The 288,358-nt window shown below is 38.4% G+C and overlaps 3 long non-coding RNA genes across 3 annotated transcripts, besides 3 other annotated features; 1 reads left to right on the plus strand and 2 right to left on the minus strand.

Moving 5' to 3' along the window:
- Nucleotides 48,135-48,635: an enhancer, noted in NCBI's record as "OCT4-NANOG-H3K27ac hESC enhancer chr1:221466077-221466577 (GRCh37/hg19 assembly coordinates)". NCBI's record gives its function as "activates a minimal SCP1, AML or CMV promoter by ChIP-STARR-seq in primed H9 embryonic stem cells {active_cell/tissue: H9 hESC(primed)}" and the evidence as "EXISTENCE:reporter gene assay evidence [ECO:0000049][PMID:30033119]".
- On the plus strand, nt 59,404-225,617 carry LOC105372932 (uncharacterized). The gene is made up of 4 exons (XR_922621.2): nt 59,404-59,743; nt 62,263-62,376; nt 135,162-135,329; nt 225,542-225,617. It is a non-coding gene; the product is annotated as an uncharacterized LOC105372932 (long non-coding RNA).
- LINC02817 (long intergenic non-protein coding RNA 2817) lies at nt 85,328-91,696 on the minus strand. The gene is made up of 2 exons (NR_024236.1): nt 91,263-91,696; nt 85,328-89,385 (listed from the first exon to the last, which is right to left on the minus strand). It is a non-coding gene; the product is annotated as a long intergenic non-protein coding RNA 2817 (long non-coding RNA).
- Nucleotides 90,826-92,025: an enhancer, noted in NCBI's record as "MED14-independent group 3 enhancer chr1:221508768-221509967 (GRCh37/hg19 assembly coordinates)". NCBI's record gives its function as "activates an origin of replication core promoter dependent on BRD2, BRD4, P300/CBP and CDK7 cofactors, and independent of MED14, by STARR-seq in HCT116 cells {active_cell/tissue: HCT116}" and the evidence as "EXISTENCE:reporter gene assay evidence [ECO:0000049][PMID:35650434]".
- Nucleotides 195,104-196,303: an enhancer, noted in NCBI's record as "P300/CBP strongly-dependent group 1 enhancer chr1:221613046-221614245 (GRCh37/hg19 assembly coordinates)". NCBI's record gives its function as "activates an origin of replication core promoter dependent on BRD2, BRD4, P300/CBP, MED14 and CDK7 cofactors, with strong dependence on P300/CBP, by STARR-seq in HCT116 cells {active_cell/tissue: HCT116}" and the evidence as "EXISTENCE:reporter gene assay evidence [ECO:0000049][PMID:35650434]".
- Nucleotides 225,618-247,687: 22,070 nt separating the features above from the next.
- Nucleotides 247,688-259,660, minus strand: LOC105372934 (uncharacterized). Its single transcript, XR_922622.2, has 3 exons — nt 259,421-259,660; nt 252,483-252,696; nt 247,688-247,726 (listed from the first exon to the last, which is right to left on the minus strand). It is a non-coding gene; the product is annotated as an uncharacterized LOC105372934 (long non-coding RNA).
- Nucleotides 259,661-288,358: the final 28,698 nt, after the last annotated feature.

The raw sequence follows: 288,358 nt of genomic DNA on the forward strand, positions 1-288,358 counted from the left end.
AGAATCAATTGGCAAAGTCAGTCCTCATTATCAGATGCAGTCTCCAAATCAGATTTACTTTCTGTAAGAAAGCCAAACTTCATATTTCAATTCAAATAAACTTGTTAGTTCACTTCCCTTTGAAAATTTCACTTCCAAATTCCAATAGTAAGGTAAATAGATAAGGGAATGAAACCTTCCATGGGTTTGCACCTGGATATGTATATACAAAAGTGCAGATGCTATATATGTAGTGTGTGTGTATTCTTATCAGCATTCTCTTTGCTTTGCCATCACAGGATTTTGCCTCAACAGTTGTACATTTAACATAGACTTATAGTACCTTGTTTCTAGTGCCACACTTTGCTTTTACAAATCTATGCATAATATAAAGAAACACAAAAAGCCCTCTCACTGGTGTGTGGTATCCATCATGAGCATAGAAGCTTTCATCAACACCAATATTTCAAATGGTCTCTTTGCCAGCCATGGGGTGGGGCTGGGGTTACACCTCAGGAAAATGCACCAGCATCAGGTTCAGGATGTCTGTCTTTTGTAAATTGGAAGAAGGGAGAATCAACAGAAAATCTGAAGCCCAGGCATTTCCCAAGCAAATAAAGGTCAAGTATGGAAGTTGAAGATCAGAAAATGTATTCTCTAAAAACTACCCGTGCCATGTGTTCCTTGGAAAGTGTGTATTTCCAGGGGTACACACATTCCAGTTTAAAGACCCTTGTCTTATACATCTCTATGCCCTTACCATTTAGCTTAATACCTACTAATATTTATCATGATGTCACAGTTGTAAATTCTCTACTTTCATGATGTAATTTCTCTTATTTTTTTTTTTACTTTTAAGTTCAAGGGTACATGTGCAGGTTTGTTATATGGGTAAACTTGTGTCATGGGGGTTTGTTGTACACATTAGGGCATCACCTAGGTATTAAGCCCAGTGCCCATTAGTTATTTTTCCCGATCGTCTCCCTCCTCCTATCCTCCATCCTCTGATAGGCCCCAGTGTGTGGTGTTCCCCTCTGTGTCCATGCGTTCTCATCATTTAGCCCTCACTTATGAATGAGAACATGTGGTATTTGGTTTTCTGTCCTTGCATTAGTTTGCTTAGGATAATGGTCTCCAGCTCCATCCATGTTCTTGCAAAGGTCATGATCTTGTTCTTTTTTATGTCTGTATAGTATTCCATGGTGTATATGTACTACATTTTCTTTATCCAGTCTACCATTGATGGGCATTTAGGTTGATTCCATGTCTTTGCTATTGTGAATAGTGCTGCAGTGAACATTTGCATGCATGTGTCTTTATGATAGAACAATTCATATTCCTTGGGGTAAATACCCAGTAATGGGATTGCTGAATCAGATAGTATTTCTGTTTTTAGGTCTTTGAGGAATCATCACACTGTCTTCCACAATGGTTGAGAACTAATTTAGACTCCCACCAACAGTATATAAATGTTATTTTTCTCTGCATCCTCATCAGCAACTGTTATTTTTTGACTTTTTAGTAATAGCCATTCTGACTGGTGTGAGATAGTACCTCATTGTGGCGTTGATTTCCTTTCTCTAGTGACATGATACGATTTTTTAATAAACTAGTTAGTTCCACAGGTTATAGGTTACATATCTCTGTGTGACAGACACCTTGTTCATTCATCTTTTTTTATTTGCCAATTCAGCAAATACATGATAAACAGCTAATGTTTGCAAGGCAATATGGGCTTAGATAAAGATAAAGGCCACAAAAAATAAGCTTTTTTGTAGGAATGAGAAGATGTGCACAAATAACTATGGCACAAATCAGGAAGTGATGCTATATATGTGGGGAGTTTGAACAACTAGTTGTGGCCTGAAGAATCAGGTCCCAGTGATGACTGTGTGTGAATATGGGTAGAGGCAAACCCATCACTACTTCTAGAAATACAACTCAAAGGATATGTTGGGCAATATTCCTCTTTGAAAGGTAGTCCAAAATTCATATGATCATACTTACATTTATGAGTTTGTGTACATAAAACTTTTAAAATGAATTCACCTATTTCTTACCTATGGAGTAGATTGAATCATGCTTTATTTTTTTTTTCTGTCGAGAATGTGCGTATCGCATCACAGTCTGTCAGTTTCGTATTTATTGGGGGAATGTTTTCAGATAAATCTTTCCTCACTGACTTGAGAACAAATTTACTTTTTATTTCTTGAACTCCACTTCAACCAAAAAAGTCTCTCATGCTGACTCAGCATACAAAGCTACATTTTATACCTGTCAGGCCACATATAGATTTTTATAAGGTGAACAATGGTTGTATTTAAGTACTGATGTAGTAATCTTGAAATCTTCTGGCAGTATCCTTTGGAAACTGAATCCATAACTTTTATTCATATTAAATGTTTCTAATGGGAGTTGACAAATAGTTGAATGGGATAGCTTTTTCTCTGCACTTGGCAAAGAGAGAGGGAAGAAAAAGTCCCCATTACACAATGAGAAATGCATTAATGCTCAAGCCCATTCATTCATCTCAATTTTGCACAAAAATAATTTAAAGCCTTTAACAACTGTTGGTGAAATTACAGTGTGCTGCAGGGAAGTTGCAAAATTTTTATGGACCTAATAAAATTGTCATTGTAATACCATTATAGGGTGCTGGGACAATATAGATATTTGTAATACTTGTACTCCCATGCCAGACTGAGAAGGGAGGTAGTAAGTTTGATTGGAGACAAATGCTGAACAGGGCTAAAACCCAAGTCTGTTTGATAATGAAAAGCTCCCTATCATGTTTGATATCAAATGAAATTGGATGGGCAATCAGGCATTTTAACTGGTTGGATTTATAATGGAGCAGATAAACATTATCAAGCACAGCCTATAAAATAAGGTATTGTTAAAATGATTATGCATTATCTTTAGATAAATTTCAAAGCAATTTCCAGTTGAGTATTTTCTGCTTTTTCACCCAATTTTGGCTTCAGAAATATGCCCACTGGCTTTTCTATGCTCTTACTTTTAGCATATAGCCAACAATCTCTTGATGGTCTTTAGTGAGACTAAAAGCTTTTGAAAAAAATCTCGTAAGAGATTCAGTCACTTTGAAGTACAAGGTCAAAACAAATGAACAGCCTTCCTTTCAGTCAATATCCCTGGTGATGTAGGGAAAAAGCATATACTCTAAAATGGCTCAACACTGAAATCTTGAGGATGAAAAACAGAATTTGCAGGGTGTGTCCCAAAGGGGAGCTGTGGTCTTTTCTATGTGACCATATCTTCTGCCTACCCTTGGATTCATGTCGAGATCTGCTAACAGGATCAAGTGAATGAAATATTTAGATTCTCCTAGGACAGTTACATACAGCCATGCACTCCAGCTATGAAAGGTTTGGTGCCTACTCTCCTCTCTTACTGGGCCTGGCTGATGAGAACATCATAAACACACCCTTATTACAACACTGGAGTAGTCTTTGTGTTTGAATCCCCAACATCCCATCCTCTCCTCCAAGGAATTACTTTGACCCGAACCTGTTAATTTCATTCCTCTTTGTAGTGGTTGGTTTAGGGATGGGCTTGTGACCCACTGCTAGCCTTTGCTCTGTGGAGGGGAGTATGCTGGTGTCTCCTGGGAACACTACCTTCTTCTCAGGAAGAGAAGAAAGATCTCCTTTTTTGTATCTAGGTGTGGCCCATGGAAATACTGTAGACACCTCACTACATCTAAAGATGAAAGCAATACCAGGTAGGAGAGATACTGAAGACATTAGACAGAGCCTTGATCCTTTGTACCTGGAACTCGTCTTCCTCCTGATGAGTGAGAATCTGAGCTGAGGACAAGCTTGCAGAGCTATGCCATATATCGATTCCATAACTTTTGGAAAATTCTTAATTTCTCTGAATCTTGGTCACCCCGTTAGTGAATAGACCTAGCTTAGCTGGCTGTTGTGAATTAATATATGCAAAGTGCTTAGAAGAGTGGTTGGCATATAGTAGACACTCAATAAATGTTAGCTATTCTTATTATTCCTATTTTTTTTTGAGAGAGTCTCATTCTGTCACCCAGGCTGGAGTGCAGTGGCGTGATCTTGGCTCACTGCAATCTCCGCCTCCCAGGTTCAAGTGATTCTCCTGCCTCAGCCTCCCGAGTAGCTGGGACTACAAGCGCGTGCCACCACATCCAGCTAATTTTTTGTACTTTTAGTAAAGATGGGGTTTAACCATGTTAGCCAGGATGGTCTTGATCTCCTGATCTCGTGATCTGCCCGCCTTGGCCTCCCACAGTGCTGGGATTACAGGCATGAGCCACCGCACCTGGCCATTATTACTATTATGTGAAAACATAGCTTTCTTATTGCTCAAGCCATTTTGAATCCGGTTCTTCTGTTATTTTAAAATATAAATATTTACCAATATTAAATAGCATAATTGACACCTTGGCTTTGCTCAAAGGTCATATTTTTAGGAATGCCTTCACTGACCAACCTATTTAAAATTATACCCTTCCTCTAGCATTACCTATCTTTTCTCCTAATTTGTTTCTCACCAAAGGACTTACCATCATTTTATATATATTTTATTTAGTTATTTGTTGACTCATTGTCCCACCTCCTCCTTGCCTTCCCCCACCATAACCCACAGTGTATAGATGAGTACATGGTACAGAGTAGACCTTCAATAAACGTTCATTGGTTGAATAAGTGATGTATCATGCTCTACCTGGTAACACTGTGCAACAAGTAAGGTAGGCAAACCTGTACACCCTTAAGTCACAAGGGTGATAGGCAGGCAGCAAAGACAATGCTACTTCCTCCAGAGGGCAAGTGAAACAATTTAGGTTACTACAGAAATTACTAGACAAAACAGCTTATTACTTTCCAGATCGTGCCTTTACTCTGATTTTTAAAAATGTTAGCATTTTAAAAGATCAATAGATATTGTATCAGATTGTGGGAGCTGGCACGTCTGAGGGCTGGACACAGGGACAGGAATTGTTGGAGTCTTGAGGCAGAATATATTTTTCTCTAAGAAACCTCAGTAATTGTTCTTAAGACTCTAAACTGATTGGATGAGGTCCACTCACATTATTGAAGGTAGTCTTCACTTAAAGTTAACTATTATTAGGTTATCTGCCATGACTTTCAATGGCAAAAACCGCAATTACTTTCGCACCAACCTATAATTGTAGCTGTTCTATCTACAAAATACTTTCATGGCAGCACCTACATTAGCATTTGATTAGGTAACTCTAAGCTATTCTCTAGCCAAATTGATACATAAAACTAACCATCACAAATATAATAAGAGTAAAATACATTAAAGTTCTGTAGCTGATTTAACAAAGGGCTCTTCAAATACTCTTCATTGGTATTAAAGATTAAACGACACAAAACAAATTCACAAAATCTTTTGATATATAGTACACATTAAATCAGCTGATTCATGAGCCAGACTCATTCGGATTCTTATAATGCAATAATGGCTTTTCTCATGGTAGTATTCTAGCTAGGCTTTCAATCATGACATGAAATTCAGTACAAAAATACTTTTTGAACTAGGAGTCATTCATTCTCACAAGGGTTTTTGGAGCTGGCGAATGAGTAAATGCATGAGTGAGCATTCTTGTCGAGTGGTCTTATTTAAGTGTATTGTCTAGAGGTGCCTGGTTTAGAGTCTGATTGTCAATACAAACACTTGTAAAGATAAATTATTATTGGAGTTAAAATATATTGAGGTCTTACTATGTTCTTGGAAATGCTAAACACCTTATACGATAATCTCATTTAATCTCTACTGCAATCCTATGAGGTAGGAGCAATGTTTGCCTTCATTTTATTGTTTAGTCCCTTGGACTATAAAGTCCTTAACATCATGAATCATCTCTGCTACTTCCATTGTCTCACTTCTCACACTCTGGTTCAGAGCTTCATTCCAGTTGGGTCTAAAGCAGAGCTGATTATTAGACAGGCCAAGTTCATTAAAAGTCTTGCTTTTAAAAGAGGCCTGAGAGGGCTCACTTTAGCTATCCAAGGAGTAATAAACCTGTGTCTTTTCAACTGAACCTTTAATTGTGATGCTGCCAAAACCAAAGTACCTTGGGTTGGAAATCTGAATGGTGACACACTTTGATCAAAAGTGGATCTATTATTTGTGCCACACAAGTTTTGAGTTTAGGGTTCATTTCAATGTTCCCTTCAATTCAGAAAAGCATAATTTCATTTTAAGGGAAAAGAAAACAATTGCTTTAATAAAAATCTTTATGAACAAGGTTCAGAGCGTTTCTTGGACAACAAATGACTGTTACAGAGCAACATTGTGGTGAGTTAAGTGTAAATGGTTCAGAAACATGCAGATTAAATTTCCCTGAAAACACTCAAGGGCTTCCAAAATTAATGGAGGGAAAATACTTGGACAACATATATTTCAGACTTTATAGTTTTTTTTTTCTTTTTCACTCTGTTGATTTTATTTTCCCCTACAACACTTCCTAGGGTGACTTCATCTCTTGTGGTAAGGATGCTGTCAGACCAAGTTATCATTAATTCTGATGCATTCTAGGTGGCCCAAACTGGGTATCAGCTGTATTCCCTCCCTTACAGAGTTAGCTTTTTCTTTCTATTATTTGTTTTTCAATATAGGAAAGGTATAAAAATAAAAGCACAATTCAAAGTCTGTGGAAAGCTTTTAGGCCTTGTGAAAGTCCACCATCATGACACTTGAGAGATAAATGTGTGAGGTTCTTGTATGTTGAAGACTGATAAATCTTCTGTGCTTTAACTTAGAAAATATCTCAATGGATATAGATGTGGTAGGGGGATTCATAAATCAAGATTTGAAGATTCTTAGAAGGGACTTTTGAAAGGCCCTCTAGCCCATTCCCAAGCCTCAGAAATGTCTCAATAGAAAGCATGACAGAAAAATAATTATAGTCCTATTTCTTAAATGTTGCCTTAGATAAATTTTCTTCAACAGGCGTTAGAAAAATATTCCTATGTTCTCTGCCTTGTGGAGGTTCTCATAAAACTAACCAAATTCCATTTTGTAGGGATTTAAGCTTATTTTCCTTCTTTCTGTGTTTGGAGGAGGCAAATTCTGGGACACTAGTAACCGTGCCTTTTCTTATTTGGACCTTGCACTACCTTGGTCAGTGAAGTATGTCAGACATTTCTTTCTTTTCAAATATGGAAATGCTGACAATGCTCATTTTGGGATTCCGCTATGTCTCCAAGCAATATGGTCTCCAATGTTACTGAAGTACTGTAATAAATCCTTTCAATTTCAGGACATTATGTGATAGGGAAAGCAATTCACCTCATTGAATGAGTGCAAAAGCAGTAGAAAATATGGTAGCTGTCTCCTAGAACTTAAAGCTTACTTGGGGTTAAAATTTACATACATGGCTGAGTGAGGAGGTCAGCAAACTCTCTTCCCAAATTAACTACACACCTAGATAAAATGGATTAAAAATCTGTTTCTAGGACTCAAACAAAAGCATAAAAGAATCAGAGAATCCTTCATGCTTAAAAACCTTCAAATAAGAAGTTTAAGTAAGAACAATGGGAGCCAGTGATGTTCTTGCGTGGACCTGCTCCATTCCACCCCACCCACCCTCCAGCTCAGTCTGCAAGGAGGGTCTGGAAGGGCCAGGTGGGCCAGGAAAATGTGCAGCTTCACTGCCACAGCTGAAGGGGTATCACTTGATGTGGAATGGTGAGCAATGCCTACACCAAGCATGGCAAAAGTGACAATATAGGCAGTGGGAGGGCCTACATCTCTACTAGCCTAAAGGAACTATCATGGTGATAGAAGGCAATAAGTATAGCACTGCAGGGTTAGGTTTAGAACATATTCAGATGTAATATATATGGCAATTAAAGTACAAAGAGAGAAGGAGAGAAGCTTTATTAAATTTTCTATATTTTACCAGAATTAAGTTAGTATTAATTTATGAAGTTTGTGTTATAAATTATTATGTATATGTTAATCCTCAGATCAGATCGGCCACTAATACAATTATAACAAAAAAAAATCAAAAGAGGAATTAAAATGGTACATTTTTTAACACCAAAGTAATTAAAAGCAACAGAGGGCTAAAAATATAGGAGACATATAGAAAACAAAAAGCAGAGTGGCAAATATAAATCCAACTATATCAATAATTTTATTAATGTGAAAAGCCTAAACACCTTGATCAAAAGGCAATGACTGTCAGAATGGATCGAAAAGCAACATCCAACTGTATTTTAACTATAAGGAATACACTTTAGATTCAAAGACAAAAATAGGTTAGAAGCAAAGGATGGAAAACGATATACCAGGCATAAAAAAGAGCTGCAGTGGTCATACTAACATCAGACAAAATTGAATTTAACATAAGATATATCACTGGAGACACAGAAGGTCATTTTATAATGCTAGAAGTGTCAATACATCAGGAAAATATAACAATTATAAATATATACACCTAACAACAGAATTTCAAAATAAAGAAAGCAAAACCAGCCAGAATTGAAAGGGAAAATGATAATTTTACAATAACAATTGAAGATTTCAATACTATGCTTTTAAAAATCAATAGAACAACCAGACAAAAGTTTATCAAACATATAGGAGACTTGTCCTACACTTTTAGCCAACCCAACCTCTGTTTTAAAAGAACAGTCTACCCACTGATAGCAGAATATACATCTTTTCAAGCAGATGACATATACTGAATGTGGACATTCCCATGAAATTCACAGAAAATACTAGAATTAATATAGGAGTTATCAGTATACAAAATTAATTGTATTTCTATACGGTAGCAATAAATTATATGAAATAAGATCAATAAAATATTTGATTTCTAATAGTATCAAAAATTTAATATGAGTAAGATGGTGCCTTAGTCCTTTAGTGTTTCTATGAAGGAATACCTGAGGCTGGATAATTTCTAAAGAAAAGAGGTTTATTTGTCTCATTATTCTGCTGGCTGGAAGATTAGGCAGCTGATAAAATCTTTAAGCTGCTTCCACTCATGGCAGAAGGGAAAAGGGAGCCAGTGTGTGCAGAGATCACATGTCAAGAGAGGAAGCAATAGAGAATGTGGGGAGGTGCCAGGCTCTTTTTAACAGCCAGTTAGCTCTTGTGGGAACTAATAAAGTGAGAACTTCCTCATAACTGCAAGGACAGCACCAAGCCATTCATGAAGAATCTGCCTCCATGACACAAACACCTCCTATTAGGCCCCATCACCAACATTAAGTATCACATTTCAGCATGAGGTTTGGCGGGGGGGACAAATATTCAACTACAGCAGATGATAGTTCACCCCCAATTAGTACAATAAAATCAATGCAATCCCTATCAAAATATCAGCAGGCATTTTTGTACAAATTGATAACATTTTTCTAAAATTTACATAAAAATGCAAAGGATATGGAGAGCCAAAAGAACTTTTGAAAAAGAACAAAGTTGGAGGATTACTTTACCTGATTTCAAAATTTACTATAACATAAAAGTAGAAAACACAATGTGGTGAAATATAAAACTATTGTAAAAGAATATACACTTCAATAGATAAATGGCACAGAATCGAGAGTTTAGAAACCAAACATTTCGTTAAAGGATGAGTGATTTTCAACAAATATGGCAAGACAATCAATGGGGATAGAATAGTGTCTTCAACAATGGTGCTGGAACAATTGTATGCTCATGTGAAAAAAAAACTGAACTTAGAGCTATACCTCACACCATACATAACAGTTGAATCAAAATGCAATCAAAATACTGTATTTGCATTTTATTGACCAAACTGCAAAAGTTTGGTCAATAAAATAAAACTATACAAATTCTTGAAGAAAATAAATGCAAAAAATAAAACTATACAAATTCTTGAAGAAAATGATTGAAAAAAGTCTTTGTGATCTTGAGTAGATGAAAAGTTCCTAATGAATGACCCCAAAAACATGGTGCATAAAAAAACAGACAAATTGAACCTTATCAAAATGTAAAATGTTTGTGTTACAAAAAATATCACTAAGCCAATGGAAAAACAAGTTCTTCATAGGGAGAAAACATTTGCCAGTCATATTTTTGATAAAGAACTTGTATCTAGACTATATAAAGAGTTTTATACTCAAAAATAAAATTTAAATGAGCAAAAGATTTGAGTAGACACTTTACTAAAGAGAATATTCAAATTGCCAATCATGGTGCATAAAATAGATTTAACTATGTGAGTTGTAAGGGAAATGCAAATTAAAATCATAATGATATACCTCTATACACTCATTAAAGTGGCTATAAACACAAAGACAATTCCAAGTGTTGATAATCAAGTGGAGAACCTGGAATCATCATGCAAATTTGTTGGAAATATCAAGTGGTACAGACACTTTGGAAAACAGTGTGGCAGTTTCTTAAAAAGTTAGTAACAAATATATATGACTCAGCAATTTTACTGCTAGGAATCTCTTTTAGAAAATAAAAACACATGTCCACACAAAGTTATGTACATGAATGTTCACAGCCAAAAAATGGAAACAATCCAAATGTCTATCAAGCAGTAAATAGATTTTTTAAAAATGGTATATCCATGTAATGGAGTACTACTCTGCAATAAAAAGGAAAAAACCCTACTGATTTATGCTACAACATGGATGAACCTCACAAATATTATGCTGACTGAAAGAAGCCATATGTAAATAACTACATATTGTATGCTTCCATATATATGAAATCTTCAGAAAAGGTAAATTTATAGAGACAGGAAGCAGACCAGTAACTGCTTGGGCCCTGAGGATGGTGGTGGGAATGAACTGAGAATGAGCATGAGTGTACTTTTTGGAGGTTGGGAGATGTTATAAAACTAGATTGTGGTGCTTATTGCACACCTCTATAAATCCGATTTAAAAATCATTGAATATTACACTTACATGAATTAGGTACTTAAATCTAACAAAGATGTTAAAGAAAAAGGCTTATTGCTTATTGTATATATGCCATTTAGCAGGCACTGCACTAGGCAGTGGTGACAGAGGGAGATAAAGTCAGACAAAGAAGACCTGCCATCCTGGAGCTTACAATTTGCAATAATCAATATAGGATTTTGAGCAGGCTGACACTATCTGCTTGTGAAGTTTTAGAAACAAACAAACCATGTTAAAAATACTATATTGCTCCCCCTCAAAGTTCTGCTTTCACGTAATTTACATTTATTGTAGGGGATTTGGAGGAGATGAAAAATGAGAATATAAAAACATGAATAAATACATTTTAGGATGTGATAAGTACCGTTAATAAAAATAAATCTGAGATATAAAGAACTCCTAAAACTCAGCAACCAAAAAACCAACTCGAAAATGGGCCAAGAAGTTGAATAGATATTTCTCCAAATAACATATACAAATGGCAAAAATTGTATTAAAAGATGCTCAGTATCACTAATCTTTAGGGAACTGCAAATAAAAACTACAATGAGATACATTTTACACCCATTAGAATGGTTACCATCACACACACACACAAACAGAGAACAAGTGTTTGTGAAGATATGGATTAACTGGAAACTTTTGTGCACTGTTGGTAGGAGTGTAAAATGGTACAGCCATTGGGGAAATAGTATGATGGTTTCTCAAAATATTAAATAGAGAATACCCCTGTGATCCAGAAATTCTATTTCTGGATGCTTAAAAGAATTGAAACCAGGATCTTGAAGCAATACTTGTAAACTCATGTTCATGACAGCATCATTCATTATAGCTAAAACATGGAAGTAACCAAGTGTCCATCAATGGATAAATGCATTAAGCAAAATGTGGTATATATATATACAATGGGTTTTTAGTATTATAAAGGAAAAAATTCTGACATATTCTTTAAAATTTCTGACACATTCGGGATGAACTTTGCAGATATGCTAAGTGAAAAAACGCTAGTCACAAGTGGACAAATATTGTATTATTCCACTTAGGTACTTAGAGTAGTCAAAATCATAGGGACAAAAAATCGAATGGTAGTTGCCAGGGGCTGGGGGAAAGGGGTAATGGAAACTTATTGTATAATAGACATTGAATTTCTGTTTTACAAGATGAAAAGAGATCAATGGTGGTGATGCTTATACAGCATTATGAATGTACTTAATTATGAATATATTTAATACATATAATTAATATAGTTAAAATGGTTAAGATGGTACATTTTATATTATGCTTATTTTATCACAGTAAAAACATTGAAAAAAATTAGAGAAAATAAAGAGTTGTGGAGCCAGAGGGAAGAGGGTGTGGTGTTTAAATATGATGGTAATGGAAGACCTCCTTGATAAGGTTCCTGGAGGAACGAATAGAAAGCCATGCAGATGTCTGACTAAAGAACATTCCAGGCAGAGGAAACTGAGTTAGGGCATGCATGACCTCTCTGAGGACTGGCAAGGCGGCCAACGTAGTTGGAACAGAGTAGCTGAGCAGAAAGTGGAGATGAAGTCAGAGAGGGAACTGGGGCCAGATCATTTAGAGCCTTGAAACATTTTGTATGACTTTAGATTTTATTATGAGTGAGCTTAGGGGCAATGGGAAGGTTTTGAACAGAAAAAGGAAATAATCTAACATGTTCTAATAGTTCATTCTGGCAACTGGTAGAGAACAAACTAGACTGCGAGGTTGGAAGTAGGGAGAATAGTTCAGAAGCTATTGCAATCATCCAGGAGAGAGATGCTGGTAGCTCACATCAGGGTAGCAGCAGCCTACATGACAAGAAGTAGCCCAGGAGATATTACCACTATAGAACCAACAGGATTTGCTGATGTGTTGGATGGCAGGTGGGAGAAAGAAGTGAATCAAGGATGACCCCAAGGTTTCTGATTGGAGCAACTGGACTAGATTATGAAGCAAATGTCTTTTTTTTATTATTATACTTTAAGTTCTAGGGTACATGTGCACAACGTGCAGGTTTGTTACATATATATACATGTGCCATATTGGTGTGCTGCACCCATTAACTCATCATTTACAATAGGTATTTCTCCTAATGCTATCCCTCCCCCCTGACCCCTCACCCCATGACAGGCCCCAGTGTGTGATGTTCCCCACCCTGTGTCCAAGTGTTCTCATTGTTCAGTTCCCACCTATGAGTGAGAAAATGCAGTGTTTGGTTTTCTGTTCCTATGTTAGTTTGCTGAGAATGATGGTTTCCAGCTTCATCCATGTCCCTACAAAGGACATGAACTCATCCTTTTTTATGGCTGCGTAGTATTCCATGGTGTATATGTGCCACATTTTCTTAATCCAGTCTATCATTGATGGACATTTGGGTTGGTTCCAAGTCTTTGCTATTGTGAATAGTGCTGCAGTAAACATATGTGTGCATGTGTCTTTATAGCAGCATGATTTATAATCCTTTGGGTATATACCCAGTAATGGAATGGCTGGGTCAAATGGTATTTCTAGTTCTAGATCCTGGAGGAATTGCCACACTGTCTTCCACAATGGTTGAACTAGTTTACAGTCCCACCAACAGTGTAAAAGTATTCCTATTTCTCCACATCCTCTCTGGGACCTGTTGTTTCGTGACTTTTTAATGATCACCATTCTAACTGGTATGGGATGGTATCTCATTGTGATTTTGATTTGCATTTCATTGATGGGCAGTGATGATGAGCATTTTTTCATGTGTCTTTTGGCTGCATAAATATCTTCTTTTGAGAAGTGTCTGTTCATATCCTTCACCCACTTTTTGATGGGGTTGTTTGATTTTTTCTTGTAAATTTGTTTAAGTTCTTTGTAGATTCTGGATATTAGCCCTTTGTCAGATGGGTAGATTGCAAAAATTTTCTCCCATTCTGTAGGTTGCCTGTTCAATCTGATGGTAGTTTCTTTTGTTGTTTAGAAGCTCTTTAGTTTAATTAGATCCCATTTGTCAATTTTGGCTTTTGTTGCCATTCCTTTTGGTGTTTTAGTCATAAAGTCCCTGCCCATGCCTATGTTCTGAATGGTATTGCCTAGGTTTTCCTCTAGGGTTTTTACAGTTTTAGGTCTAACATGTAAGTCTTTAATCCATCTTGAATTAATTTTTGTATAAGGTGTAAGGAAAGGATCCAGTTTCAGCTTTCTACATATGGCTAGCCAGTTTTCCCTGCACCATTTATTAAATAGGAAATCCTTTCCCCATTGCTTGTTTTTGTCAGGTTTGTCGAAGATCAGATGGTTGTAGATGTGTGGTAGTATTTCTGAGGGCTCTGTTCTGTTCCATTGGTCTATATATCTGTTTTGGTAGCAGTACCATGCTGTTTTGATTACTGTAGCCTTATAGTATAGTCAGGTAGTGTGATGCCTCCAGCTTTGCTCTTTTTGCTTAGGATTGTCTTGGCAATGCGGGCTCTTTTTTGGTTCCATATGAACTTTAAAGTAGTTTTTTCCAGTTCTGTGAAGAAAGTCATTGATAGCTTCATGGGGATGGCACTGAATCTATATAAATTACCTTGGGTAGTATGGCCATTTTCATGATATTGATTCTTCCTATCGATGAGCATGGAATGTTCTTCCATTTGTTTGGGTCCTCTTTTATTTTGTTGAGCAGTGGTTTGTAGCTCTCCTTGAAGACTTCCTTCACATCCCTTGTAAGTTGGATTCCTAGGTATTTTATTCTCTTTGAAGCAATTGTGAATGGGAGTTCACTCATAGTTTCGCTCTCTGTTTGTCTATTATTGGTGTATAGGAATGCTTGTTATTTTTGCACATTGATTTTTTATCCTGAGACTTTGCTGAAGTTGCTTATCAGCTTAGGGAGATTTTGGGCTGAGACAATGGGGTTTTCTAACTATACAATCATGTAATCTGCAAACAGGGACAATTTGACTTCCTCTTTTCCTAATTGAATACCCTTTATTTCTTTCTCCTTCCTGATTGCCCTGGCCAGAACTTCCAACACTATGTTGAATAGGAGTGGTGAGAGAGGGCATCCCTGTTTTGTGCCAGTTTTCGAAGGGTATGTTTCCAGTTTTTGCCCATTCAGTATGATATTGGCTGTGGGTTTGTCATAAATAGCTCTTACTATTTTGAGATACATCCCATCAGTACCTAGTTTATTGAGAGTTTTTAGCATGAAGGGCTGTTGAATTTTGTCAAAGGCCTTTTCTGCGTCTATTGAGATAATCAAGTGGTTTTTAACTTTGATTCTGTTTATATGATGGATTACATTTATTGATTTATGTAGGTTGAACCAAACTTGCATCCCAGGGATGAAGCCAACTTGATTGTGCTAGATAAGCTTTTCGATGTGCTGCTGGATTCGGTTTGCCAGTATTTTATTGAGGATTCTTGCATTGATGTTCATCAGGGATATTGGTCTAAAATTCTCTTTTTTTGTTGTGTCTCTACCAGGCTTTGGTATCAGGATGATGTTGGCCTCATAAAATAGTTAGGGAGGATTCCCTCTTTTTCTTTTGATTGGAATAGTTTCAGAAGGAATGGTACCAGATCCTCTTTGTACCTCTGGTAGAATTCGGCTGTGAATCTGTCTGGTCCTGGACTTTTTTTGGTTGGTAGGCTATCAATTATTGCCTCAATTTCAGAGCCTGTTATTGGTCTATTCAGGGATTCAACTTCTTCCTGGTTTAGTCTTGGGAGGGTGTATGTGTCGAGGAATTTATCCATTTCTTCCAGATTTTCCAGTTTATTTGCTTAGAGGTTTTTATAGTATTCTCTGATGGTAGTTTGTATTTCTGTGGAATTGGTGGTGATATCCCCTTTATTATTTTTTATTGCATCTATTTGATTCTTCTCTCTTTTCTTCTTTATTAGTCTTGCTAGCGGTCTATCAATTTTGTTGATCTTTTCAAAAAACCAGCTCCTGGATTCATTGATTTTTTGAAGGGTTTTTTGTGTCTCTATCTCCTTCAGTTCTGCTCTGATCTTAGTTATTTCTTGCCTTCTGCTAGCTTTTGAATGTGTTTTCTCTTGCTTCTCTAGTTCTTCTAATTGTGATGTTAGGGTGTCGATTTTAGATCTTTCCTGCTTTCTCTTGTGGCATATTTAGTGCTATAAATTTCCCTCTACACATTGCTTTAAATGTGTCCCAGAGATTCTGGTATGTTGTGTCTTTGCTCTTGTTGGTTTCAAAGAACATCTTTATTTCTTCCTTCATTTCATTATGTACCCATTAGTCATTCAGGAGCAGGTTGTTCAGTTTCCATGTAATTGTGCAGTTTTGAGTGAGTTTCTTAATCCTGAATTCTGCAGTTTGAGTGAGTTTCTTAATCCTGAGTTCTAATTTGATTGCACTGTGGTCTGAGAGACAGTTTGTTATAGTTTCTGTTATTTTACATTTGCTGAGGAGTGCTTTACTTCCAACCATGTGGTCAATTTCGGAATAAGTGCGATGTGGTGCTGAGAACAATGTATATTCTGTTGATTTGGGGTGGAGAGTTTGTAGAAGTGTATTAGGTCCACTTGGTGCAGAGCTGAGTTTAAGTCCTGGATATCCCTGTTAACTTTCTATCTTGTTGGACTGTCTAATGTGGACAGTGGGGTGTTAAAGTCTCCCATTATTATTGTGTGGGAGTCTAAGCATCTTTGTAGGTCTCTAAGGACTTGCTTTATTAATCTAGGTGCTCCTGTATTGGATGCATGTATATTTAGGATAGTTAGCTCTTCTTGTTGAATTGATCCCTTTACCATTATGCAATGGCCTTCTTTGTCTCTTTTGATCTTTGTTGGTTTAAAGTCTGTTTTATCAGAGAGTAGGATTAAAACCCCTGCTTTTTTTTGTTTTCCATTTGCTTGGTAGATCTTCTTCCATCCCTTTATTTTGAGCCTATGTGTGTCTCTGCACATGAGATGGGTCTCCTGAATACAGCACACTGATGGGTCTTGACTCTTTATCCAATTTGCCATTCTGTGTCTTTTAATTGGGGCATTTAGCTCCTTTACATTTAAGGTTAATATTGTTATGTGTGAATTTGATCCTGTCATGATGATGTTAGCTGGTTATTTTGCTTGTTAGTTGATGCAGTTTCTTCCTAGCATCGATGGTCTTTACAATTTGGCATGTTTTTGCAGTGGCTGGTACCGGTTGTTCCTTTCCATGTTTAGTGCTTCCTTCAGGAGCTCTTGTAAGGCAGGCCTGGTGGTGACAAAATCTCTCAGCATTTGCTTGTCTGTAAAGGATTTTATTTCTTCTTCACTTATGAAGCTTAGTTTGACTGGATATGAAATTCTGGGCTGAAAATTATTTTCTTTAAGAATGTTGAATATTGGCCCCCACTCTCTTCTGGCTTGTAGAATTTCTGGTGAGAGATCCGCTGTTAGTCTGATGGGCTTCCCTTTGTGGGTAACCCGACTTTCTCTCTGGCTGCCCTTAACATTTTTTCCTACATTTCAACCTTGGTGAATCTGACGATTATGTGTCTTTGGATTGCTCTTCTAGAGGAGTATCTTTGTGGCATTCTCTGTATTTCCTGAATTTGAATGTTAGCCTGCTTTGCTAGGTTGGGGAAGTTCTCCTGGATAATATCCTGCAGAGTGTTTTCCAACTTGGTTCCATTCTCCCCATCACTTTCAGGTACACAAATCAGACGTAGATTTAGTCTTTTCACATAGTCCCATATTTCTTGGGGCTTTGTTCATTTCTTTTTACTCTTTTTTCCCTAAACTTCTCTTCTCGCCTCTTTTCATTCATTTGATCTTCAATCACTGATACCCTTTCTTCCACTTGATCAAATCAGCTACTGAAGTTTGTGCATTCGTCACGTAGTTCTTGTGCCATGGTTCTCAGCTCCATCAGGTCATTTAAGGTCTTCTCTACACTGTTTATTCTAGTTAGCCATTCGTCTAATCTTTTTTTCAAGGTTTTTAGCTTATTTGCAATGGGTTTCAACATCCTCCTTTAGCTCGGAGAAGTTTGTTATTACCGATCTTCTGAAGCCTACTTCTGTCAACTTGTCAACGTCATTCTCCATCCAGCTTTGTTCTGTTGCTGGCGAGGAACTGCGTTCCTTTGGAGGAGAAGAGGTGCTCTGGTTTTTAGAATTTTCAGCTTTTCTGCTCTGGTTTCTCCCCGTCTTTGTGGTTTTATCTACCTTTGGTCTTTGATGATGGTGACCTACTGATGGGGTTTTGGTGTGGATATCCTTTTTGTTGATGTTGATGCTATTCTTTCTGTTTGTTAGTTTTCCTTCTAACAGTCAGGACCCTCAGCTGCAGGTCTGTTGGAGTTTGCTGGAGGTCCACTGTAGACCCTGTTTGCCTGGGTGTCACCAGCGGAGGCTGCAGAACAGCAAATGTTGCTACCTGATCCTTCCCCTGGAAGCCCGGGCACCCGGCTGTATGAGATGTCAGTCACCCCCTACTGGGAGGTGTCTCCCAATTAGGCTACTCGGGGGTCAGGGACCCACTTGCGGAGGCAGTCTGTCCGTTCTCAGACCTCAAACTCCATGCTGGGAGAACCACTACTCTCTTCAAAGTTGTCAGACAGGGACGTTTAAGTCTGCAGAAGTTTCTGCTGCCATTTGTTCAGCTATACCCTGCCCCCAGAGGTGGAGTTTACAGAGGCAGGCAGGCCTTGTTGAACTGTGGTGGGCTCCACCCAGTTCGAGCTTCCTGGCTGCTTTGTTTACTTACTCAAGCCTCAGCAGTGGCAGACACCCCTCACCCAGCCTTGCTGCTGCCTTGCAGTTCGATCTTGGACTGCTGTGCTAGCAGTGAGCAAGGCTCCGTGGGCATGGGACCTGCTGAGCCATGTGCAGGATATAATCTCCTGGTGTGCCGTTTGCTAAGACCGTTGGAAAAGTGCAGTATTAGGGTGGGAGTGTCTCGATTTTCCAGGTACTGTCTGTCACGGCTTCCCTTGGCTAGGAAAGGGAATTCCCCGACCCCTTGCGCTTCCTGGGTAAGGCGATGCCCTGTCCTGCTTCAGCTCACACTCTGTGGGCTGCACCCACTGTCCAACAAGTCCCAGTGAGATGAACCTTGTACCTCAGTTGGAAATGCAGAAATCACCTGTCTTCTGTGTCTCTCACGCTGGGAACTGTAGACTGGAGCTGTTCCTATTTGGCCATCTTGGAGGGAGCTATGAAACAAATGTCTTTAAGAGTGCTAACACTTCAGCCTAAGACTGCAGGTGGGAATTCATGAAAATTAATTGCTAAAATCCTGATGGAATGGAATAGCAGAATGAGATAGCTGTGTTTTCTTTATACAGTATTTAAGCCATATTTCTGCATAGCTAGGGACTGTGCAAGTGTTTTTCTTTGCTTCTGATACCACAGTTACAAAGGATTCCACTGGTGCCACTCAGGAAACAGTGAAGTATTTCTGTGTCCTGTGTTTCAATTCCTGACATCTTAAAGATGGCGGCTGCCATCGTTTTCTACAGTATCTCAAGCTCATTCTCCACCAGATGGCAGCACTGAAGTTCAGAGGCCTTCAGCACAGAGCCTCCTTGCCTGGTGAATACAAATGCAAAGCTTTAAGCTCCTTCACACAAGTTAGACTCTCATTCTCTCTCCTACCTCCCCTCCCCCACTGAAGGCAACCCCTTCCAATAATCAGCCTTCTAGACTAAAATAGAAGCTTTTAACATTTTAATGTCTTGTCACATTACTCACCAGTCTCATCTAGGTCCAGGAAACCATTTCCTGGAGGCCTCTTTTTTATTTGTGTTCATTAGCTGCGCTAATACATTCTCTTGGAAACCACAGTTTAATAAATTTCATAGCGCATAACCAGTGGACTTAATGAATATTAGTCACTCGGAGCAATTTTTGTTTATTCAGCTTCTCTTTCCTCTCCTCCCTTCCCCTACCCCAGACCTCATTCTGTGGAATGATAATAATACACAGAGAGCTGGCTGGTTACAGAAGACTCTAAAAACAAGAAGAAAAAGGATCTTTCTGAGCTCACACCTGTTTTAAGGTTTGTTATCCTTAAAACGAAAAGCTGTAGGGATTCACTCAGCTCTTTCCTTGTAGCTCCCAGTGGACTTTGCTGTTAAACCACAGGGAGGAGCCCAGCCTTCAGAGCACTTAAAAGTACTTATGTCAAATCCATCCCATTCTTCCGGCCTCCGTTTCTCAATCCAGCCACCATTCCCAGGGGCTGGAGCACATTACAAGGCATTCACTTCATATGAATGGGCACACACAGACTTTTTCACCATTTCGATATGTCTAACATTTGCAGGCACATCCTGTAGGCTGCCTGAAACAGCCTTAATTTCAATTTACTGTCTCCCCAAGGATCTTGCCATTCTGCGGAAAGTAGAAAACTCAATGGTCGTTTCTCCTCTCCGACCTCTCACCCCAGGCTCTCTCTGCCCTCCTCCTCTTTCAAGGAAAAGCTGTATTGGGAGGAACATTTTGCTCCAGATGAATAGAATGAAGTTTTGATGCTTCTAACAGCACGTATGATCTTTTATTTTTAAAAAATAATGAGCAAGTTACATCAGATTACCACATTTGGAAACTGTTCAAAGTCGGCATACAAAGCCCAGTAAATGCTGTCTTGGGTCCTCCTGGAATATGATTACACAAGACAGCATGAAATCATAGTCTTGAAGTTTTACGTTGTCGTTTGTAACCCGCTAGGTCTAACTCTATATAACTTTTTAGTATGGAAATTTCCAAATATGTATACAACTTGAGAAAATACTGTAATGAACCTCAAGGTACCTGTCCTTTAACTTTCACATTAATCAACATTTGGCCAATCTTATTTTATCAAATCCTCTTCTCACACATGCCTGTCTTTTTTGCTTGGAGATTTAAAAACAAATGACAGATGTGTCTTTTTCTCTGTAAACAGTTTGGCATGCTTTGCTAGCTGATAAGAGCTTTCTATTTTTAGCATAATCACCATGCCAATATCACACTTAACATAATTAATGGTAATTCCTTAGTCATCTAATACCTAGTCCATTTTAATTTTTTTCCTGATTACCTCAATATTTTTTTTACTAGTTCAGAATCCAAACAAGACCCACTCATTGCATTAGTTGTTTTTTCCTTAAGTCTCTTTTGTTTTGCAACAGGTCCTCCTCCTTCTTCTCCTCTTCCTCCTCCTCCTCCTCTTCCTTCTCCTTCTCTAGTTTTATGCCATAGATCTGTTGGTTATACCAAGATTTTTGTCTATAGAAATATTTCATACTGTACATTTGACTGATTGTTTCCTTGTGGTGTCATTGAATTTGTTCTTGTACTGTTAGGGATATTTCTGGCAGAGAAAAAGTTAGCTGAGTTTTTCACTCTTATACTGAATAAAAACCAGTAGAATACAGAGGGAAATCCTCATTTTGCTTTGGCATCTGGAGCTACACTTACTGTTAATTCATTCAGCAAATATTAATTAGCTCTTGTAATGTACCAGGCACTGTACTGGGCTTTGGGAATGCAGAGTGACTAAGGGGGTTGGGAATATGGGATAACTGAGAAAATCATGGACCTTATCCTTGTGAAACTTAGGAGTCGTGGGTTTCAAAGCACCACTTAAAAAAACACCTGTGTTGGGTTCTCCTAACACTCTTGTAACGTCCATCAAGTTGTAAAGCCCTCTTAAATTTACTGAAGAATACCGAGGATGAAGTGATAGGTGCTGTAGACAGGAACTATACAAGAAATCACTAATGGAGAAGTCAGACACCATTCCCCTTGGACTTTTGGATTTCGCTCTTTTGATAAATTAATTTTAGATCCTAAACTCTGTCACAGGTGGATCAGTACTGCTAAAAAGATTTAGGCAACCCCTGAACAAAATTAATATCAGGGTATCAATTTATATTGGCCTAGGTTACAAAAGAAGTTAGTTCCTTACGAGTTCCTTAATTCTGACACCCATCTCCAAGAAATCCATCAATGCATAAAAATAAGAAACACATTGGAACATAGTGCACAGAGACTAAACACAACTGAAATAAAAGTTACCCAAAATGAAACTTCTCTTACTTACCAGTGTGTGATAAACTCTGATATCTCCAAATCTATTTTGTTTTATTTTTATTTCATTTTGTTTTAAAAAAATGCTTATTGCAAACCAATAAATGAATTTTGTGATCCACCAATGAGTCATGATCTGCTGATTTTGGAAAAGGCTTGACATTTGGATAAGATGGGGTCATGGACCATCTGCTTGAACTACGTCGTTGAGGCTTACTTTTGTAAAAGCCCAGATTTTGTGCCTTTGAAATAATATCGGAGGAAGGGATTGAGGTAGGGGGTTTTCAGAAGTTGTAAACATCATCAAGGCCTTCCTCTTATTTATTTATTTTTTTCTGGATAGAAGCAGTGTAAGCGGACGGAGGGAGACACTGGGGGCAAAGTAAGATCCTTGAGAATTTCAAGTGTCTTATTTTTAAGGAAGGAGACTAAATTTTTTTTTTAAAGTAGCACCTATTGGCTGTATGTTTTCTCATCTTATCTTATGTAATCCTCATAACAATGTAACTGTGTAGCCTTTATATATGTTACATAGGAGAAAACTTGGACTCCCCGAGATTGAGTAGGTAGAGGAACTGACTATTAACCAACTCACAGAGACCATGTCTCCCGGCAATTGGGGACTAACAGAGACTGGAGTCAGGCAATCTTTACTCTGAATCCTTGCTGTGGTACTTAGTGATAGTTATTAGTAAGTGAGGAATAAATAAGATTAAATGTGCAAACACTCAGCATCTAGTAGTCACTGATTATTTGTATGAATATAAGATACATGTATAAGCTATATATTAAAATATGCATACATGATATATATACATATATAAGATATACATTAAAATTTTTGTTTTTAAAATTATCCCTTGGAACAAGATGATATGTCAAAAATACTGGCATTGTGTACATTTCTAATCTTGCAGTCTGTTGGCATCCCTCACTGCCCTGTCTCCTCCCAGTAACGCTGAATATAGTTAGAATCCTGCATGTACTGGGCACCATAGCAAAACTTGAAAAGCAAACCAACACACATACAAACTCAACAACAGGTGTCAGCCTCCAGCAGAGAAATTTGATGGAAGAAACCATAATTTTGAGTAATAACCTGCATTTCATCAGGACTAGGTTCCTTTCCAACACTCAGAGATTTTGTTGTTACTATTGTAACAACATTCAATGAGAATATTGCCATTCTCACACATACCACATTGAGAGGCAATGGTATATGGTGTATAAGAGCTCCATCCCTCAGCGCAAGACGACCTATGCTTAAATTCTGGTTCTGCCACTTCCCTGCTGTATTAGCCCATTCTTGTATTGCTATAAAGAAATACCTGAGACTGGGTAATTTATAAGAAAAGAAGTTTAATTGGCTCACGGTTCTTCAGGCTATACAGGAAACAGTGCTGGCATCAGCTTCTAGGGAGGCCTCAGGAAGCTTTTACTCATGGTGGAAGGCAAAGTGGGAGCAGGCACTGCACATGGCGAAAGCAGGAGCAAGAGAGGGTTGAGGGTGGGGAGGAGTTTCCATGCTTTACAACAACCAGATCTTACAAAAACTCAGTACCGTAAGGACAGCACCAAGCCACGAGGGATCCACCCTCATGACCCAAACACCTCCCACCAGGCCCCATTTCCAACACTGGAGATTACATTTCAACATGACATTTGGGCGGGGAAAATATTCAAACTATATCACCTGCTATGTGGTCTCGAACAAATCACTTAAACCATTTTTCCTCCATCATCATTAGTAAAACAAGGTTTATGATGTTAATCACAATGAGGATGATAAAAATGCCCACCACGTAGGTTGTTGTAAGAATTCAATGCATTAGCATATATAAAACACTTAAAACAGTATCCAGAATATAAGAAGTGTTGGCAAGTCTTATGATGTTATGAGTTAGAGATACTCCCTCTGCTCCTGAAGGGCCAACATTTCCAGTTTCAGTTGCATTTGGCAGCTTTCTGGAGTGGAGCAAATCATAGTTAGGTCTCCACTCATTCAGTAGGACTTTGTGAGTCATCGACAGTGGTTAAGATGCAGTGCTAGCTACAGAATAGTTTTTTAAAAAATGGAACATCTGTTCTTTCCTCAATAATTTACAATCTAATTGAGAAAAAAAACAATGTTCTCTGCCACCAGCTAGCTGTGAGATTTTACTCAGGATACTGTCCCACTCCAAAAATAAGGGGCTCCTCTACTCTGTACTAATGATGAATAAATTGGGATTCACCAGGTTTAGCACCTCAATTCACAAAGACAAGAATCTCTATTCAAGAATTATAAAGAAAATTATGAATTCATAAAAATATTTTAAATAAGCTAGAATCTGAAAAATAAAGAATGTTGTCTTATTTAGTGATGACCCCATAAAGGGCTCCACCACTCTGCAAGTGATGATGAATAAACTGGGAATCACCAGGTTTAGCACCTAAATTCACAAAGGCAAGAATCTCTATCCAAGAACTATAAAGAAAATCATGAATGCATAAAAATATTTTAAATAAGCAGGAGTCTGAAAAATAACGTTATCTTATTTAGTGATGACCCCCAGATAAAAACTTGAAGAAGTTTATGGTTAAACATTTTTACTTAGGATCCATTTTTCTTTTTTTTCTCCTCTTTCTCTTCTTATTTCTTCTCCTACTTTTTCTCCTTTTTTTTCTCCTTATATGCCTGCTTAGACATTTATGAAGACTTGCCAAAGAAACAATGGGACAACCAGGTTGAGAAAGACAAGTTAAATCTCTCGTTTTGTTAATTCTGATTGGAGAAGCTTTACTCACATCCTCTGTTTCTCTCCTATGAGGCAAGTAACTTCCAAGTATCTGGACAGCCTTCTCCCTTGATGTCGAGGAGGACCTTTGACAGAGAGTGTAATATTCAGAGTGATCAATTCTGATTCCATTATTTTACATCTGATGAAGACAAATCTATCTTAAAATTCTTGCTGATTGAAAATTAAAAGCCACATTTATTTGTGAAATTAAAAAGCTCTCAGAGGGCAACCAAATGCTCAGATGTCTTTATCCTTTTTTTTAAAAAAAAAATGACTATCTTCCTCTGAAGATGCATATTTTCTAAAAGCAAATAGAATCATTCATCTTAAAACTGGTTACCCTACATTCAGCCATATAACAAGTCACTGACTTAAGTGAAATGTTGAGAATCTCACAGTCCATCATATGTCTTATTAACAATGTAAAACTCTATTCCTGGGCAGAAATATTAACTGCTGCCCAAATAAACAACCATCTATCATACATGAATGCACTGCGGTAGGCAGCTACCTCATATCTTATTATTAAAGATTTCCCTCAGTATGAACGCAACAGACCTGTGAATTTATTTCTCTGTGTGGGTCCCCAACATGAGTTGGATGCAGGAAGCCTTAGAAATGGGTTATAGTTAAAAGTTTATTTTTATAATCCTGTTGTTTGCAACTGAAAATGCATCTTCCAATAATGACAGTGTTACAAGTCAAGGTTAGATCCCTGAGGTCACCTGTGAATGTTTACTGAAAGCAAAGCTGAAATGATCTAATTTATAGCCACTGGCCTTCCTAAGCAACCCTCTGCCCTAGTGCTGAGTCCCTAAGGCCCCCAAGGTGCAAGTTACTACTGAGATTGTGAAGAAGAAGTGGGGATGGGTGTAGAATTACACAGCATTGGAGGCAAAGGAGGAGAAATTAAAAGGGGAGCTCCATGTCTCCTCTTACATTCACTGGGATTACTGGTGAATCAGAGATGATCTGCCCACCTTGTACTTCTCATTATACGGCTCTACATCCAAGCTGCCTTCGTGAAAGTCTTATGTGTTTGTAATTGAAAAACTTTATCCTTCTTTAAAAAAATGAGAATTTGTGGCCACCTCTAGAGCTTCCAGTCAGATAGGTATTTTGGTCTATTTAGTGGGGAAAATGCACAACACAAGTCACTTGACATCATATGCAGATTAGCTTTTAAAGGTTGTTGCCTTGGTATTGTATTTGGTGAGCAGTTGGACTGTGTAGCTTGTTGGCATTTGTTTTAGTGTACCCAAATCCTAGGTCTCCATGACAGTTCTAGAGAATTTGGAATTATGGCTTTTTAAAGCTGAATCATGAATGCAGTCCTGGAACAGAACACCCTCATCCTGTGTTGACACAGGCGGAGAACAGTCTCAACGTGATGGAGATAAGGGTGGGCATGATCTGCACATGAACTTCCTGACATACGCTCACAGGGGCATCCTCTCCCAGTAGGCCTATAACAGTGTTTTTCTGAAGCAAGTACCACTAACAAGAGGTGTTCTTGGAGCAGATTAAGCGTTAATCAAGTGAGTAAAAACTGACCCTGGATGTATGTCCAAACCTCTTCAATTCAACACTGCCCTAGAACTGACTGTTATATATTCTCTATTATTTTTTCTTTTTTTCCTCTGTGGCCCAGGCTAGAGTGCAGTGGCGTGATGTTGGCTCACTGCAAGCTCTGCCTCCCGGGTTCACGCCATTCTCATGCCTTAGTTTCCCAAGTAGCTGGGACTACAGGTGCCCGCCACCATGCCCAGCTTATTTTTTTGTATTTTTTTTTTAGTGGAGATGGGGTTTCACCATATTAGCTAGGATGGTCTCGATCTCCTGACCTCGTGATCTGCCACCTCGGCCTCCCAAAGTGCTGGGATTACAGGCATGAGCCACCGCACCTGGCCATATTCTCTATTATTCTTCATGATATTTAATGAAAAAGAAATATGTAGTATTTTGTATGTAGGAAGGCACTGTCTCTTAAAAATAAAATTTCTGCTCTTGAGGGATTTATAGTCCAGCTCTGCAGACAGACACATGGACCAATAATTACCACGTAATGGGATGCATGCTATCGTGGAAATGCATCTACAGGGGAAGAAGATATTAATTAACCTTGAAGAAGGTTGGAAAGGCATCATAGAGGATGTGCTATCTGAGTTTTACCTTGAGAAGGATGTGGGATTGCTGTACTTGGTAAAGGTCATATTGGCTAGAAGGAACCATATGAGCAAAGATCCGGAGGTGAGAAAGTATTTAGCGTGTTTGAGGAAGAACAGGGATCCATGGAGTGGCTTAAATGTAATAATGGACATTGGAGCTAGAGAGGAAAATACACAACAAAGTATAAAATTCCTTTCCTATATCAGACTAGGAAATTTAGATTTTAACTTACATACAATAGAAAGTGGGATGCTGGTTAAAGTTTCTGCTAGAAAATTTGATGGTAGAATATAATATTAAGGAAAGTATGAAAGACCATAGAACTGAAAATTTCTGGACTTGGGGACCCTTGGGATAATTGCTGTGTCTCCTCTTTAGGTCTTTCTAGGAAGCAATGAAGCCTGCGGCTTAGAGCAGAACTCAGGTGTCATCAATAGCTATTAATGGAACGAAGACTCATCTCCCTCAGACTCACACGGGATATGCAGCTGTTCACTATAAAATGGTCCAGGTTTTCTGCATCTGCTTCTTAGTAAACTTGTGTGACTGCCCAATAAATTTCCACACGCCCAATATTCTCCCCTTCTCCCTTTCTCTCCTTTCCCCTCCCTTCCCCTTCCTTTCTTTCTCTTTCAGACCTGGCACCGCTGATGAATTAGAGGGACACACAGGCTTTCTAGAAGCTCACTGAGTAGCTTTTCATACGATAGACATTTGTTGAATGTCCTCTATATGCCAAGCCCTGGGGATGGCCCTCTATATGGTGCTAAACAGGTGATTGGCTGGTGAGGTTTGGGGAAGCACATTTTATTCATGGCTCCCTTATTTTGTTGTATTATTTCTCCTGCATAACATGTGCCTCAATCAAAGCCATTTATGATGTGAATGTATGAAAACTATAATTTTGAGCATCCCCCAGTGTGTTCCCTGCCCTCCAATCAAGCCTCCTACCAGCTCTCCTCCCACCCCAGCCTTGTGGCACTACCCTGTGCTCTCTCCCTGGCTGAAAGCCCCTTCTCTTTGCTGATTCAAATCCCATCCAACATTCAAAACCACCACCTCCATAATGTCTTTCTGATGGCTCACATCCTCATTGATTTCTTGGAGATATAATTCAGGGTAACAGTTAAAAAACTGGGCTCTAAATTAAGGAGAGGGGTTAACTCTAAGGAAAGGAGAACGAGATGTGTTCAGGGCCTTCATCTATTGCTAACATTTTATCTTAAGCTGGGTGATGGATATACAGGTATTTTTTTTAAACATAGTTAATTATATAATTTTGTATGGTTGAATTATTTTATAAAAGAAAAAGGTCACGTATTAAGTGTGCTACCTTGTGCAAGTTCCCTAACTTCTTTATGCCCCAGTTACCTCATTTGTAGGAAATGATAATAGTGCCCTCTTTATAGAATGTTGTGAGGGTTAATAATATCAGATAATGCCTGTCAGGAATTTACAAAGTGCTTGACATATAGTAAGAACTCAATAAATGTTTTCCTCTTTTCCCCTTGAACTCCCCAGAGTGCTTTTGCTCAGAATTATATAATTTAATATTTAATTGAACCTTGTTTGGTTCTGTGATTTTTGCTCATTTTTTTTACTGTGCTCCTCTTTTTTCTTGAGGGCAGGCACAGTGTGCTATCCTTCTTCCTAAGCTCCACAGCACCCTCGCATGGTGCCCAGGGTATCTGAATATGTTCATAAATTCTTAAGGTTGATTGATTGGAATGGTCTTTTCAAGGATTAACTGTATATGAGTCCCATGGTTTTTCGCTCATCTGTGTCTGAGTATCTGAAGAAGAAACCTGTGCGTGTCTGTTACTTTCCTCCTGTGATATGACCTATGAGCAGCTACCTTAGGGCTCAGAGTTGAAATATATGAACTAGCCAAGAACACACTCATTCACAGGCTTTCCAAAGTCCACCTACCACTTCCTATTTCCATTCAGTGCTAGAACACCTCCCAATAATTCAATAAGTATGCACCCCTTCCTTCTTAAAACAGTATTTGTGTAGGTTATAATCTTCTGTTTCACACTTTAAGGGAAATCTGAGCTAACCAGCTGCTCCACAGCCAAGTCCTAATGGTGACAATCATCTTGCTCTTGGCAGGACTATTTCCGGGTCTGCTTAAAGCCGGAGTGTGTGCTCCAGAGTCTAGAGGGGAGCTAAAATCTCATCAGGAGTTGGCTGCAGAGCATCCATTTACCCAGCTATAAACCATCCCCTGAGCTCCTGCCTGCCTCTACAGTGGAGTGACAAGCCAACCCAAATACAGGGGCCCAGCAGATTGTCCTGAACCCTTAATGTGTGCTTGCTGACTACTGATGCAATATCTCCATTCATCACTGGGGCTCTGAAGGTTCCAGAAGGCCATGTATTTCTGCAGAGCTTGGAGCCTCCTAGTCTTGGCTCAGTTCATCTGATCTTGAGGAAATCTGTTTAGTTGAACTGCCTTTACTGGGGTTTATGATAGGGCGGCAGAGGGGAGAGCAGTACAAGGGAAAGGCAAAGAGGTCAGAATAATGATGATATTTAATTCCATGAGGACGCTCCACTCAGTGTGATAATCAAGGCCCTGAATCATGTCTCCAAGTGGATTATAAATTCTGCTGAAGGATAAGGAGACACATATCAGCCGTCATATCCAATATTTTTTCTACTGCATCTATTGCCTTTAAGTAGATTCACTTAAGTAAATATAAGAAGCATTTAAGATAGAAACAGAAGGTGTAAGTAAAACTCATGTGCAATGTAAATCATAAAGCTTCAAATACTCCAACTTCCGCCATTTCTATCTCAGTCCCCATTTTCTAAATTGCATCCTAATATTGAAAACACACACACACACACACACACACACACACACACACACAGACACACAGCCCTCCCCACCAACAACTACCACAAAGATGTTCCTGGCCTGGAAATGTCTTTGCAGTCAAGGCCTGACTTCTGTCAGTTACCCCAGATGCTAAACTAATTGGCTTGATGCTCAGATGAAAGAATCTAAATCTAGAAAGGCAGGAAAAGCCCCCTCCTGTGACCAAAGCCATTAAACCTCAATTAGGAGATAGACAGGGAAGGTGTAGATGAGTCTGGGGTAATTACAGGGCTTTGTCTGACAGCTCAGTTCCTGAAGCCGGGGCCAGAGCAGGTGATTTGGAAATCTGATCCCTAGACAGCTGCAGATGGTGCAGGCTGATTGCACCCCGCCAGACGGACCTCCTCCCACTGGCAGCCTTCTGCAGCGTGTGGCCCCTCACAACTTAGCACTGCCTAGCGAGCTGGCCCCATCTGTTCCGTAATGGCCAGGCACACAGAGAGCCACCCAGGGGCAAACACCTATAGACTCTAGCCAGAGACGTTGTTGGGATAGAGGTGGGGTGGTGGTGGTCTGTCCTTGTTTTGCTTTAGAACTATCTCCAGAATATTCATCATATATCCATGCTTCAGGAGAGTTAGAAACTGACTAAAGCTTCCACTGTCTTCATCCTAGGCACTTGGGGAAACTTGATAAGAGCTGACCAGGGCTGTTTTCTGAAGGTTTCGGGAAGTTGGAGTAATTCCTGCCTCCCATGCATTTAGGACAGGGAGGGATCATTCATGGTGTTATCAGCTGAATGTTGTCCCTGCAAATTCATATGTAGATGTCTCCACCCCCAGGACTACAGAGTATAACTATATTTGGAGACAAGGTCTTTAAAGAGGTGATTAACTGAAAATGAGGCTGTTATGGTGGGCCCTTTATCCAATATACTGGTATCCTTATAGGAAGAAGAGATAGGACACAGGCTGAGAGACACTAGGTGCATATGAGTGTCAATGGACAACCACGTGAAGAGGCAGCACGCGTGTAGCCATCTGCAGCCAGCATCTTGATCTCAAACTTCCAGCCTCTAGAACTGTGAGAAATACATTTCTGCTTAGGCCACCAATTTCTGTGGTATTTTGTTCTGGCAGCCCTAACAAACTAATACAACAGGTTTATTAATTCACCCAATAAGTATTTGTTGAGTATTTGCTATGTGCCAGAAATTGTTTACATCCTGGGAATATAGAGCTGAAAAAGACAGACCACTCTTCCTGCTGTGAGTTTGCATCTTCATGGGGAAGAAGAGGAAAGTCACTAACAAGGTAAATGCATGTACAAGTTAATTATAGAGGATGGTAAGTATTATGAAGGAGACAGAACAGGATGATATAGGGCTGCTTTGGATAAAGTGTTGAGGAGAAGGCCTTTTGGAGGGATAATATTCGAGCTAGACCTGATAACAAGAAGGCATTAGCCATACAAAGATCTAGGGAGAAGAAAATGCAAAAGTCTTGGTGAGGCAGGAGAATAGGGTCTGGAGGCAGGGAACCTAAGGCTGTTTCACGCCTACTTCCTAGAACTAAATTGAAAGGAAAACCCTAACTTTCCAAGCCTAAGTAACAAAAGCACCAGAAGCTACTCCCTTTGGCCTTTTCTATGTGCAGATAGAAAATTGGAAAATTGGAAAATTGCAGGTTGAGTCTTCGTTTGCAACTTTGTAAATTTACTTCAGCCTCTGGTTGGCTGCTTTCTGCAACCACTCAGACTGATTGCAGGCTACTACTTCTGTTACATGAGTTGAGCATGAACGGGAAACTTCTAGAGGGTATTTGAACCCAAGAAGAGTCTGTATCTGGGCCCTTGAGCCACTGCTTGGTCCTCTCCCACACTGTGGAGTGTACTTTCATTTTCAATAAATCCCTGCTTTTGTTCTTTTGTTGCTTCATTCTTCCTTTGCTTTGCTGGATGTTTTATCCAACTCTTTGTTCAAAACACCAAAAACCTGGACCACTTGCAGTCATGACCCTCTACACTGGGGCAAGGACAAATTGATGACTCCAAGGAACAAAAAGGCCAGTGTGAGTTAAAAAAAAAAAAAAAAAAAAAAGTGGTGTGAGGTGGATTTATGTCAACCTGAAGGGAGGAATGGAGTGGCTGGAGGCAGACCTCTGTATACAGCCCTGCCCTTTTCAAAGTTGGCGAGGGAGGATGAAGGTTATGATTGAAGGAGGCCACCTGTGGAGGTGAAAGACACAGACTAGAGTCCCAAGGATGGAATCTAAGCTCCAGGTACACAGTTGGCCTAGATCAGTGGTTATCAACCCAACCGGAGTCAATGATGCTTTTTAAAGCAAATATTTTATTAGATCCCTTCATTATCCTGAAATGATCATTATTCTGAATGATCTACCAAATCACATAATAAAAAAGAATAATGTCCTAACTATAATAAAAGGGAAACATTTATAAATAATTATGATAAATTAATTGCAATACATAAATATTCAGGCACAAGTTACATTAGAAGAGAAAATGAAGTAGTTAGCTGACAGCAGGTAGAATCATTCTGAGTGTGAGTCCCATGATTGTAGGCTGATACCTAGTTTGGTTGGTCAAAAGTTAATTTTAATCATTAGTAGTTTAGAAACTTTTCTTTCAGCTTGACAACTTGTTATGGTAATGTCATGTAAATTTGGGGATTATTGTCAAATTAGGGGAAACTTCTATCAAGCTTCTTTCATTTATGAGCTTTAAGATTTCCTGGTATTTTAGATTTTCTTGTGCAATGACTAATTTTCAATGTTCTGAATTGTCAACACTTATTAACCACTACCCACATCCTTGTGGTTCTGGGCACTGTAGGATACGTAAATCCCACAGGAGGACTCTGGGCCTTAAATCTACATCACAGTGTCAGGTGACAAGGAGCAGCAGGAGTTTTCTGAAAGCTAATCTTAGGCTAGAATTAACTCTATAACAGCAACTTAACTATAAGTGGAAGTGTCTGTAAATCACATAGACATATTCTACCACACCCAACCTTTAACTCAACTTCCCTTTCATTGGATCACAAAAATGTCTGTGACTTGATATGAGAGGAGGTATGGCAGACATGAAGTTAGCATGGAAACAGAGGGTGGCCTTAGCTAATTAAATACAGTATCTTAAACAAAACTTAAGAAACCATATAATCATGTGACCCCTCTGTTGGGACTTCTCAGGCATCCGTGGTAGAGGAGGTCCTGGAGCTTAAACTTTATTAGCTTCACTATTCATGCGTCTCTACTTGTACTCAACTTCCATGTACTTTGGATCCAATAGCCAGCAAAATCCCAACTCTAAATTCACACTTCTGTATTTTCCATGGATGACCTGCTGAACACTGCTGGAGAAAATTTGTACTACCATGCATGATATTTCTCCTACAAATCTGGCATCTTGAACCTCAGTTAACTCTGAATGATGTCCAGTAGTTCTGTGAGTCTTGAATTAGTTTTCTCTCCACTTTCTTAACTGTTTTGAACATTCCCCATTATTTTTAAGCACTTACCCTAGGCTAGGCTTCTTTGTTACTCATTTTAGTGTCCCTTACACACTACACTACACACACACACAATTATTAGACCTGTCTTTACTTTGTATTAATGGAGGGATGTCACTTTTCTTGTTTATCCTCTTTATCCTGTTCTCTGAATTTTACTACACTTACTGTACTGGGGACATGGAAGCTTCATCAGGATCCTTCAATTATCTTTCTTTTCCCGTAATCTTTAAGTACTCCGAGGCAATTGGTTATTGCCCCAGCCTATAAATGAGCTCAAGTCTCTCTAAACATTAAACAAAATCCTTTCTTTATCCTGCATCTACCTCCAGCCACTTCCCTATTTTGTTTACCCTTTATAGTTAAAACTCTTAAAATAATGATCAATATTCACTGTCTCCATTTCTTGACCAACAGTTGCATCTCCACATAATCAGATATCCATCCCTGTCACTGCAATGAAACTCGTTCACCAAGGTTACCAGTTGCCAGAGAATCTTCTAGTTGGCAAATTCAAGAGGCACTTTACTCTTGACCTTGCTTGACCTTCCTGTGCATTTGACACTATTGACCAGTCCCTTATTTTTAAGGGATATTTATTGGTTTATTTATGTATTCCCTTTATTGTTCCAGAAATGATTTTCAAAGTGTCCAGTCAAAATACAAATAATTTGGAAAGATAAAATAAAATTTTAAAAGTCTTAGTTGTTCTCTTGGCTTTTAACAAACCTTAAAGATAATCAATACTGTTAAGTCTCTTCAGATAACACAGGAATCTTAGAATACTTTAACTTCAGTCTCTTCCAGTTTATAATTTATATACAAACTTTTTAATCAATTTGATCATTTTAAAAACCTATAAATAGATATCAGTGTTATGTTCAGAGAATCAGTGATTTATGTTCACCCATATAATTATAAATTTCCTTGAACACTGTTTCTTTTCTGTATCTCACGTTTTCTATCTGGAATCACCTTTATGAAGTACATACTTTAGAAGTTTCTTAAATAGAAACTTGTTGATGGCAAACTCTTGTTTGTGTGTAAATTTTGTATTTTGTCCTTATTCTTGGAAATAAGTTTTCTGAGTAAAAGACTCTAGATCCATTGCTCTGTTTTCTCAGCATATTGAATATATTTTTGTCCTGTCCATTTTTGTTGAGAAATCAAATGTTGGTCTTGCTGTTTCTTTGTGGGTGTACTTTTCTCATCTGTCTACTTTAGGATGTTCTTTTTGTCTTTTGTGCATTGAATATCACTACTTTGTCTTGGATCACATCCTGCTTGGAATTTGTTAGGTTGCCTGAAGTAATGAATTGCTTTCTTTCATTAATTCTGTAAAAATTTGCCATAATATCTTGAAATACTGCCTTTCCTTCAGTCTCTTACTTGTCTTCTTCTATAACTTTGATTAGTAATATTTTGGACTGTTTACTTTCAATGCCCACTTTTATTTCTTTCACATAGGAAGCATAGTTATTTTTGTCCTTTGCTTGATAATCCTGCAATCTGTAGTCTTTGTTGGTGTGACTCAGATCTCTGCTGCTTCTGTTGATTATTGTTTCAGTGCCAAACTTACTTTTTGTTTTAGTATTTTGTGTTTTTCCATTTGTTCTTTACTATGATTTCATATTCAAACCATCTAGGTCCAGTTTATGGTTCCAAATTCTTGGGGAGACTTAAGGCAGATTTTATTTCTCTTGTCAAAGAGGGAAAGGTGAAAATAGACAAGATTTTTGGTTTCTCTCTTTTGCCAGGGTGGCTTATTTATTTTTCATTCTTACACTAGGTTCCTCGCATTTCCTTCTGTTTTTTTTTTTTTCTTTTTTTGAGATGGCGTCTTACTCTGTCACCCAGTCTGGAGTGCAGTGGCATGATCTTGGCTAACTGTAACCTCCGCCTCCCGGGTTCAAGCAATTCTCCTGTCTCAGCCTCCTAAGTAGCTAGGATTACAGGTGCGCACCAACACGCCTGGCTAATTTTTGTATTTTTAATTTTTAGCAGAGATGGGCTTTCGCCACGTTGGCCAGGCTGGTCTCAAAGTCCTGACCCCAGATGATCCACCTGCCTTGGCCTCCTGAAGTGCTGGGATTACACACACGCATGAGCGACTGCACCCGGCCGGTTCCTCGAATTTCTAAAGGGTCTCTTATTAGACTTTCTCACTTGTTTGTCTCTTACTTTGTAGACACTGCATAGCTATTGAAATGAAAGCTCAAAGCCAGGCTCACGCCTGTAATCCCAGTACTTTGGGAGGCAAAGACAGGAGGATCACTTGAGACCAGGAGTTCGAAACCAGCCTGGTCAACGCAGCAAGTCCCCACCTCTACAAAACTGAAAAAGAAAAAATTAGGTGGGTGTGGTGGCGCACATATGTGGTCCCAGTTACTCAGGAAGCTGAGGTGGGAGGATTGCTTGAGCCCAGGAGGTCAAGGCTGCGATGAGCCGTGACTGCCATTGCACTCCAGCCTGGGCGACAGAGTGAGACCCTGTCTCAAAAACACAAGCAAACAAAAAAGAAATGAAACCTCAAGGTCTCTGGGGTTCAATGTTTCTCTGAGAAAGTGGGCCTCAGGGGGAGCTTGCCTTTGGGTCCACACTGTCATTATAATTTTTGCTTCTAAAGGTTCCTTATAGCATTTTATTTGAAAATATGTTTTTAAATTTTATTATTTATTTATTTATTTTTCAACTTTTATTTTAGATTCAGGGGATACATGTAAAGGTTTGTTACCTGAGTGTATTGTGTGATGCTGAGGCTTGGGTTATGAATGATCCCATCACCCAGGTACTAAGCATAGTACCAAATAAATTGTTTTTCAATCCTTTCCTCCTTCCCTTCCTTCTCTAGTAGTCTCCAGTGTCTATTGTTGCCAACTTTATGTCCATGAGTACCCAGTGTTTAGCTCCCACCTATAAGTGGGAACACACAGTATTTGATTTCCTCTTCCTGCGTTCATTCGCTTAGGATAATGGCCTCCAGCTGTATCCATATTCCTGCAAAGGAAATGAAATTTTTTTTTATGGCTAGATAGTATTCCATGGGGTGTATGTAACACATTTTCTTTATCAAGTCCATCACTGATGGGCATCTAGGTTGATTCCACGTCTTTGCTATTGGGAATAGTGCTGCAATGAACATACAAATGCGTGTGTCTTTCTGGTAGAAAAGATTGTTTTCCTTTGGATATATACCCAGTAATGGGATGGCTATGTTGAATGGTGGTTCCATTTTAAATTCTTTAAGAAATCTCCAAACTGCTTTCCACAGTGGCTGAACTAATTTACTTTCCCACCAACAGTGTATAAGCTTTCCCTTTTGGGTAGCTTTGCCAACATTTTTTTGTTTTCTGACTTTTTAATAGTAGTCATTTTGATTGGTATAAGATGGCATCTCATTGTAGTTTTGATTTGCATTTCTGTAATGATTAGTGATGTGCAGCATTTTTTCATATGTTTGTTGGCCACTTATATGTCTTCTTTTGAGAAGTGTCTGTTCTTGTCTTTTGACCATTTTTAATGGGATTATTTGTTTTTTGCTTGTTGTTATGTTATTTATAAATTATGGATATTAAACCTTTGTTGGATGCGTAGTTTGCAAATATTTTCTCTCATTCTGTATGTTGTCTGTTTACTCTGTTGACAGTTTCTTTTGCTGTACAGAAGGCCCTTAGTTTAATTAGGTCTTCTTTGTCAATTTTGGGTTTTGTTGCAATTGCTTTTGAAAACTTAGTCATAAATTCTTTCGTAAGTCCCATGTCCAGAATGGTGTTTTTTAAGTTTTCGTCTAGAATTCTTATAGTTTGAGGTCTTACATTAAAATCTTTAATTCATCTTGAGTTAATTTTTGTACATGGCGAAAGTTAGGCATCCAGTTTCATTCTTCTGCATGTGGCTCACTAGCTATATCAGCACCATTTATTGAATAGGGAGTCTTTTCCCCATTGCTTATTTTTCTCTACTTCGTTGAAGATCACATGGTTGTAGGTGTGTGGCTTTATTTCTGGGTTCTCTATTCTGTTCCATTGGTCTATGTGTCTCTTTTTGTACCAATACCATACTATTTTGGTTACTGTAGCCTTGTAGTATAGTTTGAAGACTGGTAATGTGATGGGTTTGCTTTTTTTTGTTGTTGTTGTTGTTTTTTTGCTTAGGTTTGCTTTGGCTATTCGGGCTCCTTTTTGGTTCCATATAAATTTTAGCGTATTTTTTTTAATTCTGTGAAAAATGACATTGGTATTATAGTTTGATAGGAATCAGGTTGAATCTGAAAATTGCTTTGGGCAATATGACCTTCTTAATGAAATTGAGTCTTCTAATCCATGAGTATAGAATGTTTCTTCATCTGTTATCTGTGATTTCTTTTAGCAGTGTTTTGTAGTTCTCCTTGTAGAGATCTTTCGCCTGACTGGTTAGATGTATTCCTAGGTATTTAATTTTTTGTGGCTAGTATAAATGGGATTATGTTCTTGATTTGGCTCTCAGCTTGAAAATAATTGGCGTATAGAAACATCATTTGTTTTTAGAAGGATTATTTAGGATGTCTGCTCTATCAAATTTCTGCAAACACAAGATTCTCCTGATGTCCTGAAATTTTCTTTCTTGGCTTGAGATCTCTCTAATACTCCCTCTGACCATCTTTTCTAGTTTCTTCATTGGATCCTTCTTGTCTGCTCATTACCCAGAGGGCAATGTCCAATAGTGTTCTATCCTTTACCCTCTCCCAATCTGCTTAAAAACACATCCTGCCCATTGCCTTCAGCTAACTGTATGCCAATTCCTCAAAACTATGCACTGTCTACCCAGAGCAATCTTTGGAGCTCTGCATTTTTGTATCTACAGGTCTTTTTAATTTAGCATCTCAAGCTCAACATGTCCAAAATTGACTCCCTCCTCCCACTCTCTTCTTTTATTTTTTTGTTTGGGAAAATGATACCAACATTCATCTTGTTAATCAACATAGAAACATGGAGAGCATTATAGATTCCTTCCTCTCCCACATCCTCCACAGTCAATTGAATACTGCATCTATGATTTCTATCATCATAAAACCTCTCATCACAACTCAACTACCTAATTAATTTAAAGCATCATAATTTCTCTCCTGGATTGATGTGATAACATCCTAAATGTCTGCAATAAATCCACAGTTCTCACTGGAATCAAAGTAATATTTCTAAAACACATATGTGATCATCTCATAACCTCCCCCCTTCCCCTACCTAGAATTCATCAATGACTTTCTGCAGTGCTCAAGATAAATTCACATTCCAAGTTCATCTTGTTCTATTCCACGTTTACCCAGACTAAAGCCAAATTGAAATATTTGCAATTCCTCCAGCACATCATGTGTTCTCACAGCTTTGACTTTACACAGTTTCCTTTGCTTAAAATTTCCTTCCCCTTCCTCCTTGCCTGGCTTATACATTTTTATTTAATAGACATAATGTACATATTACCCTCCCATAAATCTTCCAAGTCTTTTACCTGCCTCACTCTGTTGAATGTCTTTGATTCATTCATTTAAGAAACATATATTGAGTCTGCATTATCTATCTATCTATCTAATCTTCTACATACTATGGTAATATGCTTGACATTAGGAAAATAATAAAGAATAAGAAACAATCCTTTTACATTACAGTGCAATAAATGCAAAGATAGCAGAGAGCACAGTGAAGGGGAACCTGAACCAGCCTTGAATGAACAGACAGGGCTTGTGAGGATGTTGTAAATAAGTAAATGTAATTGCTTCCTCTCTTAATTCTCTCCCTCTTATTTTCCCTACTGCTACCAGCCAAACATTTGTGTATAAAAGAAATTAGCATGTTTAGTTATGAAGTTTTTTATTTTCATAAATTTCTGTAGTTTAAATCAGCCTGGCCTCTGCCTGTTATTGACATACTAGAGAATCATAAAACTCTGAGTAATTGTGTTCATGTGTTCCAATAGGGCTTATCCAACCCTGGGAAAATAATGGCATCTGACCCAATAAGACTAGCAAAGAGCAAACCCAAGAAAAGAGATAAACATGTATTAAATGGTAGTTTTAAATTTTTTAAAGTACATTCATTTTTGTTTTATTCCACAAAGGCACCGTGGAAGCTTTTAAAAATACACACTGTTCACTGGGATAAAATATATTATCAAGGCCATGATAATAAAGGGGAAATAGAAAAGGAATATCATAAATCTGTAATAACATTAGTACATGGAAGCAGCAGAAAAAGGCTACAAATTTGATTCTAAGCTCCTTAACAGCCCAAAGAAAGAAAGATCATGATTAGTCACAGTTCTGCATAAGAAAAATAACACAAATGACTTGTTCAGTAAGGAGCATAGTTTTTGTGAAAACTGATTCCCAAGGAATTTCTCCCATGAACGCTGAAACTGCTGTGTGATGTGGTAGACAATGTTCTTAACATGATCCCTTCAATAGCTACAATCACAGACATAATGAGTCTGTCTCATAAATATCCTTTGTTGTGGGTAGTTGGCAAAATGCCAAGGAATAAGTCAGTGAAAGCTGTTCTACAAGGAGTAGATTTCAGTAAAGCACACTGAAAATTCTAAGACTTTAGAATCAAACAGCTAAAGACTGAATCCTGGTTCAATTAAACACAAGATGTGTCAACTTGGTCCAGTTACTTCCTCTTCCTTAATTTGATTATCTGTAAAAACTAGGATAATAATACTCATCATTTGGATCGAAAGTTCAGTTAAAATACAGAATATCTAGAACCATAAAAATCAACATCCATCAAACTCATATACCATCCCAGGCACTATGCTAAGTACTTTACATGGATTATCTGATTTAATCCTCACAAAAATTCCTTTACATGAGTACTATAATTATTCCCATTTACCAACTAGGAAACTGAGATTAGAGAGGTTAAATCGTTTGCCCAAAACCACAGAGCTAGGATGAGGGGAGCTGAGCTCATCAGCCCCGGCATACTGATTTTAGAGTTCACGTTCTTAAAGCATTCTGTTCTATAAAATGCAACTGCGTCTGGAATTGGTGGGTTCTTGGTCTCACTGACTTCAAGAATGAAGCCACGGACCCTCGCGGTGAGTGTTACAGTTCTTAAAGGCAGCGTGTCCAGAATTTGTTCCTTCTGATGTTCAGATGTGTTCACAGTTTCTTCCTTCTGATGGGTTCGTGGTCTCGCTGGCTCAGGAGTGAAGCTGCAGACCTTCGCCATGAGTGTTACAGCTCTTAAGGCGGCGCGTCTGGAGTTGTTTGGGCTTCCCGGTGGGCTCGTGGGTGTCGCTGGCTTCAGGAGTGAAGCTGCAGACCTTCGCGGTGAGTGTTACAGCTCATAAAGGCAGTGTGGACTCAAAGAGTGAACAGTGGAAAGATTTATTGCAAACATCGAAAGAACAAAGCTTCCACAATGTGGAAGGGGGACCCCAGCGGGTTGCCACTGCTGGCTCGGGCAGCCTGCTTTTATTATTATCTGGCCCACCCACGTCCTGCTGATTGGTAGAGCCCAGTGGTCTGTTTTGACAGGGCGCTGATTGGTGCGTTTACAATCTCTGAGCTAGACACAAAGGTTCTCCACTTCCCCACCAGATTAGCTAGATACAGAGGGTCCACACAAAGGTTCTCCAAGGCCCCACCAGAGTAGCTAGATACAGTGTCGATTGGTGCATTCACAAACCCTGAGCTAGACACGGGGTGCTGACTGGTGTGTTTACAAACCTTGAGCTAGATACAGAGTGCTGATTGGTGTATTTACAATCCCTGAGCTAGACATAAAGGTTCTCCTCATCCCCACCAGACTCAGGAGTCCAGCTGGCTTCACCCAGTGGATCCCGCACCAGGACTGCAGTTGGAGCTGCCTGCCAGTCACGCGCTGTGCACCCGCACTCCTCAGCCCTTGGGTGGTCGATGGGACTAGGCGCTGTGGAGCAGGGGGCGGCGCTCATCGGGGAGGCTCGGGCCGCACAGGAGCCCACGGAGAGGGTGGGAGGCTCAGGCATGGCGGGCTGCAGGTCCCGAGCCCTGCCCTGCGGGAAGGCAGCTAAGGCCCGGCGAGAAATGGAGCGCAGCGCCGGTGGGCTGGCACTGCTGGGGGACCCAGTACACCCTCCGCAGCCACTGGCCCCGGTGCTAAGCCCCTCATTGCCCCGGGCCGGCAGGGCCGGCCGGCTGCTCCGAGTGCGGGGCCCGCCAAGCCCACGCCCACCCGGAACTCCAGCTGGCCCGCAAGCGCGGCGCGCAGCCCCGGGGCTGGCCCCTCTCCCTCCACACCTCCCTGCAAGCTGAGGGAGCAGGCTCCGGCCTTGGCCAGCCCAGAAAGGGCCTCCCACAGTGCAGCGGTGGGCTGAAGGGCTCCTCAAGTGCCGCCAAAGTGGGAGCCCAGGCAGAGGAGGCGCCGAGAGCGAGCAAGGGCTATGAGGACTGCCAGCACGCTGTCACCTCTCACAACTTTGAGGCAACTCTTGATAAAAAATCATTTCCCACAACCAGGTTTTTTGATACCAGGTTTGATACTAGGTATCTTATGATGACCTATAAAACAGATACCTACCTGCCCCGTACCCCCAACCCTGCCATGGACAGTTAAGGTGAGATCCCTTTGTTTTGCCAGAGGTAGCTTGGTCAAGCTCCTGTAATAAAAAGCAAGGATTCTTACTATACAGATAGAATAAATGGCAGGTTACTCTACAGAGCTTTAAGGGCAGGAAAGTTAATCCTGTGTTCTGCTTACTGTCTGTGGCAAAAACAGCCCCTTGTTGTCCACTCCCATCTTTGATTCAGTTGACAGACAGCTGCAGCTTAATTGGCCTGCTACACGGTATGTTTGGCTGGATTTTGTGGCAAGCAGAGTCTGGTGGGGGGCCTTAAACAAAGCTCACCCAGCATGTCTTCTGCCTTGCCAAACTCTAAAAATAGAAAGCTCAACTTCTGCAGAGCTAAGGAGCTGAACTAGTCAATGGTTAGAAGATAGGTTTGTCATCTCAAGGGTGGTTTGTGTTTCCTATTAACTGGGGTTGGAATGACAAGGGGCAATCTTTTGAGCACTAAAGTCTGGACAGAATGGCATATGACCGCTATGCAAAGGACTGAATCCTGGTTATAAATCATAGCAACAACAGCCTGAAACTGAGCTATCACAGACTCTTAAATCTCCAAAGTGTGGCCTGGGTAAGCCATTATGAGAACTCTGCCTTCTCAGATAAAAAAAATTCCATGCCTCAGAGCTTAAAGCATACCTCCCTATAATCCATTTCTTTGTTCCAGCCAGACTTTCTTTCTGGAATTTTCCTCCATGCTCCGTGACCTGATCAAGGGTTAAAGAGGATTCCATATCCCACACTACATTAGAGAAGAGTGACAGCATATCAGAGAGAGGCATTGTGGACCTGTGTTTAAGTCAGCCTGTCTGAATCCACATCCTGGCTCCATCCTTCTTTACTAGGTATGTAACCTTGGACAAGGCCTTTAATCTCCATGGGTTTCATTAGACTAGGTTTTGTTATCTATAAAACATGCTTAATAAAAGTTTCAACTTCATAGAGTGGTTTTGAGAATAAAATAAAATAATTCAAGTAAAGTACATATTTTAGAGAAAATGCATCTTCATAATGATTATTAATATCATGTATCATCTGGGAAAGTCTTAGTATGCCTACTGGAGGGACTCAGGAAAGAAATGAAGATGAAGCTTGAGATAATTTTAGAAATACAAAAGGATTCAGAGAATGGCAAAGGAAACTCAATTCTATTTAGAAATAAAATATTCTAAAAAACTATACTCCCAAAGAAAAGGTTTTCTCATTTTGGTAATTGGGGCCTGCCTATTAGCATACCCACGAAGTCTTCTTTCCCTTCAGCATGTTGTTGAAACATACTTCTAGGACTACAGAGAAAATTACTATCATTATTAATCACTGTAGTCATAAATCTAAATGAACAGTGAAAACTTATTTGAGAATAATCTACTGCGTATAAGAAAGAGTGAAAAAACATTATTGAAACTGGAAGAAACAGAAATTGTGCATGCAAAAGAGGAAACTGGATAAAAATTCTACCAAGTAACATTGGAAAATTTAGAACTCTGTTTTAGCCAAATAAGAACAGGCTGCAATGATAAAGAACCAGTCAAAGAATAAGAATTAAATTTAGGAAATTCAAATATTAATCGTTTGGTCACCAGTGCCCAAAAATTAAAGAAAAGAAGCCAAGTAACAGAATGAGCATAGATGAAATACATATTAGTTATATACAGTCAGTAGAAGAAGATTTTTCAGAATATAAGACAAAATTGTTGGCCAGTAAGTTGAAAAAATATAATGCAAAATAAAATTAATAACAATATGGTAACCTGGGAAAAACAATTTAGATTATTTCAACACAACTTTAGGCAGAGGAGCAGTAGTGGAAGTATGCCTGTAATCTTGTATTTTTTCAGGAGAGATCGGTTGTAGATGGTGAACTATTACCTAATTTGTTTGAAAATATGTTGAAATATAATTAATCAAAATTTACATATTATCATTAGAGATATAAAAATAGGAGATTTAACATTTAAGTCATTTGAGAGAGAGAGAGAGAGACAGAGAGGGAGAGAAACAGATATAGAGAGAAAGAGAGAGAGAGAGAAAAACTCAGAAATGAGAATCAGTGTAATCTATAAATTATAAAACCATGGCCTTTAGAGTAAATATCTAATATCTGAGTCCTGGTTTGCCAATTTAACACTTATGAAATGTTGGACAAGTTAATGAATCTTACTAAGCCTCAGTTTCTTCACTTGCAACATGAATCATGAATCAAAAGGTTATTTTGAACATTAAATTAGATAAAAACCAAAAAGTTATTGGAATTTGGCTTGCTGCATTGTAAAATATTTGTACATGTCAGCTCATAATTAAGACTACAAATGACAGGAAAAATAGTAATAGGCAACTTGAAACGACAGCAATACATCCAAGTATATCACTAGTCACAATAAATGTAACTGCATTAAATTTCCACATTAAAACACAGAATTCTAAAGTGAGTAAATGTGCAAAAATCGGACATATGCTGCTTACTAAAGATCTACCTATAATAAAATGTTACTAAAAATTTAAACTGGATAAAAAGGATACACTAGGTAAATGTTAAAACTAATAATAGTAGACAAAGAAAACGCAAATAAAAACAAGTTAAACAGAAATTTTATAAGAGAAAATGTACATTCATTCACTCATTTATTAATATCGACATTTATTTTCTGAACATTTACAATGAGCCAGGCATTGTAAAAGTGCTGGAACTATAATACTTATCTAGGCAAACACATTCCCTGCCTTCGAGGAGCTTAATTCCAATGAGAGTAGATAATAAATTTATGGATTTATAAATATAATTGGCAGTGATGAGAGCTATGAATAATAAGCAGATGAAGGAGAGTGAGAATGATGGGTTTCTCTCTTAGTAGGGTAGTAAGAAATGCCTTTCTGAGATGGTCACCTGAATTGAGTGAGCAAGTCATATGACTGTACGGGGCAGGATGGGCAGGAAGATGTTCTAGGCAAAGTAAACAGCATGATTTATTTTCTTTATGCAATGTGTACACCATGCAAAGACCCTGCGTCAAGAGCAATCCACAAAAAATGGCATCCAGAGAGATAAAAAAAAGCTCTTAGTAATACAAGGAGACATCCAGAAATGCTATGATAATGAGTTGCTTTAATACTGTCCTTCAGAAATTGATAAACAGTAATAGCAAAGGACATCATTTAAAAACTGAATTAATAATGTTGGTTGAATATATATGTACATACATTGTTAACCAACAAGAAAAACACATTTTTTTCAAATATACAAAGAATAGTTAAGAATTAGCCCTACGTTAGCCATGAAGAAAACTAATACATTCTATAAATTCAAATCAATAGGTGGGTATTTTCTGATTATAATGCAATAAAAGTAGATATTAGAAAAACATATAGCCAAATATTGTATCCATTTGGAAACTTATACTGTTCTAACTAAAACTAAGGTTAAGGAAGAAATCATATTAGAATTACAAAGTATTTAGAGATAAATGCAAATGAAATTACCATTTACAAAATACATGAAAGTACTTAAATGTAAGCCAGTATTCCAATGGCTATGTATTATTTAAGCACTGTGTTTTAGAAAACAAGAAAAAATGAAAACAAATTGGGTTCCATTGAAAATAAAAAAACAAACATATAGAGTTAAAAAATATAAAAACAGAAAATAATGAAATATAAAACTACAAAATGAATAAAAAACATAATCTTTAATTAAATAAAAAGCTATTTTATTAAAGAAAATCAATAAAATTGATAAATATTTAGCTATTTAAAGCTAACCACCCCCAACTAAGCATATTATAAATGAGCAAAGAAAAAATAACCACAGCTACAAAAGGATTTTAAAATTCAAGAATATGCTTATTGCTTTTATATTACTGAATCTGGAAATAGATGAAGTTGATGACTTTCTAAAAATATATAAAGAATGAAAACTGACTCCAGATGTGTATAACCTGAAAAATACAATAGTCATAGAAGAAGTTGAAATGATTGTAGAAGACATGACTAACTATATAGAAAAGTTCTAGAGAAATTCTGTCAAATTTCAAGAAACATGCAATTTCTCTGTTATTTAAACTTTTTCAGAGAACAGAAAAATATAAAACATTTTCAACTCATTTTTCAAGACTACCATAATCTTGACACTAAAGTTGAACAGAGTATCAAAAGCTGTAGATCAATCTCATTTATGACAGTAGACATAAAAATCCTTAATAAATATATGCAAGTAAAATCCAGTGGCATACAAAAAATAATACATCATACAGGAATGTCTCCATAGAGGTAATCTATTAATGCAATGTTTTGCATTTTTAGATTTAAAGAGAAACAACTGCATGACAATTTTGATAGAGACCCCAAAGCCCGCTTCATAGATATTCATAAAAAATTAGGAAAAGATCATCTTTAGTTTGATGAAAGATATCTACCAGGGAACTACTGCAAACATCAAATGAAACAGTGAACTTTTAGTTTCACTATTTACGGAACATTTTAGTTTTCCATTGACAGTAAAAATGGGACAATGCATGAGAGGTCACCAAAATGACGTCTATAGAAAGACAACTTGTTGACTGAAGAAAGAGAAAATCATTGAGTAATTCCACAAAGCTTGCTTATTTCAAGCATAACTTTCAAATGAGACTTGTGCGTACTTTTTAGCCCAAGTAATTACCTGTTTTTTTCATGCTTATTTCAAGCATAACTTTCAAATGAGACTTGTGGATACTTTTTAACCAAAGTAATTACCTGTTTTTGTGACATGTTAAAAGTACCCTTTTCTAAGGAAGAAAAACTACTCCTAGGCAATGCACAATTTTCTTTTGCATAATTGCGATTTGATAGACACATTCTTACGCAGCATAGCTCATACAGCAGGAGTGTTATTGAATAAATAAATTAATAGTTAGTTTTAAGTGCATGTTTTATTGCAGCCAAACAGTTCAAATGAATCATCAGATGTTTCTGTGGGCTTTTATGCTCCCTAGAAGGCACACAAATTGACACTGACTATAGGGCTTAGAGCCTAAAAGAATCATCCTGAAAGTCAGCATTCGTTTTGAAAATTGAAAACAACTCAAGTTCTCTAGGGAGACGTTTTGGGAACCAGCACAAGATTTTTAAAAATCTAAGAAGTTTTTTGATATATAATTTAAAGCGTGTTAAATTACTTCTATTTAACTGATTCATGGGATTGTCTGACACACTAGTTTATCTGTAAAACATACCTTGTGAAGCTCCAGACATGATGGCCTCCCATGTAGGAGGTCACACTGCAGAAAGCCCTCTCACTGCTGCTGTCACCAAATGAATTCAATGCTTCCTAAGAGGTGTTTGTGTTTATTCGCAAACATGTTTGTGTCTGTTGTAATTGTTATTTAAATTAGGTAATTTAATAATATGTAAAGCAATGACAGACAATAATGTAAAACAGAATTACTGTTCCCATAAAGTTGAAAGTTTGGAAAATTTAATCAAAACTTAATCAAGTGGCTACCTTTTACCTTATACCTTCTCAATATTCATATCTTGTCAGTAGTGGGCCTTACAAATAACTTCTCCCAATCTGCTATGATGTCTGATTACTTTATCCATGTTATTCTTTAAAGGTAGAAATCAATTTTTGCCTTATAATTTGGGCTTTTAAAAAAAAGTCCATCACCATCCCTATGTAGAAAGATATATTTCTACATAGGACTGGCTACATAAATTGCCAACCCAGTGCAAAATGAAAGTGTGGGGCCCTTTGTTTAAAAAAGTATTAAGAATTTCAAGATGACAACAACAAGTAGGGCATTCAACCACACACTGACCCTTTCTAAGCATTGGCCTCTGTGGTGTCCCACACCCATGAAGACGGTTCTGTTTCTATATCATCTCCTATGAGTATAATTGTTTTACTTTTTACATTTAAGTTTTGAATCTTTCTGGAGTCTACATTTGTATAAAATGTTTTGTAGAGGTTAAGTATTTTTTTCCCCTCACACAGCGAGTGAGTTTTCCTGAAATCATTTACTAAGGAGCCTATTCATTCCTTACTGTTTCATGGTGCCATTCTAATCATGTATTAGGTTTTATATAGATCTCTCCCTGAGCTCTCCATTCAATTCCAGTGATCTGTGTGTGTGTGCATGGGGGTGTGTGTGTGTGTATGTGTGTTACAAGGGCTAGAAAGAAATTTTTAGGCAGATAGCGAGGATAAAGGAGTCCTTGGCAAGGCTTCCATTTTAATAAAAAGCAGTCCCCAAATCATGTTTTTTCAAACGAAGAGTGGCCTGAAAAATTGAGCTGCAGACATAGATAAGCACCTGGAAGTTTGCACAGGTGAATGCTGGCAGCCGTGCCAATAAAAAAGGGCTACCTGAGGGCCAGGCATGTTCAACTTGGAGGCTTCATCTTCCCTTTTCTTTGTCACCACGCGTACAGTAAAAAAAGCAGGCAACATGGCATCGGCCAGGTAAAGAACCTATCTGCATAATAAAAGATTAGGATGGGGCAGCCAGTTTCTTCACACGCTATGCAAATGACAAACCTAGTCTTAACCAGTTCTTCACACGCTATGCAAATGACACACCTGGTCCCACCAATCTTTCATGCCCTGTGAAAATCAGACACCGCCTCCTCAAGCTCATCTAGAAAGCCTCCTGTGTTTCAACACAGAAGCAGCAATCCGTTTTCTCCAGGACCCCTCTCTGTGCAGAGAGCTCTTCTTTTCCCCTGTTAAACTTCCGCTCTTAACCTCACTCTGGTGTGTCTGGGTCCTAGTTTTCTGTGGCTGTGAGACAACGAATATTGGGTATTTACCCCAGACAAACGATGCTACTTCATATGTAGGTGCAAGCACCTGTGTGTTTTATACTTTGGCTATTTCTCCCCTTTTTCTCTTCTAAGTTGCCTTTGCTAATCACATAAAATTTTAGAATAAATGTATTAAGGACCTTTAGAAAACTTCAGCAGAGATTGTGATGAGAATTGTGTTAAATTAGTAGATTAATTAGGGGAAGAATTGGTACCTTTGTAATATCTGTCTGTTCACCCAAGAACTTGGACCATCTATTTAAAGAGATTTTTTTAAAGCCTTTATTAGAGTATTCAAATTTTCTCTAGAGGCTTTGTGCACTTTTGGTTAAGTTATATCTTGAATTTCATTAGTTTTTGTAGAGGCTTTGTACACTTTTGGTTAAGTTATATCTTGAATTTTATTAGTTTTTGTAGATTCTTGTATTTTCTAAGATATATTTTTAATTGATTATAATTTGGAAACATATCTATTTTAAAAGACAGATTTTCTATCCCAAATTATTTGATTACTTCTAAGAATTTGGCTATTAATTTTGTATTTTTCTCCTGTGGAGATGGTTATATCATCTACAAGTAAGACCAGCTATATAACTTGCAGGGCTAGGGTAAAATGCAAATTCAGGGATCCTTGTTCAGAAAGCAGGAAATAGATAAGAGCTGTTAAAGGTACTAAAATAAAAAGTTCAATAGGCTCTCTCTTAATGTGTCATGATATTTCATATTTGCTATTAAATGTTCTTCTAAGAAAGTAAAATTAAAATGTTAATTTATTTGTATAAATTTTACTATTTATCTTTAGTACTGCGCAATGCCAGTTTTAAATGCAAATAAAAGAGTATTTAACTTGAATTCAGAGTTATACAATTCAGGGTAATAATGCCTGTATTTACCAGAACAGTGGAAATGGTCCACAAGAAAACATCCACTGTTTGTGTTTCTCTTTTTGATTTGTGCTGAGCATCCTACCAATACTCTACCTTCTGTTTACTGATGAGTAAGGAAAGACTGAAAGGAAAGGAATTTTGGGTTATCCTATCTTTCCCTTTTCTTCTATATCATAATAATCAGCATAAGTGGTTGGCTAATACAGAGAAGAAACATGAGTGAGAAAGAATATGGTAGGTCTTCTTGGTCATTCATTTTTCTTAGAATGTCACTGCCGTCTTTCTGCATTAGAAGAAAGTTCTGGTTTGAACCAAAATAGCATGTTCTTTCCAGGCTGTCAGGACCCTACTTAGTCATAGACATAATACGCTTACCTTTACACTTGCTTTGAGTATTGCTCAACTTAGTTGCATCATGGGCCTACCACATACTGCACTCATGAGGCATTGTGACCTCTATATGTAAATGGCAAGGCAAGGAATAGCAGACAACTTATTGCATGTTTCTCTTCTACTCATGATGCACATGCTCAATTATCCCATCAGACTTCATTTGCAAAACAAAAATTAGAAAATAAAATTATGAAGAAATCCAGAATGGCTACAACAGAGCATCAAACCAAGCATGAAGCCCTTCTGAGCTCAGGGCCCTGTGTCACTGCAAAGGTGGCCCAGCCATGAAGTTAACCCTTCTGCAAATAATGACTGCAACTTATGACTGTTCCATCTCTTCCCTTCCAATCTCAATACTTTTTATTTCTTTTTTATTTTATTACAGAATTTTCCAGTGGTAACATTAGATATTTAGCTAATAACAAATGTCTGATAATAGTAGCAATATTTGTCATTCTATTCTTGTCCCTGATCAAATGTGTCTAAAGTTTCTATATAAAATAACATTTTTACTAAATTTCTATTATATAACTTTTACAAATATAAGAAATTTTATTTCTGTTCCTAACTTGTCAATTTTTTAATCATAAATTTGCATTAAAGTTTGTTTAATACTTTTTCTGAACCAATTGACCTGACCATATGAATTTTCTTCCTAATCTCTTAATATGGTAAATTGTGTTGATTGACTTTTTGTCACTGACCTATCCTTGCCTGCATGAGATAAATTCTACTTAATACTAAAGTAATTTAAAAATATATACACGAAGGGGCCAGGCACAGTGACTCACACCTGCAATCCCAGCACTTTGGGATGCTGAGGCAGGCGGATCACTTGAGGTCAGGTATTTGAGACCAGCCTGGCCAACATGGTTAAACCCCGACTCTACTAAAAATATAAGAAAATTAGCTCAGTGTGGTGGCACGTGCCTGTAATCCCAGCTACTCGGGAGGCTGAGGCAGGAGAATCACTTGCACCTGGGAGGCAGAAGTTGCAGTGAGCCAAGATTGTGCCACTGTTCAGCCTGGGTGACAGCCAGACTCTGACAAAAAAATAAAATAAAATATGTGTGTGTGGATATATATATATACACACACACACACACAAACACACAGAAAGAAATGATAAATGTTTGAGGTGAGGGATAATCTCATTATGCTGGTGTGATCATTACACATTATATACTTGTATCAAAATATCACATGTACACCATAAATATGTACAATTATTATGCATACATAAAATTAAAAAAAATAAAAAATAAAAACCAAAAATACCACTGGGTTTGGTTATTTAATACTTTAAGATTTTTATATCTGTGTTCAGAGTGAAATTGGCTTATGGTATTCTTTCTGATTTCCTTCATTCAGTGTTGAAACAAGGACTTTCTTCATAAAACAAGCTGTACAGCTTTTGCCATATTATAGTGTCCTCAATGTTGATTAGTTCTAAGTGTTACAAATTCTAAGTGTACATTTCTGTTCTAAGCATAATTTCTATAATGTGGTAATTATTACTGCTTTTCATCAAATATATCTGGCTGTCTCCTTTCTGAGTTCATGGTAGAATTGCATTTCTTCACATCTTTTGAAGTTAGATATAGACATGTGATTTCTTTTGGCTGTGTGAAGTATGAGAGGAATTGACATCAGTTCTGGACAGAAATATTAATGGTGAGTTTAAGTCACCATGATCTTTGTACCCTGCCATAGCAATTGAGGAATTCGGAAGATGAAACCTCCCTCAACCTGGCTCCCTAGGTGAAGATGACTTAGAGAGGAGACCCTTGTCAGCCCATGATGGCTATGTTATAACATGAATAAAAATCAAAAGTTTGTTCTTTCAAGCAACTGAGATTTGGCAGGTACTTTTTATCTCAACACAGCCTAGTTTATTCTGACTGAAACAGCTTGTGATTTTCTTCCTATCTCAAGAATTATTTAGTAATATGTTATATGCTTGCCATGCATATGGGCTGTTTTTAAAGTTATTGTTTATTTTATTGTATTATGGTCTTAAAATATAGTCTGTATGATTCTTGTTCTTTGGGATAAAATTGAATATTCATTTGTTTTAGTACATGATATATTTTTGTAAATATCCCATGTGTGCTATAAAAATATATGATTCCTGTTTATTGGGAGTTGAGTTTTATGTATACAGATAGTATGTATATATATAGTGATTTGAATATATATGTGTGTGTGTGTGTGTGTGTGTGTGTGTAGATATGAGTTCAAGGTGGTTTCTTGTAGGTGTCCCACGTGTCTGCTCATTTTTTGTCTTCTGGAGCCGTCAATTTCTGGGAGACGTGTTAAAATCTCCAGTTACAATTCAGATAGTTGTTAATGCTCGCATGTTGGCACTATGTCTTAGGTCTACACATGTTAATATTAATTGTGTCATCTTTTTCTACTGTTTTGTTACTGAGTATAACATTCTTCTTTGTTCTTTATGATATCTTGCCCTACATTTTCTTTTAAAGTTTATAAAGTTTGTTACTTTTATTTTTGTCTTATTTGTGGCTAGTACATCTTTTTCCATTCTTTTATTTCTACCATTTTTATATTCTTTTGTTTGAACCATGTCTTTTGTAGCCATAAATTGTTAGATTTGCTTAATTTTAGCCAGTATGAGGATCTCTTTTTTTACTTAGTTATTGATATCATTGGGACTATTTCTGCCATCAAATTTCATATTTTCCATTTATTGCACTTTAATTTTTTAAAAGAATTACATTCCTGCTTTCAATTCAATCTACTAAATTTTATTCTTCTTGTTTAAAAGTTATATACTGTGTTCTTTTCTTTTTTTAAAAATGAGTATTCTTAACTCAAGATCCATTCCCATGTTTATTTTCTCTATAGATTTCTTAAGTTCATCTATATCTATATCTATACCTAACAATGTAAATATCTTGGCATGTCTTACCAACCATGCAAAAACTCTTCCCCAATGCTCACCTCATGATAGTAATTTGTTTAAAATGTTAGTTTTAACTGTTATGAATTTTCTTCCTCTCTCTGGCTCTCAATTTTGTAGTTTAGATAAGCCATTTAGTGACCTTTAATTCTCATATCTCTTACAGCATCCTCCTGATTTATCTTTTTATTTTTATTTGCATATTTTCTTTAGTAATTTCTTTGAAAGTGAGAATTTATATAAAAACTTTTCTAAAGCCCATATGCCTGAGAATATTTTTAATTACATCCTCATTTTTAAATGACAATATTGCTGAATGTAAAATTTAAGATTCTAGGTTTTTTCCTTAAAAAAGTTATCTATTTCTTGCATCCATGTTGGTGCCAAGTAATATGAATTACATTCTTTTTCCTGTGTAAATTATTTTCTCTTAATCTTTGAAACATTTTGAATAGTCTATCTTTTATATTCTTATATTTCATTATAATGAAATATAAGAATTTCTCCCCTCTTTATTTTTTATATTTTGGCACTCTCATTATCTGTACCCTGATACTTCTGCTTATATCCTCCACATCTTTTAGCCTTTCTTCTATTCTTCTATTTTCTTTTCTTTTCTTTTCTTTCTTTCTTTCTTTTTTTTTTTTTTTTTTTGAGACAGAGTCTCACTCTGTCGCCCAGGCTGGAGCGCAGTGGCGCGATCTCGGCTCACTGCAAGCTCTGCCTCCCGGGTTCACGCCATTCTCCTGCCTCAGTCTCCTGAGTTGAGTAGCTGGGACTACAGGCACCTGCCACCACACCCAGCTAATTTTTGTATTTTTAGTAGAGACGGGGTTTCACCACGTTAGCCAGGATGGTCTCGATCTCCTGACCTCGTGATCCGTCCACCTCGGCCTCTCAAAGTACTGGGATTACAGGCGTGAGCCACCGCACCCGGCCTAGCCTTTCTTTTATGTTTTTCATTCCATTCTTATTACCTTCTGAAATAGCTTTTCAATCTGATCACCTGAATATCTATTAATCCCAAAGCTTTACCCATTCTGTTGTTTATTCCTTCTATTGGATTCCTTATTTCACTGATTACATTTTTTTAAACTTTATCATTTCCACCTGGTTTTTGTTATGACCTTTTGTCCCTTATTTATATTATTAAGATCTTACTTTATCTCTTGAATTATTTTATTGCATTCATATTTACATTATTGCTGTGTCAATCCTTATTCTGTTTCACGAGTTATCTGTTCTTTGGTTGGTTGTTTTTATTTCCTAGTGAGTGCATTCCTTAGGTAAATAAATATATCGGTCCAAAAGCCTGTTCCCCAGAGTGTGTTGCCTGCTCAATCAAGTAGGATGCTTCAGAGAAGGACTGAGGGTTAATTCTTGGTATGTTTCTTTCTCCCTGTAAATTAAAAGAGAGGGAAGGTGATGAGATCCAGTTTGGAGAGCTCTTGGCACTGTGAACCCATTACCAACCACCTCCATTTGTTTCCTCTTAGTCCGCCAAACTAATCCTCTGTTCCTTGTTTTATTTTTAGTCATTCATACAGTGACTTGATACTTTACCAAGGCTAGCGATTCAGATGAGAAAGAGGTATAGGGGTGAATGCTCAAGGGTAGAGAGTAAGGCATCATCTGTTTTCATCAGCTCATCACCTAGCAAAGCTTTTATACTACCCTGATAGTACCTTGACAAGTGGTCAGGTCTGTCATTGCTGATTTTGAAGCTACAAGGCATCCAATGAGTCTCCTAGGCAAAAGGAGGACTTGAAAACCCTTTTGAAAATAACCCTCACAGCTACTATATGCAACTCTCCATTCAAGGCTGTAGCCACCTACTCCTGTGTACCACACACACCAATTGATAGGCTTTGTTACTCCCCATAGTTTTCTTTAGAGCTTCCTATTTTGTGTGTTTGTTTAAGTTTCCTGAGAGCCATGCTCCCATTTTACTTCCGTGGTTTTCACCCTGTTGATTTGGAGAGGGACAGGCAGGAATCCATGCTAGTTTGCCATTTTTTCAGAAATGAAGAAACATCCTTTTTTTATTTACTAATTTCTGCACCCTGAGTTGATTCCCCTGTGTCTTTTCTCTTTTCTATTTAATTTTTTATTTTTGTAAAAGACACATACCGTAATTTATCATTGTAAGTCTATAGTTCTGTGGCACATTTACATTGTTATGAAATCTTTCTATGACTTTATGCCATATCTAAACTTCAAAATTTCTTAATTTATAGTAACCACATGTTTAAATTCTAGGATATATTTTAAATCATTTTAATCTTGTTTAATGGATGCACTACCATCTCAGAACTCTCTGAATAACCAATTAGAGATGATTTCTTTTATTTAATTGAGATAATCTTTTAAATATTTATAGGGTACATGTCATAGTTTGTTACATGCATAGTATGCATAATGATCAAGTCAGGGTATTTGGGGTAGCCATTACTTTGAGTATTTCTCATTTCTATGTACTGGGAACAGTTCAAGTCCTCTCATCCAGCTACTCTGAAATATGCAATACATTGTCGATACCTATAGTCCCTCTACACTGCTGTTGAACAATACAACTTATACTTTTTATCTAACTGTATGTTTGTACCTGTTAACCCACCTCTCTTCATTCCCCCTGCCCACATACCTACCCACCCTTCCCAGGCTCTGCTACCTACCATTCTACTCTATACCTTTATGAGACCAACTTTTTATCTCCCGCATGTAAGGGAGAACATGCAGTATTCATCTTTCTGTGCTAGGCTTATTTCGCTTCACCTAATGACCTCCAGTTCCATCCATGTTGCTGCAAATGACTTCATTTCATTTTACTTTATTACTGAATAGTACTCCACTGTGTAACCACATTTTCTTTATTTGTTCACCTGTTGATGGACCCTTAAGTTGATTCTAATATCTTTGCTATTGTGAATAGTGCTTCAATAAACATGTAAGTGCAGGTATATTTTTGATACAATGATTTGTTTTCCTTTGCATAAATACCTTAGTAGGATTGCTAGATTATATGTAGTTTTATTTTCATTTTTTGAGAAATCTTCATAATGTTTTCCATAGTTGCTATGCTAATTTACATTCTCACCAATAGTGTATAAGGGTTCCGTTTTCTCCACATCCTCACCATCATCTGTTATTCTTTTTCTTTTTAATGATAGCCATTATAATCGGGGTAAGATGATATTTCATCGTGGTTTTGATTTGCATTTCCCTGATGACTAGTGTTGTTGAGCCTTTTTTCATACACTCGTTGGCCATTTTTATGTCTTCTTTTGGGAAATGTCTGTTCCTGTCCTTTGCCTACTTTTTAATGGGATTTTTTTTAGTGTTGAATTGCTTGACTTCTTTATATAATCTGCATATACGTTTTTGTCAGATAAATAGTTTGCAAACATTTTCTTCCTTTCAACAGATGGTCTCTTCATTTTGTTGATTATTTTCTTTGTGGAGCAAAAGATTTTTAGTATAATACGTCCCATTTGTCTGTTTTTGTATTTGTTGCCTGTCCTTTTGAGATCTTAGCCACAAATTCTTTGTGGCTTTTTGTTTTCTTTTTTTCTTTTTTTTCTGGAATCTCGCTTTGTTGCCAGGCTGGAGTGCAGTGGCGTGAACTCAATTCACTGCAACCTCTCCTTCCCAGGTTCAAGCAATTCCCCTGCCTCAGCCTCCTGAGTAGCTGGGACTACAGGCATGTGCCACCACACCCAGCTAATTTTTGTATTTTTAGTAGAGAAGGGGTTTCACCATGTTGACCAGGATGGTCTCGATCTCTTGACCTCATGATCCACCCGCCTCAGCCTCCCAAAGTGCTGGGATTACAGGCATAAACCACTGCACCCGACCGAAAAGTCTGCAACTTTCACGCAAAAGTCAGTACAAGTAAACATTTGCACCTAAATACTTCAATATACAAATAAAGGACTAGGGATGAGGGTTGGTTAGAACCAATAAAAACTTTATTTACCTAAGATTGGTAGAGGGGGCAAAAAATGATCAATTTCTTTTCTGTGAATTTAATTCTTTTTGGCCAGCAATGGTATTTACTGAATTAGGTAATGTCATTGTCATTTTGCCCACAGAAAAAAGTCTATGCTATAGAGGTTCCAAATATTTCTTACCTAAAGTCTAAATTCTTAGTGTTTGAATTTCAGTCTTTCTATTTTCTGCCCTTATATTTAAAATGTATAGTTTGTAAACAAAACATAGCCCTTTTTTTCTCATCTAGTCTAAAAGTTTAGGCTTTCATTTGGAGTATTTATCCCATTTACATTTAATATAATTACTCATTTATTTGGGTTTATACATAGCATTATATTTTGTATTTGAACTTGAATTGTCTTCTTTGCACTCCCTTTTCCCTCTTTCTTGTATTGTTTAAATGAATTGGATTTTAAAAAAATTATTTCAGATAATGAACAGACACAAATCACAAAACAGTAAAGAAAACAACCATCATGAAAGACACCAAGAAAAACAAATAGAACAGGAGAAAGTGAGAGAGTTCTGAGAAGAGAAAAAATATATATTAAGAAATAATCTCCAGCATCACACTACCTGTCGTAAAATTATGCTATAAGGCTATTATAGTCAAAAAAGCATGGTATTTCTATAAAAACAAACAGATCAATGGAATGGAATAGAATAGAGAACCCAGAAATAAATTCAGGTATCTACAACCAACTGATTTTCAAAGATGTCAAGAACATACAACAAGGTAAGAAAACTGGTGCTGGGAATATTGGATATCCACATGCAGAAAAATGAAACTATAACCTTACCTCTCACCCTATACAAAAATTAGCTCAAGATGGATTAAAGACTTAAATATAAGACCCAAAACTATAAAACTACTAAAAGAAAACAGAAAAAAACACTTCAGGAACATTCAGTATGTTCCGTTGGATACCTCTTTCTAGTTGATAAAGTGCTTTATATAAACATTATCTCCTTTATTACAGGAGTGATACTTTGCAGTGAGCAAGGCTGGTAGGATTTCTATTTTACAGATGAGTACATCAAGGCACAGTGGCTTCCTCTTACCACATTGTGGGCAGACTCGGTGCTTGTATATGGTCCTTCTGCTGCTCCACAGATATTCACACACTCTCTCTTTGTGAGAAAATGTGATCTCCCTTATCAGTAAGCAAATAAACACAAAACTGGTTCAGTCTTGCTGGCTCATTTTGGCACATTATTTAGAATGATGGACAACAGACAGAAATGAGTGCCCATAGTGTAGAATCACCCTATAAAAAATACCTGCTTGAATTAGGGTCAGCTGAGAATTTAGCCTTAGGCCTACAGAAGGGTGTGGGGGAACACAATGGAAGGTGAAGGAAGAGAGAGTGCAACAGGGAAAGAGTGATCTCAGCAAGAACTATTTCAGGAGCCTCCTTTCCTGTGAGTTTTATTCTACAAGATTATAAAAGCCAACCCCAGGCTGCAGATTTTCAAACAGAAACACAGTCCCTTGGTTTGCTTTCTGACCTAGTCCTCTTCCATATAACTCAATGTGTCCAACACACAGAGTACAAAAGTTACATTTCTTGGAACAAAATCACACACAAAAAAAATTTCTGGTCTTTCCCATGCAGTTTGTTTACTGGTCTATGACTGGCTTAATCTTATCAATTCTGCTGAGCAAGAGGCTCTGAACAATCTTCCTGAAGCTTGTCTCTCAGCAGGCAATTCTCCATTCCTTGCTACCTCATTAATGTCAGAAATCCTGAGGTGAGCTGTTTGCCAAATTGTGGCTCTAAGAATAAAAGTCGGGGAGGGGAGAGAGGACACACAGAGAGAATGTGCTCCTAATTTCCTGTATATATGCAAATATAGTACCTTTTTTCTCTTATCCCTGCAATCCCTTCAATAAAAGGAGGATAGTGCCCCTCAAAGAGAATGCAGCCTAAAGCATGAATTATAATCTTGCAGAGAACAAAAGAAACACAGAGAAAGAAAGGAACAAACAAATCCTTGGATGTTACGGCCAAAAGTACTCCAAAGACAGGTCTTTGGACCCAGGATTGACTCCATTCCTCTAAATCCACCTGGGATTGATAGTTGTCTCAGGGTGAGTGGGGTGGGGTGGGGGGAAGGCGAGGCATGTGTGGGGGTGGGGGCATGGACGTAAAGGGCAGGATGGGGAGAGGGAAGCAAGAAAGAACTGACTGTCTTGGGTGATATTTGCAATGATGAAGCCCCTAAGCACTGAGAGGATGACAGAGTCATTGTGAAGCAAGGGGAGTCCAGGTAAACATGCCCCTTGAGTACCACCATTCCAGTATCCACAGCTGCTCCCGGTGTGGAGGCTGGGCAATGGCTAGTACTCTTAACTGCAATACCAGTGTGAGTGCATTGCTAGGGTGAATCCAGGATAAATTAGAAAAAAATTGAGTAAGATTGCCTCACTATAATAGCAACAATCAATAATTGTGTAGCTCTTATGATGTATCATAATGTGACATGATGTCATAATGTGACACATCATATGATGTCTTTTCTGAAGGTTCTAAGCACCTGTAAAGGTGAATTAGCTCATTAAAAATAATTTTAAGGGAACTCTCTTTTTGTGGGTGATAAAACTGAGGTGCAGAGAGGTTAAGTAATTTGCCCAAAGGCACACAGCTAGTGGTAGAGCTGGGATTCAAACTCAGGCAGTCTGATGCCAGAGCATGTGTTCTTAACACCACATTTTACTATCTCTCAAGGCTAAACAAGGTTGTTCATGCCTGTGACATTTAAAATAGTAAAATATTAATAATAAACTTCAGAAAAAGGGAGAAATATTTGAATAAGTTAAAACCACAGTTTTAAAGGCATGAAAATCTATATTTTAAAATGATATTCAATAGCATAGGAAAGTCTTCACGACATAGTATCAAGAGAAAAGGCACAATGTAAAATGACACAGAGTGTTACCCCTGCTTTGCTTAACAACACAGGGTTTTGTACTTATCTCCATATCATCTATCTCTGAATGGGTAAGTATAGAAAAACAATACTAGAAAGAAATACACCAAAATATTTACTATGGTTAATCCCAGATAGTAGAATTAGTGGTTTTATTTTCTTCTTTATACTTTTACATATTTGCCATTTTTTAAAAAACAATCTACATATATTTATAATAGAGAAAAGATGTGTATAGGGAAATAATGTGGTTGAGTCTGATTTCTTCTTTCCCATTAAGTGCATTCCATCCTGAGACATGCTATTCTCAATGCTGGCAGCTCTTCACCATGTTGGGGATGGTGGGGAGGTGGTTCTGCTTGCACCCCCACCCCTGCTCCCCAGTCTTCTGCATTCCCTCCTCCTTCCAGCTCAGTGCTCTATAAACATTTACCTCAGTCCATGGAAGGGAACCCTGTGGTGAACTCTGGGATGGTGCAAATTTCTTTCCAGTGATTTTAATCATCCCGTAAATTATGATGTGTTAAAGTTTTGGTTCTGTGTATCAGATTCCTGTTCACAAAGCAGAGGTGTTACCTAGGGGCTGAGCTAAGATATGCATGAAGATAATTGAAAGATTTGACACAAGTAGTATCAGGTAGCCAATATATTTATATTTAAGCTGGGAAAAAAATGATATGAAGCCTTTTAATAATAAAAATGCCTATACATAGTTGTTCATTTATAAATGGAAGAATGGGTTATCAGTGAAAATACATCATCTGGTCTTTTGCACCCTGGTTTTCATAAAACCATAAATATGGGACAATCTTGCCTTGAATTCTCTGATAAGAGAATATCCATCCTATGTTCTCACTGTCTGTTGAATGTCTCTTTCTTAAGGAATGAAAAAAGATTATTTAACTGTCTTTGCTATTTGTGGAATTTTCTTTTTGGTTTCATATAATCTAAATTCTTCCTTCTGTGACTCAAACATGTTTTTCTCTTTTTGTGTATTCAGCAAAAGTATCCCCCAAAGGCAGCTGGCCTTTGGCTCTCTGAGGTGCACTAAGACATTAATTAATGGATCTGCTCCATGATTCTTTTAATGAGAAATTCAAATACATAAACCTTTAGGATCAAATATGACCCAGAGAGATTCCAGAATTCCCAAGCCACCCACAGGGTAGTCTGATGTTTGTTAATGTGACTGTCACCATTCTCCAAATGTCAAAATGGAGGTCCAGGTGAGAAAGAGGAAGATGAGAGGAGCTTGCTAGGGACAGATCCTTGGCATGACAGCAAGTTCCCAGCAAACTGGCATCAGTCCTGTTCTTGCCAGGGCTCAATCTATTTACCTGGGTCCTGTACCAGATCGGTTGACGTCTGAGTATTAAAGAAAAAAAAGAAAAGATTAGGTCCTGGAAGGATTGACTGTGGGTCTGCAGAATTGTTTTCCGTTTACTGGTGTGGCCTAAAGGGTCCCACACCACCCTGGGGTGACCCAGGTCAGCCTTGACCAGATGTGGGGCCAGCACACCCTGCCTCCAGGCAGCCTATGAACCAAAGTTCTCAGTGCCTTTTGGGACCAAAGGCATAAATCATTGATTTTCTATGAATTAGGGATTAGTGCTAAATTGTGTGCTTTCTATTAATAGATCTTCATAAATGCTGCAGGTGTGGCCCGAGCACCTCTTTGAAGTACTGCTTAATCGTCCCCCTTCCAAATCCTCATAATCCAACCCTCATGAAAAACCCTGGGGATTATTGATTGAGGGGGCCTTGGGGATCCCTAAAGGCACTGCAGCTCAGACACCAGCCTGTCCTGGAGGTGCGGCTGCAGGCTGCACCCGGAATGCATGCCAGGTGTGGCTGGGCTTGCTGCACCAACCTGGAGGGCCAGGCCAGCTCCTCCCAGGCAGGGACAGGGTGGAGCCCAGGGAGAAGGCACCAAGGTGAGCCATGCCCACTTTAAAGGTAGGGATTTCTATGCATGTAACAAAATATCACATGTACCCTGTAAATACGTACACGTATTTTTTATCAGTAAAAAAAGAGTGGAGGATTTTCCTCTTAATAACTGTCTTGCTTAAAACAACATTCTTTGGAGCTTATAGTTTGAGATAGGACCTCTTATTTAAATAATTAATTAATCAATTGTAATTAATTTAAATGAAAATAATTCAAACAGTTTATTTTCGGTAATTTAAGTACTTTAATTAAATTTAATTCATTTAATTGATTTCATTTACTGTCATAATCTGTGCCTCCTCTTTAAGCCCAGATCCTTTAGCTGCCCTGTGCTACTTTTCAGTCAGGCCGTGCAGCGCCTTATTTAACAAGATTTTGATATATCCATACAGTCCCCACCTGGAATGTCTTTCCTTCTCCTCTCTACTTTATGAAATCCTTCTAATTGGTCAAGGTCTGGCTCAAATGTCACCTTTCTTATGAAGCCTTCCCAAGTTCCTGGGATGACTTAGTCACTTCCCCCTTTCTGTTGCCATTATACTTTGTTCATGCCACTATTTTAGCACTGTTAATGCTTGTATCTGTTACATTAGTATAGTTGTTTATTTGTTCAACTCATCCCTTATCTCCTGGGTTCCAGGCACTGGGCTGGGTGCTGCAGATACAAAGTTGAACAAGATACAGTGCTTGATTTTGAGGAAATCACAGAGATGTGAGGATCCCAAGGTCATGGGGAAAAGATGAAAATTACCAGGTGAGAGGAATATACTAGTTGTTATACTAAAACGTTCTCTGAGGTCTTAGGTAGAGAGCCACTGGGTTGTAAAAACTTGAGAGCTGTCTTACTGGGGACACCCAGTAGGGTGCTCGCACTCCCCAGTGCTCACTAAATCTCAATGGAATAATTGGTGCAGTTGAAAGATGCCTGATTAGACTTGAATTTCCAGGTTGGAGTTCCAAGTTGTGCCTCTTAGAAGATGCGTAATGTAATCAGATCATGCAAACACTCTGTCTTCCTTTCTCATAAATGAAATGGATATAGTAAGAATAATCTTCTTCTAGCACTGTTAGGAGAAGCAAATGAAGAAATGTAAGTAAAGGCAATTTGAACCCTCTGGAGGTAAATAAAGGTAATGCCCCCTTGTAAATACTGTTACCTTCGTGACTTAGAGCAATTCTTTCTACTGACAAGGACTCTATACATGAAACCCTATGGGATTAACTATATGATCTGGAAAGCTAAAACTATGGCTGGAGCTAGGAGAGTCAACAAGGGACAGGAAGGTCCTGTTTGTTTTCACTCCTCCTGGGCATTGGTCCATATGTTTGCTTGGAGACCATAGGGTTTAGAGATTTGAGATAACTACAAAATCTCTTTAAAGTGCAATTGTTCAGTTCTATTTTATGTATAACAGAATCAGTGCACAAAAATATCCACATGTCCTAAGAAGGACTATCCAAATAGCTTTTTTATGGTCTGATGGAAATAACTCCTGTCAGACTCAGAAACAGGCAGATGTCTGTAGCTGTTATAGGTGGGCCTTGAAACTTGCTGTCATGTTCAGATTTCTTCTCATTGTCTTTATAACTGTGGTCAGGAATGAACAATAGCCTGTTAGCATGAGTCTGAGGGTAGATAAATCCATCATTGGTTTAGGCAGCTTTGCATTGCACCATAGTGCTAAAAAACACTAAATTAATCAGCTGGTAGAAAGACACCCTTGGAGGTGAATGGATGGAAGAAGATGTGAATAGAAAGGAACGCATTTGGACAGGGATCTATTTATCACTTCACCTTAAGTGCTTTGTGGGCCTATAAAAATATGGAAATGTGTGACAGAGTAGAATAAGCAAGGAAGGGTGGCAAAAGCTTCCAAGGGAAGGAATGATGCTTTTCTTCTCACAGTAAAGTCCAGTTACATGAAAATGGTTTTGGAAAAATTTTTGACTATCCTTGCCACATGAAATGGCATTTGTTGGATGAGATCATATGCAATGAGAAATAAAACCCCATTTAGCTTGCAAAAATTAAAACAAAGGCTTTTCAATGAGTTCAGGTGATCCTTGATGTACAATTCTGTCAGAAGCTGAGTTTAGCCTGCATAGTTCACTAGCCCCTAAACATCCTTGCCACATGGAGGTGAAGCCAAGAGTCCAGGCAGCCACAGTGAGCTAGCTATGAGGTGCACTGTGGAGTGGAGCAGCACCACTCAGCACATATCTGGGAAACCACTCCTGTTCCCTACCCATCACTCTGCCTAGCAGGCTGGTACACTTCTCTCTATGACAATATGTCTTCTGGCTTTTGTTAAGCTGCTCCTTTACCATAAAACAAGAAAGAAGATAAAATACACAAATTCCCTTTGGTTCTGAATCTGAAGAGTGAACTGCCCCATCCTCATGGCTAAATGTGTGGAAGTAACTGCCCTCTACCTTTTAACTCCTTACTCCTCAAACTGGTATTTTAGGGGTGGCCATGTTGTACCCACTTCCTCAATGTTGCTTACATTGTTGTGGCTTTTTTTGCTTCAGTAGTTTCACAAGCAGGAGGCCATGGCGCCAAGCAGCTTTTTTGCTTCTGTAGTTGGGCCAGCGGGAGGGGGTGTTATGGCTTGTTATAGGCTCTTTTGTTCCCACTGCCTGGCAGCCTGGTGAGCCAGCCAGGAGTATCACAGCTCTTTCATTCCCACAGTTCAACAAGTGGGAGGGCCGGCACCCAATGGCTTCTTCTCTCCCATCATTTGGCAAGCAAGAGGGAGAGTTACAGCTCTTTTACTCCCACTGCCTGTGGCTCAGCGAGTTCCGGGTTCTTGTCCTGTGACCAAGAGGAATAAGGTATGCAGATACTGGGAGTGAGTAAGGCAGAGGAGGATTTTATTGAGTGAGAGAAGGAAAGTTCTCAGCAGCAAGAGGGGATCCAAAAGTGGGTTGGCGTCTGTGAGACTGAGTCCAGGGTTTTTATGGGCTTAGAATGGAGGAATGCATGCTGATTGGTCCATGGGTGGTCTTGCAAAAAGCACCATTTGATTGGTTAAAAGGCATCATTCAGAATAAATCAATCACGAGAGAGTGAGTAAGATGGGGATGGAAGTTCTCACTTTCGACATGGACTCCATCCAGAACTGGCAGCTCGGATTTCAGGCTTTAAACTGTCCATGGCTTGAAGGTCGGTTTTTGCTGGCTAGGAATTTGTCTGTCTCCTGTGGCTATCAATATTTTCTTCAAATTAATTTGCTGGCCACAAAATTGACTATGTCCCTGAAATAGGCATTTTCATTCTAAAGTTTGTAATATACTTTGACTTTTTATAATTTGTAAGTATATTACATTGCTCAAGAGAAGTTAAAGCTTAAAAAAATAGGACCAAGCATCCATCTATTGTTAAATTACAGATTTTACTCATACTTTGGCTTAACACAGATATCCTGCTGTTGTTGAAAGCACTGGTACTTAAGTCTTTTGGGTTTAGAGTTTATTTTTGTTGGGAGGAAAGACTTGTTGGGCCACCTGCCTCTAGTGGGTCACCACTAAGACTCTTAACAGAATGAATGGGATGCCTATCTCTTCTATCAATGAGATACTGATTAGGTGGTATTAATCTTGAACTGCATGGGGTATACCAGAATTTATAGTAATTAATCCCACTGGATATTGACCACCCAGGCAAAGGGACTCACTAGTAGTTTACAGTGTTCCCTGGAGTGCTCTCTGGAAACAACTGCTCCCTAGGGAACCTCTCAGCAACCCCAGTTGTAAATCTGTTCTGTAGGAAAACACACATGAAGGACTGAACGATGTTGTCCCAGAAAGACAAATAAAAAGGAAATTAAATGTTTGGTCTCTTCATGTAGTACTGCATTGTGATTCCCTGATGCACATGCATTTTCTTTGTAATAAAGAAGTAACCAAAAAGAAAAATCCAGTAAAAATTCATAGAGCTATTAACAAACACTTTAAGTAAGAAACACTTTGAATTGCCTTTAGGGATCCATTTCTCTTTCCCTGGTTTGCCTTGAAAGGTGAGCACTCATTTAACTTCCTGATACCATCTGGGAGTGCTTGCAGTCTTTCCGCTAACACGCTAATTAAGCATCTATCAGGGTCCTCCAGGGAGCTGAGTGGCTCAGTAACACCATCCAGTATGTGCCATCTGGGAGGGAGGCAGGACTCATAAGCTGTTTGCCCCGTCACCCAACAAAGGTGGCAAATTCCCAGAGAAAGTATCAAATGAATCTGTTAATGAGGCAAAAACTAGGAAAGAGGTCCAGGGAGGAGGGGTACTGACAGACCCAGACACGGAGTGAGCTGAAGGAAGTGGAGGATTTATTTATCTGGTTCTTAAATGAGTGTTAATGTGAGGATCTCTCCTATCAGTTGAAAGCATTTTCAAGCCGAATATTTAGTACTCTAAGGAATCCCAGACAAACCAGGAACTTCGGAGTTTACATCTTGAAGAAAGAAAAGGAAATTTGAGTTTCATAAGGATAAATGTTTTAATATACATTATAATTATAGATATTTGTCTATGTGGTGATTTTTATCTTTTTTAAGTAAGAATTTATCCAGATTGGGCCCTGAGTTAACTGGATAAAACTTAGAGGTCCAATTTGTTCAAACTCTATTTCACAAGGGAAATTAAGTGAAACGTGTAAGTTCATACAAATGAATGTAACATCTGGTTAAGAAATGACATGGGCCAAACCCATGTCATTGTGCCACAATTAGGTAATTTCTACCACATTATTTTGTATTTCCTTCGTCCAATTTGTTTTCTAAATTTCTGCTCTCCTCTCCCTTCCTCTGTTATCTTGCTAATTTTGAATCTATGGAGATTGAGAGCCTGCAAATATGCCATCTTCTTTCTCACTAGTCAGCCACCAGTTCCATTCTTCCCCTGCTGTTATTTTGAAAGTTATACTCTTTACTTCTATTCTTTAAACAATTAGAAATTTTGACATGCATACTTAACTTTAAAGCTGATAAGATTAATTAAATAGCTTTACTTTCATTCTAGGAGACTTTAGAAACATTTTAACTCCAATCACATATTCACTCAACTTATATTCTATCATTATCCAGTATTTTAGTTTTATCTTGATTTTTAAAAATTGAGATGAAATTTACAGTGAAATATACAACTTTTAAGTGTACAGATGTATTTTTTTTTTTTTGAGACAGAGTCTCACTTACTCTGTCACCCAGGCTGGAGTGCAGTGGCGTGATCTCAGCTCATTGCAACCTCTGCCTCCTGGGTTCAAGCAGTTCTCTTGCTTCAGGCTCTAGAGTAGCTGGGATTATAGGCATATGCCACAATGCCTGGCTAATTTTTGTATTTTTAGTACAGAAGGGGTTTCACCATGTTGTCCAGTCTTGTCTTGAACTCCTGACCTCAAGTGATCTGCCCACCTCGACCTCCCAAAGTGCTGGGGTTACAGGCGTGAGCCACCGCACCCAACATACAGTCATATGTTTTAATCAAACATAGAATCAATCAGTGTTCACACTGGTGTAACCTCCATCCAAGTCAAGATATGGAACATTTCTATAGAGTTCTCTCATTTCCTCTTCCAGTCTATTCCCACCTGCCATTAGGCCAAAGCTGTTCTGAGTTATGTCACCATAAATTAGCTCTGCCTAGTCTAAAACTTTATGTAAATGGAATAATACTGTATTTTTTTGTCTGGTTTCCATTGCTCAAAATGTTTTTGAAAGTCATCCATGTTGTGTGTATAGTAATAGCTTAGTGACTCCCAAAGCAAACACCTGAGAGTCTCCAGGACCCTTCCAGGGTGTCCATGAGCTCAAAAGTATTTTTATAATTAACCAATTAATTCATTCTTACTTTTTCATGAGTATACAGGATTATTTTCCTAAAGTTACATGAAGTATGATATCACAACAGATTGAAGAAGCAGATATGAGATTCCAAATACCTCTTTTTAAGCTAAACATTGAAGAGATTCCCCCAAAGTAAGGGAATATCACTTTTCTCACTAAATGTCTTTGTTTTAACAAATATAGCTATTTCCATCAAAATGTTTCACTGATGTTAATGTGTAATAGGATTATTATTATTTTTAAGTGAATAAATGAATATTTTCTAATTCCATTTTAATTTGAATATGGTAAATATTGATAGCCATAAGCCACATAAGAAAAACTCTTCTAAAGTCCTCAATTATTTTAGAGTGGAAAGTGGACCTGAGACCAAAAAGCCTGATACTTACTGAGATAGTTCTTTCTTTTTTAATTGCTGAGTAGGATTTCACTTTATATACCACAATTTTGTTTAGCCATTCCTCTGGTGGGTTATGTCCAGTTTTTTGTTATTGTAAATAAAGATGCTATTAACATCTTTCTATATATCTTTTTATAAATATATGTTTTCATTTGTTTTAGATAAATATTTAAGGGTGTAATTGATGAGTCACAGGGTAGGTATGCTTTTAACTCTGTGTGAGGGGACTGCTAAGTTATTTTCTAAAGTTTCTGTACCATTCTGCACCCATACCAGCTATGGATGGGAGTTCCAGTTTCTACACAGCCTTCCCAACTTTTGGTGCTGTTGGTCTTTCCAATTGCAGCCATGTTTAATAGGCATGCCTTATCTTCTTGTGGATTTGACTTGTATTTTCCTAATGATTAAAAGTGGTGGGTAACTTTTTTCTTAACTTTTATTTTAGGTTCAGGGGTACATATGCAGGTTTTGCTATATAGGTAAACTTATGTCATGGGGGTTAATGTACAAATTATTTGGTCACTCAAGTAATAAGCTCTGATAGGTATTTTTTTTCTGAACCTCTTCCTCCTCCTACACTCCACTCTTCAAGGAAGCCTCAGTGTCTATTGTTCCCCTCTTTGCATCTATGTGTTTTCATTGTTTAGCCCTTACTTATAAGTGAGAACATGTTGCATTTGGTTTTCTGTTCCTGTGTTACTTTGCTTAGGATAATGGTCTCCAGCTCTGTCCATGTTGCTGCAAAGGACATGATCTCCTTTTCTTATGACTGCATAGCATTCCATGGTCTATATATACCACATTTTCTTTGTCCAGTCTACCATGATGGGCATTTAGGCTGATTCCATGTGTTTGTTATTTTGAATAGTGCTGCAATGAACATGTACGTGCATGTGTCTTTATGGTAGTACCATTTATGTTCCTTTGAGTATATACCCAAACATGGGATTGCTGGGGCAAATGGTAGTTCAATTTTTAGTTCTTTGAGGAATTGCCACACTGCTTTCCACAATGACTGAACTAATTTACACTCTCACCTAAAGTGTGTAAGTGTTCCCTTTTCTTTGCAGCCTCTCCGGCATCTGTTACTTTTTGACTTTTTAATAATAGCCATTCTGATTGGTATAAGATGGTATCTCATTGTGGTTTTGATTTGCATTTCTCTAATAATTAATGATGTTGAGGATTTTTTATATGCCTGTTGGCTACATGTATGTCTTCTTTTAAAAAGTGTATGTTTGTATTCTTTGCCCACTTTTTAATGGGGTTGAGAAACTTTTCATATACTAATTGTCCATTTGTATGTCTTCTCTTGTAAAATGTCAGCCCAAGACTTTTACTCATGTTTTATTGTCCTTTATGTTATTGAATTGTAGAAATTATTTATGTAATCTGGATAAAAGTCAATGGTCAGAAATATGAATCGCTAGTACTCTCTACAGATCTGCAGCTTGATGTTCATTTTTAATGATGCCTTTTGATTAGCAAGTTTTTAATTATAATAAAGTTTAATTGTTTAATGTTTTTATGGTTAATACTCTTTGTGCCTTGTCTAAAAAAATCATTGCTTACTCCAAGATCATGAAGAAACACCTATGTTTTCTTATTCTAGAAGCTTTATAGTTTTAACTCTTACATTTAGGCCTATGATGTATCTCAAATTAATTTTTGTATGTGGTGACAAAGGGGTTGATTTATTTCCTGTGGGCCAGCTTCCACCACCAGGGAGCTAGAATCAATTGTTTAAGTAGACTCTTGTGAACACCCCTGTCTTACTGAAAGAAGGAATATATCCAGGAGCATCACTCAGGCATTTAAGACCCTCTTTAAGACGATGCCAATTTACTTTTGCAACTTTGTAGATCATCACTTTCCTGTATGCACCAGATAATCCAGACAACTGGATTTTCCAACACTGTGTAATTCTTCATTTTATTCCTTATTTCTAGAATTTCCAATCCTTTTTCTTTATCTGCTGATATCCTACTTATCCATCAAGTCCTAACTCAAATGCTTCCTCTTTCATGAAGCCCATACTTATTTACCTGCCATATTTTGTCTAACAGTCTTGACTTTTCATATGCATCTTGCAAGGTTCTGTAAAGCAGGACTTTCTCTTATTAACCTTAAAACTACCTAAAGAAGTTAGTATGTCAAGTTTCACATAGTAGATGCTCAATAAAGAATTATTGAATTGAGTTTTATTCCAGGTTAAGGGTTTGGAAATATCATTTCGTTGTTGAAACTTTCCTCCACAACCTACCTTGTCGGAGATAAAATGCTTCTTATGCTTACTAAACAATTCACAGCAGGATGCAAGCAAACATGACATACTGGGAAAAGTTGTCCCTTACTAATAGAAAAAAAAAATCTCTTTAGAATTCCAACTCAGTAGACCAATCTGGAAACAATTAAAATTCATGCACTAAATATCACTATTGTAAGAGTGTGAGGACATTTTTAATCAGATATCAGTTAATCTACAGGTTTTTTTCTAGGTGTAAGAAAAGAAAAAGAAACCCTGTAGAAAAAATCCAAATTCCTGAGTTGTTTAAAATAAAATAATGTTATAGTTACAACATGCTTTAACTCACAGGTTTAGTAGTGCTGTCCTGTATTTTTGGTCTCTCACTTCAGCCTTACTTATAAAATCTTCCAGATAAGAAAATCACACATAAGGTTCTGTGTTTCTTCACTTCACTAAAAGCAAGTATATTTTCCAATGCCATAGCATTAAAGAAAACATTAGTTGATTAAAAGAATCTAGTCCTTTTACTAGCTACTGTCTTGGGTGCATGCAGTACAAACTAATCTTGGTTAAATTAAGGAAGAAAAAGCAAGGCATTAGCAGGGTACAGAATCTCTTAGAGAATCAATGAGAATGTTAAACACTTAGGCTTCAGAAAGGTCAGGAACACTGTATTTAGACCGAAGAAACTAATGGAATGTTTATTTGGGCAACCACCAATAAGATGAATCAGCTCCAACCCTTTGCTCACTGGTCTCTAGATTTAAATTCCCCGGAGAGAGAGATGGCTAGCCTGGCTTAGATTGCTTGTGCTGTGTCCATAGCTGGGGGAAGGGAAGGACACTGGGATGGACCATATGACAAGGAATGACGGGAAGATTTGCTCCTGGAGGAAAGACTGGGCACCAGTACCAGAAAAAGGGGGAGTGGATGGTGGGTGGTGAAAAACAACAGATGTCTTTTTAAACATCAGTGCATTGTCCCCACCCCTCCATGCTAAGAGTTTGCTCACACTTGGTCAAGAACAAATGTTTCCTGGTAATAAAGGGAATTTTGGAACTTCTAATAAATAATGGAGCATGTGCTTTTCCTGGCACATATTTTACTGTAGCTGCAAATAATGAATTAACTTATCTTTACTCATCAAAGTTGCCCACAAAATAAAAATACTTTTAAACACAAGCAATGATCCACATTTCTACCCCGTTCAAAGAAAACAGATACTCAAGGTAAGGTAGGATGGTGTCACAATAGCTTATTGCCATGTGCATTTGTGTTCTGTCACTTACAGGTGCATGAGGCCCATGATTAAGAGGACAGGGTTATCAGTGAGTTCCATGTAGGGGTTCAAAGGCCAGTACCCCTGCATCCCAACTGGGACAATTCTCCAGGGCCATTTCAGCTTCAGCAGAGCTTCCTGCAGGATTGGCTGTGGCCTTTGGTGAGGTTACATGACAGCAAAATTTCTCCCTGTACCTAATGCTAAATTTCCTTAGCTTAAAAACTTTATGATTTTATAAAAACAATAATGCTCATGCATATGTAACTCACCTGAATTTCCGTTTTTCTTTTCTGTAAAATGGGTCAGTGTTCGGCTCTAAGGGCTGATTGTTTAATAATAAATGTAAATTGTGCTTTATTACCTGTGAGATACTATATAAATATATTATTACTATATTTAAATAGTCTCTCCTTTTTCTTCAGGCAAAACAGAAATATGATGCCTCTCAAGATTCTATAGTAGTCATTGCCTCACTTATTCACCCACAGACTAAAAATATTTCCATGAAAGTGGATACAAAACTTGGCTGAATATTTGCTTGCCTTTCAAAATACTGGTTGTGCAACCTAAAAGCAATGTTTTAGGTGTAGCTGGTACATAAAAATCAGTTCTTGTTTGTTTAAAAGTATTTCCATGTAACAGTTACTTGCAAACAACTCACCCCCCAAAACCAACAAACCCAGTATCATTCATGGAAAGATTTTTTGTAACACTGTCATGCTATTGCATCAGCCTAGTATGCCGTCAGCACTCCTAGAATTTTGGAGATAAACAATATCACCCTTTGGGGTCCTTCCCAACTCAACATTTGTTTTAAATGAACACTAAAAATGTGACAAGAGACCCTCAGTTCATTTCACTTCAGCTGCTTCCACCTTCCCTATGTCCCATGCCTGCCTTCTCATCCACATAAAGTCACAATCTCCAAGCCTGTTGCAGAGTGCCTTTTAACTAACCATCCATTTTGCTCTTGTCCTTGTAAGTTACTGTGATGGTAAATTTTAGGTGTCAGCTTGACTGGCTTAAGGATTACCTAGAGAACTGGTGAAGTATTATTTCTGGGTGTTACCTGACCCCCCAAGCCATAAAGTTGAACATGGACAGCAGCACTCCATCTTCAAGTGGAAATGGTATATATATGATCAGATCTGAGCAGGTCTTGAAGGCACAAGTAAGTCGCATGAAGAAGTGGCCCAAATACCCTTGGTTCCTACTCCTGCCACCCTGCCTTCCCTCTCCCAGCCTGCACCTATGGCCTCGTGAGGAAGAGGAAAAGAAGACTGTGGACTGATTTATAGATGGCTCTGCACAATATGAAGGCACCAGCTGAAAATGGAGAGCTGCAGGACCATAGTCCCTTCCTAGAACATCCCTGAAGGACAGTGGTCAAGGGAAATTTTCCCAATGGGCAGAGCTTTGGCAATGTACTTTGTTATGCACTTTGCTTGGAAAGAGAAATGGCCAGATGTGTGATTATATACTGATCCATGGGCTGTAGCCAATGGTTTGGCCAGATGGGACTTAGAAGGAACATAATAGGAAAATCGGTGGTAAAGAAATCTGGGGAAGATACATGTGTATAGACCTCCATGAGGGGTAAAAGATGTGAATATATTTGTTTCTCATGTGAATGAATACTCACCAAAGGGTAAACTCACAAGAGGAAAACTTTAATAATCAGGTGGGTATGATAACCCAACGTGTGGATACCAGTCAGCCACTTTCCTCAGCCACCCCCTCGTTGGCCAATGGGCTTATGCACAAAGTTGCCATGGTAACAAGGATGGAGGTTATGCATAGGCTCAGCAACATGGACTTCTACTCACTAACACCAACCTGACTGCAGTCACCATTGAGTGCTTTATCTACCAGCAGCAGAGACCAACACTGAGCCCTCTGTATGGCGCTATTCTCTGGGGTGATCAACTGGCTACCTGAAGGCAGATTGATTACACTGGACTAGTTCCATCATAGATGGGAAGTGGTTTATCCCTACTGGAATAGACATTTACTCCAGATGTGGATTTGCCTTTCTTGTATGCAATGCTCCTGCCAAAACTACCATCCGTGAACTCACAAAATGCCTATTCACTAATCACGGTATTCCACTCAGCATTGCTTCTGACCAGGAAACTCAATTCACAGCCAAAGAAGTGTGACAATGGGCTCATGGTCATGGAATTCACTAGTTTTGTTATGTTCTCCATCATCCTGAAGTAGCTGACTTGCTGGAATTATGGAATGGCCCTTTGAAGTTACAGTTACAGCATGAGCTAAGTGACAATACTTTGCAGGGTTAGAACAAGGCTCTTCAGAAGGCTGCATATGCCCTGGATCAGCATTCAACATACAGTATTATTTCCCCCATAGCTAGAATTCATGGGTCTAGGAATCAAAAGATGGGAGTGGCACCAAAATGGGAGGAGCACCACTGACCATTACCTGCTAGAAATCCACCAGCAAAATTTTTGCCATCTGTTTCTATGATTTTATGTTCTGCTGGCCTAGAGGTCTTAGTTTCAGAAGGAAGATTATTTCCTCCAGGAGACACAATGATGAGTCCATTGAACTGAAAGTTAAGACTGCCACCCAGCCTCTTTGGCCTTTTTATGCCAACGAGCTAAGGAGACAGTTTCAGTGTTGGCTGGGGTGATCAATCCCGACTTCCAATGGGGAAGTTGGACCTCTACCCAACAATGGAGGTAAGGAAGAGTATGTCTGGAATACAGGAGCTCCCTTGGGGTATCTTGCATTATTACCATGTTCTGTGATTAAAGTCAATGGGAAATTACAACAACCCAACCCAAGCAGAACGAATGACTCAGACCCTTCAGGAATAAAGGCTTGGGTCTCCCAGCCATGTAACAAACCTTGATCAGCTGAGGTGCTTGCTGAAGGTAAAGGGAATGCAGACTGGGTAGTGGAAGAAGGTAGCTGTGACCACATGACCAGTCACAGAAATGAAGACTGTGATTGTCATGAGTATTTCTTCCCTACTTTAAGAATATGTATATATACACAAATAAATATATTTTCTTGTTCCTCTCTAATTTTTTTACTATGTAACATAAAATTTATTGACCTATGTCAGTATTTAAGTATTGTTAATTTTGCTTCATAGTATTTACATTATAGGATAGCAGGGGAAGCATAAACATCACACAAGGACTTTTCCTTAGGGGAAGAAGAGATTAGTGTGTTTTGTTTGTACATAGGTTAGTTGGATCACGTTAGGCAGAACTGATACCTTACTATTATGATTATATGGAGATGAAGCATGGTTTAAGGAACTGCATATGGGTGCCAAGTTGACAAGGGGTAGACTTGTGATGGTTAATTTTAGGTGTCAATTTAACTGGATTAAGGATTACTTAAAGAACTGGTAAGGATTACTTCTAGGCGTATTTGTAAGGGTGTTCCTAGCAATTAGCAATTGGCATGTGAGTCAGTGGACTCAGTGGGAAAGATCTGCCCTCAATGTGGGCATGCATGGTCCAGTTAGCTGGGGGCCAAGATACAACAAAAAAGACGATTTCCTCTCTTTCCTGGAGCTGAAATACACACTTCTCCTGTCTTAGACATCAGAACTCTCCAGGCTGTCTGGATTTTGGACTCCATGACTTACACCAGCAGCCCCCTGGATTCTGAGGCCTTCTGGCTTTTCTGGTTCTGAGGCTATTGGACTTGGACTAAGCCATGATACCAGCATCCCAGGGTCTTTAGCTTGCAAACTGCCTGTCATGGCACTTCTCAGCCTCCATAATCATGTGAGCTAATTTCCCTAATAAATCACCTCTTATCTATCTATTGCCTATTGGTTCTGTCTCTCTGGAGAGCCCTGATAATACAGTTACCTTAACACACATGCTCATTTCTCTATTATCCACATGTGTGGTCTTACTGTGTTGACTCTCCCATCACACCTCAGAAGCTCCCTCATTTCATCCCTCAGTGTGCAGCAGGGAACACTGGAAGAAAGGACCAATGTAGAAATACTGGGGCATGACTGACCAAATTCCAGCATGCAATATGAACGCCTGGGGGTCAGACATTGCTTTATTCCTGTTGCACCTCTCTCCTTAGCCTCAGTGGAACATGATTGAAGAGCTTGTTCATAATGCAGAGGACAGATCCCCCACTCAAGGGATAGATTTCTCCCACAGCCAAAGTTCTCAGAGGATCATGACTCCCCTTGGCTTCTCAGTTTTCTTCTTTATATTTTTAAGTGAATAACTTTTCATCTTTTCAAAGCATTCTTCCCATCTGCTTCTAGACAAGGTGTCTAACTAAATTGCATTCTGTGACACATGCTGACTGTAAGCTAATAAAAGAATAACCAGATAAGCAGTAAGTAGGCTTTTAATCGGAAGACTATATTGAACTGGAGATAGTAAAATCCTGCATAACTATCTGCAGATGCTGAAAATCTATAAAGTTATAGCCTGGGTCAGAAGGGTTTACCTCCCTAATATGTTAGCCTTTGTTTTGTCCATAGCTTTATTATTAAACTTAATAAACTATCAGTTTTATTATGTACAGTACATAACTCCTGGAGTTTTACTATAGTCGCTGTAACCCCAGCATAGTTGAGACCAAAGAGATCATTTCATGGGTGGATATTTTGAAATAGAAAGAACTAAAGACACATTTCTTGAAAATATTTGTTTTTACTAAGCCATCTGAGTTTTGAAAAAAGTTGAAGAAATCATCATTGAAAATAATATTTCACCTCCCAATTCCTTATGGTACCCTCTAATGATATATCTTAAAAAGTTCCTTGAAGTATCTAAGTATTTCATCGGTAAATTTATTATGATTTCAACAGAATCAATAGGGAATTAAACCATAGGAAAAAGATAGGTTATAAGGAAAAGTGACACCTTTTGCACTACCCCAAACTTCTTGTAGAAATACTGGTTAAAGATATTAGGAAAGAGAGAAAATATCTCAGAAGATCTTTGGGATCTTAATGTGTTTTGCAGGCTTTTCTATACTCAGTGGTACATTTAAGCTTGTGATTTTGGCATTTGAGTGTCTGATGCACTTTAGAAAAAGGCTGCTTGCTGTCATTTGGCTTGGTGTTACTCTTGAGAATGTTAAAACTGGGTTAGCTTGAATTTAAATTTAACTTGACTAGATAATAGCCAGGGAAATTATCAATTTATCACTAGTATGCTGCAAGGAGAGATTTGCTTTTGGTTTAACTCTAGCCTTGGGATCACCAGGGGGAAATATGCTTGAAAATGAGTCCAGTACTTAGAGGCACAAGAAGTGGTTGGTGCTACTCACATTAACCCAAGGAGCAGAGACATTAGACGGATATCAAATCACATTTGTGCTTCTTATCTATTTGCATATTGGCATGATAGAGCTGATGGTTCAACATTTTGAAAATGAAATGTTTCTATTTTTTTTTCCAGATCAATAAACAATCTAAACTTTTAGGGGTTTGCTCATTAGCCCTATCCTCACCACCCAAGCACACACTTTTATTTTTATTTATTTATTTATTTATTTATTTATTTTTGAGATAGAGTCTTGCTCTGTCACCCAGGCTGGAGTGCAGTGGTGCCATCTTGACTCACTGCAACCTTTGCCTCCAGGGTTCAAGCAATTCTCCTGCCCTAGCCTCCCTAGTAGCTGGGATTACAAGTGTGCACCACCACGCCCAGCTAATTTTTGTTTTTTTAGTAGAGACGGGGTTTCACCATGTTGGCCAGGCTGGTCTCAAACTCTTGACCTCAGGTGATCCACCTGCCTTGGCCTCCCAAAGTCTCTTTGAGACAAGGATTTTATCTTCCACTTATTTTGTTTCCCTCTCCTGTCTCCCAGCAGCCACCTCAGTGTAGAAGACAGCTCTACAGCACTGTGGTAACTCATTCAGGTTACCTGGAACCTGGCAGGATGCAACAGAGAATGGCAGGGGGAGGCTCAGCCTCAAAGGACTCTTACATCTTCCTAGTTCTTGGGATTTCTCTGAATTTCAGTAGCACTTATTCTGGGCTTTACTAATTTTACACTACTGTTGTTACCTTATGTTAGTAAATATTAATAGGAGCTTATTTTCAGTGAGAATGTGAATACCCCAAGAGCTGAGGATACAATACCTTATTCTCATCTGAATGTCTTTCTGAAGGTTGGTATCTCTAAGTGATGGTTGACTAGGGTGAAGTGACTAAGAGCATTAAGTCTCAAATGTTGGGTCACCTGTACTTTGTGTTTCTCTTTTCTGGAGAAAAATTGAAGGTTCCCTTAGGAAACTTCCTATTTTATGGCAAGGTTCTGCCTTGCCCTCATGATCTTGCCTTAAGAGGGCTGAGGTGGGTCTCTGGATGCTCGTGAGACCCCAGCTTCAGCCATGAGAAAGAATTCAGGGAAAAGTCAGAATGAAGCAAAAAGCAAAAAGCTGGTATTGCAAAGCCAAAGTACACAGTCAAGAGTGGCAGTGGGGGTGTACTCAGGAGAGTAAGTTGCACCCAATAGAGTTTGGATTTCTAATTTTATGGGCTCTTCTAATTAGGGGGTAAAATAATCATGAGGTTTTTAAGAAAAAAAGTGGAGATTTCTTAGAATTGAGGTGCCACCCATTTTTATACTAAATATGGGCATGCTCGGATCTGGCCCTGGTGGTTGTGTGATTTCGTATGGAGATGAGCCTATAATTAGGTCTAGGGTAGGGCATAGGTCAATTTCAACGCCATGTTGGAGCTAGCCAGTTTCAACCAGCTTAGTGCCTGTCTGTTAGTGTCTTACAGCCCGGGCTCCTTTTGTCCTTGTAGCAAAATTTTTTGTGAAATTGCTGCTTGATATTTAACCACTTCTCCTGTGACCACCCAGCATTCTTATTTTATGGGTGTTTTTTAAATTAGAGCATAGAATCATTATTTGGTGTTTTCGAAAAGGAGGGGATTTCAGGGACCTTCAGTTACCAACCCCTTTCTTCCTTATGTGGGTTTCCCAGAGAGAGTCATAAACATGTCACTCTGATGGGGGTTTTGGATTTTTTCTCTCCCTTATTTTGGGTTTTCTGTTATCCTGTAGTTTCTTTCCATGGTTCTTGTTTTAGAGTCATTGTTTGGGTTTTTTCATTCTCCTGTGACTACCAAGTGCTATTCCTATCTCAATGATTTCATTTTTGGGGATAATTTTTAAGGAATCCTGACATTTTGAGAGATGCAAATTTTATGAAGAAAAGACTCAGCAGACCATTGGGTTCATGACCTTTTGAAGCAGGAGAAAGAGATAGAGCCATATTTTCTTCCTAGATCTGGGATGTTCCAAGCTACATCTATAAGCCTGGAACAGGATTTTGTGTGTGTATGTGTGTGTATGTGTGTGTGTGTGTGTGATTGTTGTTTCTGTTAGAAGTTATTATTCTTTATACTTTAGGGCCTTAAGTGGGTAGGAATTTAGAGAGAAGAGCTTGTTTAGAATAGACACCAGAAGAATCAGTGGCTCCCCTCACATCTAATGGATTTGTTTTCTTGAATATTTTAAGGACCAATAGCAATGGATAGAATGGATATTAGAAAAAGTGAAGCTTTCAAATAATTAATTAAATATGCTATTGTGATACGATAGACCCCATGTGTATGTATACTTCAGGTTTATCTAGATGCATATCCAGCATTTAGACCACACAAATATTTGTGAATAAGTATTGTTGTAAAGCTAGATTGTCAAAGAGAACATAAATATATCCTGATATAATGAGATGAAAGCTTAAATGTGAAACAGTACCTTTTTTTTTCCCTGTGGAATGGCTGGGACTGACCTGTCTTTAATAGGACAGGTACCTTGTGTTGTTTCTGTTTTACTGACAAAGGGTCATTTGCACATTTTACAATTTATGTGTACTGTCCTTTTTGACCTGTGACAAACAGCACAGAGTAGTGACTCTGCTAAGATCAAGATCCATTTGGCCATAAAATGTATTTTTCCTGTGAAATGGCAAGCCATTATCAACCATATGTATATGGTCACATGCATCTGGGAAAATTAAGTAAGGTTAGCCCTGGGTTCTCAGCTCCAACTCAGGAGAGAGGTTTGGGCATCTTTGTAAAACTATTCTTGAGGAAATCAGCTCAATACAGGGCTACAGTTAAAAAATCCCGTAAAACATCTCCTTGAGAAGAGTACAATATGCTGAACTGAGCTGATAACACCCCTGGTCCAGATCACAGTCTGTACCTGTGATCACCATTGCATTAGGACAGGGACAGGGAAACTGGAGAAAGTTGCCAAGAAGAAAACTATCGTTAGTATACGAATGGGAAGAATTTAGAAAAGGATGTTGCCTTAGGACATGAAATCAAAACTGTCTGGCACAATGGCTCATGCTGGTAATCCCAGCACTTTGGGAGACTTAGGATATAGTGAGACTTCCTCTGTACAGACATTTTTAAAAATTAGCCAGGCATGATGGCACATGCCTGTAATCCCAGCTACTTGGGAGGCTGAGGTGGGAGGATCACGTGAGCCTGGGAGGCGGAGGCTATAGTGAGCCGAGATGGCGCCACTGCCCTCCAGCCTAGGTGACAAAGCAGCCTATTGGGAAATAGAAAATATAATGAAGGATAAAAGATTTAGATAGAATGAACATGAGTAACTCCTGCTCTATTGAAGGATTAGAATCGGGAGGCATCCATCAAAATCTGAGAGAGCTAATAACAACAATAAGTATACTTTACAGTTACTAAATACTTTTATATAGTATTTTATTATAGGTTTTTTTTTTGGCAGAGCAAACACAATTAACTTTTAAAATTAATTATATCCCAAAGTGGCACAGGCTGAAGATAAGCTTTATGTAATTGATACAACCATTTTCTAAGTGTGTTCCAAAAGTATTAGTACAGTATTGCTTTAAAAAATATTTCCATGAGCCTACAAGTTTATAAAGTGCCACATATACACAGTGGCTCCCCTCTATGCACTTAGTTACAATACACATTAGATATTAAAGGCTTTAAGAAATCTCTTGAAAAATAAACTTCTTTAGCTTTGTTTAACTCAGTATTCTACATTTATTTTATCAGAGAATGGCTATTGTTCAAAATCTTACTCACATTCTACAGTAAGATGGTCTTACTGTCCTGGGACTTCCCTTGAGAAATGTGAATCTATGTTTATTAGTGAAGGATGGATTTCTGATGGATACCAAAGGAAATCAAATTTTTGTGTGTTGTAGTCCCTCAACTTCAAGGCTATATCTGGAAGGATTACTTACTTGGTGTGTTGGGAAAATTAAGTCACGTTTACTCTAGGTTCTTAGCTGCAACTCAGGAGAGAGGTTTGGGCATCTTTGTAAAACTATCCTCTAAGATTGGATAGACCAGAATCTGACTTTGGGAGGGAGAAGAATCATTCATTTTGTGAATATCATAGCTGTTGAGTACGTACTGTGTTCTAGAGACTGTTCTAAGGCTTTTACATATATTATTTGATTTAATTCTCACAACAAAAACCTAGCAAGAGGATAGTACTATAATATCTAATTTACAAATGAGGAAATTGAAGCACAGAGAGGTTGAGTAACTTGTCCAAGGTGACCCAGTGTCAGAATTGGGACTTGAACCCAGGCTTTCTTACCTAGTCTTCTTTTTTTGAATTTCACCTTTTGTTTTAGGTTCAGGGGTACATGTGAAAGTTTGTTACATGGGTAAATTGCATGACGCTGAGATTTGGGATATGGATGATCCCAAATCACCCGCATGATCATCCTGGTCACTCAGGTAGTGAGCATAGTATGCAATAGGTAGTTTTTTGTAATCCTTGCCTCTCTCCCTCCTTCCCCCATCTAGTAGTCCCCAGTATTTACTCTTCCTTTCTTTATATCCATATGTACTCAATATTTAGCTCCCACTTATAAGTGAGAACCTGTGGTATTTGATTTTCTGTTCCAGCATTAATTGGCTTTGGATAATGGCCTCCAGCTACATCCATGTTGCTAGAAAGGAAGTGATTTCATTCTTTTTTTATGGCTGCTTAGTATTCCGTGGTGTATATGTACCATATTTTCTTTATCTAATCCACCATTGATGGGCATTTAGGTTGATTGCATGTTTTTGCTATTGTGAATAGTGCTACAATGACTATACGAGTGCATGTGTCATTTTGGTAGAATGATTTATGTTCCTCTGGGTGTGTACCCAGTAATAGGATTGCTGGGTTGAATAGTAGTTCTGTTTTAAGTTCTTGGAAAAATCTCCAAACATCTTTCCACAGTAGCTGAACTAGTCTGCATTCTCACCAACAATATATAAGCATTCTCTTTTCTCTGCAACATTACCAAAATCTGTTACTTTTTCACTTTTTTTTTGTTTTTTTTTTAAGGCAGGGTCTTCCTCTGTCACCCAGGCTGGAGCACAGTGGTGCAATAATAGCTCATTGCAACCTCGAAATCCAGGGCTCAAAGGATCCTCCTGCCTCAGCCTTTTGAATAGCTGGAACTACAGGTGTGCACCACCGCGCCTGGCTAATTTTTCAAATTTCTTATAGAGATGGGGTCTTGCTTTGTTGCCTAGGCTGGTCTTGAGCTCCTGGGCTCAAGCGACCATCCTACTTTGGCCTCTCAAAGTGCTGGGATTACAGATATGAGCCACCGTGCCCGGCCTTTGACTTAGTAATAATAGTCAATCTGACTGACCTCACTCTAGTCTTGGGACTTATAATCATCATATTACCCTGCCATCCTCCTCCAAGTAGAATAGCAGCAGCTGGGGAAAAACCAAAAAGGTAAGTGACCATTACAATAGGTAACAGGGGTCATAAAGTGTGGTAATTCACTTAGTAGCTCTATAAAAACCAGGAGGAGAAGATGAGACATACATCTGATAATAGTCAAATGACAAACCTTTTACCATGACATGAATGCTTTTAAACCTAAGACAGGGAGAGACTGTGTAAAACCTGGCTACATGGAATAATAGGAACAATTTCCCGTGGCTTTTGGCATCATTTATTTTGAGTGTTGTTTCGCCATCTCCAAAGTGATGACCATGGTACAAGCCCCATCACATCTCACTGGGAATCCTCACACAGCCAGACCTCCTGGTCTCTCTCTTCTACTCTTGCCTCCCCATGTGCCTGCAGAGCAGCCAGAGTGAAACTTCACATCCCAGAGAAGATTGTGGAATTTCCCCATTCAAGGAAACCCCCATCTTTTTACTTTTTACTGAAATTCGTCAGTAACCCCCATCTCCTATAAGATCCTGTAGGTTATACCTTTTTCCTCTATGTTCTCATATCCTACCATTTTCTTTGATCATTGTGTTCCAACCACACTGAGCCCTTTGTTACACCTTGTATATCTAATAGTTCCCTCAGTTTGAGGACCCTAGCTTTATATATACACATGACTTCTGCTCTCCCTTAATAGGACCTCTGCTCAAATATTGCCTCTGAAAAATGTCCCTCATAGATGGCTCTGTATAACATAGCAGCCCTATCCTCTTTCCATACTCTCCCCTCAGCTTCATTTTTTTCACAGCACTAATTATATTATAATTTTTGACATTACATTATTTATTGTATGCCTATTATGAGATTATAAGATCCATGAGGGGTAGGGACTTTATTTTATTTAAAGTTATAGCCTGAGAATTGAGATCAGTCTCCAGTGCATATGGATTTGGCAATACATGTTTGTGGTGTGTCAACGCAGTAAGTTCCTAATAAGGAGAACAGCATCCTACAGAACTGTAGGTCTGGAAGTAGATGAGATTCTGAGCTCCATGATTTGGGGGCTTGCCCAGGTTGTATAGGGCTGGTGAGGGGTTGAACAAGGGCTCTGACATCCTGTCCAGTGCTCCTCTTGTTGCCTCACATTGCCTTCCTATTACCACAGCTTCTTGAAAGACTTTTGTCAGGAAAGCAGCTATTTTGGGGGAAATTAGTTTTTTTTTGTTTTTTTTTTTAAACCAGAAAATGATCTGGGGTCCAAAGTGATGCCAGTCCCATATACTGCATTACCAGGAATCCTACTCTGTCAACCTCCAACCAGTCCTTCTGAAATATGGTCATAAAATAATGGATCTGTAAACTGTTCTGGGCAATTATAGTGCTCCTGGATTGAAAGTGGGCTGTCATTAGCCATGCTTATGGACACCAGCTTGCTGCAGTTGGCTGTCAGCCAGGCTGGAAAACAGCCTTCGATTGGGAGGACACAAGTTCAATGGGATAATTAGGCAGGGTTTTGTACAAGTTTGTTGATAAAAAATGTGCTACAGATTAGCCTTTTCCCCTCTCTGTGCTGAGTTAACGATCAGACAGAACAGGTGGTAAGCTAATGGGGGAATACGAACTTAATACTTTGTTTCCTGGTCCCGCCTTTGTTGCTTTTGTGTAGAGTATGTCTTCAGAATTTTCAAACACATTCAAGCATCTTTTTCTTCCCAGTTTTATTTAGTTTAGTCTAAAATATCTGGCCCAAAGGGGTCTGAGCCATCCAGGTTTTCAAAAGGAGTTCTCCTACTTTTGTGGGAAATGCTCTAAGAATAAACATCTGGAAAATAGAACAATTACAAACAGTATGAAGTAAAAAACAAGGCTTTCAAACTAGCTGTTAAACCTCAACCACAGCAGGATCTCAGATTCCAAATGTAAGTTTGACTTTCATCTAAAAAATGTGATCCTTCTTAAGAAATAGTTCAGCCATTCATGCCTCTCTAATCACAGAGCCTCTTGTTTGGTGAGCGATGGGTTTTCAAAACGTCTATGTCCCCTACAGGTACTAAAGACTCTAAAGACCCTAGAGCTTACTTCTAGATGCCAACTGTCAGTCTAAATAATAATAATTATAATAATAATAAAAAACAAATTGTTCTCACCCTTTATTATGATGAGACTAATTTCCTTTTCCTCATTTTTGGATTTTATGAAAATGTTTCATAATGGTTTTAGAAGGACCTGGAGATTCAAGATTTCTTCTTTTATGGAAGACTCTCAACAACGAAAATTTGTCCTGTTCTCTCTCTCTCTCTCTCTCTGTGTGTGTGTGTGTGTGTGTATGTAAAACTCAGTCCAATTTCTCCTTTCTTCCATGAAGTTTACTTTTGCTATTCTAGCTTTAATCATTTCCCTCATCTTCAATCTGTGCTCATGATTTTTTACTTAATTGTACACTTGCTTAAATGGTTCTTTTTTGTGTGTGACTGTCTCATCTTCAGATGGGAAGGATATGGTATAGTTAAGAAATACAGACTTTAAGAGTGATATCAGCAGGGTTGTGGACAAGTAAGGGAGCCTTACTCCCTCATGGAACCACCAAGTAAAGAGCAACATATGGACCAACATAGCTTTATGAGAATGCTAGAAACCAGTTAAAAATCTGCAGGAAGTCAGCAAATGCCTAATCTAGTAAAAGCTACATTCAACCTGGTAGAGAATTCCATGGCATTGTTGCTCATCTTGGCTCTATCTACTGTTGGGTGCAGAGCAGAGTAGTTGGGAGAAAGTTACCCAATTCCTGGTTCGTCCCTCAGAATGGAAGAAAAATAGTGGAACTTGTTTACAACGTTCTGATGTTTCTGGAAGCAGCTCAAGGGACTGGGTTCAGTTTCATTTAACTTGGAGTGTTGATGAGAATAATGGCATAGTTTGTATATCAGTTTAGGGACTGCTGAAAGCAGTAGTGAGAGCTGCAGGGGAACTGGGTACCTGGGGCAAGAGAATACAAACAGAGGAATATAATAGGACATAAGGCCCTGAGAAGAAGCAAATGTGAGACTTATAGAGAAATTAAGAAATTTTAAGGCATATGGTGGGGGAAAAAAGGGCAGGGTGGGGAAGGAAGCACACACATAGGCCCAGGAAAGACATCCCCAGAAAAGACCTGAGACGACCTTGGGCCTTCATGCTAGGCCAAATAGCAAAAGTCTTCTTTTGCATGGAGCAAGTCCACAAAGATTGGGAGAAGTGACTGTTTTTTTTTTTTTCATGCCCAAGTTTCAATAAAAAAGACCACAAAGCATATAAAGAAATAGGTAAGCACGGCACATTCAAAGAGCCAAATAAATCTCCAGAAACTAACCCTAAAGAAACACAGTTTTCAGACTTCCTTGGCAAAGACTTTAAAACAACTGTCTTAAATATGCTTATATTCTTAAATATGAGCCAAAGAAGAACACAGGCAGATAAGTAAAGAAAATCATAAAAAAGATACATGAACAAAATGCACATATTCACAAGGAAATGGAAATTAGTCAGACCTGGTAGCTCATGCCTATAATCCCAGTACTTCAGGAAGTTGAGGTGGGAGGACTATTTGAGCCCAAGAGTTAGAGACCAGCCTGGGTAATATAGCAAAACCCTGCCTCTATTAAAAATCAAAAATTAGCTGGGCATGATGGTGTGCACCTCTAGTCCCAGCTACTAGTAGGGCTGAGGTGGGAAGGTTACCTGATGCCAGGGAAGTTGAGGCTGCAGTAAGCTAAGATTGTGCCACTGCACTCCAGCCTATGCTACAGAGTGAGACCCTGTCTCAAAACAAAGCAAAACAGAGATAAAAGTTATAAAAAAGAACCTAACAGAAATTAATTCTGGAGCTGAAAAACACGATAACTGAATTCAAACATTTACTACGGTGTATTTTTTTTTTAGACAGAGTCTCCCTTGGTTGCCCAGGCTGGAGTGCAGTGGTGTGATATCGGCTCACTGCAACCTCCACCTGCTGGGTTCAAGTGATTCTCCTGCCTTAGCCTCCCGAGTAGCTGGGACTACAGGTGCATGCCACCACACCTGGCTAATTTTTGTATTTTTAGTGGAGATGGGGTTTCACCATGTTAGTCAGGCTGGTCTTGAACTCCTGACCTCAAGTTATCCACCCACCTCAGCCTCCCAAAAATCTGGGATTGCAGGCGTGAGCCACCGCATCCAGCCTAATGTTTTAATGGCAGACTTGAATAGGCAGAAAAAAAATCCTTAACGTTAAAGAGAGATCATTTAAAATTATTGAGGCTAAGGTGCCAATAGAAAAATGAATGAAGAAAAGTAAACAGAGACTGAAAGACTATGGGATACTACCAAATGAACCAATATACTCATTATGAAGTTTTAGGAGAAGAGAGAAACAAAGAACAGAGAACTTACAGTAGTCCTCTTTTATCAATTGGGTATGTTCCAACATCCCAAATATAGTATCAAACCCTATATGTACTACTTACAAATTTCTTTTTCTTCCATCACAATTTCATGGATAGATTTACTTTTACTGTAGATCTTAGAAACCTCGCATAATTTTTTTCCTTCCTTGTGTCAAGAATTTTCAACTTTTTACTTAAAGGAAGCACTCCATGAACATTTTTTTTTTGGCATACCCAAATTTCCAGCATTACCTATATTACACTTTGGGGACTTTGTTAAGTAAACTAAGAGTTGCTTGAACAAAAGCACTGTGATACCATGACAGTCAATCTGATAACTGAGATGGCTACTAAATGACTAACAGGCAGGTAGTATATACAGTGTAGATATCCTAGACAGAGGGATGATTCATGTCCTAGGTAGAACAGAGCAGGATAGCACAAGATTTCATCATACTGCTCAGTATGGCATGTGATTTAAACTTATAAATTGCTTATTTCTGGAATTTTCATTTAATATTTTCAAACTGCTGTTGACCATTGGCAATGGAAACTGTGGAAAGTGAAACTGTGGGTGATGGTAAACTACTGTGTTTGGAGAAATAATGACCCCAAACTGCCCAAATTTGAGAAAAGACATGAATCTACAAATACAAGAAGCTCAACAAACTCCAAGTATGATAATCCAAAGAGATCCAACTAAAATATAGTCAACTGTGAGAAATCAAAGACAAAGGAAATCTTGAAAACAGAAATGGAAAAATAGCTATACAATGTGTCCTCAATAACACTATCAGCAGATTTCTCAGCAAAAACCTTGCAAATAAAAAAGTAGTGAGATAATATATTTAAAATGCTGAAAGAAAAAAAAAGTTGTGACTAAGAATTCTATATCCAGCAATACTGTCCTTCAAAAGCAAAGAATTAAAACTTCCCAGATTTAAAAAAATGCTGAGGAAATTCATTACTACTAGACCTGTTCTGTAAGGAATGTGAAAGAGAATCCCTTAAGTTAAAATGAATGGATGCTAGGCCATATAAAATTTTCTAGCGAAGGTAAAAATATGGGCAAATGTAAAAACTTTCATTATTATAATTTTGGTTTTTAACTCAACTTTTTATTCTTTTATAGAATGTAGAAGGCAAAGCATAAAAATAATTATAAATCCATGCTAATCAGTAGACAATATATCAAGGTGTAGTTTGTGATATTACAAATGCAATTTATGACACATATAACAATATGACTGAATCTTGAGGATATTATGCTAAGTGAAATAAGCCAGTTACAAATACCATTTGATTTCATTTATATGAGGTACGTAGAATTATTAAATGCATAAAGACAGAAAGTAGAATGATAGTTGCCAACAGCTGGGGATTGGAAGAAAGAGTTGTTCTTAATAGACGCAGAGCTTCAGTTTGGGAAACTTAAAAAGTTCTGAAGAAGGATTGCCCAACAATGTGAATGTACTTAACACTACTGGACTGTACATTTAAAAACAGTTAACACGGTCAACTTTATGTTATGTGTATTTTATCACAATTAAAAAAATTTTGTTAATATGGGCTTTGGAACCAGATGACCATGAATTTGCATTTCAAGTTCTTTTAACTCCTAGTGAAGTGGTGTTGTTGTCTGGGGTAAATACCCGGGTTCATTGTCTTGCATCAAGAAGATTAAGGACGTGGACATACATGAGAAGTGACTTTAGGAGCGGAATGTAATAGGCAAAAGAAAGAGAAAGGAGAACAGCTCTCTCTCTTGCGAAAGAGAGGGGCATCCAAATGGGACTTCTGGCCCACGTGGAGTGTACCAGATTTTATAGGCAGGCTGGAGGAGGCGGTGTCTGATTTATGTAGGGCCTGCAGATTGGTTGGATCAGGTGTGATGTTTACGTAGCACACAGGGAAGGCAGGCCACCCCATCGTAATCTTATTATGCAAACAGCCTTTCCACTTGGCCAGTGCCATGTTGTCTGCTCCTTACTGTACACCTGGCTGGCAAAGAGAAGAGAAGACAGAGCTGCCATTTTGAACATGCCTAGTTCCAGGTAGCCTTTTCCTGTTGGCACAACTGCAGGCATTCGCCTGTGCAAGCTTCTAGCTTGCTTGTCTATGTCTGCAGCTCGATTTTACAGGCTGCTCTTTGTTAGAAAAGAAAATGATTTTGGGGCTGCTTTTCATTAAAAGGAAAACCTTTCTGAGGACTCCAGTACCCTCACTATCTGCCTAAATAATTTCTTCTTAACTCCTATATCACTAGCTGAGTAACCTTAGGCTAATAGCCATTCACTCTGAGCCTTTTTTCCTGTAGGATAAAATAAAAATAAAGTTGCAAATGCATGTAAAACCCCTGGGGCACAGTAAAGAGAATAAACATTCTAGATGGCAACCTCTTTGATGGCAAGTCTTAATTCTAATACTACTCCAAAATGCAAGGCTAACTGTGATTTCATTTCAGGAGTGTATTTTTGCAAATGATTATGTAATCAAAGATTGAGGAACAAAAAGAAGCTGCATTAAAGTTGTGACTCAGGTGACTAGATGAAGACTGGAATGACTTTCTCACTTCTGTTACTGTGCACACATTTTAGAATAAGACAAAGTCAGTCTTCCAAAACTAACTTTTTAAAATGTTTTGGGGGTGGTGTGGGAGTGGAAAAGGGAAGGCAGCACTAAAAGGGATATATGAACACTGATATTTTCCCTCCGTGTGAACATACTTTCATAGGCTGCCCCATGGATGGCTTTGTGATACCTCACGCAGTTTCCTTTCTCATCAGCCCTTCACTTGTCCTAAGGGACAGCACCCCGCAAAAACACACTATTTCACGTAGACCTGCAGTATCCACAAAGAAAAGATGATCTGGGACGTCCTCTGATCTTGCGTGTGGAGGATCCTTTGCCAGCTTTAGAGGAAGACAAGACATAGGGAGAAAAGGTTTTTGTTGTGGTTTGTTTTTTTTACTGCGACCTGAAATCCGCCTTACCAAAACCCATTCCAGAGAACTTTAGCCTTGGCTTCAGCCAAACAGGCAATGAAGTGTAACTTTTCAGTGACTATTTCGGTTCCAAAACCCTTGTATATATGGATTTATTTGGAAAAATAAAGCCTTAAAATAGAAGTCCAAGCTTATCATGTGCAGGCCTTTTCCTGCCAACTTATAAGCAACAAACTGGTGTATTTCTTCTTCCTCTTTGAGATAGAGTACATTCCAAGAGGAAGTCGATGTCAAGTATTTGGATAAACAGCTAAGATTTGAGAACCAGCTCTCCAGCAATGGGGGAGGTTTTCTCTAATATGTCCTAAGGCTGGTGTGCTACAGGTTTGTAGCAATTATTTCTTTTTTTAAAAAGCATTTTCTTCTCATTAGGGAAAAGACTTCTTGAATGAACTAAAGGGGACAGATGGAGACTTGGAACATTGTCATCACCCTTGAGCCTCTGTAACTATGATTTCTAGGGCACTCAGGTAGTTTATTGGGCAGTCATCCGAGGGGAAACTAAACACATGTTAACATGGACTGGCAGCCCCTAGTCTAAATTCTTTCAGCCAGTGGTCCCCAACCTTTTTGGTACCAGGGATCGATTTTATTGAAGACAATTTTTTCCATGGATGAGGTTGGGTGGGGGATGGTTTCGGGATGAAACTGTTCCACCTCAGGTCCTCAGGCATTAGAGTCTCGTAAGAAGCACGTGACCTAGATCCCTGGCATGCGCAGTTCACAATAGGGTTCGCGTTCTTACGAAAATCTAATGCCGTGGCTGATCTGACAGGAGGCGAACCTCAGGCGGTAATGTTTCCTCGCCTTCCACTCACCTCCTCTGTATGGCCCGATTCCTAACAGGCTACTGACTGGTACAGGTCTGTGGCATTTGGGGACGGGGACTCCTGCTTTAAGCCATAGGGTAGCAATGCTTCATTTCCATCCAGAAAAGAGGAGAAAGCGCAAGGGATGGTTGTTGCAAAATCATGTTCCCCATCAAGGGAGTCTCTTGGAGACAGTGGAGTCACATAACCAGCATGGTGACAGCAGGAATCAAGCCAGCTCCTGAACCCAAGTAGGAAAGCAGGTGACTGAATGGCAAAAACTGCCAGATACAAATATTTTCTTTTGTGCTTCTCTGTTTTTGAAGCAGCTCATGCCCTGGGAAGATGAGGATGTCTTACAATTGTTTCCATTTAGTGATGCAGAAACTGTCACAACAATGAGTCACTGTTCTGTACAAAAGAGACCTTTGGTGGTGGAAAACTGGTGTGTGTGTGTGTGTGTGTCTGTGTGTGTGTGTGTGAGAGAGAGAGAGAGAGATTGCTCAAATTGCCATTGCCTAATCAGCCAGTAGTGATTGAATGGAGAAAGCCTTTGAACCAGATCTCAGATTCAGGGTGCTTTCATGGAGCAAAGAGAAAAAGACTGAGAAATTCACTATGGTGAGTATTGAGGTTGTACTGCAGCTCAGTCTGGAGAATTGAAGGCTCCTTCCTGAAAGGGTATGGGGACATAGAGAAAGATAGCATCAGTGGATCAAAGCTACCACATTTTTGCGGTTAGATGGAGATTACAGTAGGGAGTGACAGAGATAAAATGTTAAAAACCTCCAACATTCCAGTTTAGACACAGCCCCTCCCCTTTCTGGCCATAGTGACCGCTCTCTGGCAAGCACTGCCCAGGGAAGATAAATCAGTTAGCCAGTGGCCTAAGGGTTAGGACTTTAAAAAACAACAACAATAAAAAAACCAAGAAGTTATAAACCGTGAGTCCACAAGTGGCCCCAGGAGACTTGCCTTCTGCATTCTCTCTGTCTGCGCAGGACTGTGAGGCATCTCTGGGAAGCCATCAGCTCTCAGGGGCAGGCACAGGAAACAGCTCTTCTTGTTGGCAAAATCCAGTTCGGTGGTTTGGAACAGGGTAGACAGAGAAACAAACAAGTGTTTGTTCATAGGCTGAGACCTAGGGGGTGTATAAGGAGTAATGATCCTATCACCTAAGGAGGATGAATTCTGGGTCATTTTATGAACTGTCTTCCTTAGAAAAGCCTCCGAAGCAACTGGCAGATGAAAACTGGAAACTATTTTGAGCTGGGATCAGGGAGTCCAGGGAGCTCAGCAGACCAGGTTACTGCCACTGCCACTCACTAATTAAGCACATGGACAAATTGCTGCCTTTTCTTGGCCTCTTTTCCTCCTCATAAACAGATGAATCCAAAACTTTTCTAAATCCAAAACTCACCAGTTACTTTTCCTCTTGTCTGCTGATCTTTACTTTTTTTTTTTTTCTATGACACTGCATTTTTCCCCCCTGATGTCAGGATCCAAGAGAAAGTGAAAACCTTTCTCCTGATACGGTCAATACTGGAGAACTGGGAACAATGTCAGAATGACCGGCCACCCTGAGCCAGCCCCTTCAATGGCACTGCCCCTGGGGGCTGTTCAACATATAAACTGGGGCCATTTAACATATAAACTGAATTCAAAAGTTACTTCATGTTCTACAAAAAGAATATGTTTTATTTTTAATTTACCTTCATTTTCAAAAAAATCAAGATTCTCTCTTTAAGGTGCCCCGGGCCCTATGTGTCATGCAGTACCCATTTGCAGAAACATCTTCTGTCACCAAGAGTTTCGGAGACAGTTTTTGTAGAGTTCCAGGCCTCAGTTTCTCTCTCTGTTGCAGGGAAATAATCAGACTTACCTGCCATCAGCTGCTCTGAGGTTTTTTGTGAGCTTCTCAGCTGACAGTTTTAAAAAGTAAAAACTATCCTTATATGTGATTACGTATCTTCTCAAATAAGACTTTCTTACATCTGCAGAGACTGTTTAGTCTCTTAGTCTTTTCTAGAATTCTGGGTTACGTTTAAAACAAGCACTACGTTTTATATTAATACCAAAGCTTTGAAACCACCGTGGTTAATGACTCTACCAGCTGCTTTTTGTCGTCTTTAATAGTGACCTCTTTTTAGGAATAACTGCCACCTAATACCTTCCTCTCAAAGACTAGGTCAACAGAGAGTCATTTGGCTGATTTTTCCATCAACAAGCTAGGGGGCTGGGGGTTAGCACAAACTGGTTGTAACCATTTTATTCTTCAGCCTCTCTCTGTGCCTGTGCCTCAATATTTCTCCAATGAATGCTAGTAGCCTCAGGATGCAGTACAATGATGATACTATCCTGCCCTCCGAAGAAAAGGCACTGTTTTCCTGCCTGCTTCCCTCCAAAGCATAAACACACAAACCGTATGCTGATAGCATCATTGTTACAAATACAAGCTTGAGATATTTAAATATTTGTGTTTAGATTCCATCTTTATCCATCACTCTTTTGCCTTTGTACAATTATGAAATGCAGATATTTTCATTCAATATCAAAGCATCCATCCAGCCTCTTAGGAGAAATGCTGGCTTAGTTAGTGAAGTCAAAGCTTTTATGCCTTGAGTATTAAGCTTGCTGGGATCAATACATGGGAGCAGATCGTGGCAATTCTGGAATCTGGGACAAGCATCATCAGAGTGTGATCCCATCTTGAGTGCTCAGTGGAAGTAACTCCAAGCCAGGGGAAGTCCCACCAGAAGAAAAGGCTGACTCTAAATAAGGTGCATGTTTCCAAACTATTGGTGCCTTTTGCTCCTCTGGCTTGTGTCCTTCCCAGGGTTTTATACTCAGATACTGGAAGTGAAACTCCTTCATGTCCAGCTCACAGCTGGCTGCCATCATGGACTCATGGAACTAAATGGATCGTGGGGCCCTTGACACAACTACAACTCAGCCCTCCTCTCACTTCTATTTTTTGTTGTTTGTATGTTATGTACAATTGACTGTAAGTCATTAGCAAACACATTTATTGGTGGAACCATGTAGTATTTAAGAACATAGGCTTTGAGGTTCAAAATTTGTGCATTAAATTTTACCTCTTGTTATTTGCTAGCCTTGTGGCCACAACAAAGTCTCTTAACAGCCTAATTTTTCTCATCTGTAAGATGCTGCTAATTATGTTTACTTTATTGATTTAGTATGAAGATTCAAAGAGATAATGTATGTAAAAATGAAAGCATGATATTTGGAGAATTTTAAGCATTCATAATAATGTTTCTCATTGTTAATAATACTGATATTTTATGGTTACATAAAAGTATTAGATTTAGAAGGTGTTCCAGCCCATATGATAATGTCTTTTCTTTTTTTGTCTGAGGCTGAGAAACTAAGATATATAATAATACCAATAACCAAATTCAGAGTCTTTTTTGATCTCAATTTCAGTGACATGAACATGATTCCACCCGGAATTCTCAACAAAGTTATTTTCTGACAACTCTTGGTCAGGAGCCTGATAACTTGGAAACCATTTGATCTTTTGCATAGGGATGGTCTTTTTGTCAAACATCAAATTTAGCCCTCTTTCTTACTGTGGGATAAGTATATGCTTTCAGACTTCATGAAAATATTGTCAATCACCAAGAACAATTTTCTGGTGGAGAAAATCTAGGGAAAACATTAGCAAAAGTCTAAACTGAACTAATGGACGGTATTTAAGCATCCAAGTTTTCGTGTATTTGGTATGTAACCATTATCAAAATGAAATCTCTCATTTCGTGTTTAGAGTTTTTTCCTCCCATAACACTGCTTGAAAATTTTAAACCAAGTAGGCAACAGGAAAAAAATATTGCTTTGATACATTCTTTCTGAAAAGAGAGGTCAAATATGCAAATTAATTAATTCTTTCTTTTTTTCTTTATTTAACATCTTATGTTTTGAAGCGGGAGGGAAGCAAAAGAGAGTTTATGTGTTTAAAGGTGTGTGTATGTGTTTGTGTGCATGTGTGTGTGTGTCTGTGCATTTATGTACACATTCCCAATGGGGAAATATTCCATCTTGATGACTTGGGGCTGCACGCAAAGCACATTTACAATTAACGCCCCACCTCTACCTTTTGCCATGCTCTCACTTTCCAGAATCCATATGTTGTAACTGATATGAGGCTCCAACTGCTTTGTTGCACATGTGAATTTAATAGTGGCAAATTTAGATGAAATGGTTCAGAACTGCCCATGTATTACTTTCATCGGCAGCAAGATCATCACATTAATTCTTTTTTCAAGTTAGTGTTGAATCTAGTCCTCTTGAAATTGATGAATGACAGGGCTGGCTGCAGCCAGGCATGATGAGCACAGGTGCTCATTTGGAAGCTGGCGCCTCCAAACCCAACCCATGCCACTTAATCTCTGCATCGCATGTGTTTTCCTGATATTTAGTACTCACTCTTCCTTCAACACACAGCTTTTGGCATCTCAGCGTTAGTGTGTCTATACTGTGTATATAAATGGGTCTGAAGAGATCATGCTTCCGCGATCTCTGTTTCTAGCCCTACAGGTTGGGGGTGTCACTGGTCTGTAGTTGTGCTCTAATCACAGTTTGCAACTCTGCTCTTTCCTTTGGAGGTTAATCTAGAAGTTTTGCTTAGTTTTTCTAACAATATTTTCTCCCAGTTTGCCCCATAGAAATCATGTCTCAATGTAAGTGTAATTATTCTGCCCAGCTTGTCCATTTTAATCTCACTTTAATTCACCAAATATCAAGTGAGGGACATTCTACTACCAAGACCAGCTCTCCCCTACGAAGACCAGACTTGCAGATGTTTTTTTTTTTCATAAGCTTCATTTTGAGGTGGTCAGAGTACCAAATAGCAATGAATACTGCTTATGAAGCATATTCATACATCTTTCTATTTTGTGCGTTACAGAGGTCCTTTGGGCCTAATATTATTACTACATAATTACTATTTTACACACAAGAACCTTGTAGCTCAACAAGATTGACAAGGTTACACTGTTACTAATTCATTTGGGAGTTGAACCCAGGTCCTTCTCCTTGGAGTATGTACTGATTGTTCAGGGAGCATCATGACTGGGCTCCTGGGTTCTGCCCATAGAATACTATAGAAGCATTTATGTGGTTCCTGGTGTCTCAGGCCTTCTCTCCAAGTTTTAGGGCAAGACAGAGGTTGGTAAAGGTGGAGGAAGGACAGGCCACCAAAACTGTGCAAGCAAGCAGGGATAAAAACTGAGAGCAGAACAGAAGTTCACAGATCCAAAGAGAAATGTGATAGTTTCTAAAACCAGTGGGGCTATAAAAGGTATCAAAGATGGGAGTCAGGCTGTGAGTGAGTAGAAGAAGGTAAAAGCATTGTTGCAGGTTGCACACAAGAAGGCTGTAGTCCAGCATAGTTACTTAGAGCCAACTTAGTTGTCTAGATCCTATTATAGTTCCGGGAGTGGGAACGATTGTTAGCTCACCAGTGATTTTCTGAGCTCATATTTCCATATTGTTTTATTGATGTGGCATTGATTTAACAATTTCAGAAAAGGAATGTGGGGAGAGAGTGACTGTACCCTGGGATATCTGCTAGAGTTCATTAAGAGGTGCTGGGAAATGTGAAGAGTCACTGTTCTGATCAGTGCTCACCCTGCCATCCCGCAGTTAGATGATGTAAATGGCATATTTACCAAAGTCAGACTCTAGGCTCCACACTTACTTTTGTGGGCTCCTATAATTTTCTGGTGGTTCCCAAAGCATGGTTTTCATCAAGGGAGGGCACATTACCTAGTAGAGCTTCTGAAAAATGAATATTGTTCTCCTTGTGCCACCCAGAGTCCTGAAAGGCAGAGGATTCTCCAGGACAGATTCAAATTTTGCTTCCTTCCCTGGAGGTAAGGCTGTGATGAGCCTCCAGGTTCCTTTGAGGAGAAGTCTTCCCTACCTTGCCACCTTGGGGTCCTAGGAGAGAATGATGTGCTGCCTTCTACCCTGAAACATGGGTAATGGACTAGGGTAGGACTTCAGTACTCTGAATTGACCTCTTCTTTGATGAAAGTCTCCAACATTCCTCAAGAAAAACCAACCTAGCCATATTTGTATGAATATGTGGCTTGTTCAAATTCAACACTGATTCATTTATCTATTCATTGATTTATCAAACATTTATTAAATTCCATTGCTAGGCACAAAAGAAACCAAACCACATGAGATGATAATCTAAAAATTTCTCCTTTGATGTGCCTTGTACAGGTCTCCTGTTGTTGTTATAAAATTTACTTCTATTATGATATTCTGTCTGTCTACTCATTAAAATGTAGTGAGTATAAAGATAAACTTTTGGGCCAGGCGCAGTGACTCACGCCTGTAATCCCAGCACTTTGGGAGGCTGAGACGGGTGGATCACGAGGTCAGGAGATCGAGACCGTCCTGGCTAACACAGTGAAACCCTGTCTCTACTAAAAGTACAAAAAATTAGCTGGGCGTGGTGGCGGGTGCCTGTAGTCCCAGCTACTTGGGAGGCTGAGGTAGGAGAATGGCATGAACCTGGGAGGTGGAGCTTGCAGTGAGCCGAGATTGTGCCACTGTACTGCAGCCTGGGCGACAGAGCGAGACTCGTCTAAAAAAAAAAAAAAAGATAAACTTTTGGATTACCAGTGACTAGCACAGTGACTGTATCATAGGCGGGGCCAGGTAAATGTTGTTGGATGGAACAGAAGCAATCTCTACTATTGAGGTATTTGCTGTCTAGCACAAATATGCATGTGACGAAGGTAACTGAAAACTAAAATTAGGTATTAATTGCAGTGATGATCAGTATCCAGTCACCAGCTAGTTAAACTCTTTATCCTAAGGCAGAGAACTATCTCCTATAAGCGGGATCAGGATTTCTTGTCCTTCTGCATTCATTCAGTCCTTCAGTCATTCAATGAACATTCGTTGAAACTTTAGCAGGTACTGACTGAGACAAATCTGCTGAATCCTTTGGTGTTGGACATTTATTCCTTAACTATTGGGAAGGAAAGAACTCTCATTTTATTCTGGGAGTTCAGTACCACTTAGGACCAGTAATCTTAATAAGCAGCCTTCTGGGTAACAGAGCTCAACAAGGACATCCTCATGATCTAGGACAATAAGTTTCCAAAGCAGCCAAGGAGGCAAGGCCAGATGCCCCTGTACACTATGTATAATGAAGTATTCATTCTTTTCAAAATATTTAGAGGTATTATAATGTTATTCTAACTCACATTACCTTTAAGCTATTTTGGTGGAAAGCCCCCAAACACTTCTTAGCTTTCTTCTCTCTTTGTCTGTCATTCTCATTATTGGTCAATTGTCAAATCTTTCCATTTTTGAAATGATAAAACTTCTACTAGATTCTAGGACTCCTTCAAAGTCTTTTCTCTAAATGTTTTTGGCAAAACATGGCATCGTGATCAGGATGACCTCTTGTTCTTTCTTAAGGTTGGGCACTTATTATTCCTTGGCTTTTTCTTTTTCTAGACTCTGGCTAATCTTTGCCAATTTTTATTACATTCTCATTGCAAAAAACTAATTATTTTCTCAAGGCTCTTATAATTTGAATATCATATCTCAAATTTCATTGACAATTTTCTGATCCCAAAGCCAAATCAATTCTTCAGATATAGAAGAGAGTCAATGTCTAATTTTTAAAATGGAACTCAACAAGACAGATGTGAGACAACTTTTTGCTTTAATATGAATGTTAGTGAGAATATGCAGTGCCTTTTTTTCTTGTTGACTATCTTAGAAGTGATTGGTGCTGAGTCCTTTGGGCCGTTATGCAGGTTGGTACAAAACAAGCACTCTGTGATCACTGAAATTCGAGATGGAACCATAGAAGACAGGTGCCAGGAACTACTGAAAGGCTGAGGAGGTTGAGGTTAGGAGTGGACTCAAATGGGCCCAGGAGCTCCAGAGGATCCCAGGGAGTTCTGACTTACTCTGGAAGGATCTCAGGTGGTTCAGATGAAAACAATTCTGCCTGTGCCCTGAATATTTCAGAGCCTCTAAGTGTTCCCTTCAGAATCTCTCAACCAAGGAATTTAATTATGTCCTTGTTGTACAGCCCAGTTCCAAACCAAAACTGAAGGAGTTCAGAAGCTAGTTGCAAAGGTTTTGAAATTCAGGGTGAGGATCCTTTTGCACAATTGTGCCAAGATAGAAAGAATATGAAAGTGGAGTCAGTGGGATGAGGACAGGAGAATGTGTATGCCATGAAATCAAAATGTCATCTTAAACATATGATTGGTATAAGTGTATTGGGGAAAAAGAAAAAGAAAATAACATTTCCTAAAAGCACTTCTTTTATGTCCAGCACAATGCCAAGTCCTGTTACTGCCAACTGTGAGGGGGGTTTAGACTGGTATATTTGTCCATGTTCATCTTATTCACAGGCTTAGTTGATCAGGGAACACATGGTGCTCATTACATGCATGGGAATTGGCTATGAGGCAAAATAGTAATACTGGTTTCCTATTCTTGGTTCCTGTTGCTGCCAGAGATGAGAACTGAATTACCTGGCAGAGTTTTAGGATTTGCTTTTGTTGACCTAGAAAATGGTGATAATGGTCATTTCCTCAGTTGAGAGAGAAATGACATCTCAAAAGGCAACTGTGGCACACTGGAAATAATATGGGATTTGGCATTTGGAAGATTTTGGCTAGCATTAAATTTATGGCATTTATTAACTGTGCACATTTGTCCCAATCACCTAATCTTTCTAAGCCTTAATTTCCTCAGGTCTTAAGGGGGGATGAAAATGCCTGCCTCACAGGATCGTTGTGAGTATGAATTGAGATAAAGTACATAAAAGTACATTGCAAACTTAGCAAATCTTTATGCTGGAGTAATTTTTGTGTGTGTGCCAGGAACTCTACTAGAGGCTGCGCTCATGCATCAGTGTGGCATTGTGCGATTGGCAATACAAAGATATGTAACACAAATTGGAAAATTGGTAGAGAGCACACTCTGCTCTCAAGGAATTGGAAGTACAGTGGGGAGCTAGAAATGTAAATAAATGATTATAATTGCATGAGGTAATATATTTAGTACTGCTAAGCACACAGTGCAATAGGATTATAAAGAGATAAAATTCCTGAGCTGGGAAACAAAAGATGGATTAAATATTGCCAGGCAGACATATTTGTGGGGGTTTCAAGGGGGAGTTTGTCAAGCGCAGAGCATATCATATGTATTATTATTATTCAATATAAATTATTATCCAAGCTGTAACCACATGATCTGACTATAAATCATTTGGTCATTTTAATAAGCAAGAGGTATAATATAAAGAATTTAATCATGTCCCTTTTACACTTTTAACATAGATATTAAAAAAATAAAAACATAATGTTACATACGTGGAAACTTCTGTGCAACACAGGTATTTCTGAGTTGGATTGGAATTAGGCTGATGCAGAGAGATTTCATCTTGTAATAACATCAATACAGTGGCAAGAACAGACATCAGTTGATGTTAATGTTGATCATTTAGGCAGATGTCTCACATCTATCTAGGTATCTGCTTGTTCACTCTGGTAATCATAATTAGAGGTTCTGTACTGACCATTTGAGTGGCACAGACAATGTTCTTTGTGTCTGTGCAGGACATTGCCCTGAGAGCCTTCTCCCCTGCTCAGAAGGATCTAGGGAACACAGATCCTAATGCAAGTTATGCCTTTCTTGTTCTGAACTACTTGCGTATGCTCTGTACAATAATGGAGCAGGTCCAGATTTAACTTCACAAAATGAAAATCCAGCCTTTTCTGTTCAGTTGCCTTTGCCACGATATGAGCAAAAAGGTTAAATCCAGCTTCAGCTGAATATATACATTTGAAAGATTCCACTAGCATCTGTTCCATGTAGAAACAATAGAGCAGACCTCCACAGCCTGTTTGGGAAGCCCAATGAGCATGTGTGCAAGGGATGTCTGTGGCCACCCCCATCCACACACTGCCAGAGCTTTCCTAACCCAGAAGGACAGGGAAGAACATGTAGGTCCATCTCAGGGACTGAAATGACTCAGGGGTTTGAAATGAATGGAAATTTAGTAAATGGTGGTGAATGACTCAATGAAATCCATACTCTTTCCCATTCCCTATTGCAATCAGATCAGGAAGTTATAAAATCTATTATTTTCTAAGAATAGTGTTTGAAGTTGTCAGGAGGGTCCAGATGTGACTTCCAATTATTTATTGTCTAACTTGCCTAATTCTTCTTCACCAACAACCATTCACCATATTAAGACATTTTTAGCATTCAAAGGGACACATTAGCTTGCTGCTCAGCAAGATGATGAGAAAAAAAGCTAGCATTTTTATGCAAACTTGTTCATGTGTAATATTTGACAAGCATCATTGAGTGCCTCTACGTGCTCATGCATCTATGTGACAGTATGCAAAGGGTTGTGGATACAAAGATGCAGAATAAATAATCTTTTATTCTTGTTTGTCTTCTAGTGTCATAGTAAAGTAAAATATGGCATTGGGCCAGAGACAGGACATTGGATGGGCACTTCAGAGCACACTGGGAGATAAACTGGTTTAAGAAGTCAACAGCACTGAAGAGTCAGCTTCATTAACTAAGCTGGGGGTTTGGAGGGAACTTGAATTGGGGCTGATTGTGGAATACATCAGTAGTCAAATGATTACCCAACCACCAAACAAATCCAGGAAGACTTAAAATCAGGTTGAATTGGACAATTTACAAGTGGCATCAACAGAACTTGACAGTATGTGTTGTTAATCACACAGATACCATACACAGAAAGCTCCCTAAAAGGAACACACGGAATTGATTTCTTTTTATGAAAATAAAGGAGTAAATTGTCCCCATCCAGTACATTCAGCCCAGGAGCTTGCCAAATGACATATGATAGTATCAAAAGTTAACCCTAAATCACATTTTCTGTGAGCTCTATTCTGACTTCCTAATTTTAGAGAGAAAAAGGAAGAGGTAAAATTAATAAAGAATTTACTTCTACTTTGCTTCCCTTACCAAAAGATAGACCAAAAAGGGTCAAAAGGATTAATGGAGATACAAACAAGTGGCCTTTAAAAATATGTTTTTTTAGGCTGGGTGCGGTGGCTCACACCTGCAATCCCAGCACTTTGGGAGGCCAAGGCAGCCAGATCACTTGAGCTCAGGAGTTCAAGTCCTGCCTGGGCTACAAAGTGATACATTAAGGAAGGTTAAGGTTGGGAATTGATGGTTAGATTTAGTAATGTGGTGCTCACTAATGGTCTTATATCCTGTATCCATAAAAAAATAAAAAAATTAGCTGAGCATGGTGGTGCATGCCTGTAGTCCCAGCTACTCAGGAGACTCAGGCAGGAGGATCACTTGAGCCCAGTAGGCAGAGGTTGCAGTGAGCCCAGATCGCACCACTGCACTCCAGCCTGAGCAAGACCCTGTCTGAAAAAATAAAGAAATAAGTAAAAATAAAAAGACACGTTTTCTATTTATTACAGAAATTTTTTCTATATTCTCTTTATAAATTCACATATATCAATATACAAATAGCAAATAGTCACATTATAATTGATGATGTAAGCAGGGTCTGCCCATGACAAAATTCTCAAAGAGGTAGATATAGCCACAGTTTCCCAGTTGCAGCCTTACAGACTAGAAAACCTGATACCCAGAAGGAGCATGTGGGCAGAATGAAACTGGGAGAAGGCTGATTTACTGTCGTCTAAGGATGGAGGATAGAATGGAAAATCTGTTTGCTAAACTATGAACAAGAAGACAGGTGGGCAAGGTTAGGATGAAAAGGGAGAATGTTCATTTTTTCACTTCTTTATTCAACATTTATTAACTCTTAATATGTAGCAGGCACTGTCCTAGGCACAGGAAAAGTTGATGTCCATGAACGGAGGGTTAGGTCAAGGGATTTAGGTTTTTTTCCAGAGATGGTGCCCTCTTTTACTTGGTGCCCTGAGGGTTGTATAAGGATTTACTTCTTAAGGGAACTGTAACACACCAAACACAATTCCCCTCCCCTCAAAGACTGTTTCTCTAATATCTCAGATCTAATGTAACCCTGTGTCTTCTACTGTAAAGAAAATTAAAGAATCTGGTAAGAGTAATATTATTTGCTTTATAGATTTTTATGATTGATATTATAGTTGAAAAAATAAAATCTGAGTTAATATAATATATCCCAAGTCTTAGAGCTGTGGGTTCTGTCTGATTTCAAAGCTTGTGCTCTATCCACCACCCTACAAAGCCTTGAAGGTATCAGGAGCTTAATGAATTAATTACTCCCTTCTAGACATACTTGCAATATAAAGTAAATATCTAAAAAAGGCAATGCTTACTCAAAGGAATATATCTAAATGGAAATTGTTAGGCACTGGGGTATGGAAGATACTTTTTCAGCAAGGGGAAGGGAGAGGAGAGAACATGAAATTATATAACTTAACAGCTATTACCAACACTATCTTCTTGCTCTTCTTTAGAGAGACTCTAGTAGAAAGAGTTGTCAAAAGTTGCTGCTTCTAATTCTTCTCATACCTTCTCTTAAACATACTCTCTAGTCAGGTTTCTGCCCCAAACCTCCAAAAAAAGGTACTCTTGTTAAGACCATTAGTGAGCACCGCATTACTAAATCTAACCGTCAATTCCCAACCTTAACCTTCCTTAATATATCAGTGCCATTTAACTCAGTTTATCACTCCTGGTTTTTTAAAGTTTTCTTTCATTGACATCTGAGGAGCCAGTCTTTCTTGATTCTCTTCCTACTCCCTGAACCATTCTTCTCAGTCGCCTTTGCTGAATCTTCTCCATTTCCCTAATTTTTAAGTATTTTAGCATTGCTGGGCTTAGTCTGTGAACCTTTCTTTATCTATACTCATCTAGACTCATGTTTTTAAAAAGTGCTAAAAACTGTCAATTCCCATGAATTTGGCTGGATACAGCAACAGTTAGTCATGTGATGGACATTTCACATGTAGGATGAGGCCTGAGCAGGTCCAGAAGGCACTCACGAGTTCTCTTGTGTGCTTTTCTTTCAAGTCAACACCTATGACCTCATGGGAGTTTCCTGACTGAAGAGGAAAAAATGTACCTAGGTCGTATGGAATAGATCAAGTTAGACAGGTTGTTGTGAATGAAATATGGACACCTGCTGTGTTGTAGCCCCTTTCAAGGATGAGCCTGAAAGAGTGGCAACAGAGAGTCCTCCCAGTGGAGAGTATTTTAGGTGGTATACCTGGCCACCTATTTTGTGTAAAAAGAGAAATAGCCCTATATTTTCCCCCACTAGAAGTTTTCCTCTTTCCTCATGCATACAATGTTATTTCACATCTCCAGTCCTTTGTCAAAGGTGTTTCTTTAGATTGGATGATTCTTTCACCCTATCTTTCTGGAGCAATGTCCACTTTATTCTAGGCTGAGTTGAAATGTAACCTCTACCAAACAGCTTCACGAGTCTTCTGCAAACTGAGTAACCCCTCCTCTGGCTGACACAATCTAGTGTTTACGTCTCTGGTGTAGCACTCCTCATCTCATTCTGTGCCAGTTCATGTCCTGCAGGGGCTGTAGCCCTTCCAAGGACAAAGACAAATAAGAGAACAATTGAACAAGTAAACAAATATTGAGATGTAGCTTGTAATGAGAACATGAATGGACTGTGATTAAAACTTGGAGACCTGTAAGACCACTGTCCTTAATTACAAATTAGTGAGGCACAGCTTTGCCATCCCTACAGGATGAGGGAAAAATATTTTGCTCACATTATCTTTCTTCATATATGATAACTCTTCTTATTCTTTACAATGATGACATACACTAGGACTGTGCTGGTGATAATGGAGGGAAGTAGACAAATGCAAGGTAGAGCCAACAGAATTTGCTGATGTCTGGATGAGGATAGTGGGGAAAAGGGAGAGAACCAGAATAACTTCTTTTTTTCAGATGCAACTGATAAAGTTTGTGCCTTTTGCTGAAATGGAAAAGATTGGGGGAAGAATATGTTTCAGGTAAGCAGAAGTCAAAGATTCATTTTTTCAGCATAATTTCTTATTTTGAAATTGTGATAGACTCACAAGAGGTGAGTCTATAACCCTGGAGTCCAGGGTTCTTACCACAGCACAGGAGAAAAGAGAAAGCAAAAATGGTACCACCTGTTTCATTTTGGAAAGTTAAATTTGAGATCGTTGCATGACTTCTAAGTGTTAATATAAAAAAGGAATCAGGGTGTCCATATGGAAGCGCAGGTGTAAAATGAGCACCAGAGATATAAGTTTGATGTTAATATGAATGGCGGGGAAAGCCATGGGCCTGAAAGTGATCCCTGGGTAGACAGTGGAGCTAAACAAGAAAGGCTGATGGCTGAGTCCTCGAGCAGTCCAACTTAAGAGTTTGAGTAGAAGAAGAAGAGCCAGCAAAAAAAAATCTGAGACAATTCAGTGAGGTTGGAGGAAAACCAACAAAGGGAGGAAAATTTTATTTTGGAATTTCTTATAAATCTCTCAAACTCTTGAATTCAAATATATGTATTTACTTGAGGACCACAAAAGAGTGGAGAATTGGGACAGGCCTCCAAAAATTTAAGTCTCCAAAGTTTCTGTGAATGACAAATTGGGGTTACAACACCATATTTGGATGATTTAAGTATAAATGAGTAGAAACATATGGATTCTATTTCCTTCCCATTGTATATGAGCTTAACAATTAAGCACAAAAAGGTGGTTGGGGCAAAAGTCTTACTGCGGCTTTATTAAATCCAAAATATGGAAGCGGTGCTTAGAGAACCAGCAAAGCAAATGGCTCAGGTTGCCATGAGAAATTGAATCTGGATTTTAATCTCTCTCTCCCTCCATCTTTCCAGGTTTCTTGCTGTCTCTGTCCTTCTCTGTTACTGTTTTTTGTCTGTCTTTCTTGATCTTCCTTCTCCATCCATCTCTGGGCTCAGACTACCATCTGGGTGCTCACGGACATCTTGAAAGCACATTTCCCAGCTGTCTAAAAGCAATAGCCTGAGTCCTCTTCTGTTTGTAGAATTCCACCAATGATTTCCAATTTAAAGGAAGAAAAAAAATCAGTAGCAGGTGTTGCAGTTCTTCAGGGAGAGTGTTGTTTATTATGGCTGTCCTCTAAAGAAGTATTAGGGCTTATGCTGCAGTGGATAATATATTGCTTCATATAATTTTACATTATGACCTTTTCTTTATTTCTCTGGCCTTTCTACTTTTACTTGGGTCCCCAACTTGCACTTTGTTATATAAGTTTGATACAAAGGAATTAAAAGCCATTTTCCATTTGTTGTTAAGCACAGCTGAGGAATGTGCTCAGAACTTAGTTAAAAACACTGATGACAGAAATTACATAATGGTTATGGAATTGGGAGTAGGCTGTGGGCAAAGTGGTTTGCCTTGCCCAAGTGTTTTTGAAGAAGCAGTAGCGGAGTTTGGGAGGAGAGGGTGTACTGAAGCAGAAGCTAAAGCCAGAAGTCAGAGGATAGATTTGTGATTGCTATGTTTGTTTAAAAGTGCAAGTTTCAGGCTGCTGTAACATAGTATCATAGACTGGGTATCTTTAAAACAACAGAAATTTATTGCTCACACTCCTGGAGGCTTGGAAGTCCAAGATCAAGGTGCCAGAAGACTCAATGTCTGGTTCAGGCCCCTTTCCTGGTTCATAGAAGACACCTTTTAGGTGTGTCCTCACGTGGTGAAAAAAGCAAGGCCTCTTTTCAAAGGGCACCAATTTCATTCATGAGAGTGGAGTTCTCATGACTTAATCACCTCCCAAAGGCCCCACTTCCTAATACCATCCCACTGGAAATTAGGTTTTAACACATGAATTTGGGGATGGGGGAGTGGCAAAAAAATTCAAATCATAGGACTCAGAGAAATACTATAAGCAATTAGGGAAAACCACAAAGGCTAGAAGATTGAGCACAGCAAATGGGCAAACCCAAGCATTGTCCCTGCCCTCCCTAGGGCTTTGTGGGGATGGGAGCAGTGGAGTGCTGGAGTCCAGGGTTCTTACCACAGCGCAGGAGAAAGGTGAATGACTTTTTTTGGTAAATGTACAGTTTAGTGAATTTTGGAATTTTTATACAGTTTTCTAACAACAACCACAATTAAGATGTAGAACAGGCCCATCACTTCAAAAAGTTCCCTCCTCCCGCATTCAACATCTACCCTGATTTTCAACCCAAGCAACCACCGATCTGCCCTTCTGCCACTGAAATTTGCTTTCTTATTTTTAAAAATTACATATAAATGAAATCATACAGTATGCATTCCTTTTTGTCTGGATTTCTAAATTCAGCATAATTAAGATTCACCATCTTGTGGCATATAGTAATATTTCTGTTCCTTTTTATTGTTGTGTAATTTCCATGCAATGGGGATATATCTGTTCATCGGTTGATGGACATATGGGTTATTTTCAGTTTGGGGCTATTAAGAATAATGCTGCTATCAACAATTTTTATAAGTCTTTAGACTTTTTTTATTTCTCTTTGGTAAATACTTAAGAGAAGTAAGAAAATATTTGACTTTATATGATATTATCAAACTGTTTTATAAAATGGTTTTGGTGATTCACCCTTCTGTTAGTAGTTCCATTTGTTCCTCATCTTCACCAACACTTGCTATTTTCAGTCTCTGAAAATGTAACCATTCTAGTAGGCGTATAGCGGCATCTCATTGTGGTGGTTTTTCTTCTTTTTTTTTTTATTGTGGCAAAATGCATGTAACATAAAACTTAACTGTTTTAGCTATTTTTAAGTGTACAGTTGAATGGCATTAAGTACCCTCACAATGTTGTGCAACCACACCACGATCCATTTCCAGAACGTTTTCATTATCCCAACAGAAACTCTGTACACGTTAAAAAACACACTCCTTGTTTCCTCGTTCCCCAGACCCTGTTAACATATTCTGCTTTCTGTCTCTATAAATTTGCCTATTCTACCCACCTTGGATAAGAGAATCATACAGTTTTATTCTTTCATGTCAGTCTTATATCACTTAGCATAATGTCTTCAAAGTTCATCCATGTTGTAGTATGTATCTGAATTTTATTCATTTTTAAGGATTAATAATATTCTGTTGTATATTTTATAGATAGATAGATGATAGATAGATAGATAAACAGATTTTGCTTTTCCATTCATCTGTCAATGGACATTTGGGTTGCTTCCATTTTTTGGCTTTTGTGAATAATGCTGCTATGAACATTGGTGTACATGAATCTGAGTCCCTGCTTTCATTTATTGGTACATATATATATATATGTAGGAGTTGAATTAATGGATCATATAGTGATTCTATTTAACTTTTTGGGGAACTACCAAGCTATTCCTTAGTGGCTGTGCCTTTTTTTACTTTCATACCAGCAATGCACACAGGTTTCAATTTCTCTATATCCTTACCAACACTTGTTATTTGTCTTTTTAAATCGTAGCATTCTAATGATTTTGAAGTGATATCCCACTATGGTTTTGATATGCATTTCCCTAATTACTAATGATGCCGAGCATCTTTTCTTCTGCTTATTGGCCATTTGTATTTCTTTGGGGAAGTGTCTATTCAAGCCCTTTGCCTACTTGTTAATTGAGTTTTTTGTTGTTGATTTGTAGACGAGGGATTTTGATATTGTCTCATACTCATATGCCTTTTAGGACACAGTTAATAAATATATACTTAAGTAAATATATTGTGTTTGAAGCTGACTAATACAGAGCTTCAAGTCTTAGAGTATCCATCCTTGAATTTCTCTCCAGATTTTTGAAGATAACAGAGCTGAAACGTGAGAAACTTAATCATTCAACCAGTTATTTGTTCTCTGTGATATCAAGAAAAAATATTTTTTGAGGGATGGTGGGTAGACAAGTAGAAGACTGATCATTTATTTGGTATACTTTATCATTTAATAATTTATTTCTACTATTTTATATCACTTACATATGTATTTTGTCATCTCTAATACAGTGAATTATACTTTTAAGCTCTTCATAATTACCATCTATTCTGCTTTTTACTATCTTTGATGAAAAAAAGACACATGTGAACCTGCTAATAATAAAATATATGTTATCTTTTCTGATGAGTGTTACTGAGAGAAACAAATTTCACTTTCTTAAAAATGTGGGCCTATAATTTAAAGACATGAGTTAGGTGTAATAGACATATTCAATGCTAATAACCCTTACTGGTTTTACATATTAAATGGAGCACAGTTTTAAAGAAAGTGTGATAATCTACCTACCCCAAAATAACTCCTCAAGACACCTAGATGCAGATGAAATAAAACCATTTAAAATGCATGATCTATTATTAAAATGTAAGTGTTCCTGGTAGAGATATTATGGAACTAAAATCAGCTGTCCATATGTTAGTATTGACACCTTCATTTCATTATTTTATTCATCTCACTGAGTAGGTGATTGACTGTAAATTGCTGCCAAAGACAAAGTGATAGTCTCTGGGTAGATTCTCAACTTCCATGTGAATGCTTTCCTAAAATAGAACCACCTGAGATCATGCCTGCTTATGGAGCTTCAAGTGGGATTTCCTTTCCCAGTGTCTTTTTCAAAAATTTGTTTCTCCCATTTCATAAAGACATGCTGCCTACCTATGGGGCATGTATTAGTCCGTTCACATGCTGCTAATAAAGACGTACCTGAGACTGGGTAATTTATAAAGGAAAGAGGTTTAATGGACTCATAGTTCAGCATTGCTGGGGAGGCCTCAGGAAACTTACAATCATGGCAGAAGGATAAACAAACCTGTCCTTCTTCACATGGCGGCAGCAAGAAGTGCCAAGCAAAAGGGGAAAACCAACAGATATGTGAGAACTCACTCACTATCACAAGAACAGCATGAGTGTAACGATCCACATGATTCAATTACCTCCTACTGGGTCCCTCCCATGACATGTGGGGATTATGGGAACTACAACTCAAGATGAGATTTGGGTGGGGACACAGTCAAAACATATCAGGGCACTAAAAGACAATTAAAAAATATACGCATCAGCAAAACCTTTTCTAGTGAAAGCACCATAACTCACAGTAAGGTCTTTGTCTTTGTCTCATACATATTTCTGTTAAGTGAGAAGATGATGGTAATGATGATCTTTGTCAGAGTGTTCTGAATTGAAATATATTGTACAGTGGGATACTTGGAATCATAACATCTTCTTCCATTTCTTGAATAATCTAGAAGATTATCTTCCTTCCTTCCCTCTTTCCTGCCTTGCTTCCTGCCTACCTTCCTACCTTCCTTCCTGCCTTCCTTCCTGCCTTCTTTCCTACTTTCCTGCCTTCCTGATGGACTATGCACAATTTATTCAAAAAAATTCTGTGAATCCACAAAGATGAATATCCTGTTTTTACTATTAATAAAAAGAATTTGATGCTTATTCTCATTGACCTGAGTCTGTCCTGTTTGTGCAGTCTGAGTGATTTCAAGGAGGGTGAAAAGTTTCATGTTTGGATATACATGATGTCTGCAAGTAAAGGTTCTATATATTGAAGTAAGACAGTGTTTAATATTTTATTGAATATTTATTAAATTGCGTAGGAGAAATATTTTCATTAACTTTTAAAATTACTTTAAAAAAATAACTTGAGTAATTAAAAGATGATTTGGTAATGTAAATTTATATTCACTATTGTTTTTTGGTTGTAAGTGCTCTTCTGCTGTCATTCGTCAATTGTTTCTCTGCTCATTAATTCATTCCTACTTTGTACTTACTAGAGTTATATTAATAGGACTATATAGTGAATTACACCCCAAATAATGTACTTTATTACAATAATTCATTGCTTCTTTTATGTCCCACAATTACTAGTTGTTCAATGTCTTCTTTCCCTTTGACTCTTAATTCCATAAAGTAAATTACATTGCATTATTAAAAGCAGAATATCGACTTTTATTTTGGCATAGGGAAGAATAGCATTCTTTCCTATATTTCCTACATTTCCTTGATATTTTGAAAACAATACGCAAGAAGCTCTAGCGACAACTTCATTTTATTACAATTATTTTCTTCCTCTATGTTGATACTCTATTCTAATTTGTCAAATGCACATGTGCAAATGCAGTTATTTTTGACCAAGACTTTGTCAGTCTACCTCTGGATTGATATTTAATGTACTTTGAAACGATCTTGAAAATTGAAGTTTGGTAAATGGCCAAAGGGTTTCCCAGAATGTCTATACCATTCTCACTGGCAGCGTATGAGCTATTCAGTTTCTCCTCATCCTCACCAGCATTTGGTATTATTACTATTTTTAATTTTAGCCATTATGATGGGTAAAATTTGTGGTTTTAATTTGCATTTTCTTGGTAGCTAACGATCTTGGTTTTCCTTACATGTACTCATTTGCCATTTCTAAATCCTTATTAGTGAAATATCTGTTCATTTTCTTCCACATTTTCAAAGACTTTTGGGTTTTCTGACTATTTATTTTGAAAGTTTATTCTACAGTCTAGACCTTACTCTTTGGCAAATATGTAGTTTGCAAATATTTTATCCCTGCCTGTAATTTGTATTTTCATACTCTTAAAAGAGACTCTAAAGGTCTAGCGCAGTGGCACATGCCTATAGTCCCAACTGCTCAGGAAGCTGAGGTGGGATATCTTGAGCCAGGAGTTCAAGGCTGCAGTGCACTATGATCGTGTCTTTGAATAGCCACTGCACTCCAGATTGGGCAACATAGTGAGACATCGTCTCTAAAAAATAAATATTATAAAGGGTCTTTCACTAAGCAAAAGTCCAAATTTTTATGAGGCCCAATTTATTAATTTTTTTCATCTAATGCTTGGGTGTCAAGTCTAAGAAATCTGTACATACCCCTAGATTTTATTCTATGTTTATTTTTCTAAATCTTTTATAGTTTTACATTCTACATTTAAATCCATGATCCATTTCAACTTCATTTTTATATGTGAGGTTTAGTTTGAGAATTTTTGTTTGCTTGTTTTTTAACCTATAGCTATCTAATTGCTCCAGCACCATTTATACCACTTGTTAAAACATTTATCCCTTCCTCCATTGCAGTGCTTTTGCACTTTTGTCAAAAAACAATTAGGAATATTGTAGTTCTATTTCTGGGTGTTCTATCCTGTTCTATTGGTGAATGTGTCTATCATTCTGCCAATATCATAGTATCTTAATTACTGTAGCTATAAAATAGTCCTTTATATTGGAAAGAGTGATTCCTCATACTTCATTCTTTTTCAAGATTGTTTTAGCTATTCTAAGGACTGTGCCTTTTCACATAAATTCAAAACAAGTTGGACAGTGACTACATAAAGCTTGCTGGGATTTTGGTAGGAATTACATTAAACCTATATATCAGTTTGGGTAGAATTGACATATTCACTACATTGAGGCTTCCAAAGCATGAACAGAGTACAGTAATCGCCCCTTATTCGTGATTTCAGTTACATGCAGTCAACCATAACCCCAAAATAGGTGAGTACTATACAAAAAGTTTTTTTTTGTTTGTTTGTTTTTTGAGACGGAATCTCGCTCTGTCGCCCAGGCTGGAGTGCAGTGGCGCTATCTCGGCTCACTGCAAGCTCCACCTCCCGGGTTCATTCCATTCTCCTGCCTCAGCCTCCCGAGTAGCTGGGACTACAGGCTTCCGCCGCCATGCCCGGATAATTTTTTTTTGTGTGTGTGTATTTTTTAGTAGAGACAGGGTTTCACCGTGTTAGCCAGGATGGCCTCGATCTCCTGACCTCATGATCCACCCGCCTCGGCCTCCCAAAGTGCTGGGATTACAGGCGTGAGCCACCATGCCCGGCCTACAAAAAGGTATTTTAAGAGAGAAATCACATTCACATGACTTTGTAATTAAAGTACATTGTTAAAATTGCTCTATTTTATTATTGTTGTTGTTAATCTCTTATTGTGCTGCTTTATAAATTAAACTTTATCATAGGTAGGTATATATAGGAAAAATCTTAGTGCATATAGGGTTCAGTACTATCGCAGTATTAGGCATCCACTAGGGGGCTTAGAACTTACTCCCCACAGGTAAGAGGGGTAGGGGGAATATGTGTCATCTTTGGTGAAGTATCTGCTTAAGTTATTTGCTCATTTTTAATTGGGTTGATTCCTTATTATTGGATTTTGAGAGTTTGTTATGTAATCTGGATTTAAAGTTCTCTGTTTTGTATGAAATTTAAAAATATTTACCCCTAGACTGTGGCTTGTCTTTTTATTCCCTTGACGGTGATCTAGCAGCGCGAAAGTTTTTAATTTTAATCAAATCCCATTTTACTTTATGGGTCATGTTTCTGCTGCCATTTCTAACTTTTTGTCCAATCTCAGATTATGCAGAATTTCTGTTAGGTTTTGTTCTAAGCATTGTATAGTTTTGTGAAGAGTGTATTGACTTTGGATGAGCAAATAAAATGAGTTACTTGATAATACAGTTCCTTCTTGGTGGTGTAGTTTGCCCTACTGATATTGGAGAGTTATAGGAGCCTTATGGACAGGACTGCATACCTGTGAATGTCTCTTGCATCACATACAGGCAGAAGCACAGCCTGTTATCCACCATTTAAAATAGTCTGATAATCAAGTTTTTTTAATGTGTGTTAGATTCATTTGGTAACACCACCTGATCTGATTTAATATGAGACTACTTGTAGTTTTTATTTATCCCTCTTAATGTGACCACCACACATGCTATAGAAATTTTCATGTGTTGAATTAGGGGTCCTACTCCAGTCCCTGATCAGAGTATTCCAAAATATTCAGTGTATAGACTGTATTACATATCTACCCTCTAAAAAAATTTTGAATTCTGAAACACATTTGCTTACAAGAGTTTCAGATAGAGGACTGTGCATCAGAAACTTAAATGGTTCTTGTGATATGATAGTTCTCATCGTCACTACAGGGAACCTCTTCTTCAGGCGTCCCCTAATCCTGGTCAGAAGTTCTCACTAATTTGATTGAGGATGGAAAGAGGGGTCACTACATTTACTGCATCATTCAACCCAAATTATGATGTTTCTCTTATGTCTAAGGAGATTGCTTGATATCTTTTTCCATTCTTCTTTCTTGTCATAAAAATACTGACCAGTCAGCCCTTAAATATCAGGGAAGGCCTCAGCGTTCATATTATGGTTTTTGTGCCGGTACATGTGTGAGTTAGAAGCAGGATGGGAGATCTGGATTAGGCATGACTATCTGTAGTATCAAGCATCTACTGGGGGTCTTGGAATGTCTCCCTTGTGAATAAGGGGGACTTCTGTATGTCTTCCATTCATTTAGCTCTTTAATTTCTTTCATTGGCTCTTTGTAATTTTTAGCATATAGATCTTATACTTTTTTATGTTTATACCTAAGCAACTCCATTTTCTTTGGGGCAGTTGTAAGAGGTATTATTTTAAATTTTGGTTTCTGCATGGTCATTGTTAGTTTATAGAAATGTAATTGATTTTTACAGGTTGATCTTTTATCCAAGGACCTTGCTGAACTCACTTACTAGTTCTAGAAGTTCTTTTTTTGTACATTCCTGGAGACTTTCTACATAAACAATGGTAACATCTGCTAATAGAGACTTTCATTTCTTCATTTCCTATTTGTATACTTTTAATTTCTTCTTTGAGTTTTATTGCAGTATCTATAGTTCCCAGTATTATGATGAATAAAAGCAGCGAGAGTAGACATCCTTGCCTTGTTCCCTATTTTAGGGGAAATACATTCAGTCTTTCACCATTAAGTATGATGTTAGCTCTAAGATTTTTACAAATGCTATCAAATTAAACAAATTTTCCTTTATTCCTAAGTAGTTTTTTTTTATCGTGAATGAGTATTGGATTTTGTCAAATGCCTTTCCTCTGTCAATTGATATGATTATTTGACTTTTCTTCCTTAGCCTATTGATATGGTGGATTATTTTGTTTGATATTTGAATATTAAATTAGACTGGCATATCTGGAATCAATCCTACTTGGTCATAGTGTGTGGATTTTTAAGTATCTCTACTGAGATATAATTTCATGACATAAGATTTAAAATGTAAAATGTATAATACGATGGTTTTTAGTATGTTCACAGAATTGTCCAACAGTCACCATAATCTAAGTTTCAAACATTTTCGTCATCCCCCAAAGAAACCCTGTAGACATGAGGAGTCACTCCCTGGTATAGGTGGCATGTTTGTATCCCCTCCAAATTCATAGATATTTAATCCCTAGTGCCACAGTATAAGGAGATGGGGCCTTTAGGAGGTAATTAGATCATGAGGTCTCCACCCTCATGGATGAGATTAATGCCCTGATGAAAGGACTGGAGGGGACTAGCTAGGCCCTTTTTACCCTTTAACCTTCTATTATGTGAGGACACAGCATTTGTCCCCTTTGCAGGCTGCAGGAAGAAAGTGCTATTTTGAAAGCGAGAGAGCAGCCCTCACCAGACATCAAATCTGCTGGTACCTTGATCTTGGATGTCTCAGCCTCCAGAACTGTGAGAAACAAGTTTATATTATTTATAAATTACCTACTCTAGGGTATTTTGTTATAGCAGCATTAATGGACTAAGACAATCCCCACTCTCTACCAGTCCCCAGTTTAGGCACCACTAATCTAGTGCTAAGTAAAAGCAGCCAGTTTTGAAAGACCACATATTTATCCCATGTGCTCTCTGCCTCCTTAGAATATGGGAATACTTGCCTGTAAGTTTTCCTGGGCTCTGACTTCCCTCTCTTTGGTTGACGTTACATCTTTTTTGGAAATTTGGGGATGGTTGTTCCATTTGTGCTGGCAATGGCTTTTAGCCTGTGTGAGAGTTTTCTCCATTCATTAGGAGTTTTCCTATTGGTTAGTATTATTTTTATAAGTATGGAATTTTAAAATTCTAAACCTCATAATGATTATTTCCCTCCTGAGGCTTCACCTGACTGTGTGTTCAAAAGTTATGAGCCCTCCATTTGTATTTATCTAAAGCAGTGGGCCTTCTGTACAAAAGATTCTTTAGAGTTACAACAGCCAAATTGATTCCTTTGATATATCAACACTAGGTTTTCTCCTAACTAAATTTGCAGATCATAATTCTAAAACAAAACAACCAGATTAGGGTGCATATTTTAATTGGCGTTTTTAGGTATCCAAACACATTCAGGGCTCTAAAATTGCCTTTCTTCAAAACACAGCCTCTAAACTCACAAAGGCTAATAAAAAATTGGAAGAGAAAAAAAAGCCCTCCAGGCTGAGATTTTTTCCCCTGATTTTTTTTTTTTTTTTTTTTTTTTATGAGACAGGGTCTTTAGCATGCATGCTGGAGTGCAGTGGTGTGATCACAGCTCACTGCAGCCTTACCTCCTAGCTCAAGAGATCCTCCCACCTCAGCCTCCCCCCAAGTAGCTGGAACTACAGGTGTGTGCCTGGCTAATTTTTAAATTTTTTGTAGAGATGAGGTCTCACTATGTTGCCTAGGCTGCTCTCCAACTCTTGGGCTCAAGTGATCCCCTCACCTCAGCCCTCCAAAGTATTGAGATTACAGTTGTGGGCCAGTATGTCCGACCATCTTCCCCTGACTCTTTTTCCCTGATTCCTTCTCCTCCCCAGTCTCTATATCCTATAATTGCTAAACTTCCGTTCTACTCTTCAGCCTCCAAAGCTTCCTTTAATTCCCCTGTTTCTGCTAAACCTGTTCAAATTCACCCATTCAAGTTCTGTCCAAATAATTAGGGTACATTCTTACACACTTCCTATACACCCTGGACAAAAGCCAAGCTTAGGGCTATAGCTATAAAGTTCCTCAAGGTTACTAAGGATTCTCACAGACTTGCTTTCAAATTTTCACCTAAAATTATAAACCTGGTTTCTCTAACTTTTAACAATTAACACCTATGCTTACTGATGAAGATCGGGCACAATATTGGACGGCAAAAGCAGGCTGAAACAACCCTAGAATGAACCTCCAATGGAATATGCCTTTTGATTGGGAGGAACCCCAAGAAAGAGCTAGTGCTTTATACTGAGCCATTCCTTCAACATTCCCTAAACCAGTAGACTGGGGATTCAAGCCTGTACCTAAAAGGAAGGTGAGATAGTACATGATTATTACAATAAACTTAAATCATTTCCAAGTAAATTTTGTACTACCATTAGATGCTGAATCTATCAAAATCACTTTCAATTCTGTTTCTACATGGCTTAGATGAAAATTTTGCAATTCTAGTTAAACTGGGTCAACTTAATTAGGAAATAATGTCTACCTCCAATTCAGTTAACCTGGCCAGCTAATCAGCCTGAACAATTTTGAAGACAATAAAGCAAGGGCAAAGAAAATAATGACATTACAGCATCAACAACTTTCTACCTATTATAATAAAATGTGCCAGTTTACTGCCATATAACCAAATCTTCAAAGAATCTGATACTACTACAAAAAACCTAGACATTGGGAAAAAGTTATATACAATTAAAACATGCTAAATGACCTCTTAATAAACTGTCCTCTTTATTTCTTATGGACCGAAGGTGCACCAAGGAAACACAGGGGATCTTTCTCATCTTGCTTCTTAATCATTTGGGTGAAACTCCCCTAATGATTGGAAAGCAGGGTCTCACTGTGCTTGTCAAAACTGGAGGAACCTATTCTGTGCTTTGCCCCACCGGCCTCAAGCTGCCCCTTCCTTGGAGTAGTGAAAAAATGAAGATGGTGGAAATTTCTAGTACACTTTTAACCATTAACAAATTTTTACTTCTGCTTTTTAAATTAGGTCTTCTCTGGGATAGTCATTCTTTTTTTATTAGTTTTGTCAGCCCTACTTCACTCACTTGGAAAGGACTTCTCAGAAAAATGTCATGCTGCCTTTCTTTTTCCCAAATGGGGGAGATAGTTCTTAAAATTAACTCAACCCCTGCTTTGACAAACAACAGTGAGAATTCTTCAATACCTTTGCCCATTTTCGCTTTTAACTTAAACAACAAAAATGCTGAGAGTTCAGTTCTTTTTAAAAGAGATTCCTGAGGAACTTTGAGCTAAATCTACATCAGACATTGGATGAATTCACTCAACTCCTATGATAAAAATTTAAATTGACTAAAACAAGCTGCTTTCTAATATCACACAATATTCCCTAAACCCTGTAGTTCTTATAGGAATTAAACAAATTATAAAATAATATAAAGCAAAGAATCTTATAGTGCCTTGCAGTAGCCATTGTAATAAGTCTAACCTTTCTGTAAAAAAACCTCATTGGAAAAGGATGGGGATTTATACAAGATCTAAGAGCCATTAACATTGTCATTATTTGACACTTTGTCATTCCAAATCCTCATACCCTCTTCCTGACTTCCATCCTGCAGAGAGTAAATTTTTAACAGGGATAGATCTTTGTACTGATTTATTAAGCATTCTCGTGACTCTTGAGAGTCAATTCTTATTTACCTTCATGTGGGAAAGACAACAACAATACACCTGCACAGGAATGCTTTAAGGGTATACTGAAAACCCCTCTTACTTTTCACAGATACTGAAGGCAGATTTAACAGACATGTCTTTCCTCCAAGGATCGACTCTATTGCAGTATGTTGATGACCTCCTTCTTTGTTCCTCTTCTAAAAATCTTGTGAGCTTGAAGTGTTCACCTCCTTAAACTTCTAGCAGAAAAAAAGCCACAAATTTTCCAGAGCCAAGCTCCAATTTACCCAGGCCCATGTCAAATATTTAGGACACAGTATCAAACCAAGAACTTTTCTTGGAACCATACATACTTAAAGGCATTTTAAACTTTCTTCAACCTCCTACGAAGAGACAATTATGAGGGTTTGGGGGCCTGGCAGAGTACTGTCAAAACTGAATACCTAATTTTCTTTTGATAGCTCAACCCTAGTATGTCCTTTTGGAATTTAATAAACCAGATCCCCTGGACTGAAGACAGAATGTCCATATAGCCTTCTATCAATTAAACAAATATCTTCCAGGTACCCTTGCCTTATGGCACCCCAATTATCAACTCCCCTTCATCCTTTTTGTATATGAAAGAGAAGTAAATGTGTTGGGGGTCTTTACCCAAAAACATGGAGATTGACACAGACATTTTGGCTATTATAGCCAGCAATTAGATTCAGTAGCTAAGGGACTCCTTCCCTGCATGAAAGCTATATCAGCCACTGTGGCTTTAACTAAATCTACAGAAGACATAGTCATGTACTGTCTTCTCTCTATCTATATTCCTCATGTTGCAGAAGCTTTACTCAACTATCGTCACACTCAACATTTTTTTCTGTAAGCAGAGTCACTTATGAAATCTTGCTGTTGACTTCTCTTATTATTTTGCCCACTGCAATAATCTTAATCCAGCAACTATCCTTCCTCTACTTGATGATGAGTCACCTCATGACTATCTAAATCTAACTTATCAGTTACCAAAACCTACAGATGATTTACAGGAAATCCCTATAACAGATGCAGAAGTTTCATTATTTACTAATGGATCATGTATGACAGAAAATATCATGCTGAGTATGCTATTGCCACCGTTTTGGAAGTAGTTGAAGCAGCTCCACTACCAAAGACTACTTTGGTTCAACAGCAGAATTTTATGACTTAACCAGGTCTTGTATTCTGGTGAAAGGTAAAATTGCAGATATTTACACCAATAGCTTTTATGCCTTTAGGTTGTTGATGATTTTAGTATGCTTTGGAAATAAATAGGATTTTAACCTCCAGGGAAAATCAAATTGAAAAAGAAACTTTTGTCAATAATTTATTCAATTCAATTTAACTTCTCTCTGCCTTTACCATAATCAAAATTTCTGGGCACTCAAAATTGGAATCTGATAAGGCTAAGAAAACAACTTGACTGATCACACAGCAGAAGTAGCTGTCTTGAACTTTTTCTCATGTACTTATTGTCCACATGTATGTCTTCTTTTGAAAAATGTTTATATTCTTTGCCCACTTTTTAATGGGGTTGTTTGTTTGTTTCTTATATATTTGTTGAAGTTCCAAATAGGAAGAGAGGAAGTCAAACTATCCCTATTTGCAGATGATACAATTCTATATTTAGAAAACCTCATAGTCTTGGCCCCAAAGCTCCTTAAGCTGATAAACAACTTCTGCAAAGTTTCAGGATATAAAACTGGTGTACAAACATTAGTAGCTTTCCTGTAAACTAATAGCAGCAAAACCAAGAGCCAAACTGAGAACACAATTCCATTAACAATTGCCACAAAAAGAAGAAAATACCTAGGGATGCAGCTAACCAGGGAGGTGAAATATCTCTACAAAGAGGATTACAAAGCACTGCTCAAGGAAATCAGAGATGACACAAACAAATGGAAAAACATTTCATGCTCATGTATAGGAAGACTCAATATCATCAAAACAGCAACACTGCCCAAAGCAATTTACAGATTCAATGCTATTCTTATCAAACTAACAATGACATTCTTCACAGAACTAAAAAAAAAAAAAAAAAAACTATTTTAAAATTCATATTATGAAACCCAAAAAGAACCCGAATAGCCAAGGCAATCCTAAGCAAAAAGAATGAAGCTGGAGGCATCATGCTACCCAACTGCAAACTATACTACAGGGCTACAATAACTAAAATGACATGGTACTAGTACAAAAACAGACACATAGACCAATCTGATCTTCAACCTTCTGATCTACAACCATCTGATCTTCGAAAAAGTTGACAAAAACAAGCAATGTGGAAAGGACTTTCTATTTAATAAATGATGCTGGGATAACTGGTTAGCCATATGCAAAAGATTGAAACTGGATTCCTTCCTTACACCATATACAAAAATAAACTTAAGATGAATTTAAGAATTAAATGTAAAACCTGAAATCACAAATCCCTGGAAGACAACCTAAGACATACCATTCTGAACATAGAAACTGGCAAAGATTTTATGATGAGTGTCAACGAAGAGAGTCAAACTCTGTAAAATATTCGAAGGAATTTATTCTGAGCCAAATATAAGTGACCATGGCCCGTGACACAGCCCTCACTCAGGAGGTCCTGAGAATGTGTGCCCAAGGGTGATCAGGGTACAGCTTGGTTTTATATATTTTAGGAAAGCATGAGACATCAAATATATTTAAGATATACATTGGTTTGGCTCAGAAAGGCAGGACAACTCAAAGTAGGGGGTGAAGGGGAGTGGGGTGGGGGGCTTCCAGGCTAAAGGTAAATTTAAACATTTTCTGGTTGACGGCTGAGTTTGTCTAAAGATCTGTGATTGATAGAAAGGAAGTGTTCAGGTTAAGATAAAAATTGTGGAGACCAAGGTTCTTTTGAAGTCTTAAAGTGGCTGCTCTTAGAGACAACAGATGACAAATGTTTCCTATTCAGATCTTTAAAAGGTGCCAGACTTTTAATTAATCTCTTCAGGATTGGGAGGGCCTGGAAGAAAAAGATCTAGCTATGTTAATAGAGATTCTTTACAGATGGAGATTTTCCCCCACAAAGGATGGCTTTGCAGGGCCATTTCAAGATATGGCAGAGAAACATGTTTCAGGGTAAAATATTTTTATTTTCTTTCTTGTCACATAATGCTATGCCAGAGTCAGATTGGAAAGTAAGTAACGATATGTAGAGTTAAATAAAACCCATCTGATGAGAATTTATGTTTTGTAGGGCATGACTCCCCAGACCCCTTAGATAGGAATTTGGGCAAGATAAAAAAATCAGAGCTTAGTCCTCATGAAGATGCCAAAAACAATTGCAACAGAAGCAAAAATTGACAAATGGGATCTAATCAAACTTAGCAAATAACAATCAACAGAGTAAACAGACAACCTACAGAGTGGGAGAAAATATTTGTAAACTATGCATCTGACAAAGGTCTAGTATCTAGCATTTAGCTTTCTCTGCATTTGATATTTAATTGATTAAAGGAGACATTCTCCAGTATTGTAAAGGAATAAATTCAGGCTGTAGGCAAAATCATACCTCAGTAGAACAATCTTTCCATACTGCTCTCCCAGGAGATGAAGACATCATCAAACATCACAGTCTTCAGCCACATGATGTCTATTGAAAGAGGCATTTATAAAAGAATTTCTATCTTGATGAAAAGGCTTATATCACGTATTCTTTATCAACCCCTGTGCTGCCAAACTGAAAGGTGTTGACTCTTCATGTTTCTTATTTAAGGAAAGCTCCTATTCTTTTCTGGAATTTAGAATCACTCGAAGACTAAAAGCTAAAACTGACCCTGAAGTGAAGCAAATGATAGCCGAAGTTGACTTCTCACACAAGACCTCTGGACTAGGCCAGTATACGATTAGGATCCCTGACATACTTGGTCTCTTACATGTTGCTTTTGCTATAGTCTTGTTTTACACCTTCTACTCCCTTGCACAACAGAGTTTTCTTGAATTATATCTTAGCTGAGCAAGGAGGTGTTTACATTGTAGTCAATACCTCCTGTTACACTTGGATAAATACTTTTCAAAATTAGAGACCAGGTTGTAAAAATCCACACATTTGCTAATTATCTAAATAGAGTGCTTATTGTTAAAATGCTGGCTTTTTTATCTCTTCAGCTGACCACCCTCTCAAAATGTTGCTAAAATCCAGTCTTCAACTTTTATTACTCACTATTAGGATTATTATTGCTATTGTAATATTTAAGATATGTCTGTAACTCCTTACCCAAGTTTACTTAGAAATAAAAGTTTTACCAAAGTTACAGTTGCTTAGAAGCTCAGCATGGTCAGTCAAGCCCATGATTTAGAAAAGACATCCAATCTGACAAACTTTTCAGGACCTAAGCAGGCTTTAGAAATCCCCTTGCAAAACTTCTGTGTTACCAAATACGGCTCAGTCTAGCCTTACAATCTGTTAGACCTTAAGATCCCGTAGTGAGGGACGTGAATCCCTGGGACAGATCCATCCCAGTGATGAGGGACAAAATTAGACTTGCTAATTAATCTGCTTTCTGGAGAAAGATCTTTGTCAATAGAGGGAAATGTAAAAGAAAATGAAATAACTAAGGTCAAGGCTTTCTAAAGTGGAATCAGGAGATTGTGAAAGGATTGCACTCACACCTGCTAAACATCAAACCACAGAATTTCCAACAGACTTGGTAAACAGCTGAGGTCAGTATTCCCAGGCCTTCAATATCTCTCAGCTGGAAATATGCTAATTCATTAACCCATCAGAATAGGTTTGTGATTTAGTATTTCTGACCATCAGATGAACTGCCTCCAAGACCAATTTTTATGTGTGTGGAAATTCTCTATTAAAAAATGCTCCAGTGCTTGCCTATGGGACATTACTTAGGGCTGCCCTGATTCAGTGCACCCAGATAGCAGTTCTTTGTTTGCGAAATAAATGCTATTTCTTTTGACCTTTTGTCAATCATTTTTTAGTTAACATAGCTCTATCTTCCTTTCTTTCTCCCTCTCTTCCTCTCTTTCATCAGTTTTGCCAGAAATTTGTCAATTTTATTGGTCTTTTTGAAAAGCAAGTTTTTGTTTCATTGATTTCCCCTATTTTTCTATTTTAAATCTAAAATTAATTTCTGTTTTTATTCTTTTTGCTTGCTTTTGATTTATTTTGGTGGCCTCTTTTTTCAATTTTTTGAGAATGGCACTTAAGTTATTATTTTGGGATTTTATCTTAAATTTGGAGATTTTCCTGCTATCTTTCTCTTACTAACATTTAGTTTTATTCCATTATGTTCTGAGAAAACATTTCAAATGGTTTCAATTCTTTAAAAATATTTGTGGTTCATGTTACGGCCCAGGATATGGCTTATCTTTGTGAATATACAATACTCACTTGAAAAAAAAAGATGTATTCTGCTGTTGTTAGGGTTCATATATGTGAATTCGATCCTCTTGCTTGATTGTACTGTTAAAATCTTTTATATCCTTATTGATTTTTTCTCCAGTAGTTCTATCAGTTGCTGAGAGGTGAATTTTGAAGTCCCCAATTATAAGTATGGATTGGTCTCTTTCTTCTTTCAGCTTTGTCAGAATCTGCTTTATGTATTTTGACACTCCATTGTTTGATGCATACATACTTGGATAGTTTTTTCTTCCTGAAGAATTGATTCTTTTATTATTACATAATGTTCCTCTGTGTTTCTAGTAATCTTTTCTCTGAAGTAAACTTTATCATATTTTGATATTAATGAGGCAATTCCTGCTTTTATATGATTAATATCTGTTTAGTTATAAAAATTTTTTTACATTCAATCTATATTGTTAAATTTAAAGTCAGTTTCTTGTAAACAGCATATAATTGGGTCCTTTATTTCAATTCACGTAGCCAATTTCTGCCTTTTAATTGACCTATTTAGACTATCTACATTTAAGGTAGTTATTGATATGTTTGATTTTAGTCTGTCACTTTATTATTTGTTTTCTCTTTGTTTCCACTATTTCTTGCCCTTCTGTTTATCTTTTCTTGCCTTCTCATGGACTACTTGAATATTTTCCAGGATTCCATATTAATTTCTTTAGTATTTTTATGTGTTTCTTTTTCTATAGTTTTCTTAGTGCTATATTTATTATAATATACATATGCAACTTGTCACAGTCGACTGATACCAGCTTTTTTTTTTTACTTCAAATAAAATTTGGAACCTACTTTCATTTATGTTCCTTTATATTATCACTTTAAAATGTGATTGCCTTGAATATCAGGTGGTATTACATTTTTTGTTTCAGTCAAGTATGCTTTATAGAATTTCATGGTATGTACTCATATTTCTGCTCTTTTCATTGTTTTTCAATCATGACTCACCAAGATTCCTACTTTCTGTTAGAAGAAAAACTTTCTTTAGCCATTATTTAAAGGTAGGTCAGCTAGTGACAAACTCCTTTAGTTTTCCATCTCCTGAAAATGTCTTTATTGCCCCTTCAGTCCTACAAGATAGTTTCTCTAAACATAGAATTTGTGGTTGACAGTTCTTTTCTTTCATCACTTGGAAAAGGTTCCACTTTTTTTGGCTTCTGTGGTTTCAGAGAAGAAATTTGTTGTCGTTGAATTATTTTCTCCCTCTAGGTAATACACTGTTTCTTTCCAAATGATCTCAATACTTTCCTCTTGGCATTTACTTTCCAGAACTTTAATTATTATATCTCTGGTTGTGAATTTCTTCGGGTTTATCCTATTTTGAATTTGTTCAGATTCTTAAATTTATGTCTTTCACCAAATTTGGCAAGTTTTCAGATATTATTTCTTCAAATACTCTTTCTGCCCATTCTCTTTCTCTTCACCTTCTGGGATATCCACTGTTGGAACTTTATTATTGTACAGGTCCCTGAAGATCTATTCACCTTTTTTCCAGTCTTTTTTCTCTCTATTGTTCAAACTGGGTAAATTAAATTGATCTATATTCAAGTTCTCCAATTCTATCCTCTGTCATCTCAACTCTACTATTGAATACATCTGGCAAATATTAAAATTTCTATGATTCTGTATTTTAGTTCTATAATCTTCATGTGGTTTTGGATTTTTCAACTTTTTTTAATATGATTTTTTTGATTCCTCATTTTTTTGAAGCATTTTTATAATGGTTGTTTTAAAGTCCTTGTCAGATAATTTTAACATTTCTATCATCTTGGTGTTGGCATCATTTGATTGTGTTTTGACACTCAGGTTGTGATATTTCTGGTTCTTATTTTAGCATGTGATTTTCCATTGTATCTTGAACATTTTGGCTATAATGTTAGGAAATTCTGGATCTTATTTAAATCTTTTATTTTAGCAGGCTGTTTCCTTGTTCAGGTTCAGCAGAACCTGGCCTTTTATCATGAGCTGTGGTTCCAATGACAAATTTCTTTTTAGAACTTTTGGTATGCTACTTTGTTCTGCTTGGTGTATATGGTGCAGGTGAGACTCCTATTGGTCCTTGCTCAGGAGGTGCAAGGATCCTAGGCTGCCTGAATCTAGGTGGGGAAGGGAGTATCAGTCCCACTGGGAGAAATAGGCTTCCCAGTCTAGGCCATTCGTTCTGCTGAAAACTTCTCTTCATAGTGCTGCCTGGCTACCTGGTGTCTCTAAGTAAGAGAGGCAAGTTGTAAGCCTAGGGAGATAGGGAGACCAAGGAGCTTTTTGGCCTGTCCACATGTTGTAGCTGAATCCCCCTTGCAGGTCCTCCCTGGCTGTCTAGTATCTCGTAGTGGTGAGGATATTTTCAGGCCCAGCAGTGAAATAGAGTTTTTTTTATGCAGAGTGCATGTCGTGGCTGGATCCACCTTGACAGTTGCTTAACCACGTGGTGTCTTTAGGTGGAGGAGGATAGGGGCCCCTCAGTCTTATGGGGACGAAGAAGCTACCTGGGCAAGGCCACTTGTGGCAGAATTTCCCTTGCTGTTGACCTTCCTCCTTTCCTTCTACTTCTACCTACTGCTTGGTGTTTCTGAGTAGAGGAGGAGAATGCTTCTTGAGGCCACTTATTGTCAGTAAGGCTCCTGATCCATCCCCCTGACAGTGCTGCCAGGCTTGCCCTATATTGTTGGCAGGATTCTCATTCAGTATGGAAAATGAATAAGTCTACCTGAGCCACCTTCTGTTGCTAGGTTGGGGATGAGGAAGCATGGAATCTGGGTAACCTTCTGCTAAGTGGGTTTGTTGGAGGTACTGCCACTGTGTATTCCTCCAGAACTGGGATCCCTAAGCAGTTTGAATTCCTATTTCTACTTTTTAGGGTTCTTTTTTGGTCACCTCTTAAATTATTTCCAAGGTTGATAATTATACTTAGTGGAGAGGAGACAAGCCTATACCATCTTGTCTGGACAATAAGTCACTAATTAATAGTGTAGACACAATTCCTAGAAATAAATGTATTATTTGTTAAATTATCTTTAGGAGATGTGGGGTTGTCTGGAACATACAAATATACTAAATTACTTGTAGGGAATTGCTCATAACAAATGAGCTGAGATGCTGCTTGTTGTGAAACATACCACTTTACACAAATATGCTTCTAATCATGCATTGATATGTAACTAGAACAGAATTGACATATAGTAGGTGCTCAAGAAATACATGTTGAATGAATAAAATAATGGGTAAAAATTAAGGACTCTCATCCCCAATTTTATTTGATAATTCAGATGGTTTAAGTAAAGTTTAGATGGTTTGAAATAAATATCACATACATTTTTGCTAGATTTGCCTAGTTATTTCTTTTTCTGATTCTGAACACAGGAAAATCCTTTGTAAATCTGTAGTTAACACATCAAGAAGAAAATCTAAATGTGCCATAACATTGTACTAAACACCGGAGAGTTCTTGAAGAATGAATAATAAGGGTAGCTCCTGAGATCCCGAGACTTCATGCAGAAGAGATTGAGGAGCATCTGTGGTTTGGTGGATTGGTCCAGCTCAGGTCCAACCTTAGCCAAATAGTAATATTAATTAGCAGTAACTTCAGGATGACCTGAATCAGGGACTTCAGGTGGTGGTATGATCTGACCAACGGAGGACAGAGTTCAGACTGATGGCCCCTTCCCGGGAGAGTGCCCTTTGTTTTGTGAAAACACCAGGCTGCATGCAGATGCCTCTACAAGGAAGATAAGAATGTACCAAATGTACCATCTCACACCAAGCTTACATGCTTCTCCCAGTTGACCCAAATAACCCCCCTTTACTTCTGAGCTCTGAGGTTATCCCTGAGAAGTTGCTGCTATAACTCCTCATTGTTCCTCCTCTGTAATGTACTATTTTCCCTTTTCATCTCTTGAGGTGCATTTCCTTTATCAGGCTAGCAAAGCAGTCACAGCCCTTTTCTGAGTGGGCACCACTGTTGATCATCTCTTGAATCTCTTGTTCCGGGAGACAGCTGGGTCACCCAGAGCATTCATGGCCCCTTCCCAGGGACCTGATTTTCGTCCTTGACAGCAGACCCGAGCCAGAGGCTTAGTCTTTCTGCATTCCACTGCTGATGAGCTCCAGCATGAGAAATTAGTGGGGAATGGCACAGGCCTCTGTCTACAGACTTCAAACACTAACAGCAGATGAGGCCTGGTGTTGGTTAAGGGCCATTTGCAATTGCAACTCTTTGTCTCAGCTGTACTTTTTTATGTTTCACATTACCCATTCTGCTCCGCCTCCCTCTCACATTCCCTGGAGATGGATTGTGCAGGCAGACACTGTCTGCAGTACCTCAGTGGGAGATGGAGGCCTGCCTTCACATTGCACATGTGGTGTATTTTTTTTTTCAATGTGAGGAGGCTACAAGTGACCCCTCATCAGTTGGACATTATGCTATTTTTCTGCCATGGCAATAGGCAGGGCTCAGCCCTTAGCACTTTCTGTCTTGGCCCTCTTCTAACCAATAGTGTATTTAGTGAGCCTACAGTATCTACCTGAAGAATAGAGGAATTCGTTGTGCAAAGGCTGGGGTTTCATGCAGGAATCTCAACTGTTGAAATGGGAAAAATTCCCTAATCCCCCTTGCAGGGCGTGCCATGGGAGTGTGGCTTGCTTCTTTGGTGCCCCACAGCTCAAACCCCTAGGGGGATCATGCAGACGGGCAGACCAATTGTGGGGAATGTGGGCTCCGTCCTCAAGGCAGCATCTAGGGTTGAGTGTCTACAGCTCCCAAAGCCCCAGTGGACATGTGTTACTGTGTGCTCTTTCAGTTCAGCTGTCTGCAGGTGGCTTGTGTTAATCAGCTCAATTAGACCCTCTGCCTTATCGCAAAGGCAGAGGGCTTTCTCCATCCCAGTTTCTTGCCTTGGTGTACCAGAAAAATCAGATCACATGTGGGCTTGGAGGATAGGTGCAAGGTTTTATTGAGTGGAGGTAGCCCTCAGCCAGGTGAAAGGGAGGCCAGAAGGGGGACAGAGTAGGCAGTTGGTCTTCCCCTGGAGTCAGGCCGCCTAACATCCAGACTCTCCTCCAACTGCCCCTGACTGAATTTCATGTCGCCCCGTTGCTTACGGCCTGCCGGCATCTGCTGGTGTCTGTCAGTGTGCTCATCTGCTCCACTGTTCCTCTCAACATCCAGCTGCTTGTGTATGTGCCCACTAGGGTCTCAGGGTTTTTATAGGCACAGGATTGGGGGCATGGCGGGCCAGAGTGGTCTTGGAAAATGCAACATTTGGGCGTGAAAACAGGAGTGCCTGTCCTGTCCTCCCCTAGGTCTGTGGGCACAGGCCCGAGGGTGGAGCCCTCACCAGGGACCCTGCCCCTCTCTACCCAGCACTTCCCTGCCCTCCTCCCATATCAGTGAGCAGAGCCACACCAGAAACATATCTTTCGATGGACAACCACATTTCAGAGATGGAATGCTAAGTTCTGGATTAATTATTCCTTCATAGCCAGGGGAAAATGGACAGCTGCCTGCAGATCCTCCCAAGGTGGCTGGACTGAGTCTGTGGGCCAAGCTGCATGGCGACTGGGCTCAGTTGGTCAGAGGTCGTCTGAAGTTGTCAAAAGGATTTTCCCTTTTGACATATGCTGCTCCTTTCCTTACCTTACCATTTCCTAGAATTTTAGCTTGAAAAGTTCTTATGGAACTGCAAGGACATTTTGGGAATAAATTCTTAAGAAAGATACTCTCAGGTTGTGAGAAATGTGTTGGAGGAAGGGAAAAGTTAGCTACAGCATAAATATGGTTCATTTTACTGAAAAAAAGTCAATGTTACTCAAAGTTTTTTTTTTTCCATTTTGAAATAATGTTTTGAAACATGAGGATATATTATGGAGTCACATGGAGAACTTACCTGCATTTCAGTGATAAAACAGGATACTTCAACAGCTTTTAGACTTGACTTTAGGTTGAGTTGAGCTACATCCCCTGGGATGCTAGCCATTGTACCCCATCATAGGGTGCAGAAGCAGAGCACCAACGAAACACCTGGCCTGTGCCTCTTGAGGAATGACCAGCTCAGAGATGGGGACCTCTGTGGGGCTGATGGAGACTGGAGGTAGGAAAGAGGACCCACAAGAGAGGGGATATTGCTGTAATAAAGCACTAAGAAAAACATGAGAATGAGCTCATTAAAAGCTTATCACTTAGAGGTTGCATGTCTAGAAACCTGGCATAGGAGTTCACTAATGAATGGCTCTGTGTGCATTATTTCACAATGAAAATGATCAAGACTCAATCATGAAATGAATCTTTCACTAAATCTGCCTTTTCAGAGAGATTCTGGGTATAAAAGATGAGTCGGCATTATTATAGAATTCCATATAGGATGTGTAATATGTGTTTCATGATACCCTATATTATCTTCTTTAACCTCCAAGATAAGTAGGGACATAAAGCCACTTTAGAGATGAAGAAACTGAGGTTAAAGGGGTTAAGAAACTTGCTCAAGGTGACCTGGCTGGATATAGCAGAGCAGATACCATGATTCCAGTTTCCTTGTGTTTTTTTATCCTGCTTTTCTTCACTATTCTGCATAGCCTCAAACTAAAAAGTGCATGGCAATATGCTTCCATGGCATGCAACTTAGAACATCTTTCGCTTATTAAAGATATAAATATGAATTTGTATGAAGAATGCAGTGAAGAATTTAGAGATGCTAATAATTGTTTACTTGGCATTTTGCAATATATACGTGGAACTTAACAAGCTTTGAAACCTAGGTTTGCATCTAGGTCTAGGGTCTAGGTAAGACCTAAAAGTTTTTGCAACATTCTGCTTTCTCACAGAAATGCAGCTAGGATTTCCATTTGACACCATAATGTATTCTGACGTTTTAACATAAAATTTTCAAGACAAAAAAAAATCTTCAGGTCCTATTGACTTTTTTCAGTAAAATTTGTCCTTGAGGGCTTTTGTGTGTGAAATAAGCAGCCATTTACACTTGGGTAGAGGAGAGGGAGAAGAGCACGGTGGCCTCTTACCCTTGGAAACTATTGGAAGGAACCGCTCAAAGACATCCTATGTGCTGCTTTCAATGACTACATTGGGAGGGTGCTTTGCGTGGTCTAGAGTAGTAGGCCCTCCCACTTCCTTCTGTGCCAACAGCCATGGCTGGGATGCCCATCTCTACAGAGCTCAGATCTTGGCACCAATCTGTGGTCTGGCTACCAACCTACCACCTGCCCAAGTGACAAATGTAGCCTGAAGAGTAGAAATTGAGGACCTCAAAGCAAAGTATCAACAGAAGGTGGATCAGAACTCAACTCTGCTGATTTCTAGCCCAGTCTTGCCTTCACTTGGTTTTATGGTCCTCAGAGATTTAAAGCAAAGTGACCTAAACCCAAGAAATGTTCTTCCCTCCAAAGCAATGTCTGAGGATTAGCCTCTAAATTAAGAAATGTTCCTTCATTTGAAATAATCATTACAGCGGAAGGAGTCCTTGATTTGAACATGGATATGACACTCATTAAAAATTTCATTCTTTCTCCCTCTTTTTAAAATCTGGGTAAATCTGTTTCTCTTTACATTTCTAAATCAGAGGTTGTATGATAGATTTTTCATAAGGCTCCTCTTAGCCAATGAAACTTTCTCTGGCTCATTGTTATTGTAAAATTTTTTTTCCACTTAACATGCACTTATTTGAAAAACAAATCTTGAAATTTTGGCCATTAGGCTTACTGCCTATAAATTTGTCTGCTTGCAGAGACCCTCTCAGGGGTACCCTGCAGGTGCCAAAGTCCTAGCAGCTGTGGCAGTTACACACTGATGAATTTAGGGAATGGAATGGACTTCAGATCCAAGATGACCAATGAGATACACTTTACAACTCAAGCTGAAGCTTATGCTAGAAATTAAAAGGCCTTTATAGATGGCTTTTGTTTTCCCCCTGAGTCTTCTAAATCAGGAAGACAGCTTGCAGCAGCCTGCATATTGGTTATTTCTTGCATGGCATGGCTCCTGAAAAACCAGAGAGCCAACACATTTGCCCTAGTTAGGTATAGAACGAAGAGGAGAGAGTGTTGCTAAGAGGCTGCAGTGGAGGTCAGACCCCTGCAGAAGAAGGTAGATGGCTTTTCCAAGTAGATTTTGGCACCTGTACATGTTGCCTGCATTTCTAAACACTCTTGGTGACATATTTTGCTAAGGTGGCAGCTCTAACAGACATAATAGTGTATGACGTAGCACGAGTCTGGCTATTGTTCAAAGCAGACCAAATAAAAATATAAGCAAACAACTCCCCTGTGGTGTAGACAATTTATAAGTCAGTAAGGAAAAATGTGATAATAAAATTGAAGATGTGGTCCTATTGCTAGTGGGACCCTGATTTGTAGTAATTATGGAGATTTCCTTGACTTTATCAGCATGCTGTTAGCACATGTACACTCTTACACAGTAACAGGGCCTCTCAGTGTTCAGGCGCTCCTCCATGTCCTAATCACAACTATAATTAAAAGTGACGTAAAAAGCAACTGAAAGCATTTTATTTTGAGGGGGAGAAGCAAATAGTTTGTCTTCTTTATTTTAAATATTTTAATCCTTTAAAATAACCTTATTGAAAAAAATAAACTTACTGAGAAATAACCTCATTAATTCATCATATGACCTGAAAAACAAAACCCGTCTTTAAGGTTCTCATATTATCCTTCCAAAATTCTTTACAGCACTTTATAAGCCACCATCCATCAGTGCAGAACATGTGGCGCTGGTGTTAGCAGAGCGTGCAATGCCTTTGGAACATTCTCTGTACAGCAGCCTTGCCTGTAAGGGTCAGTAAGGAGGACAGCTCTTGAAGACTCTATGCGAGGTCTTTGAAGAGTTGCATGTTTACTAGCAGCAGTAAAACAGAGAAAAGGGGAAATGTTAAGGAAGCTCTAGATGGCTGAACTCCCAGGAACAAGAAAGTCTGGATCTTGAGCATAAATTTCCTCAGAAAAGGACTTTGAAGTTTGTTTCAATCTGTGAAATTCTAGTAACGGTCTAAATTTGCTCCTTAACATCTGGTGTAGATAATTACAGCAAATGGTTTGGATATGTCCATTTGTTCATTAATCCATTCATTTACTGGAGATGGTTTTATTGAAAGCCTCCTATTATAAGAAAATGGCCTTTAGCACTTCATGGAATAGAAAAGTGAGTAAGGTGGTCATTGCCCTCAAAGACCTTTTTCTGTCTTAGGGAGGGGGGAATCCATAAGTACATAATGGTAATGTATAGTACCCTGAGATAAACATCAAACGCTGTATCTGACTCATAGATAAAATGAGGGGGGATGGTATATCATTGGGACTGATTTAATGAAAGGAATCATGAAAGGGTTTTCATTACAGCTGATGAATATGTCTGGGTACTGTAGCTGAACAGGTCAGGAAGTGTGGGAAGATATTCCAGGCAAAAAGTCAACCCAGATAAAAGTATATGAGTGGCTAAATGCAAGGCAGGTTTGGGAACAGTGAAAAGTTCAATTAGATTAAGTCATGCAGTAGGTGTCGTAGTGAGTGATAAAATTACATAGGTAATTTAGTGCTAATATTATAGAAGACATTGTTGAAAGTGCTCAGGGTGATTTAATTCCCCAGCCAAGTATTGGGAGGAACATTTTTAAGACTGCAAGAACAGGTAGAAAATAGTGCACTCCTATATTAAAAATAACTCCTTATTTCAGGGACAACTTCTAGTCTGTTACTTTGTGTAGCTGGATCTCAACTTGTTAATTCATCCAATCGGGTTTCCCAGCTCTACTACCCTTCTCCAGAACTTTCTTTATACGGAATGACTGACACTCTAACTCTCTCAACTGAAGGAACCATGTCCCTTCTTTCTTCCACTTCATCTATTCATGATTCTCCACTGACCATTGTAAATCATGATCTAGTCATGTGTAGCCTCTAATGACATTCCACTGTTCAGTCCCCCCATCTGCATACAAAGTAATGAGTGCTCAAAAGAAGGACTCGTCCAGGACTACGGAGCTAGTAACTGTTACAGCCAAGAAACTCTCAGATTACAAAGTCATGGTTAGCCTTTGAATTGCCCAGGAAATTGATATTCCTGGTTGTCCCATCATCTGTATTATCTGATTCATTGTTTCTTTCTTTTACTTATTCATTTATTAATTTAGTAAAGTTTTACTGAACACTTAATATGTTCTAGCCCTGAGTTAAATGCTGAGGATATAACAGTGAACTAGATTAATTTAGTTTCTACTCTCATGGGTATTAACAGACCATTTGGAAAGACAGGCATATAATTTTATTTATAATTATATGAATAAAAGAGTACTCACTTTCAGGCCCCAGCTGCCAAAACTCCAGTGAACCCTCTGGGCCAAGGATTTCAGGCCAGCCCGCTCTGATTTTCTTCTTCCCCTACCAGTCACTCTCTACTGGAATTCCCTCACTGAAATTTGTCCAGTTTCTGATTCCTTCCCATAGAACTGGATGCTCTGGGCCTCCCTAGATGTATTAATTAAGTCATATAACATAAAAATACTGATAATAAGACAATGGAAGAAGCAGTAAGCATGCTTATCTGAATATTTCAGGCTGACAAAAATGGAAATGTGAAGATGACAAGTTCAGAATTCAGCTAAGTTTTGATGATTTCAAGAAGGCAGAATCAAATTCCACCCATGGTGCTTTTGCAGAACTGATTTAGAAACAGGTCAACTAAGTTTAAAACTTAGGGCAACATAAAGAGACTCTACCACGTCCAGAGTGAGCCTCCTGAAGATGGGCTGGGGATCTTAGGATTACTAACCTATGGGAAGAAAGTCTAAAGTTAAATGATGATTTATTTTTGAAAAAAAATGTAAATCCTGACCTTCATACAATCATAAAGTGAACATGTGTCAAAGATTTTATTTAACTTATGATTGAGGGAAATAGTAAGGTGTTCAAAAACTTGTTTAAAGGAGACTCCCAGGAGCAGACACATACATAGGCAATCAGTGATACTGAAATTAATTTGTGTAATAGATGCAAAATTGGCTTATTACACAGGCCCAAGGCTACATCAGTTGTACCTCCATTGGGCAAAATTCACTTGCATTTCTATGAATTAGAATAATTTGCATAAATATCAGTTTTCTAAAACTTACAGAGTTGAAAGTAGCTCAAAGACAATGAAAAGTGCAGACCTTTACAGAATGAGGTGACCTGCAAGGGTACAAAAGCAACACTTAGTTTTCTATTGAAAAGGCATTCAGTAATCTTTTTGGTTTATTTAAATGGCTTTCACAATTTTTGTTTCTAAAAACAAAACTCTCTTCTCCAAGGAGAGGAGAATAGCTCAATGGCTCAGTTACATTTGGCAATGGTTCCTTCTCTGTGTTGGGTGACTCACATAGAATCTAATGAGAAAACATGAGCCTTACCTCTTGGAAAAGACAGGTATGCAAGTTGATGCATACAAACAAGTACAAGTGTAGTGTAACCTGGATACACTGGAGTTGGGCAGAATCGGAGGATGAGTAGGGTTGCTTGTTTGAGTGATAACTCCAACCATGAGAAGCCAGGAATCCAGCTCTTCTTAACATGGAATTAACAAATGACTTTTATAAATAGAAAAGCATACTTGAAACATTATCATTTTAGAGAATGGAAGTGATAAATAAGAACTAGAAGATAGCAGATGTGGACCAGGGAAAGAAGAACAAATGAAATAAAATAGGAAGCAATGTAGCCTTAAGTACTACATTGTGCATTGTGGTAGAACTGAGATTGGGGAGAGATAATTGTGTGCTACAATATTGAGAGCAATTTGTCCACATGTGGTGAGTGGGAATGGAGTCAAGGGGACTGCATTTGCAAAGAGGAATAATTGACTGGGCACATGTGACAAACAGATTTCTGAGTCTGACACATAATAAGCTAAATATGTAACGTATTATTATATAATTACATTAATATTATACAACAGAACCAGCAAAAGGCTGTCCTGGTTAATAAATAAAGGAATTATATGTAGGGAATAATAAACACCTACATCTCTATAGCATTTTGTACTTTTACACAAATTTTCTCATTAATAACCTCTAGATATATGTATTGTTATTTCCGATTTACAGTGGAAGGACTGAAGCTCAAGAAGCTAATGAGTGGCAGAAGCTTCACTTAACCAGGTTCCTTGGATTTTCATCAAACTACAGCAGTTTCTTCTGTACCATGAACCAGTTATTCTATTACACTACCGTGGCCAGATCCTGGATAGAATTCTTTGTGGAACCAGAGGTCAGGTAACATCTACCCAGGAGCTTAAAACATGAAAACAAAACCCACCAACAAAGTCTAAAAGATCTTCAATTATGTCCTTTAGAGGCCAGAAAGCTGAGGGGAACAGAGTGGGTATCACTGTGGCTGAAACACTGAATACAAAGTAATAACCAGCAGAATCCTCTGATGGAAAAATGCAAAATGAGAAAATAATAACAAACTTTTTGGGAAGATTGACTATGTGCCAGCCACTGACCAGCTACATTGGCTTTCTTATTTTTTCTTCAGAGCAAGCCTATGAGATGGGTACTATCATTATCTTCATGTTTTTGATGTAGAAACTGAGACACAGATGTCAGCTAAGTCCCCAAGGTCCACGTCCTGTAAATGGTAGAGCTGAGACTGGGACCCAGGTCTGTTCAGTTTAAAATCCTCCACTATTCACCACTCTACCTTATACATGCACATGCTGCTGTAAAAGTGACTATGGTTTAGTTAGGGCTTTTCAGATTTGAAAAGTGTATCTGAGGGAATTTGACAAAATTATTTTCTGGGAGATTAATGAATAATTAGATGATATTAGAGATATGAATTTGCATGAAGTATACAACTGAAATTCAAGTTTGAAACAAAGACATAATGCACACTCTTAAACTAATGTTTAGAATGTTTTGAAATTGCAAATGTCATTGCCATTGGAGGTCAAGGTGACAGCTGGAGAAGGAATGGTATGACTTAGTGGACAGTCTGTATCATACAAGTATTTAAAATAAAGCTAGTCTTATTCTAGTTTAGTAACCATTAGGTGAGGAGATACAAATATTGATACTAATTAGTAAAATAAAATAATGAAATCATCATTATTCCTATAAACTTATGCTGCATGAAACCTACAAAATCCTATGGAAAGAATTCTTGATTTCTTAAGCAATCCATTTTCAAAGCACTACTGCCTTTCAGTGGGATTCCAATTAAATACAAAGGATATCCTAAAGATTTGCCAAGTACTATCTTTAAACGTTACATTGGTCTTCAATTATTATGCATTCTGAGCCAATGGCATCTGCGTTAGGAGATATTGCCATGTTCCCACAAATTGTCTCAGATGAAAATCTAATACAATTAAACAGAAAAAGTCCAGAAATCCCACGATGTCAAATTTCCCGAGCTGTCAGGGATTGCTTCTATTTTCTTTGACTTCTTTTGTTTGATCCTTGTCCCAGTTCGATCTCTGGGCTTATTCAAACCTCTCTTTTCTCCCCACTTCTCCATCAACACTGACTTTCAGTTTATTGCCATTTTGGGGTCTGGGGTTCCCAGATGTGCTCTACCAAAATACCAGACCTCCAGCTAGCATCGCGGGTGAGTGTTCTAAAGAACGCTTCCCCTCTCTGTGGCACATTGTTAAACAAAATACAGCATAGTCATGGGAAAAATTTGCATTTAGATTACTTTATTGAAGCCCAGTGTCAATACCAAGGATAATGAAAATGTAATTGATCAAGAGGACTCACTGAAGTAACTAAAGAGGCTACCCTACACAGAATTCCTATTTCTACCTTCAGTGTCACAGAGGGTGCGTTTTTTTCCTGGCAGTTTTTGAATACTTCTTTTGTCCTTACCTCCACTCATCAAGGTTTTACAAATATTCAGGTTTAACCTCATAGCACCTGGCCATGAAATGGGGACATAAGAAAAATCTTTTTAAATAATTACATGACCTATTTTCATATTTTCACTGGACTGAAAGTTAAAACAGTCTGCCCAATTCAACCCAAGGAATGTGGCCACCCTAGCGACAAACAGCCTGCAGTCCTCAATCAAAAACCTCCTTTCTGGCCTCGATCTAGGGAAAGAGTTATCATCCCATGGTGGAGCTTTGCTAGGGTGATTATGCCCCAGCTAGTACTAGTTGGGAACTCCCTATCTTACATGAAGTTGGTTATTTCTGGAGACAGGAGGATGGGTCAGAGAACCTTGCATTCATCTTCTCCTGCCAGTGTGGTGTGTGATTCTCTGCTTCTCTTCAAGGTCTTACTGGTTCTTGCTTTTTCTCCAGCACTCTCTGATTCCCCTGGTGAAAGATTAAGGCATTTTGCCTTCTAAATTTTCTGAAAGCACGTCATGGCTCAAAGCAGTGGTAACTATTTTATTTCATTTTCTAAATCATTTATGAGGACAGTGGATGGTTTTAATTTGACTCATCCAAACCTTATTATTTCCCAGTAGATGATTTTTTTTTTCCATTGCCTTGTTTGGCAAAATCCCTGATTCGCCCTTGGCTAATTCAAAGAACAAGCAAAAGAGATGTTTTCAGGTGTCCTTAATCTCAGACTTGATAATACATTATGTAGTTATTAAATAAACTTGTCTTGTGGCCAAGGGCAAAATAAATAAAGATGTTTGCTTCGGTGAAGATAGCTCTTTATTTCTAGCCTTTTCTATATCTTGCCTGGATCTGTGGAGCATTAGCACATTAAAGAGAATCTTCAGCAGTGACTAAAGGCCTTCATTCCCAAGACCATTTCTCATCCTACTGCTTAATCACTTCTCCTCAAAGTCCAGGCTCAGAGGAGACACATATTTAGGGAAGAATTTGTGGATGGAAAACAGCTGAATACAACCTGGTAGAGTGAGTCAAATCATCCTAAGGTAAAACAACAAACTATTTGGGGGAAAACAAATAAGTACAGGGACTTACTTTTTATTGATTGTATTCTTCATTAGTTGCATATTTTTGCTTTCTATTTGGCTTCATTTAGGATCTACATATTTCTACAAATTTCAGGGGTCCATGTCCTTTTGTGTAGACTCCTTGTATTGACTGACCCTACCATTCACCAAGTCTCCCTGTTGAGATTTAGCCAACATCCTTCTGCTTACCTCCAGGATCTCTAAATGAAACTCTATGATAGGTGCTGGAAGACTGAGCCTATAGAAAATTACAAACCAGGGGAAACTTTCTTCAGAGCTTTGCAGTCCCCTGTCTAAATGTCCAGTGCTAGTAATGACACAGTCTTGCTGACAATGTCATATAGTCTTCTGGGATTTGTATAATTTCCCTGGAAAGCATTTTAACAATATGCATCAATAAGCTTACTACATTGATACGTTTTTGTTTGTTTGTTTTTCTTGTTTTTTTTTTTTCTGGAGAGTAATTTTTTTTTTACTATAATTTAAGTTTTAGGGTACATGTGCACAACGTGCAGGTTTGTTACATATGTATACATGTACCATGTTGGTGTGCTGCACCCATTAACTTGTCATTTACATTAGGTATATCTCCTAATGCTATCCCTCCCCCCTCCCCCTACCCTACAACAGGCCCCAGTGTGTGATGTTCCCCTTCCTGTGTCCATGTGTTCTCATTGTTGAATTCCCACCTATGAGTGAGAATATGTGGTGTTTGGTTTTTTGTCCTTACGATAGTTTGCTGAGAATGATGGTTTCCAGCTTCATCCATGTCCCTACAAAGACATGAACTCATCATTTTTTATGGCTGCATAGTATTCCATGGTGTGTATGTGCCACATTTTCTTAATCCAGTCTATCATTGATGGACATTTGGGTTGGTTCCAAGTCTTTGCTATTGTGAATAGTGCTGCAGTAAACATACGTGTGCATGTGTCTTTATAGCAGCATGATTTATAATCCTTTGGGTATATACCCAGTAATAGGATGGCTGGGTCAAATGGCATTTCTAGTTCTAGATCCCTGAGGAATTGCCACACTGACTTCCACAATGGTTGAACTAGTTTACAGTCCCACCAACAGTGTAAAAGTGTTCCTATTTCTCCACATCCTCTCCAGCACCTGTTGTTTCCTGACTTTTTAATGATCACCATTCTAACTGGTGTGAGATGGTATCTCATTGTGGTTTTGATTTGCATTTCTCTGATGGCCAGTGATGATGAGCAGTTTTTCATGTGTCTGTTGGCTGCATAAATATCTTCTTTTGAGAAGTGTCTGTTCATATCCTTCACCCACTTTTTGATGGGGTTGTTTGTTTTTTTCTTGTAAATTTGTTTGAGTTGTTTGTAGATTCTGGATATTAGCCCTTTGTCAGATGAGTAGACTGCAAAAATTTTCTCCCATTGTGTAGGTTGCCTGTTCACTCTAATGGTAGTTTCTTTTGCTATATAGAAACTCTTTAGTTTAATTAGATCCCATTTGTCAATTTTGGCTTTTGTTGCCATTGCTTTTGGTGTTTTAGACATGAAGTCCTTGCCTATGCCTATGTCCTGAATGGTATTGCCTAGGTTGTCTTCTAGGGTTTTTATGGTTTTAGGTCTAACATTTAAATCTTTAATCCATCTTGAATTGATTTTTGTATAAGGTGTAAGGAAGGGATCCAGTTTCAACTTTCTACATATGGCTAGCCAGTTTTCCCAGCACCATTTATTAAATAGGGAATCCTTTCCCCATTTCTTGTTTTTGTCAGGTTTGTCAAAGATCAGATAGTTGTAGATATGTGGCATTATTTCTGAGGGCTCTGTTCTGTTCCATTGGTCTATATCTCTGTTTTGGTACCAGTACCATGCTGTTTTGGTTACTATAGCCTTGTAGTATAGTTTGAAGTCAGGTAGCGTGATGCCTCCAGCTTTGTTCTTTTGGCTTAGGATTGTCTTGGCAATGCAGGCTCTTTTTTGGTTCCATATGAAATTTAAAGTAGTTTTTTCCAATTCTGTGAAGAAAGTCATTGGTAGCTTGATGGGGATGGCATTGAATCTATAAATTACCTTGGGCAGTACGGCCATTTTCATGATATTGATTTTTCCTACCCATTAGCATGGAATGTTCTTCCATTTGTTTGTATCCTCTTTTATTTCGTCAAGCAGTGGTTTGTAGTTCTCCTTGAAGAGGTCTTCACATCCCTTGTAAGCTGTATTCCTAGGTATTTTATTCTCTTTGAAGCAATTGTGAATGGGAGTTCACTCATGATTTGGCTCTTTGTTTGTCTGTTATTGGTGTATAAGAATGCTTGTGATTTTTGCACATTGATTTTGTTTCCTGAGACTTTGCTGAAGTTGCCTATCAGCTTAAGGCGATTTTGGGCTGAGACAGTGGGGTTTTCTAGATATACAATCATGTCATCTGCAAACAGGGACAATTTGACTTCCTCTTTTCCTAATTGAATACCCTTTATTTCCTTCTGCCTGATTGCCCTAGCCAGAACTTCCAACACTATGTTGCATAGGAGTGGTGAGAGAGGGCATCCCTGTCTTGTGCCAGTTTTCAAAGGGAATGCTTCCAGTTTTTGCCCATTCAGTATGATATTGGCTGTGGGTTTGTCATAGATAGCTCTTATTATTTTGAGATATGTCCCATCAATACCTAATTTATTGAGAATTTTTAGCATGAAAGGTTGTTGAATTTTGTCAAAGGCCTTTTCTGCATCTATTGAGATAATCATGTGGTTTTTGTCATTGTTTCTGTTTATATGCTGGATTATGTTTATTGATTTGCATATGTTGAACCAGCCTTGCATCCCAGGGATGAAGCCCACCTGATCATGGTGGATAAGTTTTTGATGTGCTGCTGGATTCGGTTTGCCGGTATTTTATTGACGATTTTGCATCGATGTTCATCAGGGATATTGGTCTAAAATTCTCTTTTTTTGTTGTGTCTCTGCCAGGCTTTGGTATCAGGAAAATGCTGGCCTCATAAAATGAATTAGGGAGGATTCCCTCTTTTTCTATTGATTGGAATAGTTTCAGAAGGAATGGTACCAGCTCCTCCTTGTATCTCTGGTAGAATTCGGCTGTGAATCTGTCTGGTCCTGGACTTTTTTTGGTTGCTAAGCTATTAATTATTGCCTCAATTTCAGAGCCTGTTATTGGTCTATTCAGAGATTCAACTTCTTCCTGGTTTAGTCTTGGGACGGTGTATGTGCCGAGGAATTTATCCATTTCTTCTAGATTTTCTAGTTTATTTGCTTAAAGGTGTTTATAGTATTCTCTGATGGTAGTTTGTATTTCTGTGGGATTGGTGGTGATATCTCCTTTATCATTTTTTATTTTATCATTTATCTATTTGATTCTTCTCTCTTTTCTTCTTTATTAGTCTTGCTAGCGGTCTATCAATTTTGTTGATCTTTTCAAAAAACCAGCTCCTGGATTCATTGATTTTTTGAAGGGGTTTTTGTGTCTCTATCTCCTTCAGTTCTGCTCTGATCTTAGTTATTTCTTGCCTTCTGCTAGCTTTTGAATGTGTTTGCTCTTGCTTCTCTAATTCTTTTAATTGTGACGTTAGGGTGTCAATTTTAGATCTTTCCTGCTTTCTCTTGTGGGCATTTAGTGCAATAAATTTTCCTCTACACACTGCTTTAAATGTGTCCCAGAGATTCTGGTATGTTGTGTCTTTGTTCTCATTGGTTTCAAAGAACATCTTTATTTCTGCCTTCATTTTGTTATGTACCCAGTAGTCATTCAGGAGCAGGTTGTTCAGTTTCCATGTAGTTGAGCGGTTTTGAGTGAGTTTCTTAATTCTGAGTTCTAGTTTGATTGCACTGTGGTTTGAGAGACAGTTTGTTATAATTTCTGTTCTTTTACATTTGCTGAGGAGTGCTTTACTTCCAACTATGTGGTCAATTTTGGAATAAGTGCGGTGTGGTGCTGAGAAGAATGTATATTCTGTTGATTTGGGGTGGAGAGTTCTATAGATGTCTATTAGGTCCACTTGGTGCAGAGCTGAGTTCAATTCCTGGATATTCTTGTTAACTTTCTGTCTCGTTGATCTGTCTAATGTTTACAATGGGGTGTTAAAGTCTCCCATTATTATTGCTTGGGAGTCTAAGTCTCTTTGTGGGTCTCTAAGGGCTTGCTTTATGAATCTGGGTGCTCCTGTATTGGGTGCATGTATATTTAGGATAGTTAGCTCTTCTTGTTGAATTGATCCCTTTACCATTATGTAATGGCCTTCTTTGTCTCTTTTGATCTTTGTTGGTTTAAAGTCTGTTTTATCGGAGACTAGGATTGCAACCCCTGCCTTTTTTTGTTTTCCATTTGCTTGGTAGATCTTCCTCCATTCCTTTATTTTGAGCCTGTGTGTGTTTCTGCACGTAAGATGGGTTTCCTGAATACAGCACACTGATAGGTCTTGACTCTTTGTCCAATTTGCCAGTCTGTGTCTTTTAATTGGAGCATTTAGCCCATTTACATTTAAGGTTAATATTGTTATGTTTGAATTTGATGCTGTCATTATGATGTTAGCTGGTTATTTTGCTTGTTAGTTGTTGCAGTTCCTTCCTAGCCTTGATGGTCTTTGCAATTTGGCATGTTTTTGCAGTGGCTGGTACTGGTTGTTCCTTTCCATGTTTAGTGCTTCCTTCAGGAGCTCTTTTAGGGCAGGTCTGGTGGTGGCAAAATCTCTCAGCATTTGCTTGTGTGTAAAGGATTTTATTTCTCCTTCACTTATGAAGCTTAGTTTGGCTGGATATGACATTCTGGTTTGAAAATTCTTTTCTTTAAGAATGTTGAATATTGGTCGCCACTCTCTTCTGGCTTATAGATTTTCTGCCGAGAGATCAGCTTTTAGTCTGATTGGCTTCCCTTTGTGGGTAACCTGACCTTTCTCTCTGGCTGCCCTTAACATTTTTTCCTTCATTTCAGCTTTGGTGAATCTGACAATTATGTGTCTTGGAGTTTCTCTTCTCGAGGTGTATCTTTGTGGCGTTCTCTGTATTTCCTGAATTTGAATGTTGGCCTGCCTTGCTAGATTGGGGAAGTTCTCCTGGATAATATCCTGCAGAGTGTTTTCCAACTTGGTTCCATTCTCCCTGCCACTTTCAGGTACACCAATCAAATGTAGATTTGGTCTTTTCACATATTCCCATATTTCTTGGAGGCTTTGTTCATTTCTTTTTATTTTTTCTCTAAACTTCTCTTCTCACTTCATTTCATTCATTTGATCTTCCATCACTGATACCCTTTCTTCCAGTTGATTGCATCAGCTACTGAAGCTTGTGCATTCGTCGCGTAGTTCTCGTGCCATGGTTTTCAGCTCCATCAGGTCCTTTAAGGACTTCTCTGCATTGGTTATTCTAGTTAGCCATTCATCTGATCTTTTTTCAAGGTTTTTAACTTCTTTGCCATGGGTTCAAACTGCTCCTTTAGCTCGGAGAAGTTTGATCGTCTGAAGCCTTCTTCTCTCAACTCGTCAAAGTCATTCTCCATCCAGCTTTGTTCCATTGCTGGTGAGGAGCTGTGTTCCTTTGGAGGAGGAGAGGTGCTCTGATTTTTAGAATTTTCAGTTTTCTGCTCTGTTTTTTCCCCATCTTTGTGGTTTTATCTACCTTTGGTCTTTGATGATGTTGACGTACAGATGGGTTTTTGGTGTGGATGTCCTTTCTGTTTGTTAGTTTTCCTTCTAACAGTCAGAACCCTCAGCTGCAGGTCTGTTGGAGTTTGCCGGAGGTCCACTCCAGACCCTGTTTGCCTGGGTATCAGCAGCGGAGGCTGCAGAACAGCAAATACTGGTGAACAGCAAATGTTGCTGCCTGATCATTCCTCTGGAAGTTTTGTCTCAGAGGAGTGCCCGGCCATGTGAGGTGTCAGTCTGCTCCTACTGGGGGGTGCCTCCCAGTTAGGCTACTCGGGGATCAGGGACCCACTTGAGGAGGTAGTCTGTCCATTCTCAGATCTCAAGCTGTGTGCTGGGGGAACCACTACTCTCTTCAAGGCTGTCAGACAGCGACATTTAAGTCTGCAGAGGATTCTGCTGCCTTTTGTTTGGCTGTGCCCTGCCCCCAGAGGTGGAGTCTACAGAGGCAGGCAGGCCTCCTTGAGCTGCGGTGGGCTCCACCCAGTTTGAGCTTCCCAGCCGCTTTGTTTACCTACTCAAGCCTCAGCAATGATGGGCGCCCCTCCTCCAGCCTCACTGCTGCCTTGCAGTTTGATCTCAGACTGCTGTGCTAGCAATGAGTGAGGCTCCGTGGGCGTAGGACCCTCTGAGCCATGCAAGGGATATAATCTCCTGGTGTGCTGTTTGCTAAGACCATTGGAAAAGTGCAGTATTAGGGTGGGAGTGACCCAATTTTCTAGGTGCCGTCTGTTACCCCTTTCCTTGGCTAGGAAAGAGAATTCCCTGACCCCTTGCACTTCCCAGGTGAGGCAATGCCTCGCCCTGCTTTGGCTCACATTTGGTGCGCTGCACCCACTGTCCTGCACCCACTGTCTGACAGTCCCCAGTGAGATGAACCTGGTATCTCAGTTGAAAATGCAGAAATCGTTTGTCTTCTGCGTTGCTCATGCTGGAAGATGTAGACTGGAGCTATTCCTATTTGGCCATCTTGGAACTGCCCCTGCACTGATACATTCTGACCTGATAATTCTAAATTTGGGAATTTATCCCAAGGAATGAATCTTAAATACAGCAAAAGCTTTATGCATCAAGATATCAGTTTCATCATTGTTTCTATTTGTGTGACATTGAAAACAATCTAAATGTCCAACGGTGGGGGAATTATCCATAAATCGTGATATACCCACATGATGGAAAATTATTCAGCTTTCAGAAGTGCTATAAGATGGGGAAAATGTGTATTAGAAGGTGATGTAATGTTAAGTAAAATGTGCAGTATGAGCTCAATACATAATAAAACCTGTATAGAAAAAATAAAGGATGGAAATAGGGGAATAAAGATTTTGGGGGTAATTGTCATTGAGTGAAATTTTTCTCTTTGTGTTGTTCTTCATTTTCCAAAGTTGATGTAATGAGCATATATAACTTTGTAAATAAGGAAAAATAAAATTCAGAGGAAACACTGGGTTTTCACTGCTTTCCAGAGAAAGAGCAGGTAGAGAAGCCATGTGGTAGCTGCCTCTGTGCCCTGCTGGGAAGGCAAGGGATAAAGGAAACTTTCCTTGATGCGGCTCTTGGGGCTTCCCTTTAAGCCTAGTGTCTTGACTTGTGCTCTGATGAAAAGGGATCTACTGAGATTTGGAGAGTTTCTAAGTTTAGCATTAATCCCACCTGAATAAGAGGTTTGAGTAAACTTGCAGGAGGGAAGGGGTTTCCGTGTTTATAAATTTTGGAGTTCCCTTGGGGATACAATTGCCACGGAAGTCACCACCACTTGACAATAGAAGAACCAAGAGCTATATCTCATTGTTATACCTGTTATACCTCATTGAGTTTCAGTTGAAATGTACCCCTTCCCAGACCATCCTTCTTTACCTGGTGGGTTCTAAGTACAGGCTCTAGAGTCAGACTGCCTGTTGTTAGATCCTGGTCTCCACATTTAGCAGTTGTGGACCATGGGAAAGTTTCTTTACATCCCTGAGCTTTAGTTTCCTCACCTATAAAGTGGGGATAATAATTGCCCCTATTTTATGGGATTCTAAAGATTAAATGAGATAATTCACACAAAGTGCTGAAGAAATGCACATAGAAAACATTCATTAGATTAAGTTGTTATTAGATGTGATATATTAGCAGTTTTAAAAATTAATTATAAATTTTTAAAATGATTTATTTTGAGTTTACTTGTTTATTATGTTTCCCTTATTCATATATGATCTCCATAAAGGCGGGGGCTTTGTTTCTCTTATTAATAAGTAAAACAGAGCCCAGTGCATGGTGAGTGCTCCAGAAAAAATTATTTAATAACAGAATGATCACATGTGCATCTGATAAGGATCAATACTCTTCCCTGACTATAAGGATTTGATTGAGTCTACACTATCTGATGTGGATCCATTAGGAAGATACTAGTGGTAGGGGGTCTCTTAGCAGAGGGGAGTGCAACGGTGAGAGTATGATGAGGGTAGATACAAGGAAGGGTAGTTGTTCACCACAGTAGTGGACATGTAGCTGAATCCAGAGCTGATGTGAGAGGCCAGGGCTTCAAAGGGCCAAGGAGATAAAAGAAGGGAATGTGGCTCCAGTGCAGAAGACAGGGAGGGGTCTGAGAGTGTTGTGAGGACAGGCTGTGTGCATGAGAAACCATCTGTATAGGACCCCCAGCAAGGTCACAAAGAGGACAGTTCTATCTCAAGGACTGAGTTCTTTCCTGGAAGCATAGCTAGGACTTTTGTTATAGAAGCAAGTCAAGGAAGAGAAAAATTTTAAAGAGTAGATAAAGGAAATGGCCCTAGAAAAGTGACTCCCAGGCCCACATCAAATACTACTTCCATTAAAAACCTTCCTTGATTAATCCAGCGCAGCCACTTACATGGCATTTAGCTTTCACTGTCTTCTATTTTGAATAATTTGTGTTCAGTACTTATTTGGACTACTGAATTATACACTGAAGTTTTCTCCAACAGGATGGTTTTGCCCAATTTTGTGACATCAATGGGGAAAAAAAAGCTAGACTGATTAAATCATGCCTCAAATGCCTTTTTGAATGATTAGAAGTTGATATACCTTTGACTCCTTCTGGGCCTCAAACTGTAATTTCCTTAAACAGTTCACAATTCCAACTCTCTCTCTTTCTATCTTTTTCTTCCTGTCTCACATCACTGCCAAAATTTGTCCTAAATGTTTAAGCTATGCTTGTTGTATTAGTTTTGGATTTGTAGGGGCCAAGGAAGAACGTTCGCCTTCGTCCTCTGAAGGTTCGCTGAAAAGTCAACTTGCAAAAGGCAGAGGAATCAGAGTAAAGGCATACAGATTAAGGTGTATATATGGGAGCCTTTAGATGAAGACCCAAAGATACAGAGGAAATTGTCCATTTTTATGCTTAGGTTCAACAAAATTCCGCAGACAGCTATGTAGAAATATGAATGGAAAAAAAGGGTATGATGTAATGCTAATAGATGGACTGAGGAAACCCAGCAAGGCCTGTCTAGATTCTGCTTGGCCTCTCTGAGCATGCATTCCTTCCTTCTGGATATAGGGCAGAAGCCTCTCTGGAATGAGGATCTTATGACCTACAGTCAAAAATGTTAGCCCAGGTAATTTCTTTATGGTCAATTTTTACGCAGAAAGATAGAGGGAAAGTTAGAGCAATATTTTTAGGTTTTATGGCTGGCTTTGTGGAAAAGAGGTTCTGGTTTCTATGACCTGCCTTAGAGAAGAGGGCTTCTAGTTTCTAAAGAATTCTCTAGTTTCTACAGATTCTCACCTTGGGAGAGAATGGGACTGAGAGTTAGGGGGGCAGGAGAAGGTCAGAGAAAAACTTTTGCTTCTGAGGCTTTCATTTTGGGGTATTATTTTTGGAGCCCCAGCAACTTCCTTCATATATTTATGCAGATTGCTGTTGTCTAAAATGGTAAACTTTTAGAAGATGGGCACTGTCTTTATTGGTGTATTAGCATCTCTGCACTTTGAGTTAGAACAGTGATACTAAGCCCTAATTTTTCATTCTCCAGGTGATATTTTTTAGTGACATCCACTTTTTCTTCTTTGATAGTTCTAACTCCTTGACTAATTCTCAAAATAAATTCTTTTCAATTAACCATAATTTACAAATACTATGTGCAGAGAGTATTTCTAAGGTTATTTGGAAGCAGCAATATAAACATTTGTCATAACTCCTCCCAAATTGGAAATGGATCTATGAGAGGATAACAGCTAATAGTGTTACTATTCATATGTATAAAAGTGACTTAATTGATGAGGGTGAGGAGCAGGGCAGGTTAAATCTTTCCTTTTATGAATACTGTTGTTTCCTGATATGCCTAGTTTCAAGAAGTTGGGCAAGCTAGAAGTTGGATTATGACTTCATCACCTATGACTCACATGGAATGCACAATTTTGATCCAAAACTTTTGTTCTAATAAGATTTCAACTTCCAAACATTGGTAGCAATGAGAGCCAAGAGCAGGAATGTGACAGTGTGCCAGGTTGATCACAGTGTTTAGGGTTTTGTTTTTTTTTTTTTTGTGAAATGAAGTCTCACTCCATTGCCCAGGCTGGAGTGGAGTTGTGCAATCTCGTCTCACTGCAACCTCCACCTCCTGGGTTCAAGAGATTCTCCTGCCTCAGCCTCTTGAGTAGCTGGGACTACAGGCACGTGCCACCACACCCAGCTAATTTTTTGTATTTTTAGTAGAGAAGGAGTTTCACTGTGTTAGCCAGGATGGTCTCAATCTCCTGACCTCGTGATCCATCCGCCTCGGCCTTCCAAAATGTTGGGATTACAGGCATGAGCCACTGCACCTGGCCTATGCTTTCTTTTTAACAAAAGTTGTTTTCAACAAAATTTGACTTTGCTCAAGAATGGCACTAGTTTTTAGAAAAATTTTGGAGTGGTGAAGTCAAGGAATTTTCAACTGAAGTAGATCATGTGCTCATTGACAGCAGCAAAATGGCATCCGTGGGGGATCCTAACATAGAGGCACCATTTCTCCACTCAGGGAAAGGATTAGGCATAGAAATGCAAACATCAAGCTTTGCTTGGTACACTATTATTTCCTTGCTGAACTCCAGATGATAAGGTAACCAACTGGCCCTGAAATCGTAAGTGGGTGAATTCAACTATCAGATGCTTTACTGTGATAAAAGTGTCAATAATATCTCAGACTTAGGCAGTGCTTTGTAGTCTACAGAGAACTTTCATCTACTTTCTCTCACTGGATCTTATCACTTGATTCCTTATGATAGGCAAAGTTAATATGCATATTATCAAGTCCAGGTCTAGCTCAGTCCTTGCTGCATACATTATTCGTGCTTAACTACTTATAGAATTGAAGTTGTTGAATCTACGGTTTCAGATAAGAAAAGAATGTTTAATGATTTCTGCAAACTCAGCCATACCAGGTGAAACTGCTAAGACTTAAAGCCATCTTTTATGCCTTGTGTCCTCTGATGTTGCCATTGGCGCTTGTAAGAACACTTCTTTTCCCCAAGTCACTGTTGATACCAAAGAAAGCTATTATCCCCACATCTATCCCTGGTGCCACTGAGCGGTAAGGATTTGAACAAGCTTGAGAATAGTGTTTAAAGTAATTAGTTCCATATTAAAAAGAAAAAGAAGAGAGAGTAGGAAGGAGCAGTAAGCAGAAAGATGATTAAGGCTTTGGGTGTGGATCAGAATGGTATTTAAAATAAATACAACAAAAGTTATCCAATAATCAGTAAACAGTAATATAATTAGAATTTTTTTTTCCTATTTACTTCCTTTAACATGCAATGGGGGGAAATGGTAACAAAAAAAAAAGTCAAGGACTCAATCAAACAGATGGTTCTCAAGTTATTATTTTCTCCTTACTGTTGTTTACAAGAAAAAACTCCTTTAACAAACCGTGACTCACAGATTCCAGTGGGACCAGAAATTCTCTATGTGAAGGAGAGGAAAATAGTGGGAAGAGAACCCGCATCATAAACTTTTATTATGCACATTATTATGCCTCATTAATTAACCCAACCACTGTCCTAGTGACGTCTTGGGCTCACTTCACAGGAAAAAATTAGTCTGGATTGCCAAGTTAAATAGACAATTACAGGAAGATCAAATTATGCCTACATTGCATTCTGTCAGGGCATCAAGCCAAATTCATGTCAAACTCATAAGACTGGAATATCCTTAAAAAAACAGCCCTGAAGAACCAATGTCACAAGCCATTTGACGTCCACACGGAGGATGTATTGATCTTGCCTGAGCTTCCTTTCTCAGAATCGCATAACAGACCAAGAAAGAGGGCTTTCTGAGCATCTTACTCTCTTCCACACAGCAGCTGGCTAGATCCTTTGTTATGTACAATAAAGCACAATGAAACAGGGAAAAACATCCCACCTCATGAGCTCCATCCCTCATCCTGGCTGGCAGCTGTCACAGATCTGAAGAAACAGCTTAGACATTTAAAGAGAACAATGAAAATCCCCAGTGTAGGTTTTCCACAGTGGAACCCTTGGTTCTGTCCATGATCTTGAGGAACACTTTTCCAAAAAATCTGAGCTGAGGCCAAAATGAATAAAGCTCACCCCAGATTTTCAGAACCCACAGTGGAATGCCTGATGTCCCCAGCACCAGAGACAACACGATACTGGAGAGAATAAGAACAATTGCCACAATGCTTTCAGGTAAGGTGATGTTTGCTGGTGGTTCAGGACTCAAAAAGAGAATTGAATGTGTCTTGTATCTACTGAGGAATGAAAGTTTAAGAATTTAAGTGTGGAAGACTGGATGCAACTTGGAAAGAAAGCTTCTTCCTGATTCCCATTCTGGGACATTCCTCCTTTATAATCAGAAGTGTCTACCTGAAGCCTTTTTCCATGTTACTTCCATTTTATGAAGAACCCCCGCTCCCTCAAGTGGTAGAATCTATTTGCTCCCCTCTTGTGGTTTTCTATGAAACAAGAATTATGTTTTAAGAATCCTGAGCTCAAACCTAAAGAAGACTAGCAGGTTACATGTTATATCTCTGAAAAATCAGCTGACATATAAGTTCCGCTCCCTTGGAATCACCATATTGTGAGGAAGCACAAGCTAGCTGAAGGAAGCACCACATGGAGGAGAACCAAAGAAGTCAGAGAATAATGAGAACTTACCCATATGGCTTCTGTTAAATTGTCCCAGCCAGCTGTTACTGGTCAGCCATCCTAGCTCATGCCTGGAAATTGCGGAGTAGAGATGAGCTATCCCCACTGTGCTCTGTCTGAATTGTAAGCAAATAAATGGCTGTTGTTTTCTGGTGGCAAGTGTGGAGAGATATTTTTCCATGCAGATGACTAGAATACCCTCCAAATCTGGCATGGATGCTTCTCCTGTGATCTTTGTGCCATTGCGGACCTCCAGCATGTTACTATCCTGCTGCAATATCCAAAACAAAGATGTCTTTCTCTGGCCTTCTCCCTTGCCCCAATTTTGTCCTCTTTAAGGATGTGGAAACTTATTATCTTAATAGTCGTCACAATTTCTCTTAGGGAGGGAATTCTCTTCATTTGTAAATATAAGTTTCTGAGCCCCTGGGGATTGAATGCTCTGTGGGCAATAGTCAAGGCTTCCAAGAAAAATGGCTAAACTTGTCTGCCTAGGAAAGGAAGTGTTTTGGAATGTAATGAGAGAGAGAGGGACAGAGAGACAGAGAGACAGAGAGAGACAGAGAGAAAGGGAAGAGAGAGAGCTCTGAAGAGGCCCCGGGAGGCAGAAGATCTCCCCTGTGTAGGGAGGCAACCAATGGACAGTTCCCTATGACCCATGAGAGAAACTAAGGCACATATTGAAATGAAAATGACTACTGTAAAATTTGAATTTGCCTGGTGTTTTGACATGCTATATCCCTTCCTCCTTGTCCATCTCTTCCCCATAAAACCACCATATCTTACCACACTCATACCAAAAGCATGGGCAACAAAAGAAAACATACATAGGAGAGGTGGAGTAAGATGGTAGAATACAAAGCTCCACTGATTGCTTTCCCTCCCCACATCCCCACCAAAGACACCAAGTTAACAACTATCTACACAGAAAAAAACACCTTCATACAAACCAAAAATCAGGTGAACACTCACAGTACCTGGTTATGACTTCGTATCACTGAAAGAGGTGCTGAATAAATAGAAAATACACTCCTGAATGGCTGATGCCACCCCTACCCCACCCTGGCAGCAGAGGTGTGATGCAGAGAGCTTCTCTAGGTGCTGGGAGAGGGAGAACACAGCAGTTGTGAGGCACTAAACTCATACTGTCCTGTTAGAGGAGAAAGAAAAACAGCTGATCAAATTCACCAAACTCAGCGGATGCCCACCCACGAAGGGAGCATTTAAAGGAGCCCTAGGATGAAGGGAATCACTGATCCCAGCAGTTCAAACTTGAGTACCTTCAAACCTCACCATCAAGGGCTACAGCACTCTGTGTCTTCAAGTAAACTTGAAAGGCAGTCTAGGCCACAAGGGCCACCAATCTTAGATGACTCATAGTGCTGAACCAGGCCTACAGACAGTGGACTGGAGTGGGGGCACACAACATACTGAGAGGCCAGCTGGGGCAGCCAAGGGAGTGCTGGTATCATCCATCCCATAACCCCAGGTGGCACAGCTGGAGGCTCCAAAAAAGACCCACTCCTTCTGCTTGAGGAGAGGAGAGGGAAGAGTGGGGAGGACTTTGTTTTGCATCTAGAATACCAATTCAGCCACAGTAGCATAGAGCACTGGTCAGAGTTGTGAGGCTTCTTTTCCAGGCCCTAGATCCCAGGTGACATTTCTAGAGACACCCTGGGCCAGAAGGAAACCCGCTGCCTTGAAGGAAAAGACCCAGTCCTGGCAGCATTTATCATCTGCTGACTGAAGAGCCCTTGGGCCCTGAATAAGAAGAAGTGATACTCAGGTACTACGTCGAGAGCCTTGAGTGAGCCTCTGAGACTTGCTGGCTTTAGGTGAGACTCAGCACATTCCAAGCTGTGGTGGCTATGGGGAAAAATTCCTTTGGCTTGAGAAAAGCAGGCGGGAAAGTAAAGGGGACTTTGTCTTGCACCTTAGGTACCAGCATAGCCACAGAGCAGTAGAGCACCAAATGGGCTCTTGGAGTCCCTGATTCCAGGACTTAACTCTTAGATGGCATTTCTGGTCCTGCCCTGGGCCAGAGGGAAGTCCACTGACCTGAAGGGTGAGTCACAGGCCAGGTAGCATTCATGACAAGCTGATTTAAGAAACCTTGGGTCTTAAGGGAACATCAACAGTAGTCTGGCAGAACTCCTCGTGGCCTGGGCTGGCAGTGGCTGTGGGGTGAGGCTCTTCTGCCTTTGAAGGGAAGGGAAGAGTGGGAAGGACTGTGTCTTGTGGTTTGGTGCCAGCTCAGTTGCAATAAAATAAAACACCAGGTAAACTTCTAAGGTTTTTGACTCTAGTTTCTGACGCCCAGACAGTACTTCTGGACCCACTCGGAGGCGAGTGGGGGGACCTTGCTGCCCTGAAGGGAAGGACACAGGCCTGGCTGACTTTGACACCTGCCAATTGTAGAGCCCCAGGGCCTTGAGTGAATTGTAGAGCCCCAGGGCCTTGAGTGAACAGCAGGCAGGAAGTGGTTACAGCAGACCTTGGCTGAGACCTAATGCTGTGCTGGCTTCAGGTCTGACCTGGTGCAGTCATAGTGGTGGGGGCCACAGGGATGCTTGTGTTATTCTACTTGCAGCTTTAGGTGGCTCAGAACAGAGACAGATAGATTCTGTATGTTTGAGAGAAAGTAAGGGAAGAGGAATCTGCCTGGCAATCCAGAGAATTCTTCCAGATCCGGTCCAAGACCATCAAGACAGTACGTCTATGAGTCTGTGAGAACCATAGTGTTACTAAGTTTGGGGTGCCTCCTAAAGCAGATACAGCTTAGATCACAATATTCAAGCCCTTTCAAATATCTGGAAAGCCTTCCCAAGAAGGATGACTACAAATAAACCCAGACAGTGAAGACTATAATAAATACCTAATTCCTCAATGCCCAGACACTGACAAACTTCCACAAGCATCAACATCATCCAACTGAAAACATGATCTCACCAAATGAACTAAATAAGGCACCAGGGACCAATCCTGGAGACACAGAGATACATGACCTTTCAGACAGAGAATTCAAAATAGCTACTTCGAGGAAACTCAAAGTAATTCAAGATAACACAGAGAAGGAGTTCAGAATTATATCAGGTAAATTTAACAAGGAGATTGAAATAATTAAGAACCAAGCAGAAATTTTGGAACTGAAAAATGCAGTTGGCATACTGAAGGATGAATCACAGTCCTTTAGCAGAATCAATCAAGTAGAAGGAAGAATTAGTGAGGTTGAAGACAGGCTGTTTGAAAATACACAATCAGAAAAGACAAAAGAAAAAAAAGAGAAACAATAAAACATGCCTACAGGATCTAGAATATAGCCTCAAAAGAGGAAATCTAAGAGTTATTGGTCTCAAAGAGAAGGTAGAGAAAGAGATAGGGTAGAAAGTGTATTCAAAGGGATAATAACAGAGAACTTCACAAACCTAGAGAAAGATATCAATATCCAAGTAGGTTATAACCAAGAAGGTTATAGAACACCAAGCAGATTTAATTCAAAGAAGCCTATCTCAAAGCATTTAATAATCAAACTCCCAAAGGTCAAAGATAAAGAAAGGATCCTAAAAGCAGCAAGAGAAGAGAAACAAATAACATATGATGGAACTCCAATACATTTGGCAGCAGATTTTCAGTGGAAACCTTACAGGCAAGGGGAGAGTCACACGCCATATTTAAAATGCTGAAGGAAAATAACTCTTACTGTAGAATAGTATGTCTGGTGAAAATGTCCTTCAAACATGAAGGAGAAATAAAGGCTTTCCCAGATAAATAAAATATGAGAGATTTTGTCAACACCAGGCCTATCCTATAAGAAATGCCAACTTGAATACTTCAATCAGAAAGAAAAAAATATAAGCAATAGATAATCAACAGAAGGTATAAAACTCACTGCTAATATTAAGTACACAGAGAAACACAGAATATTATAACCCTGTACCTGTGGTGTGGAAACTACTCTTATCCTAAGTAGAAAGACTAAACAATAAACCAATCAAAAATAAGAACTACAACAACTATTTCAGACATAGTTGGTACAAAAATATATAAATAGAAACAAGAAAAAGTTATGAAGGGGGGAGACAAAGTTAAGGCATAGGGTTTTTATTAGTTTTCTTTTTGCTTGTTCCTGCAAATAGTGTGAAGTTGTTATCAGGTTGAAATAATGGGTTATAAGATAGTATTTGCAAGCCTCATGGTAACCTCAAAAAAAAAAACATACAATGGATACACAAAAAATTGAAAGCAAGAGACTAAATCCTATCAGCAGAGAAAATCACCTTCACTAGAAGAAGACAGGAAGGAAAGAAAGAAGGAAGAAAAGACCATAAAGCAGCCAGAAAACAAATAACAAAATGGCAGGAGTGAGTCCTTATTTGTCAATAATAACATTGAATGTAAATAGACTAAACCCTCCAATCAAAAGGCATAGGCTGGCTAAATGGATAAATAAAAAAACAAGACCCATTGATCTGTTGCCTGCAAGAAACACACTTCACCTATAAAGACACATAGGCTGAAAATAAAGCAATAGAAAAGATATTCTATGCCAATGGAAACCCCCCAAAAAAATATCAGGGGTTGGTATAATTCTATTGGATAAAATATATTTCAAGACAAAACCATTGAGAAGAGACAAAGAAGGTCACTATATAATGATAAAGGGGTCAATTCAGCCAGAGGAAATAACACTTGTAAATAAATATGCACACAACACTGGAACACCCAGATATATAAAGGAAATATTATTAGAGCTAAAGAGAGAGATAGGCCCCAATACAATAATAGCTGGAGACTTCAACACCCTTCTTTCAGCATTGGACAGATCTTCTAGACAGAAAATCGCAAAGAAACATCAAACTTAATCTGCACTTCAGACCAAATGCATTTAATAGATATTTACAGAATATTTCATACAAGAGCTGCACAATACACATTATTTTCCTCATCACATGGATCATTCTCAAAGATAAACCATATGTTAGATTACAAAACAAGTCTTAAAACTCAAAAAACTTGAAATAATATCAAGTATCTTCTCTGACTACAGTGGAATAAAACTAGAAATTTATAGGAGGGATTTTGGAAATGATACAAATACATGAAAATTAAGCAACATGCTAGTGAATGACTAGTGGGTCAATGAATAAATGAAGAAAAAAGCTGAAAAATTTCTTGAAACAAATGATAATAGAATCACACCATACCAACATCTATGTAATACAAAAAAGCAGTAAGAGGGAAGTTTATAGCTATGCATGCCTATGTCAAAGAAGATGAAAAACTTTAAATGAACAATTTAAAAATGCATCTTAAAGAACTAGAAAAGCAAGAGCAAACCAAACCCCAAATTAGCAGAAGAAAAAAATAATAAGAATGAGAGCAGAAAAAGATATAATTGAAATTTAAAAAAATACAAAATATCAATGAGACAAGACATTGGTTTTTTGAAAAGTTAAACAAAATTGTCAAGCCTTTAGCAAGACTACTAAAGAAAAAGAGAGAAGATCCAAATAAATAAAATCAGACATAAAAAAGGAAACATTAAAACTGATATTGCACAAATTCAAAAGATTATTAGTGGTTACTATGAGCAGCTATACGCCAATAAATTGGAAAAGCTAGAATAAATGGGCAAATTCCTAGATACATACAACCCACCAATATTGAACTGGGAAGAAATCCAAAACCTAAACAGACCAATAACAAGTGACAAGATGAAAGCTGTCACAAAAATTCTCCCACTAAAGAAAAGCCTGGGACCTGATGTCTTTACTCCTGAATTCTACCAAACATTTAAAGAAGAATTAATATCAATTCTACTCAAACAATTCTGAAAAATAGAGGAGGAAGGAATACTTCCAAACTAATTCTACAAGGCTCTTATTATCCTGATACCAAAGGCAGATAAAGACACATGAAAGAAAAAAAGAAAGAAGAAGAAGAAAAAGAAAGAAAGAGAAAGAAAGAAAGAAAAAGAAAGAAAAAACTACAGGCCAGTATCCCTGATAAACACTAATGCAAGAATTCTCAAAAAAATACTGGCAAACCAAATTCAACAATACATTAGAAAGATCATTCATCATAAACAAGTGCAGTTTATCCCTGGGATGCAAGGATGGTTCAACATACACAAATCAGTCAATGTGATACAGCATATCAACATAATGAAAGATAAACACCATATGACCATCTCAATTGATGCTGAAAAAGCATTTGATAAAATTCAGTATCCTTCATGATAAAAACCATAAAAAATGGGGATAGAAGTGTACCTCAGCATAATAAAGGCCATATATGTTAGACCCACAGCTGGTATCATATTGAATGGGGAAAACCCAAAAGCCTTTCCTCTAAGATCTGGAACATGACAAGGATGCCCACTGTCACCACTGTTATTCAACCTAGTAATGGAAGTCCTAACTAGAGCAGACTAGAGAGAGATATAAAGGGCATCCAAATTGGAAAGGAAAAAGTCAAATTATCCTTATTTACAGGTAATATGATTTTACGTTTGGAAAAACCCAATGACTCCACAGGAAAACTATAGAACTGATAAAATATTCAGTATAGTTTAGTGATAAAAAATTCAGGATACAAAATCAACATACAAAAATCAGTAGCATTTCTATATGCCAATAGTGAATAATGTGAAAAAGAAATTAAAAAGTAATCCCATTTACAATAGGCACACATAAAATTAAATACCTAGGAATGAACGTAACGAAAGTAATGAAAACTGTAAAACACTGATGAAAAAAATTGAAGAGGACACCAAAAATAAAAAAAAATTGCATGTTCATGGATTGAAAGAATCAATATTGCTAAAATGCCCATACTACCCAAAGCAATCTGCAGATTCAATGCAATCTCTATCAAAATACCAATGACATTCTACACAGAAATAGAAAAAGCAATCCTAAAATATATATGGAACCACTAAGCAAAATGAACAAAAGTGGAGGAATCACATTACCTGACTTCAAATTATACTACAGACCTATAGTAACCAAAGCAACATGGTACTGGCATAGAAACAGACACATAGATCAGTGGAACAGAATAGAGAACCCAGAAACAAATCCACACACCTACAGTGAACTCATTTTCAACAATGGTGCCAAGAACATACCCTGGAGAAAAGACAGTCTTTTCAATAAATAGTAATGGAAAAACTGGATATCCATATGCAAAAGAATGAAACTAGACCTCTATCTCTCACCATATAAAAAATCACACCAAAATGAATTAAAGACAAATCTAAGACATCAAATCATAAAACTACTACAAGAAACAGTCAGAGGAAAATCTCTAGGACATTGGCCTGGGCAAAGATTTCTTCACCAATACCCCACAAGCACAAGCAACCAAAGCAAAAATGGACAAATAAGATGACATTAAGTTTAAAAAGCTTCTGCACAGCAAATAATATGATCAAGAAAGTGAAGAGACAACCCATAGAATGGGAGAAAATATTTGCAAACTACCCATCTGACAAGAGATTAATAATCAGACTATATAAGGAGCTCAAATAACTCCACAAGAAAAAGTATAATAAGCCGATCAAAAAATAAACAGATGATTTGAATAGAGATTTCTCAAAAGAAGACACACAAGTGGCAAACAGACATACGAAAATGTGCTCAATGTCATTGATCATCAGAGAAATGCAAACAAAACCTACAATGAGATATCATCTCACCCCAGTTAAAATGGCTTATATCCAAAAGACAGGCAATAACAAATGCTGGTGAGAATGTTCAGAAAGGGAATCCTTGTATGCTGGTGGTGGAAATGTAAATTAGTACAACCAGCATGGAGAATAGTTTGGGGGTTCCTTAAAAAACTACAACTTGAGCTACCATATTCAGAAATCCCACTGCTGGCTATATACCCTAAAGAAAGGAAATCAGTAAATCAAAAAGATACCTGCCCTCCTATGTTTGTTGCAGCACTGTTTACAATAGCTAAGATTTGGAAGCAACCTCAGTGTCCTTCAACAAATAAATGAATAAAGAAAATGTGATGCATATCCTCAAGGGAGTACTATTCAGCCACAAAAAAGAATAAGATCCAGAAATTTGCAACATCATGGATGGAACTGGAGATCATTATGTTAGGTGAAATAAGCCAGGCACAGAAAGACAAACGTCACATGTTCCTCACTTATTTGTGGGATCTAAAAATTAAAACAATTGAACACATGGACATAAAGAGTAGAAAGATGGTTACCAGAAACTTGGAAGGGTAGTGGGGGGCAGAAGGGAAAGTGAGGATGATTAACGGGTAGAAAAAAATAGTTAAAAAGCATGAATAAAACCTACTATTTGATAGCACAATAGCCAATAATAACTTCATTGTACATTTTTAAATAAAGAGTATAATTGGATTGTTTGTAACTCAAAGGATAAGTGCTTGAGGGGATGGATATGGATACCCCATTCTCCATGATGTGCTTATTTCACATTGCATACCTATATCAAAACATCTCACGTACCCCATAAATATATACAACTACTATGTACCTGCAAAAAAATTTTAAAATTAAAAAAAGTAGATACATTGGACTTGATTAAAATAAAAAACCTTTGTGCATCAAAGGATACTATCAATACAGTAAAAAGACAACCCACAGAATGAGAGGGAATACTTTCAAATTATATATCTGATAAGGGATTAATATTCAGAATATATGAAGAACTTCTACAACTCAACAATAAAAACCCAATTAAAAATGGGCAAAGGACTTGAGTCTACATTTCTCCCAAGAAAATATATAAATAGCCAATAAGCACATGAAACGATGCTCAACATTACTGATCAACAGGGAGATGCAAATCCAAATGACAATGTGATACTATTTCACACCACATAGGATGGCTATTATGAAAAATTAAACCAAACCAACCCAAACAGAGGAAAACAAAGGCAGAAAATAACAAGTGTTGCCAAGGATAAGGAGAAATTGGAACCCTTGTGCATTTCTAGTGGGAATGTAAACTGGTGTAGCCACTTTGCAAAATGATATGGCAGTTCCTCTAAAATTCAAACGTACATTTTTATAAAACATTTAATGAAAAATGGGACATTGCCAATTACAATAAACATCTGTTGAATAAGCGATTGGATAAACAAAAGAAAGAATTAATGAAAAAATGAGTTTTAGGATAAAGCATAGCTCATTTAAAACCTGTGTAGGGTGGCAGAACAGCATGAAATCTGGCCAGATAACCTGTGTTTGAGTTCCTCTTATTTTATGTGCCATTGGTCAAGTTGCTTTTCTAAGACTCAGTCCTCTTATTGGTAAAGTGAGATTAATACTAATGCCTCTCTCACAAGGTTTTAGCTAAGACCAAATTAAAGCCACTTCTTTTTCCCCATTGCCCAAGACAGAAACATCTTGGTGTACAGGACATGAGGGAGTTTGCTCAGAGCCCTAGGTAGGGAAGGGAAGGGAAGGGGACTACCACTGCAGGGGCAGGACATATGCTAGAACACAGGGTTGCTTTCCATTTATTACCAAACATGTGTTTGGTAACTTTATGCAAATAATTTCCTTTTATAAGTTATCCTTTTACCATTTTTCATCTGAGGTTCTAAATCTGGAAGTGGAGGTATATGGGAAGAAGAAAGGATGGTTGATTTTGATAAGTCATCTAAAAGATGAAGAGTAAAGAGAATTAACATTAGCCATATAGGATTACTAAAAATAAGCGCTGTGTCCATGGTTCTCATTTTATCATTGCAATGGGACCAAGAAAAGTAAAAGAACTGGAAAGGATTTTAGCTGTTGGGTTACATAGATTTTGACCCTCAAATAACAGTTCCAGAGAATACATTCTCTTCCCAAACTGAACTTCTCCCTTGACCATCTCCTATCAAAGAAGAAGAAGAATGTCTCTGTTGGGGTGGATAACCAGCAAGTATGCTTGGTTCCCTCTTCTCTGCTCTTTGTACTTTCCCCTCCTTAGGCAAGTGGCCTGTATTTCCTTTTTAATCCTCCTTGTTAAATGCTGGTGAGAATCATTTTACACATGGCCGAATTTCCAAGCAACATCCCCACAGGACTGAGCTGCTTTTAATGTCTGATCTTTTGTGACATGGAAAGTGAATTTTATTGATCTCTGCTCTAGCCTTGATTATTTCCTTTTTCTGTTGGCTTTGGGTTTAATTTGTTTTTCTTTCTGTAATTTTTAAGGTGAAACTCAAGGTTATTGATTTGAGACACTTCTTATGTAATAAATGCTATATAGATTCCCCTCTAAACGCTGTTTTATTGGCATCTCACACAGTTTAGTTTGTTGTACTTTCATTTTCATTTAGTTAAAACTAATTTCTATTTCTTTTGACTTCTTTGAGTGTTTGATTCTTGGATTATTTTGAGGGTTATGTAATTTCCAAATATTTAGAGATTTTCCATATCCATTTCTGTAGTTAATTTCTAATTTGCTTCTTTTTTTTGAGACAGAGTCTCCCTCTGTAGCCCAGCTAGAGTGCAGTGGCCCCATCACGGCTCACTACAACCTCCGCCTTCTGGGTTCAAGCAATTCTCCTGCCTCAGCCTTCTGAGTAGCTGGGATTAGAGGCATGCCCCACCACACCTGGCTAATTTTTGTATTTTTAGTAGAGACGGGGTTTCGCCATGTTGGCCAGGCTGGTCTTGAACTCCTGACCTCAGGTGATCCACCCACCTCAGCCTCCCAATGTGCTGGGATTACAGGCGTGAGCCACTGCACCTGGCTCTAATTCACTTCTGTTGCGGTCAGAGAACATTCTTTACATGATTATATCCTTTTACTTTATTGATACTTGTTCAGCAGATAAGCTTCTTGGAAGTAGTTTATCCCTTTAGGATTTTCACTTTAAGCTTTGTTAGTTGGGATAAGAGGAGTTTTTAGTCTAGGGCTAATTTTGCCCCTTTACTGAGGCAAAATCATTCTAAGTATTCTATCCCATAGCTCAGAGGATATAAGGTTTTCCACTCTGCTTGGAGGGAACATGAACTATTTCTACCTCTGTGTGATTGCTGGGATTATTTTCTCTAATACTTTTGGGTGCCCCTCCTTTCACCCCCAGGTAGTTTTCTATCTCATTTACACTCGGCAGTACTCAGCTGAAGATTCATGGGAGAACCTCCTCTCTCTCTCTACAGCTCTCTTCTCTCTGGTACTCTGCCTATGAACTCTAGGTGCCTTCCCTGGACTTACAGGTTATCTCTCTAACTTATCATTGCCACTGGACTCTCTCTGGATTTTCCCATCCTTGTGCTACAACCTGAAAACTCTGTCTAGGCAGTAAGATGGGGTAATCGTAGGGCTCACCTTTTTCTGTTTACCATCTGTTAGGGATCACTCATTGCCTTTTGTTGCCTAATGTCCAATGCCTGAAAGCTGCTATTTAATATATTTTGCCATATATGTAGGCATGACTATGTATTCATTTATTTGGCTTATGTGAGGTGAAAAATAGATCCAGTCGCTAAGATTCCATCTTAGTTAGAAGCAGAAATCCACTGAAAAATGCATTTGAATAACCATTGGTAGATGTTGCTCACCCAGGATACAGATTCAAGTTGAACATGCCTTAAAACATATGATTTGTTTTGTTTTCTTCTCTTATCCTTTCAGTTTCACAGTCTGGTTTACTCAGTGCCTTCCTCTGGCTTGTCCCAGAAATCCTGTAACATCAATCTTGATTCTTTGAGCTGGGAAAAGATGTCTTTGGTCCATCCAAACTCTCCATAGTCTGAAGAATTGGTAGTGCTCATCAGAGTTTATCAATTTGATGAATTAAACTAATGATACATAGTTATACAAATTTTATATATGTATATACATGCATATTACATACATATCCACAAATATTTTACGTTCTCTATACTATAATGACTAGTAGGCTGATAGGCTGATCGGCAGAGATATCTAAAAGCCTAAAAGCTAAAATGATCCAGCCTTAATAGGAACAGGGTCCAGTCTTCTTTTAAAAATTTTTGGTATGGTGTAGAATTTCTTGTTCAATAGAGTTGTGTCCTGCTGGGTGGCTGGATTAAAGAAAGGAATTTATAAGACTGTTGTAAAGGTACTGGGTGAAAGAGATGCTACAATTTCACAGCATCCCTCTGTGGAGCACATTTGCAAAAGTCATTATGATGCCTGTCATATGCTTGAGGGAACAAGCAGTGTCATAGAGTTGATGAAGTTGCTGTCTGGAGTGAGGGCTCTCCAATAAGCAAAGAACATCTGTCACCAATATTTCTACTTCTCATGGTATCTGCAGCTCTGCTGCTCTTTGTGTATACTTCCTGCAGACTTCATTTCACTTTTTTCCTCACCTTAAAAATATAGTCATTCTGCAATAGGATTAGGGCATATCTAAGTGTGCTGCTGTATGATTTAAATCCCTGGCCTTACTATCTGAGTCCATAATCAAGCCATATAGCCTCTCATATCTCTTCCAAGCCCCACACTCATCTCTTCCTTCCCTAAAACTCTCTTCCCTCACTGCTTCAACATTATCACTCAAACTCCTGGACTACTCCTTCCCAAATTCTGTATTTGGAGATTTGAAGTGTTTGAAATCAATAGAAAACTAACAGATATGGGATAATATTATAACTGATTTTTAGTAGCCAAAGAAAACCTTTTAATGGGATAATCTGCCTCATTCAAGGAACTCTGGATCAATAGTCATCTTACACTTCAAGATAGAAAGAGTCACAGGATAGAGAAGGAGAAAAAGCAATTAAAAAGCCCAGAGACTTTTCTTCTTTGAAAGCACAGTATGTTTCATTCGGATGCAGTCATTTTTAAAAATTAAGGTAGACTTAAATTTCAATAAACCTACTTTGCACTTCCAAGATTTGAGTTACTTAAAAACTGTCGTGAAGTGGATTTCCTTAGGGTAGCATGCTGAAGACAGGGCATAGATCAGAATCTTTGGCCTTAATCCTTTTACTTCACACCTGAGGCTTGCACCTCTGTGGTATTTGCATCTAAATACCTGGATAGTGATAGGAGATTAAGAGAGGGAATCCCCTCTGAGGCCAGAACAGGAACTCTAGGATATGCTGGTGCTGCAGTCACCCATATCATTCCTGTGTTTATAATCCATGAGCCCTGCAATGGCCAGGACGATGGAGCAGCTACATGCCAGCCTCTATTTGCTCCTAGACTTAAATTGCTGGCTGAGTCCATGCTGGTGAATAGAGTCCATTTCTCCTGCAAAGAACTTAGGAGTCAGTCGATCAGAAAGAATAGGGGGTGGAGCAGGTTATTAAGAACAGGCTCTAGGATTAGATTAAATCTTGTCCTCACCGCTTTGTAACTGTGTGACAGAGGATGCCAGTAGGGGATACTTTTTCCCCCTCCTGTTGTTTCCTTCTATGTGATGGGAATTTGTGCAAAAACGTAGGAGTCAGTCAAACAGAAAGTATAGCGGGTGGAGCAGGTTATTAAGAGCAGGCTCTAGAATCAGATTAAATCCTATCTTCATTGCTTTGTAGCTGTATGACAGTGGATGCCAACAGGGAACACTTTTCTCCCCCTCCTGATGTTTCCTTCTTTGTGACAGGAATTTGTGATAAGTTATAAAAATGGACACAGATTCTTCCCCTCCCTGTAGTTACACCCCTCATAAGTACCATCAATTGTTCTTCCACTCTGCCTTGGTCTTTTTCTTTGGACGATGAGATGTAACTAAATATAACTCCAACAAAGCCTTAGAAATGCTTTCACATTGGGCCAGTTCTCTCTTGCACCTCTTGGGAGCCACTTACCTGCCATGGGAAGGAAAGGTATTTCAAATAAGACCTGGTGACTGGGTCTGCTATCATTACAAATACCTCAAGTTCTCAAGGGGACAATAATGTCTTAAATGACATTTGGAGAGAAAGGAAAAAAATGGATGTTAAGATCTCCTCCCCAGATTTGATACATTCATTGTGCCAAAATTAATCTTTACTAGGTAATTTCTTCTCATTGGCTTTGAGCTCCCCAATTATGAATTCTGACAGACTGCATTACACCTTGCTGTAGCAGAAGAAAATTAAATCTCCATCTATCTTAACTCTATCAGCTTTGTAGTGCTCTTTGGCAATACAAGTCCATGATTTCTTCTCTAAAATTCGTGGAGTCATGTGTGTTTCTGAATTCAGAGTTAGTCAGATTATGTATACCAGTTATTTACATATCACCTCTAATAGGATCTTCAGAAGTACCCTATAATCTAACACTCATATTTTGAAGCAAAGTATATGAATATTCATACTTGGCATGATACATAAAAACTATAAATCACATCAGTCAGTTGAGGTGAATATTTGCTGTCAAATACATTTTGAATTTTGGAAATGCAGAAGAGGGACTGTAGATAAGAACACAGGTTGGGGCTGGGCACAGTGGCTCACGCTTGTAATCCCAGCACTTTGGGAGGCCAAGGCAGGCGGATCACCTGAGGTCAGGAGTTTAAGACCAGCCTGACCAACATGAAGAAACCCCATCTCTACTAAAAATACAAAATTAGCTGGGCATGGTGGTGCATGTCTGTAATCCCAGCTACTCGGGAGGCTGAGGCAGGCGAATCGCTTGAACCTGAGAGGTGGAGGTTGCCATGACCCGAGATCGCGCCATTGCACTCCAACCTGGGCAATGAGAGTGAAACTCAGTCCCAAAAAAAAAAAAAAATGTAGTTGGGGAGTCTAGGAATAAAAGTTTTCCTTTCCTAGAATATTGCTCTGGAGCTGAAAACAGTTTGTTTTCTACATTTGCAAAGTATGGGGCCAGTGCTACATAATGTTGCGTGTTCTAGTCACTCTTAAGACTTAAAAATGTAAGGAAGATCAGAGATTCAGACTTGAGTTAATGTATAGTCTTAATCCTGGCTGAGCTGCGGTCCCTCCTGTGAGATACAACCCAGGCTATGTTGGCCATAGGAACTTTATTCTGGGAAGGCAGTAATAACCCTTCTAACTGAGACTAAAAAGGGGAAGAAGTGGGAAAATTGAACTTCTTTTGATTTTTTTATTCATATTTGAGTCACTTGGATTCAATGATAGTTTAAGGAAAAGAGAAGAAAGGAGTGAGGGCGAGAAGGAAGGAAAGAAGGAAAGATCTAGCTGACTGGCCTGGATAGAGGGGACTGAGCTATGGACAAAGAAAAAGGCCAAATAGTGAGGCAAAATGGGCATACATGGTGGAAAGAAGACGGGCTTGGGGGGCTGTGGCTTAATGCTCATAAAGAATCAAGGCCTCTATTACCCCTAGCACAATAGATTTGGGGCTTAGGACAGCAGATCAATCTTCATTTCTCACTCTCTAGCGACAAGGAATTTCTCAATATATCAAAAGCCCTGGTTTTCAGAAGCTCAAGGCTTGGGTGGGTCCAGGCCTCCTCATGGGGGGATGTTAGTATTTACATCCTCCTCAGGGAGGATCCCCCTCATGGGAGGATCCAGCGCACACTAGGATAGAGAGTTACATGACAGCTATCGGTCTTACAAAATGTTTATTTGGGTCATAGGAGGAATGAATAAATAAATCATTGTTAACTTCTCCAGAGAAAACCATTACGTAACTCTAAGTATCCATTTTTAAATAGAAGTTGAGACTTCACCGTATATTGTCAGTTACTATCTAGTAGAATTTTATCCTTGGCACACGGACAATGCACATATTTTCTTTAAAAGCACTGTAACTAGAGGTCCCATATACCTCCTAGAATATACATGATGTGACTTCCTTTGAAAGGTGACCTGCTATTTTGACTAACGACCTTGCTAATATAAATATCATGGAGAGATTACTAAGCTTTTTTTTTTTTTTCGTTTCTTACAAGAAAAGAGATTTCTCTCTCTCTTCAGTTTAATGTGTTACCTGAAGTCACAGGGTATCTTGATGGAGCAGCCAACACCAGAACCTATATAATTGTACCTATGGGTGACTCTGCCTGACCTTCCCATCTCCATGGGCAGTTACATAGTCCTGGCATGCATCCAAAAATGGCATGGCAACAATCACCTTTGTTTTATTTTACTTTGTCATCAATGGTTAATATTTCCTGGCACATCAGAAAAGGATTACATCTGGATGCACAGGCTTCCTTCTCCTATTGATAGCCTTTGTGATTTGTCATAAGCTGTTGATCATTAAATAAGCATGTCTTTTAATCATGACCGGTCTGGGAACAGCTTAGACTAACAATCCTAAGAAAAATCCGCCACTCTTTCCTAAGTCAGGTTCCTTTCAATAGAACCATATTATGTTGGGCTTTGTTGTATTTCCTGCTTTGGCCCAATAACGGGGCTTTAGTGACCCTTGCTTGTTTTGAAGAAAGATGACAGATTTCCTGCAGCTCTTTCTACAAGCAGGCAGCTGCGGAAACATCACAGTAATAAACCAAACATATTCTGGGCACCCAGGAAAGCTCCTAAACACTCACTATCCTTTTATTCCTTGCTCTGGGGACTTTCTTCTGATATGATACGGGAGACATTTTCCACCCAAAGTTCTTGACCTTGCCATCAACCATGGTCATTCTCCTTTCTCAACCCTGTAGTTACGTAACTGTTGGGTTTTGTTCATTCAGATGTTGATTATTTGTCCCAGCCAGCCATTCAGAATGTACAGATTTGATCACAATTAGAGGTAACCTTGAAGATACAGACTGTACATTGATTACATAAATTTTAGACATGGTACTATGTCACTTAACTCAGGTAGAGATGAGATAAAACTATAGATCACATTTGTAAATTCATTTCCTATATTAATTATCAGTTGAAACAATTCTTATGGATATTTAGGAAATATGAAGCAAACTTTGAATATTTCACTTTTGCAAGAAGGACAGCCTCTCTCTCTAGCTACCTATTTTATTTTTTAGAATAAACTGGGGCCTGTCCAAGTAAATTACATTGCTTTTTTTCTGTTTTTGCATTGTAAATTAAAATATGTACAGAAAGACACAAAGCAAGCTGAAAGGCTCCCAGCTTCATCCATGGCCCTGCAAAGGACATGATCTTGTTCCTTTTTATGGCTGCATAGTATTCCATAGTGTCTATGTACCACATTTTCTTTATCCAGTCTATCATTGATGGGCATTTGGACTGATTCCATGTCGTTGCTATTGTGAATAGTGCTGCAATGAACATGTGTGTGCATGTATCTTTATAATAGAATGATTTATATTCTTTTGGGTATATACCCAGTAATGGGATTGGTGAGTCAAATAGTATTTCCAGTTCTAAATCCTTTAGGAATTGCCACACAAAACAAATGCAGGGTTTTATGAGTTACTACAAGGCAGAAATTCTTGTTACCATCACTCAGGTCAAGAGAGAAAATTTGTTAACACCTTAGAAGCCATTCCAACCATAATCCTCTCTGTCCAATTTTAATCACAAACTTGTATTTTCTTCTTCACTTTTGTGAATTTCTTTATACTTTTATTACTTCGGTGAACATCCCTGGGAGCTTCAGTTAGTCTGATCCACTTAAAGAAAACTGATACATCTTTTAAGTCTTCTCCTTTTATCCCTTTCTTTTCCTTATAATTTATCTGTTAAAGAAAAAAGGGCATTTGACCTGCATATTTCTCCACAGTCTTGATTTTGCTGATTGCCAACACAAAGTTCAGTTCAGCCTGCTCCTCTCTTCTCAGTATTGGCTGCAAACTGGATCAGATCAGACAGATCCTGCTTTGACTCAGTTTCTATCCATGTGTCAGGACTGTAGGCAGTGGTATGTTTTTACAATGGGAGACATTCGATATCTGGGTATCTCTCTTTTTGTGACGTTAACAGCCAATTTTGTTTGATGACTAGATCCCTTACTAATTTGGGGAATTGCAAATGGGGTCATCCTAATTCTATCATTAATTTTCATTTATGAGGTGGGAAGCTTTTATAGCACAACCTTCCCCTCATCTACGATTTGGTTGTCTACTGGTAACTTATCTTGATTCCACTTCCAGGCGTGTGTGTGTGTGTGTGTGTGTGTGTGTGTGTGTGTGTATCCATGTGGAAGGAAGTTCTGGGGGTTAGCTTTATGGATTTATTGGGGATTGACTGCTCCAGCCCCTTTAGGATACGCCACAGGCCTCTTCCTCTAATCCACACTTGTGCTGGACAATACCCCTCCTGGTGCTAACCCAGAACTGGCCCATGACACTTACCACTGCTCTGGCTACTCTGGGCTTCTTCTGGTTGTGGTTATTTCAGGTAACTCAAACACCAATGCAGGGCTTATGGGTGCTGGTATTTTGTCCTCAACCCCTTATAGTTTGAGAATTGTGGAGAAAAGCTGCTATCTAGTTTTATTTTTAGATATGAATATCATCCTTGCATTTTTCTTTTGCTATCTAGTTCTTCTTTCTTTTTCATGGTGGGGTTTGGAATGATTGGAAAGCAATGCAGCCAACACTGCTGACTCCTTCTAGAACCATATTTTAATTGGTTTCCTAGACATGAAGTGTAAGTCACATGCAAAAGTGTGTGTTGGGAGGGTTGGGAGGGGTGAAATTGTAAGAAGAGGTCCATTTCATCAAAAGTACCAGAACTCCAGTTTTTATTTTTTTTAAAATTGTCTAGCCAGGCATGGTAGCGCATGCTTGTAATCCCAGCTACTCAGGAGGCTGAGGCAGGAGAAACACTTGAACCTGGGAGGCGGAGGTTGTGGTGAGCCGAGATTATGCCATTGCACTTCAGCCTGGGGAACAAAAGCAAAACTCCGTCTTAAAAAAAAAAAAAATTGTCTCGTTTTCTAGATCTTACAAAGCTTGTAAGAACTGTTTCAGCCATAAATAAACCCCTGGCTTTGCTGTTGGACTCACCTGGGTTCAACCCTGGCTGTGCCATGGATTGACTCTGTGACCTTGGGAAAGTTAATTAAGTTATCTGAACCTCATCTGAAATTCAGAAAAAAATACTGTGCATCTCATGAATCCAGTTTTTCCAAGCCCATTCTCATATTTTCTTTCTTCCTCCTCCCACTTTCGCCCCCTAGCAATACCTACCACAGATTCCAATTATTACCCCATAAAAATCTCTGGACTCTGTTCATTTTTCTCCATCTTCACTACCACTGCCATATTCACTCTAATGCAAAGTAGTATCTTCTCTTGCCTGGGCTAGTCAAATACTCATCTAAACTATCTGCCGGCAGCCCCTCTGGGCTCTCTCGTACCCATTCTTTAAACTCAGGCAGAAGAATTTCAAAACATAGTTGTGTCAAACTTCTGCTTAAATAACACTGATTATGTCAACTCTTTCCTAAAGCTCTTTGTAGTCTTCTCATTGTTTATAGGATGAGGCAGAATTTATTTTGAACCAGAAGGTCTGGCCTCTGCCATCTCTCAAGCATATCTCACATCTCTCTCTTCATTTCCCATCTCTGTTCCAGTGGCGCTGGCCTACCCTCATCACAAGAAATTTGCACATGCAAAGTCCTCTTCTTGAAATGATCTTCCTTCCTTTTGTTGCTCAGTTAACTCTTAATGATCCTTTAAATCTCAGAGTAAGCATTTGTTCGTCGGGGGAAGTCTTCCCTGACCTTGTAAGTAGCACGGATCCTGTACAGCACCAGTGCTCCTGCCTCAGCACGTGGAACACTGATTTATGACAGTAAGTCATTAATGTCTCTTTACTGCACTAGAGTTTAAACTCCACAAGGGCAGGGAGAATGTTGTCACCACGGTATCCCCAGCCTAATGCCTGGCACATGGTACTTAGACAATTTTTATTAAATGAATGAATGAATGGTGTTTTTAGATGGATATAAACATAAAAAACTTTTGCTGGTGTTGTGAACTGGTCTAAGCTATTTGGTTTTATGGAATAATTAAGTTCTTTAAAAAAATCTCAGTAGCCACCAACTTGCTGGAGGTCATGGGGTTGGTCACTTCCATTCAACCTCGTTAACAGGTTATGACAAAACCAAGTCTCAGATTACATTTGCGCACACAAAAATCACACAATCAGTGTTGTCAACATGATGGTTTTGTAGACCTTTGTGCTTCTTGATTATCTGAGAAAACTGCTTGAAAGTCATGACCTAGACAAATCCAGGAGTATCCTTGAGTGGGATTAATCCATGTATGACGTTTGGAGAATTTTCCTCAGGTTGTAACAACTGAGCTGTTCAGAATTCCAGAGCTCTCTGGACTTTCCAAACTCAGACACTACCTTAAAGCAAAACCATCAAAGCCTATGGTTTTTTAGGCTCCTGATTTATTCCTTTATCCTGGAGTATCACTTTCGTTAAAGCCCAGAATTCTAAGAAAATATAGTGCAATAAAGAATAAAGCAGTTCTTGTGTACACGTGATTATTGTAGAAATAAAGCAAAAAAAATAGAAAGGAACTTCCCTCATTAAAAAACAAAGTTGAAGTCATTGTTCCCTAGCCATATAATAGTCACTCAAAACAATTCAGATCATTGTGATTTATTGTGAACATTCCCCGAGCACCTGAAGGCTGAGCTTCCCTGTGCCTTTAATGAATGAGTCATTATAACTTGTTTGTGTAATACAGAGAGGAAAACAACAAGCTCATATCTCTCTCACACAAATGATAAGGTGACACACACTTAATCAAAATAAAGGACAAATAATTCAGAGGTCAGTTTTCAAAGGAATTTTGAGCAGTGTTCTTTTCAGTTAACAGAGAAAATAAATTTCAGGAAAAGGATATAATAATCATTCAAATTAGATTAATGGTCCAAAACTGGGGGTGATTTTGCACCCTTAAGGGACATTTTTTGGTTGTCACCACTGAGTGACGTCTGGCATCTATTAGGCAGAGACCAAGGATGTGGCAGCTTAGCATCCTACAATGTACAGGACTGCACCTCCCACCCCACCCACCCACTCAGCAAGGAACCCTGGCCCAAGATGTCAATAGTGACACCCCTGAGAAATCCTGGGTTAGATCATAGATGAGGAACGGGTGAAGCTGGGAAGGACCTGCAGATCATTAGATCTGCAGATCATTAGATCTGCAGATCATTAGAACTATTCTGGGTGTCAAGAGACAGTGACTAATACAAGTCACCAGATACCTGTAAGCTGAGCTAAGCCTAAGTTTTTTCTATTTCACCATACTCTTATTATCGACTACATAATCTCGTTTTGTGTCCTTGACGACATGTTGAAAATAAATGAAGGGTGAATTTTATAGTAAGCTGAGGCATTCAAGGAAACAAAGATTTAAAATGTAGCTGATTTTTGAAGTGGGTATTGTAATTTTTATACTTGTCTTTAATACAATCTTTCCTAATTATTTTATTATTCTCTTCTCCTCCATCTTCTTCTTTCCCCACCTCCCCAGTAGTGCTTTCCATCCCTATCAGCATATGACCTTCCATATTTTTTAAGTTTATACAGATATAAAGACATAAACAGGCTGGTCATGGTGGCTCACACCTGTAATCCCAGTGCTTTAGGGGATAAAGGTGGAGGGATTACTTGAGGCTAGGAGTTTGAGACAAGTCTAGACAACACTACAAGATCCTGTCTCTACAAACAAAAAATAATTTAAATTAGCTGGATGTGGTGGCACATGCCTATGGTCACAGCTACTTGGGAGGCTAAGGTGAGAGGCTTACTTAAGCCCAGGAGTTCAAGCCTGCAGTGATTTATGATTGCACCACTGCATCCCAGCCTGGGTGACACAGCAAAACCTTGTCTCTAAAAAGAGAGAGAGAGAGAAAGGATATAAACACATATGTATTACACATATTCCCACATACATTTCTGGCATTTTTGTTTTATAAGTATGGATTCATGTAACACATAATTTCCTACAACTTGCTTTTGTCATTCAAAAATATTTCCTGAGAAGTCTTTTCAAGACAACCATTATAACTTTCTTTCTTCATTTAACAGTGCTTGTCTACCATAATTTATTTCATCATTTCCCTATTGATGGACATTTATTTTTATATTTTATTTTATACTTACTGAAACATGGTAAAATAATATCCTTTTGAAAATATCATTATGTCCTGGTGTTTTTATTCTTATAAGACAGATTCTTAGAAGTGAGATTGCATATTTGGGAGATCCCAGGTGAACCTAGAGGTAAGAGAAGTATCTTGATTAAAACTAGAAACTCTAAGGCTGGTGGTGGTGGCTCACGCCTGTAATCCCAACACTTTGGGAGGCCAAGACAGGTGGATCACTTGAGATCAGGAGTTCAAGACCAGCCTGGCCAACATGGCGAAACCCTGTCTCTACTGAAAATAGGAAAATTAGCTAGGCATAGTGATGCATGCCTGTAATCCCAGCTACTTAGGAGGCTGAGGCAGGAGAATCACTTGAACCCAGGAGGCAGAGATTGCAGTGAGCTGACATCACACCATTACACTCCAGCCTGGGTGACAGAGCGAGACTCCATCTCAAAAAGAAAAAAAAAAAAAAAAAAGAAAAGAAACTCTATAAACGGGAAGATGGATGTTTTAAATTAAATGACACTTGATTTTTAAATTAAAACTTTAAATAAAATTAAATTTACTAAATTAAGTTAAAAATATGTGTGGAAAAATATGAGCAATTTCAACAATGTGTACTTTGGGGAAATGTTTATAATGCAAATAGTAGGCAAGATAAATAATTATTATAATATCCAAATAGCTTTTATTAATTGCTAGAAAATTGAGTAAAGAAAAGTTACATGCAACTCATTGAAAATTATATGCGAATGGCCGCCAAACACATGAAAATATGCTCAAATTCTGTAGAAGCCACAAACCAGCAAATTAAAGTAATGATGTGCTATGACTTTGTACTTACCACACTACCAAAAAATTAAAAAGAATCATAATACTTACTGCTGGCAGAGATGTGATAAAAAAGGATGTTCTCATATATTTCTGATAATAATGCAAATTGCAAGCCAATTTGGAAAACAGACTGGATTAATTTTTATGAATTTTTATCTGGTCACAGAAGCAACTGCTGTTAAAGTGGTTTGGGAAAAGAACAGCTGAAAGAGGTTTCTTTGGCAGCTTAAAATACTAGTGGAACAGCAAAATAAGAGTGAAAAATAAGCTTCAATCAGTATGCACACTTTAACTGCCCAGTGGACAATTCTACCATATCATTCAAGTCAGATATGCAGTAGTTATATCTCTTTCCTGAATTTCTGGATGGTAGTAGAGTGAAGTCTTGGGGAAATCATGGTGGGGAGAGCGTGTCTGATATGTGGATTCCTAAGCTGTGATTCAAGCTGGATTCCAGATACACCAGAATTAAATGCTGGCATGAAAGGGACAAAGCTATCAAGTGCTTGAGGATTCTAACTGTGGCTAAATCTGAAATCAGCTGGTGATAGAAGACACAAAGGCACAGGTAGCAGGGAGAGGATGAGTCTGGAGCAATTCTCATGTCCAGGATACCATCCTTAAAGCCTGGCAACCTGGCCAAGCCTGGGCGGGCCATGTCCAATGAGGGAGGGTGTCCTGGGTGAGAAAAAAGCAAATTCATAGTCTGCACAGGGGATCCGTCTCTTTTTGTTCCTCACTTCTCTTGGTCCCTAGACTCACCACCCTAAATCATGTCTTTGAAAGTCAAAAGAGAAGGAAGAGAGCTCAGGTCCCAGAGGACTAGAATGTGTATCAATTGAAACTCTGCATTGTAACTAATTTCAACTCAAATGAGTACAAATACCGGTAGAAATTATCTATTAAGCCTGTAGCAGAGTGAAGATATTATGGAAACAGTCTCCAAATTTAGGTTTGTCCTAAATTTAGGTTCTCTTATAAATATAAATATAAATGTTCTCTTAAGAACAATAGAATGGGCTATTTTCCACTGGGATCATTTCAGAACATCTGAGGAATATAATCACTATGAATATGTGGGGAAATGTAATGGCAAATTAAGTTTCAGGTCAACTGGGATGAGGGGATAGGATAATCTGTAAGTCCTTTCTCACTCTCTACTTCCAGGCCCAGATGCCAACCTCACCCCTCCCAATCTGGTTTGTAGCACAGGGGACAGGGCAGGCCACAGAACTGTAGAAGGAAGTGAGAGCCTAGTCTCTGTTTCCCTCATTCTTTTTCCCAATAACTGCTGAACAGCCAACACACCTGCCAAAATAATTTGAAAGAAGCCCGGCATTAGAGCAAGGTCTGAGCAAAGTGCAAACTAACAATGGGGCCCTAATATGCAAGACTGTCTAAGCAATCACTGAGATTTATGATATTAATACCCATGATTTTTCATAAAGGCAGCAGAAAAAGGCAGCAGAAGGTGTGCTTCCTACATGCGAGAGTGGAACTTGGCCCAGATCCCCAGTGTTGGCTCCTATAATCAAAGCCAGTAGGCAGCCTCCCCCAGGCAGAGACGAGTACAACTGCAGCCACCCATCCTGGGGTAACAAGGCACTCCTTCTCTGTCCATACTGTAACTATCCAGGCTCTATCACTTAGGTGAGAGTTGTGTTTAGAATGAAGATGTTAATAGTGAGACTTTATGAGTCAGAGCCCTAGGAAAAAATTGGCTTGGAGTCTGGGTTTTGCCGACATTAACTCAAGAATGGGTGTGTTGATTGATTGTATTCAGCCAAGAATAAACCTTTCTTGTGCAGCTGAGTCACAAGACCATTTGGTGCAATTGTTAATAGCTGAAAACTCAGTAATAAGTTCCATATTTCACAAGTGGTGTCTCATACCAGAGATGTTTCTTCATCAACCTGGACATGTTCCTTGCTTAAATATAGTCTTGGTAGTTGTGGCAGGTACATTTTAAGTTCTCCATGCTTTTTCAGGTACCAGATGTGCCTGCTACAGATAATGCTCAGATATTCCATGTCTTTCTACAAGGTGGGGGTATGCTTTGATGTTTTTCCTCCACAAAACAAATTTTAAGTGAAATTGGTGTATAACAAGGAAGATTGTTCCAGTGCATTGTTATAATCCAAAGGTTGTTAAAAATCCACTTTTTTGAGTAAAGAAGATAGTAAAAAGAAATATTATTTTTATGATGAACAAGAGAAAAACAATTATGTTCTTAAACCAGACAAAGATAATCAGGCGTCAGGAAACTTCACTGCAAAGCCAACATTTTAAACTTTCTTCGTGGTGGCCTACTCCTGTCAAGAGACTCTCATTAAAGGAGGAGAGAATTAATACATACATGTCATAATCATGTGACAGATAGGTACTGTGAAAGCCAACCCGGTAGATATTTTAAGGAGTTCTCTGGAAAATCGGAAATGTAGGGTGGAACTTCTATTTCTAGCAAGATGAGGAGTAAGATACTGTTAAAAAATACAAACTAAAAAAAAATGGAGAATAAATTGAATTTTTAAAAACTTTAAAATATATATTTGAGCCTACTCATGTGATTGAAACACAGGAAATGTATTAATCAATAGTAATATATAAAATAAGAAAAAGATAATCTAAATTTTTTGAGTTTCTTATACTGTTAAAGGGAGAAGATATCAATGAATTATAGATGTTGGTAAGTTGTACACACATACTAAATTTCTAAGGTAATCACTAAAAATACCAGAATGTACACTTTCCAAGAAAACCAAGCACTACAAAATAAGTAAGAAAAGCACAAAGAAGAAACTTAGAAAAGCAGAATAAATACAAAGGTAAAGTAGAAATACATGTGCTTATATTGTTACATAATAAATATGAATTGTTTTCCTATCCAAAGACAAAGATTGTGAAACTAATATATCTTTTTAATCCAACATGTGCTATTTACAATGGATACTTCTAAAACATAAGGACACAGGAAATATTAAACTATTGAAAAAAAATACCAGGCAAACACTAATCAAAGGAAACGTTATGTAATTTTAGACTGTCAGAAAGGTAAGACTTTAATAAAAGCATTATTAAAGATAAAAAAAGGCCTCATGCCTGTAATCCCAACACTTTGGGAGGCTGAGGCAGGTGGATCGTGAGGTCAGGAGTTCAAGACCAGACTGGCCAAGATGGTGAAACCCCATCTCTACTAAAAATATAAAAATTAGCCAAGCATGGTGGTGCGTGCCTGTAGTCCCAGCTACTCAGGAGGCTGAGGCAGGAGAATCACTTGAACCCGGGAGGCAAGGTTGCAGTGAGCTGAGATTGTACCACTGCACTCCAGCCTGGGTGACAGAGCGAGACTCTGTCTCAAAAAAGAAAAGCTACTACATAAGATTTCAGCTTTAATTTATCAAGGAAAATAAACACATCTAATCTTGAATATTTCTAATAATGCAGTTGCAAAATATATAAATAAAATGGCAGATGTATAAAGAGAAATGTGAGACTTTTTACCATCGCAGTGGTGGGAGAGTTCTATATCTATTTCTGATTTCATATATGTATATATATTTTCATTATATTAAACAGAAAAAAATCCAGATGGATACCCCAATTAACCTGATTTGATCATTACACATTGTTTGCCTGTACCAAAACATCACGTGTACCCCATAAAAATATACAACTATTTACCCATAATAATTAATTTTTTAAAAAGAGGAAAAAAATCTAGTAAAGTTACTATCTAACAGCATACGTAGGAAATTTCTTTCAATGATTTGAAAATGAAAGTTATTTTAGGTATTTGGATTATTTACAAAACTTACCATCTGATAGGATATTAAAAACACTAATACATCATAAATAATGTGTACTATACAGATTATTTTACCTAGTCACAATGCAATGAAATAGAAGTAGATAGTCAAAAGATGGCTTTTAAACTTTAAAATATTTAACCTTATGGCCGGGGGTAGTGGCTCACACCTGTAATCCCAGCACTTTGGGAGGCCGAGGCGGGCAGATCACAAGGTCAGGAGATCAAGACCATCCTGGCTAACGCGGTGAAACCCCGTCTCTACTAAAAATACAAAAAATTAGCCGGGCGCGGTGGTGGGCACCTGTAGTCCCAACTACTCGGGAGGCTGAAGCAGGAGAATGGCATGAACCCAGGAGGCGGAGCTTGCAGTGAACCAAGATCATGCCACTGCATTCCAGCCTGGGCAACAGAGCAAGACTCCGTCTCAAAAAAAAAAAAAAAATTTAACTTTAAAAATCCATAAAAAGTCATAGCTGAAATAATTTGAAAGCAAAGCAATAAATAGCCTACAATTAAATTATAACACAAAGTATAAAATAAATATCCATCAGTTTATACTGACATAAATAAATTATTGAATAAACAAATAACAGAGAAGAGACAAATCTACCATGCAGAGAAATTTCAAATAATTTGCATAAATATCCTCATGCCCTCTCCCCAAAGGAGCATAAGTCTCCATCCTGTAATGTGAACTGTGTATAGTGACTTCCTTCTAAAGGGCACGTAGAAAGTGAAAAAAAGAATAACTTAACAGTAGAGAAACTTGACAAACACTACTTGAGGGAAAGTGATCAAAGTTAACATCATTAATGATAAGTCATGTCAATACTACATCCCTTTGAAATGATGTGATGAAAATAGCATTTTACTTCTCCCCAAAAAACCATAACCCGCTAACCATGAGAAAACGATTAGACAAATCCAAAGGAAGAACATTCTACAAAATGACTGACAAATACTCTGTAAAATTATCAAAGTCATCAAAAGCAAGAAAAGTCTAACAAATTGTTACTATATAAAGGAGTTCAAAGGACAAGATAGATAAATGAAATGTATTCTGGAACAGAAAAAAAATAGATAAGCACAAAAGAAATATGAACAAAGTATGAACTTTAATTGTTAATAACATATTAATATTGCTTCCTCAGTTTTAACAAATTTACCGTAATATTTTTAGATGTTAATAATAAGTAAACTGAGTGTAGGGTATATGGAAACTCTCTGTATCCTACACATTATCCTTGCAACTTTTCTATGACTCTAAAAGTATTCTAAAATAAAAAGTGTAATTTAAAAAGTCCGTAAGTTTAGAAATAAAATAAAAATTGTCTTTAAAAACACACAAAATTATTAGTGAAAATTAGTACTTGGAACAGAATGATTATAAAAATACTACTTTCAAAATTTGTGGGATTTAACTAAATGGTAGTTTTAAAAAAGTATACAGCCTTAAATGTTTATCCTAGAAAGAAGGAAAGTTAAAACTTAATTACCTAGGTATTCAATTTATGGAATTAGAAGGATCATCATAATGAACATAAGTAAAATAAAAGAATAAAATAATAAAGAACAATAATTATAAAAATACAAAATAATTATATGAGAAAGGATAAACGTAGACAAAAGCTGGTTGTTTGAAAAGACATAAAAATTGATAAGATTAACCTGGAAAAAAAGGAACGGTCCCCCTCCCCAAAAAATATTAGAAATTTTTAAAAGACGTTATTATAGATGCAGCAGATTTTCTTACAGGTATATGTTATTAAAAGTGTATGCCAACATATTTTAAAACCTAGATGAAATAGACAGAAAATATTAAAACTGATTTAAGAACACCATGTGACAAAAAATGAGCTTAGAGATGAGTTATTCAAATGTTTAAGGAACAGAGAATTCTGTCCTTATACCAAATCTTCCAAAGAATTGCAAAAATAAGGCCACTCCCAACTAGTTTTATGAGGCTCATATAACCTGCATATTAAACAAAGAAAAGAACATTTTGAGAACAAAATCAGACAAGTTCTGATTTATAAACATAGATGAAAAAAGCTAAGGAAAAGTGTTAGCAAACTGAATTCCATATTGTAGAAAACAAAAATACATGCTGGCTAAGCTAATTATATTCCAGGAATACAAGGCTGGGTCAATCATAAAAAATCTATTAATGTGATTAATGACATGGACAAATCAAACCAAAAAAATCATATGATTGCTTCAATGTATGCAGAAGAAGCATGCAATATACTCAACATTCGTTCTTTATATTTAAAAATTCCTTAATAAACTCAGGTAAGAGGAGGATACTTCAACCTGAAAGAAAAGGCACTACAACAACATTTTAAAATCACTATTCTAAATAGTAAAACTCAAAATGTTTCTGTTAAAATTAGAAGCATTACACATCTTCCTGCTATCAAAATTTCATTTAACATTATATTAGAGGTTCTGTTGAATCTATTTTTTGGTTCATTAATCAAAAATCTATTTTTAGAAGAAAAAAATCTTATTATTTTCAGATGATATAATCCACATAGAAATTCAAGAGGAATTTGCAGACACTTACTTTTAGACTTAGAGAAATTTATGCAGATTGTCTATAAGTATAAGCTACAACTAGAAGATATAATGATGAGACATCACTTACCGTATCAATTAAAATATAAAACATCCACAAAGATAAAAAGGTAAAACCTTTATGAAACTTTGATTGACTTTGCATACCCAATTGAACCAAGATATAAACCATGTACATGGTTAATAAGACTTAAGTTACAACTATGTCAATTCTCCACAAATTTAATAGATTGATTTTATGTTATTCCTATCAATACCCCAACAGGGCTTTCCATAGAACTTGACAAACTGATCTTAAAACTTTTATATGAAAAAGCAAAAGGACAAGAATAGTCAAAAGGCCCCTGGGATTTTGTTTGTTGGGAGGTTTTTAATTACTGAGTCAATCTCTTCATTTCTTATTTGTCTTTTCACCTTTTCTATTTCTCCATGAATAAGTTTTTGTAGTGTACTAGTCCATTTTCACACTGCTGACGAAGACATGCATGAGACTAATTTTTAGAGAAAAAGAGGTTTAATGGACTCACAATTCCACCTGGCTGGGGAGGCCTCACAATCATGGTGGAAGGTGGAAGGTACGTCTTACATAGTGACAGACAAGAGATAATGAGAGCTTGTGCAGGGAAGCTTCTCTTTATAAAACCATCAGATCTCATGAGACTTATTCACTATCATGAGAATAGCACAGGAAAGACCCGCCCACATTATTCAATTACCTCCCACTGGGTCCCTCCCACAACATGTGGGAATTATGGGAGCTACAATCCAAGATGAGATTTGGGTGGGGACACAGCCAAATCATATCATTCCACCCCTGGCCCCTCTCAAACCTCACGTCCTCACATTTCAAAATGAATCTTGCCTTCCCAACACTCCCCCAAAGTCTTAACTCATTTCAGCATTAACTTAAAAGTCATCAGTCCAAAGTCTCATCTAAAACACGGCACGTCCCTTCCACCTATGAGCCAGTAAAATCAAAAGCAAGTCAGTTACTTTCTAGATAAAATGGGGTTACAGGCATTGGGTAAATGCAGCCATTCCAAATGGGAGAAACTGGCCAAAATTAAGGCTAAAGGCCCCATGCAAGTCCAAAATTCAGCAGGGGAGTCAAATCTTAAAGCTCCAAAATGATCTCCTTTGATTCCATGTCTCACATCCAGGTCACGTTGATGCAAGAGGTGAGTTCCCATGGTCTTGAGCAGCTCTTTCCCTGTTGCAGGGTACAGTCTCTTTCCAGGCTGCTTTCATAGACTGGCATTGAGTGTCTGCAGCTTTTCCAGGTGCATGGTCCAAGCAGTCAGTGCATCTACCATTCTGGGGTCTGGAGGATGGTCGCCCTCTCCTCCTAGCTCCACTAGGCAGCACCCCAGTGGGGGAGTCTGTTTGGGGGCTCCCACCTCACATTTCCCTTCCACACTGCCCTAGAAGAGGTTATCCATGAGTGCCCTGCCCCTGCAGCAAACTCCTGCCTGGACATCCAGGCATTTCCATACATCCTCTGAAATCTAAGCGGAGGTTTCCAAACCTTAATTCTTGACTTCTGTGCACCTGCAAGATCAATACCACGTGGAAGCTGCTAAGGCTTGGGGCTTGCACCCTCTGAATCCATGGCCTGAGCTATACCTTGGCCCCTTTTAGTCATGGCTAAAGCAGCTGGGATGTAGGGCACCAAGTCCCTAGACTGCACACAGCAGAGGGACCCTGGGCCCAGCCCACAAAACCATTTTTCTTCCTCCTGGGCCTCCAGGCCTGTGATGGGAGGAGCTGCTGCAAAGGTCTTGGACATGCCCTGTAGACATTTTCTCCATTGTTTGTGGATTAACATTTGGCTCCTCGCTATTTATGCAAATTTCTGCAGCCAGCTTGAATTTCTCCTCAGAAAATGGGGTTTTCTTTTCTGTCACATTATCAGGCTTCAAATTTTCTGAACTTTTGTGCTCTGCTTCCCTTATAAAACCAAATGCCTTTAACAGCACCCAAGTCACCTCTTTAATGCTTTGCTGCTTAGAAATTTCTTCCACCAGATACCCTAAATCATCTCTCTGAAGTTCAAAGTTGGACAGGGGCAAAATGCTGCCAGTCTCTTTGGTAAAACATAACAAGAGTCACCTTTGCTCCAGTTCCCAATAAGTTTCTCATCTCCATCTGAGACTACCTCAGCATGAATTTCCTTGTCCATTATCATTATCAGCATTTTGGTCAAAGCCATTCAACAAGTCTCTAGGGACTTCCAAACTTTCCTACATTTTTCTGTCTTCTTCTGAGCCCTCCAAACTCTTCCAGCCTCTGCCTGTTACCCAGTCCCAAAGTCGCTTCCACATTTTGTGGTATCTTTTCAGCAATGCCGCACTCTATAGGTACCAGTTTACTCTATTAGTCCGTTTTCATGCTGCTGATAAAGACATACCCAAGATCAGGCAATTTACAAAAGAAAGAGGTTTAATGGACTTACAGTTCCATGTGGCTAGGGAGGCCTCACAATCATGGTGGAAGGTGAAAGGCACATCTCACATGGTGGCAGACAAGAGAAGAGATGGCTTGTGCAGGGAAACTTCCCTTTATAAAACCATCAGATCTCATCAGACTTATTCACTATTACAAGAATAGCATGGGAAAGACCTGCCCCCATGATTCAATTACCTCCCACCAGGTCCCTTTCATGACATGTGGGAATTGTGGGAGCTACAAGCCAGGATGAGATTTGGGTGGGGACACAGCCAAACCATACCAGAAAGGTTGGATATTTCTGGGAATTGATCCATTTCTTTTAGGTTATCCAATTTGTTGGCATGTAATTGTTCAGCCTCTTATAAATCTTTTTATCTCTGTGGTATTTGTTGTAATGTCTCCTCTTTCATTTCTGATTTTGTTTGAATCTTCTCTCTTATATTCTTATTTAGTCTATGTAAAAGTTTGTCAAATTAGTTTTTTTTTCAAAAAATTTTAGTTTCATTGATTTTTCTATTCTCAATTTTGTTTATCTCTGCTCTAATCTTTATTCTTTCCTCCCCTCTGCTAACTTTGGGCTTAGTTTGTTCTTTGTTTTCTAGTTTCTTGAGGTCTAGGGTAAAGCTGTTTATTTGATATATTTTCTCTTTTTTTTTTTGAGATGGAGTCTCGCTCTGTTGCTCAGCCTGGAGTGCAGTGGCGCAATCTCAGCTCACTCCAAGCTCTGCCTCCTGGGTTCACGCCATTCTCCTGCCTCAGCCTCCCGAGTAGCTGGGACTACAGGTGCCCGCCACCATGCCCAGCTAATTTTTTTTGTATTTTTAGTGGGTTTTCACCGTGTTAGCCAGGATGGTCTCGATCTCCTGACCTCGAGATCCACCTGCCTTGGCCTCCCAAAGTGCTGGGACTATAGGCATGAGCCACCATGCCCGGCCTGTTTTCTCTTTTTTAATGTAGGCATTTATTGCTATAAAATTTCCTGTTAGAACTACTTTTGCCACATCCTATATGGTTTGATATGTTGTGTTTTATTTTCATTTGTCTCTAGACATTTTCTAATTTCCCTTTTGATTTTTTTCTTTGATCCACTGCATATTTATGCATGTTATTTTTTACATATTTTTGAATTTTTCAGATCTCTTTCTGCTATTGATTTCTAGTTTCATTCTATCACAGTCAAAAAAATACTTATTTTAATCTTTTTAAATTTGTTAAGGCTTTTGCGACTTTATATGTGATTTATCCTGGAGGCTATTTCATTTGCAATTCAGAAGAATGTTTCTTCTGTTGCTGTTGAGTGAAATGTTCAGTATATGTCTATTAGGTCCAGTTGGGTTATAGTGCTGTTCAAGTTCTCTGTTTCCCTATTAATCTTCTGTCTGGATGTTCTCTCCATTATTGAAAGTAGAATATTAAATTTCTCTACTATTATTGTGTTGCTGTCTATTTCTCTCTCAGTTCTGTCAATGTGCGCTTTATTCATTTAGGTGTTCTGATGTTTGGTACATATATACTTATAATTGTTATGTTTCCTGGTGAACTGACTCTTTTGTCATTGTATTATATCCATGTTTTCTCTTGTGACACTTTTTGACTCAAAATCCATTTTGCCTAAAAAATTATGGCCACCATTGCTCGATTTTGCTTACCATTTTTATGAGATATATTTTCTTTTTATTTTTTCACTATTTTTAATCTAAACTGAGTCTCTTGCAGAGAGTATGTGACTATGTTTTTAAAAATTTTATCTATTTAGCCATTCTATGTTTTTTGTTTAGAGAGTTCAATTCATTTACATTTAATGTCATTATTGACAGGAACAGATTTACTATTGCCATTTAAAAATTATTTTCTATCTGTCCTATAGTTCTTTTGTTCCTACTTTTTTTCATTATCTTTATTTGTGTTTCATTGATTTTTGTAGTGATACACTTTGGTTCGTTTCTCATTTTCCTTTGTATACCTTCCATAGGTTTGTTTTTGTGGTTATCATGGGACTTACATAAAATAGCTTATAATTATAACAATGTGCCTTAAGCTGATGACAACATGAGTTCAGTTGCACACACAATTGCGTATTACTCCTCCTCTCCATACTTTGTTATTGATATACCAAATTGCATTTTTATTGTATCAATTAGCATATTTTTATAATTATAGTTATTTTTTATACTTTTGTCTTTTGACTTCTATACCAAAACTAAAAGTGATTTACACACAACTGTTATAGTATTATAGCATTTTGTATTTGTCTATATATTTACTTTTATCAGCAAGCTTCATACTTTCATATGCTTTGTCTTAATGTTTAGCATATTTTTTGTTCCAACTTGAAGGACTTCCTTTAGCATTTCTTATAAGTGAGGCCAAGTGGTGACAAATTTTCTTGCCTTTTATTTCTTTGAAAAAGTCATTATCTCTCTTTCATTTTTGACAAGTAATTTTGCTGAATATGACATTCTTAATTGGCGTTTAGTTGTCATTTTAGTACTTTGAATATATCATCCCACTTTGTTCTGGCCTGCAAAGTTCCTGCTAAGAAATCTGCTGATAGTCATATATTGCTCAATTGTATGTGATGAGTCACTCTTCTCTTGCTGCTTTCAAAATTATTTGTTTATTTTTGGCTTTTGACAATTTGGTTATAATATGTCTCAGTGCTGACTTCTTTGGATTCATCCTATTTGGGTTCCATTGGACTTCTTGAACCTGTTTGTCTATCTCCTGCACATATTTGGGACATGTTTGGCCATTATTTACTTAAGTAAGCTTTCTGTCCCTTTCTTCTTTTTTATGAAACTCTGATTACGAATATATATATTATACATTCGTAATATATAAATATATATGAGATATATATATATATATCTCTCTCAGGGAAACCATTCATAAGAATAATTTTCAAAGGAGACAGAGAAAAGGTTCCTCTCCATTTCATTCTAGCCAAAGTTAACCTAAGCATTTAGAAGTTTTGCTTCCAGGTTTGTACTGCTTTTATTTATTTCCCTATGTTTAATATATATATAGAGAGAGTATATACATTTATAGTGTGTGTGTATGTGTGTTTTGATAGTGTTCCCATAAGGCCCTTAGACTTTCTTCAGTCTTTTCCATTATTCTCTTTTCTTTTTGCTCTTCTTACTGGGTAATTTCAAATGTCTTCTAGTTCACTGATTTTTTATTCTGCTTAATCAAGCTTGCTGTTAAACACTGTTAACTGAAAAATCACAAAATTTATAAATTTAGAAAGGAGAGGAGACTTCATTTCTTGTGAAAGTTACAGCCTTCAAGGTCACTATCCACAGCTGGGAAGCATAGCACCTGGCAAATAACGGAGAAAGGCACTTTGAAGGAGCGGGGATTAGGGTAGGAGCCTTATGCTGAGTGCGTTGACTAACATACATATTCAACAGGTTACAGGAGGAGCTACAAATATTCAAGCAGGTGATTCTGACTCAACATCTCATTGCATTACAATTAGGGCTTATATTTCAAAAAGCGAAGAGGGACATGAAGGCACTTAAGTGCATAACCTCTAAACTGGCTAGAACAGGTCCACAGTTGGTAATCTTATCAGACAAATTAGTTTCTTGTCTAATTAAAGCTGTAGTTATGTATGACTTGTAGAACAGAGTGGTCAGTTAGTCAGTGGCTGGTGGTAGAAGAGCTGAAAGTTTTTTTTGAGATACTGCTTATCTCAAGACCAGTGTTTGTTTAGCTGCTAAAGAAAAAGAAAAATCTTGTGGCAGTTAGAACATAGTTTATTTTTTAAGTGTAGGGGATGCATGACTTAACTCTTGCCTGGCATGGCCTTGGGTCCTGTTTATAATTTGACATTTCATTGCCACAAAGAGTTTGTTTTGTCAGTCTTAGATCTCTATTTTAACATTAATGCTGGTCAGTCATTGTGTCTAAACTGCAAAAGAGAGGGTGTATAATAAGGCATGTCTGACCTCCTGTCCCATCATGGCTGGGAACTCAGTTTTTAAGATTTCTCTATAGTTTTTTTGGCCAAAATGGGGTCCATTCAGTTAGTGTGGGGTGGGGGCTTAGGATTCTAATTTTAGTTTACAATATTAGTTATTTTTTTCAGTTCATTTACAACATTCTTCAGCTCCAACACTTATTCTATTGTTTTTGTTTGTATCTTTTTGTTGAAATTCTTATTTTGCTCAGTCATTGTTTGTATGAGCTCATTGAGTATCTTTTAAAGTTTATTTTGAATTCTTTGTTGGGTAATTCATACACTTATTTATTTAGGGTTGATTTCTGGAGATTTGTTTATTTTTTTTTTTATTGGAGCATTTCTCCCTGTTTCTTCCTGCTTTTTTAAACTTTGCGCTGGTACTTACACATTTGAAAAAACAACCACCTCTCCCAATTTGTACACACTGGATTTGTACAGGGAATGATATCATCATTAAGATTGGCTGGGGATTCTGGAGCCCTCTCAAATCTTTTCTGTGATGTGTCTTCTTTGGACTTTTGCATGTAGATTCTTAATTATAGAGATTTGCTTGTTTCTTTTTTTAGGAGCTCATAATCTCTGGCTCCCTCTGATGTCTGTCTGCTGTACCATGGGTCCTCTAAAACAGCAGCATGCTCCCAGCTCGTTCTTGTTCTCAGCTTCCCCCAAAGAGCTAGAGTATGCTTGTTCCATCAGCACCCCAAGTTGAGTTAGACAAAAACCAGTTGCTGATGAAAAGTCAGAAAGCTTGATATATATTCCACTCTTCTCTTTCTCCCCTGAGAGGCCACTTCAGCCCTATATGCTCTACTGTAAGCCCTCTGAAGCAGCAATAAGCTTCCCATCTCTATTTTGTTCTCAGTGGCTCCCAGAAATCTAGAGTATGCTGGCTCCAATCAGTGCTCTGAGACAGGTGAAACAGAAGCCAGTCCCTCAGGTACCTCCCAAAAAGTCAGAACATTGGACATACAGCTGAAACTTCTTTTTTCCTCCTTAGGGAGAGGCTGGGAGCTAGGAGTTTCTTCCCAAATGTGTGGTGCTGTGACAAGGGGAGAGATTATGGTATTAAGGTGCCATAAATTTTTCTAATGGCTTTGATATGGCTGATTTCTGCATTCACTTGGGGTGCAGAAGCCTCTTAACTGGTTTCTACTTTATCATAAAGGGAATTGGTCTATATATTGTTGAATCAGTGTTTCCACTGGAGGAAAGAAGTGTCTGGGGCTTCATACTCTACCATCTGGATAATGTCAGTCTCAAAGTGTGCTTTTAAGGTCATGGCAACAAAGTGAGGTAAGGCATTAATACCAAGATCCCTAGTATGGAGCAAACCCAGGACAGAGAGATTGGTCCTGGTGATGTCATTTGGTCATTGAATTAAGCTATGCCTGAAGTCTACACATGCATTTATGCAAACCAATTAGTTCTCTTTTTGTTTAAGCTATTTGGCCTAGGTGCTCAGTTACTTAGAATTTGAAGAGTCCTCAGTGATAAAGTTGTGATGTAGGATTTTTTTCTTTTTAACTGTATTCTGTAAATGTAGTTATTACATAATGAGTTCTTTGCTCCTTGTAATGCTATCAAGAATTATCGTAACCTAGTTTTAATTTACTATTTCTGTCCTCATCTCTTGCTACTTTTGTTCCATGCACATATGCTCCAGCTACATTATTCTACGCTTTGTCTGCAAGCATATAATTACATGCTGTATGATTTTTCATGGTATTCTTTATTTTTTCCTAAAATGCCTTCTACCACCTCATGGCTATCAAAAAACTAGTTAAACACTATGGACAAGCTTAAATATCCACTTATGGGTGATTGTCAGGATCAACCCTCTGAACTGCTGAAATTGTGTTCACATTATTATAATTCAATAATTCGATATTTTTAATGAGTTGAGGGACCCATTTGCTATCACATTAGATAAGGAGCCCCTTGATGGTAAGACCCATATCTGTTAATTTACATGCCCATTATTGAATGCTGGCTGACATTCAATAAATATTTAGTGAATTAATAAACAAATGACCACCTTAAGTGGAAAATAGCAAGATGAATGTAAAGGTTTATAGTCAGCAAACTAGTCAGAGCTCAGCAAATAAATGAAAGAATACAAAGAACTTCCTTGACCTTGAAGTTATCTTTCAGACTTTAAAGGGGCCCTTTCCACTTAAGCAGGCTTGTTATTTTCACAGTTTTATGAAGCAATATGAACCTGTTGGATTTCTTTTCAAAGCATAGTAACTAGACCAGTATTGACATCCTTAAAAAAAAAAACAAATTTTTCTCCACCATTTTATCTTGCCTAATGAAAAACCCATTCATTTAGCCTTTTGGCAATTGTTATAACATGCACTCTGGGATTTTTAAGAATAGTTTTCAAAGGAAACAGAGAGGTGGTTCCTCTCCATTTCATTCTAGCCACAGTTAACCTAAGCATTTAGAAGTTTTCCTTCCAGATTTCTACTGCTTTTATTTCTTTTCCTATGTTCATTCATCACCATAGATGCTATGGTAGGAGAGAAAGCGGTTTCAGTTGCAGAACTTGCTTCCTGTTAATACTTCCATTACAGAACATTTTGGAAACAGATGCAATGACTTAAATATAATAATAAAAGTAAAATAATTATATCCAGACAACTAAAGCCAAGTGAAAATAATTTTGCAAAGTGAATTTTTATTTTCCTCTTCATATAATAGATACATTGATATCAGTCCTTACCTCTCTGCTCACATCCATTAGTTTAATAAATAATATTGGAGATATAATTTGCATGGTAATTTTATGTAAACATGTAGATCACTATGTTTCACCTCCATTGCAAAAACATGACTTATTATTTCATGTATTGTAGTGACGATGCTCTCTAAACATAACAATTTTATATTGAAAGCACATTACATGACATAAAACAGAAATTTGTTTTATTTCACAAATGCCTGCAGCGTAACATATTTCCACGTTATTCAATAGGATCCAGAAGTGTATTTAGGAGATGGCTCACAAAATTCTTTTCACTGGCTTAATAGCTTTTTGAGAGAGGAGACTGGTTCCTAATCATTTTTATTCTATTCACAGCATGAAGTTCACAGTGAGTAATAAAAAGTTTGATCAAATTAATGAACAAATGAACGTATTGTAAAAAATAGTGTTAAAAACACAAAATTGCCAGGCGTGGTGGCTCACGCCTGTAATCCCAGCACTTTGGGAGGCCAAGGCGGGCAAATCACGAGGTCAGAGATCGAGACCATCCTATCCTGGCTAACATGGTGAAACCCCGTCTCTACTAAAAATACAAAAATTAGCTGGGCATGGTGGCGGACGCCTGTAGTCCCAGCTACTCGGGAGGCTGAGGCAGGAGGATGGCGTGAACCCGGGAGGTGGAGCTTGCAGTGAGCCAAGATCGCGCCACTGCACTCCAGCCTGGGCGACAGAGCAAGACTCTGTCTCAAAAAAAAAAAAAAAAAAAAAAGAAAAAAGAAAAGAAAAAACAAAAAACACAAAATTTGGGAACAAACTGAGCTTTAGTAAGCATTGTCTATAAATATTTGAGGGAACAGAAATGAGAAGCCAACATTGGTGAGAGCACCACCCAATAAAGAGCTTGATAGATATAGTCACCGGAGAAACTTATTTTAATGTTTCAAAGGTATCAAAACAATAAATGAAACCAAATAAAACTTAAAAATAACAACCAAAAGGAAAGTCTTCAGTCTCCACGCAGTGCTTTGATGTAATATATTTATGTTTTCTTCCTCCTCAGGCCTCACTAAAATAGTTGCATAGGATGGTACAGTTCTTTCTCTTAAAGTACTTCTGTACTAGGTAATTTTTTTAAGTCTCTTCTATATATAATTTATTTAAAGATATAAAGGGCCTCTAGGGCTCTCAGGGACCTCCATGTTTTGGCAAGGAAGAGAATGAAAACAGAAGGTTCCTAAAATTATGGAAACTATTTTTTGGGTAACTTAAAGCAAAACAAAACAAATGAACAACAAACAAAAGTAGAGAGATATAAAAGATATCCCTGAAACTGTTTAATCTGGTGACCTTTCTTTACAGACCAAAAGAGCACTTCTTTTCTAAGATTGACATAAATGCATAAATTGTGCATCCTAAACCTTACTGGAGTTATCTAATTCTACTATAATGTCACTTCCAATTATGGGACAAAAAAAGTCAAATCTTATTCTTGCACTTCCTGGTAGAGATATTTTTCACCTGTATCAGGGCCTAGAATTGAAACTGGAAAATAAGCTACAATAGAAACTGAACTATGAAATTGAACTACAGAGTACAGAAGCCAGCTCAGAATACAATTCGTCTGTTTTTACCAAAAACCATGTTCCTGGGAACATACACCTGTTTGCATGCTAAGAATCTTGAAATTTAAAAAAAAAGCATGATAAAATTTAGGAAGAGGACAATTTTTTTTTCACCATTCCCCAAATCTATTGGCCATTTACTCCCCCAATTAGTTTTTCCAAACAACTTTAGAAGATCAACACAAGGTTCAATTGATTATCCTACTTAGATAAGGAATTGTAAATTATTAAGTTTGGCTTTGAGACTTCACTTTACATTTGCACATTTATACTTACATATATACCCATATCTAAAAAATTGCTTTCATTTTTAAAATAATCCCACAGTCAAGTAGTACACCATCATCCAAGCAAGACTGCTTGTGTGAAGATAGACACCTGGTGGTCAATATGTAGAACTGCAGCTCAGGAAAGACCTAGATTTCTTTGAGGTTGTCTCTTGTTTTTTCCCCATTTCCCACTGCTTTCTGGGTACAGATTGCTGTTGATGGTGGACATACTGCAGCTGTGTGTGAGTGAGTCTCAAGTTCAAGTCAAGAGATTTCCAGAACAGTTACATCAACTCCATGAAAGCTTCAGGTCACAAGTTTTCTGAATTATTTGGAGAGCCAACCAATGTAGCATGCTAAGAATTTTTAAAAGTTACTAAAATCTCTTAAGCAAGAAGTTGAACAGGAGCCTCAGTGTTTGGGAGTAAGGGTTAATCTCCACCTACAAATTTCTGCATTTCCTCTGTCAGGATAATAAGCTTCTGTTTCCTTTGGGGAAGAAAAAAGAAGTGTCGATTCCTTTGTCACCACAAAAGCAAGCATTTTGAGCTTTTAAATATGGCCCTGCCCCTGAACCGACCCTGCCTCGTGTCTAAGTGCTTTTCTCCAAATTGAACCTCACAAGACAAAAATACATAACTTAAAGAAATGGCAAGCTAAAATCTCTCTATTTTTTTGTTACTCCTGGCTATTAATTTTATTCTCTTCAATTTTTAAGTCTTGAGATAAGCTTCTGGAAGCAGATACAGAATAGTTTCTAACTTTCTCAGAGTACACTTGGTTTTAGACAGGGAGTGGAATCATAGCATGGGTTCTCACTCTACTTGCATCGGTAAAGGAGGAGGAAAGACATGCATCAGAAGGACAAATGTGTGAGTTGGCTCTATGTCTGATGAAGTGACACACTACAGTGCCGGAGATGCCCTGATTTCCCATTAAGCTACTACAGAGAAAGGCATAGCTTAGTCGCATGGGCTGAATTCCTTATGGTACAATTATAGGCACAGTCACACCTGAAATGACCAGACATCGTGGTCAGAATGCCCTTTGCTTAACTTCTATTGGGCCTTTGCTCTGTGCCAGCCACTGTGCACAGGCTGCCCCAAATCATGCCACAAGCCCTGTCTTTCTTCTTGTTTCCAGTTGGCCCAGATGGACACACAGCATCCCAGTCCTGGCAAGCAGAGGGCTGGGGTGTCCTTGCTTGGGTCTAACCCTGGCCTCCCATCCTGTTTCTAACCGATGTGTGTACTCATATACATACATCATCATGTGAAAGTCAAGGCCTTCTCCAATATTTAGAGGCTGACTGGTCAGTAGTTTTATCACCAGAAAGAAGAATGGGAAAAGATATCAAGAAACCTCCTTTGTCATGAGAGAAACATATTAATTTGGATTGAATAATGTAGTAAATATAGTGACCCCTCTTTCCATCCTCAGTCAAATTAATGTGAACTTCTGGCCAGGTTTGGGGACACTGGAAGAAGACTTCCTCGTTGCGACTATGAGAACTATCATATCACAAGAACCATTTAAATGTCAGATGCACAATCCTCTTTCTGAAACCCTTGTGAACAAATCCACTATTCAGAATTCAGAATTTTCAGACGGTAGATATGTAACACAGTCTATACATTGAATATTGTGGAATACTCTGATCAGGGACTGGAGTAGGACCCCTAATTCAACACATGAAGAGTTCTATTACTGAATGTGTGGTGGTCACATCAGTAGGGATAAAATAAACAAAAGTAGTCTCGCATTGGTTCAGATCAGGCATTATCATCATATGATTCTAGCACACATGAAAAAACACTTGCTTATCAGACTATTTTTGAATATTTGATGGTGGATAGCAGACTGCGGTTCTGCCTGTGTGTGATGCAAGAGACATTCCCAGGCATGCAGCCCTGTCCAGAAGGCTCCTACAACTCTCCAAAATCAATAGGGCAAACTACACCACCAAGAAGGAAATCTATTATCAAGTAGCCCATTTTCTTTGTTCATCAAAAGGCAATGTATTCATCATAAAACTGTAAAACTTTTAGAAGAAAACATAGAAAAATATCTTCATTATCTGGGATTAGGAAAGGAATTTTAAATGATGCAAAAGCATGATACAAAAAAGAAAAAATGAAATTTTATCAAAATCAAAAACTTTTGCTCTGCTAAATCACTTCCAAGAGAATAAAAAGACAAGCCACAGACTAAAAGAAAATATTTTCAAATCTCCTATCTAACAGAGAACTTTATATCCAGATTACATAACAAACTCTCAAAACTCAACAATAAGAAATCAAATAACCCAATTAAAAATGAACAAAGAGATTGAACAGATGCTTCACCAAAGAAGACACAGGAGACTCCCCCACCATCGCCTCCTTAACCACAGGGGATACATTTCAAGACCCCCAGTGGATGCTTGAAACTGTGGATCGTACTGAACCCTAAATAACTACTCATAATAAAACAATTATAATAATTTACTATAATAAAAGTTATGTGAATGTGGTCTCTCCCTCATCTCATACTGCACTCACTCTTCTTCTTGTGATGATGTGAGATGATAAAATGACTATGCGATGGATGTGGTGACAGTAATCTGATAAGTGAGATGCCTACTCAGTGACTAACAGGCAAGTAGCCTATACAGCATGAATACACTGGACAGAGGGGATTCATGTCCCACGGAGCAGGGCTGCGCAAGATTTCATCACACTGCTCAGAACAGTGTGCAGTTTAAAACTTACGAATTGTTTGTTTCTGGAATTTTCTATTTAATATTTTCAGGACACAGTTGACTGCTGGTAACTGAAACTGCAAAAAGAAAAACCTTGGATAAGAGGGGACTGCTGTATAAAGTACGAGAAAAGATGTTTAATACCACAAGCCATTAAGGTAATGTGAATTTAAACAACAGTGAGCTACAACCACACACCTATCAGAATGTCCAAAATAAGGGCAGGCGTGGTGGCTCACACCTGTAATCCCAGCACTTTGGGAGGCCGAGGCAGGTGGATCAGCTGATGTCAGGAGTTCAAAACCAGCCTGGCCAAGAAGGTGAAACCCTATCTCTACTAAAAATAGAAAAAGAAAAAAAAATAGCTGGGCGTGGTGGCGCACGCCTGTAATCCCAGCTACTCTGGAGGCTAAGGCAGGAGAATTGCTTGAACGCGGGAGGCAGAGGTTGCAGTGAGCCAAGATCGCACCACTGCACTCCAGCCTGGGCAACAGAGAGACTCCGTCAAAAAAAAAGAATGTCCAAAATAAATACTGACAACACAGAGTGTTGACAAGGATGCTGAGTAAGTAGAATTCACATACATGATGGCTGGAATTGGAAAATGCTACAGCAACTCTGGATAATAGCTTGGCAGTTTCCTTATAAAGTGAAACATACATCTACGCTATAACTCCACAAGGCCGATCCTGAGTATTTACCCCAGGAAAATGAAAATGTATGTTCACATGAAACTGATAAACAAAACTTCAGAGTAGCTTTTTTTTTTTTTTTTTTTTTTTTTTTACACAGTAGCTTCAAACTGAAAATAACTTGAATGTCCCTCAATGAGTGAAAGGGTAAATAAACTGTGATACCACATATGATGGAACACTATTCAGTCATAAAAAAGAACAACTTAGATAACTCTGTGCTGAGTAAGAGATGCCAGTTTCAAAAGACAAAAGCACAATGGTGGAGAAGAGATTAGTGATTGCCAGGGATTATGGTGGAGGGAGGGGTGAATATAAAGGGACAGCATGGGGAAGCTTTGGGGGGTTATGGCACTGTTTCGTATCCTCTTTGTGGTGGTTACACAAATCTATACATATGTGGAAATCCATAGAGCTGTACATCAAAGAAAAAAGTCAACTTTACTATAGGATAATTTGGAAAATAATTTTTTTAAAGGCCAATGCATTCCTATTTGACTTTTCTATTCACAGTTTGTTGTCAATCTCTTCTTTACTGAACTGATGACATCCTGTTTTCACTAACACTGCTTGCCTGGCGGGGAGATATGAGGCATGTGTGAGGCATTGCAGATACAAAGATGAGTCAGGCAGAGGCTCATGCACAGGGCTCACCACCTGGGCAAGGAAATGAGACAGGGAAGTGAAGAGACGTCAACAATTTATGCTACAGAAATTCAAGGGGTGAGAAATCCCTGATCACTATGGGAAGTGTAAGCACAAAGCGTGTTTTCTTAACTCAACCAAGAAGGAATAATTGGTTCTGTTTACTGTTTCCTTACCAAATATATTTTTTGGTAATTTTGAAGACTCCCTTGCTTTGACCAAAAAATATTAAATTTAAAAATCTCATTAGTTGATAGGAACAGTGCCTGCTGGGTTGTAAATTTATTGAAACATGGCCTGTCCTAACCAGCACTCTGACACATAGAAGTCCCGTCACTCATTATATAAATCCATTTATTAAATAAATGGATGAAAGATAACATCATGAGCACAATATTTGAATCATTGCTAGTCATTGCGGTATTATTTTGTATTTAGTTGTCATATTCATCAGTATAGCTTCTGTCATAGTCATTTGGAGATGAAACATATTTTAATTAATATGTGCCCACTTCATTCTGAGGCTCTGTAGGTGGCACTCCCCAGGGGAAAGTCCCTAAAAGTGAGTCACCGTGATTATTCATGTCCTGTGGCATCAGTCTTTGAAACCAATATCTACAGGAAATAAATACCAGGAATGTGAATGCAGATGCCTTGAGAAGACCACTAATCCTGCTATGATAAGTAACTGGGCAGTTATTCAAGTGGGGTGTTTTTAGTGCCATGGAAACAGACAGAGTCGGTGTTTTCCAAGGGAAAGTGTTTTAAATCCAGAGTCCTGCCTAATCTGGATATAAATATGCTGACTGTTATGAATCTAGCTTCCTAAACCAAGCCCTACCTTAATTTCCTCATATGTGAGGTAAAGGTCACCCACCACAGTCTGGTGTGAATTCATGGCAATTAAGGTTCTTACTTAGAAGAAGTCATTATTTTTATTCCCATCTGGGCAGAAGTCAAGTTCAAAGTCAGAGTTGTATCAGGGTTCAGCTTCTGTGATCAGTCAGACCATTTATGTTTAGAAGTGAGTTTTCTAAAGTAAGTGCTAAGTATTTTAGGCAAAGAAACCCAGCTGTGAAAATACTGCTAACATTTGTACAGTTGTTTTATATGTGGATTTATTTTTACTTGCACTTACTTTAGTGCGATTCTTTGCAGAGAAGTTCCTCTTCCCCTCCTCTCCTTCCCCGTCACTGCCTCTGGCTGCCTCTCGTGGGTCATTTGAGAAATGACAGTCTCTCTCTAATCCTTATGGGTCACAAGTGTTCTGCATCATGGCACACCCTTGACTAATTAGCATTAATAAGTGATGCTGGGAGAAAGAACCCTGGAGAAAAAGCAGAAGGCTTGTTTTTGCCAAATTGGAATTGACCCAGCTAGCAAAATTTTCCAGCGTACTTTCTTACTCTCTTGCCTCTTGTGTGTTCTTGCTGCCTAAACATACGTTTCTGACATGAGGTCTTGGACAGCCCATGAAATACACTGCCCTGCATACCTTTTGTTCCAGGGGGCATGGGGACTTTATTTATTTAATAAACTTTTCCTAAACTGTTTACTGTGTGCAGGCCATAAGGGATAATAAGACATCATTTCTGCCTCCTACCTTTTTATGTTGTTTTAGCACAGATATGGCAAAGATATATCTAACTATATATTAGTTATTGAGCACCTACTGTGTGAAAGGCATTGGGCTAGGTACAAATAGAAGAGCCTTGCAGAATAAACAGGACTTCAATAGGCAGGGAACCAAAATAGGACAGGCCAGGTAGGCTGCGCAGTAAAAGGAAAAGCTCAAAGGCAGGAAAGTAAAAGTCCAATTAGAGGGCTCTGCGTAGGGAATCCAAAGCAAAAGGGCTTAGTGGGAACTTCTGGGTCTATAACCAAAAGCAGGGTTTCAAAGAGATATTTACTTCATCCATGTTCATAGCAGCCATATTCATAATAGCCAAAACAAGGAAGCAACCCAAATGTCCATCAGTGGACGAAAGGATAAACAAAATAGCCTTAAAAAGGAAGAAAATCCTGCCATACACTACAACATGGATAAGCCTTGAGGACAGGATGCTAATGAAATGAGCTACTCATCAAAAGAAAATACTGCATGATTCCACTTACATGATATAGTTGAGAAATCACAGTCATAGAAACAGAATATAGAATGGTGTTTTTCAGGGGCTGTAGGGGAGGAGAGAAAGAGGAGTCATTGTTTAATGGGTATAGAATTTTAGTTTTACAGGACAAAAATTTATGGACATGGATGGGGTGATGGATGTGCATTATGAATGTATTTAGTAACACTAAACTGTACACTTAAAATGGTAAAAACTGTAAATTTTATGTGTATTTTACCACAATAAAAAATGGAAAAAAATGGGCATAGTGGAAAAACTCAGGGTTCAAATCCTACCTCTTTCCCTTATGCACTGGTTCTTCATATACAGACTAAAAATAACAATTGCACTTTTCAGGGTTGTTGTAGGTATTTAAGAAAATCCACTTAATACATGCAGGCGGAGGTTAAAGATAGTTTTTCGTATTAGTCAGTTTGACTATAGCAAACAATTTATGAAGGAGAACATGGAAAATGAGGTGGCAAAAGCAGTTTAGAGCCTCAAGTGAAATGCCTTGAATGCCTATCTATAAAATGGAGCTTTATTCTGTGAACAGTGAGGAACCATTGATGGTCAGTGAACAAAAGAGTGACATGGTCATGGAACTGTTTTCAGAACAATGAGGAGCAGATTAGGAGCAGAGAGAGAAGGGACTCACCAAATAGCTGGCAATTGCTGCAGTGGTTCTGCTGAGAAAGTGGAAAGGAAAAGGTTTATTTGAAGTGACGGTACTTTGCTATGGGAACATTTTTATTCTACTTTAAATAAAATTCAAAGTTATATCAAGAAAACTTCAGGTAAAATGTAAGTTAATGTTTTCCATGCTTGATCAATTCCCAATTTTTTAATCAAACACTACATGTTTGGTGACAAAACATAAATGTGATGTGGCATCCTTCCATCAGCACACACTTTGTGTGTTAACAAACAGCAAGACGCTGATTTCATAAATCCCAGACCAGACAGCACCTCAGGTTCTGGGAACCTTCTGCCTCTAAGAGACCACCCAGCTTTCAAGGGTCCACACAGATCTAAGTGAAAAGCTATAGGAATAACCATTTTGGAACCAGGTTACCTCAAAGACTTTCAGATGTTTATTTGGACATTTAGGCACATTTGGAAGAGAGCAACATAATGTCCCCAAAGAGGAAATCATTGAATAAAGGCGTGTGTTAAAAAGAATTGTGCAGCCATTAAAATAGTGTGTTTATGAAACAATGCTCATGGTATATTAAATAAACTAACCTAGGAAAAAATGTTCATTAGGTTATCATTTCTGTTACAAAGTTAAACATATATGAACATACTATTATGTGTATAGGTAAAGAACTGAAAGAACACACATTACATTTTTTTTTTTTTTTGAGATGCAGTCTCGCTCTGTCACCAAACTGAAGTGCAGTGGCACGATCTCGGCTCACTGTAACCTCCGCCTCCCGGGTTCAAGCGATTCTCCTGCCTCAGCCTCCCGAGTAGCTGGGACTACGGGCACGTGCCACTGCGGCCAGCTAATTTTTTTATTTTTGGTAGAGACGAGGTTTCACCATGTTGGCCAGGGTCTGGATCTCTTGACCTCGTGATCCACCTGCCTTTGCCTCCCAGAGTGCTGGGATCACAGGAGTGAACTACCGCTCTCAGCCCACATTATATTTTTAACAGCGGTAGTCTATGACTGAAGAAATTATGATGGTTTTAAATGAGAGATTACAAACTGACAGCTTAAGGTTGCGTTTGACTTCTGGACATTTTTGTTCACTTAACCTTTTCTGTTCTGTTACCCCTCTTTACACTATTCTCCAAGGACCTACTCACTTTGTGTATATTTTGATTACCTGCCTGAGCACTGTAGGTGTTCCTGGGTGAAGTTTTCACCTTTGCGCTTTTCTACAACAAGCAGGCTTTAATTTTATATAAGAAAAAGCAAAAGTTTTAATAATTAGCTTCAATTTGCAGTGTGCACATTAGAATTAAAAAAATTTCCTTTAAAAAAATTAGATAAATCATTGCAGTCTGGCCTGGGTGAAAGAGCGAGACTCCGTCCCCCCCCAAAAAAAATTAGATCAGTCATTTCCCTTCTACTGCCCTTAGTCCTAGGGTACAAGAAATAACAGCACACTTCCCATCATCCCCATGGGAGACTCCTCAGCTGATAGGTCTCTGTATGACCAGCTCCACCTCAGCCCTTGTTTTTGAAGGCTCTAAACATTCTGATCTTAACACTTGGGGTGGAAAACCAGAGTAAAATATTTATCTATGCATGATGGTCAGTATTTAAAGTGGGAGAATAATAAAATTATTATTCAATACATGCAATTTTGGAAGGTGTAGAATCTTTAAAAATATGAATCGCTTGAGTGAGGAAAATCAAAGCAATTTTCGGTGGTGGTACATTTAATATTCATTTAATCCAAGAACTTCATTTTACAAATTGGGAAATTAATAACCAAAGACATAAATCAGGTAAGACTTGATTAATGAAATACTGAATAGAATACTAGGTAGATCTTATGCAGTGGTTACTGGGGACCAGGCCCTTATCCATGTGAGCTGCAGACTCATTCAATCCTCTCAGCAGCCGGCATGGTAGGTGTGACTTCTGCCATAGTGTTTGTTCTGTTTCCAAATATATTAACAGAGATGTACAGAAGCAGCAGTACAGACTTTAGAGCTGATGAAGAACTCATTGATCACCTTTCTCAATGTCCACTTTTATGAGTAAGGAAACAGAGGACGATGCATATTTGATGACTTGCCCAAAGTCACTAGCTTCTAAGACTAAAATTCCAGCATCCTGGCTGTTTTCCAGGTGTTCTTTCATCACATTATGTTCCCCTCATCTGTGAACTGAAAAATAAAATAGTTAAGACCGGGCACGGTGCCTCACGCCTGTCATCCTAGCACTTTGGGAGGCTGAAGCTGGCAGAGCACCAAAGGTCAGGAGATCGAGACCAACCTGGCCAACATGGTGAAACCCCATTTCTACTAAAAATACAAAAGTTATCCAGGTGTGATGGCGCATGCCTGTAGCCCCAGCTACTGTGGAGGCTGAGGCAGGAGAATTGCTTGAACCCAGGAGGCTGAGGTTTCAGTGAGCCCAAATAGCGCGACTGCACTCCAGACTAAGCGACAGAGCGAGACTCCATCTCAAATAAATAAATAAATAATAAAATAAAATATAATACAATAAATAAGTTAAATTACTAACATTTTTACTTAATAAAGTAGGATGATATGAAGGAACTTTTTATTAAGGAAGTCAAGAAAAGCTATTATTGAAAAAATGAAGAATATATTTTATAATTTTATAACAAGGACTCTGGCTAATAAAAATAAACAACCAGGTGTATTTTCATTCTATTCCTTGGAAAATATGAAGTACTCATTCTTACTCAAAAAAATAGATAACGTTAATAACCATACATCTATTACATAATTGAATGTAAAATTAAAAATCTTCCTCTAAGAAAACCCCAGACCCAGAATGCTTTCATTGGTGAATACAAGCGGTTGGCAAACTGACCTGTGGACCAAATGTGGCCCAACACGTTTTTCTACAACCAACAAACAAAGGAGAGTTTTTACAGTTTTAAATGGTTGGGAAGTAATTGAAAAAAAATAGTATTTCTTGACATCTGAAAGTTATGTCATTCAAATTTCAGTACCCATAAATGAAGTTTTGTAGAAACACAGCCATGCTTATTCATTTTTGTATTGTCATAGACAATACAATGGCAGCATTGAATAGTTGTGGCAGAGATGGTTTGGCCTGTAAAGCTTAAAATATATGCTATCTGATTTTTTTAAAAGAAGTTTTCTGATCCCTGAATTCTACCAATGAAGGAATAAGGAATACCAACTCCACACAATTCTTCTAGAAAACAGAAGAGAACACTTTTCAACTTCATTTTATGTAGCTACCAAAATATACACATGACATATACAGTCTTGTCCCTTGATATCCATGAGGGATTGGTTCCAGGACCCCCGTGGATAACAAAATCCAAGGACAGTCAAGTCTCTGACATAAAATGGCATAGCACTTGTATGTAACCTATGCACATCCTCCTGTATACTTTAAATCATGTCTATATTACTTATAATACCTAATACAATGTAACTGCTACTTAACTGTTATACTGTATTTCTATGTGTACTATTTTTTACTGTTTTATTGCTATTTTTCCAGATATATTTGATCCATGGTTTGTTGATTCTGCAGATGCGGAATCCTGAGATACAAAAAGCCAATCATACACTGGAAACTATAGATCATGGCAAAGAGAAATTAGAAGACCCAAACAAATGAGTCCTCATGAATTGAAGGACTCAATATTATCAAAATGTCTATTCTGCTCAAACTGATCTATAGATTCAATGCAATCACAATCAGAATCCCAGAAAGAGGTGTTTTTGCTTATTTGTTTGTTTTCTGTTTTGGTAGAATTGCTAAGCTGATTTAAGAATTTATAAGGAAGTACAAAGGACCCAAAATGACCAAAATAGTTTTTGTTTGTTTGTTTGTTTTAATGAGATAGGGTCTCACTATCTTGGCCAGGTTGGTCTTGAAGTCTTGGCCACAAGCAATCCTCCCACCTCAGTCTCCCCAAAGTGCTAGGATTACAGGCATGAGCTAGTGTGTCCAGTCACAAAATGACCAAAATAGTTTTAAAAAAGAAACAAAGTTGGAGTTCTTATGTCATAGGATTTCAAGTTTTATTATAAAGCTATAATAATCATGACAATATGGTTAAGACATAAGGATAGAGCTGTAGATCAGTAAAACAGAATAGAGAGTCATAAAATAGTAACTCACATATTTGAACAATTGTTTTTCAACAAAGAAACCAAAGTAACTTAATGGAGAATAAAGAAAGGATAATGTTTTGAAAACTGGCGCTGGAACAACTAGATATCCATATTTTAAATAGGAGGAAGGAAGGAAGGAAGGAAGGGAGAGAGGGAAGGAAATAGCAAATAATTTGTATTCTTTCCCTCCCTTTCTCTCCCTCCCTCTATGGGTACAAGAGAAAACATCTCTTCAGAATGCTATTTTGGGTGATGAATAGGTTATATGTTAGGAGAGAAGGGTTCTAACCACAGAGTAGGTGGGCATTGACTGAAGGACTAAAGAGTTTTATTCTTAGTATAAAGGCAATAGGACACGTTGTAAAATATTGAGTGGAAATGTGATATAACTGGAAGGGCATTTTAGAGAGCATTTTAAAATTGAAATGTGTAGGAAGGATTTAAATACTAAGAGATTAAAGTCATGGAGAGCAGTAAGGAAGCTTTTACTAATTTGAAGCATGAACACAGACGAGCTAGGACAGGGTGCTATTTTTGGGCATGTTCCCTTCCTTCCCTGTAAGGGGCAGACAAATCTTGGGAAGAACCAAATAACACATATGAAATGAAGAGGGCCATTTCCTGACAAAATAGATCAGGTATGAAAGGAGCTCCAGGGAGAAGAATATCAACAAAGAATAAAATAATTGAGGAAGACTTCGTGGAGGCAGTCAGATTTAATTTGTGCCTTGAAGCAGGGTGGAATTGAGATGCATGAACTTGTATAATTGCACGAAGAAGGGAGAGCACTAGACAAACAAAGAAAGTAAATGTAGTATTGTAACTTTGGTTTGATTATATTTTAAGGGAAGTAATTTAGGCAAAATAATGGTTTCCCCAAAGATTTCTCCATACTAATGTTAGGACCTGTGAATATCTCACCTTACATGCAAAAGGAACTTTGCAGTTGTGATTAAGGTTGAGGACTTTGAGATGGGGATATTACCCTTGATTATTTTAGTGAATCCAACCTAATCACATGAGTCCTTACAGTTCTAGAAGGTTAGAAGTCCAACACATGTTTCACTCCTTAATAATACACTTGTGGCTGTTAGCATCCAAAGACATCCCCTGACAATTCCTCTTTTTTAAATTTATTTATTTTTTGCATGTATTTGCCTTTGAATTCTGGGCCAAACTTGTAACTTCCTTTGGTCAACAGAATGCGGCAGAAATAATATTCTGAAACTTCTGAATTGAAATCTTAAAAGGATGATCAATGTCTACTTCCTGCCTTGTAGAATCTGGGTGGCATGCTGTGAGGAGACACAGGTAGCCCTTGGAGAGGCCCACATGTAGAAGAACTGAGGCCCTAGGCCAATAGCCAAAGTTAAGCTTCCCATTCAACACCCAGCGTCAATTGTCAGCTATGTGAGTGACTTTCCAGCCACCGTCGCATAACGGCACATTATGCAGTTATAGGCAGTCAAACCAGAATTACTCTTAAAATGTTCCTTTCTCATTCTTTTAAAAACATTTCATATTTTCTTCCAGAAGCATATGTTTTCTAAATTGTAAGCATTTTAATGGCAAGGACTCTATCTTGTTTAAGTTAATATTTCAAGATTTAGCCCATGACTGGCACATAAAAGCTACTCAAAACTATTAAAAGAATGAAGAGTGAATGAATGAGTGTTTAACCTATAATCGGAAGGAAAAAAATACAGTGTATTAAAAATAAAAATATAATAATTAAAATAAAGTGCTCAGTTAAGCTTGGAATCAGAATTTTTCACTTGGGGATTTTATCCAAACCCAACCCACAATATTGCCATTAAAACTAAGAAATACACACCACTTCATCCTAATCCTAGCATGCACTAGTAACGTGTCTTATTTCCCATTCCCAAGGCAACTCAGTTCTTGGGTCATTCTGTATATTCATGTGTGTCCTGTTCAGCAGTTCTAAGTATACTCAACAAAGCATGATACAAAGAGTAGCTCAAATGATTATGCTTGTTGGTTGGTTTTTTTATCCGAACAAAAGTGGCTTGTCTTCAGACATTTTTTGGAAATAAAATGCTCTGCTCCAATTGTTGGAAATAATATTTGTCCATAGGTTTCAAACAGGAATCTCAGAAGTTTTTAATTATTGTGTATTATTTCTTCTTTATAATGCCCTGAGCTCACAAGAAAAAAAAAAAAAGGGGGTCTGCCACTGTGGTTGGCATGCCAATGAAGCCTGTTGTGAACTCTCGAGTATAATATAAACCTCTGCCGAACACATAAAATTCTTGGCTTCCGAGAGGAGTCTTGTAGAAAGAGTGCTGTGTTTGCTTCCAGCATAGTTATTCTATTCAGAGCTCTAATCCCAAGTCACTTTTAAAAGACCAAGTCCAAAGAAAGTTGACACAGTTCACATTTTTTAAATTAAAGAACAATTTCTACTCTTTTTATAGTTGACAAGAGTATTGTAGTGTTGTCTTATTAGTAGTGAATAATTCTAGAATACATAAATAGTTCACTTTATAAAAATCTTTTAGGTGACGCGGCCAGATCGGGATGAAAATCCAAAGACTGGAAACAACTGAACTTGAAATTAGCTGCCAAATGACCCAGATGGGGAGAATCGAATATCAAATTTTTTTTTGAAGTTTGAGAAAAGTATCAGGATGGTCACTCAGGCTTAAAGAAATAAAAGCAGCAGGGTCTAGGCTGGCGAATCTTAGTCATTCTGACAATGAAAGGCTAATGGCATGATCTCTGGGGTCAGAACCCTTGACAAGTATTCCAGCTGCATCCCTTGCAAACTGTATGGAGGATAAACATGACATCGAATGGGTGATCAATAAATATTAGGTTGATACAAAAGTTATTGCAGTTTTTGCCACTGAAAGCAATGGCAAAAACCGCAATAACTTTTGCACCAATCTAATGTTAGCTATCAGGAGTCTGCACATGAAACAATACAAAACAAAAAAGTCCAGAGAAACAAAAGAAGTCAAGGTTGGTTATGCTTTTCTCTGTTATTATCTCAATCACAAAGACCCTTAGATTGATCTTTAAAAATCTTAAGCAGAGTATAGTCCAAAGGGAAAATAGAAGAACAAAGAAAGTAAAAGAATCCGATGGATAAATTACCTAAGATTAGAACATGGTACCACATGCATCTTGCATGACAAGAAGAATATGAGATTTTATGGAGAAGCCGTATTGTACACATCTCTTTATCCTCCTGTACCTCACAGGTATGGGAGAGCCCCCAGGATTTAGAATTTATGAAATTACTGATGATAAAACAAGAGTTGCAAGCAGAAAGAAGTCTCATGCTCTAGATCCCCAAGGATATTGCAAAAAAAGACACTTCAAATATGGAGACAAATATGAAAGGGAATACACGTGGCATGAGTATGCTTATTCTCCCATGTTGTATGGTGGTGATGGGAAAGGCAATGATGAGTAGATGTGGTGGGCCTTGGAACCGTATTGATTTAAGAAGGCTGTGGCTGATGAAAATGATGTGAGTCAGTTGAGTCAGATAAACGATGTGTATGCTCCTGGTTATGTCATTTTACCTATCTCACTTTCTGTTTCCCTTCTGTGAAATAAAAGAATGAAACTCAATTGCTGTTAAACTATGTCTTGAAAAAGCAAGGGTTCTAAGGAAGGGCTTCTTTTCATTTGGTTTCTCCAAAAGTAGATCCCAAGATAAGGATTTTCATATAAGTTATTTATTTGGAAGTTAATCCCAGAAATTGTGGTCTTGGAATGGAGAAGTGAGACAGGGAAGTGAAGTAAGTCCATAAATGTGAGTTATCAAGAAAGTTACCCCTGTGAGCAGCTTGAAAGGAATGTTCCTGTGGAACACAGAAACAATGAGAAACAGCAGTTTTTAAACTTTTCCTTTACCATCTTAAAATTTATTCAGGACCTGAAAAAGCTGTTGTTTGTGTTGGTTATATCTAAAAATATTGATGACATTAGAAATTAAAACTAAGAAAATTCTAAATTATGTACTTATTAATTTTAAAACAATTCTAAACACATTACATGTTAAGTAATGCCATTGTATTAAAAAGTTACATCTTCTAATACCAAAAATGTGAGAATGGCATGTTTCATAATTTTTGCAAATCTCTTTAATACCTGGTCTAATAAAAAACAAATAAATTCTCCTATGCTCTTTTGCATTCAATCTGTTGCTATATATTTTGGCTAACATAAAGCTTGCTTCAGACAGATACGTGGTTGAAAAAGAGGAGTCTTTTAATATCCCCTCAGATGGTTGTGTATAATCTTCTTTGATACTACACCAAAACTTGACAAGTAACAATGTCTCAAAGGTTAGTTTCAGTGTGGCAATGTGCATGAAATTTTTGTACTCTATTTCATTAAAATCCATTTTTTAAAATCTTGCACTTTAAACAAATCTTGTACCCATGTTGGATTGTGTAACATCATGCATTGGTCATATGGAAATTATTAGTTACCTTAGGCAAATATTGTAAATGTTATCATATTTCATTATACAACTTTAAAAAATTCTATTCATGAATATCTTCACTCATCTCATCAGAAAAAGCCTTTAAGCATTGGGAAGTCATCAAGCACACATTGGTAGATGTAAGTTTTCCAAAATTCTAATTTTCTCTTGAAAGCTCAGATTTTATTATTGGCAACAAATACTGTCAATGATTTCTTTGAAGTGATGGCCTCATTTCATCAATTTTCTAAAAACTTGTCTACCAAGTACTCAACTCTGAATAACTGCAGTTTGTCCGTTCTTTCAACTCCATCACACAGTTGCCTTTCTTTGAAATAACCATCATACTTCATTATGCTGCAGAAGTGCTTTATACATAGCTCTTAGTTTATTATCTATTTTAACAATTTGTATTTGAGGGTCAATATTTAATAAAATGTAATAATTTTTTACAACTTCATCAAGGATATTCCTTGTGAAACCTTCTCCACAGTACATTTTGGAAAATTTTCATCACACCAAAAAGAAATCCTGTAGCCTTTAATATTTACTGCCATTTTCTTGCAACCCCAAGCCCTAGACAACCAGTAATCTACTTTCTACCTCTATATGTTTGCCTATTCTGGACGTGTTATATAAATGGAATCATGTAGACTTTTGTGACTGGCTTTTTTCACTTAGCATAATGTTTTCAACTTTCATCTATGTTGTAGCCTGTATCAGTATTTCATTGCTTCTAATTGTTTAATAATATTCTATTATACGGATATGCCACATTTTATTTTTCCCTTCACCAGTTGATGGACATTTGGGTTGTTTCCACTTTTGGGATCTTATGAATAATGCTGCTATGAACCTTTGTGTAAAAGTTTTTGTGTGAACATATGTTTCCATTTCTCTCAGGTATATACCTAGGAGTAGAATTCCTGGGTCATATGGTAACTCTATGTTTAGCCTTGGGTGAACTGCCAAACTGATTGCCAAAGAGGCTATACCAATTTACACTGTGACCAGTAATATATGAGTGTTTGAATTTTTTACATTCTTAGCACCACTTGTCATTATGTCTTTTTGATGATAGACATCCTTGAGGGTGTGAAGTCACATCTAATTGGGATTTTGATTTGTATTTCTTTGATGGCTAATGATGTTGAGCATCTTTACACGTGTTTATTGACCATTTTCTTTGGAGAAATATCTATTCAGATTTTTAGCCCATTTGTTGCTGTTGTTGCTAAACTCTTATTTTTACTGGTAAATAATAGTTTTATATTTTATGTATAATAATCAAATTGGGGTAATTGGAATATCCATCAACTCAAACATTTATCATTTCTTTGTGTTGGAAACATTTCAAACCTCTTCTATTATAAAATATATAATACATTATTATTAACTATGACCACACTACTGTAGTATTAAACAGTGGAACTTATCTATCTAACTGTATGTTTGTACCTATTAGCCAGCCTCTCTTCATCTCCCATTGCCCCCAGTCCTTCTCAATCTGTAGTAACCATCATTATACTGTCTACTTCCATGAGATCAATTATTTTTGCTCCCAAATATGAGTGAGAACATGTAATATTTGTCTTTCCATGACTAGTTTAGTTCACTTAACATGATGACCACAGTTCCATCCATGTTGCTGCAAATGACAGGATTTCATTCTTTCTTATGGCTGAATAGTATTCCATTGTGTACAAATACTACGTTTTGTTTATCCATTCATTCACTGATGAACACATAGGTTAATTCCATATCTTGGCTATTGTGAATGATGCTGCAATAAACATGGGAGTGTGGATATCCCTTTGATATACTGACTTCCTTTCCTTTGAATAGATACCCAGTAGTGAGATTGCTGGATCATATGATAGTTTTTAGTTTTTTGACAAACCTGAATACCATTTTTCACAATGGCTGTACTAATTTACATTCTCATTAGCAGGGTTTAAGAGTTCCCTCATCTCCACATCTTTGCCAATATTTGTTACTTTTTGTCTTTGGTAATGGCCATTCTGAGGTGAGATGACATGCGTTTCTCTGATGTCAGTGATATTGAGCATTTTTTAATATGCTTGTTGGTCATTTTTTATGTGTTCTTTTGAAAAATGCCTATTCAGATTATTTGCCCACTTTTTAATGAGATTATTGTGATTATTATTTTCTGGTGAGTTGGGTTCCTTGTATACTCTGGATATTAGTTTCTGATTGAATGAGTAGTTTACAAATATTATCTCCCATTCTACAGGTTATCTCTTCACTCTTGATTATTTCCTTTGATGTGCAGAAGCTTCTTAGTTTAATATAGTCCTATTTGTGTATTTTTGTTTTCGTCGCCTATGTTATGTAAGACTTAGCTATAAAATCATTGCCTAGACCAAATTCCTGAAATGTTTCTCCTATGTTTTCTTCTAGTAGCTTTTTTCTGGGGGTTGGGGTGTGAGGAGAGGGTTTCAGTTTGTTGCCCAGGCTGGAGTGCAATGACACGATCTCGGCTCATTGCAACCTCTGCCTCACAGGTTCAAGTGATTCTCGTGCCTCAGCCTCCCCAGTAGCTGCGCTACAGGCATTTGCCACGATGCCTGGCTAATCTTCGTATTTTTTGGTAGAGATGGGTTTCACCATGTTGGCCAGGCTGGTCTCGAACTCCAGACCTCAGGTGATCCCTGCACCTCGACCTCCCAAAGTGTTGAGCCTTCTAGCAGCTTTTGTTTGTTTGTTTGTTTTGACGGAGTATCGCTCTGTCACCCAGGGTGAAATGCAGTGGCGCGATCTCGGCTCGCTGCAACCTCCGCCTCCCGGGTTCAAGCAATTCTCCTCCTGCCTCAGCCTCCTGAGTAGCTGGGACTACAGGTGCATGCCACCACGCACGGCTAATTTTTGTATTTTTAGTAGAGACAAGGTTTTACCGTGTTGGCCAGGCTGGTCTCTAACACCTGACCTCAAATGATCCACCCACCTCGGCCTCCCAAAGTGCTGGATTACGAGCATGAGCCACCGTGCCCGGCCTCTAGTAGCTTTATAACTTCAGGTGTTATGTTTAAGTCATTGATTCATTTTGATTTGATTTTTGTATATGGTAAGAAATAGGGGTCTAGTTTTATTCTTCTGCATATGAATATCCAGTTTCCCCAGCACTACATATTGATGAACATGTCTTTTCTCAGTTGTATGTTCCTGACACCTTTGTCAAAATCAATTGGCTGAAATTCGACGAATTTATTTCTGGGTTCCCTCTTCTGTTCCATTGGTCTGTGTGTCTGCTTTTATACCAATGACTCAACCTTTGGTTTATTCTTTTTTTATTCTTCTTCATTGTGGGAACTTCATGTTAGGAATGCAATGCTGGCCATGTTGGGGATTTATAAAACTTATTTTCTTTGAAATTTTTGTATTAAAACAAACAAATAAAATGAATAAAAGTGTTGCAGTTTGCCACAGGCACTCATGGCTAGCATTGCTGCTCAGTGTGTTACAGCAACTTCTAGTCCTCTCCTGTAAGATTACACCAGAAGCTTGCTTGCTTGCTTTCTTTCTTTCTTTCTTTCTTTCTTTCTTTCTTTCTTTCTTTCTTTCTTTCTTTCTTTTCTTTCTTTCTTTTTTCTTTCTTTTTTTATAACTATATTTGGACCTGACTCTTGGAAGGGAACCATTAGCTGTCTAACTCAATCATTTGGTTGTGCTGGCCTCAGTGTCACTGAGTCTGGTATAAGATTGCCTCTTAATGAGGGAAGCAGGCCAGGAAACCCTGTGTCATCTGGAGCAACAGTTGAAGGGGGCTCTGGGAAGGTAGGGAAATGTTTGAGAACCTGTCACCTGCCTAGAAAGAGCCATCAGAGCTCCCTGCATCTGCTTTTAGAGTTCCCTGGGGTTGTGGCAAAAGTAGCGGGGGATGGGAGTCTCTGGCTAGAAACCATTATGGAAAAAGTCATGAAGGGCACACACCCCAGGCACAATCTTGAGTCTTTCTAGAAGAGTCAGCCTTGGGCTCAGAGTATTTTTCAACATTTTACCCGTACAACCAAAGTGCTGGTCTAGAATGATTTAGAGTGATACAAACGGCATCAATCCTTCATATGTTTCCTTAATTAAAATCACACATATATACATATGGGCAACAGGCAAATAAAAACTGGTCTTATTTCTTTTTTTCATACAAAAATAACGTATCATCCTTACAAAAATTTAGAAAATATGCTGAAGCACATAATAATAACAATAATACCAAAAAATTAAGTCGATGTAGTCTCATCACTCAAAGATAAGCACTTGCAATATTTTGATATGTTATCTGTCTAGCCTTCCTTTTTAAATATATTTTGTATATATTGTGGAGTCATAGAATTGTTTTATAATCAGCTTTATTTTTTCATATAATACTATCGAGTAAACATTTGTCCAAGTCATTGAATACTACTCTACTATCATCATATTGTCCATACATTATCTCATTATTCAATAAAATGAGTTTTATTTCCTTCTCAAATGTTTTAAACTTTCTAAGAGTCAGCTTTCTTATCTGGCATACCTATTACAGGTATTTTGAAGATTCATTAAAACCAGAAGCAGAACACCTGATATAATAACCATTCAGAGAGCATAACTTGTTGGTGTTACTTCTATTTGTACCACTTCCCTATTGCCATGTTTTGAAATTATTCCTTTTTGTAAATACAAATCAATAATTGTTTTTTAGACTAAATAACAAAATAGATTTATAGAATCAAGGATTTCTTTTTTTTTTCTTTTTTTTTTTTTTTGAGACGGAGTCTCGCTCTGTCGCCCAGGCTGGAGTACAGTGGCGCAATCTTGGCTCACTGAAAGCTCTGCCTCCTGGGTTCATGCCATTCTCCTGCCTCATTCTCCTGAGTAGCTGGGACCACAGGCGCCCGTCACCTCTCCCGGCTAAGTTTTTAGTAGAGACGGGGTTTAGTATTTTTAGTAGAGACGGGGTTTCACCATGTTGGCCAGGATGGTCTCAATCTCCTGACCTCGTGATCCACCCGCCTCGGCCTCCCAAAGTGCTGGGATTACAAGCGTGAGCCACCGCGCCTGGCCAGAATCAAGGATTTTCAATGGAAAACTCTAGAGTGTTTTTCATTGCTCAGCGAGCACAGTCTGAATATCTTCATGAGTATGTCTGTTCTAGAGACCACAGTTATATGATGTGCACACAGAGGATATGGCTGGTACATGCCCATGCCAAAGGGAGTTAAAAGGGGACATAAATGGACATGAAAACAAATTGGCTTTTATAGTTACCTCTTGATCTAAAAAAATACAAGGCAATAACCAAAATATACTTTCTATAACATCTTAAGGAAGACTTGGCTGTTTATGTTGAACTGCTAATATAAGTTGATAGAATGGGAAGAAAATATATACTTGACTTGTGCACATTAGCGTGAGCATCTGAGCATAAAGTGCCACTTTATCAACACAAAGTTTATTTCATTTCAAGTTCCACTGCACTCCATTTCTGCACAGACATAAGATCATAAGATGAAGTTAGAGGAGAGAGGCAAGAATAGATTCCTTGAATTGTACAGGGCTCCATAATGTAGTTATGAGATCTTTGAGAGTCATTATGAGAAAATAGATACAAATTCTGTCCTTAACTTTCAGCATGTAGCAAACTGATAAGAAAATGACAAGAATAGCTAAAGAATGCTAACTGAAGTGCCATAAATATTGAAAACAGAGATGATAATAAGTTTCACAGAGAGCTGAGTCCCAGAGGATGAAAAGAATTGAAATGTGAGTAGTTGATGGCACTGTATTCCAATTGAGGAGAATTGAATAAGAACAGGTAAAGAAGAATGAATTATGGGTGGCATGTACAGAAAGCCATAAAGAGTTTAGTTTGGTCAAAAGAAAGAGTGTGGAAAACACTTAATATTTTACTGAGCACTGACTATGTATGTGATGACTTCTGAGTAGAGGGCTTGATGTGGTATCTTGCTTGAACTCTACAACTCTGTAATAGATTATATCATGCTTGTTTTATAGATTGTGAAAATAGAAACCCCTGAAGATTTCAGGCAAGAAAACCAATCATTTGGAACTGTGCTCCTGGAAGATTAATTTGATGTCAGCGTGCATAACGCAGTGTAATGGGGAATAATAGAGATGGAAGGCCTTTCCATTGTAAAGGCCATGGCAATAGTCCAAATGACAACTGAAGAAGATATGACTTATAAGAGAAGATGAATGTGAGTGTGTTGCAGAGGTTGAATCCAAGGGATTAGTAAGACAATTGCGTGTGAGAAGTAAGAAAAATAAGGATGTGAAGGTTTCACACGTAAATGATTGCAAGGATGGTAGTGGCATTAAAAGAGGGAGAAGAGGAGGTCCCTGGGAGGGTCGATGATGGAGTTAGTTTGGAATCTACTAGGTTTGTAGAAAAGCCAGAGGTAGATCTCCATCAGATGATGGGTATGAGAAAGTAGAATCCAAGAGACAAAAATTTGTGAGTAGAAATGTAATAAGAGTTAATATTAGGCTAGTAGCTGGACACATTTCACAGAATTGGCCACTGCATGCAGTTATGTCACAGAGATACGACAGGACAATCAAACTCCCAAAATTTGAATTTCCAGGATTATTTAAAATTTATCATATAACCCTTCATCTCAAAATTGTTTAGTGAATTTTAATCAAATGAGGATAGCTGTTCAAAATATCATTCATTTTACTTTTGGGAAAAACTTTCATGTCAAAGCAATGAGGGGTATGTGCATGTGTGTGTGTGTGTGTGTGTGTGTGTGTGTGCATATGTGTGTGTAAGCATCTCACTTAACTCCCTTTGGGCCCATCCCTTCTCCCTGTGTATTCCGAGTATTGATAAGAGCAGAATATGTAAGTTGCTGCTGAGGAGGCCTTGAAGAGGCAGTATGCAAAGTCACTTAGAAGCAGAACCTAAGCCATGGTTGAGTCAGACTACTCACATTGGCTAAATTGTGAAGATTTTCTTCTTATGTGGTGAGTCTTCCTAATGAGAAGCTTAAGAAATAAAGTTTATTTTGTTTATAAATGTTTCCACTTGATGTGTTTTTCTCCTAAAAACAAAATACGATAAAAGCAATTTTCATGATATGTCTTTCAAAATTGAATTGCTGGTAGCATTTTTTCCCCATTCCTAAAGTAAACAACTTCCTTTCAGATCTAAAATGTAAATCATAATTGTGCTTTCTTTCTGGGGCTTCTGCCTTTTGTCAAATTAACAGCTCTCGAAAGAAGCGCATATGTTCAGCTGACCTGCAGTTGGACCTAACATTTCTTTCCCAAACTGTCAGATATTTTAGTCATGGAGGAGAGAGGACACACTTCCAGAATCTGCTGTGTGTGGCCCGGATCCTGTTCTCTGGCCCCAAGCAGTCTAATCGCTCTGCCTCACAGGGGCCGCTTTTGGCTAATGAATCCTTAGCTCCAAGTTTTTCCTCTTCCTAATGAGTGCTAATAAAATGCATTTAACTCCACTAATGCAACAAAAACTCAGCATTATTTCATTGTATCTACTTAATAAGAACCTTGTTTAATATCAAATTACAGCCTGTTCAGCCAAAGCATTATACAGGGGGAAGTGGGACTGTGAGAAGGGAGTATCAAGTGCTCTAATTTAGACATTCCTCCTTAGTATGCCCTGCAGTATTACGTGATTGCTTAATTCATTTAGCCGAGCTAGTCTGATCCATCTGCCAACTGTTGTGTAAAATTTACTGCAATGCTAGGCAACCAGTCCCACCACACAAGCTAGAAATATAGTATCGCTTTTCCTGGGACCAAGTTATTAACAGTTGTTTGGGGAGAGGCAAGAGGCAATGGTGCAGATACTGTTACAAAAAGGAAGACCTTCTGGATGTGCCTCATTTTATAAAATGGTTACAGCAAATCCCATTTTTTATTCATCAAAATGTGTTTCTAATTGTTCATGGTCTAATTTCAGAGGCATTTCATCTTTACTTCAAATTTATCTTCGATGAGCAATGATGTCTAATTTCCTATTTATCTTAGCTTTGAACTTCTCTGTCTTCTTTTGACCAGCCTCTCTCTCAAGAAATGATCAGTAACGAACATCTACTGGAAACTTTCCATGTGAAGGAAAGAATCATTTTGTAATTTGAGTAATCATTGCTTGAATTAGATAAAGTTCCATGTATATTGGATTTTCTTAAAGTGAAGTACATCTGTAGTCTTATTTCTGTAAACTAAAGGCAAAAGCCTTATTTTGAGTTTCCCACCAAATTTAGTGACCTGGAAATTTCTGTTCTTCTTGTTACCTGAGAGAGATTGCATTTGGAGACTTTTTCATCTACATTGTTCCTTAAGTTACAAGATTCTATTATCCTTGATACCTGCATATTAAACTGGTAGATACACTTCTCTTGGATGTTTGAAGGCGTTAAAAAAATTTGTAACTTACTCATGGATTTATGAAGAGAAGAGAAGTTGGGGAAACTTAGAAGAGCTTCCTTCTATCATTTTATACTTATTCAGAAAAGCCAAATGTTACATATAGATAGGAAAATAGTTTTCAAACTGTTTAGGAAAATTCCAGTGTAAAGGAATAATAGTTATCTTTCAAGACCTTATAACTGGTCACCTGATAAGAAAATGGGTGAAGATGGTAGGACTTCATTCAAGACTTATCTTGTAGAGTTCATGTAGGAATTATTAAGACCAGAAATTTGTTGTTGCTCAATTTCTAGTAAGTGGCTTGAATCAAAATTTGGTTCTGCTCACTAACAACAGTTAAGTACCCTTGTAACTCCTTAGTGGGTGAAGTGGAGATTCTAGATCCCTCCAGCCAAGGACAAGGCAGGTAATTATTGCCAGGTATAACCATGTTCCATAGCATTCCAACATCTCAGAAGAATAAATGGATATTTCTACCTAAACAGAAGGTGTGCCTTTGTTCAAAAATGAATCTGGATAGGACAGAAGTTTTTATACCTTCTAGTAATACATTTCGTTTTTTTTCCTTCTTCCAACCTTGATTTTTGGTCAGAATATAAAATAAATTTCAAAACAAAATGATGTACGATTTCAAATAATTGCATGAAATATACTAGTAATAAAAGAGCCAATATGTAGTGTTTTTATGTGATAGGGAATATTAATATGAAACTATGTCCTATATAATGTTTTTCTCCTGATGTTTAAAAACTCTATAGTTATAGATCATCTATTTATTTGTAAACTGTACTAAATAATTTTGTATCAAATCTTCCAAGCTAAGTTTATTTTCAATGTATTGGTAGAGAAATGCATCTAGGTAGCTTTGTAGTCAGACTACACTCATCCATAGGCTAATGAAAAATTAACTTGGGGAAGCTTTGGGGAAAGCAGTCAGGTACTGAGTTTTTCTTGAACAAAAAACCAAAAATTTAGAAGAATATCCTTTTTGAAATCTAGTCTTCATAGGGAAAGCTAGCTTTCTTCCAAACTAAATCATCAGAAATGGTAGGATTAACTGATGTATAAGTAGAAATTTCTCTCTCTGAGATATTGTACTGTTTAACTCATGTAACAGTGAGAAGAAGCTTTGATTACTTCAGGGAAGAGGCTAAAAAAAGAAGAGGTTTATTATGTCCCCAGTGGGCCAAGGTTTCTAAAGGTATCTTAGCCTCTGTGCTCCTAAAATAAAACATAACCCTTACTAGCAGAGCCTTTCCTGAGAATTAACATGCTCTTAGTTTTCTTTGTATCAGACATTCTGGAAGTGTTTCTTTTAAAGAATCAAGACTCTGGTGAGAGCTAAGAAAATGAAGCCATGAAATTTCTTCCAATCCTAAACTTTTAAGGGACTAGAAAAAGAGAGTTGCTTTGCTTATAAAATGAAGAGGATCATATAGACTTAGTTTTACTGTTGTTTCTTTGAGCACTTACTTGGTATCATTCTTGTATTTGTTAAGCATCACCACAAAGTCACCTTAAATTCTTCTCACTTGTCCTTCACAGAAAACCAGCCACTGAGTCTGGAATCTTCTATATTCTTCTTTTCCTGCTTCTTTCAAATACATCTTATTCACTTCTCCCCTGACATCATTTTAAAATCGCTTTATTGAAATATTGAAATTGCCATTAAAAGTAATGGCAAAAATTGCAATAACTTTTGCACCAACCTACGAATTTAAAAACCAGAAATCTACCCATTGTAAGTGTAAAGTTTGATTAGTTTGAGTAAAATTATACATTTGTGCAACAGTCCCCACAATCCCGATTTAGAACACTTTCCCTTCCCCAAAAGTTCCCTGGGGCACAGTTGCAATTAATCCCCACTTGCTGAGTCTCTGACAACCATGGAACTACCTTCTGTCTCTATGGGTTGCCTTTTCTGGACATTTCATATAAATAGAATCAGGTGGTCTTTTGCATCTGGCTTCTTTCACTTAGCGTGATGTTGTTGAGATTCAGCTATGTTGCAACGTGTGTCATTACCTTGTTTTTTTATTGCTGAATAGTATTCCATTTTATGGCTATACCACAATTTGTCTGTCTATGTATCCATTGATGGGCATTTTGGTTGTTTCTAGTTTGGGGCTGCTATAAATAATGCTGTTATAAATATCTGTGTACCTATCTTTTTGTGGGCGTATGTTTTCATTTCTCTTGCTAGATATATAGGAGTAGAATTGCTGGGTCATGTGATGAATATATGTTTAATTTTTTAAGAAACTGACAAACTCTTTTCTAAAATGGCTGTACCATTTCTTCCTGCCAGCAATGCATGAGCCTCCAGTTTCTCTACGTCCTAGCTAATGCTTGTTATTTGCAGCTTTTTTATTTTAACCATTCTAGTGAGTGTGTGGCATGGATCTCATTGTACTTTACCGATTGGCTTTAACCTAGTGACTAAGATGTTGAGCACCTCTTCCCCTGTTTATATTATCCCTTATTTCAAACCTTCATCCTTTCTCACCAGGAATACATGTAAAGGACTATATGCTATTTACAGGTTTTCTTTATCCAGCATACCTTCTCTTTAACATTCTTCTGGTAATAAACTCCTTTTGTCCTGTGGAGACCCCATTACACACTATTCAAGTGTGAAAGATCCTGCCCTCCTATTGAGTGCCATGGGAATGAGGCCTGACTAATTCGATAATAATATTTTCTAAAGAAAGTGATTGCTTTAAGATTGAGGTCATCACATTTCCCTTGAAAGAAGTTTTTCTGCAGAGACGTGGGAAATACAACTAAACACACATTCTAATCTTGTTAGTTGCAAGTACCCAGGACTAGCTAACCTACCAACCTCTAAAATTGTGGGAAATCATGCACAACACATTCTAAGGCTTCCTTGACTCTGTCATCACCCACCCCTGTAAAAGCCTCCCCTTATGGACAGGAGAGAAATTAGGCACCCTACTTACACAGCCTCAATAAATGAATTTATTTTATTCTACTTTACTCAATTTTTTAAATTTTATGTTATTGCTTATTCTCCTCAGATCTCCTTCTCTTGCCCTAATATTAACTAGGGGTTTGATTTGGAGAAAGGAGAATGACTGGTTATGACCAAATGCTCAGGCTTGTTCTAACTTGCTTGGAATAGTAAGTCTGCCAGAAACTTTGAGGCCCTGTACGGCCAGTGGTCAGACTCTTAGGGGCTGGTTGCCTTTTACAAGCCTTGTAATTTTAGACAGGTTATGCAACATCTCTCTGCCTTAGTTCTGGGATCAGTAACATGGGATAGTAACAGTTCCTACTTCATACATTTGTGGCAGTGATTAAATATGTCATACATCTTAAAAAGTGCTCATAACAATGTCTGGAACATACTAAATGCTCAGTAAGTGCTTATTGCATGTGCAGACCTAGGAGGTACTACTAATGAACACCACAGGTAACTGACAGAAAGAACTGGCTCTGAAAGCTCAGAGAATTCCCGTGTTCTACTTCGCCAATTGACTGTTAGTTTATGATTCTGAAAGAAGAGCACTATTGCTGAAAAGTGTTATTGTTTTAGATCATCTAACCAGTTTCTGATGTCAATCATTACTTTAAAGAATTTCCTCTCTACCACATTTCCTTCCCCACCACCTTCCTCCCCCCAGTTCAGTAATTGCTGAAAATAATCAGCTTGAAATATAACTTGATAAAAAGCTCTTAGCTATCCTCACTGTGCTTTAATAATGAATCCTCCCTTAAATGAAATGCAAAAAAGATGATAAGACATTCTAGGCACTTTCTCTTTAGCCAAAGCCAGAGATTTTATACAGATAAAATTCACATTTTATTTGTACAAGCCCCTTTAGCAGATTTTGTTTATATTATTGGCAAAATTATGATCACCATTACCTTTATAGAAGTGTATTTCTTCCTTTCTTCATTCATTTATTTTATATATATGTATATATATCTGTGAATATTTACTAGATAAGGGGTTTTAGAGTATATTAATTAATGTTATATTCTTATATTTCAAGGGCTTTGAATCTAGTAGGAGAAAACTTTTAATAATTATACACACAACTAAAGCAAAGTATCACATTACAAATGCTGAATGAGTGCTATACAAAAAAAGCTCTAGAAGTCTTGAGAAGAGTTCACATTGGTGTGATGATCATGGAAGGCTCCGCAGATGGTAAATTTAACTAGGACATTGAAATAGGGTGGGAGGAGTTGCAACTGGAAGAAATTGCAGGAGTTAGGAAAATGCAATGTGATCAGAAATATCAAGATCTTGCTGTGGGAATGGAAGTGTGATCTGGGCAAGCTGGAAAATATTTGAAAAGAGTTTCCATAGTCATACTAGATTTGCTCATAATAATAACAATTGTTAATATATGTGAAGATAAATATACTGTCAAACTATTAGCAAAATAAGTGCTTTGCAATCATTTTTCCAGTTGCATGTAGAATTTGGCACTGATCTACACACACTGTCTCCATCTGGTCTATTTTGTGACCCAGAACACACAACTATGTAGTAGCTGGTGTCTGAATATGGTGCTTTGAAAAATAGAATTAATTGGTCCGTCATTATATCTTCTCCTGCCACTCACAAGAAATAACCACTAAGCTCCTTAATTAATGTCACAAACAAAGATAAATCATCAACCATTTTGTGATACTGATAGTTATTCAAAGAGAGCCCACCTCTCCATTTTTAGTAAAGGAGATGTATCATTGTTGAAGCTAGTGGAATGATCCCAAAAGGAATTCAAGAGGGGAAAAAGACAACTTTTATTCCTATCTAGAGGCAATTCCTTTGGCCCACTCAAGGGTTTTCCTCCAGCAATTCTGCTGTCTCTTGTATCCCTCTTTCCTGGATTATTTCCATCTTAAAATAGCACCTTCTTAATTCACTCAGCTTCCCAGTGCAACAAAACCCCTCTAAGAGCTGTTTTCTACACTGGCTGTTCCATTTCCTTCCACTCCGTAGTTGAGTTTTTACCTCTACCTTTTCACAGAAAATGCCTTATTAAGGTAACCATTGGACTCCTTATTGCCAAATTCAATGGTCAATTATCATTGATCTCATCTAACTTGGCCAACTGACAGGATTTGAGATGATTGATTGATTATTTCCACCTTTTGAAATATCTTCTCTACTTCTGAAATAATATATCCTTGGCTTTCTTCCTACCTTCTGAATACTTCTTCCAAATCTCCTTTGCTAGTTTCTCTTTGTTTTCTTTACCCCTTTATGTTGAAGTACTTTGGAGTCAATTCTTGTAACTCATCTCTTTGTTTTAGCTTCATTCACTCCTTTGTTGATCTCATCCAATCTGATGGTTTAAAATGTATATCACAAGTCCAGACTTTACTCCTTCATTCCAGATTGGAATATCCAATGATCGAGGCAACAGTTTCACTGGGGTTGTCTAACTGACATTTTAAGTTCAGGATGTCCAAAACTGAATTCCAGATCTTCCTTCTACATTTGCTCCTCCTACACCCTTCCCCTGCATCCAGTGTCTCAAAATAAAAATCTTAGTATTATCCTTCACTCATCTCTTTCTCTCATGTCCTATTTCTCATTGTCAAAAATTCCTGATGGTTGTACATTCAAAATATAACAAAACTGCATTATATCTTACTACCTCCACCACTTACAACATGATTCTAACTCATCAGCATCTCTCTCCAGACTTCTACGGTCACCACCTTGCTGATCACCTTGTCCCTCTGTTATCCAGTCTCTCTACATGAAGAATCTTTAAGTCAGATCATGTCATTCCTATGTTCAAAATTTTCCAGTGACTTTCCATTTCACTTAGAGTAAAAGTTAAGTCTTCATATTGGTCTAAAATGCCCTGTGGGATCTGGCCATCATTAGCTCCTTGACATTATATGTACTCTGTCTCCCTCTAACCCACTCATGCTGGCCACACTAGCTTCTCACCTTTCTGACCCATCGGGCTTATGCACTGCTAGTCTCCTCAGCCTGCAAAGTTCTGCCTCCGGATATCCACACTACTAACTCCCTCATGTCCTTCAAGTGTTAGATCAAATACTATCCTACGAATGAGGCTGACCCTAAGTAATGCTCTTTAAAATGGCAATGTGTCCCCAAACTCTTCTCCTGCTTACTTTATTTTATTTTTTCTCGACAAATTGCTTTTTACCTTCTAATATATCATGTATCCCATTTATATGTTCTATTTATTATTTACTTTCCATTTTTTTCTGCCAGGTTGTGGACTCCATTAAACCAGTATTTTTTGTGTAAGGAAGGTGTGTGTTTGTGTGTGTGCGCATAGGTATCTGTGTTGTTTCTTGATATACTTTAAGAACATGTTACAGAGTGTGCTCTCAATATATATTGTTGCATGAGTGCCTTTTATATTTCCAGAAATTTATCCATCTCCTCTAGGTTTTCTAGTTTGTGTGCATAAAGGTGTTCATTGTAGCCTTGAATGATCTTTTGTATTTCTGTGTTATTGGTTGTAATATTTCTCATTTCATTTCTAATTGAGCTTATTGGATCTTCTCTCTTCTTGGTTAATCTCACTAATGGTCTATCAATTTTATTGATCTTTTCAAAGAAACCAGCTTTTTCTTTCATTAATCTTGTGTATTGTTATTTTGTTTAAGTTTCATTTAGTTCTGCTCTAATCTTCATTATTTTTTTTTCTTCTGCTGGGTTTCGGTTTGGTTTGTTCTTATTCCTCTAGTTCCTTGAGGTGTGATCTTAGAATGCCTCTTTATGCTCTTTCAGACTTCTTGATGTAGGCATTTAAGGCTATGAACTTTCCTCTTAGCCCTGCCTTTGCTGTATCCCAGGGGTTTTGATAGGTTGTGTCACTATTACCATTCAGTTCAAAATTATTTTTAAATTTCTGTCTTGATTTCATTGTTGTTGACACAATGATCATTCAAGAGCAGGTTATTTAATTTCCATGTATTTGCATGGTTCTGAGGGTTCCTTTTGGAGTTGATTTCCAATTTTATTCTACTGTGGTCTGAGAGAGTACTTGATATAATTTTGATTTTCTTAAATTTATTGAGACTTATTTTGTGGCCTATTATATGGTCTATCTTGGAGGAGGTTCTATGTGCTGATGAATAGAATGTATATTCTGCAGTTGTTGGGTAGAATATTCTGTGAATATCTATTAAACCCATTTGTTCTAAGGTATAGCTTAGTTTCTTTGTTGATTTTCTTTTTTTTTTTTCTTTTTTTTCTTTTTCTTTTTTTGAGACAGAGTCTCGCTCTATCACCCAGGCTGGAGTGCAGTGGCACGATCTCGGTTCACTGCAACCTCCACCTCCTAGGTTCAAGCGATTCTCCTGCCCCAGCCTCCCGAGTGGCTGGGATTACAGGCACGCAACACCATGCCCGGCTAATTTTTGTATTTTTAGTAGAGATGGGGTTTCACCATGTTGGTCAGGCTGGTCTCAAACTCTTGAACTCATGATTTGCCCACCTCGGCCTCCCAAAGTACTGGGATTACAGGCATGAACCACCGCGCCAGTCCTCTTTGTTGATTTTCTGTCTTGATGACCTGATTAGTGCTGTCAGTGGAGTATGTAAGTCCCCTACTATTATTGTGTTGCTGTCTATCTCATTTCTTAAGTCTAGTAGTAATTGTTTTATAAATTTGGGAGTTCCAGAGTTAGGTGCATATATAACTAGGACTGTGATGTTTTCCTGTTGGACTAGTCCTTTTATCATTATATAAGGTCCCCTTTTGTCTTTTTTAACTGTTGTTGTTTTAAAGTCTGTTTGTCTGATATAAGAATAGCTACTCCTGCCTGCTTTTGGTGTCCTTTTGCACGGAATATTTTTTTCCAACCCTTTACCTTAAGTTTATGTGAATCCTTTGTGTTAAGTGAGTCTCCTGAAGATAGCAGATACTTGGTTGGTGAATTCCTATTCATTCTGCCATTCTGTGTCTTTTAAGTGGAGCATTTAGGCCATTTATAGTCAACGTTAGTATTGAGATGTGAGGTACTATTCTATCCATCATGCTATTTGTTGCCTGAATGCCTTGCTTTTTTTCATTGTGTTATTGTTTTATAGGTCCTGTGAGATTTATGTTTTAAGGAGGTTCTATTTTGGTGCATTTTGAGGATTTGTTTCACTATTTAGAGCTCCTTTTGGCAGTTATTGCAGTGCTGGCTTGATAGTGGCAAATTCCCTCAACATTTGTTTGTCTGAAAGAGACTGCATGTTTCCTTCATTTATAAAGCTTAGTTTCACTGGATTCAAAATTCTTGGCCGATAATTGTTTTATTTTAAGGAGGCTAAAGATAGGACCCCAATCCCTTCTGGCATGTGGGGTTTCTGCTGAGAAATCTGCTGTTACTCTGACAGGTTTTACTTTATAAGGTTACCTGATGCTTTTGCTTCACAGCTCTTAAGATTCTTTCCTTTGTCTTGACTTTAGATAACCTGATGACTTTGTGCCTAGGCGATGATCTTTTGTGATGAATCTCCCAGGTGTTCTTTGAGCTTCTTGTATTTGGCTGTCTAGATCTGTAGTAAGGCTGGGGAAATTTTCCTTGATTATTCCTTCAAATAAGTTTTCTTTTAGATTTCTCTTCTCCCTCAGGATCATCAATTATTCTTAGGTTTGGTTGTTTAACACAATCCCAAATTTTTTGGAGGCTGTATATATATAGATAGATAGATAGATAGATATATTCTTCTTTGTGTTTGTTGGATTGGGTTATTTTGATAGCTTTGTCTTCTAGCTCTGAAGTTCTTTTCTCTACTTGATCAGTTCTACTGTTGGGACTTTCCAGTGTATTTTACATTTCTCTAAGTGTGTCCTTCATTTCCAGAAGTCATGATTTTTTTTAATTTATGCTATCTACTTATTTGGGGGATTTTCTGTCCATATCCTGTAACATGTTTTTAATTTCTGCAAGTTGGTAGGCACCTTTCTCTGGTACCTCCTTAAGTAGTTTAATAATCAACCTTCTGAATTTTCTTTCTGGCAATTCAGAGATGTTGTCTTGGTTTGGGCCCATTGCTGGTGAGCTGGTGTGATCTTTTGGGGGGGTTAAAGAACCTTTTTTGTCGTATTACCAGAATTGTTTTTCTGTCCTTCTCACTTGGGTAGACTATGTCAGAGGGATGATCTGGGGCTCGAGGGCAGCTGTTCAGATTCTTTTGTCCCACACGGTGTTCCCTTGATGTGGTGCTCTCCCCCTTCCCCTAGGGGTGGTGCTTCCTGAGAACCAAACTGCAGTGATTATTATTTCTCTTCTGGGTCTAGCCCGCCAGTGGAGCTACCAGGCTTTGCTGAATGCCTTTTAGATCAGAGCCCTGGATCAGCACATTTTCTTATACTTTGTCATTATGTCATAAATTGGCCACTATAAGAATGGCTGTGACATGGATTCCTTTGTATGTGTCAGCTGGAGTGTGCAACTTGTGGAGGAATTTAAGCACTTTTCCACAAATCGATTACAGCCTGTTGCTCTTGTGTTTTCCTCCGTTATAGAACAGCCAAGTCAAATGGCAACGAGAAGTGACTGGGAGTCGCCCAGTCTGTCACCAACAGCGCAGATGGAATTTCTTTATTAATTAATAAAACAAGTGGAGAAGATTCCTAAGACTATACAGAAGTGGTAGAGAAAAAAACATACCTTCTTCCCAACTTTTTCTTCAAATCCAATATATATGGTTGAAACTTCATCTATGCTGCTTAATCAAAGAATATGTTAATTTTTTTCAGTAAAATGAAATTGAAATCACTCTCCCACTCTTCACATACTTTAGGCAGGATGTGGATTGGCATAAATACCCACCTGGTTCCCAAGGGCTCTTTTCAGCTAGGATTAGAATAATCTCAGGACACACATGGGATCATATATTACTACACCATGATGAAAATTAGAGAACTGGCTTTTCTCTGTTGCTTGTCCTGAATGAGAGTTGAGGGCAGGGGTCCAGATTTTGCCCTGATAGATCCAGCCAGTGACATTCTAAGTGAAGATCACACACACACACACACACACACACACACACACACACACACAATTTTATTTTGAAAAAGAAAACTAATATTTTAAGATAATGACGAGAAGGACTCAGTAGGAAATAGACTGGAGTCTATTCCAGTTCCAATTTCACACTGAAGAGCAAATGTTATTTGTCTTTATATCTAGTATAAGAAACCAACATCATTTTTGTAATAAAACAAACATGGGATTCACTGAGGCTTGCAGAAGAGAGAGGAGGACTGTAGAGGTACAGATTTCTGCTGCACTATGCACAGCTGGTTTTAAGGGATGCCTACCAGATGGTAACGTTTGTCAAAGATGAAACATTGTATCCACAAGCGTGGAGGCTGTGCCCTGTGGCAGAGCAATTCTTTTCGGAAAGAATGTTGGGGAAATAATTCTTCTGATGGGCTAAATGTATACATTTTTAGTGGTTGTGGATTTATTTCCACCTTGGGCCAAGATAATTTTAAGTTTGTTATACTGTCTCATGAACCATAGGTTCTAAATAGTGAGAAAGAGATGAGGTGGAATAGGGGAGGAAGGGAGAATGTGCATTTTGGGGAGCTGAGTTTCCCTGATGCTGAAAGATTGCTTCCAATATAATCATTGGCTTGTGGTTTCATTTTCCTCTTTAAGGGCAGGGTACTTTATTCAATTCTGTATATCTCTGAGGTAGGAAATTTCTTATGCTACTTTGGCTTAACTCATGAGTGAGACGGAGGCTCGGAAGATCATTTAGCACCTAACAGAAGCAACCTTTCATTTTTTGGCAGGTGGGTAGGGAGCAAGGAGGGAAGAGAACATAATTCATTCCTGCGGATCACAGTCTCCAGTTACTCCTGATCTGAGTCATTCTTTTTCCCAGTGAGAATCAGGTACATAGAAGGTACCACCAGAAAGGTTATTTTAATTTACCCTTTTGCTGATATTCCTCTCACTCTGGGTTAAAAGAGCTGAGCATGGCAATGCTTGATTTATCAAGTCTTTTTCTAAAGTGTTTTTCTCTGTGCTCTGTCTTCCACCTCTGACTCAGCCATATACAAATGTACATTCCGGACGCTTCTAACCCTTCTAACCAATAGACATGATTAACTGTTATCAGCATAATCTAAGGCTGAAGATTTTAAACTGATCCACTCCAATACCAACCAGTTGATAATCACCAAAGCAACGTATATGTTTGTTTTTCCCTGTTAATTGGCTTTCAGTGAAATGTCATGATGTGTCAACATTTGCAAATTCCTGCCCTGCTCATACAAGGTAAAAATTACTTGATCCATCCTAACTAAGCCACAGGCCTTCTCAGACATGTTTTTGTTGTTCTAAGGAGGAAGAATTTGTTACACTTATGTAAGTAAATTATTTCCAGCAAACAAAAATGCAGTGTCTACAGTGTGGCATCAGAATCTCAATTCGTCTGGAAACTCTGTGAAGAGCACTTTTCAAATTATTTATCAGCCTTTCCCAGGTCACATCTCTATTTTATTTTTGCTCCTTTCAAAGGTATTCACATCTTTCCTATGCTCCATTCCCATTTTCAAAAGGAGGTCGAAATAACAAGCTTTCTGTTATTCAATTAATAAGTCTTTCAATCATGGTGTCAGGCAAAAGTTCAGAGCCAACTCGGTAAAGGCTGACTATTCAAGACCATAGGCCAGTAAGTTCTCATGTGAAAGAGAACATGCCTTCATGTCAGGCGTTAAACACATGATCGAGAATGTGAACACCTGCTAAAGAACATGGAAGGGTCTTTCCTAAAGTGGATTTTGCAGTAAGCTCTCATTCCTCTACATAATAGCTCTAAACCATGCACCTGACTTTCATTGCCCTAGGGAAAATCAGTACTGGTATAGACCTAATGGGAGAAGTGTAATATATTTCACTGCAGGAACCACCTTCCACCATCACCCTCCCCATCCTCCAAACACACTCCTGGAACAATCCCTGTGGAACTCCATTGCTGCATCAGTCTTTGACCAGTCTTCTAAACTACGCAGCTCAGAGTAGCTCAAATTCACTGCCTCTGAACTTGAAAAATTAGCACCATATCTTATATGCTTTGTTCAAAATGATCAACACCACACAGATTAGCATTTTATTATGCCAGCATTAAATAAGAGCTAAAAAGAATGAGCTTTATTGACATTTGGGCTTAAGTTTCCGTCCAAACTAATTCATTTTCCATCTCTGCGACCTCTCAAATGACATCGCCTCCCTCAATTTTTTTCATCATCTATAAAAGAGGGATTGTAATAATTCCTACAGTGATGTGAAAATTAAATGAGATCCTGTGTATAAAGTACTTTCACAAAGCTAGAATTCCATAAATGTTAGTTATAACAATTATTATTATACTATCCTGTTAAGCAAATGCTTCTTCAATTATTCAATACATATTTAACTTTCATGTGGGTTTTAACTTGAGTAGGTTATAAATGCACAGAATACTGGTTTATAACGTGGATCTCTAACCTCAGCACCTAATATAATGGTTGTTATCAATATGTAATTTAATTTTCTTTACTAAATACATTTCATAGTGTTCAGAATAGCACTAAGGTCTTGGGAGCACGTAAATATTTCTTACTCCTTAAGTAATTATTATAGTAGCTTGCATTTTGTGCCTACTATGTGCCTGGCCCTATGCTAGGTAGTTTACACATATTATCTGTAATTCTTAAGCAACTTCACGGGACTGAATTGTAGCATGTGTGATAGAAAAATCTCTGATGATTTTCGATAAGTAGATTTGAATAGCACTATGGAGAGTGATTAATTTGTAGATGGAGTGAGGATATTTGTTTATTCATTCATTCAACAAGTATTCCCTAATTTCCTTCTACATTCTAGCTGCTTCTGGGTCCTAGGCTTATAACAATAAATAAGACTTGTCCTTATAGAAGGGGAGGCAGGTAATTAACTAATAAACAAAACCATAAGATACTTTCAGAGAGTGGTAAATGCTATAAAGAAAATAAAACAGGCTGAATGTAGAGAGAATTTAGCGTGCCATGTGAGAACTATTAGATTGGCTGGTCACAGGCAATCTGTGGAACGGACTCTCGTGCTGAGACCTGACTTTGCACAATGTAAATGCTTGTTACTAAAGAATACTTATTATTATTATTATTATTTTTTGAGGTGGAGTCTCGCTCTTGTTGCCCAGGCTGGAGTGCAATGTCGTGATCTCAACCTACCACAACCTCCGCCTCCTGGGTTCAAGCAGTTCTCCTACCTCAGCCCCGAGTAGCTGGGATAACAGGCATGTGCCACCACACCCGGCTAATTTTGTATTTTTAGTAGAGATGGGGTTTCTCCATGTTGGCCAGGTTGGTCTCAAACTCCCGAACTCAGGTGATCTGCCCACCTCAGACTCCCAAAGTACTGAGATTACAGGCATGAGCCACCACACCTGGCCTAAAGAGTACTTATTACAAAAAACTAGGAGCCTGGAAGGATGTGCATCATACTCTGGGGATTTTGCCATGAGTTAAGAGAAATGAGATGGAAGCAGTAGAAGGAATGATTCAAGAGAGGGTCTAAATGAATAAATGAAAGAATGATGTTAAACAATACAAGCTTATACTTCAGCACACTAGGGCATCAGACGCCTCTGGTCCCTCGTGCCAGACACATCTGGCATGGAGTGTCACTGGGGACCTCAAAGTTATATCGGGGGTTTCCCCTGAGTACCCTGCTCCTTCTTTGAAGAGGGCTCCCTTTGGTCCATTTTTCTCACCTCTTATCCCTGAGAGCAGCATTTTGCATACAGTCAATGTTCACCAAATGTTTGCTATGTAGCTACTGCTCAAGCACTTTAACTGCTAAAAAACAATGCTTTTAAAGAGCAAAGAATTATTGGTCCTTTCAAGTGATCGAGTTTAATTAATAATCTGTCTAGCAGCTATGTGACCTTAAGTTAATCACTTAACCTCTGGAGACCTCGGTTTTCTCATCTGTGAAATGCAGATGATAACAACCGCCTCCCTGTGTTGCCCTTGGGACTGGAAGAGAGGAGGTGTGAGAAAGCCCTTAGTCATGTCTAACCTGGGATGCCCTTGCAGGGGCTTCCATATTCTATCTCATGGGATGAGAGGGCAGAGAGAACTCACTGCACTATCACCGTCTTCCCCATTGCCTCCATCACAACGCAGGTGTGGGAGGTGGGGAAAGGGATGGGAGCAAGAACCAAACACATTAGCAATGTCATGGTTGTTTATTGTTTTCACCCATGTGGTAATAAATCAATGTGAGGTTTGTCATTTTAATTAGTCTTCTTTCAGTCTGGGAAGTCAAGGCTGTTCAATGCTGATAGGGAGCTGAAAAATTATCTGAGAACGAGTGTCCGGAATGAGTCTCAGCGTCCCGGCTTCAGAGTGCTGCAGGTCACTGGAGATGGGGAGTGAAGAGCCCTCCACTTCAGAAGGAAAATTAGCGTTCGGTGTAAGGCTGACAGCAGTGGGTGGAGAAGGAGCTGAATTCATCTTTTCCTTGCTTACTGCTAGTCCAGCCCCATGGTGAGCTGCAGGGAAGAGAGTGTGGAGGGAAGGGAGAGTAAGGGGATAAATTTCTGTAGATGTTTCTATACAGCCTAACGTGAGAATGCATTATTTATATATATATATATATATATATATATATATATATATATATATATATATAAAATATTTCCACTCAACTCCATCATTACAGCAGGAAACATCAGAGCTGCCCGACGTGGTTCAGATTTCCTTCGATGGCAGTAAATCTGGCTGAAGTTTTATGGAAAGGGTGAACTATCACTTCATAGAGAAGTAGTCAAGCAGACTGAAATTGGAGGACAACTTGGACTAGTTGAACTTTAAGATCTTTTCCAAATTTAGAAATTCCATTAAATGGAAGGAAATAGTTTTTATTATTAATAACAAAATATAATAATAATAACAGCAATTCCTTAATATTATATTATGCTTTGTAGTTTATATTTTGCCATCATATGCTTGAAACAATTGTGTGAGGCAGGTAGAATAGGTATCTTATTTCCATTGCATTCAAGGAATCAAGGCACAGAGAGTTAAGTGATTTCCCCATGGACACAAAGTAAGTGGAAGAATTAAGATGAGCACCCAAGCGGTGCCTGTATATCATCCTGTTGCTGCCAAATATGATCATGAGGAGAAAGTTGATGACCATTCTAGACACTGCTGAAGGAAGGAATAGCCGATTTCAGGAAGATCAGCAAAGACTGTGAAAAGGACCAGAGTCATTTTTCCTTTTATTATCTAGTAGGAATATAACCATGATCCCCAACAAGCCAGTGAACATCCTTGTACAACCACACACTTTACAAGGGTTTTGCTTTGAATCTTCCCTGAGACATCACAGGAAATGGGCTTCCTTGTGATACAACTCAGTTCAAGGCAAGTAAATCCATTTGGCAACGTGTTGTTTGACAAATTTTAAAATAGAGGTTTGATTTGCTTTTTATAGTTACCCCTGTTTTCACCATTGAGGACAGTAACTCCTCAAACTTTTGGGCATATAATATGTGTGTTTATATATATATATGTATAATTTGGATATATATATGTATAATTTGGATATATATGTATATATGTATATATATACACACGTATGTATACATACACATGTATACATACACATATATACACACGTATGTATACATACACATATACATACACATATATACATACACATATATACATATATACATACACATATATACATATATACATACACATATATACATATATACATACACATACATATATACACATATATATCCAAATTATACATATATATATCCAAATTATACATATATATATATAAACACACATATTATATGCCCAAAAGTTTGAGGAGTTACTGTCCTCAATGGTGAAAACAGGGGTAACTATAAAAAGCAAATCAAACCTCTATTTTAAAATTTGTCAAACAACACGTTGCCAAATGGATTTACTTGCCTTGAACTGAGTTGTATCACAAGGAATCCCATTTCCTGTGATGTCTCAGGGAAGATTCAAAGCAAAGCCCTTGTAAAGTGTGTGGTTGTACAAGGATGTTCCCTGGCTTGTTGGGGATCATGGTTATATTCCTACTAGATAATAAAAGGAAAAATGACCCTGAGCCCTTTTAACACAGTCTTTGCTGATCTTCCTGTAATCAGCTATTCCTTCCTTCAGCAGTGTCTAGAATGGTCATCAACTTTCTCCTCATGATCAAATTTGGCAGCAACAGGATGATATACAGGCACTGCCAGGATGATATACAGGCATCGCTTGAGTGCTCATCTTAATTCTTCCACATTCTGTGTGTCCATAGGGAAATCACTTAACTCTCTGTGCCTTGATTCCTTGAATGCAATGGAAATAAGATACCTATTCTACCTGCCTCACAATTGTTTCAAGCATATGATGGCATAATATAAACTACAAAGCATAATATAATATTAAGGAATTGCTCTTATTGTTATTATACTTTGTTATTAATAATAAAAACTATTTCCTTCCATTTAATGGAATTTCTAAATTTGGAAAAGATCTTAAAGTTCAACTAGTCCAAGTTGTTCTCCAATTTCAGTGTGCTTGACTACTTCTCTATGAAGTGATAGTTCACCCTTTCCATAAAACTTCAGCCAGATTTACTGTCATCGAAGGAAATCTGAGCCACGTCGGGCAGCTCTGATGTTTCCTGCTGTAATGATGGAGTTGAGTGGAAATATTTAATTTCTATCCTGAAGTATTAGTTTAGCCTTTTAGAACCCCAGTCTATTTTCCAAGGTGGTAACTTTTAACATGTTTTAGCAGAGCTCTTGCTCCTAAATCTTCACTTTCCCCAGCTGAAGACCCTGAGCATGTTCAAATATTCTTCAAGTTGTATTGTTTTGGGTTTTCTCATCATTCTAATTGGTCAGCTCTAAATATTTCTGTTTTCTATTTCTTTCTTAAAATGTGCCTCTTTCAGCTGAATATCCTGGCATGTTATGACCAGTGTGTCTAAAAACACAACTTGATATTCACCAACCAGATCTGCTCATCTTTCCCCAAGTCTTCATCTTGTTTTTTAGCACAAGTCAAATGCCTTAATTACTTCTCGTGTGTGTGTGTGTGTGTATTTTGTCACTTGTCACCTGTCTTCATTCTAAAATTTGCTCCTTCAGTAAAGTTTTCCCTGAATATTTTAATCCAGGGCCAATGATCACCCTCATCCTTACAATCTTCAGACACTCAGGACAGTAAGTGTTCTGGGGAAACAGAGCTGGAAAGAAGGGCAGGAAGGCGGGTATGCTTGATTTTTGTCAAGAAAACAGGGGAATTGATTCCAAAACCATGAAAGACAGACTTCTAGAAAAGAGGCTAAATTTCTTCTATGTTGATCTAAAGAGCAAAATTGAGACCAGTCAGGGCAACTTGGTGGGGGAAGCTCCTGAGATACGGTGGAGAGGAGCATAGGATTGGGGACAGGATAGCTCTGGGTTCAAGTTTGAGTCTACAACTTCCTGATTCAATGGTCTTAAGTGATTTTCTGTGTCTGTTCCCAGCCTAAGCCTCTGCCTCTACAAAATGAGGTGAATTTTACCAACCTCATATGGTCCTTTTTAGGACTAATAGGCATTGATTCAATTGGCCGGGCCCAGGACTCTGTGTCCTGGGGTCTTTTCACAGCACATGCTAACTTGTCCTGCCTCTACTCGGTTTACAAGAAAAGTCTGAGTGAAAGATCAAGTTCATGTTCAGAAATATTCACTCCCTTCCCATAACTGCATTGGAAGAACAGAATTTCCTGTTCCATTCATGGTGAGCTTGGCTATGTGAATTGTTTCAGTCAGTGGGATATTAGCGTCCATGATGCAGCAGCCTTGAAAAGTATCTTCATGCTTCAACTTACACTCTTGAACTTCTGGCATTGCTATGGATAAAAATATGCCCAGAACGGACAGTTCATCCCAGGAGGAGGATAAAAGTCATGGGGAGTGGAGCTGTACCACCAGAGCTGAGGCCACCCCAAATCAGCAGCCCCCCAGTTGACCCCAGCCTGCTGCAGATGCATGAATGAGCCCAGCTGAGACCAACAGTACTGCAGAGCCAACCAGCACACTTGCAAGCTGCGTAAATGCATTTTTGTATGCTCCCGAGATTTTGTGGCTGTTTTATATGCAATGTTATTGTGGCCATAGTTACTTGAAATAACCAGTAAAATAAGATATGAATGGCTGACAAGGCTCAATATTTCCCTCCCCTGAAAGACATGGGAAGCCAATATTTTTATTTGTTTAATAAATATTTAGGTGAACTCCATGTGCCAGGTCCCCAATTGTAGTTAGTTTTCCGTTGTACAAGGGATTCTGCTTTAAAGAACTGTACTTAAAGCAGTATAGAATTATACTAGAGCCCCAATTCCCTTGACTTAAAGTTATTACACACAAAGCAAAACACAAACTGCTACATGTGCTGAGCTTATACAATGTCCCTCTTTTTAAATCTCTGTGCATCTCTCTGCCCGGTGGACTCTGGACATCACGTTGTTTCCCTAGTTTCTAGAGCTGGTCTACCTGAGCATCCTGGAAAATCCCTGTAATGTTAGGTAATGAAGTAGAATTTTACTGGGTGGAAAGCTATTTCCTTTCCCTTTCAGTAAAGTGTCTCGAACTCTACTCCCTAGTCTTTTCCACCTTCCTAGATAATTCCAAAGGAATTTGGTGTTACGTGATCCTCTGAAGGGTGGAGGCAAAGAAGGAAACTAATAAGGACTTCTTTTTATTGCATAGCTGTGCTTCCCTTAGAATGGGGATCACAGTGGGACTGCACAAGGCCATCGCTCCTGCTCTCTGAAGGCTGGGGCTGCAACTGCACAGAAGAGGGTGCTCTTGTGCAAAGCTGCAGCCAGCTTCCTGGGAGGAGGTGAAGTTTACTCGTTCCTTGCTGAGCGGATGATTCATTGCTCATGATATTTGGTAGATGTAGTCTGCATTAGTGCACACATATTCTGCAACAACAGATAAAAACCCCAAACGGCAAAAATGTCAGGAAACTCATTCGTATGGAGGGTGCACATCCATCATCCTCTGCTGTTCTGATACGACAGAGCCAACTTTTATCAGCATCCTTCCCTTTTACCCTACTGCCAGGGCCCTTTAAATGAAAATTATCAAGGAATAGGGACAAAAATAGTGCCATCCTTTTTAGAGTTTTCAAATTGCTTTCACCATTTGGAAAATAACTATATATCCATTAACTCGTTTGTCACACAAATATTTATTGAAGGACAGTTATTCTGCTTTTTCAATGCTTTTGGAGAAAGAATTGAAGCTCCTTCCTTACCAATCAGACCCAGATGACCTGATTTCTGCTTCCCTCTCCAATCTAATCTCATGCTAACTGCCTTCTCTCTGGCTCTTTTCAGCCTCAGGCTTTTGCTCTCATATTTCATTTTACTAGAATTTTTTTTCTGGTTCATATTAGGGCTTATTTGCTTTGTTTTTCTCATTCTCCAGAGCTCAGCATGAATGCCATATTCTCAGAGTGACTTTCCTTAAGTCTGTATGTTAGTCAGGGTTCTCCAGAGAAACAATCAATAGAAGATATTGATAAAGATATAGCTATAGGTATGTTATCTTGTGATTATGGAGACCAAGAAGTTCCAAGAGCTGCAACTGGCAAGCTGGAAACCCAGGAGAGCTGATGGTGTAATTCAACTCAGAGCCCCAGTCAGAAGACATTAAAGACTGACTTCCCAGCTGAAGACAGGCAGTCGAGAGAGAGAATTCTCCCTTACTCAGCCTTTTAGTTCTATTTATGCCTTCTATGTATCGGATGAGGCTTTACACAGTCTACTGATTCAAATGTTAATTTCATCCATATACACCCTTATAGACACACTCAGAGTCATGTTTAACCAAATATCCAGGCACCTTGTGATCCAGTCAAGTTGACACATAAAATTTACCCTCACAGCCTGCATCTATCAATATAGATGCCCTTCCCTAATTACTAATACCTAATCTTGTTTATCTTCTCCTGAGTGTTTATCACAATTTTTACATGCCTTGTTTACTTGTTTGTCACATATTTACTGTCTGTCTCTCCGAGAATGTGAGCTCTCTGAGGGCATGGACAGTTTGTTGTGTTTTTCACTCTGTCCCTTTAGCTCAGAAGAGTGCCAGGCTCTCGGTAAACACTCAATACGTATTTTTGAATGAAATAGTGCAAAAATTAAAATAATTGTATAATGAAATAAATATTGAAAGGCAAAATTAACAGAAAGTTATGAGGACATAGAAGAGCAAAAGCCTTATTCTTTCTGGAAGAGTCAGGAAAGGCTTTAAAATGAGGAGACATTTGAGCTAATGGGAAATCCACTAACCTGCAAGGAAGTCAAGTAGAAGAAAGATTTTCAGAAAAGATCAAACAGTGTGTGCTAAGGTGGGTGGCCTAAAGCGATGAGCATACTCCAGAAATGGCAAGAAAGTTAGTGTGTCGGGGGGTCAGAAGAGACTGAGACGGCTCTTGTATGCAGTGGCGGGATCAGCAGATAACTCACCAGAAAGTGAGAAGTCAGTGGATGCTGGAGGTTTTAAAACAGGACATTCACTTTGGAAGCAGAGTAGATAACGCTTGGAATGGGGAGAAACTGAGGCCCTGGAAACTAGTGAGGAAACAGTTACAGTAATTTGGAAAGATAAAAGATGAAACAGCAACAGAGGCACGCAGGCGTGGGCCCACAGCTTTGGCAGAAGCTGAATTCCTAATAGGAAACCTTGGATTTAGAAGTGGGTAAAACTGGCTTGTGGCTTTGGGGACAGGCCAAGAAGAACCAGTGTCTTCATCCAGCCTGTCATAACCTCAAGGTGTTAGTGTGTTTGCACTGCCATAAAGAAATATCTGAAACTGGGAAATTTATAAATAAAAGAGGTCTAATTTGCTCATGGCTCTGCAGGGTATGCAAGAAGCAAAGCACCAACATTTGCATAGGGTGAGGGCCTCAGGGAGCTTCCAATTATGGCAGAAGGTGAAGGGGAATAGGAGTGTCACATGGTGAGAGTGGGAGCAAGAGAGAGACAGGAAAGGTGCTACACAATTTTAAACAACCAGACCTCATGTGAACTCAGAGCAAGAGCCCACTCATCACCAACGGGTCGACCCTCAGCATTCATAAGGGATCTGCCCCCAAGATTCAAAGACCTCCCACCAGGGCCTGCCTCCAACACTGGAAATTACATTTGAATATGAAATTTAGAGGGGACAAACATCCAAACTGTATCACTGGGGAAGCAAAAAATAATTTGCTGTTGCAAGGACATGGGATGCGGAGGCGGGCACAGAACAGGGCCCAGCATGTGGGCATAGAACATGGCAGAGATTCTGCCATGGGGGCAAGATGACATGGAGGGGACATGCCAGATGACAGGGCAGGGTCTGTACAATCAACTGAGAGGGACAGATCTTTGTAAAGAGCTGGTGTGGCTGAAAGGGAGCTGTTAGAGACCCTGAGCATATTCAAGCAAAATAAAAGAGGAGAGAGTAAATTTCGGGAAACTTCTGAGGTAGAATTATATAGCCTAGTGACAAATTGAATATGAAATGATAAGGGTGAAAGCCAAGAAAGTCAAGAATGACTTCATTGCAACTTTGAAGCAGGGACTAGAGGAATAATAGATTTGGAGGAAGTATTTGAAGAGTGATGTTTTCTCTAAATTGAATTACTGAACTCACCACCTCACCCGCGCTCCTGGTGGTCAGCCTCTCAATATTCACATTGTGGGACTTTTCAGCAAAGAGCTCCACAGGAAGAACATATACTGCTCAGTTTCAAACCTTTGTCACATTCCAGAACAGCTCTCTTTACAAGAGGCACCAGAGAATTCACCCATTCTCTTCTCCATCATCATCATCATCTTCCTTTTCAGTACTAGCTCTTATTTACTGAGCACTTACTGTAATAAATAACCACCATTTACTGAGCACTTCCTATGTCCCAGGACTCTTCTAGGTCTACTACACATGCTAAGTCAGTTAAACTCCTTACACACCTAAGTGAAGTAAGCACACCATTATCCACTTGTTAGAAGGGAGATAACTGAGGGACAGTGAGGTGAGTGACCTGCCAAGAGAAGTCAGACACAGTGGAAGTACTTTATGCGTATTAGTGCCTTTGGTCTTCCCAAAACATTTGGAATAGCATTATTCCCTTTTTACAGGAACAAGGAGCACAAGGAGTGAGGAGGAGGTTACATCAATTTCCCCAAACCATCCAGCCCACAAGTTCCAGAGCTGATATTTGAAAGTACAGTTTCTAAGCTGGAGCCCAGAGAGGAACTAATTCTTTGAACACCTTTCTGTGTTCAAAGGCAAAGAACACAAAGAAACAGAAAACATTTTAAAAATTGCAAATAATAGTGAGGACTACAGTTGATACTTAAAAAACACAAGTTTAAAGTGTGCGGGTCCACGTACATGTGGATTTTCTTCTGCTTCTGTCATTCCTGAGATAATAAGATCAACCCTTCCTCTTCCTCTTCCTCCTCAGCCTACTCAATGTGAAGGCAAAGAGGATGAAGCCCTTTATGATGATCCACTTCCACTTAATGAATAGTAAATATATTTTTTCTTGCTTGGATTTTCTTAATAACATTTTCTTTTCTCTAGCTTACTTTATTATAAGAACACAGTATATAACACATATAACATATAAAATATGTATTAATTGACTATGTTATGGGTAAGGCTTGTGGTCAACAGTAGGCTATTAATATTAAAGTCTGAGGGGAGTAAAAATTTAGAGGTGTATTTTCTATTGTGTAGGAATCGGCACCCCTAGTCCTGTGTTGTTCAATGATCAACTGTATTTATCAAGTACAAACAATGTGAAGTGCTTTACATTGCTGTCTCCTGTAAAGGGTGTTATCATTCCTATGTTACAGATTGAGGATTTGAGGACATAGCAATTTGCTCAAGGTCACGTAGCAAGTGACAGAGCCAGGATTCAAACCTACATCTGACTCCTGGGAATTATTCAATTATGGAAAAGTAATGCAGTCTAGAATCATGGACCCAGTTTTGTTTTTCAGGCTCCCTCAGAGTTGGCTATTAAAACGCCACTTTTACTTTCTCAGCTTTTATTTCTGAGGGCAGGTTTTACAAACACTTTTCCATCCTACCATCCTCCACATGCCCTCAACTCCAATTATGCCTAAAATTGGACCTTTTCTTACAAAATATCATTGGTAAAATCCACAGATATTTACATGTTCTCACTTAAAAGTGAGAGCTAAATGGTGAGAATACATGAACATATAGAGAACAACAGACACTGGTGCCTTCCAGAGGAAGGAGGGAGAGGATCAAGAAAAATAACTAATGGGTGGTAGGCTTAATACCTGGGTGATGAAATAATCTTTACAACAAACCCTGTGACATGGGTATACCTATGTAACAAACTTGCACACATACCTCTGAAATTAAAATCAAAGTTAAAAAAAACCTGCAGATATTATCAGGCCTCAAATCACCACCTGGGAAAGGGCAGAAGACAATTGTCTCGTTTTATATAAGTCTGAGAATCTTCATGTGGAGTGAGGTCAGGTTACTGAGCTTTCCCCCAGCATTCGTAGCAATCATTGTCTCTAGGTATTCATTATTATTTTCCAGGGATATAAACTGCAAAGAGAATAGCTTCTTAAGACTATAATGTAGAACACAAACCCAAGACTAAACATGTTAACTGTGAATTTAGTCTTGTCTGCATGCTCACCTTTCCTATATGTAAAAATACCGTGAGAATCTTGAGTGAATGCTAAACCATCCTCTCATTCATGGGCCTCTGCTCCCACTGCTGCCCCAGGAACATTCCCTTCATTCTATTAGTGCTATTGCCTGACAAGTTGACCAGGGTGGGGTGATCAATTGTGCAGGAAATAACTTTTTGAGCTCAGGCCCCAAGCATCAATTTAAGAACAAAATTTCTGTCTTCTTACTGTCTTAACCTCAGCCCTTTTTTTGTGTGTGTGAAATTGACAGATTTGGATTGAAAGGACTAGAATATTGGGCAGCAGACTAAAGCTATATAAAATGCGACATAGATGTCATTAGCTTGTTAGTGACTTTTGCTGTAAGTACATGCCTTCCAGGTCGCTGGGGAGGAAGCAAAGCAGGGTGCAGCTGGTACTCTTCTGGAACCTGGGGTTTTATTCTTCGTTTTAGACTTAAGTGAATGAGCTACTTGACTCATTCATAGGACTTAATTTGCGTGTGCCTGGGTCTTAATTTATAAAGGTGACTGAGTGACAGCATGGAGAGTTAAATGCCACAGAAATAATTTATTGCTTTTACAGTTCCTGAGAGAAGGCATGGTGTGCTGTGCAGGGCCTCACGGGAAGCACCAGGTTTGACAGGAGAAGTGGGAGTAAGGCTATAGCCTTTAGTGAGGTTTCCATGGGAAAAGCAAGGCAGGGCAGGGGAAACAGCTTAAGATACGTTAGTTTGAATAATTTCAGCAGGCTTTGGGGCATAGGGACTGTCCCTGGTTGTTTAGTACTAGGCCCTACGTGGTTGATTTAGGGCAGGGGAAATATTGTCTTGGTATGTAAAAGTTAAAGAAGGTGGTTATGGGTATAGATCCAGGATTGTTTGGATGGTTTAGAATATGATTTTCATGCACCTATGAAAACTGAATCACCAGGAAGATATAAATATGTTTGGCCATTAGTTTGGTCCTATAATTAATGAATGTCAAATGGACAAATATAGAATCTATGAAAACACAGAATACCATGGCAAAAAACTCTAGAGTATACTTCTTGCATGTCTCTCTATCCCATTTCTCTATTCCCCTCACTACCCCAGGTCAGCAGGAAGGGTAAATGAGTAGGTTGGTGGCTTCTCTTAGTGCTCATCTCAGGCTATGATTCTGTAAATAGAGGGCTTTGATGGATATAGCTTCAAGGGCAATGTATGGTTTTGCCCCTGTCCTACCCCAGAGCTGGCATCGCCAATGACCTGACTTTAGCAGTCATCAGAAGATAGACCATCTACATGAGCTGAGCACTCAGTACTTATAGTATGGGGAGTGTGAAGGCCAAAGGACAGTCCTGTTGTCATTTCTCAGAGAAGTTGTGATTTAACCTAGAAGAGGAAATGGATAAGCAGATTTTTAGCATACTAGCAATGATTATGAAAGTGTGCAGGGCAAGAGATAGGCTGCTTATTTGGAAAACAGGCAGAATTTAGCGATGAATCCAGAGTGGCCAGTACCCAGATTCTCAGTTCTTTCATTAGTAGGATTTCAAAGACATCTATTATGCTTGCATAAAAGAGTCAGAGCCAATTTGTCTAGGCTGCATGTCTGCAGCAAATTTGAATGTCTATAGTAAGATAAAATTCTACAGGAATGACTCTGGTGGTGAAATAATTTTTTAAAAAATGTAAATGAGTAAATAAAGGATTTGCAGAGAAGAAATACATTTGTAGAGAAGAAACCATTACTGGTTTTGTACCTCCATTCTTTGCAGGGAAGAATGTGGCTGGAAATATAGAGAGTAACCACATAAAAATGCGCTTACCCCCTTTTTAATTTATTTTTTCCTTTCGCATTTTCTACCAGTAGAAGAACAAAGGTGCCTGGAGAGATAGCCTTTCTGAATATTCTTTATATTTAATATGATTGCATTGATCATTTTTAAACTCTTCTTATTTGCCACTGTGGAGAATTTTTTAACTTTTATATAAAAATATATGTTTCTCAAGAGCAAATGGTAATATATACAGTCTACAGTGGATGAATCAAGAAATAAGGATATGCTTGCATTGTGCAGGATGATGATAGAAAATACCCAAATATTAGAAAGGATTTTTTAAAAGCAGACTGGGTTGGGAGGATATATTTTGAAGAGGAATCTCTAGGGAACCAAGTTCAAGTCCCTTCTCATATGAAAGCCCAAAGAGTATGGTAATAAGGTCCTCTCCCCACCCAACGTTACCTAAAGAAATGGGTTCAGTACAAATTTACAGTGCTGCTTGAAAAGCCAGGAAATCTGTTTCTCCACTCTTGCGCTCCACCATTAGGGGAAATTTTGACTGCTAACATTGCTTCTTGCGCTACCAATGAACTCTTTTCCACTCTTTTTGCTACCCAAGGCTTCTAACTCTCAGCTTGTTTGCCTTGTGACTTCTGCTTCTTTGTGCCTTCTCTGTGTGTCTTATTCTGCCTTGCTATAGAAATCTCTGTTTCTCTGTATGTCATATTAGACTCTAAAAAATAAGGTTCTTGATTGAGAATATATCACTTTCCCAGATAGAATCTCCATCTAAGGGAAAGCTTCAGCTCTAGCCTTCTTACAAGGATCAGGCCAACCTGTAGGGGGTGAGTGGCTTAAAAACCTTCTCAGCGGAGGCCAAGGCAGACAGATCACCTGAGGTCAGGAGTTCAAGACCAGCCTGGCCAGCTGGCCAAGATGGTGAAACCCCGTCTCTACTAAAAATATAAAAAATTAGCTGGGCGTGGTGGCAGGCACTTGTAATCCCACCTACTCAGGAGGCTGAGGCAGGAGAATTGCTTGAACCTGGGAGGCGGAGGTTGCAGTGAGCTGAGATCACTCTACTGCACTCCAGCATGGGCAAAAAGAGCGAAACTCCGTCAAAAAAAAAAACCCAAAAAACCAAAAAAAAAACAAAACAAAACAACAACAACAAAAAAACCCTTCTCAGTGAGAAACCACAGGAGTGGCAGGCACCCTGGGGCTCCCCAAAGGGAATACTACATCAGACACCTTGGAGAGGCTTGCATTTTCATTACATTCTGCATTGTGATATTGCAATATTCAAGCTTGATGTAGACACTTTCCACGATGGAGAATTTGGCCTCAAGACTGCAACATTAGAGACCCTTTCTAAGTTTCCAGCCTGCCAGCTTGTTCTCCAAATCTTGGACTCATCAGCTTCCACAACGTGTGAACCAATGCTTTGAACTCTCTTGATGATAGATAGATAGATAGATAGATAGATAGATAGATAGATAGATAGATTTCTTTCTTGAGGAAGTCCATGCATCATTAGGAGCTTCAAATAATTGGCAAATTCTGCAAATTGAGACTCAATCTGTCTTCCTCTAGCTGCCACCTGTTATGTACTATGTCTATGTCCTCATCATATAGAGCATGATCAATTCTACTTCTACCTGACAGTCATTAATTTCATTCAATAACATTTTCACACAATTGACAAATCCAGAGGACAGATATCAGTATTTTCAGTTATCTAGACAGTGATCTGACCTGCTAGGTTCTCAGTCAGTGACCCCACCTTAAAACCACTACAGAACAAAATAATGAGGAATCTAGTGTCAGGTCAGCTTGAATCAGGGTTTCTAATTTCCACTTATTCTCTGTGTGACTTTGAGCAAGTTACCTAACATCTCTGACCTTCTGTTTCCCAATCTGTAAAATGAGAAAAAAATACCAACCTGCTAGGGTTGCTGTAAGCATTAAGGAGGACCATGTGTGTACAGCACTTAGCACAGTGTCTACCATGTGGTAAACAAGGGACATGTGGCAGCTTTTGTTACTCAGGTAGAGATGGCGGGCACCATTTCATCAGCTTGTGCTCTCGAAACTGCTACTGTCTGTCTTGTCTCTGGAAACTTGAGTCAGTAGACAGGTCTCCTTTGAGTAAGTGTAGGAAGGAGAAGTAATACTTCTCACTGCCTTCCTCCTTACTCCCTCTCAGCCCCAGCTCCTATCCCCAGCTCTTTATTTGGCTACTTTTCATAAGCCTCCTTCTGGGCACCAGCTTCTGTGGGATGTTCTTTAGGGACCCTCTCAGCTGGGCTGGTGCCTCTTCTTGATGATTCTATAATGCCTCGAGCCTATCTTCATCATTACATCACTGGACTATGTAACTTATTTTTTTTTTGAGATGGAGCCTCACTCTGTTGCCCAGGCTGGAGTGCAGTGGCGAGATCTTGGCTCACCACAACCTCCGCCTCCCAGATTCAAGTGATTCTCCTGCCTCAGCCTCTCGAGTAGCTGGGACTACAGGTGCGCACCACCATGCCTGGCTAATTTTTGTATTTTTAGTAGAGACGGGGTTTCACTATGTTGGCCAGGCTGGTCTCGGACTCCTGACCTTGTGATCCACCCGTCTCGGCCTTCCAGATTTGGACTTACTCATTTTTATATCCTTATTATGGGTAGAGAGCTTGGAACATTCTAAGCACTCAAAAATATTTAGTTCAATGAACAAAGAAATGAATGCTCCAACCATATCTATTCAACAAATTATCTCAAACAAAATGATTTCTATCCTTGTGCCTTATGCACTAGCATAGAACCTTAAAGTTCTATGCTAGTTGCTTTTACCTGTTAATTAATAGATCCTAGTTCTTTAATTTGAGAACTAATCTGCTGTATCTGCATTGAAAATTAATCTCCAGAGATATATTTTAGGCTTTGGACATTGGCTATGTAACCATTCTCCCTGTTCCTTTCACCCTGAATGATTTTCAGCATCTCTATGCAATTTCCGAATGCAATGTCCCGGTAAACCCGTTCACACACTTGACATAGAAAAAAACGTTGTGTTTGTTTATACAACTGGCTCAGTGAACAAGGATGAGAAATTGAGTTATTTATTCGATGACTCAGGCCTTGGTTACTAAACTGGAATTTGCCTCTGTACCTTGAGGGAGTGGAGAAAAGAAATCAAATAGATTAAATGAGACTGTTTGTCTTTCTGTACTTCTGCCGGAAACGCTATGCATGGGATAATTAGGTCCCAGGAATAGGAAATCTGGCCATGAAATAAAAAATACAGACTTATCATCCATAAGAAGTGGCCAGGTTCTGGTCTCACCAAAATGTTTGATGTTAACAAATGTATTTATTTTCTAATCTAGAAAGTTCTTGGCACAAATGTTCAACCCCTCTTGGAATTACTCAGCCCTGTGATGATTTTGTGGTGCACATCTATCACTAGACAGCATCGTAATGTGTGTTTTTCCCATGTGAACACTATGTGGAAAGGGATCCATGAAATGCTATAACATGGAATGTAAAAAAGTTGGTTTCCATCTTCTGGGAAGATGCTGTCAGAAACAATATGTGATCTGGGAAATTGACTGATGGACAACAAATATTCATGTCACCATTCCAAACCCTGTCACTTCTATTCAAGAAGCACCTGAAGTATGTGTAAAGGGAGCAATGAATTCTCTCTCCTGCCCATGTTGCTTAAGTGCCTCATTGCCTCCCTACTTAAGAAATGCCTAGCAACTCAAAAGGCATTAGCATGTGTGCAATGAAACTTGATAAGTATTTATTATCAATAATCAAATGGCTAAGATTTTGTTTGTGTAATTATTTACACAGGACTGTGGAAACCTCAAAGCAATGTGGCTCATTACACCCACGATATCTCATACTCATATCTCAGGAAAGTTCTAAGAAGATTGCTTAATTCTTTAATGCATTTAGTAGCAGCTCACATTAGCAGTCATTTCCTAACTCTCTAGTTCCTATCCACTTTTGAAAAAAAAAGTAATTGATTTACAATGTCAATTAAGCATGTATCAGTGCATGCCATATTTTATCCTGGTCTTGTGTCACCCATCCCATTTCACAAAACCTATATGCACACATAGACATTATTTCCTGTCAGATGGGTGATATCGAGTAGATGCATTTATTCATGGCTTTTTTTTTCTAAGAAAGTACAACAGTTTATTGAATACCTACTATGAGTCAAGCAAGGTACATAGATCCTGATTTTCTAAATTATATACAAATATGCCAAGGCCACTGTCTTCCTGGGTCACAAGATGCTTCTTTCTTTTTCTGCTGCCCCCATCCCTGCCACTGCCTTGTGTTAATCAGAGAAGGCCCCAAACACAAGTAAAGTCCTCTTGACTTTAGGCACACAGGAAGGCACAAGATGATGGGAGAGGTGAGAGGCAGCACTGTCATTACTTGCCTCTATCTACAGACCCAGCTGGTGCTCTGCAGTATCACCCCAACAAATGGCCCTGCATCAGCTTCACATCCTGTCAATCAGCCTTCCTTGCAAGGCCTGGTCTCAGCTTCATCACATTTGTGCTTTCAGAGCCAATGACGTATTTCTCATTTTCTTTCAGGAAGGCTTGGAAAGATCTCATTTTCTTCTCCTTTAACTTCTACTCTAAAAATAAAATAAACCAAAAATACAAACTGAAAATCTGTCAGTCAGAAACAACCCATTCTTTGCTGTCGTACCAAGTGAGAAGCACTATGCTTTCCAATCCAATTCAATTGGTTTAAAAGTGCTTTTAGACTATTGCTTGAATTTTTCTTTTCAAACTACAAAAGTCATTTATGCTATGTTGGCTATTGAAGCAAATTAAATAATATAACAAAAACAGAGATATTGTGTTAAATATTTTGTTTATCTTTTCACACTTACCTTTTATTTCTTTTTATTTTTTGAGACAGTCTTGCTCTGTCACACAGGCTGGAGTGCAGTGGTACAATCACAAGTCTCTACAGCCTCAACCTCCTGGGCTCACACAATCTTCCTGCTTCAGTCTCCTGAGTAACAGGGACTACAAGCATGCACCACCACGTCCAGCTAATTATTTTTAATTATTATTTTTTTTTTTTGTAGAGACAGGGTCTCACTATGTTGCCCATACTGGTCTTGAATTATTGAGGTCAAGTGATGCTCCTGCCTCAGCTTCCAAAAGTGCTGGGATTACAGGAGTGAGCCATGGTGCTTGGCTGCATACTTACCTTTCTAGATCTCATGCCAATTACATGCACGCACCCACAATCTTACACACATACACATTTTCTTTAAAAAGATTTGAGCCACAAACTTTACTAGAAGAAATAATGTTGTAATAATTATTTCTGGATTTTTATTTAATTTAAATGAGAGTAAAGGAGGTATAGAAACAAAAATATATGAAACACCTAGTATGTGCAAAAATTTTTTTTTACTTACATTATTTATTTAATTCTTAAAATTGCCCTGTGGAGTAGATTCGATTGACTTCAATTTATAGATGAAGACACAGAAGCTAAGGGAGAGATAAAAAACTTACCAAAAGTCACATAGTTAATAAATGATAGAGTTAGGAGTTGGCACCCATTCTTTCCAACTTTAAGTTCCTTTTGCTACTCCATGTTCATTCTCTCAAAGACACTGTGCTAACTGCTGTGGAAAAGAAAAGGATGAATAAATAATGTCCTGGACGTTCTCTTTTGAAAGTCATTGTTAACTGAGGGAAGTTCTTTGTCACATTGCATAGGTGGCATTTAGTGGATGAAACCCAGGAGCTAAGTGTCTTGTCATGTGCAGCACAACCCCACACAAAAAAGAATTGCCCAGACAATGCTAACAGAACCCCTTTGAGAAGCTTTACACTGCAGGCTTACAATTGTGAGAAAAACATGGAAATGTAAACAATGGAACTGGGGAACAAAATTAAGTAAATGCTAAATTAAAATACCGTTTATTTTTAAAATACTGATGAACCTCTTGCTTTTCTAGGCTGATGGAGGTTTTGCCAGCTTGAACATGTAGTTTCCAAAATGACTCTGGTTATCAATATCCATCCAGTAGAAGGAGAAAGAGGAAGAAGATTGTGTGGTAGAAGACTGAATGAGCCAGTCCTGGAGTCCCTACTACTCATACTCCATTGGCCGGAACTCAGTCACATGGCCACATCTGACCATGAGGCAGTCTGGGAAATGGATTCCAGCTGTGTTCCAATGAGGAAGCAGGTTCGATGAAGATCTAACCAATCTCTCTCTCACAGAGGTATCAAAAAGCATTAAAGAAAGGCAGTGCTATTTTCCTTTCAAATTCTACTCCAACTCATTCTCTTACTCTGTAAATAGCTTCAGCATCTGCTCAACTTTCCACATTATTTCAGTCACTAAGTCTGTACTAGTCCATTTTCATACTGCTATAAAGAACTGCCTGAGACTGGGTAATTTATAAAAGAAAAAGGTTTATTGACTCACAGTTCAGCATGGCTTGGGAGGCCTCAGGAAACTTACAATCATGACAAAAGGTGAAGAGGAAGTAAGGCACCTCCTTCACTAGGTGAAAGGAAGGAGAAGTGTTGAGCGAAGGGGGAAGATCCCATTATAAAACCATCAGATCTCGTGAGAACTCTCACCATCACAAGAACAGCAGGGGGGAACAGCCCCCATGATTCAATTACCTCCACCTGGTCCCACCCTCCACACATGGAGATTATGGGAATTAAAATTTGAGATGAGATTTATGTGGGGAAAAGAGCCAAACCATATCAAAGTCCGTTTGTTTTCTCATTCATTTAACAAACATTTTCTGGCTATTAATCATTTTGCCAGGAACTGTGCTAGACACTGGGAACATAATAGTGAAAAAGACACAATATTTTATTATTAGTCAATGATAATGGACTGAAAGAAGAATATAGTTGACCCTTGAACAACGAGGGGATTAGGGACACTGACACCCTGTGCAGCTGAAAATCCATGTATAACTTTTGAATCTTCCAAAACAACTCATGCCTGTAATCCCATTACTTTGGGGAGGCCAAGGCAGGCAGGTCACTTGAGCCCAGGAATTTGAGACCAGTCTGGGAAAAATGGCAAATCCCTATCTCTACAAAAAAAATTCAAAATTATCCAGGCATGGTACTGCATGCCTGTAGTCCCAGCTACTTAGGAGGCTGAGGTGGGAGGATCGCTTGAGTCCAGACCCGAAAACTTAACTACTTATAGCCTACTATTGACCAGAAGCCTTACTGAGGACATTAACAGTCAATTAACACATATTTGTATGATATGTGTATTGTATACTGTATTCTTGTAATAAAGAAAGCTAGAGAAAAGAAAATGTTATTCAGAGAATCATGAAGAAGAGAAAACATACTTACTATTCATTAAGTGGAAGTGGATCATTATAAAGGTCTTCATCCTCATCATCTTCACATTGAGTAGTCTGAGGAACAGGAGAAAGGAGAGGGTTGGTCTTGCTGTCTCAGGGGTGATAAAGGTGGAAGAGGTAGAGGAGGTGGGAGAGGAAGCATATATTATATTATAAAAGTAGTATAGTATGTGCTACAGTTATTTTATGCAGTTATGATTTAATATGTGTTTACTTTTTTAACATTTCTCCGTACTGTAAATGGCACCATCTGTGATCTGTGTTTGTGTGTGCAAGTTTTGATTTTTTAACTTTTTATAATAGATTTGCATATATTTTGATATGATAAATGATAACAGACTAGTATCTGCATATATTTCATGCATTTCTAACATACCTTTTTCTTATTTTTTTGATATTTATAGGCCATGCAGTTCATCTGCAAGTTTTCTCTAATTGTCAAAAATCTCCAAAAATTTTTCCAATAGGTTTATTGAAAAAAATCCACATATAAGTGAACCTGCACAGTTCAAACCTATGCTATACAAAGATCAACTGTACAGTAAAGGTGATGTTTTCAAAATGTAAATCAGGTCATATTACTCTCCTGATTAAAAGTCTCCAAAAGTTTTTCCATTGCTCTGTAGGAAAAAAAATGTAAATGATTTGAAATGGCAAAAGAGATTACTGGGTGTTGTATTAGTCAGTTCTCACACTGCTAGTAAAGACAGACTTGAGACTGGGTAATTTATAAAGAAAAAGAGATTTAATGGACTGCCAGTTCCACGTGGCCAGGGAGACCTCACAATCATGGCAGAAGGCAAAAGAGGAGAAAGTCACATCTTACATGGCAGCAGGCAAGAGAGCTTGTGCAGGGTAACTCTCATTTATAAAACCATCAGATCTCCTGAAACTTATTCACTACGACAAGAACCACATGGGGGAAACTGCCTCCATTATTCAATTATCTCCACCTGGCCCCACCCTTGACACATGGGGATTATTACAATTCAAAGTGAGATTTGGGTGGAGACACAGGCAAACCATATTAGTGTGTTTTTAATGAGAATATTAGATGTTCTCTGGATGACCCTCTAGGATTATCTCATTCTATAGGATTTAGGCTTATTTTACAAGTCATAAATTGTAAAAAAAAATGTAATAATATAAATGATTCTTGCTTATAGAAATGCAAATGATTTTTCCTGGCAGAATACAATTGATTTCTACCCTGTGGAAAAGGTTATTCTAAGTCTTGAGTTGTATTGTCTTATAGCTATTAAGAGTTTTGCTTCTATTGGCAAATTTATTTCACAATTCCTGATTGTGTGTGTGTGTGTTTGTGTATTCTTCAGATATATTGATGTATATATATATATATCATATTCTGATTGAACCAGTTTAACATTTTACTGGTTTCCTTATTAATGAATGAACTAAATTACACTAGTGATGTGCATTCATTTCATATTTGTGGTAGAGTCATAATTTTAACTTTTGAAAATTATAGTTTAACAGCATTTAGAATAAAACCTGGACTTCCCATACTTTATTCACGTTCCACAATTTAAAGCCCTATAAAATCTAGGATTTGTTCCCTTCCCGACCTCATCTACTATTCCACCTCACCTTGCTCACTCTGCTCTTGCTCCCCTTCCCCTCTCTCCTTCCTCAAATACTCTCATGCATTATTCCTAGTTTCCACTTAGATCTCATCTCAAGTTTCCTGTCCTCAAAGAAGCTTTTCCTGTCAGGCTCAATCACATTGCCCTGTTTTAATATCTTCAAAAATGTTAGAATTATCTAAAAGTAACTTGCTCTTGTATTCACTTAGGTATTTGTTTTTATGTCCTTGCCTGTTTTGTTCACTGTTATATTTCCAGTGCCTAGCAGATGATCTAGCCAATAAATATTTTCCATAATTCTTTTTGGATAAAATAATTGACATAAAATAAAAGTAAAATGACTGTGTCCAGGAGACTATAAAAGAGGTTTCTCTGACTCATCTTGGGGCAACTTCAGCAGGCCTCTGCATCTGAGCTCTCCTCTCTTTCCTGAGGAAACTGCCATCTCTTCCCACTCTTACCCTAATCATTCGCTAACTGGTTTCTACTGACTGATGTTCCTCTCGTAGGCCATCCTTTACCTAGGGATTCCCAAGTCAGCTTTTTGTCACACAGCTTGTATTAGTCATGGTTCTCCAGAGAAATAGAACTAAGAGTATATATATATATAGATATTTGAGAGGGGATTTGTTAAGGGAATTAACTCACATGAGTATGGCAGCTGAGAAGTCCCGCAACAAGCCATCTGCAAGCTGAGATGCCAGTGTTGCAGGACTTTTTCCTTAGTTCAGCTAAAGACGGGGGTCCTTATCACACGGCCATGAAAATTTAGGCTCACAGACAATTTGAAGGGTGAATAGAATGGGATTTATTGGGCAGAAAGGAAAGAAAGGAAGAACAGGGACTCTCCACAAGGCCAGAGTCCCTGCTCCTGTGCTTCCTGCCTTGCAGTTTGAATCCTAGCTTCCACCCAGGAAGAGGAGGGGCCAGGTTCCTCCCCGCTGCAAACAGCACGAACTTCTGTGGCTCTGCCCAGTGCACATTCCTCCCAGTGAGCAGGCTGGTTGGAGTTTTTCCAGGGAGCCCTTCCCACCAGGCTGTCTTATTAGCATGGTTCAGTCCAAGTCAATGATGAAACTTAGTATGAGGCTGAACACCTGAGAACCTGAATGACTGCTGGTGCCAGTCCCTGAGTTGAAACCCAGAGAACTTGGAGTTCTGATAGGAGAAGAAAGGTGTCCCAGTTTCAGGAGAGAGAGAGTAAATCCCCCTTTCCTCTTTTTTGTTCTATCTGGACCTTCTGCCAATTGGATGTTGCCCACCCGCATTGGTGAGGGTGGATCTTTTTACTCAGTCCATTGAATCAAATGCCAATTTTTTCTAGAAACTTCCCCACAGACATAGCCAGAAATAATACTTAACCAGCTATCTAGGTATCCATTATTCCCACTGACACATAAAACTAATCCTCATACATGTCTTAGGGAGCTCTTAAAAATAAGAATTCCTGGCGTGGTGGCTCACACCTGGAATACCAGCACTTTGGGAGCCCTAAGCAGACTTACTTGAGGCCAGGAGTTTGAGATCACTTGAGGCCAGGAGTTTGAGACCAGCCTGGCCAATATGGCAAAACCTCATCTCTACTAAAAATACAAAAATTAGCTGGGTGTAGTGGCACACACCTGTAATCACAGCTACTTGGGAAGCTGAGGCATGAGAATCGCTTGAACCCAGGAGGCAGAGGTTGCAGTGAGCCAAGATTGTGCCACTGCACTCCACCCTGGCTGACAGAATGAGACTCCATCTCCAAAACAAACAAACAAACAAACAAACAAACAAACAAACAGAATTCCTGTGGCCTGTGCTGATCCCCAGGAGAAGCTGATGTGGCAAATCTGGTATCTTTATTTCTGATAAGCTGAAAAGGAGATCTGTGGTAGTCTGTGACAACATTTGGCAAACTAAAATGAATCTTAGTGAAAAATAAAAATGGATCACATCTCTTCCTTGTTCCTAAATCTTTGTGCCACCTCATTGCTAGCCCCATAATATTCCAATTATTTAGCTTAATAGACAAAGTCAGCCCCATTCTGGCCTCCATGTCTCTTTCCCATTGTGTCTTTCTGTCACTCCTTGCCTCCTACCATGTGGGCCTTTCAGACAGACACTGATGTCTCCCTTCATGGCCCCACATCTAACATATTCTGCTCTGCGCAGGACGACATCTTAATAGATATAAATCTATTCATCTTTCCATAGAGCTCCAGTGTGACATCATTGAACCTTCCTTGTGGCTTCATTCCTATGTATTTTCAGAGGTTTGTTGTTGTTGTTGTTGTTGTTAATAGTGCTGTAATAGCTTTTATCTGCTGTGTTAAAATATGTCAGTTTACTAGTTCCTCTCTTCCAGTGGACTGTGAGAATCCTTGAGGATAAGAATTGTGTCTTATTTATCCTTATCCTTATTTATCCTTATCTTATTTATCCTTATTTATCCTTATCCTTATTTTGCCCAGGTTAAGTGTTTGGTAAGTGTTTTGATAAATAGAAAAATGATGGGAAAGATGCTATTTTCATTGAACTTTGAAAAACAATGAGAAGGTAAACAAAATAGAACAGGGAAAATGACATTCTTCAAATAGTGAGCAGAAAGACATGGAAGAACCAAAGGCTAAGGGAAGATGCTTATGGGAATGACAAGTGTTTAGTGAGAAGGAGCCTGGACTACTGGGGCATCAAAGTGGGACACAATAGCGCGACAAGGACTGGCTGTCCTTGCAAGTTGAGAATGAGGCATGAAAGTTCAGGTTTTGTTTATAAGCAAAGTTATAGAGCTAAGGAGTTTGATTTTTCTCTCTTGAATGTTAGTCCCATTCTTCCACTGAGGAATAAGTAACAAGAATCACATTGTCATTTTAGCCTTGTCAGCAGCGAGTGCTCCACTGCACTATAAGTCTGATAAGAACAGTGGAAGAGACATTAGCTATAAATGTTGGCAAGAATTATCATTGTTCAGACTTCTGCAACTGCTCTCATCAAGATGTTGGGGGAATTGCCCCACTTCACAGACAGTACACCTGGAGCAGGGTGGGAAATGGCAGGGGCAAGGGGATTAGAGCTCCTAATGAAAAGAAGGACTCATGAGAATAAAGAGGGCAAACTCATGTGGGGGACAAGGAAAATCGATGAATTTAAATCAGATTATACCCCTATTATCTACCAATATGCACTTGAATTGGTCTGAAAGGAAAACCATAAGAAATAACCTTTTACATGGTGCTGGCATGTTAAAATAGAACCATGGTTTCCTTCCTCCTCTTAATTGCATCTCAGGGCATCCCACATTGACGCTTCTCAGATGTTCATTCTCAGGGCTGTTCAAGGCCACGCCTAACTAGGACTCTGGTATAGCACACACTGGATTCCAGGCAAACTTCCAAGTGTTTTGGACACATTCACTTACTTCCCTCCGCAACAGTCCTGTAAAGTGAAGAAAGTGAGGCTCAACTTGGTTAAGTGATATAGCAAGATCACAGATTTCCTTCAGAGATTTGAAAGATGAAGGAGACAATCTGACACTTTGGAATCCCAGGTGCCTTGAACACCATATATTTCATCTAATTTAAGACCACAAATTTTTATGATTGATCATTATTTTATATACCATGACAAAGATTGGGGGAAAAGGGGTCTGCCAATTAACCTACAATGCACTATTGTATAATAGAAACATTTCTATTCAAATATGTCAAAATGTTATGAAAAAAATGTGTATTTTAAAGTTAACGAAATAAGGTGTATTGGGCAGAATTATCTTAGCCTCTTTGTCTACAACTACCTGTCATGAGAACATAACTAGCACTAGCATGGAGCAGAATGTTATGTTTAAAAGAATATCCCAGAAAGGTGAGCTTATTGTATGATTTTTTTATGTGGGTCCAGGGTGTTTTTTAAAATATATATTTTAAATTAAACTAGAGTTTGGCATGAAGTTTTTTGATTATGGATATTTCCATTTTTGGGGGCTGAAAAAATGTTTTCTTCCCCTATCAAATTTAGAATACTTGGAATCTTCAGTAAAAAATAAAGCTAAAGATTTGGTTCTGATTGCTCAAAGACAGCGTATCAGCAAAACATGCTTTATACAATAATTTGCATGAGGCAGAATGTGTCTCTGCATCTTAAAGAGGTTTCTGTAAATAGTGGATTGGTACAATTTCAACAAACTCCAAAGAGCTTATATACCAACCACCTTGTTGTGTGAGTATAGTGCAAAAAAGAAAAAAAAAAAGGACATAAAAGCCAAATATAAATGGACATATTATTATTATTAGAGACAAGGTCTGGCTCTATCACCCAGGCTGGTGTGCAGTGGTGCCATCTCAGCTCACTGCAATCTCCACCTCCCAAGCTCAAGCCATCTACCCACCTCTACCTCCTGAATAGCTGGGACTAAAGGTGTGAGCCACCACACCCAGCTAATTTTTGTATTTTTATAGTAGAGACGGGGCTTTCACCATGTTGCCCAGACTTGTCTCAAGCTCCTGGGCTCAAGTGATCTGCTCACCTCAGCCTCCCAAAGTGCTGGGATTACAGGCGTGAGCCACTGTGCTTGGCTAACACCTAATTATTTTAACATAAAAAAATCATGAAACAAACAAGAAATCAAATTATAAATTAAAAAATTTTAGTGGTAAAAAATAAGACTAAAATATGTCAACACATGTAATAGAGTTAAATGGTACTTGGGGAAGATTTTAGAACCTTGTATATAAAATTCAGAGTAAAAAACCTGAAAACATAATAAATAAAATTTCCAAGTCAAGAAGTTAGAAAAAGAACAGAAAGTAAAAAGGAAGCAAAATGAAGGAAATAAAAATACCAAGATCAGATATTAAGAAAATAGAATGCAAACAAAAATAAATAAATCTATGATGTGTTTGGTTGCAAAGATTTATAAAATAAATAAAACTTTGACAATACTAATCAGCGCAAAAAGAGAGAAGGCACCAAAAAATAATATGAGAAAATAGAAAAGGACACTTAACTAGAGGTAACATTGTTTTTTTAAAAAATACTATGAACAATTTTATAACATGAAATTTGAAATTTTAGGAGAAAGGGTAACTTTCTGTTTTTAAAACATATTAAAAATCTTTAAAAATTCTAAAAATTATAGCCATCAGGTAAAATAATCAGTATTATAAAATCAATTCTTTAAAAAATAAAGCAAACAAACAAAACAACAATGACAAAACAAACTGGTTTTATAGGCAACTTTACGAAAACATCAGAGAAAATGTCTGTATCATCTAAAAATTGTTTTAGAATATAGAAAAATTAAGAAAGTATTCCAATATATTTTATGAGGAAAGTATACCTGATGGTAAAAATAAGTCAATATCAGTCCAAAAAAGTACCATTTTAGTCATTCTAATTTATAAGTAGATTCAAAAAATTAAATGTTTAACAGCCTAAATTCACTAATTGAAAAATAAGGAACAATAATGTATTATTAATGATTAGATTTATTTTGGAAAGATATTTTATTTAACAATTGAAGAATTAATCAATGAAGTTTACCGCATTAACACATTAACAAAAGAATCATCTGAATAGATTTCAAAAAGCATTTGTACACTCAAATGCCTATACATTATAATCTTATCAACTTGATTTGTGTTAATTAAAGGTAACTATAAACTTATAATGCATGTATATTATATATATATAATGCACATATATTCTCATTAAAGCCAGAAAAAACAAATTTTTTTTTTTTTTTTTTGAGATGACGTCTCACTCTGTCTCCCAGGCTGGAGTGCAGTGGCTCAATATCAGCTCACTGCAACCTCTGCCTTCTGGGTTTGAGCAATTCTCCTGCCTGGCCTCCTAAGTAGCTGGAATTACAGGCATGTGCCACCATGCCCAGCTAATTTTGTATTTTTAGTAGAGACAGGGTTTCACCATGTTGGCCAGGCAGGTCTTGAACTAATGACCTCAGGTGATCCACCTGCCTCCCAAAATGCTGGGATTACAGGTGTGAGCCACCACACTAGGCCAAATGAATTTTTAAAATTATTTTTCTATTTAGCACTTAATTTGAGATCTTAGCCGGTGCAATGACATAAGAAAAATAAAATGCAATATAAGAAATGGAAAGGAAAGAACACAAATCTTATTTTTACATGCTAAGATTATTTGTATAGGCAATTCAACATCTACATGAAAATTATAAGAACTAATAATCAAAATTGTTGGATACAAGATTATTACATTAAAAAATCAAAGCAGCCCTATACATTAGCAACTAAAAATAATGTTTAGGAAAAATAATTTGCTTATAATACATATTACATTACATCAAAGCAATGAGAAACATAGAAATAAATTTAACAAAAGGCATCATTGTAGGAAGTAAACTAAACTAATTTATTGAATTAGATAAAAGAAAACATAGAGTAAATAGGATAATAAACTACAGTCATCCATTGGTATCCATAGGGAATTAGTTCCTAGACCCTCCATTGATATCAAAATCTGCAGATGCTCAAGTACTTTATATAAAATGGTGCAGAATTTGCACATAACCTGCACATATTCTCCCATTTACTTTAAGTCATATCTAGGTTACTTATAATATCTAATACAATACAAATGCTATGTAAATAGTTGTTATACTACATTTTTAATTTATTATTATTATTATTTTTTCCAAATATGTTGAATCGTGGTTGGTTGAATTCACAGAACCCGCAGATACAGAGGGCCAATTGTATGTTAATGTGTGAATGGGAATGCTCAATATTATAAAGATGGACATTATTTTCAGATTAATCTTTAAACTCAATATAATCATAATGAAAATCACTACAGAGTTATGGACAGAATTCGACAGAATGAGCCTAAAATTTATATTAAAGAATTAAGAGTCAAAAAAGACAAAAAAAATTTGAAAGGAAAGAATAATAAGGGGAATTTACATGATCAATATTAATATTGTTTATAAAATTGTTATATTTAAAACAGAATATTATTGGCACAGATCTGGATCAAAAGAACAAAGTACCCTAGAAAGAGGCTCATGAATGTGCGACAACTTGCTATGTAACAAAAGTGGCATTAAAAATAGTAGGGAAAGGATAGATTGGTTTAAAAATGGTCCTAGACTTCAGATTGGTTTAAAAATGGTCTTAGACTTCAGAGACATCTGATGCTGGATTGAGCAAACATCAGGCTATACCTGCAGAGTCTAGAGGTGTTATTTGGTCCTGCTTACATTTCTTGCTAGAGGGTTGGACTGCACTGATGCTGTGCCATAACTGACTGACTCCCTTGTTCATCAACAGTAGCGCCGCTCTCCCCTTATTCCAAGAATTCATCAACGGGGCTGTTCCAAGGATAAAATAGTAGGTAATTTTATGTCTTGACTCATTTTCCTTTAAAGCCTCACGTGTACATAGGTCCAAAGTTGTATATCTTTCATAGAAGCACAATGAAGTGAATATTGCAGCAAGTAGTGGGATATGTTTTTCATGGCCTTTCCTGTTTCCCAAAAAAGCAGCCCCAGCCGGGTGCGGTGGCTCACGCCTGTAATCCCAGCACTTTGGGAGGCCAACGCAGGTGGATCACCTGAGGTCGGGAGTTTGAGATCGGCCTGACCAACATGGAGAAACCCCATCTCTACTAAAAATACAACATTGGCCGGGCATGGTGGCACATGCCTGTAATCCCAGCTACTCGGGAGGCTGAGGCAGGAGAATCGCTTGAACCCGGGAGGTGGAGGTTGTGGTGAGCCAAGATCACGCATTGCACTGCAGCCTGGGCAACAAGTGCGAAACTCCATCTCAAAAAAAAAAAAAAAAAAAAAAAATCAGCCCCAACCCTGGAAAGCTATTGAGAAAAGTTCCTTAGGAGTGAGGTCTTCCTATGCTAGTCTGAATCTGTTCTTTCCCATGCCTGGGGAGCAAGGGCACAAAGAGACCAAAAGGAAAACTCAGGTTGGAAGCAGTCATGTAGATTTTTGTTAGGGGATATATATATACATATTTTCCTCCCAAATTTGGTCCTGAAATCGTGATTATTTGATTATTTTCTTAATGAAAATTTAAAAAATTAAGTCCCTATATCATACACACATATATACACATATACAGATACACAGTCAGGGTTCTCCAGAGAAACAGAGCCTATAGAATAAGTGTGTGTGTGTGTGTGTGTGTGTGTGTGTGTGTGTGTACACAGACAGAGAGAGAGACAGATTATGGGAATTGGCTCACATGATTTTGGAAACTGAGTCCCATGATCTGCCATCTGAAAGCTAGAAAACAAGGAAAGCCAGTGGTGCAATTCAGTGAGTTTGAAGGCCTGAGAACCAAAGGTCTAATAACTCAATGGGGTACCTCCCAGATGAATTGGAAAGCCTGAGAACTAGAGAGATGATGGTGGGGGTGGGGTCACTGGTACTAGTCCTGGAGTCCAAAAGCCTGAGAACCAGGAGCTCCAATGTCCAAGAGCAAGAGAAGATGGATGTTATAGCCAAGCAAAAAATGTGACTTTTTTACCCTTCATGTCCTCAAAAGATTAGATGAGGCCCACCCACATTGGTGAGAGAGATCTTCTTTACCCAGTCTACTGATTCAAATGCTAATGTCCTCCAGAAACACCTTCACAGATACATCCAGAAGTAATGTTTTACCAGCTACTTGGGCATCCCTGAGGCCAGTCAAGTTGACACATAAATTAACCATCATACATACATTACTGGAATCCTTATCTTAGTATAGGAAAGAATTTGTCAAACAATATACAAAACCCACACACCTTCAAGGAAAATATTGGCATATAGATATATTAAAACTTTAAACTTGTACATGGACAGAGAAAAAAGACAAGGAGAAGATGTTTACAATGCATATAACTAACTTTACATGACTCCTACAAATCAATAAGCCATATTGCCCATTAGAAAAGTATGCAATGGACATAAACAGGCAATTCACAAATGAATAAATATAAATTGTCAATAAATATATAAAAACCTGCTTAAGTTTATGAGTAAGCAGAAAATCCATATTAAAACAATAAAAAGTTACTATTTTGTTACCCCAAAATTGGCAAAAAATGTTTAAAATCCGATAATAGCAAATATTGGCAAAAGTGAAGGGAAGTAAAAACGTTCATTCAGAACTGATGGGAAAATTAATGGATACAATTTATATTCCATTTTGAAGAGGAATTTGGCATATCTAGTAAAGTTGAGGACATATTTGTAGACCTTTTTTTATGGATAACTCCTGAATAAGCACACGGAAGACAGGGTAAAATGTTCAAAGCGGTAGAAAAAATATAAATGGTGGTATGTTCACAGCATTTAAAATGGATCAAGATTTCAAAATATAATGGTGAGTCAAAAAAGCAACTTGCTTTTTCTTTCCAAGTTGTGGATTAGAGGCTTTTAGCATGCCTTGGCTACTTGGAAATAGTAAGATAGTACATAGAGATCAACTCTTTTAGTTTTAATTCAAGAAGGAAAATGAGAATCCACCAAAATCATGAAGGACACCCCAGATCCCAGAGAGGAGAACGTGAGCAAACAGGCCCTGTCACAGCATCCAGCTGATAAAAGTGAGTAAAGCCCCAGTACTTGAGAGAGGCCGGGAGCCTCCCTCTGTGACTCACCTTTCCACGGGATCCGAGCAACCCAGGCTGAGGAAGAGTGCTTTGTTTCCCCCAAGCCCCTGAGCTATCTTGGGGATAGACTTGGAGGTGCTGAGAGAGAAAGACACTGGGAAAAGCTGCAGGCATTTTCCCTGACCTGGGACAGAGAACAGGAAGCCACCTTTAACCCAGGCACACACAAAATCAGCCATTCTTTGGTGACCCAGCAATATAGCCATGCAGGCATTTTTGTTTTAGGCCAGAGATTGGAAAATTGTTCTAAAATAGGGTAGGGACACACACAGCCAGAATTGCAGTAAATGCCTCAGCTGTAGGCACTGGAATGGTGCTTTCCCCCGTTGTAGGCCTGGGGCAGCTGCAATTTATCCTGGGCCACAAGACCTGCAGCCAGGGCCAGCATGGTGACCTAGAACTAGTCTCATGTATCATTGCTGGGTGCCCCAGCCTGCTCCTCTGAAATCACAGTACAGTAGAGACCCGTCGGGTCCACCTCCAGGAGGATCTCCAGGCATTCTGTACTCACCTGGTTCAGTTGCCTAAGCAACTCCACCTTTCTTGGGCATAGATCATGGTTAAGTGGGCCCTTCTGCTTCACGCCAAGGCAGATATCCAGGCGTTAAGAGCACCTGCTTGTATGGACTAGCAACTTGAGGTGCCACACTCTTCCTGTGGGGAGATCTTGGTGCAGTAGAGCCCTCTCTGTTCAATGTCCAGGCAGATCTCCAGGTATTCAGAGCACATGCTCACCTGGATCACCAGTCTGACCCACCCCACCCTTCCTGGACATAGAATGTGGTACAGCAGTGCCCTCCCCATTCCACTCCCAGGTAGCTCTCCAGACATTCAAAGCACTGGCTCATCCACATTGGTAGCCCAAGCTGCCCCACCATTCTGTGCAGAGATTCTGGAGCAAGGATGCCCTCTCTGCTTCATGCTCAGGCAGATCTATGAGTATTTGGAGCTCCTTCTTGCCTGGTTCAGCAGCCAGAGTCACCCTACTCTTCCTATACAAAGATCTTGGTGCAGGGAAGCCCTCTCCCCTCCATGCCCAGGTAGATTTCCAGACATTCAGAGCATCTGCTCACACAGATTGGCAGCCTGAGTGGCCCTACCCTTCCTGCACAGAGATCATGGTGCAGCAGGACCATTTCTACTCCATACTCAGACAGATCTCCAGGTATCTGGAGCATTCGCTCACCTGGACCAGCAGCCCGAGCCAACTCACTCTTCCTATATAGAGATTATGGTGCAGCAGGGCCTTCACTGCTCAGCGCCCAGGCACTCAGAGCACCTAGTCCCTAGATCAGCATCCTGAGCCAGCCCACTCATCCTGCACAGCAACTGTGGTGAAGCAGGGCCCCCTCTGCCCCATACCCACCCAGACAAATCTTTGGGCAGTTGGAGGACCCATTCATCTGGATTACCAGTCTGAGCTGGCCCACCCTTCCTGTGCAGAGATTGTGGTGGAGTGGGGCCTTCTGCATTCTGTGCCCTGGCAGATCTCTTGGCAAATGGAGCACTCACTCTCCTGGATTAGGAGTTTAGGGACCCCACTCCCCGCTGCCATCCATGCAGAGAACTGGGAGCTGAGGTTTTCTAGCCCCATGCCTGAGCATACCTCAAGGCACTTGTTGGTCACCCATTGGATTCTCCCTTACTACTAGTGCTTGTACCTGCTATCAGGCAGTCTATATGTGTGCCTGCTGACCTGGGCCTGCCCATCTTGTCTGCTGCCCCTGGGGCAGAGCAGGGAGCTCAGACCACTGTGTACTCCACAGATCAGACCATTCATTGCCTGAGGCAACAGAAAGCACCTCTTGAAAAAAAGATCAAATATATACCTAGCCATGTTGGCCGCAGTCAGCTACTGGTTTGTAGGTCAAAACACACAACCCAATATAAAATCTGCCAAAAGAAGTACATAGGGGTATAGAAGCAAAGCCAAAAGACCCTACCCAACGTTCTCTACAGTCACACCTTCTAGGGCATGGAGGAAAGAGAAAAAGAAAGAAAAAAGCAACAATAATATTACAGTGAAAGAAAGAAAAAGAAAAAATACTACCCACATGAAAATAATTGTAAAAGTTAGAAGTATCGGCATCTCCAAGTGAGCAGAAAGTAGCACAAGAATTCTGGCACCACAAAAATTCTGAATGTAGTGACACCACCAAAGGATCACACTAGCTCTCCAGCAATGGTCCCTAATCTAAATGAAAACTCATAAATGATGGATAAAGAATTCAAAGCATGAATTGCAAGGAAGCTCAAAGAGATCCATGACAAGGATGAAAATCAGCACAAAGAAACTTCTAAATCAATCCAGAAAATGAAGGAAGAGATAAACATCTTAAAAAGAAACCAATCAGAGCTTCTGGAATTGAAAAACTTTCTTGAGGAATTTCAAAATACAAATGAAAGCTTTATCAATAGACTGGACCAAGCAAAAGACAGAATTTCAGAGCTTGCAGACCAGTCTTTAGATCTAACCCAGTGAGATAAAAATAAAGAAAAAATATATTTTTAAAATGAACAGTCTTAAAGAAATATGGGATTATGTAAAGAGACCAAATCTATGAATTATTGGCATTCCTGAGAAAGAAGGATAAAAAAATAAACAACCTGGAAAACATTTTTGAGGAAATTATTCAAGAAAATTTCTCTAATCTTTCTAGAGAGGTAGACATACAGATACAAGAAATCCAGAGAACACCTACATACGAAATGAATATCATCAAGGCATATGGTCACCAGACTGTCCAAGGTCAACACTAAAGAAAAAATCTTAAATGCAGCTAGAGAAAAATGTTAGATTACCAACAAAGGGAACCCCAGGCTAACAGTCTACCTCTCAGAAGGAACTTTACAAGACAGGAGAGATTGGGGGCCTATTTTCAGCATTCTTAAAGAAAAGAAGTTCCAACCAAGAATTTTATATCCTGACAAGCTAAGCTTCATAAACTAAACTAAACTACAATCTTTTCCACATAAGCAAATGCTAAGGGAATTCATTAGCATGAGACCAGCCTTATGAGAGACCCTTAAGGGACTTTTAAATGTGGAAACAAAAGAAAGATACCTGCTGCTATAAAAACACACTTAAGCACATAACCCACAGACCCCACATAAACTACAAAGCAACCAGCTAATAACTTCGCAATGTGATAAAAACCTTACTTATCACATTAAGTTTGAATGTAAATGGTCTAAACACTGACTCCACTTAAAAGGCAGAGAGTTGCAAGTTGGATAAAAAAATAAGACCCATCTAGTTGCTGATTCCAAGAGACCCATCTTACATGTGCTAACACATTTAGGCTCAAAGTAAAGGTTGGAGAAAGATCTATTATGCAAATAGAAAACAAAAAAGAGCAAAGGTTTCTACTCTTATATCAGATAAACAAATTCTAAGTCAACAACAGGAAAAAAGGACAAAAAGGGACATTGCATAATAATAAAACTTTCAATTTAACAAGAAGACTTAACTATCCTAAATATATATGCATCCAATATTGGAGCACTCAGATTCATAAAACAAGTACTTTCAGACCAACAAAAAGACTTGGACAGCCACACAATAATAATGGTGGACTTCAACACTCTACTGACAGCATTAGACAGATCACTGAGGCAGAAAACTAACAAAGAAATTCCGGACTTAAATTTGACTCTTGACCAATTGGACTTAATAGATATCTGCAGCATACTCCACCTATCAACCACAGAATATACATTCTTCACATCTGCACACAAAACATACTCCTACACTGACAACGGGCTTGGCCATAAAGCAAGTCTCAAAAAATATTTTAAAATATAGAAATCATACCAACCATACTCTCAGACCATAGTGGACTAAAAACAGAAATCAATACCAAGAAGGTCTCTCAAAAACCACACAATTACATGAGAATTAAGCAATTTACTCCTGACTTATTTTTGGGTAAACAATGAAATTAAGGCAGAAATTTAAAAAAATATTTGAAATAAGTGAAAACAGACACAAAATACCAACATTTCTGGGATGCAGCAAAATCAGTATTGAAAAGAAAGTTTATATCACTGAACACTTACCTCAAAAAGTTAGAAAGATCTCAAATTAATGCTGTAACATCACACCTGGAGGAATCAAACAAGAACAAACTAACTCCAAAGCTGGCAGAAGAAAAAAAACAACTACAATCATAGTGAAACAGAATGAAATTGAGACCCAAAAATCCATAGAAAGAATTAATGAAACCAAAAGTTGGTTTTTTGAAAGAATAAACAAGATCAATATACTGTTAGCTAGATTAACAAAAGAAAAAGAGAGAAGACCCAAATAAGGACAATCAGAAATGACAAAAGTGGTATTACAAAAGATCCTGCAGAAATACAAAATATCCTCAGAGATCATCATGGACATTAGGAGAAGGGACACCTCCCTAACTCATTCTATGAAGGCATCATCACCCTGATACCACAACCTGGCAAAAACACAATGAAAAAAGAAAACTATAGTCCAACATCTGATGAACGTGGAGGCAAAAGTCCTCAACAAAATACTAGCAAACAGAATCTAGCAGCATGTCAAAAAGTTAATTCACCATGATCAAGTAGGCTGCATTCCTGTGATGCAAGGTTGTTTCAACATATGTAAATCAATTAATATGATTCACCACATAAACAGAATTAAAAATAAAAATTATAGGATAATCACCATAGATGTGGAAAAAGCCTTTTATAAAATCGTGTATCCCTTTATGATAAAAACCTGCAACAAACTAGTATTGAAGGAACATACCTCAAAATAATAAGAGCTGTCTGTCACGAACCCACAGCTAACATCATATTGAATGAGCAAAAGCTAGAAGCATTCCCCTTGAGAACTGGAACAAGACAAAGATGCTAACTGTCACCACTTCTATTTATTCAACATAGTACTGGAAGTCCTTGCCAGAACAATTAGGCAAGAGAAAGAAATAAAATGCATCCAGATTTGAAAAGAAGAAGTCAAACTATTTTTCTTTGCTGATGATAGGATTCTATAGTTAGAAAACCCTAAAGACTCCATCAAAAGGCTTCTGGAACTAATACATAACTTCAGTAAAGTTTCAGGATACAAAGCAATATACAAAAATCAGTAGTATTTCTATATACTAATAATGTTCAAGGTGACAGCCAATAAAACATGCAATCCTATTTACACTAACCAGCAAAAAAATTAAAATATCTAGAAAATCATCTCTCCAAGGAGGTGAAAGATCTCTACAAGGAGAACTACAAAACAGTGCTGAAAGAAATCATAGATGACGCAAACAAATAACAAAATATTCCATACTCACGAATTTGAAGAATCAATATTGTTAAAATGGCCATACTGCCCAAAGCAATCTACAGATTTAGCACTATGTCTATCAAACTACCAATGTCATTTTCACAAAATTAGAAAAAAAACTATTCTAAAATTCAAATGGAACCAAAATAGAGCCTGAATAGCTAAAGCAACCCTATGAAAAGAGAACAAAGCTGGAGGCATCACATTACCTGACTTCAAGCCATACTATAAGGCTGTAGTAACCAAAACAGCATGGTAATGGTACCAAAGGAGACAGGTAGACCAATGGAACAGAATAGAGAACCCAGAGGTAAAGCCTCACATCTACAGCAATCTGATCTTTGACAAAGTTGACAAAGGTAAGCACTGGGGAAAGGACTCCCCATTCAATAAATTGTCCCGGGTTAGCTGGCTAGCCATATGAAGAAGAATGAAACTGGACCCCTACCTTTTACCATATGCAAAAATTAACCAAGTTAAAGTAAAGATTTAAACATAAAATGTCAAACTATAGGAATACTAGAAGAAAACCTAGGAAATACCTAGGAAACACTCTGGACATAGGGCTTTGGAAAGAATTTATGACTAGGTTCTCAAAAACAGTTGCAACAATAACAAAAATTGAACAGTGAGACCTAATTAAAGAGCTTCTGCACAACAAAAGAAACTATCAACAGAGTAAACAGACAACCTACAGAGTGGGAGAAAACCTCTACAAACTGTGCATCTGACAAAGGTTTAATACCCAGAATCTGTAAGGAACTTTAACAATTCAACAAGCAAAACACAAATTACTCTATTAAAAAGTGGGCAAAGGACACGAACAGACACTTCTCAAAAGAAGGCATACAAGTGGACAACAAACACATGAAAAAATGTTCCACATCACTAATCATCAGAGAAATGCAAATCAAAACCACAATGAGATATCATCTCACACCAGTCAGAATGGCTATGATTAAAAAGTCAAAGAACAGCAGATGCTGGCAAGACTGTGGAGTAAAGGGAACACTTATAAGCTGTTGGTGAGAATGTAAATTAGTTCAGCTACTGTGGAAAGCAGTTTGGATATTTCTCAAAGAACTTAAAACAGAACTACCTTTTGACCCAGCAATCCAATTACTGGGTATGTACCCAAAAGAAAATATGTTAAGCAAATCTAGAAAAAGAAGAAAAGACTTAAGTGTCCAGAGTTGTCAATACGAATTAAGGGTATGAACTTTAAAAATGGAATAATTTCTGAAGGCCAACTTAGCCTATTTCACAATTTTGCTTAAGTTACATGTTCCAACAAAACATTACACACACTCGCTCAGCTGGAGAGAGCCTGTTAAGAAATATCACAAAACTTATCAGCCTAACCAGCACCTACCAAGAAGCTCCAGGACTCCCCAGCTGGAGAAGGGTTTCCTCTAATTTGCTTTAGAGCTCTGGAATTTACAGATACTACTATGTGGACCTGGTGCAAAATTCCTAGCTCAGAGTTGTAGCTTTTTTGTAATGTGGAGAACAAAGAAACTGATTTAAAAAAAAAAAAAATCAGAGAACACTGTAGCTCTTCATCATCCTGCATTCTGTGTGCAGAAAGTACCCCAAATGGTTTACAAGAAACTATGCCCACAAAAAGATAATAATAAAAACAACAATGATAGCTCCTGTTTACTGCACATGTACTACTTTATATGCACTATCTCCTTCTTTGTTCATATCAGCCCTATGAGACAGGTGCCTTTGTTGTCTCTACTTGATAAAAGAGGAAACTAAGAATCATATAAAGTTTAAATAACTTGTCCTTAGTCAAACAGCCACTGAGGAGCAGATTTAAACCCACCTGATTCCAGTTTAGACTCCTTACCACAAGTCTATACCGTATAATGTGTATGGGAATCTTTCTCGACTTCTGAAAGACTTCTGAAAGAAGGAATTTTAACGGCTTTTAAACTTGAGTCTTATCTTTTTGTTTCTTTTTCTAGTATGATTGCAGGACTACAAACAGAGAACATTTGCAGAGCCATAATTTTCTACCATACTGATAGGCCCACTGATGAACCTTTACAGTCCTCCTCTTTGAGCCATGCTTCCTGCTTCCGTGGGCCAAGTTTATGCTTCTGAGCTCCTGACGAGTGCTTCTGCAACTGATCCACATGCACATAGCCAGGTGCCCTATGTGCATGTAGAAAATAAGCCAGACAGGGCATGGACTTTGCACTCTGAGCACAGAGCAGACAGGACAAAGTTCTACAGCAAAATGCTGGGACACCCCAAAAAAACCCTCCACTCTTAGACTATGCAGCCAGAAACCTGGTTTCCTTAGAGAGTGGTTCTGAATTTCACTTCCCAGGAGGAGGATGACTTCAGAGCTGCAATATTTGGAGTGTGGCAGAGCAGAGATCAAATGGGTAGGGTGCTACAGGGATTGATGGCTATCTTGCAGGAGTTAGAGGAGGGAGATGCACTTGGCTCAGATGCTGAGTGTCTGAAGTCAGATCCCAGACCCCATGTGAGTGAGCAAGTGCAGAGATAAGCAGTGAAGGTTGAGCCCTTAAGGGATGCCCACAATCAACTGTTAATGAAAAGGGAAGAAAGGGAAGCTCAGAGCCTCAGCCAGCCCTGGTAGCCTGGCTCTGAGAAAGACTGGGGTCCTCCCCGAGCTGTGCTGTCTGTGGGGACTCTATGGACCACTGTCTTTTCCAAGGACACATTCAGTTCTGTACCACACAGCTGCCTTCATACTTATATTGGTTCCCTCCTTTTTCAGGACCAGGAAGATGGGGTAAGTCAACCCACACATATTTATTACGCACTGTCTATTTTCGTGAGCTCCAGGGCTGTATTCGCCACTGTTCATGAGATATCTCTGTCTAGAAATCTTGCTGACCCCTGAAAGTATTCAAAATGGAATTATATTTCATCCCAAATATCTTTCCCTATTTCAGTGAATGGCATCATAGCCACAGGCTGAATAACTTCATAGGATTTTATTCCTACCTCATCATTGTCCCCACACCTGTTCAGTTGCAAATGTGACAGGTTTAATGGTGAAATCTTTCTCACTTCCATCCCCCTTACCTCTGTTTCCATTGTCTGCAGGCTAACTCAGGCCCTCATTATCTCTTATCTAGACCATGCTGACTGCCTCCTAATTGATCTTCCTGCAGCACATTCTTCTGCCTCCAGCATATCTCATCCACTGTTGCCAGATAAATCTTACTAAAGCAGGGCCCAGATGGTGTCACTTCCCTGCTCTGATGCCTTTGAAGACTCCCCACGGCCTAGAGAATCAAGAACAGACTCTTCAGCGTGCTCTGTGAGGCCCTTGAGATCTGGGCTCATTACTCCAAGACCTCTTCCCTTCATGCACCTTCGCCCCTCTGTTTGTTAGTGTGGCAGGTCTTCGCTTAAGCTTTCTTTTACCTACAGTGTTTTTCCACCAACTGTAAGCTTTTAAACCTTACCTAATCTTTCAGGGCTATCAGATGTGATGTTTGCATAAACACTTCCCTGAATCCCTCCGGTTACAAGTGAACATTACTACTTTGGATTTTGTGGCATTTATTGCTTTTTTTTTTCTGTCGCATTCATTTATTCAACAGGTAGCAAATGCCTTGACGATTTTTTTTAAAAGGGGCTCAATGAATAGCTGTTTAATTCTTTTTTTTTTTTTTTGGCCATTTTACCACTTTCTGTTACTAATGAGGAAGATGTCATAAGTTGCTTGACTTATGTGGTATAATGTGGCTGTTTTCCTGAAACATTATTGAATTAAACTCTGAAGTCAAGGGCTCAAACAAACTTTAAAATAAAAAAAAATATTTAAGAGAAGTTTATAGTCCACCATTGTCATTGTTCCTTATGCTAACCATGGAGCAAAACATATTTTGAGTGCTACTGACAACTCTGTCTTCCATGACAATCTTCTCATTTTACTCTTCTTTCTTATGGGTCCTATCTGTAGATGGAGTGTGAAGGAGAAGTAGTACTTACCATTCTAAGAATTCATGCTAATGTAATTTGGACAGGCATGACTTCAAAGCCTACAGATGCTTCATCATCACCAAACACTTCTGAAAACATAACACAGGTCAGAGTTTTCCCTAAGCCATTTTTTAAGGTTGGCTTTGATCCTTCCAGCAGTCACTGGGTAACACTTCTAATCTTAATGTACCGGGAAAGATGCAATAGTATGCACATTCTTCAAAGCAGGAAAGTTACATATTCTGGTCATTACAGATTTTCTTTCTTCACAATATTCTGCGATACTTCCTGAAAAGACAGTTGGCCTTAAATTCAAATGCAACTCTGGATTAACTAGCATCTAATAGGGAAGCATTTTACAAATGTTACCACGATTCACATCAGCATTGTAAAAATATTTAGTAAATAGACTAAATTTATAAATAAGTTCCATGAAAAAGTTACTTTCTTTCCTTACAATGCCGTGACTTTTAAAATAAATTTTTATCAGCCTAAAGCTTTGTTTTGCCTTTCATCATTAGAAATGATGAAACTTGCCTTCTGAATAGTCACACAAATTATTCAGCTATAAATACTCACCTTTTTATTTTTTTTAAGTGAAGGAGGGCATGCTGTAAGCTTTTTATAGAGGACAAGGCATAAATCAATTCCATGCAATATAAGGCAATAAAATATTAGAACATTTTTATTTTACTTCAAATTTGACTAGCTCTTTGTCAGTTGAGTCTATATAACACAGATGATCTTGCACTTTTTCAGCAACATGTTACTATGCTATTTTCCTACATGTACAGAACTGTTTTGTTTTTTATTTTATTATTATTTTTTTTTGGGGATGGAGTCTCACTTTATCGCCCAGGCTAGGGTGCAGTGGCGCGATCTCAGCTCACTGCAACCCCTGCCTCCTGGGTTCAAGCGATTCTCCTGCCTCAGCCTCCTGAGTAGCTGGGATTACAGGCAAGCGCCACCATGCCCGGCTAATTTTTGTATTTTTAGTAGAGATGGTGTTTCACTATGTTGGTCAGGCTGGTCTCAAACTCCTGACCTTGTGATCCGCCTGCCTCGGCCTCCTAAAGTGCTGGGATTACAGGCATGAGCCACTGTGCCCGGCCCCAGAACTGTTTTTATAATAATGTGGACATAAACTTCTTATATTTGTTCTTTCTCTTTGGCAAACAAAACTTTTTAAACACACAAAATAAATCTAAATAAAAAATATATATAATAATTTAAACATAAGTTTATTTTGCTGCATTCAACAACCACAGTAACTTTCATTTCTGTCTGGTTAATTTCACTCAAGGGCAGCATAGCACAAATTACATAAGTGCCTCATAGACAATTCGTGTGTGGTATTTGTGTGCCTTCTAGGTAGTACCATCTAAACATAATGGTGCTATTAGGAGTACGGACATACGTAGAGTTTATATTTTCCTTCACAGAATGCTTACAAACTAATCTACTTTTTAAATGTGGGCATTTCTAGAGAGGCAGGGTAATTCCTTTAAAGCAATAGAAATATGAAGGGCTCCAACTGACACATGTTCCTCATTAATCAATTTTTATTGAGATTCTAACATACCTATAGCATAAGCAGTAAAACAATCTATGAAATGCGATTTATGTCAATAAAGAAATTATAATTAAGTTGAGAACCATTAGGTTGATCCTATGGTTATGGATCACAAAAAGGCTACATAGTCACTGTGGCATGATGTAGTTTGTAACTTATGAAAAAGAGAACTGGGGATAAATTTGAGGAGAGAAGGAATTCTGGGAAATATGAAATATATTCCCAATAATGGGCACCACTTGAGCAAGGGGTAATGAATGAGCAGAAAACAATGCCAATTCAAAGAACATTGCTTTAATGACCCCATGGTGCTCTTGTTTGATTTTATACTAGAAATGTCAATGATATTCACCACCACATATTTCCTTCCCACCTTCCTAAAGGAATTTCTCCACTCATAGCCTAGAAGGAGCAACCTAGCTACAACTCGATAGCCTACTACCTACCCAGCCACTGCTGATTGGCCAAGGGTCTTATAACACCCATGCTGAGCCAATTAAATTTCTGTCCCAGAAATTGAAAACAGAGGTTCAAAAGTGGAGTCAGTCAGGGTTGGACACATGAGATAGAAGATCATGTGGATTTAGGCACTGGAGCTTCAGACCAAGAGGGATTAAGAGACATTTGAGAAGAAGCTGATGCAATTGACTCAAGAGGAAGAGAGCTACAGAACAAGTAGTTGTTTAATGATTTTCAGTTCCTCCAAAGTCCCAGTGTATTCCCTGAGCTTGATTTCTTTAATCTAGTCTAACTGAAGTGTTTTCTCTCCACTCTTACTAAGTCATCTCTAAGATGACCTTCTGGGTACACTGTAGTGGTCATCTTATATTTTTCATTGGCCTCTCTCTCATTAACTCTAAACTCTGCCACCTTTTCTGTTATCACTTCTCCTTTGTCTTCTATTATTCTTTTCTTTTTGTCTCTTATCTTTCCTCCCTGTTACTTCACCTGTACTTTTCAGCTTCGTCACTACAAGGTTTAGTCATTTATTATAACAAGGATGGGGCTACTTATGTTTGGCCAATGAACCGACCAATGATATCATCCTGTCAGTAATTTTCTTATCCTTGGCACTTGATTATTTTCATTATTGCTTAATATTTGATTTTTTTTACTTAATTTGGATTGAGAATTATTTTAACATGATAAAATTGCTAGTCATCCATTAATAATTCTCATAACTGGAAATGATGGCTTTCATTGCTTTTCTTAAGTAAACATGAACATTTAGTAGTTTTATATATATAGACAATGTGGGCAGGAGGAGTATGATTTATTTCTGCATTAAAATAAGTAAGTTGAATGATCTCACTGTCTAAAAAAGCTATGTTTGAATCACTAGGTCATTCACTTCCACCCCTAGTAATCATGCCATTGGTGAGAGAAGATGGGAGGCAGAGGCAAGTTAGAAGTCATGGAAACCTATTCAAAATAAAAATAAATGCATTCAAAAGGTTTCTATTTTTGCTATCATTTTCATTAAGTCAGTCTTTCCTTCACTCAATAAATATATATTAAGCCTTTCTGATGTAGTAGTCTATGAGCAAGACTTTGAGAGGACAGGAATGTACAAAACAGACAAAGTCTCTTCTCTCCTGGAGTTTATATGCTAATGAGGTAAGACAGAAAATAGATAAACAAATAAATATAAAATCCAACAGGTGGTAATGAATGTTCTAAAAAAATAGAGTGGAAGCTAGAGAGCACTGAGGTATGGTGTTTCATTCAATTGCATAGTCAGGAAACATGTGCCTGATGTACTGACATTTGAACAGAGATTTTTATTTTATTTTATTTTATTTATTTTTGAGACAGGGTGTCACTCTGTTGCCCAGGCTGGAGTGCAGTGGCGTGATCATGGCTCACTGTGGCCTCTACCTCGAGGGCTCAGATGATTCTCCCACCCCAGCCACCCAAGTAGCAGGAACTACAGGCATGTGCCACCACACCCAGCTAATTTTTTGTATTTTTCTTTCTTTTTTTTGGTAAAAACAAGGTCTCACCATGTTGCCCAAGCTGGTCTTGAACTCCTGGGCTCAAGTGAACCACCTTCCTCCCCTCCCAAAGTGCTGGGATTATAGGCATGAGCCACAGCACCCAGCCTGAACAGATATCTAAATAAGTAAGGGAGGGAGCCATGATATTCTCAGGGGAATCATCTGCATTGTCTGCAAATACTCATTGATCACATAAAGAATCATATCACTCTACATTTCATGTTGGTCTCATGAAAGAGGTTCTGTCATGGCATATACTGTGTAGTGGGATATAATAGGTTAAATTGTGGCCCCCAAGAAGGTATGTTTAAGTCCTAACCCTTGGTACTTGGAAATGTGACCGTTATGGAAATAAGGCGTTCAAATAAGGTCTTTGAAGATATAATCCAGTTGAGATAAGATCATACTGGATCAAGAGAACCCTAAATCCAATGACTGGTATATCTACAGGAGAAAGGGAAGAAATATTTGAACACAGAGACACAAAGGAGATACACAAGGAAGGTCATGTGATGATTGAGGCAGAGATTGGAGTGTTGCAGCCACAAGCCAGGGAATGCCAAGGATTGGCAGCAACCATCAAAACTAGGAAGAAGCAAGAAAGGATTCTTCCGCAGAGCCTTCAGAGGGAGCATGGCCTGTTGACACCTTGATTGCAGATTTGTAGCCTCCAGAAAAGTGAGAGAGCAGATTTCCATTACTTTAAGCTACCTTGGTGGCAATTTCTGTGGCAGACACAGGAAACCAGTACAGAGGTATGAACTAGAGGAAAGCATTGAATAGGCTGTGTCAGATGGTTTTGAAACACGTATATACATGCAACCACCACCACCACAACAGCAATAATTAGCTTTTTAAATGGATAATTAAGGGTACACGAAAATACAACAGATTAGATTAGGATCAGTGGAAAACTTAAGATCACTCTTTCCACGTGCTCATCTAGCAGCCACATGGGCCACATTGCTTCTCATTTGTACTAAGAAATTTCAGGTAGGCTATCCTGGTGATATTGAAACATTACTTCCATTCTTCCTTTATTAAATTTGCCTCTTCCGTGTGGCCAGAAAGCCAATGTTTGTCCTTTCTGAAGTTGTTCTGCCCAGAAGAACTGTATTTCAGTGAGTATAGCTTCAAATGATGCTTAATTTTGGGATCTGGGTGTTGGTGCTTCTGCCAGAATGATGGAGTTAGCACTACTCTATAGCAACAAAGGAAAAAATCTTTACATCTTTGCAACATCCAGATGAGCAGAATAAAGACAATGAACAAGGAGGAGGGAGAACCAAACGATTCAAGCAAGTGTTGATTCATCATGGTTAACTTCTCTATTCAAAATTTGATGCCTACCAGGTGCAGTGGTTATGCTTGTAATTCCAGCACTTTGGGAGGCTGAGGTGGACAGATTGCTTGAGCTCAGGAGTTTGAGACCAGCCTTGGCAACATGGTGAAACTACAAAAGTTTACAAAAAATATCTATCTATCTACAAAAAAATACAACAATTACTTGCATGGTGGTGCTTGCCTGTAGTCCCAGCTACTCAGGGGATTGAGGTACGAGGATCACTTGAGCCCTGGAGGTCAAGGCTGCAGTGAGCCATGTTCAGCACCACAGCCTGGGCAACAGAGTGAGGCCCTATCTCAAAACAAAACAAAACAAAACAAAACAAAATCTGATGCTGTGGGAATTGTTGTAGTTGTTTTCTTTTTCCTAGTGAACATATCCTTTTCTAAGACAATGGATTTCATATGTTGATGTTGCAATCAATCTATTGTGCAATTCAAGTCAACAGAATGTTCATGCTCTGTCTGGGGCAATGTAGTAGGTTGCGCCCCTGCTTGTCATTCATATTCTTTGTCATGTTACTTGTATTTCCCTTCACAAGAAGCATGTGGAGTTCCCACTCCATTGATTCTGCATTTGGCCATTGGTCCTGTTTTGACCAATAGAATGTGGATGGGCATGAGAGAGTTTCCATTTTGAGCTTAGGACTTAGGAGGCCTGCCATGTTTAAGCTCATCCCTCTTGTGTTTTTATTTATTTATTTATTTATTTTTATTCATTCCATTTTGTGTTTCTGTCATCACTAAGAGAAAAACATGCCATAGCTAGTTATGGTCCAAAGAGAATGAGACACACATGGAGAAGGCCTGAACTCAAACTGAAAATTGGTGTCAAGCTCAACAGAGACTAGGCTGGATTACTCAACCTGGAGCTGACCCAAAATTACATGAGTTAGTATAAAAGATGGTTTATTTTAAGCCATTGACTTTTGGGATATTTCTTATACAGCATTACTGTGACAATAACTGAATGATATGGGTGGGTTCTGACAAGTGAGATATTTTATAGAAAGTATAAAAATTCATTACAGCAATACCTGTTAATGATTAGATTGATCATGGTCATGGAGAGAGTGTATGGTATTCTAGAAGGAAATGAAGACCAGCATGCAGGATTACTGGTGAGGACCTTAGATACATATGAATCAGCCACCATCTCTAAGTTTTATTTCATTCACCCATTAAATACCTCCCTTATCCCAGAGTGTTTGGGAGAATGGCATGTAAAAAAACCATTCAGAAAGACTTAAGTGCCATATATACACATGTAGTTATTATTATTAATCATTATCATTTGATCATTATGATATTATTGTATATATTATTTATATATTATTTATTACAATTGATATTTGAGGGGGAAGTTCAGGATGGTGATAATCAATTTTAAGGTAGGACATTAGGTTTAGGTAACATTCACTTGTGGTACAAAAAATTAATGGCAATATCTGGGTTTATATTTGTCCCTAAATTTCTTATTTATTGTCCTGACATCTTGGTTTAATATTTTTCTTTCAAGTTCAGCTAATGCTGCATGTGGAGAGATGTAGATAACTTGGTAAAAGGATGAGTTCCCAAGAAGAGATGAGCATAGTTCAGTCTTTATCAAGAAAGCACCATCACTTTTCCTATACACAGCAATGTGATTATATTTCAAGGACCCAAGTTTATTTTTGAAACAGATATTTATATTTCAGGCAGCCTGCTTAAAACACGTATTAGATTTGAAGTGAGAATTTATTGCCTTTGTGGCTTTGAAGTCTATATTTTTTATATGATCTTCCAGAAGGAGCTCAGATTCTGTCTTCAATGGAGACCTGGCAGAGCTACTGTTGAGGCAACTGGCTGGAGGAGAGGGGTTTTAGTGCTTGGTCGTGGGGAAGAATTTTCTAAGCTTATCTTATGGTGCCACAGATGCAGTTTATTCATTTATTTGCCCAACAAAATCTTATTAAGTCTCTGCTTTGTGGAAGTTTCTGTACTAGGCTCTGAGATAACTGTTGCTCCAAATCACTTGTGATAGCTCTGTGTCTCACCCATGTGAAATTTAAAGTCGTCTCTCTGTCCAAAGAGCACTCTAGTGAGAAGATTCTAGTTTACATTTTACTCCTTGAAAACTCTGATCCTGGCACTCTCGTGTCTTCCAGTGACATGAAAGGGTTAATGTATGTTTTTCAGCACCTGTCACAATTCTGGAGCAACTCAGGCAGTCAAAAGAAGAGGGCTCAATTGATGTAGGCACAAGTGTGTGGGCATTTGGAACACTATACATAGGTTGCTCTTTTATTCTCTCTTCCCTCCTCCCAGCTTTGGCCTGGGGACATGAGTGGTGACTTAAATGAACCACAAAACATTGCTGGGAAAATCTACAGTGTGCTGAAGGAGGCAGCAAAGCATTGAGATGAACAGATTTGGGAGCTTTCTGAGCAGGGGAGAGATAGCACCTAGTATTTATGGGACAGTTAAACTCCCATGTGCTCTGGTACTATGAATCTGGAAAAGTGTCATCCAGTCATCAACCCAGGACTTCTCACTGGCATTTATCAAAGTCATGATACCTTCCAAATGCGAATGATGGGACACAGCCAGACAGTTCATCCAGAACTACATTGTTATAACTCTTGTTGCTTCCTAAATGAAAGGATATATTTCATCTGCATGGATGGACAGTTGCTTTTCTTTTCTTCTCTTTTTTCTTTTCTTTTCTCCCTTCCTTCCTTCTTTCTTTTCTTCCTTCCTTCCTTCCCTCCTTTCTTCTTTCCTCCTTCCTTCCTTTCTTCTTCCTTCTTTCCTTCCTTCCTTCATCCCTTCCTTCCTTCTTTCTTCCCTAAAGCTCCTGCATTTACTTATTACCTGAGCAACTCCTGTAGGTCTTAAGATCCCAGAGGCAAAAGTATCCTAACATAGACTTACAGAGAAACAGCCACAGAAGTAGGTTTTTATCACCAGAGTGCTGCCGAATTCAACAGGAGCATCTGTGGAAAAGTAGAACAAGGTTTATTATTTTCAGAAGACTGGAGTTTGAACCCAAGCTTGCCACTTAGCAACATTTTGGCCTTGGGCTAGTTATAATCTTTCTGAACCATGCTGTTCATACCGTACACTCACTCCCTGACCGTGATCAATCTAATCATTAATAGATACTGCTGTAATGAATTTTTATACTTTCTACAAAATATCTCACTTGTCAGAACCCACCCATATCAGTCAGTTATTGTCACAGTAATGCTGTATAAGAAATATCTCAAAAGTCAATGGCTTAAAATAAACCATCTTTTATACTAACTCATGTAATTTTGGGTCAGCTCCAGGTTGAGTAATCCAGCCTAGTCTCTGTTGAGCTTGACTCCAATTTTCAGTTTGAGTTCAGGCCTTCTCCATGTGTGTCTCATTCTCTTTGGACCATAACTAGCTATGGCATGCTGTTCTCATTGTCTTCATCTGTAACTTGGGTGCATAAATGCCTGCTCTGGTTGTTCATTCCACAAAGTCTGGGTTCTTTCTATGTGCCCAGTACTGTGCTACACACTAGAGACACAACTCTGTTCCTGGTCCCAGGGAGTGGAAAGAGAAACACTGAACATATAAGCATGGTTAGGGTCATGAAGAAAAAGTGTAGCACATGGCAGAATCAGGAAATAGGAAGTCCTTACTTATTCTGGAGAGTCTCCTCAAGGAAATACTGTTTATACTGTTTGAGCTGAGATAGGAAAAACAAGCGTTCAATTATTAGATATTGGGATATCAGGAAGATTCCAGGCCTAGGGAAGAGGGTGTGTGAAAGGCATGGCGGGGAAGACAACAGTGCATGTTATTTACAATATAGTATTGTGAGACAATTTTTAAAAACTGCATTTGGCAGAGCTGTATCAACTGCTATGGACATTTGCCAAGGACCATCAGGCCCTCTATGGAGCCATGAAAGAGACCCTAAAGAGACTTCATTCACCTAAATGCATGTGTATCCTCTAAGCTAACACTGCTTAGTGTTTGCAAGGCTTATTTCTGGATTAAAGAGGTAATCAAAGTCTGGATATAGTGGGAATAAAACTCTGATCCTTGCCTAGATTTGATATCCTGGTCAGTGGAAGGCCACATGGAGGGTATGAGTCAATGTATCAGCTGTTTTATGTGTTAGTGATGGTTTCATTTTGTAGCAAGATGGGGCTATTTTCCCCTTAAGTTCACAGTTTCTCTTGCGAGGTGTGGCAGCGCTTCCTGTTGTACAAGACAGATGTTGCCCTGGTGTTACATGAATCATCGTATCTCCCTCATTTAATTTAAAGAAAGCCAATTTTTAGTGATTGAGGTAGAAAGGAAGACCCATTTATTAGTGATGGCACCCACTGACCAATGTTCTAAGCCAGATACAACCTTCCAGCTCATGTCAATCAGGAGGAGTGCCCTGTCTGCTCAGGCACACACACAAAGTTGGGGGTAGTCTTTGTCCTCCATCTTTGTGGTTGTTAGACCCTGAGCCCAGTCTCCCAGCCCCCTTCACTGCATCTCCGTGGGTCTTTGTATTAGTGCATTCTTACATTGCTATAAAGAAATACCTGAGACTGGACAATGTATAAAGAGAAGAGATTTAATTGGCTCACAGTTCTTCAGGCTGCACAGAAAGCATGATGCTGGCATCTGCTCGGCTTCTGGGGAGGCCTCAGGAAACTTAAATTTATGGCAGAAGGCAAAGGAGGAGCAGATACAACTTACATGGCAGGAGCAGGGGCGAGAGAGAGAGAGAGAGAGATGGAGGAGGTGCCACACACTTTTAAACAACCAGATCTCATGAGAACTCACTCAGTAACCTGAGGACAGTACCAAGGGAGATGTTGCTAAACCATTCATGAAAAACCACCCCTATGAGCCAATCACCTCCCACCAAGCCCTGCTTCCAACATTGAGGGTTACAATTCAACATGAGATTTGTTGGTGACACAGATCCAAACCGTATCAGTCTTGTGGATTATTTTTCATGGCCTCCTGAGCATCGGCTTGAGAGAGGTAGAATGAGCTCATCTTTGCTCAAAGCCATGCTAGAATTACAGGCACAATTTCTGGAAATTATGCAACCAGTATTTTTTTCTAGTTCTGTGATCTCCAAGAAAAGGCTATAGGTTTCTAGTACAGGAATTGGCAAACATTTCCTTTTTTGTAAAGGTCTGATGTTTTAGGCTTTACAAGCCACTTGTGGTCACTACCACATATTCTTTGTTTGGTTATGTTACAACTCTTTAAAAATGTAAAAATATTTTTTAGTCTAGCTGTAAAGAAACTGGCTACAGGCTGGATTTGGCTCATGGGCTGCGATTTCCCATCCCAGGATCTAGGGCAAAGCTGGACCAGAGCCAGGTAGCCCAACCTGATGAGCTGCCTCTTCCCTTACACTCTTCGGCATTAATAATTGTCAAATAGATGTTTTATGTCTAACAGGGTCCATTTACATTGCAGTTTACGTAAGATAATGGGGTCATTTCTAAGACTTGTTTTTACTCTGCTTGCAAGCTAATAAGTTAGACTGCCACAGTTTCATGAGACATGGTTGAATTCACAAAACTCCTGGCTCAGAGAAGAAGAACAGATTATTCGTTGCAACAGCAGTGGACAGATTGTACAGATTACAAGCTTGTTGTGATGGTTCCTCAAGCTCTGGTTCCCACAAGGTGAGGCCCAGAGAGCCAGATGATGTCTGCCTATGTAGTGGGTTACATTACAGAAGAAAAATATTGAGTTTATTAAAAAGAATCTTTCATAATGGGCAATAAGCACATTTACCTTTTGTAGCAGTGGGACAGACTATCTCTCCCATCCCAGGCTATAGCAAATCTGTTCTTTTTTCTTGAGGAAAATACTACCTCCATCTTCCAAGGCTGTTACAAATATCCTTGAAAAGATAGTCCAGGGGGGAAAAAGGTAGTTGGAGCCTTACTTGTACTACATGTAGAAATATAAGACATCCATGGAAAATTGTCTTTCAATAGACAACTGGTATCTGCTTATATTAATGTGACAGTCCATCCATTTTGGAGAAATAAAACATCAAGTAACCCATTTCTGGTGTAAGTGATCTTTTCCTAGTGCCCTGTACTTATGATGTCATCTAAGAACAGATCTAAGATCCAATCTTAAGATTATATAGTTCCATGATAGCTAATCACTTTGATACAGGGATTTTGGCTCCAGGACAAAGAAAAGGAACAACAGCAGCTGGGCGCAGTGGCTCACACCTGTAATCCTGGCACTTTGAGAGGCCGAAGCGGGTGGATCACCTGAGGTCAGGAATTCAAGATCAGCCTGACCAACATGGAGAAACCCCATCTCTACTAAAAATACAAAATTAGCCAGGGTGGTGGTGCATCCCTGTAATCCCAGCTACCCGGGAGGCTGAGGCAGGAGAATTAATTGAACCCGGGAGGCGGAGCTCGTGGTGAGCCGAGATTGCGCCATTGCACTCCAGCCTGGGCAAAAAGAGCGAAACTCCATCTCAAAGAAAGAAAGAAAGAAAGAAAGAAAGAAAGAAAGAAAGAAAGAAAGAGAGAGAGAGAGAGAGAGAGAGAGAGAGAGAGAGAGAGAGAGAGAGAGAGAGAGAGAGAAAGAAAGAAAGAAAGAAAGAAAGAAAGAAAGAAAGAAAGAAAGAGAAAAGGAACAACAACAACAAAACAGCATGGCTCATTTCGGGAACTTTCAGGACACTTGAAATTTAAAGTGAAATCAGAAATACTGTCTAAGGAGACATTAAATGATTACTTCCTTCAACAAGAAGCCTATTTTTCCTTCCACTGTGTCCCAAGTGATATATAATTTGGCAGAATTCAAGCCAGAAATCAGTGGGAAAGGCTTGAATGTGATCCCTGAGTCATGAGACTACTGCAGAGGACAGCCAGGCACGAATACAGGTGGTTTAATGGGAAACACTAGGAGCTAACTGATGCCTGGGTCAAGAACAGAAACGAAGAATCAGGAAAGGGTAGAGCACATATCATTTGTGAATAAAGGTGGCTGAGAAAGCATCACTAGAGAAGTTTATGTTAATGACTCTCTGGTCCAGAGTGCTTTCCCTTTGCTTTTTTCTTTTGACAATACTGCCGAGTGCTTTTTAAAGATGATCCCTAATATAGGACAGCTTTACACAATAAGTTTATTACTGAAAATTGTGTCAGTTGAAGCTTTTATAGTCAAATATGTGTTTCCCATGGTCATATTTCTATTTCAGTGATGCTTAATATTCATTTTTTGAGTCATCTCCTTCGTTATTGAGTTAGCACATCAGAGGTCCCAAGTTTCTAAACCCTTCACAAATACAATCTACAAACAAAATATAAAGCAACATTATACTTAAGCTTCAAGAGGCAAGATCCATTATCTGTAATATCAAAATTATTAAAGAATCAAAATAAAATCAATTTCATCAATATTAATGCAATTTTATATTTTTAAACTTATAATAATAAATACTGAATATAAGAGAAAACAGTAAGTAGAAGTTTCTTTATTGGAAAATGTGGCATAAATTATTCCTCTCTCCCCTCCCTCGATGGAGGAATTTGTGTGATTGGAATAACCCAATGTAGAGAGACAGTAATGTTGAGTGCAGATTCTAGAACCAGGTCAGGTAGCTTTACATCCAAGTTCCAGAACATATTAGCTTCAAGAGTAGGTTAATTTATCTATATCTGATATCCTGGTCAGTGGAAGGCAATATGGAGGGTATGAGTCAAGGTAGCAGGAAATAAAATGTTTATAGATTGAATGCTTCCCAAACTTCAATTTTTAAATACTCTAGAGAATACTATCTTCCAGGAAGAAGTCTCACTATCTCCAGACAGGCAGCTAGATTAGGGCAGATCATCTCATTGCGATCCAGTGTTGGGCTGATATGAGTCTGGGTTACAGACTTTGTAAGGCTCATCCTACTGCTGGTTTACCCTACACTTGAGAAAGAGTGTAGGGTTCCAGGTTCATAGCTGACAGCCAGTGGTATTTTCAGAGACAATCCTCCACGGCATAGCTTGAACTCCTATCCTTTTTTTCTATTAAGCACTTCTTCTTCATTGCTTTTTGCCTTGGTTTTTTAGCCTCTTACCCTGTACAGCTTAAATGTCTTGGTCTTTCCGGCTGACACTTAAGAAATAAATAACACTTAGCAGTCCTGGAGATTGCCCCATCCTCCATTGATTTTCTTGAGGGAGAGATTCAGTTTTGTCTGGGAAACAGGATTGACTCAGGACTCTGCCAGAGGGTAACCGTGCCTGTTTTCTTGGCCTATTTCCAGTTTCAATACTGTCCAATAAAACTATCTGTGATGACAAAATGTTCTAGATCCATGCTATCTAATCAGATGGACATTAGCCACCTATGGCTGTTGAGCACTGAAAATGTGGTTAGGGCAGCTGAAGAAATGAATTTCTTATTTTATTTAGCTCTAATTAATTTAAATGTGAATAGCCACACATGGTGAGTGGCTGTCCAATTGGACAGCACAGCCATCCACAGCAGTTTTAGGTACAGCATTTCATAGTTTTTCTTCAATTGGAAAAACTGTGACATGAAAGGATTAGATCACTGCAGGTTGATTCTAGCTTGTCAAGGCCGCCTCTATGTGCCAGCCCTCCTTGCCTTAGAAAGGGTGTAAGTGAAACAACAGCATCCTTAACAAAGCCAAGAAAACCCACAGCCTGTAACAATATAATAAAAGAGGCAGACATGTTGAAGACAGATTTTCCCCATTTTCAAGGTCTTCTTTTCTCTCATATACCTTCCAATTGATGTTTTTTTGAAACACCCTTAGACAGTGCCGTTCAATGTTTTCAAATCTTGTTACTATTACTCTTTTAGCAGCAGAACTTTTTATGACACTAAGACTCTCATGAAACCCCAATATATTAAAGAGGTAAAATCAGGGATAGAGGATTCATAGCCATACCTGATCTCACATACCCTTTTCCAACTACCTTCTCAGAGCTCTGAAGAGCAGTTTGAAAACCACAATTCTAACAGACCACTATGGCTTTATACATGAATTAACTAGAGCCCAGAGAAATGAAGTGGTGACTCTAAGTTGCTTGAATGCTAAAAAAAAAAAAAAAGAAAGAAAGAAAAAGAAAGAGGAAGAAAGAAAAGAAAGAAAGAAAGAAAGAAAAGAAAGAAAGAAAGAAAGAAAGAAAGAAAGAAAGAAAAGAAAGAAAGAAAGAAAGAAAGAAAGAAAGAAAGAAAGAAAGAAAGAACGAACGAACAGACAGACAAGCTTGGCCGAGTGCGGTGGTTCCTGCCAATAATCCCAGCACTTTGGGAGACTGAGGCGGGTGGATCACAAGGTCAGGAGATCGAGACCATCCTGGCCAATATGGTGAAACCCCGTCTCTACCAAAATACAAAAAAAATTAGCCAGGCATGGTGGTGTGCACCTGTAGTCCCAGCTACTTGGGAGGCTGAGGCAGGGGAATTGCTTGAACCCAGGAGGTGGAGATTGCAATGAGCTGAGATCTCACCACTGTACTCCAGCCTGGCGACAGAGCAAGACTCCATCTCAAAAACCAAAACAAAACAAAAAAAAAACACCTTTATTCAGGTTTCTTGTCTCTCAGTGCAGTGTTCTCCCATGTTGTGGCTTCTGCGTGAAGCTTTTCTAACTTCATTAGTCTTTTTAATGCCTCTAAAAATAGGGCTGGCCTTTACCCTATAACACAACAGGTCTTCTAAGCTCTGTTAGGAGTTGTTCACTATTGTATGACATGCCTTTCTCTTGTTTCCTTGCCCACACTGCAAGTTCCTTAAAAGCAGGAACCATGCCATGTATTTCTGTTAAAGCCATGGTACACTTGGCAGAATGTAAATAAGCCTACAGTCAACATCCATTTGAATGATGATTCTTGCTGCAAGTCGTTTTATTGAGAGCTTGCTGAATGCCCAGCAGGCCCTCGTGCCTTAGGAAAATACAAAGTATAGAAAACAGTTTCTCCCCTTAGGAAGCTTTGGGCTTAGGTGGAGAAACAAGACAGCACAGAGAAATAACTCCAAAGCTGTCTCTCAACATGGAGCTCAACATGAGCTCCATGGATCACCTCCAACAGGGCTACTTGAAGAACTTGCTATGAATTCAGACTCCTGGATCTCATATGCAGAGATTCAGATTAGGGAAGACCCAGAAATCATCATTTATGATAAATTCCTCAGTTGACTTTGCACATTTGCAATTTTACAAACTGGAAAACATAAGTAGGTTAGTGATCGTTTATGTGGTAATGGTCTTGAATACAACATTAAAGAACTTGGATGATCTAAGGAGAGAACTCAGGCTGCATGATGTCAAGTGGAGGAGCTGGGAGTTGGAGTGGAGCAAGGGACTCACCCCTGTTAAAGCTGCCATGGTAACTGCCACTGACCCCTGAAGAAGTGTGCCCTGAGCCCTTCTGGATGATGGTGAGTGGTACTTTCATACTCTTGATCAGCTTGTACTCCAGATAAGCGGGCCACCAGCTCAGGGAGATGGAGTGGCAGGATGAGGCTGCATTTCTGGGCAACCCATGTGGAAGAAAGCAGACAACATGATCAGCACTGGGGGGGATTTGTCAGTCACTCCATTGGGTATCTGTTGTTACATAACAAAGCATCCCAAAACTTAGCAGCTTAAAACAACAAACATTAATTATTTCACAATGTTGCTCACAGAATCTGGAAGCAGTAATACTTGGGCTTAGCCCCTCCTATGAAGTTGCAGCCAAGATATTGGCCTTGACAACCGTCATCTGAAGGCTTGGCTAGAGCTAAAGCATATGCCTCCATGTTCACACACATGGCTGTTGGCTGGAGGTGTCAGGTCCTCACCATGTAGATCTATGTAGATCTTTCCAGAGGACTGCTGGTGACATGGCTTATGGCTTCCTTAGACAAAGTGATGAGAGAGAGAGAAACCAAATGAAAGCCAGGATGTCTTTCATAATATAATCTCAGAAGTGATGTATACCCTCACATACGCCGTATTTTATTAGCTACACAGATCAACCCTGGTAGGAAGAAATTACACAAAGATGTGAATACCAGGAGGTAAGAGTCAAAGAGCAAGAAACATGTGGCAAGAGTTATATCTGAGAATAACTTGAAAGTTTTACTTTGTCCAGAAATACTGCCTTTTGCTAAGATATAAGAGAAATTTGATGATCTTAAAAACATCTTAGAGGTCAAGTTACTCTGAGTCTTTTCTCTACTTCTTTTCCCAGAACTCAGAACTGAGTTCATATGCACCTCCCTTCTATTTCCCTGGGGACAGAACTGTCAGGATTAGAATGGGTATCTGTAGGAAGATTTCTGTAAGAAGACCCGTAAGATCTTCTGACTGAAATGTGAAGACCCTGGAAGTCTTGAGCCTTCCAGTATAGATTATAATGTGTGTCACTCTTCTTAGCAGACTGTGCAAAGCCACATGATGCTAGAGTCTTGGGTAGGTTGGGAATGATGACCCTTGTCCCACATTCTCAGAAGATAACTTTATCTCATCCTTCACCATGATGGCTATTCTCTACTTGCTCCCTTCTACATGTACATTCCTTGTACTTCTCTGGGTCCCAGGCTCCTTGCCACCTGCCTTTTGTTTGGGTTTGGCCACTGGAAATCACTGGTAGATGAACAATATTCTGTGTGTCCTTCTGGTTTGCTGTTATCTCTAGTAGTATCTGCATCACTTCATGACTTCAGCTCCTGCTGGGTGGCCTCTGTTCCAAGGATTCTGATCTCATTGGCTTTCAATTGCACTTATTCTTCCCCTTGTCCCTTCAACACTAACAGTGTAACAGTTTCTGGTGCTATTAGTCTCTGAATGCTTCCTTTTTTTTGAAATTTTTATTTATTTATTTATTTATTTATTTATTTATTTGAGATGGAGTCTCGCTCTGTCACCCAGGCAGGAGTGCAGTGGCACAATCTCGGCTCACTGCAACCTTTGCCTCCCAGGTTCTAGCTATTCTCCTGCCTCAGCCTCCCAGGTACCTGGGACTACAGGTGCGGTGCCACCACGTCCAGCTAATTTTTGTATTTTTAGTAGAGACAGGGTTTCACCATGTTCGCCAGGATGGTCTTGATCTCTTGACCTCCTGATCCCTCCACCTCGGCCTCCCAAAGTGCTGGGATTACAGGTGTAAGCCACCGTGCCTGGCCTGAATGCCTCCTTTTAACCTTAGTCCCACATCTATTAAGTGGTCTCTAATTATGCACTCTGATGATTTGGTTTTTGCCAGGATCCTGACTCATGTATTTTCCTCAACTGAAGAAACATTGAGAGTGTGCAGCATCCTGACCCCACTCCAACATATGCTAGTTTCTCTCCAGTCCTATCTGACTGCTTCCCTCATGTGAAGGTGAACAAAGTGTCCATCTTCCTACCTCTGCCTGGGCTCCGGATCCCAGCCCCACCCGCTGCTTTGAGCATCTCACACTAATAGCTGTGCTTTGTCTCTCCTGGATCTCCATCTTTCAATTTCAGTGTGTGCTTTCAGAATTTAAATATGCTCAAGACTCTTACATATGAAAAACAAAATAAGAAATCACTCTTCTTCAACTCCAGGGTCCCTGTCTCTTCTTCCTTTACAGAGAAATTTCTTCAGCCATCTTTCTACTTAGAGCTATCTCTCATTCTTTTATTTATTTATTTATTTATTTATTTATTTATTTATTTATTTATTTATTTATTTATTTATTTATTTTGAGATGGAGTCTTGCTCTGTCACCCAGTCTGGAATGCAGTGACGCAATCTCAGCTCACTGCAGCCTCTGCCTTCCAGGTTCAAGCAATTCTCCCATCTCAGCCTCCCAAGTAGCTGGAATTACAGACATCTGCCACAATGCTTGGCTATTTTTTTGTGTTTTTAGTAAAGATGGGGTTTAACCATGCTTGAGGGCTGGTCTCAAACTCCTGACCTCTGGTGATCCACCTGCCTTGGCCTTCCAAAATGCTGGGATTACAGGTGTGATGTCTCTCCTTCTTAATCTCCCATTCTACATCCAGGAAGAGTGGGGCTTTTGCACCCATCACTCCCAAACTGCTTTTGCCACAATTGCCTACCACTTCAATGTCACTGTGTGCAATGGATATTTTTTTCATTATCACTTTGCTTACAGCAAGAGGTTCTGGTGATGTTTCTTTTTTTCTGAGGTCCCTTCCTCCCTTGGCTTCCACAACCTCACATTTTCCTGGTTTTCCTACTATTTCTCTGGGCATTCCCTTTTAGTTTTATAACTTGGCTTTTCCTCTTGACTCATCCCTTAAATATTGGTACTTCTTTGGGTATTTCTTTGCTGTTTTTGTTTTGTTTTGTTTTGTCTTAGGAAATAACCTCATTAACCACCAAACTGTTGGATGCAAAGTCCTCAGAGTCACTCTGGACTTCCTCCCTTCAACAGGAAACTTCATAAAAAGCCCTATACACTCCAGCCCCTCAGCCCCAATGATCAAGCCTGTGCTACTACCTTCAGCCTTCTCTGCCCCATTTTCCTTTAAGCCCTGAGATGCTCCCGCACCACTGGACTAATCTCAGCTGTCCACGCCTCTGTCACACTCTCCCTTGCCTCCAGGCCTTTGCACATCCTACCCTTCTGTCAGGAGCACTCTTACTTTTGTTCATCCCCTCAAACTAAAATATATTTATTTTATGCTTTTGTTTCTCTTCAGAATAAATCATTTGCCTTTTAAAATGTATTTATTTTTCAGCTTTTAACATAAAAGTGACTTCATCCAGGAGTCTCTTCTGGATAATTTAGACAAGCTCAGAACCCCCTCCCCCTGCTCTCTTCTCTCAAGTCCGCATCCTTCCCCCAGTATAATTTTATATTCACAATTATTTAACAGTTCATCTCCTTCTCTAGACTCTATTCACCACAGATTCCCCAATTCCAGGCACGTGGAAGTTACTCTAGTTAAATGATGAAAGGAAGTTAGGAGAACCAGAAGTTTCCCATGTGTACAATGATCATATTCCTAAGGCAAGTTTTGGGGCATACATATTTAACAATGTTTGATGTATATGATGCGGTCTGATGGATCGAAGATTTGAAGTCAAGACTACCCAAGTTGTTAAAGAAAATGAAAGTGTTCTTTTTCTGTTTGTTTTTTGTGTGTGTTTTTTTCTTAATCTGGAAGGTGTTCTTAAGGGCATGAAGTGTGTATGAAGGGGAGGGGGCTCAGAAAAGCAGGACCTGGGTCATTCCTCCTCTCTCTCCTGTCTGTTTCTACCTTCCTTTGTGCAAGCTTATTGGGCCCTTAATTATTTTCTACCAAGTTAATCGAACCTGGGGCCAGAGATGATTGAGAAGTAAATGCAAAGGGTCCAAGGCAATTCATGGGCTGAGTCCCCTAATACATCCGCACACTTCCCTCCCAGCCTCACACAACCTTCCCTCTTCAGTCAAGCCTCCCATTCCCCAAGCTCCCCTACCTCCACCCAGCTCTCAAATATAGGATGTCTTAAATTATTCACCCTCACACTTTTCCTGGTGGCTCCATTCATGCCCATGATTTCAACCTCCACTCCCATGTGGAATAATGCCGATGCCCAAATCTTTAGCTCTCACCCTCAGTACTCGCTGGGGTGCCAGACCTGTGTGACCAGCCAAATGCTGATTAATGATTTCCAGTTGGGTGTCCTCTGAGGCACCTATTGTGTCCAGAAATAAATTAATCATTTTTCTTTTATTCCACTCTCTCTTATCTTCGTTCTACAATATCCCAATAGAAACATTAGAGTCATGACAGTGATAATGAGAAACATTTTTTTAATGTTAACTATAAGCCAGGCACTGTTTTAGGAGTTATGTATATATAAACCTGCTTTATACTTAAAACCCCATTTTACAGATGGGCAAGTGAAGCATAGACAGGTAAAGTAACTTGACCGAAGTTTAAGTCAGAAAGCCAGGATTCAAACCAAGAGAGTTTAGATAGAGAGGCTGAACTCATAACCACTATGCTATGTGCCTCTAGAAGGATTAAGTGTCTTAATATTGTTCCTTTCACTAGTGAGCAGGATTACTGAGGATTGGGTTTCTAACTGAATAAACTTTTATTTCCATCACCCAGTTTCGTGGTTGGTAAATAGTGGTGTATATTGGATAAGTAAATAAAGAAATGAAGGTGTGCAGGAGATACTGGAAAAGTAGCTATGAAGTTAACCACAAGTCAAAAAAAAATGCATTCTAGAAAGGGATGCTCTACAGCCTCCTATTTCCTCTACATTGCACCTTCTCTTTGGGTATTAGGGTTTTTAGAGTCCC

This window comes from Homo sapiens, chromosome 1 (assembly GCF_000001405.40).
Source record: "Homo sapiens chromosome 1, GRCh38.p14 Primary Assembly".
NCBI classification, from domain to species: Eukaryota; Metazoa; Chordata; class Mammalia; order Primates; family Hominidae; genus Homo; species Homo sapiens.